At 39.8% G+C, this 241,849-nt stretch overlaps 13 protein-coding genes and 1 long non-coding RNA gene across 23 annotated transcripts; 2 read left to right on the top strand and 12 right to left on the bottom strand.

Moving 5' to 3' along the window:
* Positions 1-5,231: 5,231 nt before the first annotated feature.
* Positions 5,232-49,031, top strand: LOC306819663 (voltage-dependent T-type calcium channel subunit alpha-1H-like). Its single transcript, XM_079337089.1, has 35 exons — positions 5,232-5,552; positions 7,729-8,020; positions 14,705-14,796; positions 14,974-15,107; positions 15,473-15,570; positions 17,850-18,009; positions 20,772-21,084; positions 21,196-21,288; positions 21,399-21,978; positions 24,726-25,102; positions 26,695-26,846; positions 27,351-27,536; positions 27,787-27,904; positions 28,514-28,669; positions 29,474-29,561; positions 30,332-30,522; positions 32,588-32,899; positions 33,360-33,460; positions 33,786-33,909; positions 34,549-34,617; positions 34,814-34,998; positions 35,637-35,763; positions 36,517-36,642; positions 36,759-36,848; positions 37,268-37,460; positions 39,059-39,210; positions 39,337-39,446; positions 39,539-39,672; positions 39,751-39,821; positions 42,116-42,194; positions 42,530-42,651; positions 43,016-43,336; positions 43,435-43,585; positions 44,750-45,297; positions 46,285-49,031. Exons 1-35 carry the CDS (start codon positions 5,520-5,522, stop codon positions 46,984-46,986), a joined length of 6,780 nt encoding a protein of 2,259 aa, XP_079193215.1. The 5' UTR covers positions 5,232-5,519; the 3' UTR covers positions 46,987-49,031.
* A 116-nt stretch (positions 49,032-49,147) lies between these two features.
* On the bottom strand, positions 49,148-54,278 carry LOC306819679 (synaptogyrin-3-like). The gene is made up of 4 exons (XM_079337122.1): positions 53,981-54,278; positions 52,023-52,257; positions 51,725-51,870; positions 49,148-50,091 (listed from the first exon to the last, which is right to left on the bottom strand). The coding sequence occupies exons 1-4, from the start codon at positions 54,083-54,085 to the stop codon at positions 49,864-49,866; spliced, it is 714 nt and encodes a 237-aa protein (XP_079193248.1). The 5' UTR covers positions 54,086-54,278; the 3' UTR covers positions 49,148-49,863.
* A 1,656-nt stretch (positions 54,279-55,934) lies between these two features.
* LOC306819674 (protein disulfide-isomerase) lies at positions 55,935-60,488 on the bottom strand. Its single transcript, XM_079337117.1, has 11 exons — positions 60,278-60,488; positions 59,911-60,108; positions 58,963-59,087; positions 58,727-58,864; positions 58,475-58,582; positions 57,610-57,735; positions 57,299-57,496; positions 57,076-57,196; positions 56,575-56,756; positions 56,194-56,283; positions 55,935-56,079 (listed from the first exon to the last, which is right to left on the bottom strand). Exons 1-11 carry the CDS (start codon positions 60,456-60,458, stop codon positions 55,996-55,998), a joined length of 1,551 nt encoding a protein of 516 aa, XP_079193243.1. The 5' UTR covers positions 60,459-60,488; the 3' UTR covers positions 55,935-55,995.
* Positions 60,489-65,475: 4,987 nt separating this feature from the next.
* On the bottom strand, positions 65,476-71,267 carry pdia2 (protein disulfide isomerase family A, member 2; the record flags this gene model as incomplete). The annotated part of the gene is made up of 11 exons (XM_079337116.1): positions 65,476-66,331; positions 66,419-66,631; positions 66,736-66,917; positions 67,392-67,512; positions 68,384-68,578; positions 68,736-68,861; positions 68,952-69,068; positions 69,401-69,538; positions 69,620-69,753; positions 70,052-70,258; positions 70,958-71,267. The coding sequence occupies 11 exons, from the start codon at positions 71,265-71,267 to the stop codon at positions 66,275-66,277; spliced, it is 1,800 nt and encodes a 599-aa protein (XP_079193242.1). The 3' UTR covers positions 65,476-66,274.
* A 1,197-nt stretch (positions 71,268-72,464) lies between these two features.
* On the bottom strand, positions 72,465-73,606 carry LOC306819677 (protein PERCC1-like). Its single transcript, XM_079337120.1, has 2 exons — positions 73,427-73,606; positions 72,465-73,342 (listed from the first exon to the last, which is right to left on the bottom strand). The coding sequence occupies exon 2, from the start codon at positions 73,322-73,324 to the stop codon at positions 72,506-72,508; it is 819 nt and encodes a 272-aa protein (XP_079193246.1). The 5' UTR covers positions 73,325-73,342; positions 73,427-73,606; the 3' UTR covers positions 72,465-72,505.
* Positions 73,607-75,198: 1,592 nt separating this feature from the next.
* On the bottom strand, positions 75,199-79,508 carry LOC306819670 (toll-like receptor 2). The gene has a single exon (XM_079337108.1). The coding sequence runs from the start codon at positions 78,504-78,506 to the stop codon at positions 76,143-76,145; it is 2,364 nt and encodes a 787-aa protein (XP_079193234.1). The 5' UTR covers positions 78,507-79,508; the 3' UTR covers positions 75,199-76,142.
* A 118-nt stretch (positions 79,509-79,626) lies between these two features.
* Positions 79,627-107,204, bottom strand: tmem131l (transmembrane 131 like). 2 transcript variants are annotated; one of them, XM_079337101.1, is made up of 34 exons: positions 106,949-107,204; positions 106,215-106,288; positions 102,619-102,662; positions 99,303-99,374; positions 97,311-97,434; positions 97,089-97,205; positions 95,818-95,922; positions 94,400-94,477; positions 92,446-92,587; positions 91,721-91,779; positions 91,529-91,634; positions 91,330-91,432; positions 90,707-90,851; positions 90,387-90,557; positions 89,844-89,913; positions 89,625-89,748; positions 89,456-89,525; positions 89,248-89,357; positions 88,754-88,823; positions 88,439-88,572; positions 88,074-88,216; positions 87,689-87,875; positions 87,217-87,402; positions 86,694-86,843; positions 86,018-86,570; positions 85,786-85,898; positions 85,403-85,572; positions 85,094-85,300; positions 84,894-84,972; positions 83,089-83,195; positions 82,828-82,960; positions 81,776-81,846; positions 81,539-81,672; positions 79,627-80,186 (listed from the first exon to the last, which is right to left on the bottom strand). In XM_079337101.1, exons 1-34 carry the CDS (start codon positions 107,070-107,072, stop codon positions 79,875-79,877), a joined length of 4,587 nt encoding a protein of 1,528 aa, XP_079193227.1. In that variant the 5' UTR covers positions 107,073-107,204; the 3' UTR covers positions 79,627-79,874. The 2 variants fall into 2 exon arrangements, with proteins under 2 accessions (XP_079193227.1, XP_079193228.1); XM_079337102.1 differs by having other exon boundaries at positions 89,844-89,910.
* Positions 107,205-109,330: 2,126 nt separating this feature from the next.
* On the bottom strand, positions 109,331-125,046 carry mnd1 (meiotic nuclear divisions 1 homolog). The gene is made up of 8 exons (XM_079337125.1): positions 124,857-125,046; positions 124,193-124,258; positions 123,717-123,774; positions 120,827-120,975; positions 119,104-119,178; positions 118,876-118,990; positions 112,945-112,989; positions 109,331-110,125 (listed from the first exon to the last, which is right to left on the bottom strand). The coding sequence occupies exons 1-8, from the start codon at positions 124,857-124,859 to the stop codon at positions 110,019-110,021; spliced, it is 618 nt and encodes a 205-aa protein (XP_079193251.1). The 5' UTR covers positions 124,860-125,046; the 3' UTR covers positions 109,331-110,018.
* Positions 125,047-125,375: 329 nt separating this feature from the next.
* On the bottom strand, positions 125,376-152,138 carry trim2a (tripartite motif containing 2a). 5 transcript variants are annotated; one of them, XM_079337109.1, is made up of 12 exons: positions 151,965-152,138; positions 135,407-135,585; positions 134,280-134,517; positions 133,091-133,242; positions 132,756-132,936; positions 129,424-130,147; positions 129,066-129,169; positions 128,654-128,821; positions 128,264-128,444; positions 127,824-127,894; positions 127,464-127,604; positions 125,376-127,118 (listed from the first exon to the last, which is right to left on the bottom strand). In XM_079337109.1, exons 2-12 carry the CDS (start codon positions 135,538-135,540, stop codon positions 126,966-126,968), a joined length of 2,247 nt encoding a protein of 748 aa, XP_079193235.1. In that variant the 5' UTR covers positions 135,541-135,585; positions 151,965-152,138; the 3' UTR covers positions 125,376-126,965. The 5 variants fall into 5 exon arrangements, with proteins under 5 accessions (XP_079193235.1, XP_079193239.1, XP_079193237.1 ...); XM_079337113.1 differs by having other exon boundaries at positions 128,276-128,444; positions 151,965-152,137; XM_079337111.1 differs by lacking the exon at positions 151,965-152,138 and adding an exon at positions 144,892-145,065.
* Positions 152,139-159,843: 7,705 nt separating this feature from the next.
* Positions 159,844-189,422, bottom strand: fhdc1 (FH2 domain containing 1). Its single transcript, XM_079337529.1, has 12 exons — positions 189,220-189,422; positions 174,961-175,760; positions 173,205-173,266; positions 171,016-171,118; positions 170,818-170,903; positions 169,988-170,088; positions 169,161-169,231; positions 168,439-168,546; positions 167,755-167,825; positions 166,111-166,228; positions 165,790-165,954; positions 159,844-165,676 (listed from the first exon to the last, which is right to left on the bottom strand). The coding sequence occupies exons 2-12, from the start codon at positions 175,435-175,437 to the stop codon at positions 163,517-163,519; spliced, it is 3,522 nt and encodes a 1,173-aa protein (XP_079193655.1). The 5' UTR covers positions 175,438-175,760; positions 189,220-189,422; the 3' UTR covers positions 159,844-163,516.
* Positions 189,423-190,421: 999 nt separating this feature from the next.
* arfip1 (ADP-ribosylation factor interacting protein 1 (arfaptin 1)) lies at positions 190,422-202,542 on the bottom strand. Of its 3 annotated transcripts, XM_079337362.1 has the most exons (10): positions 202,269-202,542; positions 200,748-201,139; positions 197,397-197,498; positions 196,563-196,671; positions 195,918-196,019; positions 194,514-194,605; positions 193,974-194,195; positions 193,418-193,575; positions 192,981-193,155; positions 190,422-192,888 (listed from the first exon to the last, which is right to left on the bottom strand). In XM_079337362.1, exons 2-10 carry the CDS (start codon positions 201,135-201,137, stop codon positions 192,733-192,735), a joined length of 1,506 nt encoding a protein of 501 aa, XP_079193488.1. In that variant the 5' UTR covers positions 201,138-201,139; positions 202,269-202,542; the 3' UTR covers positions 190,422-192,732. The 3 variants fall into 3 exon arrangements, with proteins under 3 accessions (XP_079193488.1, XP_079193489.1, XP_079193490.1); XM_079337363.1 differs by lacking the exon at positions 195,918-196,019 and having other exon boundaries at positions 202,269-202,541; XM_079337364.1 differs by lacking the exon at positions 200,748-201,139 and having other exon boundaries at positions 202,269-202,537.
* Positions 202,543-203,680: 1,138 nt separating this feature from the next.
* fam193a (family with sequence similarity 193 member A) lies at positions 203,681-224,011 on the top strand. 2 transcript variants are annotated; one of them, XM_079337100.1, is made up of 23 exons: positions 203,681-204,137; positions 205,350-205,424; positions 207,379-207,621; positions 211,100-211,275; positions 211,389-211,556; positions 211,927-212,173; positions 212,274-212,398; positions 212,564-212,711; positions 212,795-212,869; positions 212,993-213,067; positions 213,180-213,280; positions 213,362-213,604; positions 214,715-214,865; positions 215,017-215,163; positions 216,552-216,830; positions 217,114-217,336; positions 218,343-218,648; positions 219,619-219,901; positions 220,027-220,213; positions 220,362-220,601; positions 220,749-221,634; positions 222,476-222,557; positions 222,993-224,011. In XM_079337100.1, exons 1-23 carry the CDS (start codon positions 203,907-203,909, stop codon positions 223,084-223,086), a joined length of 4,785 nt encoding a protein of 1,594 aa, XP_079193226.1. In that variant the 5' UTR covers positions 203,681-203,906; the 3' UTR covers positions 223,087-224,011. The 2 variants fall into 2 exon arrangements, with proteins under 2 accessions (XP_079193226.1, XP_079193225.1); XM_079337099.1 differs by having other exon boundaries at positions 218,343-218,696.
* On the bottom strand, positions 223,732-225,098 carry LOC306819688. The gene is made up of 2 exons (XR_013778598.1): positions 224,807-225,098; positions 223,732-224,267 (listed from the first exon to the last, which is right to left on the bottom strand). It is a non-coding gene; the product is annotated as an uncharacterized lncRNA (long non-coding RNA).
* A 4,182-nt stretch (positions 225,099-229,280) lies between these two features.
* Positions 229,281-232,813, bottom strand: tnip2 (TNFAIP3 interacting protein 2). Of its 2 annotated transcripts, none has more exons than XM_079338420.1 (6): positions 232,088-232,813; positions 231,364-231,666; positions 231,159-231,248; positions 230,776-231,039; positions 230,511-230,627; positions 229,281-230,391 (listed from the first exon to the last, which is right to left on the bottom strand). In XM_079338420.1, exons 1-6 carry the CDS (start codon positions 232,403-232,405, stop codon positions 230,113-230,115), a joined length of 1,371 nt encoding a protein of 456 aa, XP_079194546.1. In that variant the 5' UTR covers positions 232,406-232,813; the 3' UTR covers positions 229,281-230,112. The 2 variants fall into 2 exon arrangements, with proteins under 2 accessions (XP_079194546.1, XP_079194545.1); XM_079338419.1 differs by having other exon boundaries at positions 229,281-230,394; positions 232,088-232,812.
* Between the last annotated feature and the right edge of the window lie 9,036 nt (positions 232,814-241,849).

Genomic DNA, 241,849 nt, shown 5'->3' with positions numbered 1-241,849 from the left:
CACTTAAAAAAAAACCCCACAATGATAAATTGTGAAGATAAACAGCAGAGTAGATGATTGTTTCCTAAACTTTTTATTGATCCCCTGTGTGTGCGCTGTAATTATTTCATACAAGTACTTTAGAAAGTCATTTCTGTCATTTTTTTGCAGCATGTTTCCTTATTGCCCACTTATAACTTCCAGCAAGTAGTCATACACTTTTTTTTAAATCAATAATAGCACACACACAATACGTGGTTACACTGCATTAGTGAGGCTGTAATACACTGCGATATATTGCCCATGTTTACAACTGTATAAGCAGACACCCCCTGCTCTGAAAACTGACACTACAACATGACATGACACCACTGACCATTGGCATATATGTGTGTGCACTTTAACCTTTAACCACTTCATATCCAACTACTTTAACCAGGTCAAGTCAAGTACTGTAATTACTGAAAGGGGTGGAACTCTTGCACAAGCCCATCAAGCTTCATTCCCTCCTTGCACCATTTTTTTTGCAATGTGTGCTAAATAAATAAATTAAACTAAACTACTGTGCAGAGACTCAGTGTCGTACAGCTCATGTTCCTTCACATGAGTGGAAATGCTGTATGTTCTATATGCGTGTGCATTCACACCCTGGAATCAGAATGTGGCCTCAGGAGGTTTTCATGGTATTCTCAACGATTGATCAGGCTTATTGATCTGTAAACCAGTTCTAACAGAGTGATCGTATTTGTCACAATGACATAGAATAAAACACTTTCACATATATAATGTTATGGGATGGTCACCATGGAAACACACCCAAGGGGCGCTTACCACACACTGATAATAATGTTTGGCCTAGATACCCATCCTCAACCGATAACACAGGGAACGCATTTCTGACCGTGATGAGTGTGTGTGTGTGTGTGTATATGTGTGTGTGTGTGTGTGTGTGTGTGTGTGTGTGTGTGTGTGTGTGTGCACGGCTTATTCAGTTACTAATGTAAACCATCATTTGAACATCATACTGTCAGAGCTTGAGTAAAAAATGCATGAAATTATCCTGTGGAGCAGAATGAGCCTTGCTTGAGTTACACAAGATAGTAAGTGTGAGCAGGATGAGGCGAGCTGGAAGCAGAGGGGGAAAAACGGATGGGAGTGGAATCACACAGCCAGGGAGACCCAATAACAACCAATTACTGCCAATGCACACACATGGAAACACACGAATACACAGCGACTTCCAACAATGCTCATCAGTTTTCTTCTCTGTGAGAGTAAGATGTTAGCAGTGGAGGTCTTGTATGTGTATTTGTGTGTATGTGTATTTGTGTGTATGTGTGTTTGTGTGGTTGAACGTGTCCTAGATATCTTAAACTGTGCTGTTGAGACACACTAAATGTTTGATGTGTGCTGCTGCTCTATGAGCTATGATAGCAGAAGGAGTCTGTCTGCTGTGGGCGTTGATGGGGTATTGCACGGTGTTTCCCTGCTCTGAGAGGAAATCTTATCTTAGCTTATAGCCACAGCAGCAGGGAATATGTCAGCCTGCAAGTCCAGCAATTTAGTGAGGAGTTGTTTTTTTTCTCAGTTTAGTGCAGACATCGACAGGCACTTGTTCAAAAGAGTTCATCACTAAAAAAATATGAAATATTAAACACAACTTACAGGGATATAGCAAAGACAACATAAAGACAACATAACCAGAACAATTTACAGATACAGTCAGTAGCTTTTTCACAAAAAATTACTTATATAAAAGTAATTCTGTTCAATCATCACTTATGGGCCTCCATACATGTGTGGAGGTGACGCTGATCTGCAGAGACCCTGTCCTCTGCCTGTATTTTCAGGGAGCTTCCGTACTTCCCCCAGCCAATGACAGCGCACAGGTGGGTTTGGGAGTGGATGTAAGTCAGCCTATCAAACTGGTGAATGTTTTGTACACAGATGTGAAATAAAAGAGAAAATAAAAATCATAGTGACAATGTTTTTTTTAACTGCTTGAGACAAGGTAACTGGAAATTGTGATGTTAGCAAATTGTAAAACCCTTATGAGGGTACGCCTTCAGCAAACATGATTCTACTGACTGATCTTTAAAATCTTTGTTGTCATTTCCTATGTTATCAATCAGGTATCTTAAGATACCGATGTGCAGTTAATGCTCTGATTAAAAGTTAATCACTATTTTTGTTGGAAAAAACAGTAGTTGATTGTACACTTTGATGAACATGACACTTTCTAGCACATTCACATACTGCATCTTAGACTGTAACAGAGGCCACACTTAACTCAGTATTGATATCAACTTTACTGTATAAGTTTATTTACCTCCAATGTACAGTATGTGTTCACTCACATTATCTGAAATATGACAGTGACTTTTTTAGAACATGTCTGACTGCTAACATCTCAATCCTCACCTAAACCCCAGAGGACACAACTACGAGAAACTCTATCCTACAGGGGAACAGACTTGAACACAACACAAGCTTCCCTAAAGTCAACATGGCTTGCTGCAAATACTCTGGTTCAATCCAACCCAATGATTATACTTTATAATCTAACATGCATATTGTCTTTCCGAAGTGTACTAAAACGCATCTGGCAGTGATTCATTATGTGCACTTTCTTCTATATATTTAGGATTTACATTTGTTAGTTGTTTTTGTTCGTAGTCAGCTTAATGGAGGTGTGTCGCTGGAGGAGAGCGGAGGCTTCAGACTAGCAGAGGTGTCGCCAAACGGCAGGTTGTTTTGGTTTAGTTTCGGATGCCCACTCTTCCTTTAAAAGTATGTTATTTTTTCTTAATCTGAGGAAATTGTGTTTAGCATGCTAAACTTAGTTTGCTAACAGACTTAAATGCAAAAACCTAACATAATTTGAGCAACTAATAGCTAAAATTACAGAAGATATGCAGCATATAAAGCTTTTTTCCCCCCAGAAGTTTTATAACCCCCCCAAGTACCAACTGTAATGCCATAAGGTAACAACCCCCTTTGATACCTTGTGCCTGCAAATGGATGATTTTGAACAAATTATAACTCATTGTACTTCTGTTAACTTTCTCAAGTTTCTCTTCCTTTCTACTGACATTTTCCATCTGTCTGTACTACTCAGTTTAAGTTGAGTTCATATGCAATTCCTCCTCGACTAAATTCTGATTGACGTTAAGACTGATCACTCTTAGGGAATGTAGAGTTGAGTTAAAGTCCAAGATGCTTGAAATTTGACCATGAACAGAGGGTAAAACCTTTTAATCTGAGGTAACAACATGGCTCTCCTCCAGCAGAGCCAGTAGAATCTAATAATAGTAAAGTTGTCTATTTTTAATCCATACAAATTTGTTTTCTAGTGTGTAATGAGAATTACGGCTCCTCAGAGTCACAACTGTGGGCTCTTGTATTCTGTCTAATGGAGTGTAAACATTAAACATCCCTAGAATATTACGTGGAGGCTATATGTAGAAATTAAAAAAAAATAACCAGGGAACATTTCAGAACTGTTAGCTGTTTTCTTAGACCTACTGTATACTCCACTCCTTATATTAGTTCCTAAAGTGGAATCCAGAGTCTGCTAAGGGGACTTTAGGGAATTGGTTATAGCGCCCTTAGGAAAAATGAACAGTAGTTGAGTTTCAGCTCTATTTAAAGACATTAAGGATGCCTATTCTGCTTTTTCACTCTATGCCTCGTTGGAATCAACCCAGTGTCAATTACTGTAAATAAAGACCTCTTTTCCTTGATGAGTAATTCTGGAAAAAAAAAATACTAATGTTTAAATTCAACACGTAATGAATATTGTGTTTTGACAAAATTTCTAGGTGCACTTTTATTTTTGGGCTATCACTTTTCACAATATTTAAAAGTTTATTCTGAAATTGCTTCTGATTGTTAGCAAATTTGACATGAAGTAGTTACTGGTTACTTCCACTCTTTACAAATGTCATATCATCATGTGAAATGTAGTGTGTAGTGTGTTGCACTGGATTGAATCTTCAAATAATACCTGAGAATTAAAAAAACAAACCTCTATATCAGATAACATGTCCATCCAACAGTAATTATTGTAGTAATGCAATCATAAAATTAATGCACATTGTTAGAAATGCAATATACCTTTTGGTATAGGCCATAACTTACTCTTATCTCCGTTAAGTATCTAGATATTTCTCCTATCATTACTTTGCAAATGATATTCTCTAGAGAATAGTAGGCCTATCTGTTATGACTTATAAGTAATTCCTTGTCCTTTGAAACCTGACATGGCATAAGCTGATTCGAAGGTATTGTGTTGGAGCTCTGCCACATCCTTGGTTTTATTGAATCCCCATCCCTGCTGAGTGACGGTGGACTATCATCTCTTACATGACAGCAGCACCCACCCAATGCTCCTCGCATGCATGCGCACGCACGCGCACACTCCAGGTCGTAGACTGGGGAGGCAATAGCCAGAGAGAGGGATATTGGGATGGGGAACAGGCTATACTGTAAGGCGGAGGAGAGGGGACAAGTCACATGCTCTCTCACTTGCTCCATCACTGTCAAGTTATCCAGTATTAAGAATAAACCAACCCAGTCAAAACTTTCAAAATAAAGCTGTTATATTGGAGAAGTGAAAAGGGCATATCAAACATTTTAAATTCACACATCGTTAGTTAATGTGAAAGTTCATGCAGTGTCACACTATGCGGGAGGAATGTCGGTGATACCAAAAGAAGTTAGTCAAGCTTAGTTACCGCATAGCCGCACTGTCACTTTACTCAGGATAATTCGCTTAACTAACACTAGACTAACTAACTAACTAGAGTTAAACTAAAGTTAGTCATTGAAAGTTGACGATAGTAAATGAAAGCTTACAGAAAAGCGGAAGTAAATGACTTCTCCCAAGCGATCAACCAGTAGGCCTACGCTCCTAGTAATATTAGAGCTATAGCCTAATAAAAATAAATAAATAAATAAACCCAGCTTAATTATGAAGCCAAAACATTGGTATCCAACATAATAAGTAAGGAAGGAAGTCTTTATTTATTTATAATAGTTTGAACAAGTTGCTATTTTGCTCAATATTTTGTACTGAGTTGCGACTTGTTATCGTATTTAATGTAATACAGTTTAAAGAAGATGTTTTACAAGGCTGTGGAAATGCAGCTTCCGGTACGAGACAGTTTTATTTTGAAGGTAAAATTCGAGTCAACAAGTCTGACTCATTCTGGCTCGCTTGACGTGGCTCTCCCTCTCCCCGGTGCGCCTGAACTCCGGTACCTGACATCGCAGAGCGCGTCCAGCCAAGGGGACACAGACGCACGGAGAAACGCTTGGTTCTATTGAACTTTACTTTCCCCGGTTATATAAACTTCTGCGTCTGATTCCTCCCTAATTTCCCCCCTGTTTTCCATCTCCCCGACTGAAGGACTGAGTTTGGATATCGGCACGGGGGGGTGGGGGGGGGGAGAGGGAGGCAGAGTACCGTACCAACGGGCTGCTCTCAGATGGAGCAGCAGGGCTCCGGGAGCTCAGGGCGCACGGCGGACCTGGAGTGAATGACGCTGGTGGATGGACGCTGCTCCACCCAGGTAAGAAGGGCAAAGTTTTCCCTTTTATTGTTGATGATGTACTTTTTTTTTTGCTCTTCTTGTCCCAGGTCTTGCGCTTATAACGTCTCAATAGAAAATGTCCGGAATAGGCTGATGTCGCTCATACTCAGTGGTCAATTGGGGGTCTGCCACGAAAATGACCAAATGAAATAATTGGTGATTGAAGTATAATCTATGTGGTAGGTCTACTATATGACTATTTTAGACCTTACCTTACTTTATGGTTTATCTAGTTGTGTGCTTCATTTGAAATCAAAAACAATTGGAACCTTGCTCTCAGGTAAATTTCGTTTGATGCTGATAATTGAGTTGATAATTGATCATTTAGATACTTGAATTGATAATTACAGTTGATAATTGAGTGAATTGCACCCTTTCTCCTGTGTGTGCTCCAACCCTGTGTAAGTCTGGGACAGGCTAGATCCACATATGTCATTGTTACATATGCACTGTTTAAGAGTGGTTGGCCTTCAGAAGGGTGTCACAGTGAAAACTAAATGTAACGTTTTGTGGAGGTGCATATTTTAAAGTTGTTTTATTGATTAAGATTTGGAGCAATTTATGCATTTGTGTGTGCAGTTCTAATACAGAGCTTGATAGGTTTCAGAGATCTTCTAAATGTGTGAATATATTTGGTTCTGGGGACTAGTTTTTATTTTATTTAGATTTAGTCAGAAAAGTACATTTCCACATGCTATTAGCAAAGGCTCATAATGACTTTAAAAACTGTTTTAAAAGAACTTATAGGCTTTGAACTGCACAGAAGAATGCTTTATTTTTCAATAGTTTCAATTGTTGTCCGTCCAACAGCTACTATTCAAACACAACAAAAAGCCTTAAACTGTGTGGCTCTGGACTCCTCACTCAGTCTAGGCTATTTGCCCATAGTGGAAATTCACAGGAAAAAAAGGATACTGGCAGATTCAATCTCATTATTTTCATCAAACACACTCATACTGATACACTCCTCCCTGTGCTTAGAACTTGCATGCCAGCTCTCCTGTTGTCCTGTCACTCTGTCAGGGAGTATGCATCCCTACATGGATTCATGGTTGGCTAGATTTCTATTGTCCCGAGTCTTCTTTATGTTCACCATCCAAATAATCCAACTCTTGCTCCAACTTGATAACAAATTGGTATCTTTGGAATTAATTTGCCAGAATCTCTCTGGGGATCAATAAGCAATTGGAATGAGCAGACTGTGGACCTGTGAGGAGTGTTTGCTGTGTACTCGTGACAGTGAGGATTGTGTCACATGCTCCATCTCCCATCTTTTCCTGCCAAATTCCAATGATTGCAGCACAATAAAGCAAAAAATATGATGACATTATCAAGAAAAAAGGCTCCATTGCAAGAAATGACTCCATTCTGCTCTGCATCATGCTCTTAAATATCAACTGTGATTATCTTTCAATTCGACATTTCCTGCATGAGATGTCAATGCTTCAAAAAATTCAAGTTAGGACTTAACAAATTAACCACAGCTGCTGAAGCTCCACAGTCACTGTGCTTCATGAGATTTCATCACATATACAGCTCCTTATAATATATAAGTAACACTTTCCATCATGAATATAAAGCTGTAAATGAGAAAAAAGATACAACTGACAGTATTAGACTATACATTTTATTCTCGTTATTGTAATTTGAAAAACAAAATGTCTAAGCTACTTTATCTGTATGTCCAGATTGTTTAAAGCCAGTCTGGATTAAAGGCATCAGCAGTAATGGCCAGTTGTCATGACTGAATTGCACAGCTGTAGGATTATAATACAGGGGTCTTAATGCTTCCAGTTTCCTCGTCTGACTTGTGTGTTTGCACCTTTTCCGGTGTCTATTAGTCACTTCTGTTTGGGTTTATTTAGATTTATATTTCCTGCACAGGACTGCTCCCTGGCTGTGATTGTTATACTGAAGGTTGCTTTTGGTTTCAGAGAATAAAAGAAAAACGTTTTTTTTATTTATTTTTTTTTCTTCCTGTGCTGCTTTGCTAGAGGGTGAAGGGTCTCGTGGACATGATAGCAGGCTTGTCAGTCAGCACAGTTCCGGATGGTTTTGTGAAGCTGCAGCGCTATCCAAAAGGCAATACAACAAAAACATACACACATGCATCCATATGTTCCAGTGTGCCTCTATGCCACCCCTTTTCTTTTAGGTTCAGGCTGTTCCCTGCACGGCCATGATGTGCACCCAGGACCCAGACCTGCATGAGCAGCAAAGAGGACCAACGCAGGAGGAAGGGGATGAGGAGGAGGAGGAGGGGGAGAGGGTGCATGTGTCAGTTGGGAGAGAGGAGAGGGAGCGGGACAGGGAGGAAGAAGAAGAGGAGGAGGAAGAGGAGGAAAAAGAGGAGCTGCCATACCCCTCTCTAGCACCAGTGGTTCTCTTGGCTCTGACCCAAACAAGCCCACCCCGCTCTTGGTGCCTCCGAGCTGTCTGCCACCCATATCCTTCATCATCAGGGACTACACCTGAAACACTGCAAATGTGTGTGTGTGTGTGTGTGTGTGTGTGTGCGCACGCAAATAAGTGCCTGCTGTTTAAAATGTAGGAGAGGGATTGTGTGTTTGTGTTTCCGCTCTGTACTTTCTCAAGGCTGTTGTACTGACAAGGCCCCCTGCGCCTTAATGTTTACTTTACGTCTAAACACAGGGATGATCGAAAGAAGGTCAGCGCTGCGTGTCAACGTGTGTGTATATGTAGGCTCGGAATACCTTCAGGTATTTCCTCGGACCCATTAGCTATAGGAAAGGATGGCAAACATTTTTCCCTGATTGGAGGTTTCCATAGTGACAAGCCCTAATGAATCTCCAGGGTTACAGCCGCCTGTCAGTTGCATTGTTACCAGCCTCCATTTTTTTTTATAGCAGAAGGAGTCGCAAATAATAAAAATCTCACTTCACCTCTCGCACTTTGCTCTGGTTCTGTCTTTATCATCTCACCTCCCATTTCCCTCCTTATCTCTCACTCTATGTCTCAGCCACTTCTGCTGTAGACGTGAAGGTGTGAATGTGTGTGCGTGTGTGTGTGTGTGATTGTGTGTTAGTGTGCGTGCGTTAGCAGCTATGAATACTCTGAGGCATGCCTCAACGTCAGCAACACCTCAGGGATTTGTCAAGTCTCTCCAAATTGAATTTTTTTTCACTAGTTTTGACTCCATTTGTGTGCATGCGTTTCTGTGTTTCTTCACTTGTGCCAGTGTCATTGTGAGCCTGTCTGTGCTCGTCTACTGGTATTTGCCATCGTCAGCACTCTTTGTACTCCATAAAATATAAATACATAATTGCTGAATAAATAAAAAGTACACCAAAAGGTTAAGAAAGAGAATAAACTACAAATGCAATACTGCTCTGCAGCCTGCTGGGCATTAAGCAGAACCAACTTACCGGACACACACACACACACACATACACACATACACACACACCAGCAAGTGAATGCCCTCACACAAGCAAGGGAATCTCCCATGGAGACGCTCTTTAGAGGAATCACCTGGTTGCTTGGCAACAGCTTAGGTCTGCCCCGATGGCCACGGTTACTTCCGATTGCAGTATTTGTTTGTTTTTGTGTATTGGTCTGTCTGTCTTCTTTCAGCTATCCATACAAAACTGCAACTGGCATGTGTCCATTTTATCTGAGTGATCTTCAGTGTGTGTGTGTGAGAGTTTGTGGTTGTTTGTGTGTGTGTTTTTGTGAGTGACCTGCGGAGGAAGTAATGTGGGTGGACACTGTTCGACAAGGACATTAATGTGAGCACAATGGGGTGGGGGCAGTCCCCAAGAGCTGAAATTCACTTTTCCCTGAGGTGACCCCTCCTTCCTTTATGCTTTTTTTTTTTCTCAGTACAAAACTCATTTCCTTTCTCCTTTGCTTCCATCTCCTCCCTCTCTCCGAAAACACCTTTATTCTTCTTTTGTGCTGTGTTTACAACGTACTGTACGTCTCTCCACCCTGGCGCACATCTAACAAATTTATCTGGACCAAAAACAAGATTTGCTTTTGCTATTATATAACACTCTTGTATTCCTTCCAGGCTACATTGATTTCTGTTATTTCCGGTTTCTTCGCCGCGAGGGGCCCACTTTGTGAAGTGCTGAGCTTTCCATGTGGCAGTCATCACGCTCCTTTTAAGTGTAACATATGACACGCACAAAGGCACGTGCATATATGTAGGGAGGTGTGGGGGAAGACACACATACTCCAACACACACTTGCACAGGACATAACTTATTCAGGAGTGCATGAAACATTCAGAGCATTTCCTTTTGTTTAAAGCTGAGAAAAGCTGTATCTGTCACTCCTTTACAAGTTCCTCTCTTTTCCTTCCTCTTTTCTTCTACTCGGCATCTCTTGTTATTCTTTACTCCCTCTTTACGCTCTATCCATCCGTTGTCCTGCTTTTTATCCCCCTCTCTCTCCGATCTTATAAACTTCCTTTTAATTAGGCTGAGGTGTGTGTGTGTGTGTGTGTGTGTGTGTGTGTGTGTGTGTGTGTGTGTGTGTGTGTGTGTGTATGTATGGGGGTGTAAGGAGACAACGATAGATGGGAGGAGGTCTAACTCAAACTAGAGGGAGCTGTCAGAATCATTTCAGCCAATTAACATGATTCCAGCAAGTGTTTCCATGGTTACCAGCTGTCACACTCGTAGTGGGTGGAGCAAGAAGACCAAACAAACTTGACAATAACTTCACTTGGTCTCTGTCTTAGGCACTCCCCCCTCTCTCTAGCCAATAACACAGAAGCATATACATCCTTCTGAAGCTTAAATAGGTTATCTTTAGTCAAATCTGCATGTTTGGATTGTGTGAAGGTCCAAGCAGCAAGGACCATCAGAAAACTTGCAAGCAGATCATTTATACACTGTATTTCCTATTTAAGGATTCAGACTTAAAGATTGTTGGATTAATATTATCTATATATCAGTAATTTTAAATACATTTCAGATCAGATGAATTCTGTGAATTAAAACAACTTATTGCTGGAATTGAGGATCCTCTAGTATTTACCTCTTTAAAGGTTTAATTGAACAGGATAATCTCTATTGATTGGAATAACAATGCAATAACTGTAGACTTGATAAATGATGATACAAATGAAACCCTTACTTCTTGTTTGGGTTTATTTTATAATTTGAAAAAGGTATTTTTCCAAGCAAAGATTTAGTTTGAGCTCTTTATAATTTATTTTTCTTTCATTATTATTATTCATTATATAATCAACAACCATAAATTAATTAACATTAGTATTCAAGAATGAAATATGTTTTCTGTTGAGATATTGGATAACAACAAAGCTTTTAACAATTACTGCTGGCAATTCTTTAAATTATTTTTGATCCTTTTCGATTATTGTTTTCATCAGTTGTTTGGGAAAGAATAGCAGCAGACAGGAAACAAGCAAATAGAGATGTGCATTACAGATGACTCGCAAAATGACTCAGCTGCAATAAAACCAGGGTTGTTAGAGTGACATTTAGCTGATAATTGAGTGAAATACATACTCTTCACTCAAAGTACCAAATCATTTTAGTTATTCTGAAATAAATAACCATTGTGTTTCTACAACAGGCCATTGTATAACAAGTCCTTGTCACACACACACTATCCTTGCAAAATAAAGTCTATCTGTTTTCTTTTATTCTTTCTGAATGCAACATTTTGTGGAGATACACATTTTGATGTTCTATTGATGAAGATTTGGAGCAATTGATGCATTTGTGTGTGCAGTGCAGGTACAGAGCTTTATGGTTTCAGAGATATTAAGACATTACTTGAGTGATTTCTTTCTGCGCTTCAGGTAAAACAGTTGTTGTTGTTTTTTACGCAAAAAGTAGATGGCAATGTTTGAACAAGCATCCATTTACCTTATTTCAAGGGAATCTATTCAATTGTTGGTGAAACATTTTAGCCAGGACCAAAGTAGTGAACCAATCAACAGATCTGTGCAGGTATTACAGCTAGTCTTTCTGAGTCATTATAAAGACTTAGATGTTATAGCTAGCTGGCCTGCAACTTGATTGTTAGTATTTGACTTGTGATGTTATTTTACTACTATTCATCAAGTCTGCAATAAGTTTATGGTAATACGTTTAGAATTGATTGGTTTTGTACACTCCCTGTAAAGCGCTTCTAGGCCTTAAGTGGTCAAATGGTCCACTTGAGAGGTCTTCCTTCCTCGTCAACTTAAGAGTTAAGTAGTAGGAAAGTGGAAGTGCCACATTGCAAGGATATTAAGTATCCAACAGGATCTTTATAACATGCCCAGAAATTATTCTACTTAATGGTTCTTAACTGATTTATAAATCTTTAAGACACAACCTTTAACCTTTTATAAGGGTGCCTTTGAGACAGAGATACCACTCTGGGAAACCTACTTAAGCATGCAGGGAAAAAATATAAATCGTATCCTACTTGTATCCTGACGGCCTATGCGTCCTGAGGGACGATCCTTTTAAGTTAATGAATGTTGCATGTGAAAACATTTCCACACGCTGGCCTGAGCACGTGTATCAGAGCCAAGGGTGGAGGATAATGCCAGAAAGATCAGGGTGATGTGATCTGATTTGATTTATAACGTCTACCTGACCTTTATTACCTCTGTTGGCACTCAAAGAGACAGTTCTAGAGGGGATATCATGGGAGAGGAGGAGGATGATGATGATGATGATGATGAAGAGGAGAAGGGGGTGGGGGGGATTCGTGAAGTTGGAAGAGATGATGAGAGGTCTAGAGGATGAGGCAATTAGAAGGAGAAGAAGTGTGGAGGGGGCGTAATGTTTTCACTTGTTTACACTCAAAGCTTGAATCGCAAGGGTCTTAACCTCTCTCATTCTGCTGCTCCTTTCTTTGTCTTCCACATCAAGCCATTTTTCCTCACCTCCTTTGTAATTCCCCTTGTTTTTCCTTGGCACCTATCTTTATTCTCATTCACCTCTTCATCTCTCCCCCTTCCATATCACTGATGATGTTAATTAGTAAAGGTAGATGTACTTTATGTGTTGGCTGACACTCAGGTTCCTGACCGAGACCAAAGCCCTCCCCAAGGGCAGTAAGATGTAGGTGATGGCAAAAAACCCTGAGAGAGCCAAGTGGGAAAGTAGCAGGGAGAGAAAGAAGAACATGGAAAATGACGAGAGGCAAAAAAAAAAGGAAAACGAAATGCGACAAATGATATGGAATGAAGATGGGAAATTATACGGCGCTATATAAAGGAAGAGGGATAGACAGAGTGCAGTAGGAGCGGAGCAGAGTGGAGCATGGAGAAAAATAATTGGGCCAAAGAGAGGGGAAAAAGGCTGCAGAGAAAAATGAGAGACGATAGAGGGAAAGGTTTAGTGTAAGGAGGAGAGATGAAGGAAAAACAACAGAGGGAGTAAAACAGATAGAGGGAGGAGAGGACATCCTTCTGTGTATTATTCTCAATGTTGAATGATGGGCCAAGTGTGGAAAACTCCCATCCCATCCATCATTCCCACCTTGACCCTGCCTCGTCTCATGTTTAACTAGGCGTGTGAGTTTTCTGTTTATGTGTGTTTTGTGAACATTCAGGGTTATCTAAGATGCTGTAATTTACACCAATAAAACGGGATTAAAACAATCCTCCTCAGCATTGAAGGATGCTTCACCATTGTGCTGAAGGGCAGCATTGTGTGTGTGTATGTGTGTGGGTGTGTTTACGTATGAGTGTTTGTTTGTCTATGTATTAATTGTGATCCAGACCAGACAGGATGCAAGCGGATTGTGAAACTCAGAAGTCAGTTCCCACGGTGAGATGGGGGTTCCCATAGCAACCACAGCAAAGGGAGGACACTAGATTACCCCTCCTTTCTCTCTCTCTCTCTCTCTCTCTCTCTCTCTCTCTCTCTCTCTCTCTCTCTCTCTCTCTGTCTCAAGGGTGATAAAGGATTGTACTCTCATTAATTTTTCCGCCCTCTTGAGAGTAAAGTGTCCGGGAAAGGGGACTCTGTGTGTCAGCACATAGTGTGTATACAGTACGTGTGTATGTGTCCATGTACATGCTCTTGGCTTTGTTATGTATGGGTCCTTGCCTCATGAATACAATGCTGTCAACCGTTTGGCAGTTTTCAAATTTGCAAACAAACACAAGAGTGTGTGTGCGTTTGTTTGAATCCGACATAATCATTCCTTTAACACTCCACTTCAGACTATTTTCCCCATCTTTCAAACCCCATCCCCACTCTTCACTTCTGAGTCGATCTCCTTTTTCTAGTTTGACAGGAAGCAAGCAACAAACACCCGCCTTACTCAAGTTTACACTCAGCCTGACTTCAAATGTGTTGCAGTCTGTTTCATGGTAGCTGTGTTTCTTTTGTAGTTGTGAACATGAAACATGTCAGAACACCCTGTCATAAGTTGTTCTTGTAAATTAAACTTGATACATTTAAGCCTATTTTTTTTGCAAGTTGCTACCCCTTATTAAATGGCTGTTTTCTTCAGGTTAGTGCATTTGTTTTGTTTTTCTGCTTGAAAAAATGTATAAGCAGTGCGCCAAGAATTCGCACACAGATTTGTTTCTCTATGCATACTCAGATGGATAGGTGCAATCCTGTAATGTTTTTTTTTCACTGCAATAAAAACATGGTTTCACCTTTTACATATACCTATGTTTCCTCTGGGTCACTTCAGACTTTATCATTGCCTAATGTCTTAATACAGAGGCGAGAAGAGTCGAGGGCAAACACAGACTAATAAAGAGAAACATTATTAATGCAGATGGCTTCACACAGGGCAAGAAGGGGTCACTGAATGGCTTGATGAAAATGGAAACTATGTGAATAATTTTCTGTGGTCCTTACAGTCATCACATCTCAGCAGAAGCCTCCAGAAAACATTGACTATGTTTGTATCATCTATTGTCATCAGGTGGTGCATTTATTGTCTGGATTTTAAACCAGAATATTAGTGTTTGGACAAGGATGGAAAATCCTATGAAGCTGAAGTTGAATATACAGGCAGCAATGTACTTGACCTGTTATTGGTTGAGACTCTTAAATCGATTGATCAGATGTTTGCAAGAACAGCTTATAATGAAACGTGCCTGCATGGAATAGTGTGAATGTAATCAATGTTTAAAGCCTGCTGTGTTGTTGAGCCTTAACTGTCTGTCACATGGTTTGAGCGTGTGAGCATTTTGGCTATCCTGCTGAACTGTGTGACTCTCGGGATGTTCCAGCCCTGTGACCACACGCCCTTCCTGCTGCAGGTAAAGCACACATTCACACACATAATTACAAACTAATTATGTTCCGCTGTGAGACTTTATTATCAAGGGTCTGAAAAGTTTTTGCTTTAATTTTTTCATCCTTAATCTGTTGACGCTAATCCTCTTGGTGTGTGTGTGTGTGTGTGTGTTTGTGTGTGCGTGTGTGCGCACACAAAGGCTCTGGATGATGGCATCTTTGTGTTTTTCGCTGGGGAAATGGTGGTGAAGATGGTGGCCCTTGGGGTCATAGGTCAGAGCGGTTACCTTGGCGACACATGGAACAGATTGGACTTCTTCATTGTTCTAGTTGGGTGAGTGTTCGATTGGCTCACACATGCCCACGCGCACACGCACATGTGACATTAAATATGAGCCAAAAATGTGTGTATGTGTGTGTTTTGTGTAAAGCTTAGACACTTGTTTAATGCCAGTTAAATGTCAAGTGTGTGTGCGAGTGCACGAGGGTGTCGCGTTTGTGTGTGTGATGGCTCTGTAGAATGACAATGGCATCATTCGGTCCTTAGAGACAGAGACCTCAGTGATTGGTAGTTAAAAGGCGATATATCCCAGAAACGCTGCTCTGTGTTCTACTGGATTCCCTGTAGAGATTTAGAGTTTGCCAAGGTCAGGCTGATCAGGATGCCACTGACACAGCACTGGACTTTCCTTCCCTCAGAATGCTGGAGTACTCCCTTGATGGACACAACGTCAGCCTATCAGCAATCCGGACGGTCAGAGTTCTCCGCCCACTGCGAGCCATCAACAGAGTCCCCAGTGAGTTTCTTTCCTCTTTCCTCCAACTTACACCCATAGTGTATTACATTCTTTCTTTTTTCATTCATTGTTCTTGACTGTGAGGTTGAAGTGCATGCTGTAATTTTGAGAAGCTTTAAAGTGTATTCACATCCAATTTGGGAGTTAAAAGTTCTCTTGACTTGAGGAAAAAGCAGGTCAGAGATTGTAAAGAGAGAGAGTGAATGGACAAAAAAAAGGGATTTTTATGGTCAAAGTGTGTAATGTTCTTGACTGGACAAGTCATTGACCTGACAGCAATCCTACTCATTGTGTGTTTGACTCACTGAGGAGCAGATTTAAGCCTCCGAAACAAACAAGAAGTGAAGCAGACTGCAGGACAGGGTTGACAGAGCGTAAGAAGGAACATATAAATTGTCTGTCGTGGACCGTTGGTGTAAGGCAAATCTCCCAACGGCTATTCAATTCTGACAACACAGGTGTTACTCACTGCAACACACATTTAACAAGTAACTGTTTGCTTCGGGGGCTCACGTTCATACAGGCAGAATGTAGATGGCAAATAAAGTCATTTAATAGATGCGGGCAAGACTGTTAAATGGGCAAATGGGCTTTTAACTATGTACTCTAATTTGCTGTCATCAGTGACATACTACGCAATTTGATTTTAGGTCTGACACAAGGACAGCACAAACCATATAATTCTAATAACATTTACAGTTTAAATGTTTGTTGTTTTTTTAGTACATTGAAGAAAGTGCTGTCCTCCTTTATTCATGTAAATTTAGTTATATGTAGAGTACAATTCTCTGTAATCGTTCTTCCGTTGGCTGTTATTTTATATGACTCGAGGGCACTCACTGTGCTTTAGTCACATGATTAGAGAAATCTTACTGCGGCTTCTCTCAGCTTAGCAACCATTGGTAGACTATTGGTACATTATTGAAAAAAAGGCAAATTAACAGTGGGGTGGTAGGCAAGTAATTTGACTTGCATAGGCCATATGGGTGTATGTAGACTAAAACTTTTAACACCAAATACTGCCAGCCTAGTTGTTGTAGACTTCAGAATGCCTTGTCTGTGGTCACTTACAAATAAAATGACAGTGCAGGATTCCTTTCAGCTTATATTCTGTTAGTTGAGTTACTTTGAGGGGACAGTAACTCATGTGCCGAGGTGGTGCTGCGGATGGTTGCCGCGGTACTGCACTCTCTCCTAGTTGGTGCGTTTTTCTTTATTTTTGTAGTTTTTTGCTCCCCTTCTCTGGAAAAAATTAACTTTTTAAACATTAGACAGTCCTCTGCCAAACTTTTTTTACCGGTTCTCATTGAACCAGAAAGTTACGCGAAGCTTTTTGCTGGAGGAGCAGCAGCTCTCTGTGGAATTTGCTGGAGACGCTGCAGATGAGGTAAATGAGCAGGCTTGCTGTTTAAACTGAGGCAGCAGGGATTATGCTCTGTGCTTCCATCCATTTACCTGGCAAATCTCTGCTTCCTGGCCAATAAGTTGGACGAACTGCTGCTTCTAAACACCAGAAACGCAGGTTTTTCCGTTTTTGTGTGTTTTACTGAAACCTGCTCAGTGAACACATCCCAGATAGCTCACTATACTACTGGACTTTCAGCTCCTCAGAGTGGACCGCGTAAGGCATAAACTAGGCTTTAACAATAGACATGCTGAGGACCTGAACAGCTTCTATTATGATATGGAAACACCCTCAGCTGAAAGTCACAGCCAAGACATTGAATAATGTATCATTGTCCTTGTGCTCTCTGACCGCACTGTAAATTCCGCTTCATTTCTTTAATTTACCCTAGATGTTGAATCTTTAACTGCTGCAGCTTTCTTTTTGATGGATGCATGTGTAAACAAATCAAGGCACAGGGAACAAAGTCATGAGAATCATTGTAATGCTTGTGCTGTTCTTAACAGTTGGACGCACACACCGGCTGGCCAACTTTTTATCACACACTGTGACCTTGGCAAAGTCCAGGCTGAATTCTTGTAACACTGAAGAGTATGTTTAAAGTAGCCAAGTCTAAGAGCAGTAGAAGAAGATTTTAGTCTCTACACTCTGCTCTTCAGCAGAGTGGAGTGGAGGCCAATTATCAGTGTTTGAACTCTAATTATTGCCCATTCAATAATTTAAAGCTGCTCCAGTTTGCTGCAGAATACATTAAGGGATTTTCCCCTGGATGTCCAACACTTCTTGTGACTGACAATTAGCTTTAAATGCAGATTTTGTTCTTTTTTTTTCTAGTTTCCAGATAATCATGGTGGTTTTGTATGTGTGTTGGTAGGTATGCGTATCCTGGTCACCCTTCTCCTGGACACACTCCCCATGCTGGGCAACGTGCTTGCACTGTGCTTCTTCGTCTTCTTCATCTTCGGCATCGTTGGCGTACAGCTGTGGGCGGGGCTTCTAAGGAACCGCTGTTTCATGGGAGAGGAAGTCAAGATGTAAGTTGCCATAGTGACAATGAGATGTCACACCATAGATGTCACTGATGTCACTGGCCTCATTACTCTAAAACACTGTGTCAGAAGTTTGCTCACAACTTATGAGCTTCATTCACCCAGCTGTTATTTTTAAGAGGGGATCAGTATCACAGAGAGTTTTATCCTATTTGTTCTCTAATCAGCCCCATCTGGGTGGAAGTTAACGTGCAAATGTGTTTCCCACTGGAACTTCAAGCATTACAGATCACAAATCAGGAGATTAAGGAGCCTAAATAAATTCTGTGTTGTTATTCAGACACTTTTCGTTTCCTGTTTTCTCCCACATGACCCCTCCTGCCCGACCCCATCAATGTCTGATTGATATTGTCAGACACTCTCACTCCTCCTCACATGGTTTCAAAACCCAGTCATATACTGTAGTATCACGTAACATCAGCTCACATTGTGTTCACCTCCTAGCCTCACATCTGGTCAACCATTCTGCTATGATATTAATCTAGAGATAATGCTTATATTTTGGCTGCATTTTGGGATAGTCTTTAAATTATGGTTTTGTACGGATTAGTTAGATACAATTAGAAGTATTAATAGTTATGTAATCAGTTTGAAATTCATTTTTTTATGTTAAATTTCAATGTTAAGGGAATTTTCCAATTTTACTTACCAATCACTAGATTGCTATTATACTTTTTTTGGTTTGCCACTACAGCAGTGACAACAGGCTCCTGCTTATATGAGGCTTATTTGGTGGAACGCGAGTGTAAATGTTGTACATTAGGACATAATTAAATTATAGATACTTCTTTTACTAATAATTCATCATGGGAAACCTTTTGTTGTTTAGCTCTTTCAACAGGCCCCAACATTATTTATATAATCTTTATAAACCTGCCATCGTAGTCAACATCTTAGTAATTCAGATTTAGCCTTGGGTCTTCAAGGCAAAAGTCTTATTTTTCCATGCACTCCACAAAATACATTTTTGCTCCATGACTGCTAAGTAAACAATCATTTCTTGGTTTATTACCTCCCCGGATGAGCACCTAGTGAGTCTCAGTTCAAGTGTAAATAGTAAGTTACACAGAGGCTTCATTCTGGCACACTTATATAATGGTACGATATGAAACGGATTTTCTTGCTATTGCCAGTCTTTAGCTGAAAACATACAAAATGCTTTTAGGTTGGATTGATAAAATGTGATGCATTTCAGATAGAGGCTCAATGAATCGCGATTCTCAGGGTTCAGATAGGATAATCGATAACAGCGTTTGTTAGCCCCTACATTTAGGACATTGACATTAAACACAAAACAGAGATTCTGTGAAAAACAGGTTTGCTGTAATGTTCTTTCTTACTCAATGTCGAACACAGGAGATACTACACCTTTTATATAGTGTGTGTGCACGGGCTGCTTCTGTAGCGTGTTTTACCTGAGTTAAATACGAGATAAAGAGATTGCGTTTATGGGTATATTTCTTCAGTTTTTAGACCAAAGTCTTCAAAAACAATGAACTAGCAACACCTTACAGCCGTTTATTGTGTGAAGCAACTGTACATTTATTTGATCATATTTTAATACATTCTCCATCCGTCCAAGGACCGCAAACAGAATCCAGAAGGCTTCCAAGTACAGATTTGACTTTTTGTTATATACAGTATAGAATCTGTAAATAGAGATTAAATATATACCATTAAATGTCCATAATATGATTCCTAGTTTGTCAATAGAGACTACATTATGTACATTTCTGTTATAGTGAGGTGTATCATGACTACAGCACAGCACTATAAATGATATTTGGATTTTAATATGTTAACTTTCTTGGACTTTTTCAAACTCTTCTCATGATTTTTTATGTGGATTAGCAGACCAAAACTCTCAGCCCAAGACAAAGTCCCTGTGATAACTTTTTCACACTATTGCTGTTAATAGTGAAAGGGAATATTGTGTTTTTGTTTGCTCATATCTGGTCATATGAACCTGCAGTTTGCATATTGAACAGAACCTTCCCTTTCATTGATTTTGTTTTCACTCTGTTGTTTGGATTTCTTTCCGCTTCATAAACAACAAAATGACCTTTTCTAATTAGAAGTGAGGGAGTAGCGCTCCTCTGTGACCCCTCTCTACAACACACATGATTGATTGTTTATCTCTCTGCTGTACCCGCCCCGCTTTCTTTTCTTCTCTTTCTTTTCATCTGTGATTCTCTCTGTTTCTTCATTTCCTTCTTTAGCAGCCTGGTGTATCTCATATTGTGTATCTGTTTTATTCAATAAAAAATGTCTTGTGGGAATAAAAGGTATTGATTTTTCAAAAACTCTCTTTAACGTAACCTACATTTATCTAGGACTTTCTGTTTAAAACTCAACATTTATTAAATTGATTTACCAGCCTTTTATAAAATAATGAAATTGTCTAAATTCAACACATCCCATGTTGGTGATTACCCAACAATTAAGTGAGCCAATTAACAGGTATTATTTTGCAGCCAGAGCCTGAAATGTCTCTGAGCCATAAGGCTCCAGTGTTTTCCAAAACACATCATTGATTTACGTGGTCTGTCTTTTAGATGAGCATGGCTACTGTAGTTTAAGTCACCCATACCCTGCTGTACCCACATATACCAAATGTTGTGGCTGAAAACAGTGTGGCTGTTTGGCTCATATATTTTATTTGTGTACATTAATTGACACGTTTATGCATGTGTAAGAAATAAAATAAAATACATTTCATTTATTTGCCTCTTACTCTTGCTCTCCAGGAGATATAACATGTCCTTCCTGAGTGGCTACTATCAGCCAGATGGCACAGACGACCATCCCTTCATCTGCTCAACAGAGAGAGACAATGGGATGCTGAGGTGCTCCGATGTGCCTCGTCGCCGTGTAGCCGGGACTTCCTGCTTCCTGGGTCCTGAGGAAACTCCTTCTGAGATTGGACCTACAGTGGATCAACCAGTGTCATGTGTAAACTGGTACCAGTATTACAACCAGTGTCGGGCCGGGGAAGTAAATCCACACAAAGGGGCTATAAATTTTGATAATATTGGATATGCCTGGATCGCCATTTTTCAGGTGAACAGTAGCAGGATTTGTGTGCATGGATTCAGTTTTAATCCTAGTTTGATAAAATCATGACACACCACACATTGTTGATTTTCTGAGTGTGTGCTTGTTTTCATACAGGTGATTACTCTGGAAGGCTGGGTCGACATCATGTACTATGTCATGGATGCACACTCTTTTTATAACTTCATCTACTTTATCTTTCTCATTATTGTAAGTAGACACAGGCATCCACACCCACAGAAACACACATTTAAAGTTACTTGCATTACAGATTGATGTCATGCGTTGTGCTCTATATTTGTATCTGCTGTCGTAACCAGGTGGGCTCCTTCTTCATGATCAACCTGTGCCTGGTCGTCATTGCAACCCAGTTTTCTGAAACTAAGCAGAGAGAACATGCCTTAATGAAATCGGAGCAGCATGCACGACAGCTCCACCAATCAGCTTCCACTCTGGCAAGCGACAGCCAACCGGGAAGCTGCTATGAGGAGATCATGCGCTACCTGGCTCACCTTGGGCGAAAAGCATGGCGGCGGCTGTTGCGCTGGTATGCTCAGAAGCGCACACATTTTCACTGTGTGTGTGCATGTAAGAGAGACCGAGGTGTAGGATCTGCAAGAGGGAGCGGAGTCGGAGAAATGAACGGACTTGCCCACAGGCACTCAGGCCACGCCCCCAATGACCTGTCACACCTTCATCAGCTCTATCATCATCATCAGCAGCATCATCAGCAGAGTCAAACCGCACAGTCGGAGCCGGGTGTCAGTAATGGCGGGAAGGGTTTTAATTATCCGTTTATTGCACCGCTCTTCAGCCACCTGGGTGCCAAGGACCAGGACCAGAAGAGGCCGGTTGCCATGGAAACCGTCAACAGATTGCCCCAACTGGTGGTGGAGCATGGTGAGAACAAAGTAGATATTTGTTTGTGAGTGTGTGCTTGCTCTCAAGGTTATAGTTTGCCAGCATATGTCTTGCAGAAGTGGATGCAGAGATGTGGGGGCTATTAAAAACATTGGGCTCCCATATTCACTCTTGGTGTGTCTCTGTTTGGGTTTCAGAGAAATGCCGATATAAACTATATGCCCGTATATACTATATATTTTCTGTCAGCCCTTTGAGAAAATGTTTTTTGGTTCAGTTTGTAACCCAAGTTACAAAAAGTATTTTTCCTCTCACTTCCTCTCTGTCACATTAGGCCATGCAGATCTCAGACCTTTGATGCCTCTGTCACTGCAGAGGTGAATGAAATGTACTTTTTTTGTGCTCAGTGCATTACAAGAAAAAAGGGGAACTTCAGAAGGCTTAAGTGTGCACATTTTTTCCTATTTCACTGGCAAGCTTTCAGTCACAGACCTTGATCAGGCGAACAAGGCAAAGCAGATACGAAGAGCACATTGTGGTTTTTATACTTTGAGATAATTAGCCCAGAGTCAACACATCTGTGTAACTCTTACGTAAGATCCCACCAGGGTATTGTAGTCCCATGGCCTTTTTGAAGTCTAAACATGGAGAATAAGGGACAAAATGTGTAAAAGACAAAAAGGCATACACACATTCACAACAGATGCACACTCCATTAAAACAATGTGACAGATGTTTTCATACCTAAAAACACGGTTGGTTAAAAAAGAGAATACATGCATGGAATTAGAGCATAACATTTAAATCAAGTCTCCAGACAGCTGATCCCACATCATTTCTATCTGAATTTACTTTCTATCCAGATCTCTTCCCCTGTGTAACATGCTTTGATTCCCTGAAGTCTGAGGGCAGATAAAGGACGAGGTGTGGAAGTCAGGAAGTGATTACTCATGAAAATGACTTGCAGATCTTTGCAGATATTTCCTTTATTCTTTGCGTTACGTGTGATAACAACCTTGATGAAAAATATTTCACTTGTTTGAAAAATATGAACAGGGGGGGAGGGGTTAACCTATGAATAATTAAAATAGAAGTTTAACAGATTTAGCAGGAGCATCTTCTTTAATGGACAAAGTTACTCCGAGTAAACCGCACACCATTTTTGAAATAAGAACTTAGAAAACACCTAAAATGTCTACTAACAGCTCCCAGTTGGTCCTTAAGGTTTTAAAGTTGTTGATTTCCCGGATGTGAAGGGTGTAAAGGGTACCTGATAAAACGGAGCACTTACTTCAGAGAAAGTGAAATAGATTTCAAATTGTAGCAGAAGACTCCAAGAGATCCTGACTTTCTTAACCCTTGGTGAAGACAAAACTCTGGGGGGAGTTGGAAAAAGGGATAAGATAGAGTTGGGAGTGACATGCGTGAAAGGATTTGCTGATTGAAGTTGAACCCAGGCCACCTGTTAGGGGACAATAGTCTTCATACGTGGGGCTGGATCATAACCGCTGGGCTACCCCTCGACTTGATTACTTTTTAATGCAATTTTTAAAAGACAAAAATTCACCTGTACTGATATGGCTTGTCATATTGTGGTAGTTTTACCCAGATGATAAAAATACTTTTTTTTTTTTGAATCTAGATTGTTTACAGATAATCTAACAAACAGATTTATTGATGAATGTTAACACTTGTACATTGTCCACAAATACAAGATCAGGCCAACTTCGATTCAGCTGTGAGGATCTGCTGAATGCACTGACAGCTACAGAGTCTGAACTTACACATTTTGCCTGAAAAATATCAATCAATCAATCAATCAATTCAACTGTATTCGTGCAGCGCCAATTAATAGCAAATGTTATCTCAAGACACTTAAAAAACAGAAGGTCTAGACTGTACTCTTATTGTACTTATTTTCTCAGACTAAAGAGCTCATCCAGTCTCAGAAGACGTTAAACTGTTTATAATCTGAATAATACTACCATTGATTATAAAACTATTCTTGATGTGAAGAAAAAAAAACAGTTAAATAACAGAGGAAAGACCTCATTATTTAATAAAATTCACTTAAAAATGTATTGTATCCGGAACACTTCCCATGAACAAGAAGAAAAGTAGAAATAATTCAGCATGCTGTTTCATGCACTGTGGATGCTGAAAATCAGAGTGTATTTTATGCATATGTAATGCAGAGCCATTTTCTTTTCTTATGTCTGACTGCTGAAAGTTTCCTCGGAGCCAATATTATCTAAAGAAACACACACCACAGAACGGCCAGATTGGATTTACTATATCAGTCTCCAGTGAAACATGAATTTGTTATAATTGTGATGACAAGTGAACTGCTCGTGCAAGATTAGCATTTGTTGTTATGTCATTGGAGCGTTCCTCCCGAGCTGCTTGCTAATGAAGTCCGCTGAAATCTTACTCCCGCTTCACTCCACGCTCCTTCCCCCAAACACACATACACGCAGACACACACATACACTCTCTCACACACACACACACACACACACACACGCGCACACACACACACACACACACACGTATCCTCATATCCCTGTTCTAATAAAAGAACTCCCCCTCTGCACAAAAGCATCCTAACTGTTAAGTTTCTTCCATGTTATTGAATTTTGTCTCCTAGAAATGAAATGAAGGTGCTCTCCTATATTGTGCAGCCAATATAAATTGTATGACATTATGTCAACATACAGAATTAACTATTTACAATTCCCCTGTGCATGTCTGACCTTTCTATAACACCTCTCCTTCTGTCCATCCAGGTGGGTGTGCTGGACATCCTGCTATAACGTTGCCAGGAGAAGTCCCACTAGATTCCCCAGCATGCCCGTACTGTGTATACTACAACCAACTGGGTGACACTGAAAATGTTCATGAGCAGACTGAAGACCAACAGCATGGGTACATCAGCTCATGCCCTGGCAACAGCCCTTGTCATAGTAACAGCCCCTGCCATTGTAGCAGCCCCTGTCATATTGACACACAGGTGTCTGAGCCGAAGAAAAGGCTGTTGGAGCGTTGCTGGGCGGGACCCCGAGCCAAACTAGATCTTATTGTTGGCAGCAGATACTTCAACAGAGGAATCATGATTGCCATCCTTATTAACACGCTGTCAATGGGCATCGAGTACCACGAACAGGTATGTTTGCGCTGCTATAAGAGGCTGCATGCTTTTGTGTGTGTATGTGCAATTCAGTATGTGTTTATTTGACCTCAGCTGATTGGAAATGGATGTGCTAATCACCGTGTGCAGTTGAGTCAATGAAGTTACTCTCCAATCAACACTTAGAGCAGCAGGCACATGGGATCACAGGGTGTTTTGTGTGAGTGTGTGAGTGTGTGTGTGTGTGCGCACATGTATCGGGATATGGAGAAACTCATAAGACCTGAAGTGTTAATTAAAGCGTGACCCTGGGACAGGAGAGAGAGTGCATAGAGACAGGGCAGAGTGAGAGAGGCGATCAGGATAGGTTGGAGACATGAGGAGTCGTAGGAGGAGGAGGGGAGATCTGACTTTGTGATTGGCTGAAAGGCAAGAGTAGACTGTGGGAGATGATGGAAGATTTCACTTGGCCTACTTCCTGTGCATTATGACAGATCCGGATGGCCTTAACTTCTTGAAAGACTTAAAAATAAGGCCAATCCCATTTAAACACTTCTTTACGATCAAGTAATGATCTGAAAAGACCAAAACTAACCATGGAAATGTATTCATAGTAGTATATGATTACATTTCCCTCGTAGCCTAATATGACTTTTCTTCTCTATGCTGCAGAGATCCACAGTAACTAAATAAAAAGTGTGAATAAACAGGCATGCATTTTAGTGGGCAAAATTCCCTCATTTCATTCAACATGGCCGGAACAGCTTAGTCGGAAACACCTTTGGGACTTGTTTTCTGAGAGTTTTCTCTGGAGAATTACTCTGTGTCAGGCAGATGTCACACATACACGTTTGCAATGCCTTGATGGTCTGATCAATTTGTGACAAATAAGTCCCAATTTCTATTTTCTTGATAAAAAAGGAATGTCATCCAGTGCTCTGGCTTTATGTTTCCAACCGTTTAAAAACAATAATAATATATAATATAATACCTCAGTTAACTTTTTAAACGTTGTGTTTGGCCTCTGCCACTCTGAATTGACTCTTAACTGTGAGTCATATGATGTGAATATTCCTATAACTTCAATTCCATTAAAAAAAACCTTACTTGTCCCCAGGGGGCAATTCAACAGATAAATCAAAACAAATGATCCGTCATCCAACAGTGTTCAAATAACCAATGAATGCCCCTGTAACATATTCAATTGTTATAAAAGATCATAGTGTTAAAATGTAAAAGTAGGGGAAAAAAACACAAGCAAAGGTTGAATTTATTAACTTTGATGAATTCCTGTTTTGCAATTTGCTGTATTCTTGCTGTGCCTCTATGACCCAGAGTGGGGCCCACTCAAAAGGTTGACAACCAGTACTCTCAGCATTTTCATTAGTATAAATAATGAAAGCACATTCACTCTCTCTACTCCAAAGGACTGTGGGAAGAAGCTAGACTGTGTTCACATCCTGGGGCAGCTTCCCTTTGAGACTTTATCCACATAAACTGTTGCCTAGAGTAGCATTTAAGAATTCATAACTTGTTTATTTTACTGCCAATCTCGCTGCTAGTCTCCTTGTTATTGTTTATTTGTCCATTTCTTTCTGTTCCTGCTCTTCTTTTTCTTTGCTATTCAGCCACAGGAGCTGACAGATGTTTTGGAGATCAGCAACATGGTGTTCACAAGTCTATTCAGTTTGGAGATGCTGCTGAAGGTCATGGCTCTTGGGCTCTTTGGATACCTCAAAAATCCCTACAACGGCTTCGACAGCATCATTGTCATCATCAGGTCAGACTCTGATAAAGGATCTCAGGCTGACAGTTTGTTGGGATGCTGTTGCTCTGTAAGTGCCCTGTCATTTGAGAGTCTTCAGCAGCATTGCATTTGCATCATGTGAGACTGTCACAGTGATGCTGGCGTTGGCAGTGAGGCCATTAAGTTTGACTCTACCATTCCAGGGGGTCTGTATTCACTCCATTATGTAGTACTACAAGCTAAATTATGTATCCACACTTGAAGGCTTTGCTTGTTTACTGTGCCAGTGCACACTGTTTTCACCTTCTTTATTGGCTGTTTAGTTGTAAACAACATTGGCTCATTTCCCTTTTTCACTTGCAACAGGCCACATGGAAATAATTGGGAGCTTTTTCCACCTGGACAGAAGGCTTTTGTGGGTACAACCAGTGCCAACTTCAGAGGAGTGGCTCCTCAGTTTTAGGACACAGATACTCCCTTGTTGATCTGCACAGGACTTTCTGTTGATGGTCTCTGTACTATCTCTGTGTGTTTTAGCGTGTGGGAGATTGTTGGTGAGGCAGAGGGAGGCTTGTCTGTGTTGCGTACCTTCCGACTGCTGAGAGTTTTGAAACTGGTCCGGTTCCTTCCTGCACTGAGGAGGCAGCTGGTTGTGCTGATGAAGACAATGGACAACGTGGCCACGTTCTGCATGCTGCTGATGCTCTTCATATTCATATTCAGGTCTCCTCTTTTTTTCTAAATGAGATGATGCATTCTGAGACTCAAACGCCAACTGTTCTCAGCTGAAATTATTCTGATTATACTCTACCATACAAAAGTCACAACTGACCTTTTCCTTCTTTGTTACAGTAGATACTACAACATGTACGAGAACATAATTACTCACCCAGCTGCATTACTGCATTGTACTAAAGACATGTTTTCTTTTTCTTTCTTTTTTGTCTGTTTGGTGTCTGGTTGTGTTTTCCAGTATCCTTGGGATGCATCTGTTTGGCTGTAAGTTTGGTTTGCAGCAGAACAGTGGAGACACTTTACCTGACAGGAAAAACTTTGACTCTCTGCTGTGGGCGACCGTCACTGTGTTTCAGGTCAGAGACACACCCTGGAATATGTTTATGAGCTCACATAAGCCAATAAACAACCAACACTATTTGATTTAGAAACATTGCTATGAATGACAGTCTAATGTAGCTTTTCATTTAGTCAAGATGAGAGTCATCTAGCAGCTGCTGCTGTCACTGGTATTAGCGCTGATGATCTTACACATTATTTCATTTTCTCCAAATTGGGAGTGCTGCACTCAACTTTTTGCTACGAAATATAAACTCTCTCCCAGTGGGCAGGTGAGATATGCAAGCTGAGGGAGAAGAAAGAGTAATAAAACATGCACTCCACAGGAGCTCATTACACACTGATGAGCATCGTTACTGTTTAGCTGACAATGAGATATTAAAGGAGGAATGCACTCCAGTTTTTTACATGATTACACTCACTATTGTTTCTTATAATGAATGTTGTATTTCTAGTTCACTGTTGTTCCTGCTTTCTTTGTTCAGATCAGCTCTCACATTTCAGTCGTGGTAGAACATCTCTAAATGCTTCTCTAATTATTTTAAAGGTCTTTATGTTTTAAAGGATTCTAACTGGAGTAAAGTATGATCTTTGTTTGACATATCCTTTCCATCTCCAACCTACAGATCCTCACCCAGGAGGACTGGAACGCAGTGCTGTATAATGGCATGGCCTCCACAACACCGCTGGCTGCCCTCTATTTCGTCACCCTCATGACCTTCGGCAACTACGTCCTCTTCAACCTGCTAGTTGCCATTTTGGTGGAGGGCTTTCAAGCCGAAGTAAGGGCAAAGATGGGGTTTTCTATTCGAGCTACTTAGAGAATGAGGCGGAGAGAAGGGGACTAATTGAGCTCTGTTGTGCTGTTGATACCAAAGCTGCTTACACCGAAATAATCTCCACCATCCTGTCTGTGTGGCTGCTCCCCTCGCTCTCTTTATCCATCTCTCTTTTTCTCAGTTGTCCTTTCTTTCTCTATCTCGCTCCCTCTCTCTCTTTATCTATCGCCTTCTCTCTTTCTACCTATCTTTCTCTCTTGCTGTTAGATACACACACATACACACACAAAATACTCCAGGGGTGGGATGTGTTTGATATCGCCTGCCATTCACAGCTGGTGAGCTTTTGTTGTTTAGTTTTCATCTTTTATCTCCGGCATCAGAGAACAAACTCTCTCTCTCTCTCTCTCTCTCTCTCTCTCTCTCTCTCTCTCTCTCTCTCTCTCTCTCTCTCTCGCTCTCTCTCTCTCTCTCAAACTCTCTCACACACACACACATACACACAAATGCACAGATACCCTTTGCCAAAGCTGTCTGCCTCCATATTTCTGGCGTGAATTTTAATTAAATTCAGTAAAGCTTTATTGGCGTGACTACAGGGGATCGCTGCCAAAGCCATGCACATAACTCAACTAGAGAACACTGGAGATCCCCTCCGCCCGTCCCTTTGTCACTGAGTCTTTCACTCTGCTTATGCTCACATTTTTTACTTTTACAACAGTCAACAGACAACGAGAAAGGGAAGGGGATGATGATGAAAATTATGTTCATGGTGCTGATACAGTTGCTGCGTCTGTGTGTTTTCAGGGAGATGCAAACAGATCTGAGGCCGATGAAGAGAGACAATCTCTCTCTTACGAGGATGAGGAGAAGTTGAGAGAACTGTACGCCGCAGGTACAAACTCTTCAACACAGAAATATCACTCACCTTCTATTACCTCATAGGTTCTGTTTGGCACATTACAGCTTGGCTCCTTATGTCAATGTTATCACCTTTTAGGCTAACTTAATATCTGATTTTACAAACAAACCATTTCAAACAATCAGGAAGGGTAAAATGATTTCCCAGAATGCCTAAGGACCTTTATTCCCTGACAAACTGTAACATACAGAGGAGAATGACAACTGATTGGACAACATCACTGCTAACATTTCCCTCTGCCCTGCTCACATTTAATGAAGAAGCAGAATAGGGTTTTCTCGCAAAACTTCACCCACAACCAAAGTGCACGGAGAATGAACGGTTTGAAGAGGTCCAAAATCTCCAGCAACACTTGTATTATGAAGGTCAATTTTATGAACTTTATTAAACCAACGTGTTTCTGCTTGTGGCCTTCATGGATGACCCTGATGAAGGCCACATGCTGAAATCCTTCGGTCCAATAAAGTTAATAAAGATTCTCACATCTACTATCATTTTCTGTTTCTTTTTAGATTGGTACATTTTCTGCCTGAGAGAAATTCTTTAATCATTTAATTATTTTCAAATGTTCATTGGCCTATAAACTGTACCTTTTTTTTTGGGCCCCATGTGACCCAAAATGGGACAGGCGGTTTATAAAATGGATGGATAGAAGAAAGTTCCTCAAATAAAATAAATAAAGCAACGGCAAGAAAATGAAAATGTTCACATGAGAAAATGTTTTTCTGCCTGTGTATCTACAGAGCTCAAAATACAAGCAATGATGCTGAGCCCGAATGGTCTCCTGAACCCAAAAGCCTCCATGCCCCCTCCTGCACAGCCTCCTCTGCCCGTCATCACTCACACTGCTGCCACGCCCACCATAAACTCCAGCCAGTCACGCCGGGCGAGTGCTGCATCCATGGACATCAACAGCATTGAGCGGAGGTCAACGGTGAGTCTGGGTCCCAGGCTTTTTAAAAACCATTGCCAAGTTATATATCTGTAATAAAGTTGATTAAGTGAGGAACTTAAACAGAGGAAGTTAACAAAATGAAAAAGCAGACAATGATTTATATTTGATAAGATTTACTTCACTTCACTGGAAGAACATTGAAAGACCTGGGGCCTGATGTTCTAAAGGTTTTTGTGTATTAAACGTGTGCAAACGTGATACAACTCGGAAAAAAATGTGCTATCTGATCTGCTAACAGCGTACAGTGAAGACTGGGTCTGTCATATGTGCAAAACAACACGTATTGTTCATTTAGTATGTTTGCCTTAATGCATATGTAATATAGGCCGTTTCTGCCTCAGTGTGCAAAATACTGGGAGGAGAAAATGCAAAGAAGTTCAGTTATTACAGGCATTGCGATTTACCAAGCCAGACAAAGATTGCAGTGATTGTGATAGTGTCTCAATGTAACACCTTTGAAAGGAACGTGCTAATCCAGGAGCCCAGTGTTACATACAACAGGCTGCAGTTAGGAGGGAGACATACGCACAATAAAAGAAGGCGTAAAGATCGCTTCCCCCCACACACATGTTAACATCTTTCAAATGACAGAAAAACAGAATTTATTTTTGATTTTGCTTCAATAATAGTTAAAGAGAAACACCATGATTAAATTGATATAATTGAACATTTACAACTTCTGAATTCAGATTTTGGTCAGTGTATGCCCGTGAATAAAACGCTACAACAATAACGGACATTTTAAATTTCAACAAGGAAAAACACAACAAACTTATTTAAAGGTACCACCAGGCAGAGGTATTCACGATAAGTGTGTCTCAACAAAACCTTTTTCTGCTAGTTTGAAAACCTACTAATGCATTTCCTTCCCCATAAAACATTTTCAAAAAGGAATATTTTGTTACCAGCATTGTATTAGCTGGCAGCCTGCTTGTCAAAGACATTTTTCCTGGCACATGGTCGTCTTTTCCTTGGCACATTGCTGCCGCTTACTGTTGATCATTTGAGTCATATAGCCTTCCTTTCACTGAAAGACAAATGTAAATGTAATTGAGGAAATGCCAGATGGGTTTTTCATGACTGGTGGATTATGAAATCAATACTGGATGATGTTAGATGTCCTTAGAGTATAAACTGACTTGGATGTCACCATACCCTTGTCACCATACCCTTGCGCAGGTTGTATTGGTTTGTTTGTCCTTTTTGCGTGTAATGAGGTTTTCATGGGTCCTCTTTGTTTTGTGTAGCACAGATTTGACCCATATATACAAGTCGAGCCAGGTTCCAACAATATTTAGTCTACATCCTAATTGAGTCTGACTGGTAATCTTTTCTATTGACTGTTTTAGTTACAGCATGTGTGTAAATGTGTCTGATGCACGAGTGGACCCAGGAAAGTGTCCTATCAGCTCTGATCACACGGTGAAGGAGAAGAATGTAGTTTTCGAGGCGTGACAGAGAGTGTAACCTGTGCAGTGCAGGCAGGATCACACGCATTGCTGCTCTTTTCGACTGTCGCTGCCTGTTAATTGGTGGCATGCTGCTGTCAGTGTTGGTGTTCTCTCCAGCTGTGGATGTTTGAGAGCTTAGCGGTGGGGATTTTCCACTGAAGTTTTGCCTCACCTTTTTGTGCCATTTAAAGTGATTGAACTAATTTGGAGTGTTTCCTATGAAGGAAATTTTCTTTCTTTATTCATGGTATAATCACTTTTTCTATGCATTTGTAGCTCCTCGACATAATTTTGGGTTTATGTGACTTCCTAAAAAGCTTCTCCTGTCATTGCATTTACTCCTCTCTCTCACACATGTTGGAGCCATTTACATTGTTAGAAAAAATAATGTCCTGCCCCTTCCTCCTTCTATCTGTTTGTAATTTTAAGAAATGCCTTCCTGCTAATAATTATTTGACAGAGTTGTTGTCATATGAGAAAGAGATGCCTACAATATCTATCTTCAATTCCTTTTTGTTTCAAATCATTGTAACATGGAGTCTTAAATCTGTAAAAAAGTCAGAAATGTAACAAATTTTTACTATTTTTCACAGCTGTCCTCACAATCTCTGTGGGATTGTGGGCCTGAGAGTCGTCGCTCCAGCTGGACTAGTATAGGCCGAGCCCCCAGCCTCCACAGGAAGAGCCAGTCAGGAGAGATGGAGTCCCTGCTGTCTGACACGCACACCAGCTCCAACCTGAGCAGCAGGGAGCAGTCTTTGGACCAGGCCGACTACCTGCAGGTGCCTACGCTCCAGCAGGCCGACTGCAATGGCACCACCTTTCACCTTCCTGACCAGTGCTATGACGACGCTCCGCTAACCACACATTACCACAGTGACCAGGAGGAGGAGGAGATAGAGGAGGTGCAGCTCTTTTTGTTATGAATTTATATGCAAACCTGAGGAGAAAAGATATCAACGTTGTTTATGTTAAGGTCAAAACAAAAAAAATAATAGTCACGCTCTGATTATTTTCACTTAACACAAGTAAATAAAGAACTTGTTTAGCTATGCGCAAAAGTTCTGCTGCTAATTAGCTTGCCAAGGCATGAATTCCAATCTCTGTGACCTTAGACACTTGCGTTACTTTGAACATTTTTAATGAGCTTATTTCAAATTAATATCAGGCTGGAATTAACATGAGTAACATTGTTTGAAAACCTACTTTTGATTTCAATTTACTCTAACAGATAGCCTGCTTAATTTCTGTTATTTTTGAACATTTTGGATGAATTGAACTACGTCAGTTATTGCTATACGCCTTCATATAGGTGAGCTTTTTTTTTCTCATGCAAATAAATGTTTGTGCGTTTGTTCCTTTCAGAGTTTATGTAAGAAGCTGAAGAAGATCCTGGAGCCATACGAACCACAGTGGTGCCTGGAGCATGAAGAGTGGGCTCTCTATCTGTTTTCTCCAAACAACAAGTAAATACATCACACACACACACACACACACACACACACACACACACACACACACACACACAAAGCCCTTGGTATTCTCCTGAGTGGTGAGTGGTGTAGATGGCTTAAGCCTCATCATGTGTGAAAATTCACAGCCAAGGTGTGAAGGATACCGCCAAGGCTTAGTAACACTCTTTTCACTTTTATCAATAAAATCTGTCCGAGTGAAACTTTACACATTATGTTGACAAATGCAGTGATGTGTCATAATTAACGTTTGAGAAATGAGGGAGGGGGGACTGAGTATGCTCTCTTTGACCTTCTCTTTCTCTCTCTCTCTTTCAAGTTTCAGGCTGTGGTGTCAGAAGGTCATAGGTCACAAGATGTTTGATCACATCATTCTCCTCTTCATCTTCCTGAATTGCATCACCATTGCTCTTGAAAGACCCGACATACAGCCCAACAGCATGGTAACACGTGCCAACACATACAGTCACATGTTTTTTCTCTGTACTTGTGAGCCCCCACCCCCACACCATTTACAGTGTGTAATGTGTTAGACCTTTAACTTAAACATTTAAAATAGTCTTGATTTTACACTGAGTCTGTATTCATTGTATGGCCTGACATGCTTTATGAATGTCATGTCATGTCATGTCATAGATTTCATGTTCTCAATGTGTTTGAAAAAAAGTTTTTTCAATGCTTTTTCTCCTTAGGTTAAGCTCTGTTAAATACACTTGCCTCCCCTAAGAAACATTTTCATCAAGTTCAATCCTCCAACAGCCCTACAGAGCTGTGAGAAGGATGCTCAGAGTAAATGTTTAAAACAGCGAATGACTCATCACAAATATGGAGTGACACACAGGAACACATACACCAAACAACACAGTCTGTTCACTTGCTAATCTGCTTTTTGCTGATGGAAGTGGGGTCATTATAAGAACATGTGCTGCACTCAGAATGCTTTTTATTATTTTTCTACAACAGAGGTAATGGATTTATTTAAGCTTATTATGTAACATGTGCACGTTTGAATTCATAAGCAAAGCTGAAGCCACTGTGACTTGAAGCCCTTAAATTGACAAATGTGTGTGTGTGTTTGACAGGAGCGTGTGTTCCTAAGTGTGTCCAATTACATTTTCACTGTGATCTTCGTGGGGGAAATGATGATCAAGGTAACCATAACAAGACACATCTTACTCTAAAGTCATTTTCTCTCCTTACTTGTAAATGGCACATTTTCCTCCTGGTCGGGGATCAGAATAGCTTTTAGTCACATTTTATACCTCTTAGTATTGTATTATTTCGATAATTCAGCTGAAGCTCTGTGTTTCTCTATGTGTGTGTGTGTGTGTGTGTGTGTGTGTTAAGGTGGTAGCTATGGGGTTGTACTTTGGAAAGGGTGTGTACCTGCAGAGCAGCTGGAACGTTTTGGATGGAGTTTTGGTGTTTGTGTCTCTTGTGGACATCCTGGTCTCCATCGCATCAGCTGGCGGTAATCGAATCCTAGGCATCCTCCGAGTGCTTCGTCTACTCCGCACACTGAGGCCACTCAGGTAGGAAGGCTTGGTGTTTGTGATCACATAAATAACATCTTGTGTGTAGTAGGGAATCATAGGGTAAAGTTCAGTACGATATGACAAGGTCCAATATGATAGATGGCCCATGATGACAATAATATCAGATGATAATTCTGCAATAAATAATATACTGCAAGACAATCATACAATAATACATCAAGATATCTGACGGACTGAAGAATATAAAATGCCCCTAAACCGGTTAAATGCTGAATTGATCTATTCATAAACTTCACTCTGGTGTCAGCTTCACTTCTTATCATGCTTCTTCTCTGACCTTCTTTTTCGCCGCTGTCATACTTTATCTGCTGTCCTCTTCTTCTTTTATCCCACCGTCCACTTATTCTTTGGCCATTCTTTTCGGCTCACGTCACCATCATTCATTTCATAAGACACACCGTGAGGAGTCATGAGGTAGTGACGCAGTGAGTCAAAACTGCAGAGAAATCAGTTTAAGGTTTTTTTTTTTATTACGGTATTTTGATTGAAATGTTGATATTAGGCTACAGCCATTCTAAAATTATTTAATGCAAGCCGGGGCAGCCTTATTGATGTTTTGTTCAAACCTTAACGTGTAGTGCATTTCTGATTGTGTGTGTTTTTGTGTGTCTCAGGGTGATAAGTCGAGCTCCTGGTCTGAAACTAGTGGTGGAAACTCTGATCACATCTCTCAGACCCATTGGGAACATCGTCCTTATCTGCTGTGCTTTTTTCATTGTGTTTGGAATTCTGGGGGTTCAGGTAAACATTTAAACTGTAAAGTCCCTGTTCATCCTCTGTTGTTTGAAGATATGCCTTGTTATTTTGCATAGGAAAATATTCATTTTCACCCAGGATTATGTGCCCAAACATCCAAAGCTTGTTGTCTTTTCTGCTGCACGAGAGACACTGTTCATTCGGCTTTAAAATATTCGAGGCATATCTTAGAAAAAGCTTCAGGTAATAAAAAGTGAAGGGAAAAAATTGGGAGAAAATGCTAATGAGCTGCTGATTATGCACCAGAAATCCCTGAAAGTAATTTAAAAAAAACAATAGTTTAACTCGAGAGGGATTGTGCTGAGAATGTTTTTCTAATTAAATTCTTATTCATTTTAGATAATATTGATAAGTTTCACAATTTTCATTGATAAATGATGTACAAATTAAAAACTAAAAGATAACATAACAAGTAATAATAATAAGTACAAAGCATGTTGTTAACAGTGACTCCATAAAAGATTCATTTGATTAAAGGTGTAGGAAAGGCAGAAATATATGAATTTGAAAGCTACCTTTTTTGTAGTAATTGCTTTTCACATTCTTTATTGTCAAACAGTGAATAATTTCACCTCATTTCACCTCACATTGCCATTTTACTGTACAACAAAACATCCATCTTTCCACACTCCAGGAAGCTGAGGTTACAGTTTTTGTCTTTGTGCTGTCTTTAAATGTGTGTGTGTGTGTGTGTGTGTGTGTGTGTGTGTGTGTGTGTGTGTGTGTGTGTGTGCACAGCTGTTTAAAGGAAAGTTCTTCTACTGTGAAGGGCTTGATGTCAGTAACATCACCAACAAAACCCAGTGCCTGGAGGCAGGACACCGCTGGGTTCGACGGAAATACAACTTTGACAACCTAGGACAGGTTTGTCACACGCATTTACGTACACAGACACACACCCGTCAAGAACTGCTCTGACACATTTTCTGACTAAATGATTGACAGCGTGACATTGATTAATTTGTGTCCCTCTCTCTAAGGCACTGATGTCGCTCTTTGTTCTGTCATGTAAAGACGGCTGGGTCAGCATCATGTATGATGGTCTGGATGCTGCCGGAGTGGACCAGCAGGTGAAGACGTACACATAAAAACACATATGTGCGCGTACAAACGATGACAGAGATTGTGGGAAGTAAAAAAAAAGAATAACTGGGAGCCTTTTTAGCCAGTGTTTTTTGTATTTCACAGTATTTTGTTCCTGGCTTTTTTTTTCAGTCTCAAGCACAATTGAAGTTTTGTTTTTTTTCAGCAGAAAGGGGAAATATTTCGGGAGAGAGGGAAGGTGTAGGAAAAGTAAAGGCAGACAGATAAATAGATGTGGCTTGACAGTGCTTGCTGCTTCACTGCTGACTCAGGATTTACATTGTCTTCTTGTTTATTCTCTTCTTCCTCTCTCCCCTCATCACCCCCCTGTCACCACTCTTTCTTAACATTGTGTCCTCCCGCTGACTCTTCCTCTCTCTCCATCCTCTTAATTCTCTCTCTGCAGCCAATAAGAAACAACAACCCGTGGATGCTGCTTTTTTTCATCTCTTTCCTGCTCATTGTCAGCTTCTTTGTGCTCAACATGTTCGTGGGCGTGGTGGTGGAGAACTTTCACAAGTGTCGGCAGCAGCAGGAGGAGGAGGAGGCCCGACTGAGGGAAGAGAAACGTCAGAAGCGGTTGGAGAAAAGGAGAAGAAGTGAGAAAATTGGAGGAGAACGGGGAAGAGGGAGTGCTTGGCATGTACATGTACAACATATGGCTCAAAGTATTTTTTTAACTCGTGACCTGACACCGTGAGCATCTGTCTGATTTGTATGTTTTGTGTGGCCCTTATAAGGAGATTTCCTGCCGTCTTTCAAATAAGGTCTTTTTTTTAGCTGGAGCATTTCTAGTTTATGTGATTTAAAATTCCCCCTGAAATGAATAGAAATCACATAATATATATATTTTTAAATCATAGTTCTCATAACTTACTTTTGAACAATGTCTGCTACAAAATAAACCATTGTAGATAAAGCTCAGTTTGCATATTATATAACAGAAGACAAAAGCACAAATGTGTTTTGAATAGCGTTGTGTTATAGAACAAAGAGAATATTCTTTTTTTAATATCATAACCTACCATATAGATAGAAAATCAGACATGTGGTGTAAATAATTCAAGTAAATTCACTAAATCTGTCCTACCACAATTATCATAAGTACACTTGGTCTACACAAATCTAATAATGTAACTGCTAAAGAAATAACCCTCTATAAACCATCCACCTCTGAAATGCTTACGATCAACACTTTATACACGTTGGCGGTGTGACAGAGCTGTAGTGCAACTGGAGTGCGATGCGGTTTTGTTCAGAAGACAGCCAGGATTAGTGAGATCCGGCACTGATGTTGAGTGATAAGTTCCTCTCAAAGGTGTTGGATTGGTTTGAAACCAAGGCTTTAAGCAGTTTCCCCCACAACAAACAGGAAATGTATTTATGGATCTTCCTTTTTGGTGCCAGACATTGTAAAGTTTCAATAGGAAATTCTTCACAAACTGTTGTATGCTAATCCACTGGATGCTCTCTCATTGGAAAATAAGACCGGGGGTATCCACATACTTTTGCAAATGGGCTGCACTTATAAAACACTGTTTTTATTCTTTGGACCACTAAACACTAGGGTTAGTTATGTCAGCATACACCCATTGTCCCAGTAACGACTCTGCCATGCAAGGCTCATCATCTAATTCTTTCACACCAAAGGATATTCCTGTATATGACAATGTGCTCTGCCTCCTGAGCTACAGCTGCCACATATATTAGACGTATATACAGTATGTAACATTACACATGTGATAAACCTCTTCATTCCCCATACATATTGCATAAGGACATGCATAATTTCTGATCACATATGCTCTGATACACTCTTTATTCTTCTGCACACACTCTCTACCTCATGTGTGTCTCTCCATTCTCCCCTCACTGCATTGTAATCTCTAGTAGTGCTTTTCTCTTTGTCAGTTAAATATCTGGCAGCAGACAGCGAGGGTTTCTACCCAAAGACACCTTGAGGTGCCATGGAATGTGTGTGTGTGTGTGTGTGTGTGTGCGTGATGGATGGGACTGAATTCCTGAGGTGGCACTTTTAGTTTGTACACATACACACATATGCACACTCACACACACAACAGTGTGCCACTTGGCACCCTCTTCATCAGTGACTTCATAGCTGGTATCATATTTTTCAGGAGCATTTTAATGACCGTGTGTATATGCGTGTGTTTGTGTGTGTGTTTGTGTGTTGTAGGGGCCCAGGAGAAGCCGTACTACGCTGACTACTCCCCACTGCGTCGATCCATCCACACTGTGTGCACCAGTAGCTACATGGATCTCTTTATCACCATCATCATCTTCACAAACCTCCTCACCATGAGCATGGAGCACTACAACCAGCCTCAGGTAACCATGGCAACACCTTCCACCACCTGCCCCAGAACCATAGTAATGAAGCGGGATGCAGCGGTACAGCACAGCCACAGCGGGCTCTTTTGAAGTGTATGTCTCTTTTGTCTGTATGTCCTGCAGTACCTCGAGGAGATTCTGAAGTACTGCAATTATGTCTTCACCGTGGTTTTTGTCATCGAGGCCATTCTCAAACTCATTGCTTTTGGCCTGCGCCGCTTTTTCAAAGAGAGGTACCTCACACGCTCTCACATGAATACAAAGAAACTCTGAAATGTACATTTTCATCCTTGGTAAAAGTCCAATTGATTGTGTGTATGTTTAGATGGAACCAGCTGGACCTCGCCATTGTGTTGTTGTCCATTATGGGAATCACGCTGGAAGAAATAGAAATGAATGCCTCCCTGCCCATCAACCCCACCATCATACGCATTATGAGAGTCCTAAGAATAACAAGAGGTACACACAAAAACACAATGACACACACTAACAGGATGCTGTGTGGTTGATAAGAGCTGACACAATGTTATGTTTTAGTGCTGAAGCTGTTGAAGATGGCCACAGGAATGAGAGCTCTGTTGGACACCGTCATGCAAGCTCTGCCTCAGGTAAGAGGCAGCATAGATGCTGTAAAATATAAGGTGACTCTGTCTTCCAGCCTCAGCCCAGTTTCCAGATCTGAAGGACCGCAGACAGCTTGTTTTATTTAGAAATTTATCAGGGCTGGCACTAACCCCCCCCCCCCCCCCCCCCACACACACACACACACACACACACTTGTGATTTACTAACGTCACTGAAACCCCCAAAAGACTGTTCAGTGTATAACCAGTGTCACCAAATACCAACATTCTATTTTAAGCTAAAGGCTTATTGATGGTCTTTTAACTTTCAGAGCGACTTTGGTGTCAGTGCTTTGCAACTGGGTATCTGTGAGAAGATAAAATATGAAGCAGAAAGTCCAGTCTAGAAGTTTACCATACATAAAGACACCACGTTGAAATGTATTTTTCTTTTTGAGGCAGGATTGTTAAACCCTGTCAAGTTATCACTACTTTTCCTTTTCTGTTTAACTCCTCTCTTAGTGAAGAGAAAATCAACACAGTGTGACAAGCCAAATTCAAAACAAATATTTAACCAAGTATGGGCCATTAAAAAAATCTGATAAGCCAAAAAATAAGCACTGATGTCCTTGTTCACATTTACCATGGTCCTCAGAGGATGCATTAGTCAGACTTTTGAGATCTCCTAACTTTCATCTAGTGCCCTCATTCTGTTTGGGTTTTGATCAGATAAAAGCAAAATCAGCATTACCACTTTCATCAATCGCAGCTTTAATACATGTACTGAACTGAAATCAGGTATATACACAGACTGTATACAAGTGGAGGTGGTAACTGAAACGACAATTTCTGTTCTAAGATGAATGTTTTGAAGCCTGATTAGACGTTTTGGCCTTCCTCACCTTTGATTTTTGAAGCCACAATCGACCACATTAAGATAAAGGCGTACATGCACTGTTAAATGTCGGTAATAGAGCATTAGCCAAGGCAGATAATTCAAGGTTCATGACTGTATTTATTTTCACTTACACAATGCCATTTCAGCATGCACAGGGTCAAAATATTGTTCTTCTCTAATAAGTAATGAACATTTTTAATAAAGAAAACAGATTAGAAAGTAGAGACATTATGTAACTCTAAAATCTCATCTAGCAACCAGTGGAGTTGCCCCCATGCTAACAATTAGAAACAACACAGATTTAAAGACTTGTATAATTCAACTTTCAAAAACAAACTGTAACTGTAGAAAATTGAGTAAAATTTGAATGAAGGTCACAAGATTCAACATTTACTAGCTGCTTATTTTCATGCTAATTAGTAGTGTATCATAATTCATGTACATCTTCGTAAGCTCCATAAGCAACAACAAGGAGGGTATTGAAGGAAAACTCTTAGTAATGACCTGTTAGCTACAGTACTTAGACTATTGTCATAAGGTGTAAATAAGGGCTTAATAATTACTTATGAGCAGCCACTACACTGCAGCTCTGTATTCTTGGAAAGGTTCCTTGTATCTGGAGGGTTCCTGGTGGAAACAGCTTTAGTCTTGTGAACACTTTATATAAAAAGGGAGAGGGGAATGAGGGCTGGGGAAGTCCTCAGGAATGATCCTCTACAGCTCCTGGGCTCAGAGGACCCTCAGGGGAACCTTCGAGAAATCAGACAGTAGACAAAAAAAGGAGGAGGAGGAACGGTGCAGAATAAATGAGATCTTACAGATAGTGTTTTCAGCACAAAAAATATATATTTAAATACTGGTGGTCCTGCTGCTAAACTGCAGCTGCATTATATCAATTTTCAAATTTTCCTCTGTTCACTTTCCTCTAAGATCCCATGTCCTTCCTTATGTGTGATCAAACAAACCTCTAAAAATCTCTAGTGAAGCAACATACACTGCCTTTCCACCCAGGAATAAAGCCAATTGTCTTCAAAGTGATGGATCATTGCTGGGGATTGAAACCGTGCTGTATTTTCCCCCTGCACTTCATCTTGAAATTCTCCATACCTCATAGCATGGTAGAAGGCAAGCCAAGTCACTGTGAATAACTCTGTAATTGTAATAAACAAGACAGTTTGTGGTTCATTAGGTCTGGATCCAGGCTCCTCTGTTCCTCTAACTTCAAATCTACAATCTAACTGAACTCCATAAATTAGGATGGCTTCTTGTATTTTTAAGATGCATTAAACATCAATGCAATGAGGCTTAGCCGTCTCTGTCTACAGCCTCTTTTTATCTGTTTGCATGTGTGCGTCTCAACTGGTGTATACTGTACATGTCGTTTTTTTCTGTGTAGCATACACTGAATATATCTGTGTGTGCGTGTAACATGTCCGTCTAGGTGGGGAATCTGGGTCTTCTCTTCATGTTGCTGTTCTTCATCTATGCAGCTCTGGGAGTTGAGCTCTTTGGAAAACTGGGTTAGTGTGTGTGTGCTAGACGTGCATGCATGTGCGCGAGTTGTGCGTGGGTGTGAAAATGTGCATGCACAAGCAAGCAGCCGCGCGAGTGTGTGCACACATAAAAATTGATGCTGATGTGTGTGTGTAAACCACAGCTGATAGTGGTGAGATATCGTTGGATTATGTAATGTGCATAAATTGTGTTGTTACTTATATTAATTATGTCGGTTTAGAATCAGTGTCGTAATCACAGCTCTAATCTGCACACAATTCCCCTTCATTCTCCCCCCTCGCCTTCCTCTTGCATGCTTACTGCCTCTCATACTCTTTTCTTTGTCTTCATCCTCTTTCAGAGTGTTCAGATGAAAACCCGTGTGAGGGTCTTAGTCGCCATGCTACCTTTGACAACTTTGGCATGGCTTTCCTCACACTCTTCAGAGTGTCTACCGGGGACAACTGGAATGGGATTATGAAGGTTATTTTCTTTTCTCTCATTTGGTCTGTGGGAGATTTATTAGGCAGAGGGATGGAGGAAAAAGTCGGTGTTTGTGTCTGGTGTGTCTGGCAGTATTAGTTAGGAGACAGGCCTAGCATTTAGCAGAGAGAAAATCACTGTTTTTATGACAGACTAAAAGCTGCTGACATTAGAGAGTTAGGAGAGTGAATTTTTCTTTTGTGGCAGACTCAAAGTCCTTTCATATTCTGAACAATATCTCCCCCTGTTGGAGAAGAACAGAAGTGCAACATAGAGCATTTATAGATCACCTGAGGTGCCTTTATCTTATTGACAGTTTTTATTTGTAATCTCGATCCTGTGTTTTTTAACTCACGTTGTCCAGGACACATTACGCGAGTGTCGCCCTCAGGAGCGCCATTGCCTCACCTACCTCCCCCTGATCTCCCCTGTGTACTTCGTCACCTTCGTTCTTACGGCTCAGTTCGTGCTGGTCAACGTGGTTGTTGCTGTACTGATGAAGCACCTGGAGGACAGCAACAAGGAAGCACAGCTGGAGGAGATGGAGGAGAGGGAAGAGAAGAGGGAGATGGAAGAGAAGAGGGAGAGGGAAGAAAGGAGGGAAAGAGAGGAGGCCAACCGCCGGCACAGCATGGCGTCTCTGGGCGGAGACCTACAGGGCCCAAACGCGGACATACCGGCCCAGGTAACGGACAAGCTGCTTGTTTATAATTATGCATGTGTGAGAGGGAAGGGTGTGGAGGTGACACAAACTTTGACAGTAATGATGATCTCATTTGGCAGGTGCAGGTGGAGGATGAAGAGTGTTCCCATGGCAACTTGCAGAGCATGGGACGCATGCTGTCTCTCCCCAGCGACAGCTATGTTCAGCCTCTCAGATGCTCCCCCTATCCTCCCATTGGCCAGGAGTCCTACTCTATCTACAGCTACTCAGGTAGTTTGGTTGTTTTGTTTTTTTATATAGACGATTAAATTAAAGAACAGTTTTCCATCTGCTGTAACCTCCAACTGATGCTGTAAAGATTATTGCCTCCAGAAATAGCACAGAAAGCCGTTTAAATGTGATGGAGTACAAGCAGTGGCAGTGTCATTATAGACCTCAAAGAGAGAGATTTCTTTTTTTCTAATGTATGTGACAAATTGTTAGGATTAGTTTATGCCTTTGAAGCATATTTTTATCCACTACTGCTTCTATCCAGCCATTTGTATTTACACTTTTGACATCAGAGTGGAAGGCACATTTCATAAATCCATGAAATGAAAAGTTTGCTGAGTTTTAGGTATACTGGAGTTTGCTAGGGGTAATGAGGGTGTCATTTTTCTTCTTCTTTCCCATTACAATCCAATAAAACTACTCCTATACTAATCCTTATGTTTTAATTTGATTGGCTATTCTTGCAAAGATTTCCTTTGTTTAAGATGTTTCTTCTGTCTACAAAGTGTTTTAGTTCACACAGTTTGGTCCTGACTGGTTCTGTCTTTCTCAAATGTTACTGGGAATCTATTGTTGTTGTGTGATAATAATAGCACTTTATTATAAAAAAAAAAAAACATCGCAAAAGTGGGATAATACTGTGGTAATAATGGGGTAATACATGGAGTAACGAGGTAATATCCAATGAGACACTTTTTGGAACTTAGGTTACAAGGTGCTTAAAGAAAAGTAAAAAAAACAATGATAGATACAACTTATATAAGTACAAAACAAGAAAAGTTATATTAATCGTTACACGTAGATGCACTCAACATTCAGAGGTCAAAGTTATATAATTATCTAAAAACTAAAGAAGAAAAACAGAACAATACGGTTATGCTCAGAATGAACAAAACCATGTTCATTCATTTAAAAACTTCATAGTTGCTGGTATAAATAAGAAACAACCTTTTTTTTATTAACATTGGCCAACCTCCCCCACTGCAATTTCATTTGTTTTTCCTCTCCCATCTCAGTAATTATTAGTGAAACTACCTTCCAACCTCCAGAATAATGTCTCCAGAAAAAGGAAAAATCATCCAAACTCTGGGAAGTTCTTGTTTTCATGAAATGTGTTATCTTTACAATATTTGCTATTATATATTTCCACATGATTTTCTGCAGGCTCCATGTCCTCTCTGGGCTCCAGTGGAGGCGGCTCTTTGCTGCAGGTTCCCGGTGCTCTGCCCATCATCAGCCACGCCTCACTGGGCTCTGGACGCAGCATGAGGCCGAAGATTTTCCTCAGCACCACTCAGAGTATCGACAGACACTCTTCACACAGGTTAAGTCCAGCGAACAGCATAGAGGGATGCAGGTTTAGCCCGGCTCACAGAATAAACAGACACAGACTCAACTCAGCTCACAGCATCGATGGATACAAGTTCAGCCCGGCTCATCGGATTAACAGACAGAGACTGAGCTCCACTCGCAGTATGGACGGATACAGACTGAACACAGACAGACCCTCACTCCTCTCCAGCCACAGCATAGACAGACATGGCTCGCTAAGACTGAGTCCCACACACAGTGCCAGCAGAAGCCCTTCTCATTGGCTCAGTCCTGAAGACAGTTTGGACAGAAACATGCTGAGTCCGTCCTATGTTCCCGAAAGCTCCGCCGTAAGGAGGCCGCCATCCTTCCGTACTGCAAGCAGACAGCTACAGAGACAGGTTAGTTCCTATCAAATTTCTCTTTTTTCTCACAGGCTTCAACTAACACTTACTGTAGTTATCTTGGTTTCTGCTAATTAGTCAGGATTTAGATTAATATTAACTTTACAGAATAAATACTACAATTCAAATAACATTGTCATCAACTCAATAGTCCAAAATCAAAAGAGTCTTTTCTTACCTTCTGATAAAAATGAAATCCTCACTTTAATAGTTTGTATCGGCAAACAGTTACAATAAAATACAAACAGTTGCATTATTTCTTTTTTTATTTGTCATTTTCCCTTCATTGGCTTCTTCTTTTAGAAATTCTAAAGCAGACTCTTGAGTATGCTTAGTTTGTGTAATTCATTGTTGTATTATCGACTTCTGTGCTTAAACTTGATCATGATAACTGAGTTTAAACTAGGATTTTTGTGCGCTCATGTTCATTGTGAGAGTTGGAGACTGCAAATTTATATTCATTCTCTTTATACAATTAGAAAAAACTCACTGACGTTACTTCAGCAGAACAGCAGAACAGTTTGCTCTGTTGTAAGGAAAACATGAGTTTTAGTAGCTCAATGTGAATCATAATTTGTTTTTCATACATTTCTAGGACATGCAAATAAACGTTTCCAACACTTACATGTCTGTAGGTGAATCAAAATTATGCCGATGATGCTGTTCAACATGGGTGATTAAATTCACCATGGTTGTTTTGTACTAGAATGGATTTTAAAGTTCAAGGTTTGGATAAATCCTAAACTGCAGTGTTTTATTGAAATTTCCTTCTTAAGTTTTTCTTTTGATGGCAAGATGGATAAACAACAATGTCGACTTTAAATGACTCAGCAACTGAGACCGTTTAGCTTCATGTTAGTTTCAAGATTGCAAAAAGAAAACAAAGCAGGACTGAGCTCTGCTGTGTTTATATTTGATAAAACATACAGCTCATGATCACTATAAAGTCTTGAACAGTATTTGTGACTCTGTCTGTGTCTGCAGGAAGCAGTACGCTCTGACTCTGTGGATCAGAGCGGCTCAGCTGACGATCTGGCAGAGACTCACCTCACTGTTCCAGCTGTCTCTTCCACACCACAACGTCAGCGATCTTCCAGCGTACACACACTGAAATTCACACACGCCCAGAGGGTCATCTCATGCAGGAGCCACAGCCGCAGCCACAGCCACAGTGAAACGACTGGGCAGGAACATGTACCTGAGCCGACCATCTGCGGCTCTGAAACAGATGTGGAGAAGAGGCCCGACAGCCAGCAGAGCTTGTCCAGTCTGAAGGTCCCAAGCGGTGACTCCACATTATCAGCGCCACTCTGTAGCTCCAGGGCAGCGAGCCCCGGTCCCAGCTCAGCCCCCAGCCCCCATTTAGACACTGCAGACGAGGAAGTGAGTAGTATAAACAGTTCTATTCCTACAAACTCACACACGCAAACTCCAGCAGGCTCCTCACACAACAGCAGACACCTTTCCCCGAGCCCCAGGGAGCACCGAAGCCGCCTCAGCCAATCCGTGTCTCCGGTGTCCGGCAGGAACAAGAAGCAGAGGGTGAGCCCGCCACCAGGAGAGGAGCCTGTTACTATAGCAACCCAGCTGATGGACAGCAATGTTGAGCTGAGAAGGCGGACTCTGTCCTTTGATGCCACAACCCTCTCTCTAAATCAACCTGAGGGAAGTTCTGCGGAGGACTGAGCAAACTCAGTGGGGCAGGAGGGATCATTTTGTGACATGGTGGACCATGGCGCCACTAGGAGCACATAAGTGGGGGTGGAAACACAATCAAAACAGGAAAGATACCTTTTTAAGGACCTGCCCGATGCCTCATCCAGTCCAGTCACTAGAATTCTCACAATGTGTTTGAGCAGGACTCTTCCAGGCCCAGTATGTAGGTGTGTATGTTATCAAGGACCCATTGTGAAGTTTTTACACAATATGCACACGTGAAAATATTTCATTTTTCTTCTGACATAGTCTTAGCTTTAGTTCAGACACTGTAGTCCCCTCCCTCTTTCTATATTTACTCCAACACTAACCTGCCCCTTGCTTGATCTCCTCCCTCTACGCTCACTCTTAACCTTTCCTCAAACCTCAAGCCTTGGTAAGAGTAAGAGATCAAATACCACAGAGATGCAGCATGGAGCTAATGTGTGATGTGCTCGTGTACACAAAGATGTGTTGAAAAAGAGAAAAACACAGCTTCTGATTGCTTCTTATGATTATTTAATTATTGCTTAAACACTTTTGTTTCTTGAAGGACTAGTTGTTTGAATTTTATAGTTTATAAATCATCAGAGATAATGGAAAAAGGCCCACTACATTTTTTTTTCAAAACGTTTTTGTCAGTGCTCAATATCCAAAGACCTTCTATTCAAATGTTAAACAAGAAAACCCAGAATCTTTGCATTTTCGAAGGTAAAACATCAAATATTCAGCATGTTCAATTGTCAATAATCAAATTAATCACTGATCCATTTTCTGTTCAATGTCTTACAAGTAAACAGTGAAACATTGTTTTCAATTTCTTTACTTTATATTCTGCTCTGATATCTAGAAGTGTAGTTGAATTTTACAAAAGCTGACAAAGGATTTAATATGTAAGTGCTTCATTTGTAATGGCACCCTTTTATAAATTGGTGCAGGCACATTTTATTAGACACTTAATTCTACAAAAACACAGTACAGATACAATACAGAGCATTACAGCATCTTTTAAAAGTTAAGCAACATGATAATTCTATATATTTAACCATGTGGTATTTTTGTATGTTTATTATGGTTAATCTTTACATACCTCATAATGTACAGTAAACTGCCATTGGAGCCACCCCTTTTTTGATTATTCTTAACTTCCAGCCAAATTAAACATGGATAGAACTCCCATCCCTATATACATCCTACCCTGACACATGGTAAGAAATACATTTGCACTGAGCCTCTAAGTACAAAATTGTGTGACCTCGGCTTTCATACTCTCTACCTCGCTTCTTTTCCTGACCCCATCTTTTTGAACATTTGGACTGCTAAGTTTTTCACTCCCTCCACTTTCCTTTTCTCTGTCCTAGTATTCTCAGGGTAGAGGTAGTTCGGATGCAGATGAGTGTGATGAAGCATGTGATTAGAGGTATACAGATTTAGTCTGCCCCCTGCTGTCTGAAGCTGGAGCTGGTTCGTCTCTACTGATGCGTAAAGACATTAAGCTGTACGGGGTGAAGTTTAGACAGATGCAGATGTACAGAAGGGCTTATTCAGGTGATTTTAAGGTGTGTAAAACTTTGTAGAAAAAGGCAAAGAGTATATTTTATTAACACAGCAGCAATGATTTGAGAACTACAAAGGGGAATTTATACACTTTTGAATGTCAACGTATCTGCTGGAAATGTATGATGAGGATGATAATATTATAGGATGTTGATTATAATGATGATGATGATTATAATGACGACTCTGGCTGATGCAAATGTTTATAACATTGGTCTGTCAGAATGAAAGCAGGGAATAAAATGCTCACTTGCTGTAACATGATTGGAAAGTGATGGAATAAAACCACTTCCTGACTGACTTTACTTTGCCAAAGATGTTTTCTTTCTCCACATACAAAGACATAAAATGTGTGATTGATTCCTCCAGTGTCTAAAAATAAAGCCAACACATCTGCTGTCAGCTGCTGCTTATGAATTCAACATTCATAAGCAACACTCACACTTTGTAATTATAACCTAACAGCAGATGTTTACTATGCCTAACACATCCTTGGATCTTAGTCTCAATACATTCAATTTTTTTTCAAAGTTTCACACATAACATGAGGCAAAGAAAAAAAAATGATGTGGACAAAGGCAGACGCAAGGCTCTGTTGTAGTGTGTGGTGTGTTGGTGGACCGATTTTATTTTTTTCATATTTCATTTTGCCACTTCAGCATATAACAATAAAATATTGAATCACAAGAATATTTCACACTTAAACACTACAGCATTCTGAATGCATTTACCTGTCCTGCCTTTATTTCCTTGCCAAGAAAATATACCAAATTTACTGCATCTCTTTTACTGACATTCTGCTGGTCAAGCTGCCTGTCTGTCTTAAATTTCAGCCAATGACAAGCCCCAGGTCTGCCCCCTTGTGAGTGGTCACAGGCAACAAGAGCCTCACTTTCTGTAGCTCACTCATGAAAGACCCTTTTCTAAGGCAAATGGAGCTTCTTCACTGATCTACATCTATGTTAATCTGCACCTCACCATATGAACATGCAGTCACAATGTGCGTGTGTGGGGGGTTCTTTCAAGTATACATGTGTTTCCGGGTGTGTTTCAGTAAGTACAGTTGTGTTTACGTGCACTGATATCTGTCTGTGCGTGAGTGACTGTGTGTGCATGAGCAGAGGACTGTTATTCTCGTCACAAGAGAGTTACAACTAACCAAGCAGAGCTAGCAGTTGCCATGGTGAAAATAGATCATACATCACGTGACCTGAAATTCCCCCCAATCCAAAGAGAGGAGCGGGACCATGCCCGCGTCACTCTCAGTGTTGTTCTCGTGCTTCCTCTGACTGACTGTCTGTCCGCCTGTCTCTAGAAGGCAGGAGCCATGGGTCTCTGCTGTGTGAGCTTTTGTGGGTCTAGGGTTTCAGTGAAGGGCGGGGCCTGATAGGGGTTGGTAGTTACAATTGTAGCTCCGCTGGCGATAGGGTATGGTGTGGCTCGAGCATTGCTAGGAGCGGGTTCCAGGTGTTGCCATGTGAACAAGTTTCGACTGCTTCCATTTAGAAAGCGACGCAGCGCACTCAGAGTCAGCACAGCCTGTTAGTAACACACAAACAAACACACGGATTAGCAGAAGCAGTTAGTAACACTCTGTATAAATTCATAATAGTTAGAGCACATTTTTATGGCAAGACCACAGATGGTAGTCTACATAACACGGACAACACATCTCCACCTCCTTCCATTATATAAAAGTGAAGCCAAAATACATGGCTATGGGCACTGTCATATTGTACTGGTAACGTTATTACAAGATGCAGAATTAACGCCACGCCCCTTCCACTTTCAGTATGTAAGATTATCCTTTATTCATCTCACAAACCTAGAAATTTGCAGAAACTTATCATTAAATATGTCAAAGATCTGATTTACAATTACAGGTTAACTTCTCGACATCCTCGGACAATAAGATGAATGATCGCCTTAGGATTGGTGGTAGAGTTGCTTTTTTATGTACCGTTGGGTTTTCTGTTGAGGATAAACCAGGCTGACTGGTCATGTTTTCATTAAAGCAGGGAAGTCTGGCTGAGAGAAGCTCTTTTTCACAAGTATTTAGGTCCTGTTTCCACACGCTCTCCTGGACAACATACAATGATCACTGGTGGCTAATCTGAAGTGTTTCATGTTTGTTTGGTCAAAGTCAGACTCTATAGTAATGCAAGAATAAGTCTTGAAGACCTGTAATTCATTTCTAGATTTTTGCAGGTTACATTTACAGATCTTGAAATAGATTGAGTTTTGGCTTTTTTTGCAATTTCTTTTCTTCGTTTTTTTGTCCTTTTTTTAAGCGAGGCAGGACAGTGAATAGAGTCAGAAATCAAGGAGGGAGAGAGAGAGTGGCTTGGAGGACTGTAACCTTCGTACATGGGGCACTCACACCAACAACCCTTTAAACAGGGTTAAAAGGGATTTTGGTTGCATGGCTGAAATAAGGTCTGTGGTTTATGCAAACTAAATAGTACAACAAAAATATTAATAATTATAAATACATATATATGTATAGATATATAGTTATAGATATAGTTATAGATATATAGTCAAATAGTTATAGTTATATATAGTTATAGTTATATATATAGTTAGATAAAGGTGTGCTATGATTTGTATGTATGCAGATTTTTTTTTATTCTGTAATATTCAGAAATAATTTAGAAACAAAATATTTTCTTATCAAATTCAACCAAATCCCCCAGTCTCACTGAGAATCATCCAGTTATACTGCTTAGCATTACTGAATAAAACACTACAAACAAACTTTAGCTGCATTTTAGGTAAAATATCTGTGTGTGTGTGTGTGTGTGTGTGTGTGTGTGTGTGTGTGTGTGTGTGTGTGTGTGTGCGTGCGTGTGTGCGTGTGTGTGTGTGTGTGTGTGTGTGTGTGTGTGTGCGCGCGCGTGTGTGTGTGCATGCAGATGGGTGCACGCAGGTGTGTGTTAGACTAGAGAGAGGGTGGGAGAGGTCCTGGGCAGGAGCCTTTGCTCGTCCTCCATGAAGGAAATACTCTTAAATCTGTTCGTTTCCAGCAGACACTGATAACCCTGAAATACACACACACACAACACATACGCAAACAATGATAGACACAAACACACATGAATGTAGTCACAGGCTGAGGACACATTTACACACACAAACATACAGACAGGTAGAAAAAGCACACAGTACAGACCCAGGTAAGGATGGAGAAGAAGCAGAAAGCAATGGTGGCTCTGGCAGCATCAGAGCCCTGGGCCAATGGGAGCTCATCAGGAGAGGTCGCCTGCCACTGATTGGCCAAAAAACAGAAGCCAACAAACCACAGGAAGCAGGCAAGACCTGGAGGTGAGGAACAAAACATGTCACCATCATTCGCCTGAACTGCACTTCATTTTTTTTCAAGCTGAAGTCTATATATAAACATTATCTCTAGATTTCCTGCATATAATTTCATTTTCTTTCAACAGTGGTCCATTTATAATTAGGTGTACCAGAAAAGACAAGGTCCAGCAGGACAGCACGTCTTCTGTCCTTGACGCTGCTGATGGAGGGAAAGTAAACATCTAGGATGAGGAAAAAGATGCTGCCAAGGAAACAGGCCACTCCGATAGTGACGCCATAGTTACAGGCATCTGCGTTGTTGTTGAAGACGCAAAGCAAACGCTCACTGCCGATGTTGATGTAGCCCTCATTCACAATGCAGCTGAACACCACCACGGAGAAAACCTGCAAGGAAACACACTTGTGCTGATTTATTATCTAACAGGCAGAAGAGAATGAACTCACACTGGAGTATGAATGTCTGTCATTCCTCATAAAGGCCACAGATGAAAGTAACTGCTTCAAGATACAAAGACAAAAGTTTGTAAAGTTATTTTGGGCATAAAAAACAACAAGGATGGATATCAAAACTGTAGACAGGCTGTTTAAAACAGCTAACAGTAAAAAAAACCAAAAAGGAATAAAACCAAACTGGGTCTGAGCAGAAGCAATAAATGAAAATAGGTTCATAAGATTGTCTACTAACCTAGATTTTTTCTCCATCCAAAGAAGGACGAAGAACCATTAAAGGGCTTGTTGTTTGTTCACCCATGGTTCCAACCTTCCTCTCCTAAAATGTTTCTAGCCAGGCAGATATTTTCTAAGGTAATTATTTTTCAAACCGGCAAATGAAACTTATTGTTTGTCTAGGTAATGCATGTATTTGAAATATGCTCTTGTTTATGTCGTTGTTGTCAATTAAGTTGGTCTATAGCTAAGTTCAATCAATCAATTTTAAACAAAAAAGAGCCAAATATGATAGAATTTGTCTCACACTTCACACATTATATACAGAGCCGGTCTAGACAGCCCTCTTTATGATGTTATTTAGAGACCAGACATGAATAGCATTGTCAAGCACTTTGGAACAGTGGCAAAGGAAAACTTTGTTTAACAGGCAGAAACCTTGAAATGAACCTGATTTATTGGTGAACACCGAACAGTCATCTGGCATGACGAGATTGTGATGTTCAAGCTCATGCTCCCTGCACTTCATCTAATTAGAAGGATGCATTTTGATCACATGCATTATAAACATATTACCTCATTGTAAAAAGGATGATGATGATCACATTAGGACTGAGGCTAGAACAATAAAATCCAATCTAAACTAACATTATCAGTGGCTTAAACCTATAAAAATCATCATTATTTTTTGAGTGATTTAAATTTGCTAATAGTAAGGGGTGTTTAAATTTGAAACATTAATAAAGTAAAGATGCATAAAATTGTCATTCCTGAAAAGCATATAGGGCCTAGATCTGCCTCAAATTGGTATTATGTATGTATGTATCTATTTAAAGTAGGCTAACTTACAATTTTTATCTGTTTTTCTACAGAAATCTTCTTTATGACTTGTTTTAGTTTCTCCTCTGTTATGTTTCACTGCTTCACGTGCTTTGTTGCAGATAAATGAATCAGATTGGATAACATGTAATTAAAAGACAGACAGATAATGTCCCTCTTTAAGCTGCGCCTCCTTTAAAAAAAAAAAAACAAGCATTGCTCCTTATTCCTTCAGGGCACACATTAAACGCTGTGTGGTGACTCACAGCTGCACTGACATTATACGGACAGGTGTTACATTCTGGCTAGCGGGCGATTTAATCAAACACGAGCTCCTCCTAGACACAAAGAGTCTCCAGATAAACATATGGTAATGAGAAGCTGCTGCTGAAGCTGAGCTGCATCACTCACATGGGTTCTGATCATTTTAATCGATCCATAAGACAATTAAGCTGTCAGTATTTAGGTCTTAAATAAAAAAATCGGATTCGGCTGTATTAATCATGAGCTGGCTGTATATAAACAAAGCGCGAGATAGGAAGATGATGTGAATGGAACAGAAGGGGCTGCAGGTAGGCCTGTCCATTCATAAACCCTTACATTGCAGAAGAGGTTTACTTACCCATGACATCAGCCTGAGGATGGTGCGGGGATGCGTGAAGAAGGCGACCGGATCGAAGTTGACGCTCCCGGCCTTCCCGGCGCCGTACGCGCCTGCTGGCTGCATGCCTCCGGCTTTCTGCTTCACCGACAGCCGACGCTGAGAAAGAAGAGGAGACGGAGAAAGAGCTGCTCGGAGCGGCGGCGTCCTCCTCCAGCCTCCGTGTGAAGTCACAGCGCGTCACCGAGAGCTGAGAGCACGCTGCACTGCACAATACAGGCTGTCTGTTCTTTATAGCATCACAGAGAAATCATTCATGTAAACCCAGTGATTTTTGTTATACTCGTTTATTATTTTTGCTCTTATATTTCTATTATTTCTCTTTTTCTTGGTGTCTCTATTTCTGTATCCCTTTTTTTTCATTTGGTGAAATGCTAATAGCGAGACTAAGGGTTACACTCGCATGCCCCAATACAAAGGGTCAAATATATTAGGCCTTTTATTTCAGTTATTCTGGTCAATTACACAAAAATACCTGTCAATTGTCTGTTTCATGTTTTTTTCTGGTCGCTTCCCTCTTTCTTTGTTTTCATTATTTTTTGTTATTTCTATCGTGTATTTGTTTTAACTTTTCCCTCATGCCCTTTCGATTCCCTGTGTAAGAGGTGTGTCCATTGTTAAGTTTTATCTCGACCCATTCTTTTATTTATTGTATAATTTGTGTGCAATTTTATTCCCCACAATGTTAAATTGTCGTGTGCTATAGCTGTTAGTGTATTAAAGGTTGTGTATTTTTATATTATTAGTCATAAAAGCTGGATTTACTGTGCAGACATTACACTGTACCTTTATTTTATTTGTGTAGAATCTGAAGGGACTGGGAGGTTTGCCAGGTATGTTTGTTGTGTCTTTGTTTATGTAGTAGGCCTTGTATTTTATGTTTGAGCTGAGCAGCTCCTTCAGCACAATACACCCACCCTGCAAGACTGAGGGCTACCTCAAGTCCTTTATTTCTGCAGTGACTCAGTCTGATGTATAATAATCAATATCATTATTGCTACATACTGTGTTTTAATGTGATCTGATCTGTCTTACCCCAACCCTTGTATTATTTAATTCTGTTGTATTTTTCCTTCCTTTATTTCAATATAAACTTCCTCGTACTGTAGATGTTTTTAAACTTTTTATTATTAAAGCTGTTTTTATTCCTTGTTTTCCTGTTGTTGTTGGGGGTTTTTTGGAGCTGCTGTAAGAACCACATTTTCCCCACTGGGGTATAAATAAAGTTTATCCTTATCCTTGTTGAATTGCTCTTCCCTTTTGTATGATACCCTGTTCCAACTGTATCCACCTGCCAATAAGATGAGCAAGGTAAAGAGGAGTTGTAGCGAGAGGAGATGGAACTGAAGAAGGACTCACATCACAAGCGACTGCTCGCAACTTGGTTCACTGGCCCTGCTTAGTCTACAGTGTCAAGGGATAGTATAGCCAACTACCTGGGGATGAACCCAGCACCCAACCTGAAAAGAATTAGCCTTTACTGTAACCAGCAAAGGGCTTTTAATGCTGTGGTTTTACACATACAGCTGGCTCAAATAAACAGTTTGTACAGAACCCCTGAAGTCACCAAATGGAAAAAAAATAAATAAAAAACCTGGTAAATAAAATGAATGTTCATGATGCATCTCTTTTGTTATACATGTTTACTAACGTGACATACAAATCAGAATCTTTTGAACATCCCACCCAGCCTCCTTTTCTATTCATTGTTGCTCCTTTGATTTAAAACAAATATGACGACAGAGAGCCACAAAGTGAAATAAATGAAATATGTCTTGTAAACCTAATCACAAATGTAATTGCATTTGATATGTTGGACAGCTACAACAGGATTGAGAAGAAAAATGGTTCTGGTTTCAGAGAGATGCAACTATAAGAGGTATCAAACACACACACACACACACACACACACACACACACACACACACACACACACACACACACAGTGTACTCTCTTTGTTTTTCTTTTTTTTTAATTAAAGCTCCTCTTTGGTTATTTGGGCTTTTTTTGCCTCTTCAGCTTTCATGGCCTCCATGTACTTCCTTCTGTCCTCATCCTCCTTCAAACACAAAAGAAACAAGTTTATTTTTGATCATAGACAGAAAATACTACTCAAACCATGGTAGCTGATGTTTTCTGTTTGTGTGACAGAGACTTGAGGGAGATAATTTACCAGAACTCTGTATTTTTTGGCTTCCTCCTTTTCTTTATCAATAAACTTAATGAGGTCCCTCAGCTTCCTTTTACCAGTGTAAACCACCACCTAATAGAAATACAGATATTATTACCTCAGTGATTTTTGAGTTAGCTGCACAGAACAGGGATTGCATATCAAATATCAAACTTAGTATCTAAATAACTTAGTTATTTAGCTAATATTTGTTTCTTCAATGGGTAATACTTAAAGGGATTTATTAAACTATGTATCTATCATTTAAACAGTGCATGCTCAAATGTCATTAATGAAATAATGTCTACAAATCATCCCTCTACATTTTTTTCTCTTTACAGATCGTATAAAAAAATATTGTTTAATAACCAAGAAACTCCTTACCCTTTCAGCATACAGAGCAGGGAACAAGCAGAGAGAGGGGTATGAGCTCAGCATCGACATGTTGATGACATTAGCTGAGGCATCTATGCGAGCAATGACCATGTCCTCTTGGTCCTTCAAAGCCTCGGCTAACTCTTCCCACAGAGGAAACAAAGCGTGGGACGCCTTACTGTAAGGAAGATCTAAAATACACATTCAGTATGGGCCTCTAGGTTCAAGTGGTGTAAACAAGTGATATAATAACAGTTGTTTAGCCCAGGAAGCAAGGATCGTCAACATGTCCTCACACATCCCCCACAGAGTTGTTTAATGTCAATATCTCCAAAAAAAACCCCATCAGACCTTTCTCCAAAACAAACGTGTGAAACAGTAACGCTTTAGTCTTGCTTTCATTGAACCTATGCACCCATTATTAACCCAAATACACAGATGTGTTTAGATCTGAAAAATGTAAAATCCAAGCTTCCTGGACAGTCTTTAAATGAAGGAGTATCGACTCACAGAAGAGGACAAAAACAGTCTTGTTGGGGTTAAAGGCCACTGTCTCCAGGGTCATTCCTACCAGCTCCTTCACTGGCTGCTCCTCCCATCCTTCAGGTATCTCCTCGCTCTGCATCTGAGTCTGTGATGTTAACATGAACACAAAGACATTATTTATATCATTATAGGTTTTTCACACCTCCTGTTACTGTATATTTCACTTCCAAATGACAGTGTTTGTCACCTTAGCAGTTCCCTGTAAGTAGGATTGGCAGAATGCTGTAATGGTTTCTATGTCTAGAGATTCAGAAGGCAGGTGGTAGGTTAAATGATCTGTCAGGTTGACCAGTCGGATGAGAGGAGCCTCAAACTCCCGGACCCGGAAATACTCCATCATCCTGCCATTACGTGGCTCCTCAACATTCACCCAAACAAACAAAATCTGGAAACACACACATGCAGAGTTAAAGGCCTCCAGTGACGTACAAGAAGATTATTCTAAAATGTGTTTAAAGGATGGTTTTCAAATCATTTTTGTGTGTCTTTGATCTCTACCCTTAGCCTGAAAGCCTCTGCGACGATGTTAAATGCAGAGTAGATCTCTTTGAAATCAGCGGAGCTTTCTTTGATGAACAGCAGAGCATGGTTTAACACGGGTGATGCTAATATCTGAGGGGCCGTCTACAAGAGAGAATGACATGAAAACATTTCTATGAACAAGATAATGTTATGTTTTCTTTATATCTACATTTATGTTCTCAGTGGGTTTCACTGTTGGCTATTCAAAGTACTGAGTAGTAGTTAAAGGAGACCTATGGCTATGTCAAAAGCTAATTATTAATATCTGGCACAATTCAAACGAAACAAAAGGAGAGACAACTCCCCTAACTAAATCTGTTTAAGTGGCACACAATGCCCAGACAGTGTAGACTTGTAACCTCAGCTGATTAGGAGGTTTTTTTCAGTGTCTGTTGTTAGTAGGTTTGTTTGTGATCAGCTTATGCTTAGATATCTAAAATATAACCTGCTGTGTAATTTACCAGCGCTGAAAATCTTAACTGACTTGACAGACATAACTCACTTTCTCCCAAGTGTGGTGGGTAAAAGCTGATTTTTTAATAACCTCAAATCATTGTGTTTAATGTATAGAATGATTCACTGTCTCTGTCTGGAATGACTGCCCTTCCCAGGTGGAGATTTTAATTGTGAGGGGAAAAAACATACAATTAGGTGAAAAAGCTTATATTTATGACATTATATTCACAATTAAATTTACCCCAAAAAGGGAGTATGTAAACCAAAAGACAAAGATCACACACATAAGTTAGTGTATAGAAATATGGAAGTATTTATCTAATTAATCACCAAACAAACCCTCATAATATTTCCACATCGGCAGTAGTGTGAATCCATACGCTACCTTTCCAGTGTACTCAGTGACGGGATCCATCTGGTAGACGGTGATAAAAACGATCAGCTCCTCTTTCGCTGTCTGAGGCATCATTTTATAAGCCTGGATAAGCTTAGACTGTAGCAGCCGAAGATAGAAACAGTAACACACACAAACACAGCACACACACACATACATAAGAAATGAGAAGTCAACAGTACTCAGACACATACAGCCATATCTCAGAGCTATGTGTTTGCTCCTGGTATGGACTCAAAGTACCTTTTTAAGCAGAAATACAACATCATATGTGAGACCATATTTGCTGATAACGTCAATGTTCTGTGTCACAGCAAAGTTAACATCAGGAAGGTCAGTTGCTGCAGCGTAGAACACCTGGATGTACTCCTGGTTCAGCTCCTGAAAACATAAAAAAAAAGGGAAACAAACTGATATTCAGACAATTTGATGACAATTGCAACACTGATGAGTAGCTGAGGAAAACTGTTCTTGCTCACCTTAAAGAATCCGACCACTGTTAGTTCCTCTCTGGCTTCTAATTTGCTCAGATCTGTAATGAGGTCCAAAGCAGATCCCACTCTCCTTTTCAGCCAGGTCAAGATGGAGGCTGCACTCTGAGGAACTAAACCACAATTCAGCAAAATTGACGAGTAGTCCCTTTTATACTGTAGCCAAACTACAAAGACCCAGCTCTTTCATTAACAGGGTCGCACTTAATGATACTGATGATGATTTTGATGATGATGATGATTTGTGTTTTCATTTGACAATGACGACAGTGTTATTTGGGATGGTTTTGATGGTGATTAGAACTCTCAAGAACAGCTGTCAATGTTGTGCTTTGCCTTTCAGCACCTACTGCTGAAAGGCAAAGCGCTGATGTCGTTTCCCCCTTTCTAGATCCTTGCTTGTGTTGCTCTTACTCTCATCTCTTTGGATGAAAGTATCTGCTAAGTATATTGTAGAATTGTAAATATAATTAAACAGCGTTGTAGATATTAAACAAATAGTTAAATACTTTGGGTAACATGCCTATTTGCATTTTTGCCACATGCTGGAAAAAGAGGATCAATTCGACTCTCTTTTCCATTGTTTAGCTATCCCTAGATCCTAGAGGTTAGCTTAGGGTCAGGAAACAGGAGGAATCGGTGAGTGTGGCTATTGTCAAGTAAAAGTATAGTCAAATGTTATAACTCAAGTGTTTAATCAATTTGCAGAAGCAAAACTAGTTTTTTTTTTTTTTACTCAAGTAGCAAGCTAGCCAAAACATTTCAGTGTTTTGTTCCATGTTGAACTAGCCAACCCTTTCACATTAAGCTAAGCTAAGCTAAGTAATGTCTTGCACCAACCTACAACAAATGTGCTTTAATTGCTTACCAAACTACTGTATAATGAAATATACTGTACATAAAAAGCATGCACTGTTTTGTTCTCTTTGTACATACTAGGACAGGACACAGGGTTGTATTTATCTCCAGAGATGTACAGCCTGATTGTGTGGTCTGTCGCATTAAGTTCTTCAGCCAGATTCTTCTCCTTTGTCACATCAATCACTGCTAGTTTGACCTCTGAGCCCTGAAGCTCTGCAGCAGCTCCGTCAAATGCCTCTGAGACACGATGGCCTTCTACAGTCAGAGGAGCATCTACACACAGAAAAACAGACACACTTTCAGTGAGTAAAAATAAAGAAAAATAATTAATCAGATTCTATGAGGTGGCTGTTTAGCTTTCCTTTTTTCTTTTGTTGTTGTGTTTTTTACATCTTAAACAATGAGTAAACATGTGGGTCAGCCTATTTTGTATGTTACTTACAGAAGTACACCAGCAGCTGCTCATGTCTTCTCAGTGCTTGTTTGAAATTTCCTTTCGTCAGCTGTAAAACTCCATCCTTCTCAGGGGCTAATTCGTATTCCTGGCCTTTATGTTGTGTGTCACTGGCGACAAACACACAAAGACACAAAGTCCTCACCCCCAGCAGCAACAGTGTCCTCATGACAGTTCAGACTGATGGACCAGGTGTAGAAACAAGCTTCAGGTAGGTATGAAGGGACTGGTGGGAGGGAGGGCATATAAGAGTCTCTCTCTGTGTGTGTGTGTGTGTGTGTGTGTGTGTGTGTGTGTGTGTGTGTGTGTGTGTTGTGAATGCTCTTGTTATCTGCCAACTCGACCCACCTGTCTGTTGCTGATTAACTTTACTATCTGAGCTTTGCTGTATCCCTGCTATTGGCTGCTGTTCATATCAAGCATATCACTAATATGTCATTGCCCTTGTGCTAACAGGGTTAGCCTAAACAAGGTCAAATAGGTATTTTCACATGTGCAGAAATCACTCACACTAATAAGATAAAACAACCTCAGAGCTTTGTTAGAGTAATCAAGACAGTTTTTATTTCTCTATCAACATGATAGAATGATAAATAACAATACAATGAGTAACAATTATATCTCATGAAAGAAAGACTTATTCAGCAGGTATTCTGAGCATCATATTTCAGGTAATAAGTTGGTATTTACAACAGGTATATATTAGAGTTTATGTTAAGTTTATACTACTAGAAAAAGAACTTCACAGACCCATGTTTTACATTCTGTAAGTGATGTACTTAACAATTCATTATTTAGTTTAAATCATATTCTTTATCTACATCTGTATTTACTTTGCATGAATTAAATTATAACCAGGGTTAAACTTCAACATGTAAACCTTTTTTTGCAGCTACATTACAATATGTAACAGATCTATTATCTTGTGCACATCTTTGTATTGAAATTTCTTTCAGTTAATTTGAGTTGTAGCAGGCTGTACCTTTAAGACCTGTACAGCCACACAGGTGTTCAAGAGGCTCATGTTCAAGGTGGGCAAAGTTCAAACTGGAATTGTATCAGGTCATTCCACCATGGACTTAATAATAATGATAAAGGTGCTGTATAAGCCAGATTAAAAGGTGCGATAAAGTAAACAGTAGAGTGCAAGAGAAGTCAGTAGTGCATTCAATGCACACTCACACAGAAAATCAAGTCAATGTCACCAATGTTTCAACAAATACAAATCATGTCTGACATTCAGGCTATACTGTAGGTAAGCTGCCCCTTTGATCATCAGAGTAAACATGAAAATCATTGTATGCATTTAAAAAAGAACATTTTGATCTTTTGATATTAAATACAGAAACATTTATTATTGTAATGTAAAAAAAAGAAGAAAAAAAAGAACTGTTGTTGTACAACATCCTGAAGCCCATTTGGTAAAGTGATGCACATTCTAAAACAAACTCTCTTCTTCTGACATTGAGATTGAACTTTAAACCCCAAAACAAATTCTTGCAAAAGGTCAACAGTGTGAAAATGTTTTTGCCAAATTTCTTCAGTGAGCAAGAAATACTTGCTTATAAAGAATTCATAAAACTCGACCATCTCAAAAGTCAGAGATGGTATTTGAAAAGGAAGTAAGTAATTAATAAAGACAGAAATTTTTACTGCCATAAAGGCAAGCAAGGGTACTCTTGAATTTACAAGATTGTGACAACAGTGTCTATATTTCTTGTTGATGTAAAATTCTTCAAAAGCTCCAGCAGCTAAATGTAATGGTCTGTCCATAAATGTTATGAATATTTACTTTTTAAACTTTAAATGAATACTTTTTTTATCACCTATATTCACTTTGACTTCACTGAGTAGTGTATGCAGTGAACTGTTTGCATTCCTAGCTTACAACATACATTTTATTTATCCATACTGTGACAAAAATACGTTACGAATGTTATGAGATTTGGGGTTGACCCTTGGAGGAGAGGGGTCGGATTAATCCTGACAGTGTCATCTCGTGTTTGTGTACAGATGGTTCTCACAATGCGGGCAGGAATGATGTGCGTCCTGTAGGCTACGTACCATGAACGGGATCAGACAGCATCCGCAGATGAACCTGAAACACACACACGCGCGAAGAGAAAAGACAGATGAAGCTTTGTTTTGCACACTGACGTTAGAAATCATGCATGTGTGGGTTTGTGTCTCACCCCATCAAGGAGAGAAGTAAACACATGCACCAGGCAGCACTCCCAGGCAGGTAGGTGACTTTGGTAGTGACAATACGATGGCAGTACGGGCACTGTACCACGGCTGGGCTGTCTCTCAGATATTGCAGTGCGACAGGAACAGGCTGCGGCTGGGTCACGACTGGCTGCGTTTGTCTGCCGCTGACAGACGATGATACACCAACTGGCATTCAGAGGGTACAGGAAGGATAGGGAGATATCAGGAAGAAAACAAGATGCAAATGAGTTATGATTTACCTGCTCAGTTGGTAGGTATGCATTATATTTAGAGTATAGTAGCTTCATACTTTGTGTAGTTGGATGGATTATGACTCCAGTGTTTTGTGACGGTGATGACACAGCAGTTGGCAGCCGAGGTGGAGTCAGGACAGGAAATGGATCCTGCTGAATTGCTATTTGAAAGAAATAATGCTTACAGTGTGCACATATTTACATTTTGCGATTACAAAATACCCTTTTATTTTAAGTTTTTTGGGGGCCTTTTGCATTTATTGATAGGACAGCTAAAGAGGAAATACTATATCCTCCTGGATTACTTTTAAACAAAAAACAGAGAAGAAAGGTCTGAGCTCACAAGTGAGAAAAGTGTGAGTTTTTCTGAACAGAGAGCCAAAACAAAGACTTAGGGGTGGTTTTAAAATCACCTGACTGTGATAGAAGTGGTAATAAAGGGATGAGAGAGATTTCTTTTACCTGCTTCTCTGTAGGTGGGAGGAGGTGTTGGTGGATAGTGGAGGGAGAAGTCATATGAAGGGGGAGGGGGGATGTTGTATCCGATGCTTTGAACAGGAGGGTGGAGACGGGCCTCGTCATATGAAGGGGGTTCCATCAGGGGATGATCCAGTCAGACAGGAAGCTAAAAGGAAGAGACAGCGGACCATTTACACAAACATCTATCTATCTATCTATCTATCTATCTATCTATCTATCTATCTATCTATCTATCGATCTAGAAAACAGAACACTTCAGGTACCAAACGTTGCCCTTGTGCTTCCAGATTTAGCATTTGTATGCAGAATCTCTAGAGGTTTAAACATTCTAATTAAATGCTTGTTTTATTCATTAATTAATCCCACTAGGGGTCATTGGTGTTTATTGTTGAATAGGGAAGGCAGTGACTGTGCGTTTTTGTCACTGCTATCTGTCTTGTTTGTTTTACTCCTCCCGCCTGCTTTCTATGATGTCACTGGACATGCAAGGTGAAAAAAATTGTTTTTGGAAACCACAGTCAAAAACATTTTGACACAGCTCCTCTCGAGCATGAAATTACTATCGAGACCAAAACCTCACACAACATAGCTGCTTGGCGGACGTGGACCCAGACACATTAACAAGGCTGAATATCAATGAATTGTAGGGAGCGAGATTCGGACATCCTGTCTCCTAAATTCTTCTGTCAGTATGTAAGAGTTAACCCTCCACAAAACAAGCTCAAGATTTGACTGTGATTGCTGTTGTTGAGTCTGATTTGGTTACTCTTCATTTTGTGACAGTTTCTGGTGTCACCTCCTCCCTCCATTTTTATAAATCAGACAATAATAGGCACACTTCAGATATATTGTTTTCACCAGTTTTAACTGTAAGGCTTTGAAGTATGACATTATCACACTGTGACACTGTATGATTGTTGCCAATTGTCAGAAATGAAATGTGATACTCTTTGAAAAAGAAGTTTGAATTATTTGACTGCTAAGTATCATGTTGGATAACTTCTATTTCTAAACTTCAGAGCACAGTTTGTACAAGAGAAAAGATTCAAAATGTTTAATTTCTTATTAGAGTAAAGTTCAGTGTCTAAACCAGGTCATCATCTCCATAAATTCTTAGATTAACATGATAAGGTTTAGAATATCATAGCCTAATATCTAACACATCTTTACATCACTGCATTGATTTACCTCAAATGTGATTCCCTGTCAACATGTTACCTAAAACCAACTGTATCAGCCATTAAACACACTTATTGAAAGTAGCCATGTCATTCCAGATCACACGGGACTCCTCTCTTATATAAACAAGAAATATTCCAGTCTTGGTATCTGATCCAAACAGGCGCAGGTCTGTGCTCCACATAGAATCAACTTCAAAAACTGCCTATAGAGTATTAAATGTCCTCTTTTCAGTAATTCACAGCTGAGATAGATGAAAGCAGTGATCTTACCTGGGACGTTGAGGAAGACTAGCTGTCAGTAGGAAACACGTACCATATTGGTGACAGTGGTGACATCACAACCTGCTGAACCTGTTTTCCTCTGGAATTAGAAACATTTTACTTTCCAAAGACAAAAAACCAGCTCTTCCACCTCGTCTATAGTGCTCAGCAGAGCTCGCTATATCTTTCTCAACAGACGAAACTGACACTATATTTGGTAATAATGTCACCTTATTCCTAAAAAACACAGGAATTAATTCATAAACCAAAATATAAATCAGGTCAAAAATAAAAATGTGATCAAGAAAGAAAATATGAACATTTATCATTCAAATTTTCACATGTATTTATAAATACAAATGTGTGTCAAAACATATACACCCTGTATGCATAACAGCCACAGGGAGAGGCATAGAGGTCAGGTACATGCTAAGACGGGTAGCAGGTATGGACGGGCCAAAGCAGCACAGACTGGTTTTAGGGACGTGGAGCTGGTGTGGGGGCTGGAGCACTACCAGCTAGATATAGTTGGGTTTACTTCAATGCATCATTAATTATTGATTTGATTGGATTGGATTAATTAATAACAATGTCTACTAAAGAATAGATCAATTTAATCCTTATTAAACAAAAATCTTGGCTAAACTGAAGAGGCTGATGCCTGAGTTAAAAATAAACAGCAGAATTTTGATTTGAAATACAATCACCAATGTGCAGACACAAATGTTTTGGTTGTCTGCTCGGCTGGTGGGATATTCAAAGCTGTGAGGGGAACACATATAAACCTTGAGTGAGGAACAGGTGTTTTTATACATCTTTATTTTGCACATGTAATACCACAGTGAAATCAGTAGAAGTCTGGCAAATAAAAAAAGATTGTTTTCTTTCTCTTTCCAAACCATTTGACATCATGTAAATGAATACTCAGATTTAACTTTTTGACCCCTTTGTCCGCTTTCAAATACTACAAACTGCTTTTTTCTGGCAACACACTGAGCTAGTTTATTCTCAGACATAATTTGTAACAGCATGTGTTCGTCTGTCTGGTAGATTTTATTCAGGAATAGGAAACACAACTTTGTTTCAAACGTACACCTACTTGCTCTTTCACTTCACAGCATCAGCTTTGTTGTTCTTGCATTGATGTCCACCCGTTTTTCTTCACAGTTCAATAAAATCTCTCCCTTCTCTGTAAATTGTTCTTTTTTATTCCAAATTGATGAAGTAGTGATTAAGTTGACTTTTATGGTTCCACCAATATCTCATTACACAATACTGATTTATTGAAACATATTTATAATCAATGTCTTTTAAAAAAAAGTCAAAAGTAGTCTTAGGAGGCAAATGTAACTTATTTATAGTAAATGCTGTATAGAAAGCTTCATTGAGACAAGTTTATGTCAAATTTTATAAAAGTGAGTATTGCGTTATCAAGAGTTGGGTTGTTTAAATGAGAACACCCATTACTGTAAGCCTGTTTAATAAGTCATGCGTGGATGTCACATTTATGTTTGTAAACATAAATGCTATGCTTGTTAATTTTCATATGAAAAATTGAAAGATTCTAGGTTGATCCCAATTGGGTGGAGACCAAAGTGACCTCACAGTTCATCTTTAGATGTCTTCTCGGTTGATCCATCTTCAGACTCTTCAGCCTCCTACAGAGAGAAACATTTGATAGAAGGATGGTGATTCAAGTAGATGTATTTTGGAAAAATATAGTACATGGTGGTCAAAACACAAACCTTGCTGTCATCCTCAGTGTCTTCATCCTTCTTGTCTTCCTCCTTAGCACCATCACCTTTGTCATCATCATCATCCAACTCATTATCATCATCATCATCATCATCATCATCCAAGTCATCATCATCCTTGTCATCCTCTTTAGGCAGCACTCCTCCATTATCCAGGAATTCAGACATGGTCTCAAGATCTCTTTTTCCAGTATAGTCTATCACCTGCAGGCCAACAAAGCAGAAGAATTAGAATAAAAATAACAGGACTGGATTAACGAAATCCCTGAATAAGTCATCTCCGGAATGTTAAGTCTAGGTGGGAGTACCTCTTTTTTTTCACCAGCTGGGAAATATTTGAGCGTTGGGAAACTCTCGACAGAAACAGACTCCACCTCGTTCACTGTGGAGTCCATCTTTGCTATGATGATGTCGTCATTGTCTGCATATTTTTCAGCCAGCTGATCCCAGATGGGAGCCAGTTGCTTACAGTGTCCACACCATGGAGCATCTACACGCGCACACACACACACACACACACACACACACACACGCACGCACGCACGCACGCACACACACACATACAGAAACGCAGTTACAGGATCTATCTGTAAATACGCAACTCAATGAAAAGGTAATTATTAGTTTAGCTAACACAGTATTTTTTGTGGTTGTAAAACACAAGACTTCTTTTTGCAACTAGTGGAGTTGACCCACTGGAATTCACATATAATGCACATTTAAAGCTCTTACACTACACCCCTTTCTGATAAACAGTTTATTAGAAAAGGGTGAATGGCAAAGCTCAGGGACTGTACACATTTAATTTAACAAACATTTGAATGAAACCATTTTGATGTAAAAAGATGTTGTGTTAGTGTTGTACAGTATTCACAAAGGGAAACCAGAGAGTTGAAATAATCGATGCAGTCCTTCCTAACTTTAAGTTTGACCTTTTTTTGACAGTGCAGACAAACAGACTTACAGAACTCCACAAAGACATTTTTGGTCGGGTCCAGAGTAACAGACTCAAAGTTTTTCCCCACCAGAACCTTGACTGGTAGTTTGTCCCAGTCCTCTGGGATGTCCTCAGACCGATAGTAGGGCTGCAACACAACACAAGATTTGGGGCTTACAGATGCTGTTTGACTAAATATGAAATACATGCTTTAATGGTGTCATGTCTGAGGATGTCATTAGAAGTACTCAGGTTTCTTTTTTGCCTTGTAATGCCTTTTTTAGATTCATCTGTATACTGTATATGCTCTCTCGTTTTGTCTGTGTGTGTGTGTGTGTGTGTCAATCATAGGAGGTGATCTCCTGCTTCAGCAGTTCAAAGGCTGCATTGGAAATCATTTCCTTATTTAATGAGCACAATGAAGGTATTGCAGCAGCATTTATTGCGTTTATTGTTCAGCCACTATGTGCCAAAGTTTGCTATAGAGCTAATTTACATTTGTAGTCCCATGGGGCAGGAGGCAGAGAAACTAAATATACACTAAAATACATAATGACCATACAACAGCATTAAATTAATGATGTATGATTAAAACATAAATGGGCTAGAGACAATGCACTTTAAAAACTACACAATGCCATATCTCTCCATTCCTATCATTAGTTTAAGAACTTAGGAGATATCACCAGTGTAGTTAACCTTGTTTTCTCTTGTTTTTGAAAGTTAGGGAGGTAAGTTGATAGTAGTAGGGTTTATTACATTTCTCAGGTTAGGCTATTTCGGTTAGCTCTCCATTAGTCTTGTTTTGCTGTTAATGTCGGCCCTGATTCATCTTGAAGTTAATTCCTGATGGAATAATATGTAAATGTTACCTGATATATATTTCTAAAATAAAACCTTTTTTTTTTACGAGATCAAAATGAAGTGTCTGTGGCTGCTTGGGTCTTGGTGGGAATGTGTTTTTTTTTTTCATGTTATTTCTGAGTCACCTTTTGACAGGGTCAGACCATCTGTTATACCTTAGCAGTGCCATCCAGAACAGCCTGACACAACTCTTCCAGTGACTTTGCTGTCAGATCTCCAGAAGCAATGGTGAACTTCTTTCCTGTTTCCATGTTGACAATACGTGCAGTGGGAGCGTCTTGCTCAGACACGCCAAAGTATTTTAGCACATGAGAAAGAGCGTCTGTCACATCTATTGAAATGAATAGCATCTGTATAAAAAAAAACACAAGGGACAAAAAACAAGACAAGAACAAAGGCAACAAGGTTAATGAAGTTTTGCGTTATTTTGTCGATACATTATATCTGAAGACACAACGCACACATACAGTACACTCTCAAATAGATTTCTATGTATCATGCTGTTACCTTGCCCTTCAACTTTTTGGCCACAGCCTTGGATTCTTTGATCAGAGACATCTGACTTTCCACAGATGAGTTGATGAACAAAAGACTGTGCAGCTTGATGTTTGAGGAGAAGATCTTATCGGCAACCTGGAATAAAACCAATCATGATTTGAATAGAATTTGGGATTTATATTAATTTGTAAGCATTTTATTTGTCCACACATCTGTGCGTTTTACCTCTTGGCTGAACGGGATGATCAGCTGCAGACTTTTTTCATTGATGAAGTTGATCAGATTTTTTTTGTCCAGAGTCCCATCTTCAGACAACTCAAAGTCTGCTCTGCCTTCATCAAACTAAGAAAACACACACATACACACACGCACACACACACACACACACACACACACACACACACACAAAATTAAGATTTTGTCGTAGTTCTGATGGTATGAATGATAACTGCAAAATAAAGTATTAAAATACTTAACAGGCCTCTCTCAAATTTTTTTAAATATTCCAAAACATTGATTTATATATATATACACATATATATATATATCCTCATCTGATTGCACCTCTTCTAAACACTAGATGGCAGCAACACTAAACTCATCACACCTTCGTTGGAGTTCCTTTCTGCAATAAATATGACTGTCTTTCCTTTAGTATTCAAAACCATCCATACCTTCTTGAATAGCACCACTGTGTTGGCTTTCGCTTCATATTTCTCAAAAACCTCAGGACTGGCTGACAGAGCAAACTCAGTGTCAGTAACATCCAAAGCAAGTTCCTTGAGCGCCTTGGCCGCCTCACTCTCCAGATTCTGAAATGAATAAAAACATTTAAACTTCAGGACACAATCTTAAGATGCATTCAGTGGGACAGATAAATTAGACTCACATACCTCAAAGAAGCCCACCACAGTTATGTTGGAGGAATCAATAAACTGAGCTGCAGAGTCGGTAGAGTCTAGCACTGGAGCACCTGGACCCATTCGACGTTTCATCCACTCGATTATACCCTCTAATGACCTCTTACCTAGAAAAACACAATGCACAAACAAATTAAGTAGATCCTATAACTGAAGATATTTGAGAGCTGGTAAACAGGTTCAGTGAGGGAAAGTAAACACACAAACAGACAGATGCATACACTCTAATCGAGGTGAGTGCTTAGGTAACAATCAGGCTTAATGGTGACAGTGGCACATTCAGCTGTGAATTTGAAAACATGTACAGCTTTTCAAATTCACAGCTGAATCTGGAGAATCTTGAGCTACACTCTTGAGACACAACAGTGCTTCAAGGGTGCATCTCTGTGAGTAGTACATGTTTACCCGTGTAGTCAAAAGCCTTCTTGCGATCTCCATCGACGAACAGTTTCAACGTGGGGAAGCCTTTGATGTCGAACTCATCAGCCAGCTCCTTCTCCTCTGTGACATCCACTTTGGCCAAACCCACAGCAGGTTCCTCCATCTTTAGCTTCCCAGCAGCCTCGGCGTAAACCGGCTCCAGCGTTTTACAATGACCACACCAGGGAGCATCTGCACAAACAAACACATATAGTTATCTTCTTGTGCAGCATTTGACTGTGTTTTCCATGTAGAAGAGCCTCTCTACAGTTCTCTGCTCTTCCTGCTCTTTAGTTTCTTTTAGCCAGTCATGTTCAGATAAAAATGGAAATAAGCTGCTGATAGCAACAGTGGCAGTTGGGACAAGCTTCCCTTTATCCCCTTTGCTCCTTTCCTTGTTGTGACCTCTCCACTCGCTGTGCTGAACTCATGGGAGAATTGACCCAAGAGAACATCTGGACAGGAGAGGACACGTGTGCACATTTGTATGAGGGGTACTTGTGAGGGGTAAAGCAGAAAGTCATTTTAAAAAAACTGCCACAGTTTTACATTTACAGTAAACCATGAAACAACTCAACTTCAACTAAGTCAATGTTTCATGTAGCTTTGGTTCATCCTCCTTCATTGTAGTAGTTGGAGCACATCTTTTTGATTTTTCTCAATCTAATTTAGGCATTTCTCCATGAATCATGATTTGTTTTTTTCCCACTCTCTAGTTAGTTTAAGACAAAAAGGAAAATTAGGATCATTCATTCATTCATATTTTGTTGTTTGGTGTAAAAAAGTTCTTAGAATAAGTTTTAACGTTACCTTTAGGGCACTTAAAACATCAACAGGTAAACAGTGCTGTTTAACAAAAGTAAAAAGTAACAACAGTACAGTGATACTTACAGAATTCGACAAGTAAAAACTGGTTTTCACTGAGAGCTCTGGCAAAGTTGTTGATGTGGAGAACCATCACATCTTTCTCCTCCTCTATCTCCTCTGTTTTCTCTTTCTTCGGTGCCTCCTCTTCCTCCTCGTCTGTCCCTTCTGAAGAATCTGTTGATGTTGCTTTTATTTCTATCTCTGGGTCAGTTTCAGTGTCTTCTTTTGTTTCTGTCTCTGTGTCAGTTTTGGTGTCACCATCTTCGGCCCATGTGCAGGAGGCCCACAGCAGCAGGCCAAGCAGGGTTATGGAGAGAAGAGTGCGTGTCCTCATGTTTGCAGCTCTGCCACCTCCGCTCAGGTAACAGCACCTACAGTACATGTGTCACTGATAGTTCGTACCTTTATTTGTGTAAGATGAAGAGTGTGTGTCGAAATGTAACTGGCTTTCCTGCTCAGCCAATCAGATGATGCACCTGCAGGGGACTTTTTCCCAGTATTAGCCAATCAAATGTTGCCCTGTAGATTCTGGAGCAGGGACACTGGCTGATTAACTGTTCACTTTTCCTTTGTCCTTTCTGGTATCTGCTTCTTGATTATTTACTTCATTGTGTTCCAAAGAAATTACCCACCAGATAGAAGCATGAATACACTTCTTTAATGTTCTCTTTCAATAGTGTCTCTTTAGGCCTTATTAGACCCTCATTTACCTAAAAACAGCAAGACCACAGTTGTATGGCTCTCCAGATCCCTTTGTTTTGTTTAGTGATCCTTTATTTGTTTTTGTTTTTTTCTGTTTACTCAAACTACAGCAAACACTTTTAACCGTCTCTCCTGTAACGGTCTCCACATTGTGATTAAACTGAACTGCTTCATTACTCAAAGATCATTGTTGAATCATGTTGGCGCTACAAACTAGTCACTGCTTATTTTAGCAGATATCTCAAAAACATGACGCACACAAACAAGGTGTTTTGCGTCATTTTTGGCACAACCTTGTGAAAAGGGGTAGTTCTCATTTTTTTCGATTTTGTCCTGTAAATTCATAATGCTCAAAGGAGCCACAGGTTATATTTTACAACCAGGACTGTACATTTAGAGGGCATACAGTAAGCTTCTATACGTGGGGTACACAAACTAACCAGTAGGCCACCAAAGCCCCATGTTTGTTTGTTTTTAACAATACATTTAATTCTGCTTTCTTGTAACAGTCAGATGTATCACCATTGAGAAGCTTTGCAGTAAAAAATGTAAAAAAAAAAAAAAAAAAAAAGGAAGACTGTTTGGGCTGTGCACATTGAATAACTTAATCTGAGGCAGCATAAAAGGAAAATGAAAATCACTATAAAGAAATAATCAATCCTGTCCCTGATGGTCTTCTTTGCTTTTGTAAGTCAGTAAATGACATCAGTATTAATTCCCGCCTTTTTAATAACCAATTTAAAAAAACTCCTCACAAGAGCTTTAAAGAACCGTGAACAAAACATATTGATTTTATTTTATTTTATTTTTATTAAACTATTCACAAATATATATCAAGCTGAAAGGTCGGAGTTCAAATATTTCGTGTGTTTAGCGCTGCATGTGTGTGGTCTCCGTCAGTGTGTGTGTGAGCTCCGGGTTGGGATCCCAGTTTGCCAGCAAGTCACTGAAGTCCGGCTGAGCACTGTCCAGGATGTGTGTGTTGTGGTGTGCTAGCAGGTTGTAGTGGATCTGTGTGATAGTGTCCGTGAGCGTGCTGTCCTGTAAAAGGTTCTCACTGTTTGTTTGTGTGACATCAGAGGTGTTATAACCAACAAGAGAACAGCATGGGATCGGCTCAGTCCAGAAACTAAGTGGGAGATGTCTCTTTGTCATGGGGCGCCCGCGGCCATGACTCTGACCCCTTTGGTCAAACAGTTCAGCCAGGGGCCCCAAACCTCTGTTTTCTTTAGCATACCTGGTCTCTTGATCATCCGCACAAGGAACAAAGCCATTTTCTTGCTCCTCTGGACTTCCTGCTCTTGCGATTTTCAGGAGATCGTCGTAATAACGCAGGCGTCCGCTGCCTGTCATAGTGACCGAGTCGCTGTAGATATTGCAGGCCTCTTGATCACTGGAGCAGTTGCCAAAATACCTCTGTACATCATGGCTAATAAGTTCTGCAAACCTCAGGAGCTGCTTGGTCACATCAAAGAAAACCTCTTCAAAACCTTCCTCCTCTTCCTCATGAGCTTCAGATTCGTCGTCCTCCTCCTCATCTTCTTCTTTTTCTTCTTCCTCATCCTGCACCTCTTGCTTGTCCTCTTGCATCTCTTCATCTTCCTTGGATGGAGAGTGTTCGAAAATCAGAGGGAAGTAGGATGGAGTTTGGGCCTGGACAAGGAAGTTTGTCACCACGCCTGCAGCCATTTGTTGGTTGTTTTATAACTGGAGAAACAGTAACAGAGAAAAAAAATTAAGAAAGGATAGAATACAATTGTAAAGTCTGATTCCTTTACAAATACACTCTACCTGCAAGGTCAGTTGAATCTGTTGTAGTTAGAAGCAAGATTTGTCAAGGATCATTGATGGATCCCCTTTTTCTGATTGTGTGCGCATGTAATACAGGACGGTCAGGATCGTCTCTGTATATATACCTCTGCACATCACCGCAGACGTGTGTGCCTCCTGTCTGATGAGGAGGCTTCCAGAACAAATATTTGCATGCTGTATTGGTCAAACACACTTTGTTTACTTTATCACTGGGCAACCGTGGAGGGGGTCCAAAGCTAATGGATCCTCTGCTAGGGGATAGTGAAGAGTTGTTAGACACACAAACACACACATATCATTGCTTTTTCCGTCCCTGTTATCAGGCTAGTTAAAATATAAAAGAGCATGAAATCAAATCATACGCTGTTTTGACTTTTAGAGGGGTAACACTCTGAACTGACAACAGACACAAACACAACCTCATGAGGCACAAATCAACTATAAAGCAGGACGTGTAGCTCTTTGCATGCCACCTTACGATAACTAAAAGGTCAAATTAAAGGAAAAGGATGTTTTTCAGTGATTGAAAAATAGAAGTGAAAGTTTTTTTAATTAATTGTCACCTTTAACATTTTAACACCAACATAATTTTTCTCAAGTAGTATTCTCCAACTCTCAGTGCCTGTACCCTCCTGTTTTCCATCTACAATGTTCTGCTTGGCAAAACGCTCCTGAATTTAGGGTGCCAGTTTAGCCCACACCCCATGCACAAAGCCGGAGTCCTGGTTGCCTTGGTTCCAGGTTTCGATCAGACAGGAACAGATAAGACCTCTTTTAATTACAGTCAGACCTTGATAACTTTCTACAGATTTTTTTTTTTTTTTTAAAAGGAAGTAAGCGCTTTTTTTTCTTTTTTTTAAAAGTGCTTACTTCCTGCACCCAGCTCCTCCTGCGCTGCTGCCCAGACTCTAAATATATCAGTCCTTGTGCAAAGAAATGTTGTAAAAAAAAAAAAAATACAACAATAAACAGAAGTCTGATGGTCAGGCTAACTCAGTTGTCAAATACTACTATATACTTCTACAAATACAACTTCTCCCAACTCAGAATCATGTAAGTGTTCAGAAGTTCCTCCTGTCCATGTTCGAGTTTCCCCATAATTTGATTATTACGAGGGCTACACCCTGTGCTTTGGTATCAAGCACACCTTCACACAAAGCTGGAGCAGAAAACTGGAGCTCTACCCTTATGTGTGGATGTTAAAAAGTGTATATATTAATTCAATATTAATTCTGCACTAGGATTAAATTCCTTATGTGTATAAGGTTTTTTTTAAAGACCTGTACAATGACACCTAGTTTTTTTTTACAGACCTTGTTTCTACCACAGATGAAAGCCTAATTATCTATGCCAAGATGAAAAGTGATAAAAGATTCTACCGACATCTGCAACTCTGCAAATATATGCGTGTTAGTTTATACATGCACATCCAGTATAAATGTGTATTTCTGTGCTAGTGTTGGTGTGTGTATGTGTGTGTGTGTGTGTGTGTGTGTGTTATCAGGACATTCTGACTCCTCTGGACAGCCTGTCATCAGTATCCAGGCTTCGATGTTGATTTTGGGACTAAAGATCAATAGCAGCAATATGGCAGCTCTCAAGAGGCTGACAATGAATTACACACACTTTTAGGCACACAAGCACATAGACACACATGGTGCATTAACACAAAAGAGACTTTTGTGTATAAATTATTCATTATGTTAGAAAAATCATCACAGAAAAAGAAGTTAAATCAGCGTTTAATTAAGTAACTTTTAAAGAGTTTATTGTAGGCAACAAATACATGAAAGATTATAAAACCAACGCTGTTTATATAGACTAAATATATCATATATACAGAGCGCCATACTGTGTTCATGATATTTAGTTTATCTGAAATTCTTTTAGGATAACTCATGATTGACTTACATTTAACAAACTCTCAACTACATCCAACATTACTTTCACCCTACACAAGCTTTGTCCAGGAGCTGACATGAATTTCCTTTTCACACGTCTGCTTCAATTTAAAGTAGAAATTAAAACTAAAGTGGTCTCAGGGTAACTATGATGGAGCACTTGTGCGGCCATTAAATCGGTTTTTAGTCAGAAGTGTTTTTAGTCATCATTACATGTTGTAAAATAGAATACAGATTGTGATCATAAACTTTAAGCAAGAGGCAGAGGTGACCCGTTTGGCGTCACCCAATATTTAGATGGATAGTGACTTTGTTTGGACTAGAGGTTTGATACCCAAGAGATCCAGTTCTGTTGGTATAATAAACAGACACATGTACAAGCTAGTGGCAAATCAACCCTTAATACAGTTGTCTTAAATTAGAAATAAGCTGTAAATATGTATACTTATCTGACTCATCTAATTATCTCTGACTGCATTTTTATCTCTATTGGTAGCATCTACAAAAGCATTGAAAAGCAAATCTTATATTAAACAAAGCAAATGGTAAAAGGACTTGAGGTTTTTACCCCGCATGTCACACTTTCCATTCACACACTGATGGCAGAGGTTGCTGTGTAAAGTGTCCATCAGAAGTAACGACTATAATACCATTCATACAATGCTGACAAAGCAGTGGGAGCAACTCGAGGTCATCTGTCTTACCCAAGGACACATCAGAGATGTTGTTGCAGGAGCTGGGGATCAAACCATCAACCTGTTAAGAGATTACCCATATTACCCCACAATGTCTTTTTAAAGGTTCCTGTTATCAACCTCAGGTCTCATAATAGCTGTTCTCAGACTCTGCCAGAATCTAGGGATCTGGTGGTCATTGTCTGGCCACTCAAGATACGTCCTGGAGTTCATCACCCTCCTCAGTTTACAGAACTTTTTAGGGATGGTATTTTTGTCTATGGGCTCCAACAGAATCAGTACAACCGTATCCTCGTTATGATCAAACAGTCTAAAATGAGTGTAATCTAGCTCATACTTGCACCATTCGCTCCTTACAAAATTCTGAGAGAGGACAAACAGTGTTCTGTGACTCCTCTCTATGGCATCCATGATGTTGTCCAGGATCCAGCCACCAGGAATGAAGTCTCTCTTGTGAAGGCAGAGCCGGAGATGAGGCTCAGCCTGCTCAAGCTCAGGGATCAGGTGTGCATCAACCCACCCAGAGTCCATTTCACTGTAGGACACAAAGGCATCAAACTCTACCTCTCCTTTCTTTAACTTTGGCTTCCTCTTAGCTCTTAGCCAGGTCCAGATCATCTTTAAATACCACAAAATGCTGAATTTGTAACACAAACCTACAGTTAGAAGAATCACTGCAACAATTACCAAGGAGAGTAAAGTAAAAGCTAAAACTGTTTGACACTCAAACACAGACAACCTAACATCTTCCACACTCTTTCCTCTCTCAGCGTCTGGGGAGTCGCAGATGTACGACTTGAACTCATCTCCGATTGTGACCCGATTGTTTGTCAGGTCACCTGTAAAGAAAGCTACAAAGTCGCATGAACAGACGTACGTGTCAGCACTGGCCTCCAGATTCTTGAGATTATCATAACCATTTAAAACATTTCGGCTGAGTGTCTGTATATTGTTGTTTTGAATGGAGAGAATTGCGAGATGAGGGTAGAAACCCCCATCTGGCAAAGTGATTAACTTGTTCCCAGAGATGTACAACTCGGTGAGAAAAGGCAGCTTGATGTTGAACACTGTCAAGGCATTGTGTGATAGATCAAGAATGCGTAAACTCTCCGGCAAACAAGCGGTCACTTTAGATAAACGAGATGATGAAAGGTTAAAGAACTGTAAACTTGGTGGCCAGTAACAGGACTCAGGAATACTATCAAACACATTTCCACTCATGTCAATGTTTTCAAGCTTTTCCAGTTTGTTGAAGATCCGGCTGTTAATTACCAGCAAGTGATTCCGGCTGACATTGAGAGTTCGCAGACTTTGTAGAACACCTTTGCCGTCACACATCAATTTGCTAAGAGCCAGATCTGTTAAATAGTTTTCACTGATATCCATATATTCCATGTGAGAGAAAAGGACAGAGGACTCACAAGGTATGGCATACAACTTGCAATTTATAACAGAAACCCTACGCACCACCCGAAGCAGAGGTTCCAGGAAATTTAAAGCTGGGAAACTGTAATACTGAGGGATGTCAATATTTTTTAAAACAACCTCCTCCAAGTGTTTAACGTTAAGATCATTTGTGAACTGCTGAAAAGTCAAGAAGAGCTTTATATCTTCAAGTGTCAACATAGTTATATTTGAGTCTGACAATTGATTGATCAGTGCCAAACAGGCTCCAACTGTCATGTTCACATTTTGAAAAACAATACTTCTCGTTCCACCGTCTGAGACCACCTGAAAGGGTAACATCTGAGCAGATGTGAAGAACAATGCGTCTGTGAAAGTCAGGGTTGTGTCTGCGCGAACAACATCCGACAAAATGGCTTCTACCAGTGACAGATCTGTCAGAAACGGACAAAACAGACCGAGTGTTATGAACTTAATCGGCCCAATTTGTCTGAAGCTACTTTCCTCATAAACCTGAAGATTGTGTCCATCAAAAATAACTTCCTCAAGATGACTGAGACCAGAAAAGTCACTTTTTCGGACACGTAAAAGGTTTGGTCCTCCAAAATAAAGGCCCTTTAAACTCTTCAGTGGCTCGAAGAGATTGCCTTGACCTAAAGATTTGTATTTGTTCCCTAAAAGGTTCAAATGCTGCAGAGAATAAAAGTTCTTGAACCATTCAGCAGACAAAACATCCAATCTGTTAAAGGACAAGTCCAGGTTCTCCAATTTGGTCAGCTTGACAAACGCTTGCTCCTGGATTGTGTTGATGTTGTTGTTGTTCATGATCAAAGACTGTAAACGGGCATATGCATCAAAATCCCTGTTCTGTACTGTCTTTAGCATGTTGAAAGATAGATTGAGTTCAGTGATGAGCTTTGAAGGGACTGCAGGGACTTGGCTGAGATTTAGTCTCGAGCAGTCACAGGATGTTCGTTCACAGCTGTGACACTGCGGTCTGGAAGAGGAGAAGCTTTGATGCATAAGGAGGACAAACACAAGATAGGTGAGGAGTATCATCTTGAGCCCCTAAAAAAAAGAAGTATTGATCAGGTTTGTTTAATTCAGCCATATGAATCTTTAAAAAAAAAGTACTCGCAGGCTCTAGAGATCATTTCCTTTCAAAATAATATGCTTAGCTTGTTTTGTCTTAGTCTCTCTTGGCTGACCTTAGCTGGAGCTTAATGCTGGGAGAATACTTGAAAAGGTTGAAACCAGTATGTGTTTGGCAACACTGTTCTGTGATAACATGAACATGCATGTCCCACTAGAAAAGTTATTGTGGCCATGGTTTATAAAACTACAGATTATTTTAAGGACATTAAATTTGACTATTAGAGGTGAATGCATATTGCTAAAACTTAAGATTTGACATGTAACACTTCTGTTTTACACCAACTTCAAGCCTATCCATTCAAATACATAAAGTACAATCTGACAGTTTGTCTAATCAAAACAGAAAGTCTATAATATCCCCAGCAGCTTACTTTGCACTCGAGTATTTCAGAGGAATAAAGAATAAATAAACAAACCTTAATGAGTCCTTTTCGTCTTTAAATTAAATTCTTGTCGATCTTCAACAAAGTCCAGACATGACTGAATGATGTATGAACTCATTTGTATGTTTTGTGGCTGTATTTCCCTCCCTTGGTAATTATAAATGATCCCTTTCAGATGTTTGGTAACCATAGGGAAGTAGTTAAAAACAAAAAGGAGAAGATGAGCTTTGACACAAGGAGTTATTTTTGGTTTGGTTGATTCGCTCTCGTGTTTAGATTTGAGGTGATATGAAGTTGACATGAATGCAGGGATAAACAAAGCGGCTACTCTGACTTTGTTCCAACAATAGCTTAACCAGCAAAGTCTTCTCTTTTGTGATTGAAGTTTCCATATGTTTAAAGCTGTATGCTTGAATTGCCCCCCGTGGACAAATAAAGTTTTTTGAATTGAATAGATGCTTGAATGAAAAATAAAGAAGCAAAATTGATACAAAACAAGAACAGATAGAAGATGGCCGACTTTTAAGATGGTCCGAGAAAAGAAAGAAAGAAAGCCGAGTAAGTAAGACAGACAGAAATACGGATAGTCATTACTTAAATCTGACATACCAACAGGTAACATAAAAAATAACTACTTCAAGTACAAAACCTTTTTTTTTTTAATTTTCTATGATCAAAACTGCAAAACATCTAGAAAAATATACAACAAATGCTTAACCTTTCACAACATTTAACTTTTGAAAATGGGAACATAAAAGAAAAGAAATATTCACATTTCCCCCATTAATGATAAAAGAACATTCATTTTTCATTTCCTTTCTTTTACATATCAATGTTTTGTACGTTTGCACTTATTGTTAAGGTCTGCCATGTCCTCTTTTTTTCCCTATTAAACATCTCCGCAGTAGCCAGAGTCGTTCGAGAGCTGTGAGTTGGAGCTGCGGTTTGAGGAAGAGTTCCAAATGTCCAGGTTCATGTGCGGGCCGAATGGGTTGAAGCTGGAGTACTGGATGGGGGCGCACCTCCCCTCTGTCTCCCGGCTGAAGGGAGAGTGGGGAGGGGTGATGGGGGAGACGGGGGAGATCGGGGCTGATCGTTCAGGTTGGAAGTGGTGGCTCTGGTAGGGCTGGCTCTGAGGGGTCCAGATGGACCCAAACAGGCTGGACATGGGAGATAGGCTGCGGGTCCCCGAGAAGTATGGCTGTGGAGGACAAGAAAAAAAGGTATCAGCTGTTACTCACTTTTCTTTCAACTATAGATGGTCTGTGCACAGTGTGAAGCTCTATTCCAAAGATGAAGAACAGTATTACACTTCCATGATATTTTCTGACCTTACTGCTGCTACTTTGCTTTCTGGTTTGACTTTTGCAATCTTGTCTCTCCCTTTTCAGCTAAAACAAAATGAGCTCCCTTCTCAAGTAAAGATGACAGAGTTCCTCCGTTTCCTCGACAAAATGTCTCTTCAATTCGTAAGAACCATTGCTTTAAAGCCATGTCAGCGTTTCCCACAGAATGACACTATATCGGAGGTGGTGGCATGTCACCCTCTCTCTCATTCAGTCTACTCCATTCCCTGTTTTTAGAAAGTCAACCAAACAAATAAACTCCTGTTTTGTAAAGTGACACTCAGAGTTCTGTTACCACAACAGGTGGGCCCTGAGCAGAGAGCAACAAGCTGCACAGAATGATGAAATCAACACCATTAGGAGAGTCATGTTCAATATGAGGCGTCACAACACACTCGATACATTCAAGGAGGAAGGCAGCAGTGGATTTCCTTTCTCTCTCCCTCTATCTGCAGAGCATACAGACGCAAATGTGGCGACTGAAAACGGATTCAAATAAAAATGCAAATGTGGAGAGCAAATAAACCTGAGCAGCCCGCACAGGTACGCCTCATGTACTGTCCCCTTCCCCCAGCCCTATGTGTCCTGTTTAATGCACTGTAACACTTTGAAAATAATTATCATGATAACAAAATAAACAAATGTTTCTTTTAACACAGGAAAGTACTTGGCAATAAGGAATTGAGTTACCGTACATCGATAAATTATTGTCTAACAACATCAGCCCACCACCAGCAGTTTGCTTCCTCATCTTCTCCCATTTTGTTTGTGTTCAGTGTTTACATTAGACTGTTGATAGACCCCAGCATTATTTGTTTAGATTCACTGTTTGAGAGTGTTTACCTGTTTCAACTGACATTTTGTTTTTAACGTCATCCAACATTTGTGAAACTCAAAAGGTTACATCGACAAAGATGGAAACACACAACCTTATAAAAGTTTCAGATTTGTCATGTTACCTGCATCATGTGTTAGTAGAAAACGCGAAAATTAGTCAGTAATAAGACGTTTACAAACACTTGCTTCTCAGCTAACAGGAGGTTAAGCTCTTCTGCCACGAGGAGTGACACTCAAGATGTGAAGAAGAAAACGAGTGTTTGGCAAGTACTCAAGGCTAATGGAAGCTGGTAAATGATGCTATTGTAAGTGATTTTGTCAGCTGAGATTTAAATGTACTATAGTTTTTTATTGCGGTGTGAATTATCACCTTGCCGCCCACACAGGCTGCCGTGTCCCAGGTTGAGGGTGAATCCTGAGGCTGTTCTTCACTCCAGCTGGTCTGACTGCAGTGTGCGTTCTGGCTCTCTTGACTGGGATAACTACTTGGAAATGTTCCATTACCTGAAAGATTATTAGAAAAAATAAATAAATAACCTTTAAAAACAAACTTGAATGCTGAGTACAGTCAATGATTATTCCTCTACTTCAAACAGAGAGTGTGTACCTATGTAGTTGTTTCCCTCACAGTAGGTGTAGGGACTGTTGCAGTGGCTGTTGGCATTACTCCAAGTAAACCTGCAGGAAACAAGGAGACATTTGATGCAACAGTTTCAACAGAAAGAGATAAAACTTCAACACAGAACTGTTCAACCACAAAGATACATAGAGTGAAGCACAGGGAAGCTCATTATTCAAAGTGTAATCCAAGAGCAGTTCCCTTCCCACAGAAGAACTACTGTGTGTTGGTTTTATGAGCTGTAAGAAATGTCTGTTACACGCACAGGTGAAGTTGCACAATTGCAAATTTGAAGACATATTTGCACCATAGAAAAATAAAGGTCTTCGTTGTTGCTATGGTTAGAAAGTCATCTCTTAAGTGTGGCTTACATTCGGGTGAGATTTTTGACATGTTAAGTCTAGTAGTCAGCCTCTTATGTTTCATCATCAGCTCTAAACATCCAGCTCTTTGGATCATCTTATCGGATATCTTACTTTTTTCATAACTGGTGAACAACTTTTCCTTGCTGGATTTCTTTAGCCCCGTTTCCACCGAGCGGTTCAGTTCATCTTGGTATGGCACACATTTTGTGGTGTTTATAGACTAAAGCCGGGAAACATTCCCAAATTACCGACCCGTACTGTCCTACCTTTTGGTACCCTTCTGTTGGGGTGCCAAGTATATCGATCAGACCCTGAAAGGTGGAGCTAAACATCGTCACTTGGATGTCTTCCATCATTGGTTTTGTTAACTGTGTTGCATTTTTCCTTCTTTGTTGAATTTATTACAGGAGTAAACTGGCGCGCTGCTATAATGCGACGCTATTACGTAGCTGAAGCGGCTATCAGCATCCGGTTTACACGCCGCCTACCAAATACGGCACGGTTGGCTGAGGAAACCCTAACAGGATCAGGCTTTATCGAACCACTGTCCCAAACTCTGTGGGGGCTTTAGTAAGAGCGGTGTTTCAACAAACAGATCTGTATTACTAGATTTTATAGTAAAAATAAAAACAGATTTTTGGTTGAGCTTTGATGAAAGTGTGATCAGAAACCTACCCATTGTATGCTGCGGTGGCTGCTGGCTGAGGTATGTAGGGCAGAGCTTCAGTGGTGTTGTATCTGAACTCGTTGGTGAGAGGGATGGAGGGAGCAGACCACGTCTCCTCAGGCAAATACTGACCTGTCAGGTCTGGAGGACACATGACAACGTTTCAGTACATATCAGAGGTCATGAACAGATCTTTTTTTTTTGTTGCGCTCATAATAATAATTTAAAAAAAAGGGTATTATGTTTTTATTTCCTGTGAATGACTTTACCTGTGTTTCTGTCTACTCCGGCAGCAACAGCAGCAAAACTCGGGGTGAAGCTGGGAGCTGTGGGATCTGGGCTTTGGCAAACTTCTTTACGGTACAAGCTATTCATGCTGCAAAAAAAAAAAAAAAAAAACAGATTCACAAGTCAGACAGGGAAAACATAACAAAACACAGAAAAGAAAAGTTAGTGTTGGCTTTTCTCATGACGTGCTAAAGTAAATAAACTACATCCCAGAGTAAAAAATTAAGGATTCAAAAGTTGTGACAGTTCTTTATTATTCAATTTCTTCCACTTCCATAAGTTTTTCGGTCGTCTTCTACTTCTCAACCGTTTTTGCTACTTTCACAGTTCAACTATTATTGTGCGGCTTCTTCGGGACATGATGGCTATGACTTTTCACGTTTTTACTACTTTTACTTTTTGAAGTTATTTCACTTTTTCCACAAAATTTTTTCCCCATTGAAATGAATGGGATTTTGTTTTCCATTTTTCCACCTTCTTCTCAGCCATATAACTTTTGCTCTGTTCCACGTAGTCTTCATTTTTACTTTACGTCACTTTACTCCACTACTTTTACTACATTCACTTTGTTTTGCTATCTTTTATACTTTTTTAAATATGCCTCCAACTGTTTTGTGATGTTTTTTACAGTGTTCCCCCTTTTTGAATGGGTGTGTATGTGGTGGAATGTTCAGAGCTAGAGTGCGTGACATCATCGCTAGAGTGCGTCAGAGTTCTGAGATTGTTTCAAAATCTCCAGAACAAATTGCTCTACCGACCACAATTTTCACACCACATAAATTTACCCTCAAAACGTAGGAAAACTTGTCCTTTCGCTCACATAATGATTTCAGGAAAAACGGAGCAACGGTTTGGACACTGTGAGCTTCAAAGCGGCAGGTGGTCCAAAAAACTCTCCATCTGCGATAATGTTAAAATTCACTGAAACATTTCTAAAGAATGCTCTCTTGACTAAGTTTTTACATCGCTGTGGTTCCCACATTTCTTGGATCCCAGACACAAAAATTACATCAACGCGTTCAGCTACATGTCCTCTAGCTCATAAAATCATCATTCAGCCACCAACTCTTCATTTTACCCCTTAAAATAAGCACTCAATAGGGAGGTGTTCCCCCCTTTTTCTCTCAGTCTTAGCTGCCAGCTGACTGCAGTTACACACACAAACACGCACACACATTGAACTTCATACTGTAAATGTTCTACTTGTTTTAATTCTTGTCCTTCTGCTTTTACTACATTTTCTTCTTCTATCACTATTTCTTGTTCTTCTACAGATACTTTTACCTCTTCTACTTCTTGTTCTAATTTTACTGCTGTTTTTTACTTCCGCTATTTCCTCTTCTTCTACTTCTTCCACTTTTTCTTCATCTTCTGCTAATTTTTCCATTGCTTTTGCTAATTCTTCTTCATTCAGCAGTGTTTTGCGTAACATTTCAGCAGGAAGCATTCACACGCATTTTCCGCAGGGAAATGCAAATTGTCTGGTCTACCTCTTAGTCTTTAAATCAGTCTCTGAAAAACTTAAACACTTTCCTGTCCAACATAGATGAATATTTAAAACAAAATCCTTTTCAGGATTATTCAGTTCACAAGCTACATTCTTACTCATGATTTGTAGATTTATTTGAAGCAGTACTCAGTATTATCTATGTACAAAGAAAATTAACAGGTATTCCTCTGTTCTTAACTATTAGTAAGAAAGGGAACTTGTTTCTCTGTGTGTGTGTGTGTGTGTGTGTGTGTGTGTGTGTGTGTGTGTGTGTACATGTGTGCTGCTTGCGTTTACCTGAGAGCCTTGTAGTTTGTATTCATGCTCTGGTAGCAGTCTCGCTCTACTGGGTAGACACCGTACTGCATGGATTCCCCTGTGAGTGAAAAAGATGACCAACAAGACAATTATAGTGACACACTTATTTTAACCATCTATCTGAGCTTCCACGATTAACCATCATAGTAGTCCAGAGATGTTGCACAGGTATTTCTCACTTTTTTTAGATGAGGTAGTGCATGCATGTGTCCTGGCACTGGGGTCTTTGTCGCCTTCCATGCTGCTGGCGCTGCTCCAGCTGCCCCAGCTCCCCCTGCTGGCCCTCACGCTGCCTGACGAGCTGCCCGAGTCTGATCCCGACTCGCACACTCCCCTGCTGCACCGCTCGGTGGCACACTTCCGCCTTGTACGAGCAGGACACACACCTGATGTACATGGACAGAAAGAGTGATATTATACTTCAAGTGCCACTTCTGGGTTATGAAAGCAGCAGAGAGAGAAGTGTGAGCGGTCAGGATGAAACCAACCGTTCTGTTTGAGGGGGATCTCAGCACTCTGTCCGGGCTTTGGTGCTTCTGGTTTGGGGCCGTTGCAGCAGCGGTTCCTGTTGCGGGTTCCGCTGATGTTCCGGTCCCCTGTTTTCCATTCAGATTCTTTCTCCCTCTCTTGCATCACTACAATATTGTGCTCAGGAGCACTACGGCAGTAATGAAGAAGAAATATGAGAGCAGGAATTGTTAATGTTTGGAGTTTTACTAAAACATCTGTGCTTCATGTTATTTAATGTAGCTATTTGTTCAATGTGTAGTTTCACACTACTGAGAAACCATAATATGATATTTCACTATAGAATGTATGCATAATATACATTCATAAGAGGACTGTTCAAAAAAGTGAAAATGGGGTCTACCTGGAGACATTTTCAGTCTTCCTGCGACTCCTCTTTCCCTTATTATTTCCTGGTACAATGCCAGTCTCAGCGCTCTGTGCTTTTTTTTTCTGCCCTTTGCCGTCTTCTCTTAACTAAAGGAGAGATAACATGAAGAACTGAGAGTTGTTTTTCCTTCAAAGACATTCAAGTACATGCTTTGCTATATGTCTGAATGAATAAATAAGTAACAAATATTAGAAACTATCTTTACCTCCATTTGAGCATTGTCCCTTTTCTCAGAGTCGATCTTCTCTGCAAAGTGCTTAGTGCAGCTCTTCTCGATAGGACTGCACACCAACAAGCCCGGTCTGGGTCCTGGACTTAATGTGACATTATCTGGGAAACCAGCAGGCATTTCCATGGGAAACATAACTGCTACTGGTGATCTATCTTCTAGAGTGCTTTGGGGGTTTTCTTCGAAGTCTGCAGGCATCTTTTTATCCAGCTCGCAAATGAAAGCTGGTTCGTTGTTGTTGCAGACATCGAGGTCTGGGGTCAGGGGGGAGTCAGGTGTTAAGTCTTCATGGTCTTCATCCACCAACACAGCTCCAGCGGCTGCTGCGGATGAGCTGGACTTGTGTTTGGTGTAATAGAGAGAAACTTTGTGTTTCTTTTGGGACTGGGTTGGGGTGACAAATGATCCTTTCTTTGAGGACTGAGGACGCGGGGCAGGGCTGTTGGCAAGGGCTGGAGAGCCCCGCCCTTTACCTTTATCTGAGGTGTGACCTGTGTCCACATAGCTCTTACAACTGCCTTTAGGTTTACTGCACAAACAAGACACAAAGATGCAAGAATTAAGTATTTTTAAACCAACAAAAATACACCTACAGTAAAATAATCCAAAAGTTTATAGCCAACATGCGAGTCTCTGATAGAGGAAGACATACTTGACTCCATTGGGTGTGATATTATTGATGGGGCCGTTATCCTGGGAGAGGACAGAGTTGTGGTTGCTCCTGATGCTGGGTGTGGAGAACTCATTTAGAATATACTGGGCCTGATGGAAGGCCATCAGACACACACCAAACAGGGAGAAGCTGGAACACAAACATGCAGCAGATATTTTGTCAGTGATAACTCCTTGAATACACCTAGAAACTAAAAATAAAGTGCCTGGTCCTAAAAGTAAAAACTGATTGGTTAATACATTTAAAGATGATTTGTCTAATAAAAAGAGTGACAGGAAGGACCATCACAGACTGCTTTTCTTTCTCAAACCCTTTCATTATTTTACTTTGTAATTATAATTAAAGAGGCTTTATTTTAATTGAGTTAATTGAGTTAGTAGATCCTGTGTGATCTTTATGTTTCAATACTACTCATAGACGAATGAGCAGGAGGCTGGACAAAATATGATAAAACACACATGCCAAAACATATCACAGTAATAACTTTAGGGTACCAACTTACCAGGTGAAAATGAGAGTGACCAGCCAGAAAGTTTCTTCCCAGCTGGGGCCAGGGACCACCTGAGCGCAGAGAGGCAGCATGTGGTGGGGCAGCGTCACATTCAGGGTGAAAGGGAAAGAGGTGCCTCGTGATGTCACCAGGGTGAGGTCCCGGATCACCCAGGATGAAGTGAAGTCCGGAGTGAACCTGAGGACACAGGCAGACAGGGACAATGAGACAAGACATGGACAGGAGTAAATGAAAGACAGCACAAGAGATTGCAAGAGAAGTGGGAGACGTAAATAGGACAACAGTGTGGAAGAGGAAGTAGAGAGGAAATAGAAAAGGAGAAGTAGATGTGAAAGCTGCAACAGCAATATATAAATTGCCCTTTTCATTTCAACTTTAAGCTCATTTTAAAAGAGGCCATACAGAAATGTTTTTTAAATATAAAACAGAAGACAGACAAAAGCAATCTACAGTGCAAACTTACGCGATGGTGATCTCAGAGGACGAGTTGTGGTCGAGGCTAAATGGGCGACACTGCAGAACCTCAAATCCAAACCCCTGACACTTGTATCCGTTTATATTCATGGACATGACGGTCAGAGGAAGCTCTCCTGCATTCTCCACTTTAAAACTCTTTCTGATGGCGAAGAGTGGCTTGTCGGTGCGCAGGCCTAGGTGTAAAAAGAAAAGAAAAGAAAAAAACAGAAACTTTTTGTTTGTGATATTAGCAGTGATGTGATTAGCAAAGGACAAAAAAAAGGGAAACATTTTGTGCAGATCATTTGGTCTTTGATGGTGATTGAATACAGACTGTATTTGATTAATTTGGAAGAATGACAGCCCTGCTCCAGGATAAAGGTTAATCTCACCATCACGACACTCCATGAGAGTCGACTGAGGAACATTGAAGCGCAGAGACGCTCCGGGGCCGGGCAATTTGCCTCCGACTCTCAGCAGCTCTTTGGCTCCATGACCCTGCACCGTCATCATGTCAAACACTGTCAGGTTATTCCTGAAACGCAGTTAAAAAGCAGATCATGTTTCAAAGAACCATCATTGTACTCAATATTGTGAATAAAAGCATATTAAATAAAGGGTTACCTAAATTACCCAAAATATATAAATGAGTGACAAACAAATGCCATGTTACTGATTTAGTTAAAGTCCTTGTATCATTATTAGCATTAGATCTTAAGAGAAGCATGAACAAAGACATGTTAGTGATATTGACTACCTGATGAGGAGAATGGTAGAGCTGGGTTTGTGCTCAGAGGGAGTAAAGACCACAGCAACTTCTCTCGTCTCCCAGGGCTGCAGCAGCAGACGCACAACACCCTCTCCTGTCAGCTCCTCCACATTGTTCCGCACCTGAACACAAAGACGGGAAGAAAGGAGAAAGCAGCTTAAAAACAGGACTGAAAAAAATACAAGAATAACAGTGTTGTCCATGTGTTTAAGATCATGAGCAGCATAAGAAAAATGTAAAGTTGATAAAACAACATTCTGAGTGTGCATATGACATTATTTCCCAGGACTTCTCAGGATTTACCTTTAGGGGAGAGGCCAACAGAGAAAACTCTGAAGTGCTGATGTTGACCAAGACAGGGCCGACATCAAACCTGCCAATCAAAACAGAAAACACACAGTTTGACATTGGCGAATCAGAAAGGCATAGGGCTTCAAGCAGTTGAATAATACTGTCTGTCCGTGTAATAATACGTGTTTTCTTTGAATGCGTATAGTTATGACCTAATGAGGGAGAAAAGCTGTTAAAAAGTTGTGCAGCCTGCCTGGTCTGTGTCCCTATGCATCCCATTAAGTTTTGAGAAGCAAAACAAATACTTCAAATACAAAATGAATAGGTGGCCAATTTTTCAGTTTGCATGCAGTAGGTGCTGGTGACTGCTGCATTTCCTGTCATGATGGTTCATCACACTGCATTTTACACAGTATCTCGCTCGGGCATGCATGTAGGACACAGCACACTTTTTAGATGAAAGAATGGGTGTCATATACACCCAATTTATTAGTATGCTTGCTTACCATTTGGATAAGAGGTCAAGGGCCTCCAGGGGGGCAGGATACAGAGACAGGGAACGAATCTCAACAGAAACCACTGAAGACGTAGGATTTTTCAATGTAAATGTTTTGACCTGGGGAAATAAATGCAAACAAAGAATATCATAAAAAAATGGGATCATCTAAAGCTAATATATTTATTTTTAAATCAGGACTTTTACGTTCTGCCCACCTTGCTCTCATTGACCGGTGCAGCACCAAAGTCCAGAGGAAGGCTCGTCTCCAGAGGCAGTCTTGGCCACCTAAGAAGAGAAAAAGGATTTCCAAGATCAAACACTGTACAATCAGAAATGACATGACACACATCAGTATGAGAAAGAAAGCTGTGCTTTGAGACTGACCTGCAGGGCAGTTTTTCTTTGTGTCTCCTCCAGCGGGAGCAGAGCTCAGCAGCCAGTTTGCTGTCTGTGGCCCAAGTCGAGGGGAAAAATTCTGGGAGGAGGGTTCGCTGCCACTCTGAACGACCTGACGACAAAGAAGTGAAAGAAAATGTCAACTAACATAAGACGACTCAACTTTTTCTCTCTCACAAAAAAGATTTTTGAGGTGCACTATCTCACCTGTTTCAGACAGTCTGAGAGGGCAGGGTCTTCCACACTCTCTTTCTGCTTCAAACACCACCTTCCCCTGCTGACAGACACGTCATCTATTAACACATCTGATCGTGTCTACTGTTTACAAAACATACAAACAAATGTCCACAAAAAATGAAACAAAACTTTTTCCTGCCAGGTCCCATTGAAATGTCTGTGTGAAGTCTGAGTGAGCAGATGTGTGAACGCAGCAGGAAATATACAGGAACATTCCTTGCGTGGGTGCAGACGGGCTGATGACATTTACATGTGACCAGTAAGCACCTTCTAGCACAAAATAAAGCTTTTTCAAACATTGTTCTGCTCAGCAGTCTGTTCTTTTTGTTCTGTGCGTTCATACAGCGATGCAGTCCAATGACATGCAGTGTTGATATAAAGGCAAAAAAGAAGAAGAAGTTAATTTTCGTCTCTGACACTGTCGCTTTAATAAATGACTCTGGAACATTTCAGGGGCAGGTTTGCATGCGTTAAAAGGCTCAATACATTCATCCAGTAGAGCTGGTAATTTACCTTATAAGGAGTAGAGTGAAAGTAGAGGGGAATGTGCAGCGCCGTGCCCAGGCTGGTTTCCAGACTTAGGGTGAAGAGCTGGTTGACAGGCAGGGACCTGCTGAGCAACTGGAGGGACAGGATATGCCAGCAGCCCTGAGGAACCATCAGTGGACCGCTAAAGTTCACCACCTGACAGACAGGGGGCAGCAGAGACTGGAGTGTCAAACCCTGTCCACAGGTTTGTAATGCAGTGTGCTATGGCACTTAGTTGATGTTCTTTTTGATCATGCGTTGTCCTGATCTGTTATGATGTCATCACATGAGGCAGTGGTGCTCACCTTCATCACTTCCTGTAGCTTCTGTGGGAGGCTGACGCTCAACACAGTGAGAGGAAGACTGAGGGAGTTTGACAACCACAGATCAACCTGGGCAGCATCTCTTTGTTTCAGCTGGACCATGCTGGATAAATCCCCAACGGTCCGTCTGGAGAGAGAGGGAAGAAATGAACTGTCTGAAATGTTCAGTAAATGTTAGGTCATTGTCATGTCTTTATTCATTAGTTAGGACAGTGCATAGAATCGGAAATCAGGGAGGGAGGGAGAGAGGGAGAGAGAGAGACAGATAGGGGGGAATGACATGCAGGAAAGGAGGATGAACCAGGGCCATCTTCAGGACATTAGCCTCTACACATGGGGCTCTCACACTAGTAGATCGGCTACTGGCACCTTATGTCCTTATGTTAGGTCTTTTTCAATAACTGTGCTTTACCCCAACATAAACAATAAATATGCAATGCAGGAAGCTTGTCACCAAGAAGAAGAAGTACAACCACATAATTGTTCTGTTTGTAAACCCCCCCCCCCCAAAAAAAAAACAAAAAAACAAAACAAACAAAACTTGCTTAACCGTCATAATTTTCAAACGATTTCTTAAGCATGCAATTGCGTAGAACTCAAATTACCCGTGTGCGATATGGAATCCAGGGAAGTGGTTGGCTGTCTGATTTCCCAAAAAATTTAAACCAATATGACCTGTGCATTTTCTTCCATGGCTGGACAATGAACCTGAAACGAGACACAAAGCTCTTGTTGATAAAAAGTTTAAAGTTTTTAGGTCACAGGATTTGGCAAGGAACGAACAAAAGTTAAGTGATTATTCACCTCTGCAGGCAAGTGTAGCCACTTCAGTGAAATTCTTTGTTTCCGGTCTCAGAAGAACTTGATTAAATTCCAGACTGGCCTCCACTTTTGATAACACCTGCATGTCCTGGGCAGATGAATCATCTTGTCAGAGTCTATAAATTGCTTCCTGTAATATACACAATAAATCAAAATAAAGGACACACTTCTTACCTTGATGTAGAGTCTCTTGCCTCCAGTATTCAACATAGAAACACCTAACCTCAGTTCCCCTGTAAAAAAAACAAAAAGAAAATGAATGCACACTATATTATATAAAATCACCTCATATGTGACCCTGATGTACAAATGTACTGATTCTAATACTGAAAAGTCTCGTTTACAATTCTGAGTAAATGTCATTGATGATGAAAAAATCTGCTTGGTGAGACAGATAGCATATCTTGAGAAAAGCAATGATAAGAAGTAAATCATGAAAAATGACCTTTATTTGAACTTGTCAAATTGTACTCATTCTATCTGCTGCTACTTCTATCTGCAACTGATTGAAACTATTTTGTGCAAATGTACTCTAATGAAAGCATCTTTAGCCTCAGTGTTTCTCTGTTAGGTCAGTGCATTACTCACTAGCACAAACTAGTTTCTCTGGACATATTTCTAATCCCTCACAGCAGCACCAGCATTGCAATCGTATCTTTAGTTATGGAGTCAAAGAAAAATAATTTAGAAAAGAGAGAACGCTCTTAAAGATAAGTCATTTATGGATTGAGGCTTTGAGGCAGAAGCCCTGTGTTGTATTCCATATTTCAGTTTCCTCTCTGAATAATTTCTCATTAATGACAAATCCCTCTGAATTAAACAACTCTTCATAAGTTATTGCGCCTCATTGGACACTCCAGACACTCAGTAGGTTAAAAAAAATAAAAATAAAAAATTACCTATGCCAGCGGGGGCAATCAGAAGCACTACAATGTGTTCAATGATGTAGGGTTTGAGCTTGTCCAGGTCAGCGGGTTGTTCGCCTCTTGCAGACAGATTGATCTGCAGACTGAGGCGCTCCTCACTTTGGAGGCAGGAGCTCTGAAAGGAGACAGGAGAGTCACATCAGTCATGAACCAAACAGGAAGAAAAGCACGGCAGCAAAGATGAGATATATGAGCAAGGAGACATTCGGTTAATGGAAACTAAGAAAAACTAGAAACGAAAAGGGGTTGTTTGGATGTTAAAGAGATGAAGTGTAATCTATACTGGTATACTGAGTACATGAAAAAAGTCTGTGGTATAAATGCTTAATTAACTGGCTAACTCACCCGAGCTGAACCTCATAGAGAGTCTTTGGAGTTTCTCGAGAGTAAAACGAGAGACACCAGATTCAACAACGCGAGATGAAGACTGACAATCAAAGTAACTTGGGCTTCCATAACACATCAGCAGTGCCACAGAGGCCTTCGTGCCACGCCACAATGATGCAGTAATTCTATTCAAAATGAGCCCCGACCAAATACTGAACATGCTTTTCAGAAGGGTTGACATTTCTGTATTATAATTCCTTTTTTTTTTTTATAGTTCTATAATAGTTTGCGATCCTGATTTTGACTGATTATGGTCATGAACCACAAGCTCAGCGGCCGTAATCTTAAAAATAAACATAAAAATGGTTTGAATTATTTCACTTCTGCCTAATGAATCTAGAATATATTAAAGTTTTACATGCTGAATAAGATTGTTGGGAAAAAAAAAAAAAAAAAAAAAACCCTTTTCACAACACGCTAATATGAGCACAGCAGTAAAAATAGTAATTTTAAAAAAAATGTTCTTACTGTACATGAAAAGACAAACACGCTGGCCTATTACAACCCCCTTACCTCTCCCACCCTGTGAGTTACACCCTACAGAAGCCAACACATAATTTCTGGGAGAGTGCAAATCTCCCTGTAAACCAGTGGATGAATCCGCTCTTGACGACCTGTCGACAGAAGCCCTGGCCTGGAGCCACGGGGACTCAAGGATGCAATAGCAAACCTAATCCCCATGAAACCAAGACTACATCTAACTTCCTTCAAGGTTTGTTTGGTCTATTTACAGCATATATGCTTCCCAAAAGGTCAGTCCTTCATTTTATTAATGAAGTCTTAAAAAGGACCAGCGGCAGGTGTTGATCTTGGAATGTCACGGCTGTAAGAACTTAAGAATGGTTTCAGTTTGTGTTATCATCACATTACAGTCAGCCTGTCTGCAGATGACTCTTGCATCATGTTCATTCAGTCACATTATCACGTCAAAGCAGACGATCAATTATGGAGTCTCTTGAGAAAGCAATTTAAAGTCTGGCGAAAGATCTCACCCTCCTCAGGAGTTCTGCAGAAAACAGAAGGCCGTCGGAGGACAAGCCCGGCTGTCTGTTTGAGCAGAAGGCCAGTAAGTCTGAAACTTAGAGGAGTGGGTGAGACTACAGACTCTTTGTGTGAACAAGCTAAAAATAATGTAGGATTATTCGTCATAAACATTGAAATACTTAGTTCAGCTCTCTTTGTACTCACCTTGATCCTTAGAATTACCCTTGTTTTCATATAAACAACTTAAATTCCAATGGTGTATATTATCTGAGTAGTTTATTTCTGTCTCCATTTGCAGAAGTTTGGGAATCATCCCTTATAGAAAATGTCATTGCAACTAAAAGCAAAGGTTAACTGAATTAATCTGATTTCAGTTAGTGTTTTTTCATGAGGAAGAAATAGGAGATGCAATAACTTTTTTTAAATGAGATTATTCAACTTGAGTGAAAAACCAAACATATCACAACATATATTTAATGTAAGCCGGGTATGCGAGTACATCTTTAGAACACGCAAGTGTGGCAGGGATCTTTTCAGTAAATGTAACTTTAAGCACCTGAGGATTGTTGAACAAGCTGTTGGGTAAGCTGCACTCCAGGAGTAGACCGAGTATGGTGATGTTAGAGGCATCTTCCTGCAGGAGGCACACAAAGGACAATAGGAAGGGTTAGAAAAACAAACGACTGTCATCAATGTTTACATCCAGCATTGTCACTAGCATGAAAGAATATGTAGAAACATCAGCACTGACACTCATCTTTTTCCTTTTACACCCTCCATAACAATTAGTCACTACAAAGCCAGACTTAACTGGGCTCTCCAGGTACACGCTGCCATGTGCAAGTATAGAACCATAACCTTGTACAGAGCAGCATTGGTTGGCTTGGTTGCTAAGTGAGAAAATCATTTAAAGCAACTTAACAACTACACTCGCAGGTCTGCAAACACAGACGTCTTAACAACTGAAAACGGTGGTTGTAAACTCCTGTAATCTTTGAACAAGGAGTCAATGTTCAACATTGTCGCGTTCGTCACTAATGACAGTCATTTTAGACCAACTCTATGAAAGCAAATATCTGCAGTTAAACCTTCATAACAATGATGGAGCTATAAACTGTTCAACAGGTACATCAAATGACCTGGCATTGTGGTTTATTTTGTATTCAACCTCTAAAGTTCTAATTCAGTGCCATGCTCCATGATTACACTCTCCTCACACTTTTATGCACATCCATTTATCATTAACTTTTAAATATCTTAAAGGCAGACGAGAAGTTGTAGCCTTTCAGTTGAAGTACAACCTCTCAGTTTAAATATCAAATGAAGAAAGCAGAGATGCAGAAAAAAGATAAATAAACTGCTATTGTATTTTGTGGTTGATGAGGAACCCAATGAGGATGATAAGAAGAAAATATGAATATTTGAGTTAAGCATATGATTAAATGGGTCGCTTGCTGAGAGAGTTTAAGTCTGCATTCAGCACAAGCAGCAGCTGTCTGAGTGATTTGTGGAAGCTGAAGTGTCTCCGCACTCGGCCAAGCTGACATTTTGCAACTGCCACCCCACTTCCTGTTGCGTGGGCGAGAACGCCTCTCACATCTCTCACACACTTCTTCAAAGAGCGTGAACTAACTGTGTAGTGTAATGTAGTGGTCTTTCTGGATGGCTTTAAAACATGTTTAAATGAATGTGCGCGAGCAGGAGTAATTTTTTTAAAGGGGAGGCGTTTTTCGAATATGTCTGCATGCAAACTTTTAGATTTTAAGATTGTTCATGTTGACTGCAAATATTAAGTCATTTTATGACAACCAGAACTTATCAGTGTGTATCACTAGGCGTTCCATGTGCATATAAGGAGCTATCTGTTTATTAGGGCTGGAAGGAAAGGGGAAATCAGCTGTTTCCAATGATGACCTCTAACTCACTTATCTGCATGGACCGTGCAAACTAACACACAGCAGTTGTTTCACATACCTGAGTTTGGGTCAGCTTAATACTCTGGATGTGAGGGAATATTAGCAAACTGTCTTTTCTTTGGACAGACTTTAATGAACCCTGGTGAATTCCCACACCAGATACCTGGAAAACAAGCACAGTTACCATTTAAAAGGATTATAAATACCACACTACATGGTTACGAGGCCTAACAGTGAAGGAGCAAACAATGTAGTAGGACCTGACCTTCCACCACATTCACTTGTGTTCAAAAATAAAGAAGGCAGGTTTCTAATAATGCAGCAGCACAGATGAGGTTTCATTTTCTAAACTATTACACACATGTGTAACATGTTATATTTTTAATTAAGGAGGGTACTTTGTAGGTTACAGAGCACTTCTAATGCGACCTGAAGTAGGATTTAATATCAACTTAAAACTGAAAACAAACAGCTGACTTAAAAAAATTTTTTTTATGAATTTATGATTTTGTGGTGTTAAAAATACACCAAGATGTTACGAGAACATATGGATGAAGTCAAACCCTACTGTTATGTTTTGTCGGGCATGGGCCCATGCCCCAACATAGTGGTGAGCATAGAGCCTAAACTTAGCTATATAACAAGTGCTGGGTTATGGTTTGATTGGACTATAACAACAAGTTATACAGAACAAAACTAAAACTTAACGGGTCTTTTGAGGCATGTGAAGGTAATGGGACTGTTAAAGGCAGTGTATGCATGTTTTTGGGCGTGATCACAAATCACAGAGTAGTTACCACGGCCTGTGAAAAGTTAAACAGTCCAGAGGAAGCACAACCAGTTCAGGTGGAATAACAACAAGGACTCAAAGACTGGAGTGTTTGAGGCATGCAAAGTGAAAATGACCACACTGTATTCTAATTATTGAAGTAACACAGTGAACAGGCACACATCTCTTGAGGTGAAGTACACACAGATGAATAAAACTGAAGCTGGGTCTCGAGTAGTTCAAGCTCTGTGCACCAAACATTGTCTTACTTAGTATTTTAGATATTATGTAACAAAACTGCCCTGATCCTCTGTAGCCTAAAACAACGCAGGTGCCTTCTTTACTGAGAAAAAGCAGCAAGTGTCTCCTCAGCTCATTTGGATAAAAGACAACAACTCCCACAGGTTGCTTTTAGATTCTGGGAGTGATGTTTTAATGCAAATGGGTGAAATATCCCTTGAAAGTATTCGTAGCCACCTTGAATGATGATGTGTTTTAGGCAGCATTGCAACACTAGATGCCTTACAATAGCCAGCAGGGGTTGTACTGATGGAACTGACCTGGTATGAGAGAAGGCCATGGGCTGATGTGTTTATAAATAATGTGTTGTCTACACTGCCCTCCTCAGATGGCAAGAAAATTAGTTTAAAAGATGCCTTCCCTCTGGGTGGGATAACCTAGGACAGGAAACAGAAAGAGTTAGTTCAGAATGTTTTTTTTTTATTACCGATAACACAATTCTGCTTGAACACACACACACACACACGCACACACACACTTACTCTTCTGTGAAAGAAGGGTATGTAAAAATGCCTGCTGGATGTAAACATTGACAGCAGTGTCACAGGAACTTCCTGGCTTGGATTTTGTATATATATGGTTTCAGCTCTTGCCAGCCCCAGCGGCCTGTAACAACAGACAGAACAGCACGTTACACAAAGGGCTCTCAATAAAACATTTAGTCACTGGGAACCACAGCCAGCCATTACTCACATCATTTGGTTGGCCCCAAAGTGTTGACACATTGGTCTATGAGTTTGGTTATTCATGAGACACATTTGAAATTAGATCTGCATTAGGACTGAAGCAGTAACAGTGGTTAAAGTTAATTTAAGGAAGTAACATTTTCACATGTCGAATGACCATTTAGGAAATCCTAGATATTAATAAAACATATTACCATCATTTATTTCCCTTTTTGTGTCGCACCAGAATTAGGGCAAAATTTAACATGCAAACCAACAAAGCCAGGAAACAAATGTATTCAAATATGTCTATTTGCACTTTTAAGACTAGAAAGAGAGACCTTTAATCCTTCCTGAGGCAAGAGTTCATATAGTTAGGGATTAGCCTGGTCATTTGGTCACTGAATAACTACTGTTTTGCATTGTGTCAGTATGGGTAAGGAGGAAAGATGCAGTCTTTAGGAGGAAAAGCTGATTGGGACTTGGAGATGATCGTGCAAAATGCCACATGAATTAATGTCTCAACGTAATAACTGTTCATTCATACGGATATACTGAGAGTAATGACAGTAACAATCCAACAAGATTTAAAAAATAAATAAATAAAAAAATGTCTAGCAAATGTAGTTACCAGCTGCACTTTAGCAGTCATTTTGTTTATTCTATTGTGATTCAGCAGTTCACAGTCAAAGGAAATATTATTATAAAAATAGCTTCACCTTGTACGGGTTCTATAACTACACTTTTTATTCTAAGCATTTTATTCTAAAGATTCAATTGAATAGAAACTTCCTGTTTGTTTGTGTGAGTTTACTTTCACTTTAGGCAAATGAAACACCCACTCAGCAGTTTTACATGGAGAGGTCAAAGTATACTTGAGCAGCACAGCATACTGACATTGTTTTTTATAGCACCTGCATATATACTTTTGCTAACCTGTCAAAACTCGGTCTGCTTAAGATGTTAAACCATCAGTAAACAGCCTCTAGCCACACACACACACACACAAGCATACAGCCGTTACATTACACAAGCTGCATCAATGTAGTTAATTTAACACTTTGTTCTTCTATACCAGTTTTAATTTGTTTGTGATGTTGAAGTTCATTCCAATAGTTAAACTGATTTCGTCAAAGCTTCAGGAGGATTTATTCGACTGTTTGATCGAACGGTATAAATAGAAACATGACCCACGGTTTGCACAGAAGAAGAAAAAAAGAGCACAACACTGTGGGGACTTTGGTCTCATAAGTCTGCTGCAACCTTAACTACCAAGTTTTCCTGGAGATATACATCAGTGTCCAAATATTTTTAAACGCTACAAAATAGACGGCGCAGCTTGTGACGGTTTGCTATTAAATGAGTGATGGGGACTGCCTTCAGACCATAGCATTACGTCTAATGTTCGGACTGTTCTGGGAGCATGGAGACAAACAGTGAAGTTCTTGACCCCTTCTAACTGAGGTCAACCATCTCCACTATGTGTCTGGATGCTGGGAAAGGAAGCCTACTACCGTACTTGGATATCCTGTCTGTTTTATTTTTTTAAGGCTGACGGCCCCCTGCTTTCTGAATGTCCCCTTTCTTAGCGTTGATCACAGCAACAAGTCATGTGTTTGAAGGTCACCGTCTTATGCTACTTTAAATGAAGTTAGTGTGGTTTGTAAACACACTCAAGACTGAGAGGTGTTGAAATGAGGGACAGATGTTGCTGGGTGTGCAGTGAAGTATTTTGTCATTGAAGCTCAAAATGAATAAGAGGTCGGCATGTCAAAGCCTTTAAAACAAAGTTTAGAGAACAGGACTTACTGCGTCCCAAACTCCAACGTTGGGGGCTGAAAATTCAAGGGCCTCCCATTCTCCCGTGTATATGGAGAGGAGCTGGTGGGAAGAAGAAGAAGAAAGAAAACATTAGCACAGTATTTTTATCTCACGAGTATTTTCTGTACATGACCAACATTTAGAGTCTTGTGTTCCCACAGGGCATGAGACGATTCACATGGATGCATTAACAGCTATCAACTATTACTGCCCCAAGACAGAGGTCAAACCACTATTAAAGAAAGATGAATTATGCACAATGAATCAGAAGCTTGCAACGCACTAATGCTCACTCTTCACACAGAAACAACTGCCTGCAGGGTTGTGCAGCCTTGGCCACATGTTCAGTTATTCCTTTAAAACGTACATTTGCCCTTCTGTTGTTAGGGAAAACAATCCTGTACACACGAGCTTTATTGATCAAACAACCGTAGTGAGCAAACAAATGATTCCTGAAGCTTAAATGATCGAGTCGGGGGATAGAGTTTATGTCAACAATTGAATACTTTCCCGAAGAAAAACGTTCTGAATATGTTGGAGTGAGCTTACTTGTCTTAGCAGTAGAAAGTCAAGACTGTTATGGTGATAGAGGTGCCTTGGTAATACAATTGTTATTGAAAAATCAAGAATGCGTCTTCCTGGAATAGATACTCCCTAAAGTGTGAAAGCATCCCGTCCTCTGAGTGTACACACATTGATGTAAAAACTAAATTACGATATATATGAGACTGAATCAGACTGTGTGCAGAACATGACGGAGCATTAGACTTTCAAGTTACTGAGGCAGCTCAAGTTACATCCTTTGATTTCTTTATGCGTGCGCATTTTGCACTAGTTGCAGAAGTTCATAAGATGTTGTACTGTGTCCTGGCTAGTAGCAGGTTAGCATTACAGTGCGTCGGTCATCGGGCCTCAGATTAGTCTTCTTTACTCCAGAACTTTCTATTTACTTAAAAACCACACGACTGTCATGGTGTGAACAGTATTTGTATACAGATGTTGTAAACTATTGTCAATGCCAATAATTGTCCGTTTCCACCTTTCACATGCACACTCGTCAAGCAGTTACAGCCATTCATTTATGAGCAACACTGCCTCATGGTAAACAACTGGTAAAAAAATATAAATGAAAAATTCCCTTTCTCTCTTCCGTCTTCAGATTAAGTTCATGATAGCAAATTCAAAACCACCAGTCTACACACAAACAAAAGCTGCTGGTGTGGTTTTACATGATAAGGACGAGGGACAAAGTCTCCTTTATTGCATAACAAGAGCTCTTCACTGCAGTTGTAATTGTTGGTTAATTCCTAACATGTCATGAAGTATAACTTCAAACAGTGTGAGTCAGAGCGGAAAGGCTGTGTGTGGGTGAGCGTTCGAGGGGTCCGATGTGAAGCGAAACATGAGGTTGTCTGCCTCGGTGAAGAAGCACGGAGTGATGACATCGAGCATTCTTTTCACTTTCAACACTTTAGAATCATCCATCTCATTAAAAGCAGATACTTGGGCATGCACAAACAGTACAGTTGTAAAAGATGCACTCTGCTCAATGTTTAGGATGTCTTATCTGTTTCTTGTAGTTTCAGCTCCTCGTGTACTTCTTTCAAAGGAAGATGAGGGCTTTAAGCTTGGCATAGGTTTAAGTATTTTTTCCCAGATTCAACAGCAGCTGCCCTGAGAGAAAAACTTCACCTCTCAACAGGCGTACCGCTGAGCTGTTTTCCAAAGGGTTCTGTCCTCTGCCGCAGCACAAAAATAACAAGTTATGTTTGGCGCTATTTGATCCCCTGGATCTAACTCAAATAAAGTCAATGTTAGCAGTGACCTCAGCTGTGCTCCATGGGAGAGGTTAGGACCAGTGGAGACTTTAGGTCACCTCATGTTGACATGCTCTATACATGCAGGGAAGAGAGTCAGGAGCATCAATTTGAAACGGTTCAAAAAGAAAGAAGACATTTTGTCACTGGGCTGGGCTGAGAAAGAGATATCTTTAACTTCTGTATCTGCAGCCTGCTTTACTCCTCACGCTGGGAGAGAGTGATGGCAGGCCTGTTAAGTGCCTGATAACCTGAGCACGAGAGGGCTCGCAACCCACGGCTCTACAGGTCAACCAGCAGTGCCTCTAACTCTCGATTAGAAGTGGCTATATTCCCACACTGCTCGGTATCTCTATGGGGCCATTAGGGTCATGTTACTCAGACTTTGGAAAAGCTCCCTCCAGAGAGCAACAAGACGTGACCAGTACTGTTCAAAAGCAAAACAGCTGACTTCAGCTTTACCATGAGCTAACCTCCGAAAATGTAAGTAGTATAATCCTATCCTGGTACTTTTCCAAATGTTAAAAACAATATAGAATAACCAGTAAAATCAGAATCATTTACAGAAGTATTGCAGAGAAGAGTCAGTCAGATTGCACTGTGGGTGTGGGGAACATACTTGTAGGTTTAGGCACATGATGGGCAGAGCTCTTTACATTACTGGCATGGCTTCTCCAGAAAGATAAACACAGAAGGAGCCAACGCAAACAGCTGGATATGTATGCTTAGCTTGAAAAAAAAAAAAATATATATATATGTATTTGACATCAGTAAAAGGGACTGATCTATTTAATGAGCAGGCTGCACTTAACTCCATTAATGATCATTTACTGCAAACAATTATTTTCTGGGGGGGGGGGGAAATCAGCAAGAACAAAAACAGCTGAGAAACACAGAGCCCCCCCCCCTTTTTTCTTTCAAGGAGTTTCTAAAATTAGTCAGGAATTTAGTTCTGCGCCTCTCGTACACACGCCTCCAAAACTCTCCCAGTCACACACACCCCCTCACTCACCGACATAAACAACACAGCCTTCATACGTGGGAAGACTTTTAGGCAGCTTTCGCCATATTAGAAGGAAACCACACCAAGCTTTCTGTCTGCATTAATTCACAAAAGACACCTCAACATTCAACAGGGTGCTACAACAAGAGAACAGAGAACGCTGTTCGAATGATGCACGAGTAGGCTTGTTTTTGCATCGGGTAGTAAGAGGAACTCTTTAGTGTGATGCAATCTGTAAGTTCATTTGGGGTTTGTTGATAATTATGGTAGTCCACAAGTCTCAAATGCCATTCATGAGTGGAAACCCTTCATTAACTGCAACCCTTCCTCTGACTGATGTTTGAACCAGCGCAGTAAAGTCGAGTTGTCTCTTTCTCACTTCCATGTATGACAGACAGCTCTCGCTCTACGCGTGATAAGTAATCAAATGTGTGAAAACAAAAACAACAAAAGAGTTCCAGAAAAAGGAAATAAGAGCGGGTACCTTTCTTCAATTGGAAGACCGTCTTTTCTTCGCTCCTTCTCCATCTGAAAATGGAAGAAAAAACACACGTAAGTCCGAGTGATCAAAGCAGCACATTGCAACTCTTTCTACATTCACCCTGTGGCCTATGAGAGTCAAATCAGGACGACGTTGAGGTCCAAACAAGTTCATACTGGAAATTAAAATGGTAATGGACACTGACAGAACATACAAACTGTTTGAAAACATTTCACTGGACCTCTTAAACAAAGCCAAAGGTTTCATGTTGCATAATATAGGATTTCACCGTCAATAAAACAAGTACTCCAAGTAGGAAACTCAAACAGCCCGAGGACAATTAAACTGCCATTGCATCTTTTTGCAACTCTCAGGGATAGAAAGCAGGCAAGTGTTGGCAGACTGTATTATAGTTCTTCTCACAACACAACAGGGAACATCCAGTTGGATGTCCCATCCGTGTTTACACAGCAGTTAGGCAGGAAAAGAGAATGTAGCTTTTATGAAGATCTGCATAAAGTACGAGTGGTAATATAATTCAACTGACTGCTAAACAAATCTGATGGCTGCTGACATAAGGATTTCATTTTTACTTCGTCTAATGAAACAAACAGTGATGTAAACATAACTAGACTGAAAATGGTCATTGTGAGAATACACCTGAAGTTGGTTTGGTGATTTTAAAATCAGACAAAAGAGCATCTGCCAGTCAGCTAGTTTAGGGGCTTTGCCTGTCGTTTGGGAACATTTTACTAAAACAAATCATTAAACATCAATTAAATGTGAACATTTATGGGTTTTTTTTTATTTGTAGCGCAAGTAACATTTCCTTTTTGGAGCATCTTTACAGAAAGTTATTCTACTTTCACAGATCTAGTTAACTCAATTTATTGTGAAAATCGAGTGAAGATGGAACATGTGCACACTGCAAAGTATTACCTAACCAGGTTACACTATGTGTGTCAACATACTGCATGTACCGAGTGTTGTTTTGGCTCATTCTTCCAGAGGGGAAAGCTGACAAGCAGTGCACTTTGTGTTTTATTGACAGATGTGATCACTGTGTCTAACCTCTGCATGTATTGAATCTATCCTGGTAATAAGCTCAGTTTGGCACTGACCTGAGACTGACGGCGATCTTTTCTACACCGCAGAACACTGATGAGTGATGAACATTTCCCTCATTATTAAAAGTGGCGCGTTAAGTAAGTGGGTGAAAATAACAAGAGGGCATTCCAACAACAGTTCAAACACTGCTGACTTTACTGTACTCGTCTGTGTTCATATGTATGGCCATCAGAGATAAGCTTTTAGTCTCTTCAAACACAGATCATACTGTTTCCATAGGAACAATCTCTGGCCTTATAGCCACATCATGCCTTCATGACCACACCACTAACAACTGTAATACAGGACACAATTATTTTGACCGCTGCAGTAACACTACTATGAATCTTGAGTTGACATATGTGCTCTTGAAAACCTTTACACTTGTTTACTTCCTAGCCTGTCCTTGTTGAACACTCGGCCCAACACGCAGCTTAAAGAAATGAGATAAAAAAAGAAATCTTGAAAGCGGGTATCTGATGCCTTGCAATCTCTAGTCTGAACACGAGTACTGCGATGACACCATTCGCTTCTGTCAGCCTGTAAAGCCTTTGGCATTTTTATTCTTAAGAGCCTGAAACTCTCCTTTCAATGTGTTCAGCTGACTGTAACTTAAGGTGCTGATAGATGGTGTCATACCAGGCCACTAAAAGTTCATCCTCAATCATCATACTTGAAATGTGCAGGGAAGACTTTGATCATCTGATTTATTTTCAATAATTGCACGATCACTGTCTTAATGTGTAAAAGTTCAAACCAACAGATCTTTATTTTACTGAGGTAAAACAGACTTTCCAGCTGATTAGGCGCACAACAATGACAGAACACATTGTAGTGCGGCTTGTTGGAGCAGGTAATACACGACAAATATTCAGCGTTTGTATAATAACTGGATTCTAGTAAAAGGGGTTTAAAGACTGCTATGGTCTATAGTGTTTCTCCAAGGTGTTTCTGTCAGGAGGGTTGGCCTGTAGGATCAAGTGAATGAAACGAAGAGTTTCCCCCTTTTGTTAGGAATTTAAACTGTGGCTTCAGACACATGTTTTCTCCTCAAAGAATCTAGCTAAGGTTTAAATAAAGTTAAAAATGATAAAAGTGAAAGTGTTAGAAAACTGGATCCTAAAATCAGGAGGAGACTGGAAGGCGGCCCCTTGTTAGATTTACAACCACTCCGAACATGTGACCCCTAATCAAATCCAAAATTGGAGTAAATGTTTCATGAGATTTACGAGGTGAAAAATAGCAAAAAATGTCAAACTCTCGTTACATCTAGAGGTAGTCACAATATCAGCTTAGTGATGTTATTAGGTTATGTGACACTGCATCGCCTGCATCCTCGCTCTGCGGCAACATCAAGTATGCTATTTAACCAGCTGACCAACAGCAGCACTCTAATAAAGAAGAAAGAAAGACACCCATGTCATGCTCTATTTCACATGGCTCATGTAACTGAGACAGCGGCTCCATTCACTGCTTCCTATCTAAATATGACACCTAACAATGTCAACATTTCTGCCATCTGCCTATTGGTCAGCCAGGTAGCGAAGAGTGGAAAATGTATATCCGAGAACTGACAACACCTATTTCTTCCACCTTCTTCCTTTGTTTCTTTAACGAATTTTCAAAAGCAGATATGCTAACACCTCCTGTGTCATCACCTTTTCTGTCTATGGTCATTTCTGCAGGGTGCAGATTGCACACGAGCCATACAGAAATAAAATGACATTGACAAATGACAAATGACATTCAGCATTGGTCATGCTTAGAACATACTTTGTGTTGAAACTGCTTGGCTGAAACGGCACAATAATTTGTACTTGTATTCAACACACCCAAACCACTTCTTTTTACACCTGTTAACAAAGGCCTGCAGAAAATGCCACAACCCTCCTCAGGTGACATGACAGTCAGCTGTTGACCTCATCACAGGTTATGAGTAAACAATGAACTCCCACTGTTTGTGCTTTGTCCTCTACTTCTTGACGACATAACTCACAACCGGATCATTTTTTTAGGATATTTCCAGTCAGACTGCAATTAAATCCTGCACAATTTACAGCATAACATGAAGTACAGAGGCTGGAAATAATTGCAAACTGGAATGCAGGAAATGACTGCACAGTAGTATTGCTAACATGCTCGGCGGGCTGCAGACTCAACACCATAATGGACACTATGTACAAAAGAAAATAAGGAGGAGCCACATGGCAGGTGGCCTCCCACTCTGCTTTCATTTCAGTATTGAACTATGGATAAGCTAGCGAAATAACTACAATATTTGTAAAATGATGTGATCACACAGCTGTGCAGTCACTGATATTTCCTGACTTACACATTAAAAATCGTACCGTTCATCTGCATAGAGTAAAAACACAATGAGGTACTAACCACACGTGCTCGTGCACGAGGCTACAGTTGGGAGTTATTAGCGTTTGCGTGCACACACTTTGAAAACACAACATAAACACACCCGAGGGAGAAATTAAGCTTACCTGAAGTGGGACTAATGGGTCTGCATCCTCTGGCTGCCAGACCTCGACCACGCTGGTGGACATCTGACTCAGAGCTTTGTGGGAGCAAAACATTCAGTCAACAACAAATCAACAATGAGATGTTTGAATTAAAACAACACCGAGAAGAAAAAGGCCGTATTTAAACTCTTTGGAGCGTTAAAGTGTACAGAGCCACAGTTTTTTTTACTCGTCATAAATGTATAATCTACACCAGCATTAATGTAGATCAATTAGAGAAGTGAGGAAATGACTTCGACTCGCCAGGCTGACAAAGGCTGTTTGCTAGCTTCTTCATTAGCAAGCATCTTAGCTCGAGTGGGGCTAACTTGGACTGCTAGTCATGCAAAACAGACGTCTGCTTTAGCGCTGTATATAAAGTGATCAAACATATTTATTCATCTCAATAACAGCACGGCGTTACCGTACTTCGCGGCCTGGTTAAGTTACCATTTATACCGGGCAGAACAGGGAACTGGCAGCTAGCACGAAACTAGCAGGCTGACAAAAACCTCTTTAATGTTGGAGGGAAAACAAAAGACTCATGTCGCCAATTGAACGTGTATTTAGCAGAATATTTTTTGCCATTTTTTACTTCGGGAAAGTGTTTCGACAGTTTAGCCTGACAACAATGTTGTTCCTGTTAAATGTCTGTCATGTCAGTTGAGCTAACTCAACGGTCGCGTCGGAAGGGAAAATGAAGGTGAGTTACAAACCTTGCAGCTGCGCCCCTCCGTGCTGTACGCAAGGTAAAAGCAATTGTAGTATTCCTAGGACTATATTGATCCACGTTTTCCTGTGACAGTGGCTGCCTTGTTGGAAGTCCTGTAGCCCCGCCATGCTGCCCTCTCTCTCAGCTAGCAGCACTACCTTGTGTTTCGCTGCGTTGCTTTCTTTCTCTCTCACCAGCAAGCAGCAGAAACAGAAACAGCAGCAGCAGCTCCCTCCCTCCGCTCCATCTGCTCCTCCTCCTCAAACACATCGCTGAGTGAGCGCACACACCTCTGACAGTTTTGTGTTGCTACTGAAAGTAAACCAAGGTTGACCAAAAAAGGAATGAAACAAAGGTAGACATGTACGGTGTTAAAAAAGGATCAAAAACATTTATACACATTACATTTGGTAATACTTCATCTGAAAACCTCTATCTAACACATTTTAGAGGGAAACATCAAGTAAAGTCAACTTACTCCATAAAGTGTACAGGCCCAATCATAGTTAATACAAATGTGCACAATTATACAATAAAGACACTTCAATGGAGGCACTATTCTAAATGGATGGAAGGGGAGACACTAGTCTGTAAAACTAACTCGGTAATGAAAGTGTTTGAAAACTGGATCTTACAATTAGGAGGAGACTGGAAGGCTCCTAGTTAGATTTACAACCACAGTCACAAAATAAGATCTGGGGGTTAGACATAAGTTGATGGGGTTTTTACTTATCCAAACTCTTGATCCTCTCACAATTATGCACACAAAGGAAGGAAGCCAGTTCGGTAGTGTGAAAGTCAATCTCTTAAAGAGGGAAGTGCAAACAACTTATAAACATGTCAAACGTGACCCCAGCTGAACACTGCTGTCTTGAAAGGTGTAGTAAGGCCAACATGCTTTCAACCATTGGAACAATCTTTGAAGATATGTTACAGTTGAGAAAAAAAAGTAAATACTTATTGATACCATGAAGTATGTTGCTGCAACGTAGTGATGCAGAGGGTGCAGTATCATAAGGTGTAAAAATCTAAATGGAGGTCAAGTTAAGGCTGCAGTCATTGTCACTATGCTGATATAGTAACTATACTGTAACTACATGTAACAAAAGTTTCTTCATTTTTGTAATTCTTCACCTCATAAATCTCTTGGACCATTTACTCTGATTTTGGATTTGATTAGCCATTCAGAGAGAATCTAGAGAATAATGAACGGAGATACTGAATCTAATATGTAGCAGCTAAAGCTATTCAACTCGAACATTTGACCAGCTTTTTAAAACTTCTTTCATATTTTTTGTATTTAATGTAGCATTGGCTAATTTGAACGTTTACTATGTTAAACACAATAAAAGCTAGTTTTGTCTCCATTAATGGAATATGAATGTATGTCCTTGAACTTAAAGTCCTCAGTCGGTGTCGTTATTACATTTCTAATCTCTTTTAAGAAAAAAAACAACCTTCAACCCCCCCAAAAAAGCTGCAATTATCAGTAGTGTTCAAGTTAGTGCTAGTGAGGTGAAGCAAAGTATGCAAGACCCTCTCGCAGAGCTTTTGACATTTAGCATGTCAGGCTCATGAATCATTGGACAGGTTGGGCAGGTACACACATGAACAAACGCTCAGGTTACTCTTCTGTGGGTGTGTCTGGTACTCAAAACAATAACGCAGCAAAGTATTTAGTTTGTTTTTCCTGGATCAGCGTTGCAATTCTAGAAAGAAGGGATGTCACATATGAAATTTATGAGCAGAGAAAATTGCATCTGCTTATTGTTCAGTATCAGGTTATATTTATGAGTTAAAATGGATGAAAATCATCAATGGTTTTGAAATCAGAAGTCTGCAAGATGTTTGATGCATTAACAATTTACACTTAAACTGTTTCTTAAGGTATTTGTAAGATGTTCCTTTCTGATGGCTAAATGGTAAAAATACAAAGCAATAGTTTGAACAATATGTCATATATCTAGAGGAAGAAAAACACAACTGAACTCTTTTGTTTTTCACACTTTGCAAAAGTCCTGGAAAAAATAAAATATAATGAAATAACCCGTCCAGAAATGTCCAGGGTGACAGGCTTGTGTAATCACATCTGATATTTAAATAATAAAACCCAGAGACATCGGCAGCTTGGTCACTGGGTACAAACAGAGCAAACAACGACCTGTTTTGCATCTGTTTTGAAAGAGGAAAATAAGAAGGGAAATAGCCATCCTAGGAATGTCATGACAACGCAGCTCTTTACTTTTTTCCTAAAGAAAGTGAGTGTGCATCACAGACTTCATTTTAGTGACGACTTCAAGAATTGAAGCACAAAAGATGTGACATATGCAAACACATTTTTACATTGCACCCTAGGTTTTAGAAGGACCACATTTACAGCAACACCTTGTGAAATTCAAACATTTTATTTGCAACACAAGAAAGATGTTGCAGAAAGGTTTTGCAGAAGTAAATGTACGTAAAACGGTTACAGCACTTGAAGACATATCGTCTTAAAACGTGGCACAGCTCATATAAATGTCAGATCTGTCCTTGTGCACTTTCTGGGAATTAAAGAGGACTATGTTGCTCAAATCAAGTTTCTTCCCATCCTAACAAATTCAGACTCGGAAACATAGGGGTAAAAAGTGCACTTGGCATTTGATTCTAAACCATCTGTTTGAACCGTATAAATTACATCTTTGGCTGAACAGATGTGTTAAGTGTTGATTCTTTTCCATCATCAACTTGAGGCTCTCAATTTTCACGCAAACAGGTGTCACAAAAGTCAGGCTGGTAGACTGCATTCATTGTAGGACCTTCACCTCCCACAGCCTGTAATGGTTCTCTTCTCTGGTTGCAGCAAAGCAACGGAGCCACCGATAAGGTCCATCTGCCACAGCAAAAACAATGATATCTGGCCTACTTAAAAGCTTTAACCTGGGCCATTCATACAAATTGTGGTGCATTTCTGTTCACTCAAACGCAAAGATCATAACCTGGAATTGCTGAGATCAAGAAACTGGCATCAAACTGAAGCCTACAAACATATTTTCCCTCATTTTGTCTATGAAGTTTGGTAGATGAGCTGGCCGTCAGTCCATATAGTCAAAGTCCTCAGGGATCCCAAACGCTTTGTTTATGCGGCTGTCATCAAAGGAAAATTTCTTCTTAGTCCATGACTTGATGGCAAAAACATTATCTGAAAACAAAAATCTGGATTTAATGAATGACGAAAGTGTTATGTGTTATAGACATTCAGTCTGGGATTAGGAGAATCATCTTGGAGTCCAAGAACAAACCACCTGTCTCCTTGCTCCGAGGCTCTTGCTTTATGCTGTTATGGTGCAAGTAACATTTACCACCAGAGACAATGTTCCACATCTAAAACTAACTTTGGGAGTCAGGCTGAGTGGGTGGGACTTTCCTCGGGTGTGGCACTTCATGCACAAACAAAACAAACAAAAAAAAAACAATTTCTTTAGAAGACTGGGTAAGTGCAGATACTTAACGTTGTTGATTTATCCCTTTTGGATTTAAAAAAAAAAACGATCAAGTGGGGGCTGAATGTTCAGGAAATAATATTATTAAGCCTTAGTCAAAGAGTTTAACATTTTGATTTACTTAGACAATGTATTAGCTTTAATCTTGACAAATGTGTTGAAACCAATAACCCTTAATGAAGGCTTCTTATATTTTAAGGCACTTTGCCAACAGTAATCTGTTCAGTAAACAAACTACCTAAATGGTTTACATTAAATATTTGCTGAAGTATGATGGGTAATGAACCTTGTTAAACTAACCTTTTTTTTTTTTTACCAACTATATAAAGTGCACACCAAGTATACGTTTCATCGATTTATATAATACATCTACAAGTGGACTTGTTCTTCAACATGGTTACTATCAATAACTGAGAATAGGTCTACGTTCTCTCGATAAATGTTTTTGTCACATTCAAGGGATTTTATACGGAATGTTTGGAACATGTTTTTTCTCGCAAAATGATTCATGAGACAAGCCTTGAGCTCTAAAACTGGTGAACATCTAAAGGGTGAACCAAATATTTTACCATTTATTGGTTTATTAAAAGCTAAAGTCTAAATTCTTTCGATTCTGCCTTATAAAGTCACAGTATTTGAGTTCTGATAAGACAGTTTACAGATTAACTAATCAACTTGTGGGGTGAGTCTTCACGTGTGGGTGTGACGCAGTGTGATAAGACTAAAGGCTTTTGTTTTTTAAATGTAAGGTCTTCTGTCACAGAGCAAGCAGCAACACATGCTTCAATAAATCATACTGAAGACTTTGCTGTAATTGCTTTGTAACTAGTGTGAATTTCAGCCATCAAAAATGTTCAAAGTCCCTCCATGAAGCTGATGGTGTGGCTTTGCCAATCATGAAAACAAACAAGTCTGTTAAGACATGTACTGATGGCTTATTTAGAGAAGTGAACACATAGAGCTGTGGGTTGCATCAGGACAGCTGAACCTTACAGCTTGTTGTAAAGAATGGCACTTTCGTTCTGAGGAAACAGTTATACATACTGTGAGGAAACACGTCTTTTTCTGCTATTACTTTACCCAATGTGTTCTTGTTCCAGAAAGTCCACCCTGAGTAAGGGAAGTAAAAGTCATGGAAGCAGAAGATATGACTCATAGTCTCTTAAAGTGAACATAATTACATAGGCAACTACAGCTGACTGGATGACTTTGTTGACCAGCAACAAGCAATGTTGACCTGAAAGAGTTGAAAGACCACAGGCCTGGCTGGTTACCACGATCCCAAAAGGTCAGCTTGAATTGAATTGAATGCACACACACAGCTCAAAGTGTTGACTCCTGGGAGGTGACATGCTGAACACAAAGTGCTCTCACTGCTTGCACTTTAAAGAGAGATCAATAGAAAAGGGCCTGCCATAGTGATTCTGAAGTTATTTCTGTACTCTATACTCAAAAGGAAACTTTGTGACTGTAGAGTGAAATGACTTGTGATCACAGATTCATTTTTAGTAAATTCTTCAAAAGGAAAATGTGTAATAATCAATGTTTGAAGCTCATCAATGTAAGTTTAAAACAAAAAGTTTGTCATTTCAATTTATTGGAATATTTAAATATCTTACCTGTTTTATATTTTTTTGTTAGATACATCAAATATTTCCAGCAGTTATCAAAGCCAGAGAAATATGTCATTTTACAGTCTTAACTGGACACATCTTGTAGCTGTGTCCACCATAACAGAGCCACCATCACAGACACGACAAGTTTTTTTTGTTGACATAGAAACACCAGATGTTGTGTCAAAACTGCAACATAAGGAAGCAGGAACTGCTACTCAAAGCTGCTGTACTGATACAATGGAATACGTCATTTAGATTATACTTCGTCGGTAAACGTATTCTCCTCCTCAGGTCTCTTTTGCACATTCATCTTGAATACGGTCAGAGTTCCTTTTCTTTGGGGTTGGGTCAGAGTAGTAATCACTCCCATGATTCATCTCCAGCTTCAACGTCAGCTTTTGCTATTGGTTTAATTGAAACTGGAGGAATGTACATACTGTGCCTTTGGACTTGGTTTGACAAAATCAACAGAAGTTCTGCAGCAATTTCCTTGACATTTTATAAACCAATAAATTAAGTCTGCATAAAGATGATATATTGTGTTGTTTAGCAGGCCATCAAATGAATGTTGTTATTATCAGTATTTTACCTCATGACTATAAATGTTTGGTCTTATACATCAAAACACGTGCATGACAATTCTCCAAAGTCCAAACTGATGTTGCAAAACGGTGCAATGATCCCAAACTCTGAATTATTTATATTCATTTACTATTATGAAAGACAACAAAACCTAGAACAGTCAGATGCTCAGCATTTTTGTTTAATAATGTCTGAAATGATTATCAGATTTGTTTGGGCTGATCTCCTTCTCTGTTGGTCAGCTTACTGATAAACCATCAATGGTTGGAGCTCCACGATAAACTAACATGTGCATAAACTATAGAAATAAGTTGACTCACCTGTCCACCTGGAAACAGCTTCTTTTGCTACAACATTAGTTTTTTCTGCAAAACAAATTCATGATCAGTCAGTGCATCATGCATCTTGCAAGGTTTTTTTTAAAATAATTTCATTATTTTTTGTAAGTTTTATTTTAGTCCAGTTAAAAGGAAGAATAGATTCAATGACAGCAATTTTATGTTGAGGTTCCCCCACCATTTAAACAGTAAAATGTTAGTTCAGCAAAATGCTCAGTAAACGTCACCAGCTCATCTTAAATGAAATGACACTTTATTCAAAGGTATTCTTAAAGAGTACCAGCAACAGTCAGAGTAACATTTTATTTAATGCATTCACAGACCGATGTGTGTGTGTGTGTGTGTGTGTATATATATATATATATATATATATATATATATATATATATATATATATATATAGGAAAGTTTAGCTTACACCTCTCAGTAAGTTCTAACATCCCATTCCAAATGCTTAAATAGAGGTAAACAATGAGCTCAAACAGCTTTGCTCTCAAGTTTTAAGAGACGAGAATCCTACAACTGAAGCAGGTAACAGTGTTAAGTTGTAAGCACCTGGAATGATAGGTTAACCTTTCACCAGAGGCTACAGTATATCTCTTCTGTTTCTTCAAAAGACTCTTTTTGACTGCTGTGCTGAGCAGAGTGGGCTGCTACATCCTTAAATCCAGCCAATAAAAGCTATTTTAGGCTGGGTTCAATTTACAGCAGGTGTTTTGGCAGAACGTCCAAATGATGATCTGGTCTGGAGACATGTCCAGTAGCAAAAAATATCTGCTGCAGTTGTCACAACTCCAATGCCAAATGTTGCACAAGTCCAAAGGTCATTTAAGCATTAACTGATGATGAAACAGACAAACAAATGATATTCATAATAATAAAGAGCAGCTGCATGTGGGAGGGAATGAATTGAATAACTTCTGAGTCATGGACCTGGGCATGTTATGATCCACATTATGGATCCACATTCTGATGCCAAGAAGAATCCTAACTGAAGAGTCTCAGAGAAAAGCATGGGCAAGTCTTAACTTGAACCAAATACACCAAGCAGCTGTCAACGAGAACTCAAATCTGACTGTTTGCTTTCTACGACTGCAAATAAGCCTGAGTTAGCAGACGACCAATGTTATAATCTCATGCCATCTGTTAAAAAGGGCACTGGAATGATTGCATGAAACATTTTACAAGTACATTTAATATACACAATATAGAGAATATCTCACATAAAAATAATAAAAATTAACTGAATTCACTGAAATCCACCAATAAGTAATAAATAATAAAAAGGAAGGATAGTTGTCCTTTGAAAATAATTCATAATAATATGATTAAATATAGTGTTGTAATCTTGACAATTTGTGACCATCTTTCTAACTCATAGCGAGTCATGGTGGTTGTTGACTCCACCTTTTGCCACAGCAGCTTGTGTGTAACAGTGGGTGTGGTGGCTATTGCTAAACATCCAAACAACATCAAATAGTTGTCTGTCCACTTGTTGGCAGCAGCGATCATACCTTTAGTGTTAATTACAGTGAGCATTATTATGATTACATTTTTACTTTGGGTGGACATAAACGCATAAACAAACTGTGTATTTGTGTTTATATGTTGCAACCAGTTGGATATGTATATATATATATAAACACACACACAAAAGATCCTGAAGTATGTCCTCATTCAGAATCCAAAATTGTTTTGAATCAAATCCCTTTTTTTAAATACTTGGACCCAGTCTAACTTCGTCAGTGTTTATTTTTCTATACGAAATGTAAAAAATTAGATTTTTTTTAAAACAGAAATACAGTTCTGTTATGTCCCCCAATAACACTCTAAGGTTACATTTTTGAATTTCAAACTAATTCATTGAGTACCCTATAAAGGGTTACAAGTCTGAAACTTCTACAAAACCTCGATTGAGAGGCAAGATAATCCAGTTGTTGTTTAAGAAATGAAAATGTAAGTTGATACCCCATATGACCGCATACTGTATTCAGGCGTGACAACCCGCCCATCTTCACTCTCAAACAAGCCTATACGATATTCAACTCGTGTCTGCATGACAAGGGAGGAAGATGTGTTTATGAGTCACTGAGTGCTCAGCTCTCAGAACGCTGTCGCCTCAATCTATATCTGTGAGGTTTGTTTTTCTCCTGCGTTTAAATATCAAACGTCTTGAGTTGTGTTAAGTTGCTACCACTGACCACACCCAATTTCCTGACACAGCTGTTTCCTGTGTTCATGCATCTTCCATATGTACATGAAGTCAGCATTATCAGAGTATTTTTATATCAAAATAATTGTATTTTCTATTTTTGCTAAAACATTTAAAAAGTCTGATGACTCATCCTAGACTCAGGAGCAGATACTAACTTTTCGCCCAATTAAATAGCTTTGTTGAAGCTAATGATCTAATCAAATTCTTCCCTACGTTATGTTCTGCCTTCTATCTTGTGATTGGTTCAGTTGGAAATACCCTATATGTTTCATGTGAACTTTAAGACAAGCATGGTAAAATAGCCTATCACTGTAAACGTGACATGAGGAGGGGGAATAAGCCCTCAGTGAGCATGCAGGACCTGCTGGCTCTGCTTATAAAGTCAGAGCAGAACCAGCAGAAGATCGGGATTCAATGTGAGTAGTTTTCTGTCAGGAATCATTTGGCCAATGGAAGGTCTAAATTCTGACCCTGGACCCAAGTTAGGATTTTACTTTGGCCTCAATAGAATGAAAATGGATGAGTTGTGATCCTTGATCACAGTCCAACAATGTCCTCAACAGATCTTTGCTTTAAAGATGCTCACTAAACCACATCTGAAAGAGCTGTATTTGCACAAACAGGTCTGAGCACGGGAGATCAGTTCAACTATCTCAGCATAAGAAACAATATAATGAGTGACGTCAGTTATTTTAGCTTACTGAGCTCAATTCAAGTTTCACTGAGGAGAGATGGTTATCTCTCTCTGTGTGTGTGTGTGTGTGTGTGTGTGTGTGTGTGTGTGTGTGTGTGTGTGTGTGTGTGTGTGTGCGTTTGGGAGGGGAGGCGTTTGGTGTAGAAATAAGAGAATGAAAACAAGTTGTGACAGAGGATTTTTTTTTTTAAACAAAGCACAAAAGACTCAAACTTAGAGGAACTTCTCTATAAATCTTGGGTTTTCTAATGAATTCTGGTTGCATCATGTGTATTTCTGGTCTGAGAGTCGACAACTTTACCATAGCAACAACTTAAAGAAGAAACATCCAGAACCAATGAGAGTTGAAGGGGATCTACTTTTACAAGATTAACACACATCTAAGAGAGAGGCTCCGCAAAGTAAACAAAACTACTGTTCAGATAGATGTTAGTTAATACAGTTCTTACATTACATGAATATCCAGTTAGAAAAGAGATAAACCTCTTGAACAATATTTTTTGAAGTAAATATCATATGACCAGTTATGGCTTTACATTTATAGAACAACTTGCAGGTTGAATTTGTATTTTACATTCCCACTAAACATTGTGGGTTTACAGCTGATGGGTTAGTTAATCATTGATTGATGAGTGTTTTAGTGCACAATGGGATTCACATCTGGAAGTCAAAAGTGGCTGATTCTGTTCAGCTGCTTCAAATATCATTGTGTCATATAGCGTCACACACGTGTTACCCGACTCTGCCTTAGTTCACGTGCAGGAGTAGGTGGTGTGACAGGGTCTGAGCTGTCATGTCATACTGTGTTTATATTGTTTAGAGAATCTTACATTTCAGATGCTTCAATATATCCTATAATATAGAAACTTTGTGTCTGACTGTTTTAAGCTGTCAATGGTAAATAATAAAGATATTCAACTCTGAATATGTTTTGTTTTGTTTTATTAAAACAATACGTCCCATCTTCGAAAAAAACTGTTTTTGAAGACCATTAAAGCCTCGTGAATGCTATTACCTCAAATATGAACTTTTTATTGTTTTTATGTTTAGGTAATCTGAGCCCCAAAATGTACTCAAGTTTAACAAGTTATGCAAAGATTTGTCTGATCGTTTTGTTTTGATTGTACCAACATTTAACTGTTTGTTGTGAGGACACTTTCATGTTGTTGTGGGGAAAATAAACCAGGGTGAGGATTCATTAATGTATGTTTGGTGTAACATTGGGAGTTGCAGGTGAACACAGCAGATATATTTTTTGATATTTTTTTTTGATGACATGACATCACACACACACACACACACACACACACACACACACACAGACACACACACACACACACACACACACACACACACACACACACACACACACACACACACACACACACACACACACACACACACACACACACACACACACACACACACACACACACACACACACACACACACACACACACACACACACACACACACACCAAGTGTAACCTGAACCTGTACATTGTGCGGAAACAGTAGACGAGGCGTGCAACAGCCAGTAAAGAACTTATAACCAGTGGCCTTGCATTCGTGTTTTTAAAAGCCTATTACTCCAAAGCGGGGAGAGCGGAGAGGTCAGAGGTTATTTCAGGCTGCAGCAGAAATAGAGAGGAAAGATGCGTCTGTGTCAGCAGGAAGTTAAACAGTTGACATTTTCCGCCTTCGATCAACATGCAAACAGTTTGTGGTTCAAGCTGACATTTGAACCTGACATAAAAGTGCATCTCAGGCAACATGCAGTGACCACTTGTGAGTTTTTTTTTTTGAACTTTCACTCCATCTTCGTATTTGAGTTTTAGGGGGAGAGGCTGTGACTCTGCTGCTGCACAGAGAACAGAAGTGTAAGTTCTGAGAAGTGCACTAACCAGTAGTGTCGTGAACTGAGAGACTCTTTGAAAAGATTCAAATTTTTAGATCCATCAGAACCTTATGCCTCTGTTTATGAATTTTTTTTCAGTTTGTTTTTCAGTTTTATTCACGTTTGTACTTTTTCTTTTTTTACAAAGAAACAGCCGGGGCTTCATAATGCAAAGAATGAAGGTCATATTACTAGTAGACTGCCGGAAAAAGGATCATCTCAAGTGAGTGTGGAAAACAAAGAATATAAAAATGTCTGTTTTGGGGGGTTTTCCCGGAAAGAAAAAGGTGAACACCATCTCGGTGCATGATGACTTCTATTGTGTTCAGTGAAGTCTAAAAGGTGCAGTTTCTGTGCAGCTGTGTCGCTCTTTTAGTTCCGTATGTTTTCACCTTGTGGAGTTTGAACTTCCCCAGCTGCCCCACTCTGCTGCTCACTCGTTAACTTTAATATAGCAGTAACTCAGTCAAAAGATCACTCCACAAGCTTTATGCACTGAACATTTTAATAATGCATTGATTGACCCTATGAGTGAGAAAAGAGCTCGCAGACAGCCAGGTCTGTGTCGCTTTGTATCCCAGAACAGCGTGCAACAATGAATGGGGAGGAATTTTCATGGGGATTTTTAAGCGACGCTAGGATCTCTCTGAGAGGATTCTCTGATTGTTTGTGAATAAGGGCCCAGATGGCGGACGTCATTAAAGAGCACTGTGACAATAAGTACTAAAACCCAAAGAGGTGTTTGCATTTTTGCACTTGCAGCTCCCTCTTCTGGGAATCGATGAGTTTTTAAGTTAAAATCCTGAAAAATAAAATGTTTAACAGAGGCTTCAAACATTTCCCTTGTTGGTCATTTGTAAAGATGAAGCTGAACAGAACGCGTAAGTAGAACAAACCTTAGAGGGCTCATTTTCTGCATTGATTCAAACCCCCTTTGAGAATATCAAAACTAAATGTTTGAATATCATTCCACACAAGTGACTCAATAAAGACTGTTGAATTTAATCACCACTCATAATGGGCTCAAAAAACTTTAATTAAACTGATTTGAAAGCTTTTATGTTTTGTTCTATAATATTTAAACAGTCATGTTATGCGTGTACTCACTTATCTCCTCTATGACTCCTGGGTCACACTCTCTATATTTCTCCAAGTCGGCCTGCAGCTGAGTTTTCTCCTCTCTCAGAGTCTTCAGCTCCTTCAGCAGAGAGCTTCTCTCCTTCTGCACACAAAACAAGCAGATCATGTTTTTCAGAACAGAATCCTCATTCACACAGATTATTCAATCAATTAAATATGGTGATAGATATACTTGAAATATGGAAATGTTCTTACACTATCTTCACGTCCCAACTTTGACTTTTCAACTGCTTTCTCTAGAGACACTTTCCTCTGCTTGGCTTCAGAATCCTTTCAAATCAAAGAAACATCTTTAAATCCAAACATCCAACATGTTCTTGTGGCATACGTTTGACTCGACGTGACTTTTCAGGACAACATTATTTTGGTGAAATTGTTTTGGAGACTAACAATAATCCTCTGAAAGGTGAGATGAAGCCTGGTGAGGGGGAGCACTGAAGGGACAGCTCTGATTTGGTTTGAGACATGCAACATCTACTGGACATGGACTCTGACAGTCGGGTATTACACCTTTAAACAGATTTCAACAGTCACATCAAACCTTTGGAGTCTAAAGTAGGAACACACAGATCAAGTCTTCGTGGTCCCATACAGATTAGATCCAGATATACTAAGTAAGTGAGATAAGATGGACGAGAAGGAGGACGAGTTGATCGTGACAGGAAAGGATATTAAAAAACAGGAAGATTGTAAGCAACGTTTTTTACTTGAAAATTAGTTTGATTCTCTGCAAAAAAAAACTAAAACATTTTTTTCCACTCTCATTTTGAACTTTTTTTTAAATGTCAAGCCCAAACAGCCTTTCATTTATTCAACACTGAGGGCATTTCATTTCAGCTTTCTGCATGTCTTTTATGTTTACTGCACTCACAAGCACTTACTTAGGTCAAGTCTGAAGTAAAAAAAACATAAAATAATGAACCTAACCTGCTCCACGAGGTGGGGATAAAAACATCCAACAAAAGTAACCAATCAGTTTTCAAGAAGCACAGATATTCTTATGAGCACTTCCTCCTCCATACCTGTATGCTGTGATGGGTTTGGTTTAATAACATGTCATTACTTTGTGACAGACTGCTGCTTTACAGCATTTCACTTCTGTCCCAGAAATCTGGTGTCCACTGTTCTCAAAGGAGTCCCCACCCTCACACAATCTGTCCGCTGAGCCACAGCAGAGAGGACACAACAGAGGGATTCAAAGATGAGCCGCAGCGCTACATTCTCAGACGACAACACACGAGTTGATCACAGTGAGGGTGAAGATGAGGTTTCGTTTTCAATGTTTCATAATTCACTTTTTCAGAAATGTTGAACATCAGAGTCTTCATCTCTCTGCGTCTTACACGCTCTTTAGGAATGTTCTTCCCTTGCTTCAATCCGGCACTTTCTCCATTTGAACATCTATACTTCAGTTCTGGAGCTGACTTTGTAGGTTTGGTTTTTAACAGCCTTTAAATCATTTTTTATTATGTTATTTTATAAAAGTCACCAACAGGTTTCATTATCTATTCTATTATCCTTATGATAATTATTAGAATTATTAGAACTTTCCCTTTAAACGAACTTTAATTAAAAAACTGAAACTTTACTGTCTTTAGCTTCAGTACTTCCTCTGGAAACGTCCATGCTGCAACTAAAAGTACAAGTCAGAGCGCTGTTTGTTACACTTTTCTTGTTTAGGACATTCATTCAGGATCCAGCACCCAGTTGTTACACGCTGAGAAGGATCTGAGCAGCTTTGACTTTGTCAGTCGATTGCATGTTTGCATAGTGTGGATTTCTGGACATTAGGGTCCCTGACTGTCCCGTGTTACAAAAATAAACTGAAATTAAATTTATTAAAATTGAAGGAAGAAAAAGTATGTAACAATAAAAAAAAAAAGATCAGGTCAAAAGCCTGATGGTGATTCAAGCTCACTTGTTTTTTCAGCTCGTCCAGTTTGTGCTTGCGAGCGTTCAGGGCTTTGCTGGGAAAGGCCCAGTAGTAGTTGGAGGTTCCCACTCTCTCACAGTCCACCATGTTGTCGTCCACCAGACTCTGCAGAACGTCTTTCACTGTCATGGGAGCTGAAAGGAGCAGAGAGAGTGAGGACCCAGTAAAACACACAGCTTCCACATGACACGGGGCATTCCCAGCAGATATGATGCCATTTGTGGACCTGGGATTTCATTTGAGGAGGACTGCTTTATGGTGTAACAGTAACACTCTTCACATCAGAAGACACAACTGAAGGTAAAATAATGCTTAGTGAGGTTTTAAAACCACATGTCAGCATCCGCTCTCTCGCTCTTTTTTTTTTTTTACTGCTGGCAAGAATAACCACTAAAATGTCAAAACTAAACCCACACACGTGCAGCCTCTCTGCCTGCTTGTGTTCTTATGTTAGTGAGCGTTGCATGAGAGGATGTAGTAAAAGCAGGAGGCTCCATCTTGAGCAGTGTCAGCGGTGAAATGTGACACTTCTCCCGCACGTTTGCTCAGCCAGTCCACGATGAAGCTGAAGGCGCTCAGAGACAGCATGGGGAATGACCGTCCTGTCCTTTAAAATCTTTGATCGCCTCAAGTAGCGCTCTGTCCTTTTTCCAACTTGGAGACTATTCTGCCTTTCAAAGAGCGTCTGTATGTTATTCATTAGTTTCATTCATCAGAGCTGAGATCACTCCTTTGGCCCCATCGACAGAAACATTTGCCCAGAACACAGAACTCCTGTTGCCCCTTCCCCCCCCCTCCCCACCCGCCTTTCACTCAATAACTATATACGTAGTTCCTCGAGTAAAGGGGTCTTAAACATGTGCTTCCAATCACAGCAACACAATCCAGTTTGTTCCAGATTCAGGTCATGTACACTTTCAAACCAAGAAATTAGAGCTGGACCATCAGGACTTTATATCTTTAATGTGACTGGTGATAAAATATTGATGGAATTGTGATCTCAACATGAACAAAAGCACAGTTAATTCTCTGTTAAACCCACATGGTGCCAAATGTCACAAAGGCACTTTAACAAGTACATTAAAGATGACAGAAAATAAACTACTCATTTTTGGAAATGAAAAATATTGGGGGTTTTTTTCATTAAAATGTTCCTTAAACAAAATGAATTAAATAAAAACGTTCCTTTCCTGCATAACAGGATACAGACAGCTGAGTATTGTGTTACACAGGCAGGTTTTGACTTTTACTCGGAGAGGGAGAGAGACGTGACGGGGTGAAGAGAGACGGACAGCGGGAGGAGAAACAGACCAACAGGCGGCTCTACCGTTTAAAACGTATGACATTAATCGACACAATCTATGTCTATATAACCAGATAATATTACTCTGTATCGCACTCTTACAAGCCATACTAGAAAGCCCTCCTCAGTCCTCAGCTCAACCACACACACACACACACACACACACACACACACACACACACACACACACACACACACACACACACACACACACACACACACACACACACACACACACACACACACACACACACACACACACACACACACACACAACCATCTCTCCTCAGTGAAACTTGAATTGAGCTCAGTAAGCTAAAATAACTGACGTCACTCATTATATTGTTTCTTATGCTGAGATAGTTGAACTGATCTCCCGTGCTCAGACCTGTTTGTGCAAATACAGCTCTTTCAGATGTGGTTTAGTGAGCATCTTTAAAGCAAAAACACTTCTGTTCCAACGCAGGGTCTGAAACGTTCACGTCAGAGTTTATCTTAGAAAGTCCTCCCTCACTACTTGTGTCAGCGGCCTCCGTGTTTAGTGACATCATCTGTTCTTCTTATTAATCTAAAGCTGTCAGCAGTTCTTTTGGCTCAGAGAGCACTGCCATTGAGAAAACTCTTTTTGTTTACACTAATAAACTTCTGTTTCAATATGTGACCTGAGGCTCCTCTCCCACACTGCGATGTGCGACCTGAATTTCCCTCGGGATCAATAAAGTATCTATCTATCTATCTATCTATTGACTGTCCTGTCTCTAAATACACACACTATCTATCGTATTCACTACTTAACAACTACACTCAGGTTCTATCGTTAAACAAAAAATATTTCTAGACCGAACTATATGTAAGAAGTTGTTACGCCATTGTTTGTGTGCGACGCGATTGAAGTGAATCAAACGGAAAGACGTCAAGCAACCAATCAGAAAAGGAGGATGAACTTTGATTACGGTTTAGTAAGGTCAGAACGTGTAAATAAACATGCGGGTACAATCACAGGAGGCTTCCAGGGACCAGAGTGTTATCAGCACACTGGAGAAGCTGTCAGCGTTCAGACAAGTCAGAACATTCCCTGGTGTTAGCGTTAGCCTGGCTGATCGTCCAGCTGGAGCGCTGGGCGAGCTGGGTAAAGTCTGAGACACTTTTGTACTGCTGGAACTACAATGACATATAATACTGCACATCCTTCGAGTTCATTTCTGCACCATGTGATCGTGCTTTTCTCATCTTGTTCTACAATCCTGTTTAGTGAGCCTTCTCCTTGATGTGCGACCTGTTGTTTGATGGAATTATACATGAAAACATTTAATACCAACCACACATTTAATGTCTTCATGTTCCGTCTAAAAATCCCTGAAAAGATTTCTGTTTAGACTCACGCTCCCACGTTCATGAATCCCTCTCCTTAAAATTGGGCGAGGTTAGAATTCATTCTTTTTTTTTAAGAAACACACCAAAACAGATCTCCACTTTTTAGAGCAGGGAGCAAACCTGAACACTTGGTTAACCAGCGAGAACTTACGGGATGAGAGCAGACAACTCAGAAGGCGTTAAAGACACATTACTCACCAATGCCCTTTTGCTTGGGCGCGATCTTCTCAATGTCTTTCAGCTGAAACACATCTTTCTACAAAGAAGTCGAAAGGAAATGTTAAACGGAAGCCATTTCATCATGAAATAGAAAAGGTATTATCCATTTACTTTGAGACATGAACACAAAACATAGGTCAACAAGTCCTGGTTTAAAAAAGACAGTCATTAGTCATTAACATCTACAACCTGATGCATCTCTCTGCAACATCTTCAATCTACTTTGAACAACAGAGATACCAGCTCCCTCGGAGCTATGGTTGGGCGATATGTCGAGTTTTAGGGATATATCGACTTTTTTTTCGAACAAGATATAGGGCAAGAAAATAATCATAAATGCTCATGAAAAACATTATCTTGCACATTTGTTTTTTAGTTTATGTAAAGTATATACAGTATATCTAAAGTATATTTTAATAAAGCTGTGATGTAATCAAATGCAATGAAAAACTCACCGTTTCAAAAAAAATCTCCATCATGCGAGTCCTCTTCTCCTCCAAACTTAGGCCTTTCTTCTTTGACTGTAACAGATATTTTAGTGTTGAATACAAAACAAACACCATTATAATAACTAAAAAGAAATTATCACACAACAAGGAATAAAATATGACCGTTCAACAACACGCATCTGACACGTGCAGTCATTGTAAATGTGCATTTATTTAATAGTTTGTGAGGGCTTTTTACACATCCTCGTCTCAACGTTGTTGTAATACAGTTTCCGGCCACCAGAGGGCAGTGTCGCCCTACTCTTCTCAGCGAAGAATAAACTTTAGTATGCAAAGTTTGAGTCAAATGCATTGTTATTATCTCCCTCTGTGTCTCATTTCTCTCTTAATGATTTCGGTGATTTACAGAATCCTTCATTCGTTTACGTAAATGATCACAGACTACATAAATAGGGTGATTATCAGCGTACGTGTATGTAGCAATACAGGCTATATGGCAAATACCTGCAATGTGACGATTAACTGAGTTGTTTGGATTAAGACACTTCTGTGTTTATAAGGCGACCTGACTGCAGGTTGATGGAAATTGAAACCTTCATTTGAAGCTAGCAATGCGCGAACTGATCTCGTCGCTTTGTGACACTTCAAACTGCAAGAAACATTTACTTACCATGTTGTAACGGTGGCTGTATCAGCAGCCTCAACTGGCATTAAGTTATTTTTCGGTGTGCAGTCAAATTGCGTTGTTTAGTAGTTGTGACCATAGACTTTAAAGTTGTTACCAAACCGTAAAATAATCGTTCAGTCAGGAGACTGAATTTCCCGCGGAAGCCTGTCACGTTGCCTTCAGGGCTTCTCGTACATTCCAGACTTCAATTCTTTGGACTATAGATCTAAAATAAACCAGAGGATGTTAGTTTACTAAACTTACCGTGAAGCTAAAGCTTGTCATTTTATAAGACTTTTTTTTTATAAAAGAAACTCGCGTCATATGCAATTTATGAGAGATTATTGAACATAGTTATGTTTGTCAACGTTTACTCTTGTATTGCTTCAGTGTTGATAATTTCCGATTGCACAAAAAGGCAGCATCTCTGAATCAACACAGTCTATGGAATCAGCGTGGAGGGTTGAGCCCTCTGCTGTCCATTATGATAGAGGTACACGTACAACAGAGCTAACCAAATCATTATGTATATCTGGAACATCAATTTATTTATAAAACAATATTTTTCATTGCAGGGATTAATACTATACATTACCCAATCTATTGATTATATTACTCTACACTAAATGAACAACTTAACGTCATTATAATAGTGTGTTAAGCAGCTCTGCAGTCAATAACAGTCTAACTACATTCAGACATTAGTTAAAATACAAATAAGATGCAAACACTTTTTTTCATTCTTTCTTTTCTGTGGGCACTTTAATTCCATTTGGCATTACAAATATAAGCAAGACAATTAAAATTATTTAACAGGTACATATTTAACAGAAATGTGTAGAAAATGTATGATCCAATTTATTATCAGGAATGAAAACTGTGTGCTTGAAGACAAACAAGTTTGGACCAAGGCTCCCTAATGTGCATTTTTTTTTTTTTTTTAAACACAGCTCAACTATTGAGATACATTTGCATCAGTTTACGTTAAGATAGACTATTTTCTTTTGTTACGTTAGTAGTTCTACTGATTTTTCTACTTCAGGAAAGTTGTGAGAGCTCACAGAGAGGAGAGGCGTTGATGATAGTTCTGCTGTCTGGTGTTGTTCCACAAAAGAAAAGCATTGCAGCTCTTGATTTAAATTCTAGGATGGTTGCACAGTAATAGCATATAGCAGATTGTAAATTAAGAGGTTTCATTCACTTAACACCCAAACACACTTCGTACACTCACAGAAACACACATTGAAGATTGTACGTCAACTGTTAAATGGCTTTTGTTTGGTACATCCGCTGATCACCACAAACACACACACTCACTTTATGTGTTATTTGTAAAACCAATAAAGCAGAAGTTATCAGCATACTTTAATAAACACCTGTAGGTTACTTTTTAGTGACTACATATAACATCCAATAGTTGTTTTTTTAACACATACAGGTAGATGTATTATTGAAATAGTGCGTTGATTTAAAGTTTCTTATGCTGTTATTTCTTATCAGCCAGAAATAGATTTTTATAGTGGGCACTAGCTTTTCTAGTGTATACAAGTGTAAACAGCATGCACAGAGATGCGTAATCATGCCTTATGTTACCCTGCTACCTACAGTGTTTTTATTTCAAAGTGAACAGGCATAATGTTAAAAGCTGCACTTACTGGAACTACAAATTGATTTCCTTTATCATTGATGTGATTAAGTTACTTCTTTACTTTAATGTCGTCTCTCATGTAACAGTGTCATACTCATAATTTAATGAATAAGTGCAACAGTCTGATTTTCCATCTTTACACCCATCCCACAACACATCTAAAGTCAAACAATATGTACAATTGTTGATTCTTAGAAACTTCTTAAGAGTCTCCTCAAAGCACCAATCGGCATGAGCTGTCTGTGAAAGTCAGAGATCCTCTTGTTTTATTTAAACCATAAATACTTCTCTCTTGTTTGTCCAGTGTCAGAGGTGATGCCTTGGAAAAACCTGGAGAACAGTCAGAAAGATGGCACAACAACAAGGAAGAAACAGGTGAGTGGATGAGTGCAAATCTGCCGGTCGCCACAACACTAACAAGTCCATGTGAGTAAATATATACACTGTACACTGAGCAAGATGGGCTACTGCAGGTAGCGGTAAACTTTGAAGCAGTGGTTGCCAGAATCTGCGACCACAACATGTCCGTCAGAGGTGAGAGCCAGTCCCTGCGGGCCGTACAGCGGGTCCGCTGAGGTGTTGATGTAGGACAGAAATGAACCACTGCCATCAAACACCTGAAGGAGAGGGTGAAACAAAAGAAGTGTTATGTTTATATTTGTGAAAACCGGGAGATGCTTCATCTCCCACATCCGACCATGTCTGCTAGTGAGTTTAGCATAGGTCATATATCCACTGTCCTATCGCTCCAATAAAGGCACAGAGGCCCAAAAATGAATGGTTTCTTTTCTTTTTTTTCACTGTCAAAAGGGCATTGTTTTATTATGTCACCCTGACTGAAATTAAATGTATTATGTTAAAAACATTCTGCCACAAAGACACACTGAAATCCAGACTATAAAACCAGCAGGTGGAAGGGTCAGCCATGTCTTTTTTATTATTTGAGACCTGTCGTCACTGACCTGTATCCTGCTGTTGCCCCAGTCTGCCACTATGATGTTTCCATTGACATCCACGGCCACTCCTGTGGGAGCGTTGAACTGCCCGTTACCCTCACCGTTAGAACCAAACTTCAGCAGGAATTCCCCTTCTGTGTTAAACACCTGAGGTGTTAAAAACAAAGAGAAGATAACTTGAGTTACAACAAACAAACAAAATAATAAACAAAAATGTGAAGTATTACATCAACCTGAACAAGGTTTAGTTAATTAAAAGCTGCTCATCAGAGACTTGGAGGCATGCATGCAAAGATCTGAACTTGCCAGTTAGTTTAGACTCTGTGCACCTGTAACACACTTCCATTACTTCTTTACTGCACTTACTTTGACTGAGTGGTTGTGGAAATCTGTCACTATGATTTCATTGTTGTTGTTGACAGCAGCAAAGTGAGGACCTGAATTAAAAAAAAGTGGCAACAAAGACTCTTGTTAACATCATGGAGGATGATTTTAAAGTACATGATGATACTAATACAAAGGCTATACACAGAAAAAAACAACGTGACTGAACCAGAATATTCATGCGCAACGTATGATGCTATACAACATGCTGTTTGTAGGGACAGAGCAGCTCATGTTTTATGGATTCAACATTTAATTCATGGAGAATTAAATGAGCATCAAATGCCCTAAATGGTTCTTGTCTCTTATTGTTAAGGTTTTGAAGGACTTCAGGATCCTGGTTTGGCATTTGTCTTCATTCCACATGCAGGTGTGATCGGGTTGTAGAGAGAGAAGACGATAGGGGGCAGTGCACATATTACCATTGAGTGTACCTGCAAACTGCCTGTCGCCGTTGCCACGGTTACCAAATTTGGTGACCAGCTTGCCGTTGAGCTGAAAGATGAAGACGCAACAGGCCTTGTTGTCTACCACAATGACATGTCCGTTTTTGTCCACTGACACACCTTTAGGACCCATCAGCTTCCCCGAGCCGATCTTGTTCTAAAGGGAAATATGATGACACATTTTATCACTGCACTGACATTTAACCATCAACTACATCTTAAAACGGTTTTATTCATAAAGTAATAACAGAGTAACTTAATAAGTAAAAAGTAATTTACAATTTACTTTGAAAGAATACAATGTTGGTCCGGGGTAGTATACTATATAGTTGTATTTATAGAAGCAGCCTAAATCTCCTGACTCACCTTAAACTTGCCTTCACTTGAGAAGATGCTGACCCATTTGTTATCATAGTCAGCAATGATGATGTCACCGTTTGGGTGGACAGCCACACCCGTTGGCCGCTGCAGTTGACCCGGAGTTCTGCCTCGGATTCCGAACCGGCTTTTGAACAGACCATCATTTGAGAAAATCTATAGCACAAAAAAAAACAAAAAAAACATCCACGTATGAAAGATGGTGTTTGTGTGATCTCAAGAAGTTCCACTCAACAAAACAAACACACAACTGAAAGAGACGGTGAAGTGCCGAGGCAGCATTGTTCGAGGTCACTGAGCTGTTCAGATATAGTGCTTCACCAATGACTTATTAAACAGGTCAATAACTTCTGCTGTTTCTGGCTGCTGAGAGCACAGGAAGTAGTTGGGTTTTTTTTACCTGGACACACTGGTTGTTACTGTCTGCGATCAGAACCTTTCCCAAAGATGAGGCAGCCACTCCCTGCAGGTTTGTGAACTCTCCTTTGTTTCTTCCTTTTGTCCCTGGAAAATATACGCATATTAGTAGACAGATGATGCACAAGTTCTTTTTAAAAAAAAAAATCTTTTTCAAACCAATGTCACCTAAGCAGATGTACAACTCTGACTTTATACGGTAAAACAATATTACATTTAAATCTGAGACTGTGTCATATATCTGATTAAATATTTTATAACATTTGGCTGGTATAAAACAAACAAACAACAGCTACAGGTGTGATATGAAACACTCCTTGAATAAATCAAGGTTTTCCTACCGATCCTGAATATGAGGTCATCCTCAATGGGGTTCTCTTTCCTCCTCCCGCTGCTGTACATACTGGCCGGCCTCTTTATGGCTTTCTGCTTGATGTGACCACTTCCTGGAGACTTCAACCTCTTCTTCATGCCATCTGAAGTTGGGGACACATCTATAGACTTGGTGGCCTTCATCTTAAAGGGGCTTCCTTTGATATGTTGGTCATATAACCGCAGAGATAAATGAAAAGTTCCCTCTTTAGGTGCTGTGAACAGAAACTCATAAGTGCCATTCTTGTTGTCCAGGATCTCTCCTTCACCTTTGCTCCCATCAGGTGAAGAGATTTCAGCCCTGATGACTGCGTTTCCCATCTTGCACAGCTCTCTGTCTTTGTCCTTAGTGGTTATGGTGATGGAAGTGGGTACTCCCACCACACAATGCCGCAGCCCTTCACCTGTAGCTATAGTCTCAGAGGCCACAGCGTTCGTTGTCACAATAGTGCCCAGGTTGTGGATGGACTTTTTGAGTCCCTCCGTCTCCACGATGAAGTCCAGCTGGTCGTTCTCTCCAGGCCGCAGAGGAAGCTCCTGGCTAGCGAGCTCCACGAGACGCTCACTCATCTGTTTCTTTACCAGCAGCACCTCGGCCTCGGTGCCGTGGCTCAGCGCCTGCTCCGTGAAGTTACAGCTGCTGTTGATGCCGTCCTGACCCTGCAGCAGGCTGTCCAGCTGGGCCTGGAGCACCTACAAAAACCAACACCAGGGGGCAGCAGAGTTATTCTGTTGTTCGGTTTCCCATGCTTTAAGCTTGAAATAATAGATTGTAAATTAAAGTGTGTGTGTGTGTGTGTGTGTGTGTGTGTGTGTGTGTGTGTATGTTTAGCCCCCAACAGTATTACTATGATCATGTGAGTTTAAAAGCCCAGGTTGGGAACATCTCAGAGATGTTGTTCTTCCACAAGTGTGTGTTAGAAAAATAACATTTATTAAGGTGAATACATCAATATATATAAGGTGAAAAAAAATAAAAATTACCGTATATATATATATATATATATATATATATATATATATATATATATATATATATATATATGTATGTATAAAAAAGGCAAAAAAAAAAAAATACAAAAAATATTTAACAGCATGCACATTCAAATGGTTAAGTACTGGGTGCTGGACTAAAGGGCAAAAGGAAGACTTATTCTACACACTCGAAGCTGCTCTAAATTGATTATAATGAAATATATCACCACATGTGATGTTCAAGGCGCTGTCTGATAAAGGCCCCAGGCTTGACACGTCATGTGGTGATTTATGTCATTAAATAATAATAATAGGCAAACAATGGGGAAAGTCCTCACTCACAGCTTCCTTGAAGTTATTAACAGTCACTGATATAACGCTTGTCTAAATAAAGAGATATGTGGGGATTTTGGCAGGTCAGAAAAACACTTATTTTACCTTAAACATTTTTTAAATGTTTTATTATAATTGGACCTCTGCCCTTAAGTCTATATGTAAACATCTACAAAAACTTCAGCTCCCTCTTGTCCATAAATGTGACTTCAACTAAGACCGTAAGTTTATTTGACCAGCAGTCTGATAAAGACTACTTCATATGTGTATGAGAACAGGTGCTGCTGTTGTTTCTCTCAGAGGGACTGATAGAATGCACAAGCCTTCAATTTCCTTTCTACATTACTCTATTTAAAATATTCACATAAAAATCAATCTGTGTATAGTAATGTCATTGATGAATGACATGACCTCTTGAAATATCTCTAAGAGATTCATGCTTTATTCATCATTCATATAAATGATAACAGTAGAAAGTCTTACAGAGAGCTAATAATAAGCTAACAATAGTCCTATTTAGATCATGACATCTGTACGGATACTTTAACTTAAGGGCTATGAAGAAGTTCTTTGTTGCTAATGTACTTCACTATTTCATCTTGGTAAAAGAATCCAGACAGACTCACCCCAATCTCGCTATCACACTCTTCTTCTATAACAGCAAGAGTAGCCATTTAGCCATTAATGTCAAACTGGAGTCAAGTAAGTCCTCAAACCGACTTTCACTTATTTTCTGTACTTATTCACACCCTAAATTCTGAAAACTAAGATACGGTGCTGAGAAACTGTAAAAGTAGAGCTCTAACTCCGGAGTAAATAGAGGATTGAGTGTTTGCTGCATGAAGAAGAGTAAAGCTGTGTTGTGCTCCCTCACTGCACATGACACACCCAAATCATCCTAACTGTATATGTAAGGCACTGGCTCCATCTAGCTTCAAGCAACAACACAGCGAAGCTAACCCCCCCCCCCCTTCAGTGTTTTCATGGCACACCAGCCACTCAATTGTTAATCATTAGTGACGCAGCACCCTGAGGGGGAAGAACATCACTCTAAACCAGACTTTATGATTGGCTGTCCAGCTGTCCCCCCCCCCCCCCCCCCCCCCCCCCCCCCCGTTAATCGCTTATCAGACCATCTGAGTCCTCTGACACATAGATCAGCAAAAACAGCCTGATGAGTGGCCTGTGACTGCTAAACATTTTCTACATTTCTGAGTTTGTTATGGGTTCCGTAACAGTGTTGTTTAATTTCTTAATACTCCAAAAACATTTTCACTTTTATACCTAGAACTATGCTGGGGTCCACTCAAACCTCTAAGTAGACAACTCATAACAACACATTATATTTCAATTTCCTAAACAGAACTTGTGAATTTGGGCCGACTGCATTGTCAGTCAAGTTAACAAATTGTTAGCGAAAAAATCCTCAATTGAAAAAAATAAATAAATAATGTTTTAATGAAAAAGGCTTGTCATGGTCCCCTTTCAGTACCTTAGAAATCCACTAGGGGGCAATGGAAAATGCCAGAATAACTGCTTTAATAGAACAATAAAAGTTTCTTGATAATACAGCACAAATTTAAGTAGACAAATGTTACAAAGTGCTTTAACCAAAATAAAAACTCAGCAAACTACTTTCAAGGAAAAAGAAGCTAATGTAGTGATAAAAACATGGAATCCAAATGAAGCATTTTTACAGAGTTCATCTGTAGTGTGGTCCTAATTCTTCAGAGTATGTGAAAAAGAAAAGCTGGACCTAAGAGAACCAACCCCCAAAAAGCAACTGCTTATAAACATTATAAACTTTATTTGTGGTTTGGAGAAAATTAGTTTAACTCTGCAACTTTAAAAGGAGAGGAGAGATAAATGTCACAATCCTAAATAATCTTTAACATTTTTTCCTGCATGTCTGAAAGTCTCTGTGTGCATTGTGTGTGTGCCTCCAATTTATTCAGGATTACCTCTGCAGAGTAAATCAGATTATTTATTTTACCTTCTGCTTGAGGCCATAGTTGACTTCCAGCTCCATGAGTAAAACACTCTTTCGCACATTCAGAGTCTTCTGCAGCTCATCAAACGTTGTGTGGATTCCATCCTCAATGGAGCTCTTTTGATTGGTCAGCTGCTGCAGGATCTCTGACAGCATCTGCAACGCTGAGTCGATCTCTGGCAACCTAAGAGCAAGAGAGGAAAAATAAGACATGAGCAGAACATTTGTATGTCGGGAGTACATGCTCAAATGATAGTACACACATTAAATAGGGTTGTGTTTCCTATTAAGGCTGCTACTAAGGACTAATATTCACAAAGATTGAAGTGCTGTTGTACCTCTTCTTCACAGCATCGAGCTGGTCCTGTAATGAGGCCTTGTGTTGTTCCACTACGTCTTTCAGAGGCACAGTTGGGTGTTCTCCATGTTCTCCGCTTGTACACTCCTGACACATGGCCGTCTCACAGGGCGGACAGTAAAACTCCATGACCTGAGCAGAAGGTAAGACCTAAAGATTAGACTCAAATATAGGATAAGGGTTCAATCTTACAGCCACATTTGGATCAATTTTGTGTGGACTGAAATACCTACTGGATAATAACTGATGGATTGCAGCACAGAGAACTACAGCACAGATATATTCCCAATTAAATGAAACACTCAGTCACTGGGTTTCCTTAATGCCACGAGCACATTAACTTTTGGTTTAGACTTTGGTTTATGGATTGCTATGTGATTTGGTACACATTCAGCTAGCTAGGTGAAGACTCCTACTGTATACAATTCAAATCAATTCTGTTAAACTTAAAAATGTTTTTTGTCAAAGAATATGAAATGCATTTTAAAAGCCAAAATTATGTTTTTACAGTATTTGAATTAGGAGGTAAGACATGGAAAAACAGAAGTTACTCCCATTGTAAAACAAAAATAAAATCAACAGCGATAGATAGCATACGATACATACAAATGTACTTTTGAATGCCTTTGTCTGTATACTATGTCTCTTTTGCTGTGGAAGGAACTAATGTATTGTGGAGCTAGCCCTCCCCCCAATTTTCCTATTTTAATGTCCCAATCTTCCTTTTTTTGTTGATAAAAGTATAAATATCTTTAGAAACAATAAAATTATAGCAAACTATCACATCACAATCAAAAGTGTCTACCAATTTGTCCAGTTTGTTATTAATCATGCTTGAAGTAATGATTATAAACGATTATCACTGCATTGCTTGTTTAACTAAATAAATGATAATGTTTAACATGCTGAAAATCCCAAATGTATACATGTATGAAATGGGAAAACAGTTGGATGTTTAAAGTTGGTGGTGTATGGGTGAAATGTTTATGTAAATCACCAACTATCATACACTTTAATTCTAACCTCTATATTTATAAGACACATTTTTTAAAGTCATATTAGCTGAGCATCTTTAGGAAAAAATAGGTGTCAAAAATAGTTATGTGTATTTGTGTGAGTACGAGGAGGAGTTCAAATGTAAGGGCAGAAATAGCGTCTTCGTCTCTTACGTTGCCTCCATGGTTGGGGCACGACAGCAGTTGTCCTGCAGCCACAGTTGTGATGTTGCTGAGAGCGGCGGCCTCCTGGCTGCAGCTGTCCGGAGCCCGCTGCAGCACGTCCATCAGGTTGGTGATGAAGAAGTTATTCTGTAACGCCGCCACACCTTTCTCCGGCAGGATGGAGGTCTGGCGGCACACGGGGCAGGACAGTGTGAGGCTGTGGGCGGGGATGTAATTCTGAAGGCACCTGGAGGAGGAGAGCAGCAGGAACACTGAGTGAAGTAAACACAGAGAGTGGGAGCAGCCTGTAATTAGATGGATCACAGAGAGTCTGCAAGGAGACGTAGGTGGTGTGGAAGAAGGAACAGGAAAGACAGAGGACTGGGTTATCTGTAAGCAGACAGATTAACAGCAGTTATGACTGTGAGATTTTTCTTTAACCGGGGAGTTTCTTGACATAAAAAATAAAATGAAGCTTCACAAATCTATTACAGAGTTAAAAAAACAGACTAAATAATATGTATGGATGCATGTCTACTTCTGTATTTAAGAGAGAAATGACTGTAAAAAAAAAAAATGTCAAAACAGCTTCATTGTTCAGTGTATCTGAATAATGAACCTCCAGAAGCAACCAGAGCGAGGGGACAGACAGGCACAGTCCACGCGTTCTCTTTGTGTCAGGAACAAAGGTGGACTGTCAGAAAGGATGACACCAACATACAATACTCACACTGATTACAAGATCCAGATATTGCTATTCCTCGATCTCACTGGGAAACGTTACACAATGCATTTACTTGAGTACTATGGAGGGTTCAGCTGGGCTGCATGGACTTTACATGGGTGTTTTCCATTTTTGGAAACCAAGGAAAAGAGGGAAAGAAACAAGTGGCTTCAGCTCGACTGATACGACAGTTATCAGGTTTTATTTGTTCACACACTTTCTGTCCTTACAAAACAACTTAAGGCCTCCATGTTGGGACATTTTGAACGTCTGTGTCTCATTAACAGAAGGATCAAGTGTTCCATTACAGACTTAGAGAATTGTTCGAGTTGTTCCGAGTCTTAAGCCACAAAAATGCAGGAATAACCCTCTGAACATCCCAATATAAGAACAATGTTGTAAGTCAACTCACCTCTCACAGAAGGTGTGTAGGCAGGGCAGGACTTTGGGGTTCTCGTAGCGGTCCAGACATATGCTGCAGATCAGGAACTGCTTGTCGATCTGACGGACCACTGGGCTGGGAATAGTTGAGCCTTCACTGGCCATCCTAAAACTCTGACATACGAGTCCCTCTTCCTCTTACCCTGCACCCTGCAGAGGGAAACAGAGGGAGGACGAGATGAGTCAGGTCATGGCAAAAAAAACAAAAACCCACACGGTGTATGATCAAACACACAGCAGAGAACCACAGAGGGGAGAGGGGATCTGTGGTCTGTAAAGATCAAAGGTCACAGCAAAATGTCTTTCCCTGTCTTTATCCTCTTATTGAGAGAGGAAACACAAAAACTGACAAGAAAAGAAGCTCCTGTTGCTTTTGTCTGAAAACACTAAAAACAAGGTCTCAAGTTAAGAAACACCCTCACTGAGAGTAGGCCAAAATTATTTAAAATACTGCTTGATATTTTGCTTTTGGTAATAAAAAAAACCTAAACATAAATATAATAATGTGTACTTTCATTTATTGAACACACCTAAAGACCTGACCACATACAAGCATTGAGAGGTTGTGAAGATGTTGAAACTGATGTCATTGCTTCAACAAATCAAATTCAACAGCAGATGTTTGCAAAAGTGACATTTGAATCTGAAAACACTAAAAGTTAAGTCAAGTAACAACCACACTCGACCAAAGTGCTGTACAACATGACAACACAATACCAACTAACATAAGATAGATGACAATGATGATGAAAATGGACATACATCTAAATAAGAGCATATAGTCAACAAGCTCAACTGGAATTAAAAGCCAGAGGTTTTTTCAAACTTTCAGAGGTTTGCCCACGCCCAGAAGTTAAATAGTTATATTATATAAATTGTCAGATTAATAAATTACTTTTTTCAATACGGATTAAGGATTACACATTCAGCCCTGATGGTTTCCAACAGGTTCATACAGTCCACGACCAAAGAGGTACGCTACCTTTTAAAATGTGTTCACATGATTAATCTTGAATGGTTTGACTCGTATGATCCAACAGGTTTATCAGCACAGCACAGACTTGAGCAAATGGATTTATCGCTGCCAGATGTGAATGATCCTCATACAATACATCCTGTCAGTTGGGTTCTCTTTATGATACAAAATCAGGAGTAAACGTCCAATTTCCCACAGATATGCTAAGTTGAATTTTCAGAATCAGTTTTGGGAGATAAAATCGGTGCATTATAAGTGTTTAAAAGCATAAAGAGACACAACCATTCATCACAATTACAGTAAAGAGAAAGGACTAAAACATTTTATTGCCTCCTTCAGGCTCTTTACCCCTGCAGGTTTTGAACCACAGCAGAAGCAGAACACTTGCAGCAGCTCAGCTGCATGTTTCCCTCAAAGAGCACTCTAACTAATAAATATTTCATAATATAGTGAAAGCAGGGCACACTATGTTCAGCTCTCAGCAGCAAGAGGCAGAATAAACTATCTAACATACACAGCGTCTTCATACCTGAGCATAAGTCTTCCTTCCTGTCCAGTTTTATACGAGACATTTTCTCACAGCGTCCTCATGTCCGACTCCTCTGTAACGCTATCTGGCAGCTAACTTAGACACAAAAAGTGTGTCAGTGCTTTTATTGTCTCCTCACATTGGAGCTCAGCACAGAAGCAGTCCACCTCTGCTGCTGAGCGGAAACCCTGCGGGACTGGGATTCTTTCTACAGTGCACTCATGCACTACAGTTGTACGAATGCACCTTGCCTGCCTAATCTTCCCCTTCTTAATATCTTTCTTTCTCTCAAATATATCTCCTCCTCCTCTGTTGTCCTGCTATGAAAGCAGAACAAGTAAACACAACATGCAGGGATGTTAGGAGCCTTAAAACTGCTGACTGAAGGTGTCAAGAGATAATTCAAGGCTTGCATGTGATTTTTTATTTACTTGCAGTTGCCAAATAGTTTAGCTTTAAGAGAGCTTGTCTTGTAAAGGAAACTGAAGCAAAAAGTACTACCGCAGCAAAATAATGATTTAAAAAGAAAAACCCTTAAGTGTAGACATTTTAGTCATCATTTGACCAGCCTTTAAGCTTAAACCAGCTTTAGAAGCAATCTACATTCAAATGATAAAGAATGTAAACACTGTATGCAAGCACAGACACACACTAACTAATGCTCAAGTCTTAAACTGTATGTTAATGACTTACCGGCTCCTCAGAGAAGATTAAGCAAATGATCAGAGAGCTTCAAACATGTCACTGATTATGAATCCATGCAGACAGAAACAAAAGGACAACAGAAGCAGCCCCGCGCTGACGGTGCACAAGGTCGCAGCAGCCTCACACAAAAAAAAACAAAAAACCCTCAGCTCTTACATAATCAGACCCACACAAGCTGAGCGGAATAATTCCAGCTGGATTGAGCCGTCTACTCCTATGCACACAGCGGAGTACACACATGATGAGGGGAAATGTTGTTGAAGGAAATCAGATGAGATGCGAGGAAGTTTTCATTTGTTTTCTTCATGCAGTGACCATCAAAAAAAAAAAAAAAGTTTCAAGGATGAAGAAATGTAGGCTAAAGAACTGCAGAGCTGATTTAAAAGGGCTGATGACATTATTTTTAGGATAGACTTACGGTGCTGCATCTGGAGGCGGATCAACAGGCGTCATCCACTCATGAACACACATTGAAACACTGGCTCCATGTGAGCGTAGTAGGAAGGGTTTCCCCCCCCCCCCCCCCCTAAACCTGCCGTAAGGTCATATCAGTCCAGAAACGAGATGATGCTTCCCTGCAGGTTTAAGCCAGCAGTCAAACAGCCGACGACAGGATGTGTGTGTGTGAACGACACACTGCTCCTCTGAGTGTTTCTGGGTGTGTTCACACACGTGAGCCGAGCTGAGGAGGGGCGATTTGTCCAGATTGTATTTCAGTTTTTACATCATCTCTTCCCCTCCCTCCCTCGTTCTCCTTTACTCTCCCTCATCACTTCCTCTCCTCCAATCACTCCCGTTCTTGGCTCAGTCTGTCTCATCCATTCATCCTCCAACCCCCCCCCCCCCTCCGCCCCTCCGCCCCTCCCCCCCCCCCCCTCTCTCTCTCTCCCTCCCTCTCTCTCTCTCTCTCCCTCCCTCCCTCCCTAAATAAATGCTGGCTCACTGCAGTGCAGCAAGCGTGTGCAGCATCAGGAGTATGTGACTGGCTGAGGGCTGATGATCTAACAAATGAGAGGAGAAAAAAAAAAGGAAAAAAAAAAGGGGGACAGCACTTATGGGTCCCATCCAGGCCAAAGTGGTCGAAGCTAAAGGGATTTTTCTGAGCACAAATTTGTGTGCGTGTGTGGGTGTGTGCATGCTGCTGACTCACTGTGCAGCGAGAGACTCATTAAAAACAAGGGAGTAAGGGAAGGTCAAAGGCAAAACAAGACACAAGAAAATATGAAGATGAAGAGAGCTCTGAGGATGAGGTTTGAGGGGAAAAGTATAACAAAAAGAGGTGCTCAGATAATCTTTTAAGTGCGTGAAAACATTACTTCACTAACACATGCATGCTCTGGTCATCATGTTACAGTGATGTAATGACATATGAGTCTGTCAACTGTAAATAAAGTATTAACCTGTAATTCCTTCATATTCTCTCAAAATAACCCTGAAAAAAAGCTTACTTAATTCTTTGTGAAAAGACAGAAAAAAACGATAGAGGTAACAGAGGGGTAATGGTGCGTCATTTTACTGCACTGCACCTCTGAGTGCTTATACCAACTCTATAACACTGCATTTACAAGAACAGATCTCCCCAATCTGAACCAGCAATAAAACTCCAGTGTGTGATCATCAAAGACTGTATACAACATGTTTGTAGCCTCAGTAAGGTCATCATCATGATCATGATGAACATGTTGACTATACGTAACTTCCTCCATGTACAGAGTTAGGAAACACAAATTCAATCAGAGGAATTAAATGAAAGCAAAAACTTCAATGCAAATATCTGCTTAAATTGTACTTATTGTGTGCACAATGTCCACAGTTTGAAAGATAAAACAGAATGTATTATAGGATCATAAAAGACGACTAAGTCTTTGAACACTTGAATGATGATAAACTTTGAAGTTGGCTAAAGATCAGAGTCAGACTAGTCTACGAGAAGAAATGCAATAAAGTACAGATCGACACCCGGGGACATGTCGACAGGGTTCAGGGGAGAGAAAGGTGGGCTAAGCATCCAGCATGTGTCCATGATTGGGAAGGTGATAACATATGCATAGTTAACCAGAGGGGTTTGTTTTGATCTGTAGTATCTGTGGCTTGATTTAATTCACATCAAATCAAATAAATAATTCCATGAACCATTGTGCTTGAAGCCATTTTTACAACAGACCTAGTTTTGGGTCAAGTACTAGCTGATGCTACCCTATCAGAGTGACTTTTTCCTGTAGGGGTTCTAGTGTTCAGCAACAGCTTCAGCTCTTAGCCGGACTCACTCAGTCGAATGAACGTTAGATTGAGACAGCGTTTCTAGTAAAGCCCACTGCAGTAACCAATGGGTGATGTCACTCGGGCTTCGTCCATTATTCTTTACAGTCTACGGCCTTAAGTCTGCTGGTGATAAATACAGTAAGGGGGATTTCCACTCTTTTTTTTCAGGTGGTCCTTCATCCATATCTGGGCAAAAATAAGTAAATAAGTAAATTTAAAGGACTTCTAAATCTTGAAATTGTTGGCACACATTGATTTTGGGACACATTTGAAAAGATTTATCGAGTTAATTGGGAAGTCGTTAGGGGCTTGATCATGATCTTATGTTTGCATATGCAGATGTTGCTGTTATACATCTACCAGCATGAAACAAATGAACAAATACAGCTTGCTTAAATTATTTTCTGCTATTTCATTTGATAAATTACACGAGTTGATCTAAACAGAGCTTTCCTGAACATTTCTTTATTCCTGGCAGCTCGGAGGCTGATCTCATCTCAGCTGCTGCCAAACTCAGAGAGCTGTGAGTCAGTCAGAGAGAGTGAGACCCAGAGAGAGAGGAACTGATCACATTCTGGAGGAAAGATGAAAACATGATGGCAGAACATTCTTCAGTGCAGATGTTTAACATCAAACAGATGAGACTGACAATATTGTGATAGCAGTGTTATGCTTGTAATGTACCCTTCATAACAAAAAAAAAACAATGTTCCACAGTAACAATGCTGGTTTTACATTCCACGATGCCGCCTACAATTTGAATAATGCAAATCTTGTTCATATAATGGCATCCTAACAACCATCAACTTCTACGACAAACAACATACTACTACGTCTTGTGAAAAGAAAGACATGCAATCTGAATGTAAAGTCTCCAACGTGCCATTAGAAGCCCAAAAATGTAGTTATTTATAGGTGCTCATAAAATGTTATATTGAAGAGGCTCTTTGAACATGTCACTTTACCTCTTTATATTGCTTCACTATTCACACCCATACCAACACCCCTGATGCATTAGGACACGTCAACTGCTACTGTATGGACAAGATGTTATTTTTAAACCAGTTAATTTCCCACTCTCCAGAATCAAGTTAACAGTTTTTGAATAGATCTTTAGCTGTATCTTAGGTTCTGGTTCCTGCAGTTGGAAGTAGATGTATTTAAGTACAACACTGGCCTCAGCTATGTTTCCACCATCTCTCTATTTCAAAACACACAAAAAGCCATGTAAAACTGCACAGTAATAACACAGATTTGAAAAAAAGTTAACACCCAGGGTGAACCATGAAGCACAAAGAATGGACACCTTCCCTCAAGTTAAGCAAAAAAAATCCAGAGCCCCCTTACTGATTGGCTGCAGTATAGCACATAATCAATTATTTGATGATGTAAAAATGTATATAATGCCATGATTGACAGCTCTCTCCGATTAGCAGAGTAGAGAAGAAAGGGTAAGAGGAAACTTAACACAGACTAACATGAGTCATTGAACTTCCACAAATGTGAGCTGCATGACATAAAACTACTGCCTGTCATGGTGGTAGTTTGGCTTCACCTTCATACAACACGAGGGGGTTGAGCTAAGCTGTCCATCTCTCAGTCTACGGGGTGAACACAGGTGGACTTGTACAGTGGGAACCCTCTTTGTCAGAGACACAAGTGTATATTCAGAGATGGAGAGGTTTTGTTTTGATATCCCAATACAGTGTAAATGCTGTTTAACTTTACAATATTTCATGTTTGATAATGTTTTATGAAGTAACACTCTTGTCAGGCGGAGAGTCCAAGAGTCCAGTCACATGCTTTGCCCTGCTTGGCTAACATGCTTTTATCAGCTGACAGTGAAGGCACAGGATAACCTGTTCTGACTTTTAAATATATGTTTTAATCCACTAACCAGGGTTGTTTATACTTTTCTCATTAATGAAATGTGGATATATTTTCTTAAATGTTAAAAGAAGGAGTTATATTTCAGATTGAATAGCCTGTGTGATTTCAGATGAGGCTCATAGATTTGTGATTTGTTAGCTTCACCAAAACATGGTTAGAAGACTGATGCACTAAACCTAACTTAACTTTAAACTAGAAGCCCGAGGGGGCCGTCTCTGTTTGATATATTTCATTTGTACAAACAACAATCCAAGATTTGGAGGGAAAGCATTTTAATACAGAGCTAAGATTAGCTAATTTAACATGGATTTAATGTATACTGAGTCTGATGGAAAGTTCAGCATTTTGTTCACAAACAAAATAGTTTAAAAAATGTTTGGGGACTTTTAAAGTGATGTTGTGAAAGCTTTTGAGAAAGGTAAATCATAAACAAGATTCAAAAACCACAAACAGGAATCTTTTGATTTGCACTGGATAAAAAGTCAGTTAATCTCCATTGTCTCTTAGATCCACCGCATGGGACCCACAAATGTCTGAGATAAACATTGCATTCTCTTTCTGTACCGTCACTCCCAATTTCAAATCTTCTTTTGCTAAGCTAGGGTAATTGCAGCCTTGCCCTAGTTCTGTAAGACCAATATTACCTTTCAGTCAGACAAAAGTTCCCATATGTGCATTACACTGAAAATCCCCATAATCAACCGAAAACAAACTATGCCCTCTGTGATTACATTCATGAGTACAAAAGCAGCAAAATATATAAAATCCTCATTATAATTATAGTGATAGTTTCAGATTACTGTTGCAGTTTGTACTTAAAGTCATTTTGTTTAAATATATTCAACTCCAAAACCAAATCATCGTTTTTTCGGTTCATGGTAATCACAACTCTTCATCGGGTGCTAATTAAGCTACTTCTCTACACCTCTATGTCGTACTGTACTATTGATGGAGGGCTCTCCAGTTCTCTGTTTTAGTAGAATCAGGGGCTTTTACGTGCCTTGAATCATAGATAAGGAGACATGAGCCACACCCCACATCAACCCTTCCATCTTGATAAAGTCAGGACAACCAGCAGCATCTCTTATAAACCAATAACAGGTTTATACATCCGCTGTAGCAGTTTTCACGAGGACTCTTTGAGGGGTTTTATGTGGTACAAATAAATACATGTTGTTCTAAACGAGAGCCCGATAATCATCCTGTTGTTTTCCCATCACAAAGGTTTGTTTGGTTACATTTAAATGTTACAGAGAAAAAGGTCGTACTGTGAGCAGATAAGTAAACCCATGTCAATGTGTCACCCTGTTATATATATATAACTGCCAACCGTGCACTCTGGTGCCACAAGATAAGACCAAGCTCAGCCTGGTCTGAGCGCATGTATGCTAAATCGGCCCCAAATTAAAGCCTACAGATGTGCTAACGTTGGGCCTTTAGAAACCGTCCATGCTGCACATCTGTCAACCAGAATTAAGAGAAGATTAGCATTGTGGTCTCCTGTCCAGTTACAAAGCAACATGGGATATTAAAATGGCACTTAAGGTTCACATTATATGTTTGATATCCATTTACAGATTGCAGAATTGTGTTTTTGTGACTTAATATTTTCTGAAATATATTAAAAACCAATTACATACAGTTCAATGGATATTTATGTAGAAGATAAACATTTTTTGCCATTTCAAATGGGACTATACACTATTTTGGACCCAAATTGACACCTAAGCACTAAGATCAAAAACGGAAAGGTATACACTTTAATGTTGTTTCAGAGATGGAGAGAGACCTTCAAAGTCCATTTTTACTTCAACATTGCAGAATATAAAAGGTTTGGTAGCATAGTGGTTGCTAACAAACAACAGAGACCTCTCTAACTAGCTCTCTTCTCCCCTCAGATTCATTTGTGCCAATTTAGTGTTGGATTTAAGTTGACCCTGTTGCACACACAGGTATGTAGTGAAACACAAAGAAAAGCAGATTGACTTTAAAATGGTAAATTAAAGCCAATAGTGTTTTTAATTTTTGTCAATTCATTTGAACTCATATAGTTATCATTGCACTGAACAATGCACATCACATTTTTTTCATTCCATGCAGGTCTACTCTGTCAGGGAGAAAAGAATCACATTTCCCAGCAGAGATTAGAGTGAGAAGATAATTTGATATTATTTGTTTGTTTGGCAGTCATTAAAGAGGATCCGGTTTTAGGGTATCAGTCTGTCTCTTTGCTTTTTTACCATCACATCCTAAGAGTGGCTCTGACGCCAATTGGTTCTCTTCTCATTACAGAAAAAGTCAGTGTTGGGAGTCTTTGTGCATCACCTTATCTTAATACCTCAACATTTTCAATGTTGTTGCAAGATTTCTTAATTCATCACATCAGCAGCTGATACATAGACTACTTTTGTGTTGTTTATTCTCTGTGGAGTCGAGCCGTCCTTAATAACAGACATAAAAACACTTAAATATGTACACAAACACAAACATACATAAAGTAGGTTGGTTCTTTTAAACCAAATTGAGTCTAAAGAAAGACAGTGCTGCATGTTTGGACAGACACTGCAACAATCTTTGAGTCATATCATTAACCGAGTTTTTATAAAGATACACAATACAAACATGGACGTATCTTTATCTTTACACAGATGAGCTGAAGTCACTGAGCATGACAGACAGGAAGGAGGAAATGAAAGGAATACAGAGTACAGTTCATTAAACTGCAGCACTGAAAGCACCTTGAAGAACTTCTGTTGAGAGTAAACAAAATGAACCACTCAATATTGAAATGGAACTGGAACATGTATTGCTATTGTTGGCTCACAAAACTTCCAGGTTAATATCCTGGATTTACAGAAGCATCGTTTCATAACGATCTTTCCTGGTCCAGAAGCCAAACAACACAAACAGACCCACAACCACTTTAATTATGTCATATTCTGCACGGGTACTTTCCTAAGCATTATTCGTGCATTGGTTCTTCCATTTAAACTTCAAACTTTTGTTTTTTTCTTCTTCCAAGTAATTTTCCATCATTTACCCACTATTTCCATTACTCCTCTGCTTTTTTAAAATCCCAAACATCCCAACTTACTTCAAATCCATGTCTGTTGTTTTCTTGTCTCTTTGCTCTTTGGTAAAAACAAACGCTGCCCCCCGTCACCTAATCCTTTACATCTCTGATATTTACAGTGTTTTGTGCAGCAGGCAGAGAGGAGAGCACATATCTGAGGCCGGAGCTGTTACAATAATCCAAACAGACTGACAGGGAGGCTCTGGGTGAGCACAGACAGGGGAGGAGGCACGGGCCTGTCTGTGGTGTAAAGGGAAATGCAAGGGCCAATCAGAGGGTCAATAAAGGCAAGAGGAGGCGGGGTTAAAAGCTTCTGCGGCTGCTCTTTAACCTCAGAGAGGGCAAGAGTCCCAGGGGCACGATGGGGGAAACTGATAAGGAGTGGCAGAGTACAGGGCGTCTGATGGAGACTGAAAGAAAGGGGAAACCAAATAATCCAATCGGAGCAAAATTATTTCACAATTTCAGGCCCTGGTGTAACAGCATGGCACCGTATCTCTCTGTATTGTGTGTGTGTGTGTGTGTGTGTGTGTGTGTGTGTGTGTGTGTGTGTGTGTGTGTGTGTTAAATAAATACCTTAAAGAAAAAGGTTACTCTGATTCAATGTCAACAAAGTTATCTCCATTTCTAAGAAAGGCCCAAAGAGTATTTCAGGCCCATTTTTCTCTTTAGCAAGCTGGAATGACATCATCCTTAAGAGACATTTACTGACATTTTTTAAGGCATCCTGCCCAATATGATTGAAATATGACATAATGATGTAAAACTAACATATTGTTTTCATTGCAGTTTCCTGGACTCCATTATGTAAGACAACAGCTTGCCAGAGTCACAGCAAAAGATACAAGATGTTTCCAGAATATGTTCACAAAAAGCAACAATAAGAAGTATTTATAACAGTGCAGTCAGACACAGGAACATGATGTTTAACAGGGTGAAAGTTAAGTTAAACCCGCATGTTGCTATCTTTCCTGCTTGCACCCGGGGGGACGCAGTGCACTGAGGTGACGCTGGTAAACAAGACGACAGAGATGATGCAACAATTCGAAAGAGCTCTTTGACTTTTTGTTATTTATAATACAAAACAAGTCGATTCAACCCTTCTTTAGGAGGAAAAAAAGAAAATCAGGTATTGATACCAGAATAATACTTTCTTTGAAGTCCCTCGCTCTTTCCACCAATGGTCCATCACAAATAACCTGTTTTTGAATTTCTCTGCAAGCAATGTAGTAGTATTTATAATTGATTCGATCCATTCAGTACTGATGTCGTATGACCCGCCCTAAAGTCCTTAACAAACTGAACCACCCCACTGAAGCCCTTTCATTGGTCAAAAAAATCTTTACCTTTTTAAAAACACAGCACAACATAAGCCTGTCAGCTGCAGATAACTCCCGACATTCTCCATACATGGTCCAAAACAGTCGAGATCTTTGAGCAAATGAAATTGGCAAAACAAGGCTCAAAGTTCGTTCTTCGATTTTCTCATTCACTTTTGCGTTATATCTCAAAGTGGTTTCATATGAGGACTACAGAGACTTATTTCTGTTCTTTATCATTCTATAAGTCTTTGAGGGGCAGATATCTGTATTTTTATTGAGATAGCTGCTATTTTAAGACATCTTTGCTGCCACAAACACAAAAAAAGCATAGATTGAATGCATTTAGGCTGTATTTACTAAAATGTGAAATAGGCATCTTTATTTATTTTGTGACCTTGAGTTAAACTGTCCAATTTAATGATATTAAAATGGACATCCTGTTCCGATACAAAACAGACAAAAGCCCCCTGTCATCGTGATCCAAACAGTTCTTTATTAAACCTTGGAAGAGATATTTTTGTTTGTGTTTCTCAGTAACATGAAAGTCTGTCTATTTAGGCTTTACACACGATCAGATATAAACACAATATACTACAAACAGGAACATGTGCACAGAATAAAGCACAGATATGCATGCCCCTTAGTTTCCTTATTTCTTGAAAGCTTTAATCTTGTTGGAAGGCCACAAACTATGTTTGTTGTAATTATCTTAATGCGTCTGTTTTCCATCTCTACATCATCTTCCACTTCAGTGGGTTACTGAGAGCTCTGTGTAGACACAAACTCAATATTTTCTCCATATCATAAATGTCAATTATGTAAGTAAAACATACCAGATGTAAGATTTAAATCGACAGCTGTGCATTTGAAGCTCAAACAATATACTAAAAGTAGAACTAAATGACATCATTATCTTAGAGCATGTAAATGTGTATGAACCAGTGGTGAAACAACGAGAGAAGACCGTGTTAGTAAAATGGAAAAATATAAATCTTTCAAGTTCCAAATTGGGACACAGCTTTTGAGAAAACTATGAAATGACCCAGGCGGAGTGCAAGTGTGAAAGTCTGTTTCAGAAGATTATAACTACAGTAAGTCCATGGTAAATAACAGCTTGCTACAGTATGTAGAAAATAAAACTTAGTGAGTCAAAAAAGTTTCATAAAAGTAGCAGACTGCAGGGATTAAGAAGATTTTAGAAGAGGTTATTTTGACTATTGCTTCTCTCGTTCCCTCGGGCAAAGAAAACACAAAGTTGCTTTATGTAAATGCCAAAAAACAGGATTGCAAAAGAAAACATCTGAAATGCAAAAGGTGAAACAGAATAAATTAATGAAAAGGAAGCAAAGAAAGGGCATAAAGACAGCAACTCTAATCTGCAATGTTTAATTTATATTCCACTTTTAATTTATTTTTTTTAACTCACCATTGCTTTCAGATTACAACACAATGCTGAAATGAGTCAGCAAAATGAGAATGTTTACTGGACCACTGTACAAACTTTAATTCGGTGCAATTCTTTTTATTGAAACCATACATTGGAATGTTTTTGATTAATGATAACAGCAAGATGGTGAGGAGGTATATTAAAGATGCACTACTGATCGTGTTTATGTGTCATGTGATCATGAGGGGAGGGAGGGTCATGTATGCTTTTTTAGCGCAATGTTGATCATCCCCTGCTGGCTGGAAAGTGACATTCACCTTATGGTACAAACCATCACATTTGACTCTACTTTCAAAACTGTAAAAGGAATCGTAAAGTTGGATTTTAAAGTGTTTTTATCAGGGAATAAATAATAAGTCATTAAACTAGTACTGTATGTGGCTCAAGAGAAACTTAATTTTTAACATTAAAAGGGCACTAAAGCATTTGAGATCTCCATGGAGTCATATCCACCCACAGCATGTTTTCACTTACTAATCAGCCTCTCACGACTCCACGTACCGACTGTACTGTACTGACAGCCTCCTGACAGCATCCTGGCTCCTTTCAGTATTTATTCTCACTTTATGTAATTCCCAGCATATCTCAAAAGCAGACATTGAGAAAGGAAATGAAATCACCTGTGTTCAGTCCCTTTAATATCAAGTGGAAACATTAAGCATTCACTGCAGTATCTTATCAAATATGATGATTGTTCTATTCCATTTAATAATTATTGCACATGTAATGCAATGCTTTTGATGGCCCCTTTTCATAGCAACAGAAGGAGGAATACATTAACATTTTAAAACCCTAAAGTCTGTGTGTTATGTACTCAGGTGGAGCCAAAAGATTCTAAAGCTTAGAATAAAGAACAGTGGGTTGGTGCTGGCCGGGCTGTGCACAGCAGTCAACATTCATCAGCCAATCTGTGTTTTAAAAATAATCTAACCTATCACAATGATGAGGTGAAGAGTTGTTGGTTTGGGGTTTAGTAAGCTACATGTTTTAGCTAATTTTCAAGGGAGCTTGCAGCTTCAGTGTACTGCAGGAACTCACTTGCCGAGACATGTACGTTATACAGTTTTCATGTCTTCGTATGTATAAAATAACCATTACAAACTTGTCCTATGACCAAATATTGATGACTCAACATTTAACAACTAAAAATCAGTTGCAGCTGTGATGTCATCACCATGTGGCTCTTCAGGGCTGAAAGTGGACCTCATGATTAAAGAGTCGAAGTCTGCAGTTCCTTCACTGGAGAAAGTAGAGTGAGTCATGAAGCCCATATGAACTTAATCTCACTTTCTCCACTTTGACCATGAGCTCTTCCTATTTAGAAGATGTACAGAGTCCATCAATACAAACTGAAGGTTTTAAAGACTAATTCGTGCCCAGCTCAAACACAATCCTAAATACAGCTGTGAGATTGTGTCATGGTATTCATGTCTATTCTAACAACCTCCATTATCCCTGACTCATCCTATCCCCCATATTGTACAAGACTTCATTAGCAAAATTAAAATAAGAAAAACTGACAAAATATATAAGGAGAGGAAGATAAACCTTTAGATCATGCACTGATTCTTTCACACTAATTCATGTACTAAACAACAAAATACACTGAATTAAACTGAAATTATACTGTATAAGTTGGAATAAATGGTCAGCTCAGGAGATCAATGTCTCATACTTTGTCGTTTTATGAATCAAGCTGATATGTCTCACAGATTGTAGCTGATGGGTCCAGTAAACTTTAACACACAGCAACTTCTTCAAATCCCTTTCACTCAGACACACAGAGCTACTACTCACATCAAGAGTCACTAAGCTGGCTCACGTCCAATCCTGATCAATTAGCTTTAACCGGCCAGACGTAGCTGCAGAGCCTCAGCAGAGCTCACAGCACAGAGCTCATTGATCCTTGGTGGTTAAAGAGTCACAGGGCAGCAGGTCAGCCTGAGCTGCAGAGCGTCAGTCACTGTTCTCCCTGAAGACAAACATCGATAAAAACAACAGCGGACAATCGTAATGGAAAGAGATGCTCTATATCTGGGACAAACAAATGCTCATGTTCACCAGACTACCCATCATTAACAACAGAGACTGACTTTCAGAAGACACAGAACAGTATACTTTAACTTGTGGTGTCGCAGATAAGTCTGGTCCTCCTTTTGACAGATGTTTAGCTCATCTGGCCGAGATCAAACCAATTAAAACCCTTAACCTAGTATATGAACTGGTTTAGTGGTTTTATTAGTTCATTATAAGTGGGTTGGATGGATGTAACATACTCTTGATACTTATTACTGGTCTGTCAGACCGAACGTCATTTGTTGAACTACATGCCACATAATTTCCATGTCAGATCTAATTTCTGCTTTGGCATAACTTTCGGTCCTTTGAGTTGAAAAGAAGCTATTGACTAGTTTATGTTTCAAACCACCTTCTGTCAGCGCCTCAAATACAAGTGTAGGCCTATAACTCAGTGTATATATGAAATGGATTTACAGTACTAAAGCAACTATTCAGCCTTTATGTGAGACATGTAGGCAATATGACAAGTCAGCCAACCATGACAGGCAGGGTAAGTGTACATTCAACACTACTTCAGTGCAATGAGCCATCTTAATGGCTGTCGTGTTTTTCATTATTAGCATGACTGTAGTGCTGCAGCACTGTGTACCTCAGATGCAGCACCGTGTACTGCAGAGGGGATGCAGCTTTTACTGATCGATCACGAATTTCTGTTCCCTTAATTACTCCCGACTTTCAAAGAAATCCCTGAGTTTAAATACCGTCGCTTTAGAGACACTACTGATGAGACATCAGAGGAGGAGAAACACGCGTGCATATATTTTCAGCTGATGCGTTCAGAAAGTTTAACACGTTTGCTTTTGCTCATTTAGAAAAATGAGCTTATTCTGCTCCACTCATAACTCTGCTAGAATAAGCTGAACTTTAAATCAGCTCTATCTGCAACACAAGTTCTCTGAAGTTATGGTACAGAGTCCACAAAGCGATGTCGATGCTTGGCTGTATCATAACTTCTTGTGCAATCTGAGCCTAAGTGTGTCATAAAGTCCAGACCCACAAAAAAATCATCACAGAAAATCTTTTTGTTTTTTTCACTTCCTGTAAGAAATACTGTGTTATATTTCATGTTAAGTTTTCATACAGATTTCATACTATTGATTGTAATTATTTTTGGGAAAATACGCTATGTACAATATTAGTTATCACTGAAATCCATGCTGTTATTTGGTATTGATCCCCAGCCCATTTTTTAACTTTGCGACATCAATGACATCATTATGGTCGTCCAGCAAGACCGTGAGAAGTGCCCAGCAGCAAATGCTCTTTAACAACTTTTGACAAAAGCTACAGAAACGGTTGACAACAAAATCTGATTACATGATGAACTAAATGAAGAACACAAACTGAACCCGTCTTTGTTAGGCATGCAGCTTTACTGTTACAGATTCAGGGAAAAGCAAGTAACACCTGGGATGTTGTGGATTATGGTGTGTTTTATTACTAATCCTCGCCTGTTTATCCTGCCTTGTAGATCCATTCATCTTCTGTATTCTTCTTTGATGTACTAATGTTGCTGAGATGAATTTTGTGACCCTTGCCTACACCGGAGCACTCTTGTTTTTCTACTTTTTCTAAATAGGTTTTAATCAGATCAAATAATAGGAGCAAACAAAACACATGTAAATAATAACACATTGTCCATGCCAACAGCTCATGCAGCTGCAATGCACCTCGTCAACAACTGATCAACACAAACTAAACAAACAGACAATATTGATAACCAATCAATAGTTTGAAGCTTTGTCCAGCCAGACAAGCATCCAACCAACTCTTTACTTATTACCAAGTTCATCTACAAATAATACAACTGTCAACTACCAATACATATTGTATCTTTAGAACTAGATTTGCAGGTAAGCCTGTCACCAAACCTCCCAAGTTAACAGATAAACTATTTCATATTGGCACTGAACTCAGCACGTGCATCAAGAGGAAAAGATGTTCATTCAAGTTTTTAAAGATTGAAGATTCTGAAACACACACTCATAAGCCTGGTGCATGTCATACTGCAGGTTTGTCCTGCTGCTAAAACGGGACACCGTAGTCCATGTTCATAAATTCACATGCACATATGCACACATGCATATTTAATGTTCATGCAGAAATAAAATCAAGCATTTTAACACTTCTTTAAAATAATGTAGCCTAATGACACCACACTCTTTCATTGAAACACGTTTGACACAACATGGATATATCTCTTCTGTGTTAGCGACAGAAAAACATTAAGTTCAGAAATCACTCACTTCAATGTTATCTTATCTGCCGGTGTGTCCGCTTTAATGACGCACGAGGATGTAACTCTACCGGACTTTCTCCTCCTGTCTGTCTGCTGTGTGTGTGTTTCTCTCCTCCTCGCGCGCACCGTCCGGTCTAAGGCTCCGCGTGAACTGACTCCAGCTGCACCGAGCAGAGCGCGTGCACTCACTCCCAGCTCATTTATTAAAGTAGCCTATCCGCCGACAGACCGCCACCGGATGCAGTCAGCGATGATCGTGCCCGGAAACAAACTTCATCAATATTACATTCAAGTGTAAAAATAGCCTCAGTATCTATCCATGCATTATTTCTGCTGTTGTGCCCCAAGCTTTTTTGTTTTTGTTATCAATTTATACAACAACGTTCAAGCAAACTGTTTATGTGAGAAATATAAAAAGCAGACAATGATTCAGTCACTATGGAACACAAAAGACCATAGTATTTTTTTTATAAGAAATGTATGGAAACTAAATGAAGAGACAATACTCTTGAACAGATCAAAACGGGCCTGAAAGTAATTATGTAGGTTACCTAATGTTTTCAAACCACCACTAATATGTTTTCTCCCACAGATTTTTTTTTACTATACTATACTATTTTGTAGCTTAATTGATTGGTTTGTATACCTTTTTTAATTTCTGATTATAATTGTGTCACAGTCTTAGTTTTAATAAAAGAGCTACACATCAGTCACCATAGATTTTGGCCTCATGTGCAACTTTGACCTTTGTCTCTCTACACCACATTACAGTAATACTATCCTACATGACATTTTCAAGAAACAGAAAAACTAACCCCTTAAATACACTGTTTTGTCTATTTCAGCTAACCCACTGCTGATGCGACTTGTCTTTTTTTTTCTTTTTTAAATTAAACAAGTCAGACTTTTGCATTACATACATGCATTTTGTTACATTTGAAAAAAACATGTACAGTACATTCACATGCAGTTAAAGATTTTAAGCTTCTCTTAGTCTAACAGGACATCCCAGCACCCAACTGTTTTTTTTTTGTTTTTTTGTTTCTTCAGTTAGGCCCCTCCCCTGTAAGGAGGGAGGCTGTTGCTGTGACAACCCTGTATTATGCAGCCACCAATGAAAGAGGCTTTTCAGATTAAAAAAAGAAAAGAGAAGAAAGAAGAAACAGAAAAAAAAGTTATTCTCATTCCTATTCCATTAAAGATTTTGTGTGATAGAAAAAAACGGCCCGATGAGGTTTATTGTCTGTTTTTTTATCAAAGGAGGAGGAGGAGGAGGGGAGGCTGAACTTGTAGCATCTGAAGGTCTAAGCTACTTTAGAAAACAGTGCAACGTGTGTGCGTGTGTGCGCGTGTGTGTGTGTGCGTGCGTGTGTGCATGCCGTCAAAGGGGAACCTGCTTAACATGCAGTGCACAATCACAGGCTGAGTGCAAATATCTCTGGTCGTTTCAGCACCCCACCTCTATGAGAACTTTATAGACAACTTAAATCACAGTTAAAGCAGAACAAAACTTGAACTTTAATTTATCTCCATTATGAAAAGAGTAAACAAATCCCCTGCAGATTTGTTCTTTGGTTTTGAGGATTAAACATATAATGAAACAGGCTGTAAAAACTCAATACTCATTATCAACCTTTGGATGGAGGGAAAAATCTATATTTGTTTTTTTGCCTTGAGTGATTTTAATGAAGAATCAAATCAGAGCTTCAAAGAAGAGTTGATAACCTTCAACACACTGCTGTCTCATAAATATTTGATCAATCCCAGCTGAATGTTTCCCACTTTTAGAGACAAACCAGAGCAAGATTGATCATCATGTCTTCCTGCTCTGGTCTCAACTGCCTGCACCTGCTGTCATCAGTCCAGCAGAGCATGGCGGGATTAGCGCAGACCCTCTTGAATGGCTGCTGAATAATTGACCAACTTCTTTTGTCTCTTTCACGCTGTTTTGATTGAGCATATGTTAGGAGCCATTTGAAATGAAAGGTTATTATGGGTCCTTTTCTATAGTGAATCAGTTCAAGAGGCTGCAAGTTCCATAAAACAATCACATTTACAAATTATAACAGATTCTTTTTTTAAAAAGATAACTCGTTCTCACTGTACAGAAATAAATGATCAGAGTTCTCTCATACAGTGGATGAGAGTCTTCACACTGTAAATTGGAGTTGAACTTGGATTTAGCTCTGACATGTACAGAGGCTATAATTCTCATTGCAATGGGTTTGAATCCGACCTCAGCCCTTTGCTGCAAGTCATCCCCCGACTCTCTCTACCCAAATTTCTTTTCTCTCTTCAGCTTCCTATCTAATATAGGCAACAGACAAAAAAAGGCTGTTCATCTCTATATATATGAACATTGTCTACAGCAACAAATTATCCTTTTGTCTTCCATGCTGATTCAATTGAATCTATGAGTCATAAATCATTACTGTAAGACATCTGTGTTACAAGTTTTGCAACATTTGCAAGTTTTCCTCAAATTCTTTGTTATATCTTACCTTTAATCCAAAAACAACAACAGATTTATCAAAGAGAAGCAGAAAACTTTGTTGTCTCAAGAAACGACCGGATTGATTTTCATGCTCAAAAAATACAAACTGTTAATCAATCATTTGAATAGTTGCCACTTAGATTTCATTTTTTTCTCTGGCACTACTTCAGTGTTGTTCTGTCTGTGTGAAAAAACAATGTGGCCTTTCCAGAAAAGGAAGTAGTTCATCACTTCAAAGCAGATTATAAAACATTACAGCTCACCCGATGCCCATTTCTTACATTTGTTGCCAGTGTGTTTCTTTCTCCGTGCTTCGTCAGGATCAGAAGTACCTTGATTTCACCATCTGTCCAGGATTTATAAATCTGAAAAAAGAAGGAAAAAACAACCTCCACATCACAAACTGCCTTCTCTACTTTACAATTACAAATAATGATTCAGTGTTATTATATTGGGACATATCACAGAACAGACAAAAACAGAGAACACAGAGAAAAAGCGGTAATACAAGCGATAGAAACAACGACTTATCAAGCATGTAGAGTACATCTAAGAATAGAGACCGGTGGTACTGGTCGCAAAGGCCTGTAATTAGTGACAGGTCATGTTCAGGTTCTGCATGTGAGGGTGGTGTGGGGGGGAGGGTGCTTAGTTGGTAGTGATATTAGGAGGGTGTAAAGCTGGCGTAGAGCGAGTCCCTGCATGTCGTGGATGTGCTGTAGAGGCTGTAGCACAAATATATGTTGTATGTAGATGTATTGTGTTTGTGAAAGGCCAGAGGTAATCTGTGACGAGAATCAAAAGTGACAATGTGTCCTTTGCAGTGACACGGGGAGTAAGGTCATCTAAAGGACCCTGGAGTAAAACCATAAACAAACCTTGATCTGAAAGCAAATGGTCTCTGAGGGATAAGATGGCACCACAAAAAAGGTTCAATGCAATGTACAGGGTAAATGTACGATGTGTATGTTAGCTTCTACTTGGCTTCTCTTCATGTTTCTCTGATTCATGTCCCAAGAGCCACCATGAGGAGTCATGACTTAGGCTTTGTTCACACTGCACCTAAAAATCAGATTTTTAACTCAAACAGATTGTATTGTTGTTTGATTTTTTTGCCAGTCTGAACACAAAAAGCCACATGAGATCGGATTTTTCCAAATCTGATTCAAACCACTTGAGGAGGTGGTTTCAAATCTGATTCCTACAGATCCGACTTAATCTGAACGTCTCAGTCGCTTCAATGTGTCTTCTGCATCACTCTCAACACAACACCATCAACAATAACAACAATGACGTAGATCCAGCAGGCTGGAAGTTAACTTTGGTCAGTGGAAGAAAATTGCAAGAATCAAAACAAACGTAGTAAAAAACAAGATTGTTTGCATCAAAAATAATCAAACGTCTGTCATCCATTTGACTGTTGTTTTGTGTGGGTGTAACCTGTTACCTAATCAATGTGGATCAGACCACGTCAATATGGACAGGCAGATCAGATCTGGTCTTGCAATTTGTAATGTGGACAGTCAGTTAGATCGGATTCTGATCAGATTTGGGGAAAAATCTGATTTGGGCGGCAGTCTGAACAAAGCCTTAGTGATGTAAGTAAGTCAAATTGCAAGGGATATATATCATTATACACTCAACAAAAATATAAACGCAACACTTTTGTTTTTGCTCCCATTTGTCATGAGATGGACTCAAAGATCTAAAATTCATTCCAGATACACAATATTACCATTTCTCTCAAACATTGTTCATAAATCTGTCTAAATGTGTGATAGTGAGCACTTTTGCTTTGCTGAGACAATCCATCCCACCTCACAGGTGTGCCACATCAAGATGCTCATCAGACACCATGATTAGTGCACAGGTGTACCTTATACTGCCCACAATAAAAGGCCACTCTGAAATGTGCAGTTTTGTCTCACAGCAAAATGCCACAGATGGCGCAAGCATTGAGGGAGCGTGCAATTGGCATGCTGACAGCAGGAATGTCAACCAGATCTGTTGCTCGGGCATTGAATGTTCATTTCTCCACCATAAGCCGTCTCCAAAGGCGTTTCAGAGAATATGGCAGTACATCCAACCGGCCTCACAACCGCAGACCACGTGTAACCACACCAGCCCAGGACCTCCACATCCAGCAGGTTCACCTCCAAGATCGTCTGAGACCAGCTACTCAGACAGCTGCTGAAACAATTGGTTTGCATAACCAAAGAATTTCTGCACAAACTGTCAGAAACCGTCTCAGGGAAGCTCAACTGCATGCTCGTCGTCCTCATCGGGGTCTTAACCTGACTCCAGATCGTCGCCGTAACAGACTTGAGTGGGCAAATGCTCACATTCGATGGCGTCTGGCACGTTGGAGAGGTGTTCTCTTCACGGATGAATCTCGGTTTACATTGTTCAGGGCAGATGGCAGACAGCGTGTGTGGCGTCGTGTGGGTGAGCGCTTTGCTGATGTCAATGTTGTGGATCGAGTGGCCCATGGTGGTGGTGGGGTTATGGTATGGGCAGGCATCTGTTATGGACGAAGAACACAGGTGCATTTTATTGATGGCATTTTGAATGCACAGAGATACCGTGATGAGATCCTGAGGCCCATTGTTGTGCCATACATCCATGAACATCACCTCATGTTTCAGCAAGATAATGCACGGCCCCATGTTGCAAGGATCTGTACACAATTCTTGGAAGCTGAAAATGTCCCAGTTCTTGCATGGCCAGCATACTCACCGGACATGTCACCCATTGAGCATGTTTGGGATGTGCTTGACCGGCGTATACGACAGCGCGTACCAGTTCCCACTAATATCCAGCAACTTCGCACAGCCATTGAAGAGGAGTGGACCAACATTCCACAGGCCACAATTGACAATCTGATAAACTCTATGCGAAGAAGATGTGTTGCACTGCATGAGGCAAATGGTGGTCACACCAGATACTGACTGGTTCTGAGTCCCCAGACCCTCAATAAAGCAAAAACTGCACATTTCAGGGTGGCCTTTTATTGTGGACAGTCTAAGGTACACCTATGCACTAATCATGGTGTCTGATGAGCATCTTGATGTGGCACACCTGTGAGGTGGGATGGATTGTCTCAGCAAAGCAAAAGTGCTCACTATCACACATTTAGACAGATTTATGAACAATGTTTGAGAGAAATGGTAATATTGTGTATCTGGAATGAATTTTAGATCTTTGAGTCCATCTCATGACAAATGGGAGCAAAAACAAAAGTGTTGCGTTTATATTTTTGTTGAGTATATATACATATATAGTATTTTTTAAACTATTTAGTTGATATTTTGCACCGGCAGTTGGATAATTGTATCTCAGGAGTAAGGATCACAAATATTTCCGTTTTTATATTTTGTCCCACCCTGAATATAAACATCAGTCACAGCATCACTTTTCTGGCAAAAATGCAAATCTTTCGAATTTGAAGATTGTAAAATACTCAGAAGAAGTTTTCCCAACTCCCAGAAACCATTGCGGTCTTAAATGTGCTCATAACATACACAGAGGTTCTGACTCACTCCTTCTCGTGACGGTCCTGCTGAGACTTCCTTCCTGTCCAGGTTGTTGTTCAATCCCACTTGCCTGCTTCATGACGTATAAAGCAGGCAGGAGAACATCCTGGAGCCGCTCTTTTATCCATAAACACCCCCCAAAATATTCCCAAATCTGGAAACATGAGATCCGCCCTTACTGGGTTAAGATAACAACCAGAGAGAGACAGTAAGTATCGTGCTCTTCAGGTGTTAGTGTGAGCTGCAGGATAAGGAGGGATTGAGAGAAGCATAATCCCTTCACATGGCTACAGCACCTTTCATGTACAGATAAACGTGCCAAGTCACGAGCACATCTCATGCTATACAACAGTGAGTAGGATAATGATACTCGCATGTAGGCCACTAAACCAGATTTTTTCTTCAGTATATGGAACTACAGTTTGATCCATTACACCGGGCTGTTTGTCTATTAAGTTTAATTTCTAAAAGATCTAAAGAAATGTAATATTTACATACCAAAACACCTATTGTTCTTGTCTAGATTGCTTTGATGAAATGATATGACTTAAGCTTTAAGGGAGAAGATAGAAATCAGAAAAAAGGCAGACATATAATGGAAAACTTCTGTCCTGTAATACTATAAAGGAACTGCAGGGGGATGTAAGTGTCAAACTTATTTTCACAAAATCAGAGTAGATATATTAAAAAATGATATATAATCACATGAAGAGAACGCTTGGGTGCGTTTTTATTCAATTTAAACATAACAGAATAACACCTTTAGCAGGTTTAGGATAATATGTAGTGGATGTAATTTTCCGGATTAGGCTTATTTTACTTTCATTCTGGTGGAATTTGTCTTTGTTTCTTTCTTTTGTTCACAGTTACATTTGTCCTTTTACTGAAGGAATGGTCATGGACTTGCATTATTGTGATGTTTATAAATTAAACAAAAATTCTTCATTCTGTGCTTTGAAAGTAAAAGAAGCGATTTTAACATAAGATCCGAAATGCTTTTAGAAACATTTCAAAACCTACCTTCAAAGTGAAATCGTGATTTTGAGGGGGAAAAAATTTAATTGATTTTTTTAACCTCCATAATAAATAAATAAATAAATAAAAAATAATAATAAAAAAAAACAGTAGAAAAAGCCGAGGAGTTACTTCCAAGAGTGCTGACACGGGAGAGCCTCTGCTGCCCTCTCGTGGTTAACAGTCTATGGTGCAACCCATCACTCTATTATCATCTGGTATACTTCTTGCACTATTTCTGTTCATCCCAGGAGTGCTTCACTAGCAACTCGCTTTGTTTGAAAATTGTGTCCCCCTTGTATCTTTATTTTTTGAGATCTACAGAAAAAAACCTAGCTGTGCAAATGAAATCATAAACAGGGATATCTTAATTTGAACAAAATGTTTATGTACATTTATCCTAGCCCTCAATAATACGTTATCTTATTTTAAATATACATTTGATTACAATTTAGATATAAGATATTATTTTGTGTGCTGAATAGTTTTGTGCTCTTTTTTCTTCAATTATCCCCGGTTATCTTTTTATTTAACTTTATATAACGCTAAATAACATGTTAATATATGTAAATGAAACAAAGGTTTAAAATAGTTTTTATGATTACTAAGCTTGTAATACGTTACCAAATTTCTCCACATTTTTTATCCTTTAGCTACTAAATAATTAAGTTGTCTTCATAATTGTATCTTATTTTAACATATTTTTGCATGCTTGTTTGAATGCAGAGTTGGCATTAATGGCCACTTTCTGCAATTCAACCTGAAGAGAGGTAAACAAATATAAAATTAAAAAAAATCATCCTCATATTTTAAAACGTGTGATTCATTCAAAGACACAAAACGTGTTCAGTTTACACAGCAACATGTGGTTTTATTTCTTTGTCAGGTATCATCATCAAAAATATGAACAGCAGTAATTTTTTAACATTGAAGTTGCTGCCACAGGTTGAACATTCAGTGACAATGCATTGCTCAATACAGTGATCAGTCTTTTTTCTTTTCACCATGAGTCTTCAGATTGTAAAGGTCCAAGCAGAGTGGAGACATGGAGCACCTGTGAACATCAGATGAAAACTCAACAGTCAACAAGTCAAGAATGTTTTCAGAAAGTCCGAAAATGAACCTTGGAGTATAGGCTCATTTCTGTCTATGCACAGAAGACATCATGGGGAATATGGAACCAGACCAGATGAAGTTTTTCAGGAGGTTGTAAAATCTAAATGGTTTGTGGACGGCATTGACCTTTTGGTTTAAAGGACACAAAGTAAGTAATGGTTAATTAATGTTTGGACTGTTACCATAGGAACCACCCCTGCAACAAGAAAGCTGTGGTGAAAAGGAAAGAAAGTATTCAAATTCCTGGACAGAAAAGCCAGTGCAATGTAATGTAAAGGGCATCCATTGTAATGCTGGGCCTTTTAAAGAGGTGGCAGCAGGGGGCATTGTGGGACACACAATGAGAACAGACAGTGCACTGCATCAGCACTTATTGTATACACTTTGTGTGGGTGGACAGCTGTGAGAACTAAGTTGGTGAGTCCGTTTTTAAATCAACTTGATCCAATATCCAAATATTTAACAACATGAGTAATCCACAAGTAAATCATATACTGCAACTGGATTGCTCTATTAATCTTGTGTTTATTTCTGCTAAAGGCATATCTTCTAGGTTTGGAGTTCAGATTTTCCTGTGTTACTTTACTCTAAACTGTGAACAGGGTGAGAGAGCAGACATTTAACATATGATGGTCTATCTTACCTTTAGATCAGATTTATTAGAGTGAGTATTCCCACATAGATTGTCAGAAGTCATAGCTTTAGAGTAAACAAGTTGAAGGATGTATCAGTAATTGGGAAGAATAAAAAGCAACAAGAAAATCACTTAGAAATTCCTCTATAATGCCAATATCGATATCTTTAGGTCTTTATTGTTTGTGGGACAAAAGCTCTTGAAAATATTTCTACACTGACTTTCTGTCACTTTAATGATGAACCACAAAAATAACAGTCAGATAGTACAATAATGGGAGTTGATGTTGGATGAAGCACTGCCACTAGTTTTCATGATAAAGGTGTGAAAAGAGGTCTAAATGAAGGCTTACTGAACAGACCACACACATGGCGTCGTGTCACACTGCACCCTTTTGTCATCACCTTCATTTGCATTACAGGGAAGAGGAAGACACTCAGCTAGTCAACACAGTGTAGGTCAGGACTCTCAACATTTGACTAAACATAGATGTGTTGAACATTATTCAATTTGTGATGTATAATCCCATATAATGTTACCTTTTAATGCTATGTAAACATGTTGATAGGCTAAAAAATACTAGGTCTGTACACTATTTACAAAGTGAATCACTATCCATTGGTGTCACTATTTGAGCTCTGTGAGGAAATGTAGGAGAAATGTGTACATTATTTTATTTATTTATAATTCATTAATTTGTACTGGTGGTGGATTGGCTACATTAAGCTTTAAGGCAATGAGCAGGTGTGAGTTTTGTTATCAACAAGAAAATGGCACAATGCAGTTTAAAAGGCAAGTGGTGAGAAATGGTCAACAGGGCACAATTAAGCTCCAGTTTGTTTCTTCAAACATTTCTGTTACATTCAAGCCAAACATCTAATTAAAAAAAAAAAAAAAAAAGATAACCTAAGATGGTTGTTTGAAAACAGTCAACAGTGTTCTGAATGCGTTTAATGAAAGACTCTTCTCACCAAGATGAAGAGATTAGATCTGCTACATGATTAAAAAGCCTTTTAACCTGTCGCAAAAGTCTGAAGTATATCTCTAGTGGTCTGCAATTTACAGCTCAGGCTTATTTTAAACTGTACAGGACTTATACTGCACTAGAAGCCATATTTAACCACCTAGCTTAAAGCAGCTCACTTTTAAATGAAACATTGTTCTGCTTAGCTTAAAAATATGTGAGTCAACACCCCTTGGATATATATATATAAAAAAAACTACAATGTGTAATAGAAATTTCAAATTTTTTCACATCTATTCTCTTTGGACAAGGAAAAAAAATGTGCAATATGAGAAATTGGGTGAAAAAAACCACTGCTAATTGTAATATTCAGTCGATACTACATTAGCTCGAAGACGCTAAATGCTAACATTACATTTGAATGTGTTAACGCAGTGGGAAAGACTTTAACAGTCTGAACTTTGTTAAAACAATATATTTGATAACTCATTTGCGATCCCATAACCTTACGCTATGGATTTTAAGCTATCAAACTGCTCAACACAGTATAATGCCATTGTTAGCTAGGAAGGTGCTGAAGATTGACATTAGCTGTTATATGACGGGGGTTAATAACTGCACAAATTTCATGTTTTAACTTGATTTATGGACCATATATCCCTCAGTGTTTTTACTAGACATTGTATTTTCAGGTGCTTTGCTGAAATGGTAAATTTGCCCTACGTTTATGTAACTTAACAGCAGTAGCCTTGGGGGGAGGCCGGGGCAAAGACTGGCTGAAGAAAAAAAAAAGATAACTACACAATTCACAGTATAAGGATCATGTCAGACTGTTGATCTGACCATTGTGGAAAAAATGTATACTTTTTATAGTTTGGTTTTGTTTCAGGCAAACTCCATGCTTTTCTTTGAAAGCATGTCTGTATTAGCCTATAGTACACAAGAAACATTTCCGACGTGCATGTCTACTCCGTGATAATATGGAGGAGTTCTAACACATTTACAAACTTCTGACAAACACAACCAAGAGGTACAATAAGTACCACAGTTGGAATACACTGGTTTATAATCTGTGACAGTATATATTGTAGTAACATTAATGTATAAGGGATTTATAAAAAGTGACATTGCAGTTTAAACCAGGCCATATGACTTTAACTATATCAAATTAATGCATTTTACATTTTCCTGCTGGGACAAGGCCACTGCGATCTTTCTGAGGTAACAAGCAAAAAAAAAAAAAAAAAAGTGATACTCTACAGTAGACTGCCACAGAAAGAAAATACACCATAACAGCAGCAAGTAAAGGTACAATAACGTGTAAACCTGAATGAAAGAGAAACTGAAACTCAGTCTCTAGTTGTCAACGCTAATTAGCAGCATTGTGTAGTCAGTAGTGTTCGACACTGACATCAATCATAGATACAAGCATGTGGAGTAAATAGACAGCTATAGGCAGGCAAAGAAAAATACATTTGCCATTTGTCAGTTTAGTTTAACCCCAAACCCCAGAAAACAACTAACTTAGATGGAACCAACTAATTATTTTTGTTCCAAAGCTGGAACATGTTGGGCTGTTCATTGCATGCTGCTCTTTGCAATTCACAAACCTGATAGTCAACTACTTAGGGAACCTTAAAGGGTAAGAAAGTTTGACGTGATTTTTCTACATTCTTGTCTTTTGCATGACATGAAAGCATAAGAGTGCACTTTGACATGATAAAGAGCAAATATTTATATACATCAAGTACAGGAAAAGGCTCTTTTACTGTTTGTCTTTTAAAGTCAGTTTCTACCATGTTTTTTATTTCCAGGTTGGTTTTGTACCTCTGCTGGGCAACACAGAGTCTTTAGACTGGACAGCCTTTTCAAAAGCGTTAGTAGTCTTTCGGATATCTTCTCTTGTGTGAGGTGGTGGGGGAGTCTCACTGGCGAAGGCACTGCTCCTGGATACTTTCACACTTTGTACCCGACGCAGGTTTGTCCCTTGTGGGCGCTCCTCGCCATTAGGAACTGTTGGAGAGAATCTTGTTTGCTTAACAGAGGTATGTCGATTGAGAATGGATGGGGTGCCAGCCGGGATGGTTGGGATAGACGGCACCCCCAGCTCTTTCTTTGTCCTGGTAGTGGAAGCAACAGTGTTGCGGGCAAAGCTCGGTACATCAGAGCTGTTTCTTGCACTCAGAGTGTTACAGCTGCTGTTCTCTGAAGAAGCTCCAGCCTGTGTCTGGGCTTGAGCCTGAGCCTGAGCCAGTGCTCTCATGGTGGAGCGGCACATCTTCTCCTCAGGTGGAGGCTTAGGGATGTTTCTCACTGGTTTTGTGCTTGGCTTATGGACAGTAGCCTTTTTCTGAGTTGCATCATTTGTCCATCTTGAAAAGGTGCCTGTGAGGCTACTTCCCCTCTGAGCTTTTGACTCATCAGGAGGCAGGCTAGAGTGTCGAAGAGGTCTTGTGGTCTTTTCGCTCCTTCCTCTGGGTGGAGTGCTCTGGTCACGAAGAGGACGATGTGACTCTTCACTGTCATGCGTCGAAGGTCTCTCAGCTCTTTTGATGCTTCCTGTTCTTGTTGTCTTAGAGATGGGTAGAACTTTCCGCATGCGCTGGCTCTCTGTGCTGTTGAGTGTCCGCACACCACGGCCTCCGCTGGATTTGGTTGCTTTGCCAGCTTTGCTCTTTGTAAGAGCTGGGTTTCTGCTGTGTCTCTCAGAGCTCGGTCTTCCCTCAGCAGTGTCGCAGCTATCAGTGTCCCACTCCTCTGTGGTAGCAGACGGAGTCATGGATGCTGCATCCACACATTTGGGCTCTGAAAACTTGTTTGAAACAGACTGGTCTTTTGGAGACACGGAGTCCAAATTTGAAGACAGAGAGCTTTGATCCTGCTGGTTCTCCTGATTTTCGCTTCTGAAATGAAGTCCCTCTTTCAGTAGAGATGAGCTTTCTGTCTCAGAGTAATCAAAGGTGACGGAGCAATCAGTTTCCGAGCAGTCTAGAATATAAAACACTGGTTTCTTTTTTGATGCAGAGGTATCCAGAGGGAGAGGGGTATCACATGTTGTTGATGACACTGTACTGTTGTCTTCTTCTTCTTTTTCTCTCTCAGGACAGGTACCAACCTGCTGATTAGGATCAAATGTGCCTTCCCACGCCGCCTTAGCTTCTGCTCCTCTTTCCAAAACTCTGTTACGTACAAGGTTGTCAAGCCTTAACGGAAGTCTTCGTTGCTCCCTTTCCAAATCTGTCACCACTACATCCCCATGGTTCACAAAGTTTATATGATTGCTGTTATTGTTTGGACTTGGTAGGTCAAAAGCTTGAGGACCGGGAACCAAAGTGTGCTTCTCCACACTAACATTCATGTGGCTGGAAATTGTTGGGTTGGGAAGATTGGCAGGCTTTTGAAAGACACAAAATGAACGAGGCAGGGCGCTGCTCTCAGACAATGAAAAGTATTTATTATTGTTGATGTTGTAAGGATCGTTATCATTTGGACCAGGGGAAGAAAACCTTGCCAGTGGGCTGATAGGTTCCGTTTCTGCATGTGGTGATGTTACCGTTCTGTCGCGGTCCAACTCTCGGTTGTCATCCTGGGCTAAGATCCAGGGGATTGTCCTCCGCTGCACTGTGCGGCCTGTCCGAGGTAGGCTGTTAAATTTGGAATAGTCAGAGGGATTCCCTGAGCCACCAAATATCTCCAGGTATCCTTTGAGATCTCTGTCTGCTATAGAGGTCATAGTGTGCCGGTGGCGACGGGCACTGGCAGAGCGTCCTATTGGGCTGTGTGGACTCTGCGACCTCTGCTGGAAGAAGTCCAGCAGACCTTCTTTAGTGAGCATCTCCACGTCATTCTCGCTGCTACTCCGACCAAAACTCTGATCCGCTCCTGACCAAGCGAAACGCTTTTCCTCCAACTCCCTCAGACGACGCTCTCTGGCTGCTTCCTTCAACTCTCGATCCATGTTGTCCTGAAGGAAATAGAAAGGTCAAAAACAGGTGGGCAGAAAATATGATGGCAATATCACATCAAACTGGAAAAGAATATATGAAAAATCAAAGGAGTTATTGCTTTAAAACACACCTTGACAGCTTTCTTGAATTTAATGCAGAAGTCTTGAAAGATGCGGAAGCCCTCGTCTAGCTTAAAGGTGTCCTTGTCTTCACAAAAGAAATCGATGAGAGCGTTTCCCTCTTTACGCAGATCCAGCCTGCGTCTCTTTAAGTCCTGAAGCCTCTGTGTTGAACTCTGAGACAGGACATTTTTTATGAACAAAATGTCTTACACTTTTATAGATGTCCTCATCTATAGGACATGAGTCAGCAGAGCCGCTGATGTACAGTGGCCCGCGTCCAAGCAGTTATGTAATATTTGTAATTTATTATATAACCACAGCTGCTTTACCTGCAGAAAGGGTTCCAGCTGCTGCAGCAGCTCCTGGTCTCCTTGAATCTTCTCCTCCAGAGATTTAATGCGAACATATAAAGACGAAAACTCCACCTCGATGTTTTCCACTGAGACCCTTCATGAAAATATCACAACAGAGACATGTTGATCATGAAATAAAATAAAATAGGGCTCATAGACAACATTGGAGATGGCTTGCATGATCATCTCACAGCACTGCTTAATTTCACAGCATTTTGAAGAATGATACCAGACTGTCATCAGGAAAAATGGATGTACTCATCCAAAGAGAGGGAGGGAGGGAGAGAGAGAAAAGGGGAAAGGAGGAGTATTCTCATCTCTGGTGCAGAAGCTGTATGTGACTGCATTCAGAGATGACCTTGTGAAGCTGACAGAGCCTGAAAGCCTTTAGCACCAGTCTGCATTCAGAATATGATTCCTGAAGTGCTGCTCGTGTCAGCTCGTGTCATAACTCTAGAATCTAAGAAAAGTTAAACCACAGAGGTAAACAAACTGTACGCAGTGTGGGTCATTTACAGAATATGGAAATTATGCATTGAAGAAACACATAACACAAATGTACCCACAACTTGTTTGTCAGAGGCCACCTTGTGTAACCAAACAGTTCTGGGGACTTTTCACTAGAGAGCTCCCTCAGAACTTCAAACCAGGGGTTTTTTCTGTTTGCATTCGCAGTGCCATGGTGATGGCTGATATGAACTTTGATGTAAGCTGACCGACAGTTTCTAGAGCAATGTCACCAACGACACATGGAAACTAAAAATGTCAGTAACCGCTGTGGTGGGAGTTGTGCGTAATTGGGTTTATGAATAAAACTGAGTTCACTAATTCACCAATTTGAATTTGGTCAAACTGAACAACCTCTGATGGAATAAAAGGTTCCCACCTTCCAGCCTACTTAAAAGGCAGGGTAGGTAGGATTTTCTCCAGATATACTTTTAAAGATTTAGGTTGAAATTGTCTTTAGGTCCTGACAGTAATTAATAATTCACGCGCTGCCATCTGTAGCAGTTTTAAACACCAATGTCGGCACTCGACCACGTTTTATAAACCAATCAAGCCTCTCTACCTGATGCATGCACGAGTGCACACTCAGAGCATGAGCTGAAATCCGCTTCTGGACCAATGGGGCTTGTAAGTGAGGGGTGTGGCTTTTGAGGGAGCACAGAGGGGAGGGGGTGAGTGAATGCGGAGAATGGAGAGTCTGCTACTTTCACAATCACGCTAGTTTTTAAAAATTACCTACCCTGCCTTTTGTACCATAATCTTCTGTGAGGGAAAGTTAGAGTGACTAGCCTGTTTCACACATGCACTTAAGACAATTTCTAATGCCATTTCAGGACACTTACGCCCTGATATTTTCAGGAACTTGCCCTTCACTTATGCACCTCAGTTTCCGTGTCAGGTGTGCTCTCATCATTCCAAATACGACATCATCTGCCTGCCCTTGCCAGCAGTCACTGTTTCAGACTTTGCACAGACAATTGAGAGGGAGCTTGTCAGAAACAGTCCACATAAAGTGGGGGTGAAGAGATTTGGCTGGTTGGAGGAATTTTTTCAGGAGTGAAGTATGAAAGTGGCTTAAGTTGAGAAAGTCTTAAAATGTCTGAAGCAGTTTACCTGGATGCCCTCTGGACATCCTGAAGTTTCTCTGGAAACCTGAGCAGATTCTCGTCTTTTTTCTTTGCCTCCTGTGCAGAGAGAGAACGCAGACAATCAGACATTTAAAATCCATATATATGTTTCTGTTCAGTTTTAAGAAGCATCACTGCGGTGTGAGAGGTCTGCCTTTGTTTGGTTATATAAGAGCTTGGCGAGCTTCTTTTGGCTCTTTTCTGTTTCCTGTCACCATCTGCTGTCCACCTGCCCTCCTGTTAATTCAACACTTGACTGTTTACACAAGCACCACTGCTGTGATGTATATAAAAAACTTACTCTAAATGATGTGTGATTTACTGCACTGAAATGTGTCCCCCTATGTTGTGTTTTTAACTCCACAATTTAGAATTTGTGTGATTTAACTGTGTTCATTTATAGAAATCACAAGCTGTCTGGTATGAAATATCAATACAAATATACATAAAGTATTTCTTATCTCTTCAAAAAGGTTTCACTCCAATCCTTGCAATTGTTCAACAAACTTGTTAGTAACCCTACACCTACCGGTACCTTTGTAACGTTTTCAGCATTCAGTTTAATGCTAGCATAGTGAGAGTGTTAGCATTTCGTTAAAGCCCAACATTGCTTCGTCGTAAGGATTTAATAAAGATGTACTGTATAATGATAACTTCAGTTCTTACTAACCATAGCGACAAAGTGCAACAGGTTCATCCCCGGCTTGTTTGCCTTAGTGTCAGCCAATGAGAGAAGAGATGACAACTTGAATCCAGCAGCGTTTCCTGCGTAGCCACCCTGAGGAACATTGGAAGAAATGAATAACATGGAATCCAGTTATCTTTTTTAACAAGAACATTCTGTATTCAACGTGTGAGCATAAACCCCATGTAAAGATCAAAACATGACTTAACCTCTGTAACTAAAGCCTGGTGTGGCTTATCCCTCTTGGTCACAGACCCCATATTCAAATATAGTTGTAAAGAATTAGGTCAGCATTTTGGTAATATACTTATTTTTCTTTCTTCCTGGGAGTTAGATAAGTAGATCTATACTGCTGTTCTGTCTGTGCAGAAAACTAGAGCAACAGCTTATAGCCTTAGCATGAAGGCTAAGGTGGAGGTAAACAGCTAGCCTGGCTCTGTCTTAGGTTAGTAAAATAGACAAAGTGATCCAATATATGAATTACAGCGGTTATAAGGTGTAGTAGAATGAAGATAGAGTAATACTAGATTTAATTCATCTTGTTGTTTTCTGTCTAACCTAGGCTAAATGTCTTTATCAAATGGTCCGTCTATTCATCGTTAGAACAACACATTCTTAGTTTTGGTCTGTTAAGAATCACTTAAACAAAGCCTGTCTCTATCCCTTGATTAAGACAGATTTTGTATTTTAATACATGTTGCACTTACAGCGTTCAGGATGTTTCCAGCCTGCAGCACCAAATGCAGAATAGCGTGAAGCTCCTCACAGTTCATCAGATCTATAGGAAGGGATCAATATAAACTCAGTAAAAGATTTCAGAGCACATTACATCCACCCATTACACGCTACAGTACTTTACTGTAGTTCACCACCACACCACCACCACACATATAGCTATAACAACCACCCACTCCAAATTCAAATCAAGTGGAAATCATTTTTTTGTATTTGACCTTCATAATTTTGAGTATTAACAGAATTGCTGAAATACTTTTAAAGTTGTAACTCAAATGTCAGAGACATTTCAAAAGCATTTTTCTCAAGCAGTGTTTGGATCTGCAATGCAGTGAGAAGGTCAAAGAACTGTAGAGGAGGTTAAAGAAAAAATCCAAGACAGCACAGAGAGGCAACACAGAGTGAGTCAGCTAAAACCACACAGGCTCCAGTGATGGCACTTTCACTATCAGCTATAACTTCACTGCTGTAGACTTCTTTCAGTTTAGGTGAAATGTAAATTAACTTGACATCACATCAAATAAAGAAGAAGACGAGGTTGACTGAAGCTAAACAAAAAGGGGGCTGTCTTAATACGTTTTGAATGACTGTGTATCATTACATACTGTACATTAAAATACAACTAACAGAACGACACATCAAACAATACAAAGATGAAACAGTGTTGACTTTCCTGCCTTTATCTCAGGTGACACACTCCTTCACTTTGGTTCGCTGACAGCTCAAATATCTAGGTTACCTGACATGGCACATGGTAGTGTGCACGTGAGCAAATGTTGCACAGACTAAGTGTTATTACCTTTAGTGGCGACACGGACGACATCGATGTCACTGCTCATGGCATTACAAGAAGGGAAGAACTCTTCCTGGAGCACCATGGCCTCGATCCGAACCTCAAACCTGTGGCAGATGAAACAGAGAGGGATTCATTGTGTTAAAGTCAGACTTTGAGGGGGATCCGATTCTGTAGGCAGTGATCAGACAGAAAAAGGAGATGACAGAATTTTTTAAATTTAGAGGATGATGGATTAATAATGTAATATTTCAAACTGAGTTGCAGATGGATTTGACTGATGCAGCTACAGATACTATTATCGTTTTAACAGTCAATTACTCCAACCCATACTTCCTGAGTAGTATTTTCTTTTTTGACTCATCATTGTATTCCTTCTTTGTTATACAACCAGTAGCCAATTGTAGCGGTTTTAAGCTTTTTTTTGGGAGCATGGAGACGGAGGAAAAGGTTCTTACTTTAGGAGGATCGCCACACAATGCATCATCTGCATTACACTAGAACAGCTGTCATGTGTTATCACCAAGTTTTGTCCAAAAGATACTTACAAATCTTTGTCGCTAGCGTCAATTCAACATTTTGTTTTAGTAACTCTTAACTAACGCTGGCACATTTAATTCTTGAAACACAGCTGCAATAAATTGACATGAGTACATGCCAGCTAGGACAGCAGCACCCGTTTAATTGAAAGTTTCCCATTATAAAAATCTACTCTTACAGAATAATCCAGGTCTGAGCACTGCAGCGTTCTCTTTTCTTTAGCGATCAAACAATTTCACGTTTCCCTTCGAGTACAGTACACTATGTACACAGCACAGAAAAAAAAATCTACCTACCGAGGCACCTGGATCAGGAGGAACATAAAGGAATCGACCAGTGTCAGCTTGTCTGGGTCTCCTTTAAACGACTGAAGCTTCTTGATCTGTTTGAAAAGATGAAAAAAAATAAGGAGGAAGCTCAGCATGCTCTCTTGTCTTCTATGTACCGGTACATTCACTGTCCTTTACAATCAGAGCTAGTGAAAGAACACAAACCTCCTCTGCGTCTGGCAGGAGCCTCAGCAGGTCTTTGAGCAGCTCTGCTCCATAATTCTTTCCTTGTCCTTGTCGTATGTCATCAACAATGGAGCTGTTGGACCTGGAAGTTGGATGAATTGATGTTTATTTAAGTTGGATTACAAATAACAGGTGCTTTAATATGATGCTTGGAAGAGATTACAAAGGCTGTCTGGTTTAGCAATATGTTCAATAAATGATCACTTAACATTGTCCCATATTTGATTTTTTTTTCTTCACTTTAACAGAAGCCCCAGAAGTGCTGTGATTGGAACAACATAATCATTGGGTGCTAGTGCTAAAAAATAGTGTTTGACAATGTAATAGGACTCCCCCCCCCACCCCACCCCCCCAACACAAACTGTTTCATCGTGTTCTTGAGCGTCACCAACTCCATTGACAAAAACCCAAGCTTTACCACCTGTAACATGGCTGCTCGTCTTCTGCCTCGAGTTTCTAATTGTTGTGCTTTTGTGTGTTAAACACACAAGTTCATGTTTAATTCCATAACACCAACTTTAAAACCAGTACAAACAATAAGATAAACAAATCAGGCAGCAACAGACCAGCCATAAAGAAGAGTACTGAATATCCCAGACTTCCTCCAATTACAGTTGCACCCTTGCCAACTGTACTGAAAATATGCTCTTGTGAAAACTACCTTGACTAATAAAATAGGTCTACAAAATTAGTCTTTGAGTTACAGAAAATTCCAGTCACCTTAATTTAGTAACTACTTGTCATGGTTTGGTTTCATGTATGTTGTATTTCTGAGTTTTGTGTTCCGTTTTATTTATTCGATCGTGTTGTTTTGCCATGTTACTTTGTTTCCTCGTGTCCTTCTTTGTTGTCTTTAATATTGTCGCCTGTTTTACTTGTGTGTTAACGTTTCTTCGTTCAGTCTTTAGTGTCTCCTGTTTTAAGTTGTAGTTCTGGTCTGCAGTGTTCCATGTTTTACTGTGTAGTTTTCAGTGTTTCCAGCCTCTGTGATTTGCTCCTGTCTTAATTACCTTGATTGTCCTCACCTGTCTCATTAGTCTCACCTGTGTCTGATTACCCCTGTCTATTTAGTGTCAGTGTTCCTTCCCTCGTGTTGTCGGTTCATTGTTTCTTGGTTCCGGTCTTAAGTTGGATGTCTGTGTTTCCCAATGACTTCGTCTCGTGCCTCCCAGTGTTTTTGGACGTTTTGGATTTTGTTTTGAATAGTAAGTTTTCGTTTGTGTTTTAGTGTTTTTTAGTTTAACTAAATCATTTTTGTTTCTGCACTTGGGTCCTCCTCCCTGTTTTCTCCCTGACTACTTTTATGAAGTCACTGCTCGCAATGCGTCCTGACTCATTGTAGTACAGCTGACAGTCAAATGTCATTAAAATACAGTGGGAAGCAATGCAAATACACTGTGGTACAACTCAAACACTATTCTGTTCTCTTCCCCAGACGGCTTCTGTAACACAACACTGAGTCTGCTTGAACACAACTTGAGAGGTCCAGAACCAATTAATTATGAACAATGGAGAGCTAAGTAAGCCTATTACTATAGCTGACAGAGATTTGGACCCTAATCACCCATAGTTCTTAAGCTTTATAATGGAATTCTCCACAGTCTTGTTCAAAAACACAAACTTCAACCAAAAAGGATTTTTAAGATACAATTATCATTTTCTGGAAAAATGAAACCTGGAGCTACAAACCAACGCATGTTTCTCTGAGGATTGATCATTCTTATGTAGTCCTTCCTGAGTCCCAAATTACCTCCTGAAAGTGTGTGATGAAGTAAAATGGAAATTAGCTCACTGTCATCCTTGTGGTGGAAAAATCGGTCCGAAAGGTTCGGCCCTCCAGCTACATGCCACTACTCTTCTCCCACCAAGACACTATGTATTTCATATTTTTCACTGTTGTGGCCCTCATAATCCTTTAAGACTGTATTATCTCTAAACCTTTTACATAACCACACTAAGTTTCACAACAGAGGCCCCACAGACAATAACTAGTCCTGTAAACGCAGACGGGTTACAGAAAATAGGGGTGAAATATTGTGGACACAATTATTTTGTTTTTATTCAGGCTTAAGAGTTTTGCAATTATTTGCATAATTAGTTGGTTTTATCTACCACCTTTACATACTCCATCCTTCCCTCTGGGAGTAAAAACAGTTGGAAGGACTTACTTCTTGAACTGCTTCAGGAAAATCCCCACATTCATCCCCCTCTTGGAGTCAAGAATACTGACCTGAAAAACAAATAAAAGACATCACACGTTATTAATGTTTGTGTTGTAGATTTCAGATGAACACACAGATAAAAACCGAGTACATCTGCACCCCTCCCTCCCTCGAACCACTGCAGGTTGTTGTTGCTTTTGTAACCCACACAACGTCCCCACCAACACTACCATAGTCATCCTATGGGACACTGAAATTCCACTGGGCCGCCTGTGTGGTTCACACCTTCCTCATTAACAATGGCTTGTAAGGCCTCCCTTTAACACACGACTGTACAGTACAGTATGTACATTTAGAAGACTCGAGTGGAAGAATACAAGAACAAAAATCTCATCAGAGTCTTTTACTTTAACCTGAACATAAAGCATTAATATGCTGGAAAGATAAATTGACTGAAAAGAAAATGGTTACGACGTAACAGAAATGGACGATGATGAGTGACCATGACACAAACACTTGATGACTTTTAATTTTCCTACAAAATATAGTTCTTACAAGATCTAAGTTGTGTTTGGGTTATATGTGTATTGTTTTTCACATCTGTAGGCTAATGTGGTTTTATGATAACAGGTGAGATTATTTGAAACTCCCAAAGGAGTAGTTCGGTAACAACAGTTCTCTGAAATCTGCTAACACTCTGAGACTTTGAGTCCTGATTGTCCCGACGCTGAGGTGGTTTCGTTTTCTACGCTTCTATTGTCTATTGCTCAACAGTTTGCCTGTTTATTTCCAGGAGTCAATGATGATGTAAGCTAGATTGTTTTTTGTCACAAACACAAATAATATGCGACGCTCAAAGCAAAGTTGTAACTGAGCACCGTTACCTAACATGTCCCTGTACTGACATCTTAGTAGAGTGTGTGTGTGTGTGTGTGTGTGTGTGTGTGTGTGTGTGTGTGTGTGTGTGTGTGTGTGTGTGTGTGTGTGTGTGTGTGTGTGTGTGTGTGTGTGTGTGTGTGTGTGTGTGTGTGTGTGGGGGACGCATTATTTACAGTAGTATTGTGTGATGATGAATCTGGGATTTTCTAATCCCAACACCCGTGTGCTCAGGAGCTTAGGTCAGCAGCAGATCTTGCACATGTTTGAGGAAACAATGGCTGTTGGTGTAAGAGTTTGAAGGCAGCAGACATCAAAATGACCCCTAATCATGCTTACATATCTTCTAAATCGGAGATTTGCAAGTACAAGACTATTTCTCGTTACAGGTATAAGAGCATTCCAGGTCTGATATTGACAGCTTAATGATCTCTGTTGTTGTGCCCTTCATACATAACAAAGGATAAATATTGCACCAGTCATCATACTTCTTAAAAAGATAATCTGACTTTGTTTTGTTCTGACTGCTTTTTTTTTTAAAGGCCCATCAAAGGACAGACATTGAAATCAGGTTAATCCCATATGTTCTGTTTCATTTGGCATCAGTTGACTTTCTTCATCTTTCCCTGTTCAATTAAAACTCATTAAAAGAAATATATAATAATAGAACTTTTGCTTATCTTGAAAAAAATAATTAAAATTTTTTGTAAAACTATGATGATAAAGTCATGATTAAAACAACTATAATTTTTTGTACATGTGTATGATTTTCTGGTGTTTCCTATATACTGTATACGCTTACCTGCTTGAATATTGTTAATATTAAATACATTTTTGTGACAAGTACAGCTGTGGGTCTTAAAACACAATCGTGACAACCACTCACGTCCTCCTTCGTGCTCTCCTTGTAGGAGCGGGACCGGGACACATGAGTTGAGGCCCCCGTAGCCGGCGTTGGCCCACGTACTCCTGAAGACGCATCCTCCTGCTGCCCAAACAGCTCCTCCACTGACTGAACATCGATCTGGTATTGCTGCTGCCGCACTGCAAGAGTCCAAATGTTCGGCTTTTCACGGACCCTCTCCTCAGGTATTGGCTTCCAGTAGAAGCTGCGGACGCGGCGCTTCTTTCTTGTGTTCTGGTTGTTGGATGTGACCGCCGGCGGTGGAGGTGGGGGCGGAATGGGAGGAGGTGGGGGAGCTTTGCGGCTGGAGGTGTCGGGGTCATCGCTCAGGGAAGGTATGTTGGCGGTAGTGTGTGCGGACATAGAGGACGGGTCGGAGGTGGTGACGGAAGAGGTGGTGCAGCTGCTTCCCTCACTGCTGCAGCTCTCTGGCTCATTGGTTGGGGATGGAAAACTCATAACAATCACTACAGGTAATAAACGCCACCATATGAGCTTTAACTTTATGTATTTAATACTTCATCCTTTTCAAAATGATTTTCAGTGAGCTAACTTTTCTTCTTTAAGGCGCATCAATTCTCTCTAAAAGATTCCGAACGCTGCAGTGTATGTCCTCTAAGTGAAGAAGAAGTTAGGTGTTCCCTCATCTAGTCACAATGAAGGGAGCATGTCCTTTGATTCTGTCTGTCTCCATCACAAAGCAGGTCAGCCAACGTGCTGAGCACAACCTTTGAAGGTTACCTCCCAGGGGCAGAGGGTGGAGGTCGACGATGGCCATGGAGCTGCAGGAGCAAAGAAAACAACACAGGACAGTATTATAAGGAGGAAGTCATGCGTGTTGTCATGGGCAATCTGAAATGAAGGAAAATTAAGGGGTGCAAAGGGATCAAAAGAAAAGGGGTACACGGTCAAAAGGACTTACAATAAAGGAAATGGCAAATCCCCCTTTTTTTTCCTTTTTTTTTTGTAATTTGTGGAGGGCTTTGAAGTCAGGCTGTGGGGTGAATAATGACCTGAGACATTTCACTCACTACTTAGATTCTGTTACATAATTTGGTATCATTTTCAAGCTCTCATGTAACTAACCCATACCAAACCAAACATGTGATTAAAGGTCAAAAGAATAGACAGAAAATGATGTGGTATAACAGGTTCATTCTAATAAACTGCATTATGCTGGATGTCTCAGATGGTACAGTAGGTCCACTTAGTTTCATCGATTTGGTTTCTTGCAGAGAAAGTCTGAAATGAATTCCAGTCAAGTGTAAAGAAACGACTGCTTCAATCATGTCGACACATTTCCTGACTTATACTCCAATCAGCATCCAGTAGTCCCTTTATGGAAATCAGCTAATGTAATGTTTTTAGATCATCATCATCTGTTGCCAGGGGAAAGGGCACAGCAACATCGACTAACATTTAACAAAAAGTTCAAACCAACCAAATCATGCACGAGGCTTTTTGAGGTCATGATTGAACAAATTGAGCGACTCAAGAAGACACATTTTTATGCTTCCTTGAGGAAAAATAAACATTTCCCCAAGCGTATGAATGTTGTAGTTCTGGAGAGCAAATCTTAATGTGTAAACTTGTGCCTTATGCGACATGAAGAATTCAAACCGCTCCAATACTTTTTTAAGCTTCATCTTAACACCTGCAGATCTCAGCTGACAGCATACTGTCTGCGTGGGTTTGTTAGAGATAAGACAGTAATTATCTACCATCAATTATACAGCTAGAGCCCAAACAGTTTAATTATTGCAAGCTATTTAATTTAATCAAACACCTGTTGAGAAACTAATCTAAGAATATCTAAGACTTATTTTAAAACAAACGTCTTAGAGGATTATTTGAACACCTAAGTGCTTATTGATTTTTGCATTAGATAACTCTCCAACCTCGCAGGCCAGAAGAGGAAAGGAAGTAGAAAAGGAAGTACCTTTGCTCTTTCTTATTCAAGTCAACATTGCCACTGCTGCTCTCAGCTGGAGGGAGACTGGTCTTGTTTCAGGACAGCTCATTACTCAGCACTACAGTTGACATGGTCGCCGTGATCTGACACTCTTCTTGGCCTCAACAAAAGAAACAACTCATGTTTCTGACAAAAAAAACCAAGCGATATATCAGAGGCATGGTGGTGGATGGTGTCAGTGCAGAGAAACAGCTTCCAGATCAGTCAAGGTTTTTAGATAAAACCACGTTTTATTTTATCTCAAAGGCTTTCTGCTCGTCACTTCTCTGCCTCTTACACAACTCTTGAACATCTTTGTGACGGTCTCCCATTCGTCAGCAGCCTTGTCCATCTGATACCCAGAGTTTATTACTAATTTATAAAGCAGACGTAACAACCAGCCTCAGGTTGCCAACATCAGCCAGTGCTCTCGGCTATACTGTCGTCCGAGCTGGGCAACACTGTGACTTATGTCTAATTCATTAGATCGTGAGAACATCTGACCTCACACTGAGTCAGCTCCGCCTGTGAAGCTTAAAACAAGGCTACGCTAACTGATGCTATGGAGAAACTCTCAAAAAACCCCACTTGAACTGTTATTGGCTCACAACTCAGAAGTTTAACAACTCTCTTCTGTAGGCTTAATATAAAGCTTTAGCTAGGAGGCAGTTAGCATAGTTTTGCTAACTTAAACATGCAAAAGTGTTGTTTTTAAGACTTAAGATGCCTAAAAATATATAAACTGGTTTAATAAGGATGCAGACTGTATTCTTAGAGGTATACTGACAGACATAATGTTAAACGTTTGTGTACAGGGCAAAACAAACTCCCCTTTAGTGTTCAAGGTCAGTTAACATGGACCTAACTCTACTTTCTTTGACTATATATTTGACAGATTGACAGAACAAAAATATTCCTGTTAAACTTTGGTTTACGTTCTGTGAAAAGACGTCTTCTTACAGTAAAGAGTCGTGACCAAGGAGACTTCGGCAGGGACAAGTCACTAGCTGCGCTAACAATTAGCTTTCCAACAAGCTGCTCTGGAGCTTTGTGAATTAAAAAAAATATATGAAATGTGTTCACTGATAAGTTGTTAGCTACAAGGGGCTTTTTACCTTTGGGAAGAGTCTAACAGAATCCATGTTGTGTGTTTTAGCCACACAAGCCAATTTTAATTTTAAAAATGATTGTGGTATCAACAAGTTAAATATATTACTCAAAATGTATATCCTTCATTCTTGTGACCACTTCAATATCAATCTCCCTCATGGAACATCTGGAGAAAAGCCTTCACAGTAAATTGTATAGACATTTGAGTGGTGTGTTAATGTTAAAGTTGTTCTGAATCTTTAACAAATTGCTGTGACAGTGATTAATTTGAGGTATTTCATATTCATTTTATCATATTTTGAACTGCAAGGGGGGAGGGGAAAAAACACACATTGTGACTGACATCATTTGTTTTAAATGATTTACTGAGCAGGGAGCATAGTGGTCAGTAACACTAGACAGAGACGCCCTGAGGGAGAGAGAGAGAACTCTGTCTGGTGGTTTCTAGATTCCACTCATTCACCTGCTGCCATGAACGGACACAGACAGATTGTAAGGATTCATCTACAGGTCCACCTGTTGTCTACCCTGAAGCATTTCTGCTCCTTTCAGTCGACATTAATGAAAGAAACACCCCGCCCTGTCATTAGTCTTTGATCGTTGACACAGCCCAGGACAACACTTGTCACATTTAACGTATAAGCTGTCTTCAACAGCCGTGGAGTTGGGACATCTCCCAGTCTGGTTGATTTGTATACCAGTAACTGAGACCCCCGCCCAGGACCCAACTCTTTCTATTGTAGTCACTGGGCCTTATTCACCCATATATTAAGATTGTTTTTAAATCGTTTCTCTAAAATATCACATCATATCCTCTGAGTCCTCTTCTGCATGTTTTTCCTAAAAAGTAAGGTAAAAGGCCTATTTTATGCCCATATAAGGGCATGTGACTGCAGAGTAGTGTGCGCACAGCACACACACACACACACACAAGTCACACTGGATCATAAAAAGAAGTCAGGATGTACTACTCAAGTAAAAATCTTTGGTTAGAAATACAGAAGTAGTTTTTAAAGTGGATGTATAATACTGCTTGATGATATGTTGCAGACGTGTCATTTAAATACCTGTAAAGTTACGTTTTTATTGTCAATGAGTTTTATAAAAAATGATGTCCTACAGTAAGTGCTTATATTGATTGATATACTTATATTTATTGTTAAGTAAAATTTACTGTTAAAATCAAACATCACATGATTGAGATGTAAGCTGACCATATTCAAATCATGTATTAAAACATGTTATTTAGTAATATTAGATATCAGCATTCAAATGTGCACAGGAGTGTTCTTAGATTTTATTTAAAAAATCCCAGAGAACAAAACTGTAGTTAATGTCAGAATCTTACAAAAACAACACAAGTGTGTTTCAACAACACATTTCTTTGTGAGAACTGCTGGTGAGTGAGGCCCACAGTCTAAGTTCAGGTAAGGATCCTTTCATTTCCACACACCTCCGTCTCTGCGTCAGTGCTGCAGCTAAATCATTTTCCATTACAGACTAATCTTCGGAATATTTTCTAGGTTAAACCTATGTAAAGCACTTTGTGACCTTTGTTAGTGAAAAAGTGCTAATAAATAAACTACCGTAAATTCCGGACTATAAGCCGCTACTTTTTTCTCACACTTCGAGCACTGCGGCTTCTACTCCGGTGCGGCTAATGCATGGATTTTTTATGGGGGACAATGAGCTTCTGCCGCAAAAACATTTGACTTCGTCACGTCGGATCTTAATATCAGTCATTTTGCGCTTCATGCACGCACCCTCATCATGGAAAACACACGGAGAAATGCATATGATGCAGCTTTCAAGTTAAAGGCGATCGACCTGGCTGTCAAAGAAGCTAACAGAGCTGCTGCACGTTAAGATGACACTGACAGCGACAACAGAGACTGAGGAAGTGAGTAATGAAGTCATTCTGAGGCAGTGAATGGATGGACTTTTTCTTGTGAAATATATTACGGTCATCTTTTTCATCAGCCGTGTTACAGACACCGTCGGCTAGGCTTCGTATTGTAACGGTTCATGTTGTAAAGTCAGTAGTTGATAATGTGTTCATAATTCCGATTATGTGGAGAGTCAGTGAATGCACCAGCGAGAACGTGTTGAGTGGCTGTATGAGAGAACGCTGGGGGAGAGAGTTGGATTGTTACGGCAAGTTATGTGTTGCTCTCTGCTGTAAACGGCGTGGTCACGGCCGACAGTGATCGGGTTATTAAAAGTTATTATTTGAACGCTCTCGTCGTCCTTTAACGTCCGTACGGACGCTACAGTATTTGCGGATGTTACCGGTAGCCTACGTCTGTGTAAATACCTCTTGTTATAGCGTGGACACCTGCGGCTTATAATCAAGTGCGGCTTATATATGTACAAATACATTTATTTACTTATTTTTAGCCGGTGCGGCTTATATCCAGGTGCGCTCAATAGTACGGAATTTAAGGTATTAAATTCTTACAATTTTCCCCCCCAATCTATAGTTTTAAAAATGGGATTGTGAGTTTTTTTCCATTTTACAGTCAATCCAAAATCCTTTTATTAAATCTTAATAGTAAACTAAAATAAATGTAAGAAGTAGAAGCCAATATTTCAGTAACACATTTGTTATCTGTAACAGATAAACTGTTGAATCTCTTATAATTGAGGGTTAATGGAGTACAGCCTTAAAACCATGTGGGGTCAAACTCAAAACTTGTAAATATGAATATTGCTCAGTCCTGTAAGACAACTAAGAATAATAATAAAGATCATGTCAGACTTTTGTCTCCTTTTCTTGTTTTTAAACGTTTAATACAAGAGGTAACTGTCAGTAAAAATCCAGGGAGCCAGCAAATAAATAAAACACATTCACACAATCTGAGGGTCAAAGTGTCTCCTGCTGCTAAAATAATCCCCTGTAACTTCCTGTTCAATTCCCTGAGGGTCAGTGAACACCCCACAGGGCCGAGGTCTTTCACTCACACCGTTGGGGCAAAGAAGTACGAACACAAGGTATTTTGCCAGTCATGCTACATCATCATTACCATGGGAACGCTCGTTAGCAGAGGGAAGTTTTAGTGCAGGTCTCAGTGGGATGTCGTCGTCAGACCTGATTGTTTTTCATCTCCCTGACAACCTTGATCTCTACTTGTCCAAACGGTGGTGAGGGGGCAGTCAGTGACAGGACTGTTGTGGCAGTTTTTTTTTTCTTGTAAGGAGGACCACAACTGTTGATTTGTTAACGACTAATCTCTTTAAACTTTATTTCTTCATATATAATACACATGTTAAATGGGGATAAATGAAAGATTTTATTGGTATACTTGACCTTCGTCACCCGTCTGTAGGTCAAATATAAAAAAAGGTGATGCACAGTCAGAAGAAGATCTGGCACGTCTGAAGCATCTCTGGTCAACGTTTCTGTATCATATGTATACTGTAGGTTTTTAACAGTCAACCATCCGCCACTTCTGACTTTTGGTGGGTTTTGGAGTTATTTTATTCACCCTCTCCCCTAAACTATTGTCTTCCAGGATTACAGTCTCATACCACGTAAGGCCAGCCAGCTTCTGGGCTGTGTACAAGCTAGTCTCAGCACATGAAGCCCAACCAACTCCTGCTACAGTATAGTGAGGCAGCAAACGAAGTCAGAATTTCCTACCTGCAGTGGGAGACAGTGATAACACACTAAAAGTAAAGCTACTTAGTCAACTATGCTACTCCATGCAGGCTGTGCTGGCTTGCTGTGGCTAAACTCGATAAACAACTAAGCTAAGGATATGTTTTAATTAAAGGTAAAAATTGAGATTTTTCTCTACTAAGATTTAAAATCGATGCACGGCTGCATGAACATACGATGAAGGATTTAAGTTTGTTTAACCCGCAAAGAGATTTCTCTTGCAAGCTCATGTGTATTTATCATTTGCTATGCCTGAGACCACTTTACAGAACAGCGAGAACAGAAGTAGACTTGATTAATGTAGATCAGTATGTTATATATTATATATACAACAACGTGAGGGATGAAGATTTTAACCACAAGGTCAAGCAGGGAACAATCAGGCTGACTGTGTCATCACACTGAGCCTTCACCTCTTTCTGTCTGCCTGTTAAAAAAACACAGATACCAGTGAAATGACACCCAACAAAATAAGAGCTGAGCATTGTTTGAATGAGTACCCACAGACAGACACATTTTGTCTTGGAAACAATCATCCACACACCAGAGACAAAAAACGCAGGTCGCCTAAAACTCCACTTTCATCCACAGCAGAAATGAATTGACATCCTTTAGAGGACATGTAGAAAACAAGAGATGGATGTTTCAGTCGAGTGGCTCTCTGCATCCGCAGAGTGGCTGCAGTTCATCACTCCCATGTAGCAGAAGATGACAGCTTGCAGCAGGATCACTAATGTATGCAAACTACATAAATCTGTTCTGCTACATAAATCCCATTAACCCTTCAGCTCTGACCACATACAAAATATAACAATAAAGTGACAGTAAAGGTAAGTATGAATAAAATCTCCCTTCTTGCAGTTTCCTGTTATCCAGGAAACATGTGCTGCAAGTTACAGAGTACATAAAGTATGTCCATTAAGGTGCTGCTTATTCATCACCTTGTGCACCACTATTACAAGACCAACACATTCTCGAAAGGAGTCTGATTGGGAAACACTGTGGACAATGAGCTCATTATTGAGGAAATCCAGGATTTATGAAATACCTTCAGAGATTGAGCACTTGGTACCGTCATGTCTGTGTTTTCTGAGTGAACCCTGGCAGAACCTGACTGTGTGAATTATTCACGTCCACATGAATAAAGTAACCCCTCTCTTCTGACTCAACTGTTGGCGTCCTGAGTGGATAGACACTAAGCGGTGCTGACCCAGAGGCAACTCACCTGTGCATCCTTATGGCTACCATTTATAGTGCACGGAGCAACATTTTCCAACAGAAAGTGCAAAGGAACTAGAAGGACAGGATCCCAGCTCTAAAAAAAGAAAGTTTGACGTTTGGGCAGGACTTTTAGAGGGATCGTAAAATTCATTTAAAAAATGTTTTCATACCATGTCGAATGCAATTTAAAGCTGTTTCACTGTCATATAGGAAAAGTCTGATTTAAATTAATGGAAACTGGTATGGCCAAAAGCTGAAATGAAAATAAGTCTGATCTTTGTTAATAAGATTTAAGACTGTACTATGCTTTTAAATTAGAGCTGTCAAAAATGCAGGTATGATTTAAAATGTTATTTTATTGTGTGAACCGGTATTGATTCTTAAAAACTGTTTCCAACAATGGTTGGTGCTTAAAATTGTGGCAGTTGTTCAATTTGGAGTTGTGTATGAACTCAAGACCTTACAGCAAGTATGCACACGTCTCTACATGACCGCTGTAATGAAACAAACACGTGCTCAAGGTAATAATGTTTGTTTACAATGTCGTAGTAACTTGCTGTATATTGAATCCTTAACCCTGTGTGGTGGTGAATATACGCTGGAGGAGGATATATTTCACACCAAACGCTCACATAAGTTCGTCATTTGCTCTCGCTCATGTTCACACGTTCCTCTTTAAGGGATCAATAATTTGAAACACTCAAGCTTTGAACCCTTCTCCTCTGGCAATGGATGAGCTAATACATCAATGAACATGTCAGCAGTCTGTACACAAGCTTTCTAATTAGATAACATTCAATGTCGGTCTCTTATACATCCTCTCCCAACCTCTCTGCTTTTCTGTGTCGGAGTTTATAGAACAGCTTTCCCCCAAAACACTCAGCAAAAGGTGCAGAGCCCATTACTCAAGAGCAACTTTGACTGATAACTATTGTTTGTGAGCTCATACATCACCATACTGATGCAGAATCATGATAATGTACATTTTGAATTAATGACATCCTGCATGTACAATCCAACAGTCAAAAACAGCCATGCGTGATACAGTAGGCTTTGAATGCAGGATTAACATTTCCTGAGCAAAACACAACAGTTCCTTTCAAATCTGGAATTAAGGAGATTATTTCATGGAATTGTTTGTCTAGAGTGAGGAATGAATTACTAATAAGGCCAAGGTACAGCTCATGACACCTCATGTATTGTGAAACTGACCTTTCAAGACTGACATGGATCCCTTACAGAGGATGCTCTCTGTCTGTAAAGTGGGTGCATTCCTTTTAGAGACATTTATTAGTGCAACTTTTCTGATGTTAAGAAGCAGGAAGTTGGAAAAATGGTTTATTAAAAAGCCAGAGAATCCTCCAAACAGCCTCTTCTTAAAGTCAAAATACTGTAAACTGATCAGTCCTGCTGGTTTTTCAGCATAACATTTAAACCCACCTGAAAACTGTCCCCAATGTTCCTCTGCATTCACTCTCAATGGCCCACAATTAAAAGATGTTACTATAAATAGAGCACAGTGTGCCTTCCAGCCCACTCTGCATCAAAGTCCCATTCAGCGTTAGAGGGAAGCTGTCCACTGCTGATGGGTTTGTCATTCATATGTTTTATAAAGAGTTTGATTCTCACTGCAGAGCCTGAATTTTATAGATTTACTTTCTAAGTAAGCAAGAAAAGGAGGATCGTCATATTTCTTTACATAATCTGATAAAAACAAGATATTCTGTACGTAAAATAAAATGTCATTACACTGTTGGCCAAAGTAACAACTTTTTGATCATTTTGTTCAATTAACAAAATACAATTAAGATATTTCTTCGAATAACTGTGCATCTGATCTGTGTCTGTGAACACCCTTGGGTCAGAATCAAACAACCAATCGATGTAAGCCTGCACTTGACTAGCCAATCACAGCGACCTTGGCTGTGTCCGAAATCCCACACTACTCACCATATACAGTAGTGAGTACAGTATCTAGTAGAGGTCCCAATTCTGAGTGAGCATTATCTTACCTATAGAGTGCACTCACTGTATCCCACAATGCATTGTGAATGTAGTGTACAACCTATGGTCACTACTCAAGCAATATATGCCATGTATATGCATTGCAGTTCAAGCGAGACGAGAAGTCAGACAGTGAAAAAACATGAAAACGTTGGGTGTTGACAGGTGAGGGTGCACCTCTGCCTGTGTTATGATGTTTTCTTTTGTTTTGGTTGACTCAGGACGTATCTGGGCAGAGAGCTCGTGTTTTTCCCCCGGCCAATGACAGCGCACAGGTGACTTTAGGAGTAAATACAATTCAGGGATTGGACACGATTCAAGCTTACGCATATGACGGACGTGGACATAGAGGCTAAAGAAGCAAAAATATAATAATGACAGTGCTGAAAATGCCACGTGGATAGAGCCTGTTCCATGACAAAGGTGATGCTTGTAATGACTTTCACGGAGTTGGCCGGCTTTCTGTTGTACAGGCTGGTAGCAAGCGCTTCGCTTGTGCTAGCTTACCATAGCCTGCAGTGAATGTAGTTAAGCAGTAAAAGTCTACATTACCTCCTGCAGCGAGTGTTTAGGCTATCCTGGTGCACTGAGCCCAGGAGGATGGGCAACGATCAATGCAACAGACTCCACCTTTAACGTCACAGAGTTAAAGCTCAACATCACAAAATACTGCACCGGAGAACGAGCTCATGTTGATGCGTATCTGTTGAAGTAAAACAGAGTTGTTTCTTTGTGTTTTGCTGTTACCAAAACACCTGCTGCAGAGTCAGAGAAAGAAAGATTTTGTAAAGTGTGTGTGTGTGTGATACAGCAGCCCCTAACAACTTATCCTACCAGCTTAGCATAAATCTGCTAATAACAGCCTGCGTCTGAAAAGAGGTTTTCAGATTTTCAAGATTAAAGCTGCCAGTTTACAGAGCACGCACGGCTGCTGGTCAATAACTGTTTCAAACAGGCTGCAGACAGGTACAGTTAAGACCAATATGAATGACCATATCACCTGCTATCACAGCTTAAGTCACACCCCTTCATTAACTGTAGCTGAAAATGTAACGCGTCTAACCATCGAACGAACAAGAAACACTTTCTAAATCTGATTCAAACTAACATAAATCTGTTTATCCTCTTTACAACTGAGCAAGCAGAAAAGGGTTTTCAACGTCACACTCCTTAAAACTCGGATCATAGTGACCCATAAACCATATATGGAACAGAAACTGGCCAATAGATATTGTTGATAGATTGATTATTGATCCCTGCTCAATTTCAAAATCTTGCTCTGCAGCTGCTGACGCTAACGATATCATTGCGATTCATTTTTCAAAATACCGAATCCTGACACCTTCACAATTAATCTTCACATCCCCACTGGAAGTTGTTTAAAACTAACAGCTGGCTACTCCGGATTTCATAGAGCAATCACAAATGTAGGTGAAAAAAAGAATTAAACTGTATAATATGCAAACTGGAGCTCTGATGAAATTATCTATCAGCTAAAGAGACAAATTAAAGAAAGGGTTCTTCAGGCAGGACTTAAGCAGAAATCAAAGCGCTGAACAATCAGAAAGTGGAAGATGGTTCCAGAGCTGAGGTGCTATCACAGCTAAAGATGAATCAACCTTTTATGCAGCTCATCTCGACGTCTCCTTGAGCAGTAAGGCGTAGGAAGCCGACTAAAATATTCAGGTGCAAGACCATGTAAAGTTGTGTGTTTGTTATGAGTAATATTTTAAGTTCGAAAAAAGAAATTGGTAACACATGCTGTGAGGTTTAAAGAAGGGTGATGCATCCAGAGAAAAAGGAAACCAGGTGAAATGAAAAACCGAGAGGTAAAGGCAGAAAGGAGCGAAGCCACAGACAGAGTTCACCTTCTGGAGGTCTGCAGATCAAAAAACAGGGCTTTGAATCCTCTTCTGTTTATTCTTTTGTTAACAGGTGATCAGTGTCTGGCCTGCAGCAGACCACTGCGTCTCTATCACCTCTGGCTCTACGCTCCAATTGTTGCCTCAGCAATCTGAGCCTGTTGCCAAGATTAGCTTTAGGCAAATTTCACTTTGCTTTCTTTGCCAGTCCTGTGCAGCAGGGAACCGACGTCTGCCACAGAGGCTTACAGATTAATCACAGTGTTTTGAGCTCTGTAACACCCTCACTGAATGATTTAGGAAAAAACTCGCCTCTGCTACGGGCTTAAACCGACGGATCCGGAGTAAGATATGACCTGTTGTATAAAGGTGGAAATAAAACCGCGGCGGCCGGTTGCCATAATGATGACAGCAGGGGAGACGGAAGCGATTGCAAACATGTTTACATGGCAGCTGTGGGGGGATAAGGGCTTGCCCAAGGGCACAGAGGCACTCCAGGCTTCATTGTAAGAATACACTTTGATACCCTGGAAACACTACTTACAGAGAGCATGTGTATGGATCTCATTAGAAAAACAACACTGAGCAAAGTTCATATATGAATATGAGGAGCGACATGCGTCTCTTATTCGTCCTCATCCATCTCTAGTGATGGCCACGGTTTGGATGACTTTGCATGAGCTGCCCATTGATAGCAACTTCAGATTAAATGAATACTCACTGACTTCAGCTGCCGGTGACTAACCTCACTTCACTGTGTGCGCCGAAGCTTCCAAAAGGAGCATAATCAGGAGCATATTGGCTCCATTAACAGTCCGTATATGTGGACAGAGCGATAATAAGCTGATGCCTCATTTGAAATCTGACTCACACAAAAGGAGCGTCTGCCTCAAGTGTCACGTCGGGAAACAACATTTTTGTTTGCATCGAACAACAGAAAGGAGGCAGCACGACGTGATGCAGCAATTTGAATACTGCCCGATGCAATTAGGATGTTGAAAACAATATATTATATTTTACTTGGTGGAAATTTAGTGGTGAAGAATAAAATACCTTTTGTATTTGCTTTGGATTCTGGAGAGACATGGTGCATGGTTTACTATTGTTTAAAACGTAAAATACTAAGCTAAGACCTGGGTGGTAACATGGGTGGGAGTTTGGGGCGTGTCATAAGAAAAAGACGTTTATGTTGTTCCTCATTTCTCCAAGTCATGTTTTCTTTACTTTTTTTCAGTTTTTCTAATGCAGATTAAAATTTCATTTACAAGATGGGCTCCAATTTTCAGGCAATAAAGACTGCTCCAGTCGACACACCTCCGCGACAACTATTCAGCCCCTCTTTGCTCTCACAGAAATAAATCAAGCCCCCCAATGTCCCACTCCTCGGGATGACGTCAGAGACTTGAGTTTTCCGTGCGTCTCTCCGCTGCCACAGCAACCAGAAATGGGGGAGGTGGGGGTGCCGCCCTCTCCCTTGACTTGACCCGGGGTAGAAAGTCTTTTTTTTTTCTTTTTTTCATGGGGGTATTGTTCCTGACACTTGAATAGATTGCCCTCTAATTCATCCCAGCGAGCATAAAAATGCATATAAGTGTAGAAAAGCCAGGAGGCTGTGGTTTGAAGTGACGAATAAAAACCAAAAGGGTCAGAGCGTTATAAAAGTAGACGTGAAGAAGAGAGCTGGAGATGAGGCAGACAGTTCTGTGTTTGACTCCAAAGAGAACCATCCATAAACTAAAACCCTGCTACTTTTCCTGTAGTCACTCAACATAAAGCCTAATTTTAAACTTTAAACTTCAGTGACTTCTGTTAAATTATCACCCATAATTGGATATTGACTTAACACATGTTGACCATTGTGATTTGTTATTGAACACCAAACAATAAGGAAAAGGAAAATATTTACAGACTCTTACTACAATAAAACTAGAACATATTTTGGTATTGACATCAAAGGGTTGTTTTGGCAAAACTAAAACTTCAATATCTCCAATATTCTTTTAGCCTAACTCTTCAGCTAAAGTGGAACTAAGTTCATTTTTAGTTGTGAAGCCTAATAATATGTAACATTTTGAGTTCTTAGCCAAATTATTATTAACACGTTTTTTAATGAAATCTCTGACATTGTGTCAATAAGCTTACAGTTTCCTTACAAAACATACAGAGCAACATATTCAGGCCTCAAACTACTATAAATGCTCATAATGATGTCATTAGGGATCCTAACTGCATTGCAGGACACCTTGTGTCACATAAGATGCTCAAAGAGAAAATAAAACAGTAGAATAATAGGAGGATATAACGCTCCATGCATTGCTATCATAAATATTCGTCCACTTTCACAGTGCAATGACTTTTTACAGCAGAGTAACAGCAGACATGAATCACACATCCACACACAGCAGTATGCGGCGTCGCCTTCCTGCTTCACTTACCGGAGGGATGAGAAGCTTCGTTGGGACCACCGACGCCGTGCGGGTTAGTAGTCGATACTTTTCAGAGGAGAAAATCTGCGTGTTTCAGGTTAGATCAAGCAGTCAGGTGAGTGGCTGCTGGTGGCCTGGCCGACCTGCAGTAGAGATGCATTCACCAGCAGCAGGCGGCACTAGTGTTGTGAGCTTCCTCGTACGTGATTGGGCCAGGTGGAACAGGCGCGCTCGCGTGCACCCTGCGCGCGCTATTTGCAGCGTGCCACTTCTAGCGTGCCTTGCGGACATTTCGGGCTATTTTCTGTGATACATGCTCAGGTGGGTTTGTGTAACAAGTACGTTTTGATAAGGTTGTGTTAAAGGAAACTACACAAGACTTCAGTACATTTTGCCTATCTAATAACCAATTGGGCTATTTAAAGCTTTGTAAAAATAGTTTAACCTGGCTTTATTTTTTGTTAAAATTGTAACAGAATAGTCCTGAATAAACACTGTTACAAATATTAGATTTAAGTAAAAAAGTTATATCACTGTTTTAGAAATATCAGCACCTTCCATTTAGTGAAATATGTGTACCTCTGCCTTTACATTTTGCTTAACTGTTCAGATATTAAAATCTTCTACAAATGTTTCAACAGCCTTGTTTCAGCTGGATGGCATTCAGGAAGAGACTGTATTGCCATAGATAATCCTTCATATTATCTCTTCATTTATGTCCCCCCCCCTCATTTCTTAAACTTTCCACCCAAACGATCTTGCAGTGGAATTGTTTTCTTTGTCCTTTCTAGTGCCTTTCATTTTTATGACAATCTCCAGAATTGAATTAGGATAGTTTATACATACTAGGACTTTTCCACTTGTTTCTGGTAAAATCTTAATGGTCCCTCATTATTCTAAAAAGACTTAAAAACCATGAGACAGTAAGTATGGTTCAAGTAATTCTATTTTCTTACATACTGTTCTGAAGAGCCACAGACAAAACACAACACTGAAGCAGCAATCAACATCCTCAAGGCTTTTCAAAGGCTTATTCAGATCCTGTCAAATGAAGGCTGTACCTGTGGGTGTGGTGGGTTTGTCATTATGAACATCTTAAGGGGAATATAAAAACACCTGGACTTGTGTCAACATGAGTCGATTGGGATCCATATGTCAACAGAATATTAACCACTGCTGTCAATACAGGGAGAATCAAGTTAAGAAGAAAATACAAGGAGAAAGAAGAACAGGTTTATTTGAATGAAATATAATAGTCTTCACATGGGACATCAAAGCTTTTCTTGACCCCATTTGCCCATATCTAATTTAACCCTATGTTATGAAGGATTATAAAGCATTACCATGTCAAATGTCTTCATTAGAAATTTGCAGCACATAAACAGTCAAAAAAAACCTCTTAAGATGCTCAAAAGAATATTTTATTTTCCCAAAGAAGTTACACGACATTCAGAATCCTTTCTTAACTCAACATTGGTTGCTAATGTTTCATTATTAAAAAGGAAAAGATCCACTAGCACATTGTTCAGGAGGTCTTGATGGAATAAAAAAAAGCCAAACTTCAGCATTGGTCACTGACTACATACTCGAGGTAAAATAGAGACGATTACAAATATATATCCATCTATTTTAGGGAAACAATAGATTGTTGTACAAGATTAACTCTCTCAAACAGCTATCATAGTACAAAGTGAGGATGACACAGCAGGTTATCCAAACCAGCATACAATATGTCCTCTGAGAAAAATATACTTTTATATATTCCAATGAAAGAATCCGTTAGCAGCTTAGGCAAAGGATGCTGGTCTTTCAATTTGCTAAAAAGTTTCTCACGTTAATTGCATTTTGGTTTTCAACTTACATATCATACATGATTTTCTTTGTAATTAGTCTCAAATGCATAAATGGTAGTATGTGCAATATGGATAAATATCTTTGAGAAGAAAAAGTTCAAACAATACACGTGAACTTTGTGAAGTTACTGGTGCATGTTTTTAACGGAGCATTTATTTTGTGTAATGTGGAGTGTGTCGGGATGTGAAGTTAAACAGGCTCTACATGTACATCCATGGTCCAAGTCTGTGTGTACATGTGTATGATTGGTCCGTTCTCTTCCTTTAAGAGGAGTGTTGGTCCCAAAAAAGTGGTAATGAGAGCGCCTGTTTTTCCAATAACAGGACTAGGTTTGTCAGCACAGCGGGGGACAGGAACAATTCAAGAATTCAAGGCACATTAAGTCACATAAGGCCGATGCTTAATTTTTCTCTAGAAAAAAACAAACAAACTATTTTGACCTATTCAGTCATGTGCCTTAATTGAGACAGAAATAGGCAAATGCTAAAAAAATAAAAAAAAAAAATAAAAAAAAAAGGGGGGGGTGTCAAATAAAAGTGGCATAACGTCATAATCATATGATAATATTCATGATTTGTTTTAAAAAGCCATTTTCTCTTCCATTTCAATATTAAATATAAGTTTGGCATTTAGGGTAATACTCTTTTTCCCAGCCCAGAGTTGGATGAGAAGATTGGTATAACTGTTATGTCTGTACTTTAAATGTAAATCTAGAAATTGCAGCTTGTTAGCCTAGCGTAGCATAATAACAGGAATCAGTAGGAAGCTGCTCGCCTGGCTATGTCCTAAGCAGGGGAAAAAAAGCCTACCATAAACCCTCAACTTTTTAAACTTTGGTTTTTGCTTGAATGAGGTAAACAGGACTTTTTTAAACCTTTGAGACAGAGCCAAGCTTGCTTTTATCCTTATTTCCAGTCTTAATGCTAAGCTTTAAAAAAAAGGCCTGGCAGCTGAATCATTATACTTAATATACAAATATGAAAGTGGTGTTGATCTTCTCATCCAACTCTCAGCAAGACAGCAATTAAGTAATTTCCCAATATGTCGACTACCACTTCAATCAGAGTCAATTAGCGTTGAATTTGCATAATCAAAAAGCTTGGAGCCAGCTGTTGTGATCATTATATCAGGACAGGTGTAAAATCAAATCATTAAATAAATCATGTGTAGAGTCTCCTGAAGTGTTCAGATTTGAATTTATAAAGCAGTCATCTTTGTTTGAGTAGGGCTGATAAAAGTGATGAAAATAATGGCAGTCGTTTTGATCCTGCTGCCCTTACAGAGCCAACATGGTTGACACGGGGAGATTCAACATTCATTTGCTGGAGTACAAAAGGCCATTTACTGTTTCCAAATGAGTTTACTGCAGCAACTCCTGTTTCACTGATGTGTCAAACAGTATAAAAGTGCATTTCCTACATTTTCAAATAACTGCAATATGAAAAAAGATTATTTAACATCAGGAGCAAAAAAACAGATTGTGGGACTTTTTCCCCTATTTCTTTTTTTTTTTACACGTTTTGCACAAGTCAAAGAACGTACAATTCTGAAAGTTTGAAAGGCAGTGACAGTAGAGCTGAAGAGAGAATGAAGGAGAGGAGTTCCTGTAGTTTTGAAACAATTTGACATTTCCTGTCAAACTGGGCCATTGTGGCTTGAAAGGAGTGATTAGTGCTCTTCTAGCCATGATGGACTGTCCCCACCTGGCATTTTCAACTTGATGTGGAACTGCTTGAGTGTCTGTTCCAGCTGCTGTTGGTTTCCAGCGTAGTACGCAGCGATGGCATTATGGAACAGGATGAGCTGGTTGTGCAATACCTTCACCTGTTTGCATACATAGACAAACAAATGCATGATGAGCACACATGAATTAAAAAAGCCATTATTATGAAGAGCAGAATTAGGATCTAGCTGACCTTGTTCTCTTCCAAGAACTTCAACTTGACAGAGACGTCAGTTCGCATCCTCTCATACTTCTCCCGGTGGATCTGGAACTGCTGCTGGGACTGTTCTATCTTGGGCATGGTGGTGGCATCACGTGGCCCCAGATTCAACTCCTCCAAATCTGTACGGTATGCATCATACTCAACTCTGGGAGTGTGTGATGCAAATGAAATAATATGAGAGACATGTTGTATGTGTGTAGGTACTGTTATGTTTTTTTTTATGAATTAAGAAACTGACATAAAAATATCTAACTTAAAAAAAATTAACCTTCGACTTTATATTTCCTGTTGGTCAACAAAATGCCACAAGTTTTATTCTTCAACAGAGAGACTTCTGACAATGACACAGTCCAAACGTTTTCAAAGACAAGAACAGTGGAACACACATATGTTCATGTATAACCTACCTGGCAAATTCATATTGTTTGATGTTAATCATGGTGTCCTCAATTGTTTTGTCGACAAGAGTGTTCACACTGGCGATAAAAAAGTTGATTGCACCCAGCAGTGTGTCTCCATTTTTGGACAAAAGTTTTTGGGTGTCAGCGTTGTAGCTAAACTCCTCCTGAAGAACAGAGTTAACATTGTTTTATGATCATGATTAAACATTAAATATATAACTAAAGTTGAACAACACATACATGTGTCTGTGAATTAAAACTACTGAAGTGTAGCAGTGGTTTGAAATTCATAAAATTAATTTACTATTTAAAACTTTGACTATTATTGATAAATCCTACGACACTATTAGAGTATTCAGGAAGTGAATGAGGACCTCCTGGAGACTTTAATGCCCTTTAAACTGCTCACTTTAAAGCATGGACTAGTGTGTGATGCTGATAAATTCATACAAAATCTATAAACAGTTAAACTAACCGGCCATCGAATCAGTCAAATAGATTTTTTTGTGAACATTTACAAAAAAAAAATATATATATATATCCAAATGATACATGGACTCACATGGAGTTCTGGGGACTTGAGGCTGAGGTCAGCAAAGGCGTCGCCCAGCTGCCGTTGTGTCTGCATCATCTGGGACAGCTGATTGGCCAGCGTCTGAGCCAGCCTGATTACATGCTGGTACTTTCTCTTGTTGTCACGGAGGACTTCGATTTGAGCCTCCAGCTCCATGTCCACAGTCCTGGAGCCCCGGCCCAGCTTCTCTGACAGGATCTGTCTTGTGCACTACAGAGGACAGCATGCTAATGGTCACACATACATACTGATAAGAGTTTCAGAACAATATGAAACATTAGGAATGTGACTGGTTGGAGTTTTGACAATACACCTCCAAGAGTGAAAATGGAGACTGTAAAGAGACAATCACAGGGACAGGGTGTCTAAAGCAAGAAAACAAGCAACAATATATGCAAGTTAGTTTGAGGTATGGTAAACCTTTTTTTTGCAAACAGAGGATAAGACAGTGAGGACAAAAGGTGGAATGAATACAGAAATAAGAGGTGATGTTGAAGGAGGACTTTAAATTAAGACACCAAGGATTACTTTATATGTGTTGATGCTCCACTTTCTCACAAGATCCAGTTTCTCCATGGCTGGACTCTTTAAATCATCTGACAGGACCACCGCTCCTGCGCCTGAACAATCAAAAGTAATTTCATCAATGAGTGATTATGTTATTGGATTGCAGGATAGAGAGCTGGGGTAAACATTAAAGATGGTACAACTGAAATGTTAGTATTTATTGTCAGGTTGACATTAATACTTCAATACAGACCACATACTACATTCTAATGACATCTTTATTTATTTATTTTTTCAGTTGAAATCAAAACATAGAAATCATTAGTCACAACTTACAAACTCCTTTAGTGTCTAAAAGTTATGTGAAGTGCCAGAGGGGGAATAACGAGGAATATCAAGCCTCAAAACTGACAAAGCATCAAGGTTATGAGTCAAATCAAATTAATAGCTGGATACAAAACTATATAGTTTTTTTTAGTTTAATAAAAAAAAAAAAAAGATAAAAAATTCAAAAAGAAAATGTTCATGCTTTTGGTGCAAAGCTAAAGCTAAGCTAGCTAGCCAGCTAATACTTCATTTTCAAGTGCATTTATTCCTCAAATATAATCAAGGAGTAAGATAGAAAATAAATGACTAAATTTATCATGTTATCACCAAAATAAGGCTGAATCGTTTATCTTTTTTTCCTATTTTAAACAAATTTAACTAGAAACCAAAGCTAACAAAGTGAGCAAGCTCAAAATTAGCTTGGCGTTTTCAGACTCATGTCTTTAGTTTCAGGTTTTTTTTCAACTAATGGTGTTAACATGACTAAAAACTGTCTCTATTCCTTCTAACTGCCTGGACATTGGAGGCAAAGTATTATATTATATATTGGTAATTCTTTCTTAAACTGTAATTATGAGTAAACTATAACCCAGTGAATAGATAGTCAACTATTTTGTGTGTGTTGTGTTTGTGTTTGACAAGCTTTTAATACATTTGCCAGTTTTAGGGGAGACAACTTTTGCAAAGACAAAAGGTAAGAAGCAGAAAAACCCACTGCGATTAAATGTGCAAGCAGTTTTTTTTTCTCCATCCAAGCAGACGCTTTAGGAATCAAGAGGGTGCATCAACTCTAAAAATCTTTAGATCTAGATCTTAGAAAAACAACTAAGGATTATGCAAACACTTGTCATGAGTGACAGCAAAGCAGAAATCTTCTGAAAGCGGCCCAGACTTATTCAGAGGTAAAGTTCAGAGGAGCAAACAGCAAGAAAGGAGAAGACGAAAGGTTTGATTTTGAATGCAGGACAGCCTGTAGGAACAAGGAGTAGATATCAGACTGATGACAGACAAGACAGGCACCAAAGACTGTGGTTATTTCAGTGTGAAAGAAGAGACTGATTCAGTGTCATCTGTTCCATACTCCTTCACTGCTGGTACCTTTCTCAGCCTGACTATCGCTGGAAGAGCGTGCCAGGCGGCTAGCAACAGCCAAGCTGGGAGCTACAGGTGCCACGGGAGATGTGGGCAGGCTTGCTGACCCTGGGAGATATTCACAGTTACACTCATTAGACTGTCACCATCCCGGCCAACATACGTTTAAGGGAAAGTTTCTCATTGATGCTGATTTTCTGTTTGTTTTACTGAGTGGCTCAGTAGATGAGTGTGTGACTAGACCAGAGTAAACAACATGTAAAGTAGCCATGGCAACAATGTGGATGCGACACATCCCAGTCCTCCACGGGTAGATTTATATTTGCATTTACAATAAGTGAATGACGATGAAAAGGAAAGAGGGTTACGACATGGACATCAAAGGAAACTCATTTCAATTCAATTGGATGTCCACCTTTACACATTCAAATCAGTGCCTTTCACATTTTAGAGATTAAAAAAAATAAAGCGGCACACTGGGAGTCATAGAAATTCTATTTAAACACAGAAGGCTGCAGAGCAGTCACACTGATAACAAGGCCTGATTCTAATAAAGCTGCTTTGTCACAAAAAAATGAAGATGAACGAAGAGCAGAAAAAAAAAACCTGAATCAAGAGTCGTACAGTTAAAGTTGGGTGTGAAGGTTTTACCTCTGTATGGTCCTGATTCAATGATGCCCTCTGCTGTTGAAGAGAAGTTACTGGCAATGACACAGGACTCTGAAAGGTTCAGGGCCACAGGTCCACTGGAGTACGAGTCCTACAGGAAAAGTCAGACATATTTTATTTTAAAAGTCTAAGTGGTGAAAATCTATCAAACATATTATATTTATGTTGAGGGAAACAATATCACTTATATTTAATTAATTACAGTATATCATGATAATGATTCTATTACCTAGGCCTACTTTGTACTGTTCGTCAAAACTACAGAAGGACATTTGAGCAATGGCTAATTACATTCTATAATATTTTAGATTTCAAAGATATAAAATTAAAGTAAACATGTTTCCACTAAAATAATACTAATACTAAATAATAAAAATGTCATTTATATCAATTGCTTGCTTTTAAAAAGCCTGAGAGCCTCAGATGATCTGAACAAAGGAGAGCTCCGTTGAGAAAACCAGCAGATTTAAAGAAAGGACTTTGAATCCTCTTCAGGGTTTTCTTTACAGAACCAGTGGATGCCATTAGTCTGAGACAAAGACGAAGTTTCACAAGATGCTTTTCGAGCTAAACTTGCACTATAAACCTGCTGCTGCCCATCTTTCAATTGTTGATTAATCTATTATAACACACGTTATCGTTTTAAATCAGTCGTTTTATCACCGTTTTTTTTTTATTGCTTTTAGCAATGTTTCTAAATTTTGCTTTTAACGTTATGTCTTTATTATTCCTTTCGGTGACGCTGTTTGCCTAAAGAGTCACCACTACAGAGACATCAGTGGCTTGTTCTTTCATAAGCTCCTCACAAGCCCTTACCCTCTGAAACACCGCCTCAGGGCTCTGATCCAGGTCTCCATTGCTGGTGACTGGGATCTCTGCGGCCGAGCTTCTGCTCTGCTCCTCAGCCATGGTGCTCTCCTTTAGAGTGGAGGAGAGAGAAACCAAGAACGTCATTTTTAAAAGCTTCACCCAAACAAGTTCAACGGAAAACGAGGATGCAGGTTCCACTTATCGAGCACAGCAGTTGTTAGCTGGCATCTTGTAGCCATAGTAGAAGATACAGGGCTTGGCCAGATTTTCAATACCATGAATAATATATATGGTTTCAAAAAACAGACACACTTATTATTCAGTCCGTTTGCTTTTTTTTTGTTTTTTTGTTTTGTTTTTCAAGATTTCTTTCATTAATTCTACATCGTTCTATTCTAAGTGATTCAAGTTGAGACATAAACCAGGAACAACTCTAAAGACCTTAAGCAACAACTGACATCAACTTTCATCACAACGCTATTTTACAACACTGTTTCTAGTGAAGTAACAAACACAGCCATCAAAAACAGCTTTATAAAGAGCCATCTTTCAGGACAGACATTCTTCAAAGGCTGTCAGAACGTTTGATGTTGGTTTCATTTTCAGAACAACATCTTATAAAATGATGCAATCATTGTTTATGTTTAATGATCCACGCCGTCACAAAAAGAGGGAGCTATTCAAATTCACAGGTGAGCCAACTCTTTCTCGTGTCCGTTTGGCATCTGATAAAGACGCAAAAAGGATGTTTATGTCGTTAACAAACAGGCACAGGGAAGGGGACGTCATACAGCCTATGAATCAGACAATGTGCTGACTGTGCAGGAGTTTCAAGAAAAGTCTTCATATAGATAACCAGAGTCGAGTACGCACTAGTACCTTTTAAGTTTCGCTCGTATCAAATCAAAGTTAACCTTTCTGTTATAGTGAATATAATGTTTGTCAGTGGAATCCACTCATTTCAGACTACATCTGACTTTGTGGCTTGTAACTGGTTGTTTTGTTGTCTCTCTTGTGATGCAGAAACACATATGGAGCAAGATTTCCCTCAGCCTCCCGCTTTAACAACAACTATGTGGACAGACCTGTTCTAATATGCATGAACACAAATCAATCGTGGCTCCTCTTAAGTCGCCTCAGTTGCAGCACGTTCATGCGTTGGCTCTTAGCAGGTTGCCACAGGGTGGAGACAAAACACTTCTGTTTCGACCACAGTAACGTGGCAGGCTGATGCTGCATCTGTGCTTTTTTTTTTTTTTTTTTTTTTTAGTCCAACTTCCGTGACCTAATCACGTTGGACTTGCAAACTAGGACAACGACCTAAGCACTATAATGCTTCGTTGGTCGGTTTTGTGAGGCTTACAGAGTAAAGCTGGTTAATGATGATGAGTGACACGCCTTGCAGAGGGGTGTACAACTTACACTATGTATACATTCATAAATCTGAATTTGCATCCTTGAATTAGATCCTTTACCAACATGTGGGCCTTGACCAGTCTCTTAATAATGCAAAAAGCTGCCAGATCACCTCGTAACAGGATCTGGGTCGAGTCTCAATAGACAGACAAGTTTCACTGTCGAAGAAAAAAAGGGCGTGTAGACTTAAAATGTTCCAAACAAAAGTAACATTAACAATCTAGTGATTGTTATCTTAACATACTTCTTAGACTTCACAGGCTGCCATGCATGAGCCCCAGTGTTGGATGAATACATAGTCCCCTTTTTAATAGATGGATAGATAGATAATAATAATAGATAATAGACACATGTTCAATATTTTCTGAAAGAAGTCACATAGAGAATATCATATCGAGTCTTGCTTGGCCTTTAAATGGAAACAAGTCCAACTAAAGACTTCATAGATTTAGTTCACAGTGTGTCATCTGCGACAGTGTGTTTGTTATGTAAATTTACAAACGGGTCGAGAAGAAGAAATCCAGGAGAGAGGAGAGAAGTAGATGTGTTCATTTCAGATGTAAACGCATGAAAAAGAGCAAAGCGGAGTGTTTAAATGATTTCATGTCGGCTATGTGTAAGAAAGACCTTACTTGGTTTTGTGTCATGTGACAGCCACATAAATACTTAAATCGTCATATGAGCCCGGCATGCAGGCAGGCAGCACAGACAAGCACTGCTTGTCCAACCAGCTCTAGTAGATAAGACACACTTTTGTGTTATTGTTCACGCTTATATCAAGTTTTAACACACAGTCTGTTTGAGGAGAGTCTCTGATTACATGGCTTAGAAAAAGAAAAAGAAAAACTGAGTAGCACTGCTTTGTGTTTATGTTTCGGTGTTGATTTATTTATTTGCAGTTGAAGCATAACTATCGATGCATCTCTTAGCGTCTTGAGTTGCAAACCTAGCGGGTCTGATTCAGTTTCACAATCCGGAGATGGTCCGGGTTCAACTCCGACACCTGCAACTACTCTACTGATAGAGACTGCTGTAACACAGAGCGAAGCAAAGTGGCCGCAAATGAATCAGGCAATAAGAAGGGGCAAGGTATGGCCTGTCATAGTGTGCTGCTCCCTATAGTCCTGTATCCTGGATACGAGCTGGCATGACGTAGGAGTAAGGCCGAACAACAATGAGCTAATTGTCCGATTGGCTGTGTCAGCTGGAAAGGAAAGAATCATGTCTTGCCTTTCAAACTATGGGAGGAGCCACGCTGCAAAACACCAGGTTTAAACAGCAAAAAAAAACACACAAAAAAAACATTGTAATGTAAGACCTGGATCAACCATTCTGAATTTAGGATTGCTAAATGAAGAAAGTAAAAGATTTCTGATTTACAATTCTTGAAATGTAGGCTCTGAATGTGAATCAACAGCCTGGGGAGTCGCACATTCCTACATCAGCAGAAAATGGGGTCAGTGTTAAATCAAAGGCAAACACATGTAGAAAACTGTGGGCTGCTTAGTGGTGACACATTATAGAAAAAAACACCCATTGCATAGAAATATAGAGAGAAGATCAACCCGTCTCACAAATCACTGAGTTAAGCCAGCATGAACACAAAGCAAAGGCAAGATATGAAGACTTGATCGTCCCCAATTACATGGAGCACCTCACAGAGCAAGGAAAAACACCATCAACAAAAAACAGCTACAGTACGGCAGCCTTACATCTTTGAACCCACCAGCAAAGCGGAATGAAGCCGGCTAACAATGAACGCATCACTTAGCAGAATACACACATGGAGTTGATAATCCCAGACAAAGCTTTACAACTACATTCAATATAATTATGATAGAAAATAGACCACCACCATTACAGCAAGTAAAGTTTGAAATAGTGATCCAGCAAGGAAGCGCTTGAGGAAGCTGATTGTCTACATTAAAAGGTAAACATCACCTTTGTTTCAGTGGGAGGTTCTCCGCTCTCCTCTGGTGTGTCAGCTCTTTCAACATGATGATCGGTGTCCTGTTCCCCACTTTCTACACTGTCATGCACGTGTGTCGTATCACCATCCCTGCATGTCACCTCACTCTCAATCTGAACTCCCTCATCCTGTTCCTCAACATCCCTGCTGTCGCTGTCTTCTGCACCTTCTTCAGGACTGTCAATATCAACGTCGTACAGCGCTTCGTCCCTGTCATTTCCTCCCCCGCTACTGTCGTCTATAATCTCCGGTTTTATTTCCAACGTTAAACTCTCCACTGCTTTTTCCACCTCCTCATAACCATCCTGAGGGTCCTCTGTTGAGGTCTTCCCCGATTCAGCCTCAAGACTAACTTCAGACATACCTGAAAACAGACAGATAGGAAGGTATGAATTTGGCCTGAGTAAGCCAGATTGTGCCTAGTTAAAAAAAAAAAAATCCAGCTACTCCTTGTAACCGCCCATGATGTGACTTTTCCGTTTTATTCAGGAGGAACATTAGAGATGTCCTTACTAATTTTAAAGAAAAATCTAAAGGCACTATTACGAATAAAGGTCTAAAGAAGGGGTCTCCAACCTTTCTTCATCTGAGAGCTACTTTGAAAAAGTTCAAGTGGCCAAGAGCTACTTGCATCACATCACTTGCACTTATTCACACAGCACACATCAGATGACTTAAGCTATTGTGGGAAATTGTAATAAGCCAATCAATAATCTTGAATTCACATCATAGTCCAAGAAAACATGAATGTTTTACGCTTGTTATTGTGTATTTAAAATGTGTTTTTTTTAATGTGCTAAACATATGAAAAGTGAGAAGAGGTGCATTTACTGTTACTGTTACTTTTATTTTTTGCACAGTCAGCAAAACCTATAGGCAAGCTACTGGAGCTCCTGAGCTACCTGTTGGAGACCCCTGATCTAAAGCAATGAAAATAATGTATAGATGGATATTGAAAACGTGATAAGCCATATTATATTTAACATTTCATTTTGCTTGTTTGATATAGAAGAAAAAAACAAATGTAGACTGTACTTGTAAAGCTCTTTTACACCACACACACACCTTTAGTAAGGTTTGATACATTACCTGTTGCAGCATGATCACGTGACAAGCAAAGATGTCTAAAACCCGACATTACATTGATTTAATGCTAGTATCGATACAGGATAATGTCACTGATAAACTGCATGGTTTCGCCGAGCATAAATCGTAGTGTTAAACAAAGATTCAATAATGCTTCTTGGTGTGGTTTTGCCACCCAGTCAGCCGGTCAGTTGCGCAAAAAGCTGCTCACTTGTTTGAGTCGCTGTGAGCTCTTGACGTGTTTGCTAACGCTAACAGAGCTAAACACCAGATATATGAGGGACGAACGCGTTAAAACTGGAGAGAAAAATGCTCTAAAAATAGTTAACATCATCTTATAATTGAGCCACATATTCAACACAACGCCCTACGAGAATGGCGATGATGAAAACTTAAGTTAACGTTACCTCTCTGCGGCCGTGGCTAACTATTTAGCCGTGAACAGTGTGCTGTTTGGAGTTCACAAATCCTTGGTCGCTCTCCGCAATGCACGTTTGTCTAAAAGGCTTCTCTTAATGCAAATGTTGCATCGATTATCTAGCAGTTTTCCATCTGTGAACTTCAGCTCCGCTCAGGCACGCTAGACCTGCTAACCCCGGAAAAAGGGAAGCAGCTCCACTAAGGGCCCTCTCGTGTCATCAGACGCAGACCATGTCGTTTGCTGCGTGCGCTCGCCCCCTGCTGGCAAAATATGATTGGTGCAGTTTGTTTCCAACGACCAAAATAGTCAAATTTAGTATTTTAACAGATTATTTTTTTTAAATATTTTGAGTAAAAAATATTACTGAATAAGCCGACTCTAAACTATCAATAATTTCTTCTTAAATGTTAAATTCAAACTACAATTTCCTCCTAGCTGATGTATACGCTCCAAGCTGTTGAGAAATCTGATGTACTGAATCTGTCGCCTGAATGATTCTGAAAATTATATCATTATGCTACTGACAAACCCTCGTCTCAGTACTGTAGGATACCAGCCACCTTTGTGGAAGCATTGGCATATTTGGCTTATACCATTTTTAACGTGTGTTGATGCGTGTCTTTCAAATGGACCAACAAGTCTTCCAAATAAAGACATTGAATATAAGATAATGTATTATTTTATCAATCCCCTGCGGGGAAATTCGGGCGTTGCAGCAGCAGCAATACAAAAAAAAGTTAAAAAAAAATAAAATAAAAAAAACGAATCAATAGCAACCTAAGTACAATTTGAAAAGCCTGAATTTCCCTCGGGATCAATAAAGTATCTATCTATCTATCTATCTATCTATCTATCTATCTATCTATCTATCTATCTATCTATCTATCTATCTATCTATCTATCTATCTATCTATCTATCTATCTATCTATCTATCTATCTGTCTATCTATCTATCTATCTATCTATCTATCTATCTATCTATCTATCTACATAATGAGGTGAACTCTACAAGACAATGCAGAAATGATGTGCAGGGATTGGCAGGTTAAAGTGATCAGTGGAAATCTTGACGTGTGTTCAGAGGCAGCGAGTTATGAAAACAGCAGTTTGACAGTTATAAAGTATAATATAATATCTATAGTGCAATAGATACAATATTCAGTTATGTATGTCCGTGCAATGTATAGGATATACATATAATAAATACAAATTTATATAGATATGCTATAAGAAAAATAGTATGATAATAGTATATCAATATTATATTCTGCAGCGCAATGAATATATACAACACATACCAAACCACCAGCACCACCCCTGGGCTTGCTGGCGATACCACGATGTTACATAAACTCAATTTCCCACAAGTCCCGAGATGGGTTACGCACGGTTACGTCGTTACGCAGGCTTGAAGCCGAGTTGGGGCAGTCCAGTGAGAGGCCATATTGGAATCTATGAAATCGGCTTGCACTTTGATAGAACTGAGTGTCTGTCGTTTTGGGAGTCTCTTAATCGCGTTCTCTCCCCCCCACCAGGATTTAAAACCGACTGATAGCGCCGGGCTTTCCACCTGAGACACTGCCACGTCTGGACGGCAAGTTGTCTCTTTTCTTTAGTGGGGAAAATGAGTCCAACCGATGCTAAAAGAGGGGCTAAACGCAGGAAGAACAAGCGGGGCGGTGGCAGTAGCTGCAGTGCTGTCTGCAACACCAGCACCAGCAGCAGCGGCAAGGCCGGGGTAGTTTCGGCCCTGGGATGTGCGGGGACAGCATCACCTGCCTCTGTCGTCAGTTTTTTAACACCTGGCAGCACAGGCAACGGGACTGTAGCCTCCATCACGGGCTTAAACGGAGAGGTAAGACTGTCACACAGTGTGTATGTGTGCGGGAGGGGGGGGGGGGGGACTAAAGCTAGCAGTGTTATCAATGACACACATCTGATGCGGGCCCGACACAGCTAGCTAACTTTCTACGCATCATAACTAGACATTAACATCTACTGCCATCTGCTAAAACATAACAGTGATCAAATATGTCACAGTGTCGTCAATGTGTTGACTTAAAGTGTCGTAAACGCATTCAGTCTGCTCAGGCTCAGACTAACATCGTTAGCTTAAGTTTAGAGATCGTTTAGCTGAATAAATAAACTACTATAACCATATTGGACTTTATTGTGAGCTCATGAAGTCCAGGTACGTAGGTGGGGATTAAATTGCCCAAGTCAAGATGAGCTGGGAGTACGATGAGCTTCACTACAGTACAACACAGGCCGCTTTAAAGTGTATAAACATCTATGCTAGCTAATGCTAACACAGTTAAGACGACTAACAACTTCAGCCTCATCGGGCCTTGGTGTGTTTATAAAAGCAGACGTTACGTTTCGCTTTCTTATATACAGGTTCGTCTGGATTTTACTTGATTAATGTATTAGTGAGAATACACACCTTTACCTTAAACTCTCCATCTGGCTTCGATAGCTAAGGCATCCCTCATGAAGATAGAAACTTTTATTGGACGTTTTACTGACTTGTGTTTATTAGTTTCTCAAACATGTTGGGTTGAAAGTAAGGGCATGCTTTAATGTTGTCGTTTTTTTAATCAAATGTTTAAAAAGCGTTTCTATAGTAGGCGACACATTTGAGTAGTATTCAAACCCACATTGTCTATATTACATTTAATCAGCCAGTTGTATTCAAATGGATTAAAAAAAGCAAACTGGTTTAAAGAGGCACCACTCATAGTCAAAGTGTTGAATGACAATATGGCTTGCCTGACTCTACTACATGTTTATACTATTTTAAGACTTATTATTATTATGTTATAGTTCAGTGTCTGCCTGACACCTGCATGGAAAGTGAACCAGGTGTACTCCTCACTTCTCCAACTTCAAGGTTTAAAATGGGATATTAATTCACTTACATATCAAGTCAGTCAGCCTAAGGTCCTAAACGAACAGACACATCAATATATTGGAGGAATCACTTGTATACAAGGACGTTTTTCCACCTGTTTATCAAGCTAATATGGGGTCGGCCCTATGTAAACACTGAGCTGTTTTTATCTCTCAGGTCAAAGTGAACAACAGCATTACACCCCAGTTCACTGAAGGACCAGTGAATGCTGACTTCTCTGGAGTCCTTCAGGTAAATCTACATTAGCTGTTACGTAGCTTTATTGAACAGCACTTGTCAAGGTGTTCTTCTGTAGTTATGTTGTCTGCTTTATATAATTTGATGTTATTGCAAGAAGGTAAGGATCACTAAAATGGAATAAACTCAAGATGATGGTTTAGTCAGGTCCCTGTTTAATAACACTTGCAACCGACGCCTCATCACAAAAACGAAGTACATATTAAACTCCATCCTAGACACACTGGTAATGTCTCTAATGTAGCTTTCCCCTTTGCTGTATTTAAAGGAAAGTCATGAAAACATTTTGTGAAAGAAGACAATTGGCTGAAATGAATATACACTGCAGTGTTTCCCCAAGGTTGGCGTTATAGCAGCAGTGGTGAAGTGGAACAATGTTTGAGTTGTGAACAATTCTTTAAAATTCTTAATCATTAAAATAGTTATTAAGATTTATTGGACAAAATAATCACCCAACAACCAGCGTTTTGTCACAACCCGGCTCGTAGGTAATAGTAAACTAGGAGAGGAGTCTGGATTTTACCAATCAAAATGAATAATGTATTTTTAAAGTCGTAAAGAAAAAGAAAAAAATCAGCAGCAGTGGTCATATTTCAGATGCATGTAAGGTAAACATTGTACTGTGGCAGCGATTTAGAAAAGTCGAACGACCATTTACAAACACAAAAACAACCCTGACTCTGTTGATGATGCCATTCTATTATCTGAACAGTTTCAAACATTTGATTCTGTTTACATGCACGCTCAAATTATTAGTGTTTTTCAAACACAAATGCGTTTTTGTGCGTCAAGCCTACAATTAAGAAACGTCATGTAGCACAAATATCCAATAATCCACCTGCTGCTTGTTCAGAAATCATTGACCCCTCACCTTCTCTTCTTCAGGTGAAGGATGTTTCTGTTCTGATTTGATCCAAAGGTTGATTAAAATACTATTACAACACAAACTGTTTTAGATACGATGAAAGAAGAAATGAGGCGACAGTTTTGAGTGTTGCTTTGTTATTTGAAAACGATGACTGATTGTGATCAATGACGTTGTACTAAATCAAAATATTAGCTATTCAGGTGTTGATGCTTTGATCAGCTTTCGGTCAAATATTTGGAAAATTTGGTTTGTTGCGCTTTTTTTATTTTCTTATTGTCTTTCAGGAAAATAAAACAAAGAAAAGGACTAAATGTCCAATGTGTCTTTGGGGAAGACACTGAGTTGGTCCCATAGCCTCGGCGGCGTATGAATGTGTGCAAATGTGCAAATTTGATTAGCTAATTCTGATGGCCTCGTGACACAGCAGCCTCTGCCATCAGAGTGCAGGGTAGGTGCGACTCGTGGTGTAAAGTATTTAGAAGACTAGAAAAGCTCATGTCCGACCTTCTCTGATCCAAACAAACACAGACCACTCAGAGCGGAATCAAAGCCACGCAGAGAAAAAATACTGAAGCCAGTACTTCAACATAGCATGCGTCCATATTATCTGATGATATAACACGGTCATTTTATGTTTTTATTTACTAGATATCTTGCAATGTGTCAGTGTCGTCTGACCTGTCTCACGTCCTCCACTCAGAGTCCCTCAATGTGAACCAAACCGCTTTAAAAACTCTTTTATTCCCACAACGATCAAAAGTCTAAATAATGTTTCTGAAGTCTGTTTGGGTTATGCAATAGCGTCATGGTGTCCCTGTATGCTTTTTATATGTTCTTACCTTATTATACTATAATAAGATCTTGTGCAGTATATGCTGTGTTGTTATTTGTCTATTTGTTTATGTGTGGATCGTTTCGTACATCGCTCCTGTAAAAGCCAAGTGAAGATTCACGTTTTATTTAGAAGGATGTTGTTGTATATATTTTGATCATTTCATCAAACAGTCACTTTGCACATGTTATGTTGACTTTTTTTTTTTTTTTAATGTTCTCTTTCTCCTTCCTACATGCTCATCACAGACCCCATTCACGTTCGGCCTGAACCAGCGGGCCCCCTACACCGCCGGTGATCGCTGCCTCTTGTGCCGATGTGAGCGCAAGGAGATTTCTATGCCTTCAGAGGCAGGGATCTCAGGCCAGAACGGTACCTCGCAGCCCAACAAGACACCCAGTCCCCTCCAGCTGCCTCTGTGGGTGTGCTCCGACTGCAGGCGCACGGTGGAGAAGGAGGACCGACACACGGCCCTGGAACAGTCGTTAGGGGTAAGTCACCCGGGTGTGAAAAGTTTGAACGATTTTGGTGTTTGAGCAGAAGCATTATCGGCCGAAGACCTTTTATGTCCACTTGTTCTTTGTAAGAATCCACTGCTTTAAAACACATCTGTTGGTGCACTGATGCCAGAAATCTGCAGTTCAGCTCACACAGCTGTGGTCAGACTTTAACTAGAGAGATGCAGCTCTTGTTTCCACCTCCATCTCTTCACCAGGTCGGACAAATGCTGCAAACAGACCGCGAGTACTGTGATGAAAACTTCTAGATTACATACTGTCATGTAATAGTTTGACCCCGTTTCATTTTCAAAGAACAAGATCATATCAAGGTCAAACATACGTGAATTACGCAAACGTGAACGAAGGAAAATGTTCTTAATCGTGTAATACATGAAAACTGTGTTTGTGTAATCGGACACGCCGGATGTCGTGGCATGGTTGTTTACAAATGACCTTTCATGCTTCCGTCGTATGGATGCCACAGTGTCTCAGACTAATGCCTCTTATAAAGATCTTCTTTATGTTAGACAGCTCATCTCTAGAAGAACATCACCAGCTTAAAATCATCATGTCACTCACACTCATGACTTTTTTTCAATGCAATCCAGAGTGGCTTCTCCACCTCTGGATTGAGTTTACACTGTAAGGGTGTGACTATTTACTGTCATAAATACCACTTATGACTATCACTACAAGGGGAGAGAGAGAGAATATTTATTTATCTGGCACTATATCATCATCATCCTGACTGTGTGGTAAAAGTAATACATCGCTGATATTAAAAGTTTTTAAAAAAACGATGCGGCGCTATAAAACAGACTTCACTGCTTATTTGGACTCTCTGCGTCACTACTTCATGACACCTCAAGGTGGCGCACATGACATGAATGTAGGTGACGAACTGGAGTGAAAAGAAGTGAATGGATGGAGCGCGATAAGAGACGACACTGACACAAGTATTTTAATATTGCACTGCGCCTTTAAGAGGCGTTTCATATTTTTTCAGTTGATCGTTTTGTTTGATTGTCTTGAAATATACCAATTATTGTCGAATCCCTGTATTGTGATATTATCATCATATCTTTCCACTGCACGGCGAATCCAAAGACGGCGCACTCTCCTGTTTTCTTGTGTTGTTTGTGTCCTTGTCAGCTCAGATTAACAGTGCTGTTATCATTAACCCCGTTTCTGTGCGTCTCGACTGTAAGCATGTATTTTCTCCCGAGCAGAGCCGAAAGCTGATCATCATAACTGCGACTGGCCTCCTGGTCTGTGTGTATTGGCTCTACTTTTAGTGTGTGTGTGTGACCGGAGCCTTAAGTCAACTTTAATGAATCGGACATAATGTGTTGTCTTCATCTATAAATACAATCATTGCAATTTGACTTTTCAATTCTGTTCGTACATTTGTGTCATGTCTCTGAACATGTGGAAGTTTCATGAATTAGAGTTGAACTATTGGACTGGGAAGGATTATGTCTCTATATTGCAGAGAGGAATGGAGAGAAAAAAAGGTTGTCATTTGTACTAGTACTTGACAAGTGCTGCCTGCTTTAAATGTGTACAAGCACAGATGTTGTCTTAAAACTTACAGTATTAGTAATATTAACGATTAACCGTCATGAGTCCTTTCGGTGGTGTTAATTTGACCCTTGTTATTCTGTTGACGTCCTGTCAGCTACGTCAGAGGGTTTGACTGTCCTCAGTAGTGGGTGTGACTGCCTCGGCCTTGCTGTTTGTCTTGGGTTTGGTTTCACTTATTGTATTGTTCCATTGCGTCCTCTGTTCGATACTATGTTGACTTTAGCATCAGTGCCTTTCGGTGAACGCATCTTCACCGTTTAACTCTGAGACATCTGCAGAAAGCTTTCCTCAAACAGAAAGCGTCAATAGTTTGTCGAAGAAGAGAGAGGCTGCTGTCTGAGCCGCCGAGGTTTGAAGCTGACTGCTAAACCCAGACCTCTAAAACATGTGATTTTCAGTCGTACAGTAGTAGGGTGTTGTTGGTATAACAGCTTCTTGAACAGACTTGCTCCAAACATTTGCTCATCTGTTCTGTCCGTGCAACACTTGCTTCTATGTCATTGTTGTCTGCTCATGGCTTGGCTTCTGTCTCAGCCTTGTAGCTGTTGCAGTGATGAGAAACGTAGTGGAGACCTAACAATGTGCAGAATGTAGTGGACTCACTGACAACACCAGCTTTTTACACCCCCAGAATGTAGAAATTGATACCACACTGAAAAGGGTTGTCTTTTTGTATTTTTTAGTGTCTGCACCAATAAGGCGCCCTAGAGTCCATTACATTGAAAACACTAAATGAGGTGTATCTATCGGCCGAATACAATTGCCTACCTACCCCCAAAATCACTGAAGTGAATCAAACACCTTGTGTATGAAACCCACTGAGGAGCTCAGAATATCCCTAACTTATTGTGAGGAGTGTATTTAAATATTGTACTAACATGTTCAGTGATGCTGAAGAAGACTGCATTCTGTCTACTCATTAAAGCACATTTCAAAGAGCCTTTTCTCAGAGAGCATAGAGAGGTGGAAAGGGATGCTGGAAGTTATAAATACAGTAGCAGATGCTCTCTGTTATTGCCTATAAATAAACGTCTTCATCTCAGGTTGGAAGTAAATGTTTCTAGAGCTTTGTATATAGAAGACAATTTTCCTTAAATTACAAAAAAAACCCTGTATCTCTCGATGGATTTTGGAGGGTTGAAAGAGTAACGTTTGTATCATGATTTGTTTGTATCACAGAAACATTGCTGAGGTTCAGCACCAGTCGTGTGATGAGCCATCGCGGCATGTTTTGGAATTGACATTGGGATACGCTGCTACACAAACCCCAGCTAAAAAGCTAGCCTGGAGCCTGACTCTTAACTAGTTCCTCTCCTCGCACATTTCAACGTGAACGTGACCTGAATGTATGCGAGCATCCTGTCTGTTAAAGGGGTGTGTGTGTGTGACTCACCACCAAGTGTCCCTCGTTCGTACCACCACAGACGCACTCGGACGGCCCGATCCACAAAGACAGCGGTTTTGATCTCCTCCGCTCAGCTCGCGCTCTTTCACTGGATATGCCAGTTTAAATACTGTGCAAAAAACCTGTGACGTGTGTGGACAAACACACAAAAACAAAGGCTAATTCAGTCTCTGTGTTCGACCGCGTCTTGCCTACCAACACCTACCGCTGAAGACACTGGAGTGAATCCTGCTCAAACATCCACGACTTAAAAGTTGTTTGAGGACCCTCCGGATCCTGTTGATTTTGTGACCTCCGTAGACACCTTCCCCGCGGCAGGGTTTCAGGATTTAATGATCATAACAAGTTAGAAAGGGTCGATATTGTCGCTGAACTTGTTTGCTTCAGTCTTATTAAAGAAGCTTTAAGATCTTTACTCACTTGAAGTATAAAAACGGATATTTATGTTATTCTGCTGTTTTTTTCACATTTCACCTACAGAGTCAGGACTTCCTTCTGCACATGCCTGTGGGTAATGGAAACATAAGCCAGGAGGCAGCTACGGGGGACAGATTGACCACTGCTGTGCCTACACTACCCATGCTCCCCGCCCCGGATCTCACCGCACCATTACCTGCTGACACCATGTGCGGCTGCGACGCCTGCAACGAGAGACGGTCAGTTCACATGGATTTCAAAGGCATGATCCTGATCCCTTTTTTTTTTTTATTTTTTTTTTTTTTTAAATCGTCCTTGTTAACATATTTTTCTGCTTCCTGTTGAAATGCAGGGAGATCTCTGCTGAGTCAGAGAGGGAGACCCAGCAGCTGCAGAACCACTGGTCGGAGGTTCGTTACCTGGTGCGCTGCATCTACCGTCAGACAGGAACTTCATTAGCAGATGACCACGACCAGCCTCTGGAGAGAGACAAGGACGGGATGAAGGAGCTGGTTGATAGGTACAACTGCTTTCTATCCGTGTGTTTGTCCACTAGGGGGCTCCGTTGAGCTACTAAAGTCTTCAATGGATGCAGGAAATAAGCCTTTGTAAATACAATCAGAAAGCTATAATGGCAACAAGCCTTTTCTCTGTAACTAGTCACGTTTAGTCCATAAAATCACAGGTTTGTTTCCTTGATATCTTGAATGTCCTTTTGAACTTTGTCTGTGACTCACTGTGGGAAGGTTTTTTAATAGTAGACAAAGCTAGAAGTCTGTTATATTAAAAATAATATCAACAGGATACTTTCTCTTGGTTTGGGTTATCTTTATGCCAACATGTCTAGGATGTAATCTGTCAGCATTTTGATGTCTCTTTCCATCCCGTAGACTCTGTGAGAAGGACCCTTACCAGCTATATCAACGGCTGGAGCAGCAGGCTCGTGAATACGTCTTAGAAATGAAGGTGCGACTACTGAAGCACCTTTCTAAAGGTTCCAAGACGCCTGGTGCTGCGGGGAACATGGGTGCATCACAGGGTCCCCCTCAGGCCTACCAGATCATCTCCCTGCTGCTGGAGGAGTACAGCGCCCTTTGTCAAGCTGCACGCACCATCAGCAGTTTCCTGCTCACCCTGGTACGAGTGCTATCTGTCCTACAGCTGGCGTTGGAAGCTTTTCAGAGTACTTTTAATTGTTTGTCCAGCTCTGATTCTTGTGTTTCTTTGAATCTTTTAGGAGAATGAGCACCTCCAGAAATTCCAGGTGACGTGGGAGCTGCACAACAAGCACCTTTTTGAGAATCTGGTGTTCTCGGAACCGATCTTGCACAGCAGTTTACCTGCACTGGTTGCACAGCTGAAGTAAGATATACTTTTACTTCTTGACAGGAAGACGTAACAAATCATTTTTCCATCAGACTTCATTTCTACTTTAGACCCTGAATAAACTCATGTTGGCTTTTGTGAACACAAACCGAATTACCACTTCTTCTCTTTTTTTTAACTTGGTTTTTCTGCGCCCCTCAGCCATGGCACAGCCTCGCATGATACATACAACGAAGACATGTACAGGACCTTGTTAGAAAGCTACCAGCAGCTGCAGCAGGAGATGGCTTCAGTGGCGGCTGAATGGCAGGACTGCGAGAAGAGGATTGATGACTATGTAGATGAACAGGTAAACTAAACTGAAAAGAAAATGAAAATGTTTTTTCAGGGGGCAATCAGTAGTTGGAGCTTTAAGGATGTCTCTTTTTGCAGCTGCTTTTTAAGGTGGAGGGTCAGAGTCTCACTAACCAAAGAACAGAGCCACACAAGTCCTTGATAAGCAAAAACGTAAGAGGCTTAAAAATGTCATACGAATCAACGGTGAACTTTTTTTTCTTTTTCTTTCCGTGGTCTTTTTGATTCTGTCATTTCTATAAGTTCACGTCTGTTTCATTACGTGTCCATTTGCAGACTTTGAAGACGAAGCAGCGGATGCTGAAGGAGGACTGGGAGTTCTTTAAGCAGAGAAAATTTATAGAAGAACAGGTACACTACAAGAACATGCAGGCATCATGGTTCAAGATTAAAATGTGCATTTCTGTTCATCACAGACTTTTTTATTTATTTATTTATTTTTTTCATTTTGTTCTGTTTAAAGTTGCCTAATAGCAAAAAGTGCCCGTCTGGAAACAACAACGTCACAGACACTTTGAGAATGCTGAGTATTCCAGACTGTCCGAACTGCAACTATAGAAGACGGTAAGTGTTCCACGATCTGCCCCGACATTATACACATGTTCTTCATTCATTACCAAATGAATCCCTCATACCTTCTCACAGGTGCACATGTGACGACTGTAGTCTCTCCCACATCCTGACATGTGGCATCATGGACTCCCCCATCGCTGAAGACCTCCACATTAAGCTCCCTCTGCAGGGTGAACCTCGTCGGGACTACCTGGCAGAGGTTCACCCTCCCAGTCTCTCCTCGGGCAGTTCAGCATCAGGCTCCAACTCCAGTTCTCCCATCACCATTCAGCAGCACCCACGGCTCATTCTGCCTGAAGGGGACACCAACACCTTGTGAGTCAGCGGTGCCTTCAGATTGTTTTATTTTTATAACCTAGTTGCCCACTCCGGGAACTCATCCCAGGGACTAGGAGCATTTTAAGCAGAGGTGCATTTATTGGCTGTGACCAGCCACCAACCAGTCCTCATAAATAAAGTGCCAATCTCAGAATAACACACACAAGCTGCAAGTTTTCTGCCATTTGCACAGCTAAAAACACACACACACACACACACAAGCTATCGTGTCAGCAGTGAGGACATGAGTTGCTCATCACCTCATTACTTAGCATTTAATCTTCTTGCCCCACAGCACATCAGCACTGTCCTCTTTGCACGTGGACAAAAAGCAGTTCAGTCAGATATTATTGAAATGATAGTCCTGTGATATTCTTTAGTTAATGATGTGACACTTCGAGGCTGCTGTCACATGTGGAAGTGTCCTCGGGGTTAGAGTTCGGGACACTGAAGCCCATAGTGCTCGCGTCTGCACCAGCGGTGTGTAAATAAAAGAGTAGCTTCTGCAATTCAGTGTGTGCACTGTTTAACGTGACCTTTGAGTTCAGACGATCTCTAAAAGCAGCTCACACGTTCAAGTCCCGTTACCCTTTTTAAATGATAAACTGCTCACATATGCCCTTTGCAGGAAATGTGTAGAAACATTCAAACCACAATACTCTTCACTGAGGCAACAAGAAAGAAAGAGGCAGAGGTCACTTTTCATGCCTCCAGGAGTCGGGCTGAATACAGCTGAAGGGATTTAAGCTGTCACCATTTCTTTTACATAGTATTAATTACGGCTGCTTAAATGTGACCTCAATGCAGAAAATACTATTTATTTATTATTTAAATAGATCATTTAATATCTTCTCACTTTTTACTAAACAAACGTAAAGACAGTTTTTCAAACAAAGTTTTACTGGGACCTCAGTAAAAGCATTTCATTCACTGAGTAACCGTCCTGAAGCAATGCATGAACTAAGCTAATGTGTGAAAACGCAAATTTGGATGTGAACCGTGTTTGTAACAAACCTTTGGCTGAGTTAAGTCTTGTGTATAATTTAAAGTGATATTTTACCCGCTTCTCTAATAGACGATATTGACTCATTGTTTATCTTCTTTCAGTATTAGTGACGATGACGAAGTGCCTCCATTGTCCAGTAAGTTCGGGGACATCTACCCGATGTGTGGTTATGAGGACAACAGTGTTGTGGCGTCTGCTGTGAACGGCCTCCATAATGACATCAATGGGGAAGCTGAAAACGTGGCACTAAAGGTTGGTTCATAAAAAGCCCAAGATTAGTTTTCAATTTCCCTGCCGAGTTTCCCTTTGATGAATCTCTTATTCACTATGAGTGGGTTACCGGTAATATGGGAAAAGTTTCTACCTATTCGAGTCTTCATTGCTCAACTCATTTCTGTTGCAGTCTCCTCCCATCACCAGCAGCAGCAGCTCATCAGAGGGTGATGAGGAGGAGGCTGACGGAGAGGCCGGTCAGGAGCAGCGAGTGCAGCAGGAGGAGCTTTCCTCAGTTCACACCAATAGTCCTCCACCGTCTTACAGCCACCAACAGGTGCTTCAACACTTTCACTCTCTTCATGTTGTTGTATTTACTGGGAGGTGTTGCGATTGAACCACATGCGTTGCTATCATCTCAAAATACGTTCGCTGTGAAATGGAACTATCATAAATGTTGATATCTATCGTCGTTATTCAGCAGTAGAGGCCGGGACTTCCTGGTTTAGTGGTTAAAGATAATAATGCTTATCTTACCTTCAACCCTGAAACAAAGAAGTTTAATCAAGGCTTGCTTCTTTCTTTAATTTTAGCTGACACCTGGGGACTGCAATGTTGACTTAAAAACACTTGTCCTGGTACAAAGTGTGTCCAAGTATTGTACAGAGCTGAGGGCAAAATACTTACTGTAAATTCCGGGACTATTGAGCGCACCTGGATATAAGCCGCACTGGCTAAAAATAAGTAAATAAATGTATTTGTACATATATAAGCCGCACTTGATTATAAGCCGCAGGTGTCCACGTTATAACAGAGCTATTTACACAGAAAGACGTGACACAAAGACATTGTTTTAACTTTTAATTAAATACGTACTACCAGTAACATCCGCAAATACCGTATGAAGCCTACTGGAAATCCTTTATCAAACAGTGTCTGTAACACGGCTGATATGAAAAGATTACCATAATACAGTTCACAAGAAAAAGTCCATCCATTCACTGCCTCAGAATGACGTCATTACTCACTTCCTCAGTCTCTTTTTCATTGTCGCTGTCAGTGTCAACTTTACGTGCAGCAGCTCTATTTCCTTCTTTGACAGCCGGGTCGATCGCCTTTAACTTGAAAGCTGCATCATATGTATTTCTCCGTGTGTTTTCCATGAAGAGGGTGCGTGCATGAATCGCAAAATGACTGATATTAAGATCCGATGTGACGAAGTCAAATGTTTTTGCGGCACAAGCTCATTGTCCCGCAAGAAAAATCCATAAATAAGCCGCATCTTTGTAAAAGCCGCAGTGTTCAAACCGTGACCAAAAAGTAGCGGCTTATAGTCCGGAATTTACGGTACATCTTCTTCTTCAGGCAAAGTTCTGAACCTGCCCATGTTTAGAGAGTGGACTTTTTGAGTAGATTTGGCAAATAAAGTTGGTAAAAAGATACATCCATATTCATTAAATAAGGTACTTTAAAATTTCAATGAAAAGCCTGGCCGCTTTTTTAATTCAATCTCTGAAATTCCCCTTCGATTTCATTTGGAACAGACAAGCGACATGTTCATCGAAAAAAATAGAAAGCCCAAGACTTGTTTAGAGCTTTGAATTAAAACATTGTTCGGTTAGAAGGCTTACATAGGTTACCTGCATTTTATATATATACACAGCTGACTTATGTAAGGAAGAGAGCACTCAACAATCTTTCCTGACTTTGTGTTACCGCTCTCAGGTAGAACAGCTCCAGCATGCCTGCGAGTGCCACGTGTGCAACCAGGATCCCAGCACCTCCACCCTGGGCCCCGCCACCTGCCTGCCTCCCAGTCCTCTCCACGCCGCACCTCCTCCCACTGTAGGACACCAGTTCTTCACAGACAGCAAGACTCCCCCTGCCCACCCAGCCCTGCACCTCTACCCCCACATCCATGGCCACCTGCCCTTACACAACTTCTCACGACCTCTTCTGCACCCCACACTCTACCCACCCAGTCCTCCTCTCACACACAACAAGGTGAGGATCACGCCTTACAGTTGAATTCACTGTTTCCTTCTTGCGTTCTTTAGACAGTAAGTGGTAAGAGTCTCTTTTAGGGGAAAAACTGATTTTTATTTCCTTATCACTGGGGATTTTTTAAGGTTCCAGGAACCTTACTGAGCTAAATTGCATTTCAGTTTCACCTAGTAAGAGTTTAACAATCCACCACAAGGGGGCAGGTTAGAGTCAACAATATGAATCTTACAAATGTCCTTTTTACTAATGTAAAAAACTAACCTTCTCTTTTATTCATTTTAAGCCTCTGCCCCCAAACCCTTCATCAAACCACTCGGCAGCAAAACAGCCGGCCTTCAGCCCCTCGTTACCCGAGCACGTTTACCAGAATTGTTTTGGCGGTGCAGGCGGAGCGGGCGACTGGAACAGCTCGCTGCAATGCCTCTCCCTCAAGTTTGAGAACCTGTGGGATGCTGCAGTGATGAAGAGCTGGAATCCATCTGTGCTGTTGCCCGAGTCCCTGCCAGGTAAGTGACTCCCTGCCTCTCTCTGGCTGCCCCTGTAACACACTGGGATTCCACATCCCAGAACGCTGACAGCAGAACCTCCATCTATAAAAGAGCTTCTGACACCAAGATGAGAGCCTCATGAAGCATCCACTGAAAACTGTTTGGAAACAATCTTTTATACTGATTACAAATCTTGATGGAAATACAGCCCATTTCATTACTTAGAACATTCAGACTGCATGAAGCTGACCAATCACATTTTGAGTGACAGCTCTCTAGCTACACATGCAGTCATTACCGTTATGACAGTCAGCTTTGTGCTCCTCTGAACTGTGTGTTTATTCTCTGAGTCAGAATCAGCAAAGAGAGTAAAACCCCGGCCATAACAGGATGAGTAACAATTGATAACCGGAGAAATACTTTAGTTAGCACGTAGCATTTACATGAAACTCTGGCTGAGAAGCCCCCTTTGTTCAGAGGGTATTGGCAGGCTGAGCCTCTGAATTCAATGCTAAACAATGCACACATATTACCTCTCTGGTGCATACAGCACTGCAGGAACCACGTTTGTCAGCAGAGCTGTCATTCGTCACTGTTTTTAACATCAAATAACTCAAACTAACCGATGAAAAATGAACGCTCGACAGAGACCATGTTTAAGAAAAATTTACATGAATTTTCATTTTGAAGTTTGGACAATGTCCCATCTGTCGTCATGGAGGAAAAAGGTGTTATGACTCATACATGCAGCCAATAAGCAGGGAAACGCTAAATATTTTTGGCTTCACTTTGGGGGAGCAGTTTTGCCATTCATCATTTTTACAGTCTCAGATCACAATGTGAAATGATAGCTGGTGTTAGGGCCTCTGAAAATAGCTCATAATTTAAAAACTACAACAATAAACCGGCATGCTAATTTTTCATTAGGATTTAAACTTCTGATACTTTTAAGATGCTGAATGTTTTGTAATCAGAACCTTTATTAATTGTACATTTCTACAAACCTCACATTCCTCATCGACAGGTGAAATGCTTGGCCCGCCCCTCGCCGACGTCCCCCTCCCTCCCACATCATCTATAGGCCCCCAAGGGGAACACCCTTCTCTGCCCACCTCTCTCCCTCCTTCGTCCTCCACTCCCTCATCACTGTCGTCGTCTTCATCCTCGTCGTCGTGCTGCTCTTCAGAGGCCAAAGAGCAGAAGAAGAGCGGCGCCAAGAAGAAGTGTCTGTACAATTTCCAGGATGCCTTCATGGAGACCAACCGAGTGGTGATGGCCACCTCCGCCTCCACGTCCTCCGTGTCCTGCACTGCCACCACTGTCCAGTCAAGTAATAACCCATCCATCCACCTAGCATCCAAAAGACCCAACTCCTTAGGTAATATAGGAAGTAGGAGCAGTGCTTTGGTTTGTACTGTTTACAAAGGCTTTTCTTTGACCCTTTGATGGTTCAACCCAGAGTAATTACAGGAAATTTTAAAAGGAGGACTTGATGAGTCTTGGTAATCATCAGTGTCTTTTCCTCATAAAGTTAGTGATTCTATTATATAGTTTTTATATATATTTTATATAGTAATTACACCTGCATGTGTTCATTTCACTGGAGTTTTCACTGCAGGAGTGGTCGATGTTTTATTTTTATTTTTTAAATTTTATTTAATTTTATTTTTTCCCAGGGTGTACGTGTGATGCTATCATTAACGTCTTAGTAAACTGTTGACACAAATAACAATTCAATGATATATATGATTAATGTTTTATATCATAAATTGAAACAGATGATTGCTTTGCAAACGAGATATCGACCCTAGTTCAGAAAAACACAATGCTGCACAGCATCTACAGGTGTAACGCTAAACCTCGCTGAATGTTAAGACATCAGTGGGTCAACATTACTGTCAGCACTGTGAACCCACTACTGACCAGAGCAAACTATATCCTGATTTAACCTACAAATATTTATAGGATTGCTTTTCATCCTCAAATAAAGAAAAAAAACCCATGTCAAGTTGCGTAGATGACGTTTATTTAACTTTGTTAACAATAAACCTAGTTAACAGCTGATAAAGAAGACTGACCAATGTCCACTCTGACATTTAAACCTAGTTGTCCCATGTTGGTACGACTCACTATTTTAGAGGAAGGCTTTAACAAACTTTTTTTTTTTTTGGTGAATTTATTTGAATTCAGTTGTACATTGTTCATAATGTTTTGGTACATTTCTCATAGTAAGTGTGTTTTCAAGATCTGTATCAGGAACAAAAGACGGATCTCACTGAAAATGTCTTTGTCTCCTCCAGACGATGTATTTCACAATCTAGGTGAAGAGGACCATAGACAAACTGCTCCAGCCCCCCCTAGAAGCTGTCTTTCAGGACTAACTGCCCTCCCTCCTCTCTCTGGCCCAACCCTGCCCCCAGCACCCACCACGCAACTTCCCACAATGGGATCCCAGCCCTTTCCAAAAATGGCCTCTCCAGCCCCAGACTTCATGGAGGCCCATCAGGGCCTATGCCTCCCGCCTGCAGAGCCTCCAGCCTCCACAGTAGATGGTCCTGTCAGTGCCCCACCCAGTGTTTGCAGGTAAGGGCTCTACTACATCCTGCAAGCTCAGAAAACATGGAAACTCAGACTCTTTCTCTTGAAAGACAATATTGTTTTTGTCCCAAGTACTGCAGGAACCACGTTTAAGTGTCATTCCTTTTCAGTGATCCTGACTGTGAAGGACATCGCTGTGAGGGAAATGGGACATACGAGCACCCGCCGTATGATGGAGAAGAAAGTCAGGACGAGGACAGCTGCTCCGAGCACAGCTCCTCCACCTCAACGTCCACCAACCAGAAAGAAGGAAAGTACTGTGACTGCTGCTACTGCGAGTTCTTTGGCCACGGCGGGGTAAGTTTTACCTCCATTATTATTTTTATTTTATTTTTTTTAACCAATTCACAAAGAAATAGAAAATGCTGCCATTCTCCACTAATTTAGGAAAGTTGTAAGAATTGTACAGAAATCGATTTTAATCCTTCTCGGTTTTTATCCCCAGCCTCCTGCTGCCCCTACAAGTCGAAACTATGCAGAGATGCGAGAAAAGCTGCGCTTGCGTCTGACAAAACGTAAGGAGGAGCAGCCCAAGCGTGAGGAGCATCAGCCGATAATAGAGCGAGATGGAGGGGTAGAGGACCACAGGCGGGTGGAGGACCTGTTGCAGTTCATAAACAGTGCCGACAATAAACCTGCGTCTAGTTCTAAGGCAGCCAAACGGGCCAGGCATAAACAAAAGAAGGTAACTGTCTTTGGTTTTGAAAAGTCTTTCAATGGTTTGCATTGTGAAACCTCTCTGCTCATAGAAATACAGTAACACACTAATTCTAATTATCATGTCCTTACAACTTGGTTCATCATGTTAAAGTTTACATCTGTCTATTTCTAGATGGAGGAGAAGGCCCGTCTGGAGGCAGAGGCCCGTGAAAGGGAGGAACAGCAGTTGTTGGAAGAACAGCAACGGCGGCAACAGCAGGAAGAGGAAGAGGCGGCGCTTCAAAAGGAACTGCTCCGGCTGCAGGCGCTGCAACAGCATCGTGCTGCGAAGAAGAAAAAGAAAGAGAAAGCAAAGGAAAACACCGCTCCCACTCAAAACAACCCACAGCCCCTCAAACAGACAGCTCAGAACGTCCTAGATAATCTTCAGAATGGAAAGTCACAGCTGCTTCACACTCTCATCTGCCTCCCCGATCAGAAGGAGAGCAGGTTTGACACCGTACCCCGACCCAACGCACTGCACTGCCCGAAAGTCACCCGTGAGAAGGTGTTACCTTCTGAGACCAACTTCCCTAACCCTCCAGCAATCCTCCATAACGGCACTTCTTCATCACCGCTCGAGGTTAACGGCAGAGTGAAAACAAAACAGTCTGCTAAAGTGGCTCACTGTGAGGCTGCTGTGAAGAAAGTCCCAGAGTTACCCAAAAACTCAGAAGTGACAGCAAAGCTAGCTAATGGAACCGCCACAACAGACACCAAAGCAATGCGGATCAGGCAGACTGAGGCGCTGGCTCCTCTCCCAACCACAGAACCAATGAGGGAGGACCGGAGTTGTAACAGGAGTAACAGTGGAAAGAGGCCGCAACAAACACTGACCCAAGTAAAGGAAGACAGGACAAGTCCACCCGTGTCAAACCCTTCCTCGTCTCCTCCTCCAGTCCCTCAGTCCGAGCAAAGCCAACAAAACGGCAAACCTCCAAGTGCAGAGTCCCCGCAGCCCAAGGGCAAGACCAAGAAAAACAAGAAGAAGAAGGGGGACAAGACGAACAGCTCGATAGGTTTGTTTTTTGCCTGACTCACAATTAGATGCTGTAAATTCATGTGTATGTGAACAGCATGCCAGCTCATGTCCAATAGTTTGGCCTTAATATTAGTCACAAGCAGCCTATTGGCCCAGATAAGTTCCACAGCCATCGCGCTAAGTGGAAAAAAAAAAATACAGGCTGTGTCGCTCGTCTCTCGGGTGTTCTGTGATATCACCATTTCTTCACAGCTCAGTGCGCACTCTTCAGGTCGCTGCTGTCCCATGGGAACTTTGGTTTGCTCATGGCAGCTTTAACTAGCCTCAAATAATGATGTTGCACTTGTGGCCGTTGGCTCATTTGTTCCGACAATATGGCTTTGCAATGGTCTTTTCTACAAACAAGATACTTCAAGCCCTAGTTTACGTTTTTATATATATATATATAATGTGCTTTACATTGAAATGAAACAAATTGAATTGAGTTCATGTGAAACCCTTCCAAACAGAATATGAAAGTAATGTGAACACATCCAACCCCAAAAGATGCTTGGCCTCATTCTGGCCCTTTTAACCTGCTGAACTTGAATCAAACAAAAAGGTGGGCTTGGTTGTAGATGGTGTTTGAACAATATGTTTGAGAACCTGCATTCTGATCTAAAAATCTAAATCTCCACAAAATGAAAAATGTTTAAAAAGAAAATGGACAAAGTATCTCTGATGTCCATGTTTTTTGGGTTTGTTTTTTTTTTGGTTTTTGGTGCCTACTTTGGAGACACTGGGGCAATGTAATGGATGTAAGACTAATGAACATTTCTTAGTTCTTCTCAGAAATGTCATTTACTAAGAGATCCTTGATGTTTGTTGTTTTGTTTTAGATGATGTATTCTTGCCCAAAGACATCGACCTGGATAGCACTGAAATGGATGAAACGGAGAGGGAGGTGGAATATTTCAAAAGGTACGTTTGTACTGAAAAAAAAATCCTACAATATTTTCTGTCTGAATTAATCTTAAAGGTTTGAACTAATGCTGTGGAATAATGTCATTAGACCGCCCAGTTTTGCTTAATCCATTTACATGGAAGTGCCGAACACAAGTGGTTTATTCTGTTTTATGTTATTTATAAGGCAGACAGCAATGCAACAATTGTGCAATAAGTGTATTAGCAACATCAATACTGAAGGTGACTGCTAGAAAAAAACAAATGGAGTAAATTTGTGAGTTTTATAATGATCTAAAAGGTTTCTTCTCACATAGGAGAAAAGTCTTTTACGTATGAAAATACACAGTATGTGCTCTAAGGAGAACAAAACTTGCGATATTCAACTTTATATTTTTGAGACTGTATCTCTCTGCAAAGTTGACGGGGGTTTTTTTGTATCATTTCTCACAGATTTTGCTTGGATTCTGCTCGACAGACTCGCCAGCGGCTTTCCATCAACTGGTCAAATTTTAGTCTGAAGAAAGCTACCTTCGCTGCACATTGAGGGCATTTGTTAGTGACTGTCAGGACACAATCAGTACCTTAACAGCTATATCGATACACATGGTTCCCCTCCACCCATCCCTTTACCTCCAACCAGCTGTTGACCTCCCAGACTTTTCTCCTGCTGTGCCCAAATCACACCCTCGCTGCCTTGCTTTTTGTTCTCATCGCTGTGTGGTTCCAACACAGACCCATCTGGACTGCTCCATCTGCAGAACTTAAACTAAAAATGAAATGACACAAAAAGAATCACAAAACTGCTACTTTGCATCTGATTAACTTTCCTTGCGTGCTTGTGTGCTTTTAGTCTGAGTTAGGCATTTCTCTTGACTGAAAAGCCGTGGTCTGAATCTATTTTCTTATAATGGCTTAGCTGTTGTCAAAAGATGCTTCATATGTCTGGATGGTTTCCTTAAAAAGAGAGTCTAAGGAAACTTAAAAAAAAAGAGAAATATAATGAATTAAAAGCTGTATTTGAGATATTGTGGCTTACTATCCCATCGTTTCCCGTTCCTCGCACGGCATCTCATCCACATGATTGACAAGGGAATGGGCTTGGTCAGCTGGTCTCCACTCCCTGCCCCCAACACCACCATCATTTCTCCCCTATTTCACAGAAAGGAGGAAAGCGTAATACTTGACAATGTTCTTTTTTTTTTTTTTGGTTTTTAAGTACTGTTTAACAAACTGTTGAGTAAAAGTGTACCAGTTACAGTTTTTGTTTTCTTTCTTTTGACCTGTAGCCAGCTTGTATCAGAATACTTTCAGAATGAAATTGAAAAAGAACAATACTCACACTATCAATCTGTTATAGAGTGTATATTGTATTAACACTGAAGCCAAACTGGCTACTTTTAACATATTGTTAAGTAATATTAAATCTTGTCTTTCTTTTTTGAAAGATGGAATACAGTAGTATGGCAGGATTATGTGTCTTGTGTCAAATCTTATTTCCTTCACACAGTAGAAATGGTCAATAAAAGAAATAGACTATTAAACTACACAACATTTTGCAGGAATTCAACAAGATACAGCTTGTTAATGAGTGAGTTTTAAGGCGCTAATAAACATCAATCTCACCTCATGTTCATGGTAAGTCCAGAATAGATTCGATAGTAACGGTGCTTGGATCCATTTAATTTACCATATGCTCCCTTAGTTTAATATCACAGGAACGTGTTACTGTAAGACAAGCTAACCTGCTGTGACTTACAATTTAAAATACAAAAAGAATATTAATCTGTCATTCAACTCTCCTTAGGAGTACAAGTAAGCTAATTCCCCAAATGTAGAGATTTCAAATTTATAGTTCAGGTAGTCAAAGCAAAAACCAAGGTAAACATCTTCTCTTTCAGGTCAATTGAATTTAACATGCCCATGTAGGACTGGAGAATTCACCCTATTCAAACAGTTGCAATCAATCTGGGAAGCTTTAATGCTGTGTCTTTCTAGGTCTGTTTGTCAGACATAAATGCAATTTGCTTGATGGATCGTAAACTGAAAAATCACTTTACAATAAAAGTCAAAATGCCAATAGAAATGTATAACAAGTGAAAACACTTCTGATGGCTGATTAGTCATTGATAGACAGCAGCTATAATCAGAATCCAACCATTTCCTAGCTAACTTGATTTCTCCCCAAATGATAGGAAGGTGTCATAAAATTGCTTAAAGTTACAAATGAGAATCATGTGAAATAAGGTTTAAAGTTCACAAATTACATTGCTTTTCAACAAGTTTGATTAAGTCAGCGCTCCTCAAACACGTCTGATATTTCTTGCCAAGAGTCCGTTCAGATCCTGTATTTCATTATGCCTATAAACCCCTCTCTTTCAGCCCTGCTAAGAACAGGCTGTTTATGTGTCTGTAGCTTTAAATGCAAGTGGCCTGGGTTCCACCACACCCCTCTCTGGAAGGACTTTGGTGGCTTGGGCTTTCGTGCACTGTACACTTTTGTGAACAGTGAGAAGCCAGACTATAGAAGGGCAGAAAAACACCTAGCTGTTGGAATGTCTCTCATCTGTGGGAGGGGTTATGGCCCTTTGTGATGTCACAAAGGGACAACCTCATAAAGTGAATTCAGCAAAAGACGGGGAGACGTCGAACATTTGGAGGGTTTGTACACAGATGAGGGACCCATATTAGTGTTTGAAACACGGCAAACTGCATAATATGTGACCCCAAAGGAGATTATCATAAACTAAAGACAAAATCATTGTGTAAGTAAGATCATTTATGTATGCAATGCATAGGTGGTGGAGTAAGAGAGGAGAGAGATTAGTGGATGACACTAACATTTGGAGGTAATGGTAATTTTAGCTAGCTAACTTTGTTAGTTAGATGCTCATGTGAGCTCTTGTAACTCACATCTCAGAACCTAAGAGTTGTTCCTGAACTTTGAACATTTTCTCATCTTTGTATTATTAGGATCTTTTGGCATTTTAGTTGCTGATTATACAAGAAATGATTAAATGAAAACTCTCAAATTTCCATTTTTAATATCTGCAAACCAGAGCACATGTACAACATTAAAACTAGATTTGGTCCTCCCATTGTGAGAACGAAATAAAAAATTGGTTCCTTTTTAAACATGACGAAAAGACTTCCATTTCAACCAAATTTGTATCTCACTGGCTACTCTGCATATCTGCGGCTAAGCACAAGGTTGCAGAATGAGTTGAATATCATATACCTTTAGGGGAACTCACCGTCATTATTCATTTACTGTTACATAGGCATGTAGATCCCAAGATTCAGATTTAACCGAGCTCCTTTAAAAAAAATTGGTAGGGTCTACTAAAGGCATTTACATGTAGCCCCATTTCATTTATGCACATGAAGCTTCAGGGGAAAATATTTTCACATTGTTATGAAATCAAGTACATCCCCTCAGGTAGTGTGAGCGTGAAATGAGGTCATGTTTGGTTTATCTAGATGTAGATAGTTAAGACGTACCTTTCACTGAAAAGGACAGCAGCGGTAAAAGCTGTTGCTAAGTACTCGTTTAGAAGTTTGTTTACTTACAAAAGAGGTAAAATGACATGTTGGTTATGCTATCAATGACTGCTGGGCTTCTCTTTATAACATACATTGTTATACCTAAAAATAAACTCTACTTGATATGTAATTTTAGGAGTAATGTCAAATTTGAGAGAAGAAGGAATGACCATGTGTTTTAGTTTGAAGTATGGCTTGCTGAAATTCTATTTCCACCTTCTTCTTTTTTTAACTTCACATAGATGTGCCACACATTTTAGATAATACATGTTTGCTGAAAAACTGACAAAGAAATAGAAAACTACAAAGGTGTATGAGCAATTATTTATAGTTTTAAAAATGTTAAAATACAACGTAGAAATGTTTAAATCATATGTTAGATGATGCAAAAAGGAAGCGAGGAACAGTTATGCCCATCACAGTAATTGCTTCCTCTTAAAAAAAATAGAAATAGTGGGATTTTACAAGAAAAATATCCCCTCTAACAAATTTGATGAATGAAAGAATTGTGGTGAATGTACCTGATACATCAGATGACAAAAAGTTTTGGTTTCTGAGAGCACCATCCGAGAAGATATGAGTCATCATTTATTTCAGGTATGAATGACTGCCGGTCTGTGTGAGTAAAGCATGCTCGCTCTCAGTCACAGGTGATGTAAGATCGGATCTACCGCAATTCAGCAAATGCCCTCAAAAACTACGCTACCGTATAGACGAGTGAAAAAAAAAAAAAAAGCCAGACCAAGATGTCTGAGATACAAATGTGAGCCTTGAGCTACATTAAAAAAAAACAACACAGATTTGTGTTTATTAAATATGCAAAGATAAGAGCCACTTCATTTATTTATTTCAGTCAATAATAGACTTATTAATTAAAGGTCATTGGAGATATGCTCCTAGTATGACTCCTCTTTTCCTTGGTTTGATCTTTGCTGCAGGAGCTGTCTTGGTGAAGAAAAACACAATGGTGCACTGAGAGCAGTCAAACAATGACAGGAGTGAGCACAAATATTATTCAAAGGGATCACAGCTGCTTTGTAGCTTGTAATAACAACGTTGATCTTTTCATGGTCAACTGCCTGGAGCGCTTCAGGATCATATACACTTGTAAATGTGGGAATCTCCCCATGTTTCCCCAGATATAATCTAAGAAAATCCTGTTTTTGATGGCTGAAACCTTGAACCCCTAACCCATTTCCAAAAATCTTGAATGGATCTGCAGGCTTTATTACCTACTACCTGAACCATATTATGTTAACTTATAATGATCTGTGCAAGATGACAGCACTCCGTTTTCAGATAAACTTGACTGCTTTTTTGGGAATTCCCTCGTGATGGCGGGAAATTCCCATTCTTTTAGGATACACACAAGATTAAAGGCTCTATCTATCCCTTCTGTATTTGTCTGGATAACTGTCAGGCTGTTTTCTCTTTGTGTCACTAAATGATAGCTACATCAGTACATTCTGATGATTTGAAACCTCTTTAACAGGAACTGGTCTACCATCGTCACCTGATTTTTCTCACTTATACTTAAATGTCTTAGAAAAATTCCCACACTCAGGTGGGGATATATGAACTACTTTTTCCACTCTTAAAGAGGTGGGTAGATCTTTTGTGTGTGTGGAAGTTCAGTCACTTATAGGCCCTCTTGTAAAGAGTGGGTGTGCTAGCGAGGGGGAGAATCCCCTGCAGACAGCTTGTGGCCTTTTATGGGCCTCTGTGTTTTTCTACCATTGCATGTGGTTGGTTTATAGATGAGAGAATAAAATTGCCCTTTTAACCAAAACGGAACCAATCAATCTATGGGCACATTCACTGAGGCCAGGTTGGTGTGTGATGCAAATAAAATAAATGTGTTGTAAAAAGTCCGCCACAGCCTATAATCCCCAGTTTGCTGATGAGTAAGTTAGCATGTGATGCTGCTTGCTGTTATTTTTTTAGCCCTTGGGGACTTGGGCTCAAGTACAATATGCAAACTGTTTCTTCAAAACTTTTGAGTTTGACAATTTTTTTCAAATAAAGCAGAGTAAATTAATTTAATTCCAGCTTCCACAAATAATAATTCTCTATAAATTGCACATTTTTTTCAGATTGTTTGCAACTTTGGAAAAAATAAAGTTTTGGCCCTCTATAGTACCCCTCTTCTGTCTTTGCCACAAATATCAGCTGTTATCGACTGTTAAGCATGCTTACTAGCTAGATGCTGTACTCGGGGGTTACAATTTTCTCCGTCCCTTTGAAGTTCATATTTGTCAGTAACCTCCTGTTGTGTATATACACCACAAAATAAATTGGTGAATTCTGAGACATGACAGGACCAGGCTCCAGGGTCCTGTTTAGTTTCTTAAACTAAGTTAACAAGCGGCTTTTCATAGCTTCACATCTGATGACATGAAAGCATTTACATTTAATTTATTGTCAGAAAGTAAGTAATATTTTTTAAAAGCCTATTTTCCAAAATGTTTAACAATCCTATACAGTTTGCCAATATTAGCTAGCAAGCATGGCTCTGGCAACAACACCAGAGAGGACAGTACATTTATAAAGAGGATTTATTATTCGTGATTCAAATTTTTTGTATTGTAAAACTTTGCAGCAAAAGGGGAATGTGTTCGCTAACACAAAGAACAGTTTTTAAGCAGCCTCATCTTTGCTTTGTACTGCAACTGCACGTCTACTTCCTTTTAGACAGGGGATGTCCACATTCCTGTGCTTACTACACCGACCCATGACAACTAATTTAACAAACATCAACATGGTTGTTTGTTTGTGTCAAAATGATACTTTACAGTGTCAGACTACAGACTATTTAATCTCCGACCCACAGGCAGTTATCAAGGGTTGTTGGGTGTAATTTGAGCCAATGTCTTTCACTGGTCTTCTCAGTACATCCCTGTAGTGTTTTTGCTTCAGCCAAACAACAGCTGGGAATATGGCTGTCACAGTACAGCGTGCCCATTCAGGCAATGCAGTGAAGGGGTTTTCCAACACGCACAAGTACACACACGTGACCGAGATGGACACACACAAACACACACTGAAAAGACAGGCACAGGGATTAAGTAGCGCCAACATTTTCGTGGTTAAGCTATGATCTGTGGTTTCAGCTCCAGGCTCCAGACATGAAAAGTAAAACACAACATGCAATAATGAAACATATTTATAATATATAAATCACCATAACTTCCATAAGTGTGTGTGATATGTTTTTTTTTTTATTACAAAAATAATTTTCCACTTTAAAAAAAAGCATTTTGCCAGTTGGGATGGGATCTTTACACACTGTTTAAAAAAAAGTGGATCTTTACAGTCTCCAGTTGTAATGTATTTCACTTTTTCTATTACCAAAGACCCCCCCCACCCCCAATAAAAAACAGCATTTAATGTAAAAGGCAACAAAAAAATCAAACTAAAATTATTATTAAAATTATATGCCTTTCCATTTTTTATGCGCATAGAATAAATATTAAAATAATAGTTTTATATTTTAAATCTGTTAATAAGAATATATAATTTACAGGACAGAAAAATGCAAAGTTCAACCAAAAATAATAGATGCAAAATGTCAACTACATGTCTGGATCCAACATTGGAAGCTTATGCATCATGATCTCTTAGTCGTATGAGCATACGATTATTTTTTGGCTGAAAGTAAGAAAGTGCAATAGGTTGTAATTTGACAAATTGAGGTATTTTACATGGTGCATCAAAATGCACATCCCAATCACTATAACATCCTGTATTACGACAGGCGAACACTAAGAACCAGACATGGGAATTTCTCTTTTTAAAAATACATGCTGAGTAAATCCACACAAGGTCATTTCCCATGCATAAGGGGAACTTTGGTTTAACATGTTTGTCCATAGTGAAGTAAACTGTACAACCCAGTTGTTTCATTTGTCGTCAAGCCTCTCTGACCTAAGACTCTCCACTCAGGCTATTTTCGGACTTGTAGTGCTGCTCTTCAGTGTTCGGTTACTGTCAGTGAGAGATATCTGTCTTTTCTTATTGTGTGTTGTTCTGGTTATAGTTTGGCACACTCCTCACAATGGTTCAGGTACTCTGTTGCGTCTCTTTCACTGAATGTGGCGAGGCAGCGCGGGCACTGCAACTCTGACAGACCTGGGCACTCGCTCCAAGCAGGTTTAGCTGTTGTTGATGCTGCTGCTGCAGGCTGTTTCTGCATCTCAGCAGGACTCCTTAATAAAGCCTCTGAAGAGTCCTTGTGTCGCCTCGAGGAGATCCTGTGTCCTATGTGCACACGACACATGGGAACCACTTCTCTGCTCTCCCTGCTGGCTTCCTGCTGAGGACAGTCACATACAAAGACTGTCAGGATTGCACAAGCCAACCCGTAGAGGAGTCAAAAAAGAAAGGGAAAGTGTCTTAAAGTACATCTTTGTGTAAGGACTTGCATCTCACCTGTTTGTGTAGCTGCCGTTTTAACTGATAAATCTGCTCCTTCAGATCTTCCATCTGGCCCTGTGCTCGCTCTCTGTCAGTACGCTCAGACTTAAAGTCCTCTGCATAGATAATAACCTGCAGGGGAAGAAAACATTTACTCTACATATCTTTTATAAAAAAAAATTTAAACACTTCAGTTGCTAGAAAGCTGCAATACAAAGCATTTAGCAAATAAAATCCCAGAGTGTACTTTGCAAACGAAAGAGATGCAGGGAGCCCGTACCTGCTGCTCCAGAGTCTGGATGCGCTCTCGATCTTGCCTCCTTGTCTCCTCTGCTTCTCTCCCAAGCCGCTCACACTCATTCATCTTCTCTTCTAGTAAGTCGTTGAGTCTGGAAATTTCATGATGAAGCAACCCTGTGCTTGCAGAGCCGATCCCAGGAATCAAGCCCTGCCCAGAGGTCTCCTTTAGCCTTTGACACAATCCTCTGATGTAGTCCTCTCTGCTGGAATCATACTTTTGCCACTGAGTATTCAGACCTTGTACCTAAAAAATATAACATAGATTAACTCGTCTCTCCAAATGTTTATTTTTGTAGCATGTGATTGATTACAGGGAAAAAAATTCAGAAAAAACCTGTAAATGTGTTCTAGGTATGGACTTACATATGCAACACGCTGCTTTAGCTTTTGATTTTCCTCCTGAAGTTGACGGATTTGGGGGTTGTTAAATCCCATATCAGAGGACTGTGTCATCTGTAAAGTGGTTGAAGAGAAGTTACAACAGGCTTTAAACTGGTGAAAGGCACCAGTCCCCCCTAGAAAGCATTAAGTGTACAACATCAATTGAACACAGCTGAGACTCACTCACCTCCTTATTTTTTTGCTGCTGAGTCTCATCCTCCACCTCTCCTCTCCCATTCTTATCTTTCTCCAGCCTGACCAGCAGCTCCTCGCACACCTTCACTGTTGCTCTGAGCTGGCTACGCAGCTGGTCCGCCTCTTCGGCCAGGGACGAGCAGAGTACGGCTCTGGTCGCCTCCGACCGCTCCTTCTCCTCAAGGGTGCAGCGCAGCCTCTGGATCTCCTGGTCCTTCTCGTGGCCTGACTGATACCTGACACTTTCAAATTCCAGCTCCTTCTCTCTAAGCTGCATGGTTAGACGCTGGATCTCCTGAAAGGAAGACAGATTAGTTGCATGGTGTGTTTGGTGTATTTACAAAAACAGTTAATACATGCAATCAAAACAATAAAATTTACCCAACTTTAATTGTTGCCTAGGCTAGATCTGCTAAAAAGTATTCTGTTGAATTACCTTTAGCCACATATCAGCATTTCTGAGGATTTATTTAAACGTTTCTTTCAGTGCAGAATCATAAGAATATATAGGTTAAATAATAACCTTGAGCAGAGTGACAAACGCTTATTATTAAAGAAGGATTTAAGGGCTTTAAAGTCTATTAGCCTATTTATTTTGAGGAAGTAGGTTATGATGATTCTTTGCCACTTTTTTCCCCATGCAGGTATGGGCTCTAAAGTCAACACTCACTTGCAATTTACAACTTTTAATTTAAAGTTTTTTTATTGTATTTTACCTCTTCCCGACGAGATGCCTTGAACTCCACATCGTTTCTCTTCTGTTTCAGTTTGCATATTTCTTTGCACAGGCTGTCCAACAGAGACTTGGAGGGTCCTATGTGCATGGACTCGTTATCTCCAACGTTCATGTAAATCAGTTCATACCTCCCCAGCCGTGCTTTTAAATCTGCAATGATATTGTCCTTTACGTAGATCTGTTTGTTCAAAAGCTCCATTTCCTGTCGCGTCTCATGATACAGAGTATTGAGCGTGCTGTAACTCCGGATTTTGTCCTTCACCATGTTGTTATCCGTGTTTACGCTGATGTTATCCATTGCCGGGCTTCGTAGAACTTAAAGAATGTTCAGTCTTTTAATAAACCAACATTTGACGCTTCTGCTTATAGACCCTGTGACTACAGAAATGTACTGAGATCAATTGTGTTGAAGCTTGTGTCGACAATAATATCCCCGGACGGTGTTGGGGATTTCCTGGGGAACTTCCCCGCGGACTTTTTTTTTTTTGAGATTCGTCAAACTGAACCAGTCGATCGTCATTTGGGAGGTAAAGGGGTTTTATATAGCCTTGTTGGCATAAATGGTAAAGAAAATACAGCACAGGACATTTTAAATACAGTCAAACAAAATCAGTTTAAACTGGGAGCAACAAACGGCTGAAAGTAAGTCGTCGTGCTGCCTTCACGGTCATCGGAATTTTACGGTACTATGCGATTTGTCAGAAGCACCTTGCTGCTTAGCACAGTTAAAAAAATATTGGTCACGTGAATACTAAATAAAGTCGACGCTGGTTGATTTTTTTAATTGGATCACAAAGATTGTTCGTGGAGAGGGAAACTTTCCATGCATATCAGTCCTCTGATATGGGATCCGTGCAGCATTGAAACGTTTAACGCAAGGTGCAAAGTAACAATTAGGTTAGGTGCCAACATTATCTACTCTAGTGTCATGCTGCTTTTAAGAAACCAGCTTCAAATCAGCTGAAGTCCCAGGTAGAATTTGTTTATTCATTCACTAATAATAATAATAATGTAAATATTGAAACAATTTTTTTCCAACGGTAGTTAACAGGGTTTCTACACATTGCGACACCCAAACGACACATAAAATTATTCTGAAGTGTCGGAAAATTAAGATAATTGATATTTCCCATAGCCGTGAAGGCATCATAATGTCTCTCCAGTAATGTAACAGCCAGGATTGCGCAGTTACGGTCATACCGGTGAGTGTGTAAATGTAGGCTTGCATGTCACAGTGATTCATGCATGAATGATCACTGGGGACGTTTCTACCTTCCGAAAAGTTGGGAAAGGGACTGCATCCGTTACTGTAACAAATTACACATGTAGGACCCACAGTAATAGCCTATTTAAAGGTAGCTCTGTATACAGTAACTGTGACCGCTTTATGCTACTTCTGTTCTCACTTAGGCCAACACTCTTTTTGTAATGTTTCCTCAATGATATCACACTGTAGCAACTGTTGCTTGTGGTTCAATTTCACAAGTTAAACTGGCAACACAATAACCATCGTCCTTATGGGAAAATAGCAGAAAATAACTGACCCACTAATCCCATGTTAGGCCCTATATTAGGTTATAGGCTACTATCCTTTAGACACATTTAGATAAATCTCTGAGCTCCCCCCAAAATGTCTGTGGTTTCTTGTTGAAGATTTTCAACCAACTGGGTGAGGGGTTTCTGTCCTTTTTGATGTCACAAAGGGAAAATCTCCAAACAGCCTGTTTGAGCAAATATTTTCTGAAAAGGAAATCTTTTTCTCATAATTGCTTTACTGGAGACCCATTTGTGTTTGAAAAACATGGGTAAGTGTACTGCATAATATTTCTTAAGAAAATGTATTTCACAATGCACATTAAAATTGCAGTGTTAGTCTTATTTTAAAAGGAATGTTAGGCAGGGTACAGAGATTATATAAGCATATGGTGTAGTTTCTAAAGTGTAGAAATACATTATCATATTAGCTATACATCTGAAAACAGTCCAAAAATATTTAGAAACTTGTGTATCTATCCAAAGCTACTCTTTTCTCTGACTTTTGAATTCATAATATATAAATTTACAAATCTATACAGCCATTTGCAGAAGTATAATACAATATTCGTAAACACACCATTTGAAACCTAATCTCTTCTCTTTGAGGTGGGACCCTGGACTACTACTCAGATCAAAATGAAACTAATGTCTAGACTGTAGGTGTAGACTGTTGAGAGAAACACTTTAGTCGTCCAAGAGACCTCATTAGTTTATTGTCCTGGAGAGTCCCGGGCAATTCTGGTTCAAACAGAGTGAGGATGAAAAGGGCTGTGCAGGTGAGTCATTGAGGTCACAAATCAGTCATGTGACAATCAGAAGTCACATGAATGAAGAGGGAAGTGTGTAAAAATGTTGGAATAGGTGTGGCAATGAAAGTGATCAAATACATTTTTGAAGACACAGTTACAATAGCTTGTAATTCAATGTTTTATGATATCGTAAGGGGGAAATTTCATGTCACAGCTTTTCCTGGTTGGTGCACAGGTAGTACATGATAACATAGCATGCAGGAAAAAATATAAACAGGAAGAAACACATAGACAATAGACACTCATTAAGAGCTTTAATAGCAGGTGGAGCAAAGCTCTTTTTAAAGTGTGCCCTTCTCCAGGTCAGAGATCTGTATTTCTGACCTGCAGATGGCAGACAAGATACAGTGGACTGAGTGGGTGAGAGGGGTCCTGAACTATTGTGAGTGCTCTGAGTCAGTGCTTTGTGGTTGAGATGTGAGAGATTGGGGGTATATGTAGACCAATAAGATGCAATTCACAAGACAGCAGCAAAGTACCCACAGTAAAATGTAATGAAAGCCTGCACGTTTTAAGCTACCACCTACAATACTTTCAGGACACTACTCAACATTTTTTTTCTCTTTACTAGTTGTGTCATGCCATTCCAGAAATGTAATATGAGGATAAACAAGGTTGAAACATTTGAGTGCATTACCTCCTGACAACAGAGGTTGGTAAATAGATCTACAAATGTAGTTGTAACAGTTTGGATGATCAGTCCTTTATGTCATAGATCAAAACTAAAAAGCGTAACATTTATGCTGTTTTTAAGTTGTTTTTTTAGATGGCAGTTTTCACAGTTTTCTTAGATTTACCCACATACAACAAATGAGCACTATGATTACTATCATGAGGATTACGGTTATTCAACAGCTAATATTTAATTCACATTTTGGGGGGGTAATATATGAATCGTAAAGGCCTGCTCTGTATTAGGGCAGTGATTCCAAACCTTTTTGCTTTGAAGCCCCTCCTAATTGTATCTAAAACCCAACCCAGGACCCACACAAGAAAAAAAGTTCTACTGTAATAAATGATTCTGTAGTCATGTACATTTAACTTAATATATCTGATAAAATGAATTCAATATCAAGGTGTCCTTGATTTTGTGGCAATTATTTAAGTAACTTTCAAACAAAAATGTTTGAGATAGTATTTTGGTTGCATTAAATATAATATTTATGTAATTCGAAATTAAGATAATTTTTTATGAATCCAACTCAATAGAATTAGCCAGTTTTTATTTGACACTTCCTGTTACTTTTTCTTGTTACACCTTTTTTTCTGCTTTTGAATTCAGCACCTATGGTCTGGTCACAAGACATAATAAAAGTGGGGATGATTTAACTCAACAATTTCATTTGGTTGACAAAGGTTGGAGAGTTATTTTATAATTAATGTTAATGACAACTTGTGGGTGTATGCTGCGCATAATATTTACAATCTATGATGCTACATTACAAAACGAAATTAGCAAGCAAAGTAATCCAGAGAGTCAGAGACACAGTAAACTTGATATAAAACAATTAGGTGTGGGACTTGATTAAAAAAACAAAAACTGACTAACTCAGGGCTTTCTAATTAATTAATTGAAATAATTCGCATTTTAAGTGTATCACAATATTTGCCCGAAAAAGCAACACTTTTCAATCTATATGGATTTTGGTGAATGAATGCAATGCACGTAATTTTACTTGCTTCTCAGCTTTCATAAAGCTGTTGGATCTTGTTCGAAAACATTTTTCTGCACAGCAGTTGGAAAGTTGGATCACATGTTGCTATCTTGAGCATACACATTACATTTTCTTGTAATTAATTCTTGTACATTTGTACATTCTTGAACATTCTTCTTAAATTTCCTGAGGGAGTCATCCCAAAGGATCAATAAAGTTTAGTCTAAGTCTAATAAATTTGTTAAAATCCCACTCCTAAAAAAAATACAAACGATTAAATGATAAATGCTGACGTACTGCAAATTATATAAAAAAATAATACTTAGTTGTTGCTAATGCTATGCTACATCCTAATGTTATGCTACATGCTATGCTACCTCAGTTGCATTACATTAAACATAGCAACAAGGCTAATGCTCAAGCTAAGCAACATGCTATGCTATGCTACATCACAAGCTCAGAAGAAATGTATGAAACAAAACACCCAGGCTAATGCTAACACTACACAGTCACTTAAGTACATGCTCATACTTCTAAGAAATGCTGCAGCTCCATGCTAACAGAATGACAAAAGGCTAACCACATTACAAATGTACATAGTAATTGCAACGTTTAAACAGGACAGAACACCTATATTAGACTAGTTTACATGTTGAGCTTTTGGGGACTCAGGTTGATGCGCATTACACATTGACTATTGTACATCAAAATATTTTATTTATTGTTACACATCAAATATATTTTGTCAGTCACCTGCTGCTCTACAGAATGCACTATTCTCTTTCAACCAGGAAGTGTCAAACAGAGCTGAACCCAGCCTTGGGTTCATATAATTAATGGGGGAGGGGTGTCAAGTGGAAGGTGCCATGTGTGGTAGAAGTGTAGGGATGTTTAGATTGTTGAGATTAAAAATGTTATTTAAAAGGCAGTTTTAGTATTTTAGTATCAGTATTTACTTAACTGAAATGTATTTTGACATGCTTTAGCTTTATTGCAGATAGTTTGTATTGTTTGTAGAACCGATAATACTCACCTGAGAGTGAACTGATTTCCACACCCTTATGGTTGGTTCCAGCTCCTACATAAGAGGAGGCTGGGGAGCCTCTGAGGTAGATGGAGTTTGGAGCTGGAGTGGATCAGAGCTGTTTCAACAGTTTATCAAACAAACAGCAGTCAGTCTGATGAAGATGACTTTTTTGCATCCATGAGGGCAGGAAAATCAGAAACGGGAGAGCTGGAGAGGCACTTTTCATGTCCGTCCAAAGGAGGTATGGATGTCTTACACTCTTTTCCTCAAATCAAGAAACTGTCACTCAAAGTCAACACAAGTCTTCCAGCATCTGCAGCCTGTGAGAGACTCTTTAGTCATGCAGGTCTCTTGTTGACTGCTGAAAGATCACAGCTTCACTGCAAGAACCTTGAGAGCCAACTACTGTTGAAGTTTAACAGTCACTTCACTTACTGATTCTTTGGGACAGAACATGAATTTTCAGCAAAACACAGTTTATGGACACAGAGAACTCTGTTTGTGTTCCTCCAAATAATCTCTGCCGGCTGAGCCTATTGTGCTGTTTTGGGATTTTAAAGAAAAAAAGTTGATTATTATTACTTTATTATTATTACCATTTCTTGTGGCTGAATTTGCCTTAATTTATGTTTTATGTTATTTTGTAGAAATAAAATAGCAATTATTTAATAAAACAATGAATTACATGTTTGTGTATGTGATTACATTCATGCTTTTATACATTTGCTTTTATTACATGGCAAGCAAAATACAGTCTAATTTAATGAAATAAAGTGAATTATCTGAACTACATATATTATATTTGTGGAGAATATGTACTTTGAAAGGCCTTGTTTATTGACGTGAACTAAATGGCTACAGTAACATTGACAAGCTAATGTTAGCGAGCTGTATCTTGTAGTTAGCTAACCATTAAAATCATTAAGCTATCATTGAATACAAAACTTTTTAACCTTTTAGCAATGATAGTAAGCGTTTTTATGTTTACATTTTGAAGTTGAAGTAAAAGGTTTTTTTGGTTTTTTTTTTTTTTTCCTTCACTGCACCTTCCAAACATTTTGGCCATCATATTTACCCCTCACTTTTGGCCACAAGTATGTGTGATGCATTTATTGACTTATATTTGTGCACAACATTTGTGTGTCCTTTTTTCTCTCAGAAAATGGGTGAACTGAAAAAGGGGAATTGCTGAGGCCGTTGTCAGAAACCTGTTTGAGATCCTTAGGGTGAGACCATGGGAGCTTCAATTTCAGCCTGACAGTGATCCAAGCCAACTGCATCATTTTGAGGCTTAAAGAGGAATTTATGTCTATTCTGCTGAAACAGGTGTACCAGTTACTTGGCATCAGGAGACTCAGGATCACACTAGATCATCCTTCAACAGATAGGCTAACTGAGTACTTTAACCAGACCAAGTTTGTAAACAACACTGGTACAGACTGGAATCAATGGCTGCTCTACCTCTTTGCATGCAGGTAAGTACCACAATCCTCTTCTTTTGTATGGACACGAAGTTTGAGGCCCATTTGCACTGTTAAGAGAGACCTGGGAGGGAGGCAAGGGGAGGGTGGATCTGTTAACGTTGTGTTCTGTGTCATCCAGATGAGAGAGCGGCTGGAGAAAATGGACGTGCTGGCCCAATCGCACATGGCGGACGCCCAGCAGCAACAAGTCTTGTTATGACAAGTCAGCCAGGCCGAGAACCTTCGACCAGGACAGAAACTCCTGGTGTTCCTACCTGGTGATAGAAGTGGATGAGCAATACTTAACTCTCTAGTGGCCTGGTAGACCATGATCTCAGATGGCAAACTGCTTCAGGTAAGATCTATCTGTAATTCAGAAGTTTTCCACGAAAATCCCTGGAACAAATATTGTTGAGCATAACATTGTTGTGAGAGAAGGTGCAAAGATGAGGTGTAAAAGTTAAGTTCCCTGAGCGGCTGCTGGCCTCACTGAGGAGGGAGGTTGACCTGATGCTGTCCCTGGGGTTCGAGGTTTTAAAGAGCGGGTGTTGTAAACCAGTTCTACCCATACCAAAGGATGGAGGCATAAGGTTCTGAACTGATTTCAGGTACCCTAATTCATTTCAGCATCTTGATTTAAAGTTATATTAAATGGACATATTTTATATGCCTAGTTCTTATAATTAGGTTTTTAAATTTGGTTTTCTATTTTTAGATAAAATAAAACCCCATCTTTTCTTTAAACTAACTCCTGTGTCTCGACAGTGTTATGAGAATGAATGGCGTCTAGGGGATGCTCATTCTCTAACACACAGACTATGGAAACAAATTGTATTTTTGTATTTTCAGACTACCTAGTATTAAACTATTAGAAACAAATATTATGTTAATGTTTACTTTCCCTGTGTTAACATTATTTTCACAATGTTTTATTGGTTTTCACAAAATCAATACATGAATTTTTCAAACAAATTTCAATATGTAAATTTCTTCAAAATCGATGTGCAATCTTTCTAAAATGCATGACACTGATCAGATTGATTTCAGAGTTAACGATTTATGAGATCGAACATACAGTTCAGCAATCAGTACCCTAACATTTTAGTTGATAACTCAATATATTTATACATTTTAAAAAAACACCCAGTGTTTCGGTGGTGTCTTCTTTACAGTGTTTTATTATATTCACTCAACCGTATTGCTTAATATTAACTCAGAAAATGGCTGATGTTGGGAATATTACAAACGCGTATGCTTTTTGGTCAATAAAATAAATTTTTGAAAAAAATAATGTTAATCCATGATCATTTATGTACAAATATTACTTATCAATAGCTTATTTGCTATAAATAGATAGTCATAAACTCAGTGAGTTTTTCAGATTTGTCATTTCAAACATTTATTTCAAAATGGGATTTAACTCACCTTTCCACTTTGTCGCTATTTATAATGATCATGTAACTGCTGAACGCTACCATACGTTTTAGTAGTGACAATTGTAACTAATTTTGAGCATAACTGAAGAATAGGAGGAAGCACAAGGCTAGCGTGTGGATTAATAAAGGATATATTCTTAAAGTGATTGTCTCTGATAAAAATATTATATATTCCTAAAATTAACATATGTAAGCCAAAATAATGTGTATTACAGCTGAAAGTAAAACGTTTTTTTTTTTTTTTTTTTTTAATAAATGGAGCTAGTGCAACATTTTACATAAACAGCAGAAATCTATTCTCTTTAAATGTCTACAATGAGTGAGAAGCGCCAGCTGTACTATTGTCGCAGTCTTGGGACGGTCTTGCGTATAACGTTGTTTTAGTCAATATATAATTATTTTTTTCTGGCGCTGGTGAAAAGTAAAATGTTTGTCGATGTTTATACACATTTTAAAAGCATTTTTTTGCTCTATTAAAACTCTTAAAATATATTTAAAGCATGTTTTGCACCGTTAAAAACCAACAGGCTAAATGTCTTTAAATCTATTTGTGTAAATATTGAAAGCAATTTTTGCACATAAAAACCAAAAAGTAGAATGTAAATATTTATACACAAAAGCATTTTTTTAAACGCATTTAAAATGTATTTAAATATTAATTTTTTGTGTAAATATTTTAAAATAAATTTTTAAATCGTTAAAACAATCTTTCAGTCTTGTTTATTCTGTATTTTGTCAACTGTTTCAATTTCTCAACCATTCAAAAAAGGTAAGTTTAGACTTACATTTTACTTTACTTGTTTCAGTTAAACAGTTTAGATACTATGCCCAGTTGGAAAAGTGTGTGTTCACAAGCACAAGTGAATACACACTTTTCCAATGGGGCATAATATCTAAACTGTTAAACTGAAACAAGTAAAATAAAATGACTAAACATGTATAGGGTTTTTTTTTTTTTTTTAAATTTTCCTCTAAACCAAGAGCGGAGACCTCCACTACCCCCGAGGAGGCTTGATGCGGGGTCAGGAGAGGTTGCGCAAAAAAACATTGTGTACGCATAAAAATATGTATATATATATATTTTAAATTCAAATCAATCAATCAATCTTTATTTATATAGCGTCAATTCATAACAGGCGTTATCTCGAGACACTTTACAAAAGCAGGTAAAGGTGTGTTTGGGCAGGCCATCCTCACCAACAGTCCCAAGGAACCTAAGAGAGCTCAGGAGCTCCCAGAAAAAGGAGAGGTTAGAATATAAAGATGACGAGCAGTAATAAGATATGAAAGAGGGAGAGAGAGATAAGAGATCCTGGTGCCAGTTCCCCCGGTAGTCTAGGCCTGTAGCAGCATAACTATGAGCTGGTCCTAAGCCAGCCCTAACTATGAGATTGATCAAAAAGAAAAGTTTTAAGTCTATTCTTAAAAGTACCTAGTGTGTCTGCCTCCCGGACCCCGACTGGTAGACGATTCCAAAGGAGCGGTGCCTGATAACTAAAGGCTCTACCTCCCATAGTACTTTTAGAGACTATGGGCACCACAAGCAGGCCTGCATTCTGGGAGCGTAATGTTCCCAGAATGGGATGGTGCCTGACCGTTTAGAGCTTTGTAAGTGAGCAGAAGGATTTTAAATTCTATTCTAGATTTTATAGGGAGCCAATGGAGAGAAGCCAATACAGGAGTAATGTGGTCCCTTTTCCTACTTCTAGTCAGAACATGAGCTGCAGCGTTTTGGACGAGTTGGAGGGTCTTCAGAGATTTACCATAGCACCCTGCTAAAAGAGAATTACAGTAATCCAACCTCGAGGTAACAAAT

The sequence above is a fragment of the Symphodus melops genome (genome assembly GCF_947650265.1).
Source record: "Symphodus melops genome assembly, chromosome: 2".
NCBI lineage: Eukaryota > Metazoa > Chordata > Actinopteri > Labriformes > Labridae > Symphodus > Symphodus melops.
This window is presented reverse-complemented; position numbering and strand designations above follow the sequence as displayed.

Excerpts from the sequence above, each read along its gene's own strand:
- LOC306819663 (XM_079337089.1), top strand. The coding sequence starts at position 5,520 with ATGACGCTGGTGGATGGACGCTGCTCCACCCAG. Across the intron at positions 28,670-29,473 it reads TGGAGGGCTTTCAAGCCGAA|GGAGATGCAAACAGATCTGA; the intron begins GTAAGGGCAAAG and ends GTGTGTTTTCAG. Across the intron at positions 39,211-39,336 it reads AGCACTACAACCAGCCTCAG|TACCTCGAGGAGATTCTGAA; the intron begins GTAACCATGGCA and ends TATGTCCTGCAG.
- LOC306819679 (XM_079337122.1), bottom strand. The coding sequence starts at position 54,085 with ATGCAGCCAGCAGGCGCGTACGGCGCCGGGAAGGCCGGGAGCGTCAAC. Across the intron at positions 51,871-52,022 it reads GCTGGACCTTGTCTTTTCTG|GTCTTGCCTGCTTCCTGTGG; the intron begins GTACACCTAATT and ends CCTCACCTCCAG. Across the intron at positions 50,092-51,724 it reads TCTTCTCCATCCTTACCTGG|GCTGTGCTGACTCTGAGTGC; the intron begins GTCTGTACTGTG and ends TGTTACTAACAG.
- LOC306819674 (XM_079337117.1), bottom strand. The coding sequence starts at position 60,458 with ATGAGGACACTGTTGCTGCTGGGGGTGAGGACTTTGTGTCTTTGTGTG. Across the intron at positions 58,865-58,962 it reads CAGTGGTCGGATTCTTTAAG|GAGCTGAACCAGGAGTACAT; the intron begins GTGAGCAAGAAC and ends TTATGTTTTCAG. Across the intron at positions 56,080-56,193 it reads CCAAAAAATACAGAGTTCTG|GAGGATGAGGACAGAAGGAA; the intron begins GTAAATTATCTC and ends TTGTGTTTGAAG.
- LOC306819677 (XM_079337120.1), bottom strand. The coding sequence starts at position 73,324 with ATGGCTGCAGGCGTGGTGACAAACTTCCTTGTCCAGGCCCAAACTCCA.
- LOC306819670 (XM_079337108.1), bottom strand. The coding sequence starts at position 78,506 with ATGATACTCCTCACCTATCTTGTGTTTGTCCTCCTTATGCATCAAAGC.
- tmem131l (XM_079337101.1), bottom strand. The coding sequence starts at position 107,072 with ATGGCGGGGCTACAGGACTTCCAACAAGGCAGCCACTGTCACAGGAAA. Across the intron at positions 106,289-106,948 it reads CGGAGGGGCGCAGCTGCAAG|CTCTGAGTCAGATGTCCACC; the intron begins GTTTGTAACTCA and ends GCTCCCACAAAG. Across the intron at positions 80,187-81,538 it reads CAGCCTGTGTGGGCGGCAAG|CCATACTTCTCGGGGACCCG; the intron begins GTGATAATTCAC and ends TGTCCTCCACAG.
- mnd1 (XM_079337125.1), bottom strand. Across the intron at positions 120,976-123,716 it reads GCCCAAGCAAAAGGGCATTG|CTCCCATGACAGTGAAAGAC; the intron begins GTGAGTAATGTG and ends TGCTCCTTTCAG. Across the intron at positions 118,991-119,103 it reads AGTTGGGACGTGAAGATAGT|AAGGAGAGAAGCTCTCTGCT; the intron begins GTAAGAACATTT and ends TTTTGTGTGCAG.
- trim2a (XM_079337109.1), bottom strand. The coding sequence starts at position 135,540 with ATGGCCAGTGAAGGCTCAACTATTCCCAGCCCAGTGGTCCGTCAGATC. Across the intron at positions 134,518-135,406 it reads CTACACACCTTCTGTGAGAG|GTGCCTTCAGAATTACATCC; the intron begins GTGAGTTGACTT and ends CTCCTCCTCCAG. Across the intron at positions 128,445-128,653 it reads CAAGTGAAGGCAAGTTTAAG|AACAAGATCGGCTCGGGGAA; the intron begins GTGAGTCAGGAG and ends ATTTCCCTTTAG.
- fhdc1 (XM_079337529.1), bottom strand. The coding sequence starts at position 175,437 with ATGAGTTTTCCATCCCCAACCAATGAGCCAGAGAGCTGCAGCAGTGAG. Across the intron at positions 168,547-169,160 it reads CTGGAAACATCCTGAACGCT|GGTGGCTACGCAGGAAACGC; the intron begins GTAAGTGCAACA and ends AATGTTCCTCAG. Across the intron at positions 165,677-165,789 it reads AATTCAAGAAAGCTGTCAAG|GACAACATGGATCGAGAGTT; the intron begins GTGTGTTTTAAA and ends TATTTCCTTCAG.
- arfip1 (XM_079337362.1), bottom strand. The coding sequence starts at position 201,137 with ATGTCTGAAGTTAGTCTTGAGGCTGAATCGGGGAAGACCTCAACAGAG. Across the intron at positions 193,156-193,417 it reads AAACAATATGAATTTGCCAG|AGTTGAGTATGATGCATACC; the intron begins GTAGGTTATACA and ends ACACACTCCCAG. Across the intron at positions 192,889-192,980 it reads AGTTCTTGGAAGAGAACAAG|GTGAAGGTATTGCACAACCA; the intron begins GTCAGCTAGATC and ends GTATGCAAACAG.
- fam193a (XM_079337099.1), top strand. The coding sequence starts at position 203,907 with ATGAGTCCAACCGATGCTAAAAGAGGGGCTAAACGCAGGAAGAACAAG. Across the intron at positions 212,174-212,273 it reads GCAGTTTCCTGCTCACCCTG|GAGAATGAGCACCTCCAGAA; the intron begins GTACGAGTGCTA and ends TGAATCTTTTAG. Across the intron at positions 213,605-214,714 it reads GAAGGGGACACCAACACCTT|TATTAGTGACGATGACGAAG; the intron begins GTGAGTCAGCGG and ends ATCTTCTTTCAG.
- tnip2 (XM_079338419.1), bottom strand. The coding sequence starts at position 232,405 with ATGGATAACATCAGCGTAAACACGGATAACAACATGGTGAAGGACAAA. Across the intron at positions 231,249-231,363 it reads AGCAGCAAAAAAATAAGGAG|ATGACACAGTCCTCTGATAT; the intron begins GTGAGTGAGTCT and ends ACCACTTTACAG. Across the intron at positions 230,395-230,510 it reads AACGGCAGCTACACAAACAG|CAGGAAGCCAGCAGGGAGAG; the intron begins GTGAGATGCAAG and ends GACTGTCCTCAG.